At 46.3% G+C, this 288,358-nt stretch overlaps 2 protein-coding genes across 8 annotated transcripts; both read right to left on the reverse strand.

Moving 5' to 3' along the window:
- Window positions 1-472: 472 nt before the first annotated feature.
- On the reverse strand, window positions 473-138,093 carry TRPT1 (tRNA phosphotransferase 1). Of its 4 annotated transcripts, none has more exons than XR_010189427.1 (9): window positions 137,978-138,093; window positions 117,444-117,497; window positions 69,843-69,924; window positions 69,282-69,451; window positions 54,942-55,104; window positions 28,216-28,272; window positions 24,141-24,251; window positions 19,827-19,924; window positions 473-541 (listed from the first exon to the last, which is right to left on the reverse strand). XR_010189427.1 is itself a non-coding variant. In XM_063944943.1 (8 exons), the coding sequence occupies exons 2-8, from the start codon at window positions 117,483-117,485 to the stop codon at window positions 519-521; spliced, it is 648 nt and encodes a 215-aa protein (XP_063801013.1). In that variant the 5' UTR covers window positions 117,486-117,497; window positions 137,978-138,092; the 3' UTR covers window positions 473-518. The 4 variants fall into 4 exon arrangements, 1 of the variants encoding a protein (XP_063801013.1); XR_010189425.1 differs by having other exon boundaries at window positions 19,827-19,939; XR_010189426.1 differs by having other exon boundaries at window positions 19,827-19,939; window positions 138,030-138,064.
- Window positions 138,094-170,871: 32,778 nt separating this feature from the next.
- VEGFB (vascular endothelial growth factor B) lies at window positions 170,872-233,513 on the reverse strand. Of its 4 annotated transcripts, none has more exons than XM_063944947.1 (9): window positions 233,444-233,513; window positions 198,413-198,535; window positions 195,054-195,093; window positions 190,457-190,653; window positions 189,219-189,292; window positions 177,714-177,746; window positions 174,468-174,554; window positions 174,074-174,196; window positions 170,872-173,339 (listed from the first exon to the last, which is right to left on the reverse strand). In XM_063944947.1, the coding sequence occupies exons 2-9, from the start codon at window positions 198,476-198,478 to the stop codon at window positions 173,318-173,320; spliced, it is 642 nt and encodes a 213-aa protein (XP_063801017.1). In that variant the 5' UTR covers window positions 198,479-198,535; window positions 233,444-233,513; the 3' UTR covers window positions 170,872-173,317. The 4 variants fall into 4 exon arrangements, with proteins under 4 accessions (XP_063801017.1, XP_063801015.1, XP_063801016.1 ...); XM_063944945.1 differs by having other exon boundaries at window positions 198,413-198,604; window positions 233,444-233,479; XM_063944946.1 differs by lacking the exon at window positions 233,444-233,513 and adding an exon at window positions 198,804-199,158.
- Window positions 233,514-288,358: the final 54,845 nt, after the last annotated feature.

The following is a 288,358-nucleotide window of genomic DNA, read 5'->3' on the forward strand; positions in this document are numbered from 1 at the left end:
TTAAAGCATATCAATAAACAGAAAATGTTAAGGAGATATTAGGTCTTTAGTGCACCTATGCAAGTACTTACCTTTTGTCTTGTATCTGTATTTCCCTAACCATGCCTGGATCTCCCACAGCTACCCTAGGGGAGCTATAACCTAATCAATAGAATTCCGGCTATGGCACTTCCCCACCTGCTCTCTTACGGATACTCACCATCTGCTACCTAGAGCGATATTAACCTAACCATGCCTGGGTCTCACACGGCTCAGGAGTTATACATTTCTCTACCCTAGGGGACCTGTAATCCAGTCCCCCATCTGTCCGATTCTGTGTCCCATACGACTGTCCAGACTGGACAAATCTTTGGTTACTGTTCTCTCAGACCAAGTGGCAGGATTTACGTATGATAAGTGACAAGTAAGCGTATGACAAGTAAGCTCACTTGGCTCTCTGATCTGACGAAATGTAATTCACGTAAAGCAAGCAATCTGTTAAAAATAATTTATTTAGGGAAAATTCATATTTGCATCTTTCATTCAAGTGCGAGAAGTCTTCCTGCAAAGTAAAAACAGAATAGGTAAGAGAGATAGACAAAATACACTAATATGGGTGACAAAAACATGGCACTAGGGTTGTTCTTTAGATAAGTGTATTGCCCAGGGTGTCACTTATATCTGACCTCTTTTACCTGCCACTATTTGATAAATGTGTTCCATGGCATTGGCTGGGGCAAAGTCAGTACATGAATATAGAAGACATTGTAGCTGGATTCCTTTTTACTTTTAACGCTCCAAACTGGTCTCATTATCACTATATCATTCTGCAATTGTAACTTAGTTAGGGATATTATATAAAATGTACTATCTATTTCAGGGAGTAAATTATAATTCCATATGTGCACAGCAATGTGGACTTGTCACCTACATACAGTGGAGTTAGCCATATTGAATAATGTTACTAGGAACCAGTGACACCATGACTCGGTGATGTCACTAGAAATGATTGCCATCCAATCACTGCATAGTTATTCAGAGTTCTCCACATACTATTAACAGAAGGCACGGATCTATAGCATCAGGATCTGCAGGTGTAAGCTAATTCGGGGGAGGCAAGATTATTTAACTGCGTGTCTTATGCCCATAGCTACAGGTCATAAATGAGAGACCTGAGCAACATGCAGCAACAGTAGTGAAAGAATAGTGGTGACAAAGGATCTTAATGTAGAAAACAGTAATTGTAACCATAAAGTAAGAGTTATGGTAAACTTTCCATTGTTAACTCTCTTTCTGCAAGGTACATTGGGTTCCACAGGGAAACATTGGGGTGTAGAATGGATCTGGATCCAGAGGCACCAACAGGCAAAGCTTTAGCTGCCCCAGGATGCTAATGCATAGGGGCCTCCTCTATAACCCCGCCTCCAGGCACTGTGAGCTCAGTTTTGTTAACCAGACCAATGCAGGAAGCAGGCAAGAGAGAAGGTAGATGCTAAGGCTAGTACACACTAGTCGATACCCGCCGACTCCGATATTGCATACACACTTGCCGATGTGGCCGGGACAGGCAGCAACGGTGGGGGGAACTGCATCTGCAGCACGGCCGTCGTTAAGGAGGACCTCCCTCGTCTGTACACATGTTCAGACGAGGGAGGGGTTCGTTAACGATGCGCAGGATCGTGCATCGTTAACCACATTGAGTGTACACACTGGACGAGATTGTGAAAGATCTCGCTCAGGTCGGCCCTTCTGAGCGAGATCTTTCACTTTCTAGTCTAGTGTGTATGAGGCCTTAGTCACATAAGAACACAATCTCACAAGAAGAGAAGGCACCAGTGGCTAATGCCATACAAAGAAGCCAGGTGCGTCAGGGTGGGCGCCCTGTGGAACCCAATGTACCTCGCAGAGAGTTAACAATGGTAAGTCTACCATAATTCTTACTTTCTGCAGCAGGATACATTGGTTTCCACACAAACATCAGGGATGTCCTAAAGCAGTTCCTCATGGGATGGGATGCGTCTGAGCGCATCCCAAGGGAAGCACCCTGGGAGGTGAAGGTATCAAAGGCATAGAACCTAAAAAAAGTGTTCACTGAGGACCACGTAGCCGCCTTGCACAATTGTTCTGCGGACGCGCCACGGTGGACCACCCAAGAAGGTCCAACAGACCGGGTAGAATGGGCCTTAATTGCAGTAGGAACTGGAAGACCAGCCTGCTCATAAGCATGTGCAATCACCATTCTAATCCATCTGGCCAAGGTTTGCTTATTTATTTGCAGACCAGCCACGTTTGTGGAATCCAAACAGGACAAAAAGGGCCTCAGACAGGCAGTCCTGTCCACATAGACATGAATAGCCCTAACCACATCTAAAGACCGTTCTTTAGCCGAGAGGGCTGGAGAGATAAAGGCCGGGACCACAATCTCTTGGTTAAGGTGACAAGATGACACCACCTTAGTTAAATAACCAGGTCGAGTTCAGAGGACCGCCTTGTCATGGTGGAAAATCAGAAAGGCGCTTTGTCCTGGCGTGTGCCCTAAGTCTGACACCCGTCTTGCAGAGGCAATAGCCAGAAAGAACAGGACCTTGGCTGTAAGCCATTTAAGGTCGACCGATTCAAGAGGTTCAAAGAGAGACTCTTGAAGGGCTTTCAATACAATAGACAAGTCCCATGGAACCACTGGGGGGGGGGGGGGGGACATAGGGAGGCTGAATACGTAGAACACCCTGAATGAATGAATGTATGTACATCAGGTATATAGGCAATCTTGTGCTGAAACCACACAGACAAGGCAGATATGTGAACCTTGAGGGAGGCAAGACGAAGATCTAAGTCCAAGCCTCTTTGCAGAAAAGCCAGAATTCTGGAAGTCCTGAATTGATAGGCATCATAATTCTTATCAGCGCACCAGGTGAAGTAAGAATGCCAAACTCTGTAATAAATCCGGACAGATGCCAGTTTGCGGGCCTTCAGCATAGTCTGAATAACAGCCTCAGAAAACCCTTTGTTCCTTAGGAGTTATGCTTCAAGAGCCACGCCATCAAAGCCAGTCTGGCCAGGTCCGGGTAGAGGAAAGGGCCCTGCACTAGGAGGTCTTGACGCTGAGGAAGTAGAAGGGGATGCTCTGTCGATAGACAATGCAGGTCTGAGAACCAATGCCGTCTGGGCCACGCTGGAGCAACTAGAATTAGCCTTCTTCCTTCTTGTTTGAACTACCGAAGTACCCTGGGCAGGAGTGCCACCGGAGGGAATATGTAAGGCAGCTGAAAGTTCCACGGAACTGCCAATGCATCCACGAATGCTGCCTGAGGATACCTGGTCCTTGATCCGAAAACCGGAACCTTGTGATTGTGTCGAGACGCCATGAGGTCCACATCTGTCAGATTCCATCTGTCCACCAGGAGAGTGTACATCTGCTTCCCAGTTTAGGATTCCTGGAATGAACACCGCTGATATGGCTGGTAGATGGCGCTATGCCCAACATAGGATTTTGGACACTTCCAACATTGCCATGCGGCTTCGAGTGCCACCTTGATGGTTTATGTAGACCACTGTGGTGGCGTTGTCGGACTGTACCTGAACAGGCCTGTTCTGTATCAGAGGCAGGTTGAGAGACAGTGCATTGAACACTGCCCTCAGCTCCAGAATACTGATCGGAAGGAGAGATTCCTCCTTGGTCCAACGACCCTGGAACGAGTGTTGCTCCAACACCGATCCCCAACCCCGAAGGCTGGCATCCGTTGTCAGCAGGACCCAGTTGGGGATCCAGAAGGGACGGACCCTGCTCAATTGCTGATCCTGGAGCCACCAGGTCAGCAACAGATGAACCTCCGGAGTCAAAGAAACCATTTGAAAGCTGATCCAATGAGGTAAGCTGTCCCACTTGGAAAGATTAACCGTTGGAGAGGATGAGAGTGAAATTAAGCGTACTCTATTATTATTATTATTATCCTTTATTTATATGGCGCCACAAGGGTTCCGCATCGCCCAATTACAGAGTACATAAATAATCAAACAGGAAAACAGCAAATTACAGTTGATGACAGTATAGGACAAGTACAGGGTAAATAAACATAGTTACATCAGCAGATGACACTGGAATAAGTATCAGGTGGCAGAAGACTGCTGGAGTTGATGCAGTTGAAGATTATTAAAGTAAGAAAGGATAAGCACATGAGGGAAGAGGGCCCTGCTCGTGAGAGCTTACAATCTAAGGGGAGGGGTAGACAGACAGGGGTGACACAGATGGGGTACATAGAGAGTGTAGAACAGAGGGTTAGGATGAGATTTGGCTGGGTTTGGTGAAGAAGTGAGTCTTGAGAGCCCGTTTGAAGTTTTGTAGAGAGGTGGAGAGTCTGAGGGGGAGAGGTAGGGAATTCCAGAGAAGTGGTGCAGCACGCGAAAAATCTTGGAGGTAGGAGTGGGAGGAGGTAATACGTAGGCAGGAAAGTCGTCGTGCATAAGCAGAGCGAAGAGGACGGGTGGGAGTGTAAAGGGAGATAAGATCAGAGATGTAGATGGGAGAGGAGTGGGTGAAGGCTTTGTAAGCGAGTGTGAGAAGCTTGAAATGGATTCTGAAAGGGAAGGGGAGCCAGTGAAGGTCTAGTACGAGAGGAGAGGAAGACGTAGTGCGTTTGGTGAGGAAAATGAGCCGGGCAGTAGCATTGAGGATAGATTGGAGTGGAGAGAGGTGTTTGTCAGGAATGCCAGTCAGGAGGAGATTACAGTAATCCAGTCTGGAGATGACCAGTGAGTGGATAAGAGTCTTAGTAGCATCTTGGGTCAGAAAGGGTCTGATCCTGGAAATATTTTTTATATGAAAACGGCAGGTTTGTGAGAGGTGCTGAATGTGTGGTTTGAAGGAGAGGGAGGAGTCAAGGATTACTCCAAGACAGCGCACTTGGGGGCTAGAGGAGATAGTAGTGCCATCAATAGATAATGAGATTGTAGGAGGTGAGGTTATGCGGGAGGGAGGAAAGATGATCAGCTCGGTCTTAGACATGTTAAGTTTAAGAAAGCGCTGGGACATCCAGGAAGAGGTAGCAGAGAGACAGTTGGAGACACGAGTGAGGAGAGCAGGGGAGAGGTCTGGAGAGGAAAGATAGATTTGGGTGTCATCAGCATAGAGATGATATCTATCATGAAACCATCAGGCCAAGGATTGCATCGCCGAGTGTATCGACACTCTGGGGCGGCGAATGAAGTGTCTTATCCTGTCCTGAAGCTTCAGGACCTTATCCGGGGCCAAGAACAGACTCTAACTGTGAGTGTCCAGTACTGTCCCTAGGTGCACCATGCTCTGAGCTGGGACCAGGGAGGACTTTTTCCAATTTATCAGCCACCCGTGGGCTTGTAGGAAAGTCACCGTCAGCCGTAGATGACTGAGAATAACTTTGTGTTACCTTGCCAGAATCAAAAGATCGTCCAGATATGGGAGGATTCTGTTTTCCTGACGAAGGAGATGAGCCGTTATAATGGCCATGACCTTGGTGAAGATCCGAGAAGCCATAGTCAGTCCAAATGGCAGAGCCTGGAATTGGTAATGAAGGTCGCCAATAGCAAACCGCAGATACTGCTGATGCGACATGGGGGTATATTTACAAAGATTCGTGTTTTTGCCGTTTTGAAGGGTGTTTGATCTCGAATGGTATCGGGTGCATTTTACTGCAACTTTTTGAATCCTGATACGGTCATTCACTAAGCTGCCGACTTTTCACAATTCGTATTTTCCGATGTCGATGTGATTCGTAATGTCAGGCAGTGTTTTACGGGAGTGATGAGTAAAACACTGCCTGACAAAACACAAGGAATCCCGGCCGGATCTGTGAGATTCGTGCAGGGCTTCATTGTGTACCTTAAAAAGGTGTTTAAAGTCTTTAAAATTCTGAAAAAAAAGTGTGGGGACCCCCTCCTAAGCACAACCAGCCTCGGGCTCTTTGAGCCGGTCCTGGTTGACAAAATATGGGGGGAAAAATGACAGGGGTTCCCCCATATTTCATCAACCAGCACCGGGCTCTGCGCCTGGTCCTGGTTCCAAAAATACAGGGGACAAAAAGCGTAGGGGTCCCCCGTATTTTTAAAACCAGCACCGGGCTCCACTAGCCAGGTACATAATGCCACAGCCGGGGGACACTTTTATAGTGGTCCCTGCGGCCCTGGCATTACATACCCAACTAGTCACCCCTGGCTGGGGTACCCTGGAGGAGTGGGAACCCCTTAAATTAAGGGGTCCCCCCCCCTCCAGCCACCCAAGGGCCAGGGGTGAAGCCCGAGGCTGCCCCCCCTATCCAAGGGCGGCGGATGGGGGGCTGATAGCCAAGTGTAAAAAATGTGAATATTGTTTTTAGTAGCAGTACTACAAGTCCCAGCAAGCCTCCCCCGCAAGCTGGTACTTGGAGAACCACAAGTACCAGCATGCGGTGGAAAACCTGGGCCGCTGGTACCTGTAGTACTACTACTAAAAAAATACCCCCAAAAAAACAGGACACACACACCATGAAAGTATAAGTTTATTACATACATGCACACCTCCATACATACATACTTACCTATGTTCCCACGAGGCTCAGTCCTCTTCTCCATGTAGAATCCTTGGGGGACCTGTGAAAAAAATTATACTCACATAATCCAGTGTAGATTCTGTCCTTTGTATAATCCACGTACTTGGCAAAACCAAAAAAACGAAACTCGACCACACACTGAAAGGGGTCCCATGTTTACACATGGGACCCCTTTCCCCCGACTGCCAGGACCCCCCCTGACTCCTGTCAAAGAGGGTCCCTTCAGCCAATGTCAGAGGGTCCCTTCAGCCAATCAGGGAGCGCCACGTTGTGGCACTCTCCTGATTGGCTGTGTGCTCCTGTAGTGTCTGTGAGGCAGCACACGGCAGAGATACAATGTAGCGCCTATGCGCTCCATTGTATCCAATGGTGGGAACTTTGCGGTCAGCGGTGAGGTTACTTTCGGTCAACTGATCCGTGCATGGTTATCCAAACTGGAAAAAGCAGGTCTATTTTTTTCCTGCTTTTTTTAACTAATCGAAAAAAAATAGACCCGCATTTGAGCACTCAGAGACTAACACCCAAATACGAATGAATAGTGAATACCCGTATTGTATGAAATAACAGCCGCGTTTGACCGATGGTCTATTCATTCGTATTTCAGAACTTTGCCAATCAAACCATTACAAATAGACCAGACACTGCCGAGTTTTCTGCTTAGTGAATTCCCGGATTGGGACTTAGAAAAAAAAACACAAATCGGCAAAACTCGTATTTTTAGTAAATACTGGCCATGGTGTGTATCCAGGGCTACTATATTGTCTCCAGGTTCTATAGCCAGTACAATTGAGTGCAGTGTTTCCATACAGTACTTGGACACTCTCACAAACTTGTTCAGTGATTTGAGGTTTAGTATAGGCCAGAAAGACCCACTGGGTTTTGAAACTAGAAAAAGGATCGAGTATTAACCTCTGCATCTGTGGTATAGAGGTACCAGCACTACCACTCCTGTATGCAGGAGGGAACTCACAACCTTTTGCAGAGCTTGCGCCTTTAACGGATCCAAAGGGATAACCGTGGTGCCAAACTGGCAAGGGGGATGTCTCTTAAATGAGACTGCGTACCCGTGAGAGACAACTTCCTGCACCCATGCGTCTGAAGTGGTCTTTAACCAGACCTGGCTAAACTGCAGAAGTCGGCTTCTCACTCTGGGGTCCCCCAGGGGGAGGCCCGCCCCGTCATGAAGCAGGCTGGTCTTGCTTAGAAGCAGGCTGACTGGCCACCCAGGATTTTTAGCCTTGGGCTTTGTGGTTTTGGGAGAACGAGTCTCGGGTATGCCTGACCTTTTGCTTTCCCTTGAGGCCGAAAGGAACGAAAAGTGATGCCTTTTGCCTTCTGTGCAGAAGGATTAGTATTTGGGAGAAAAGCAGTCTTAGCAGCTGCTAACTCAGACACAAATTTTATTAAGGTCTTCCCCAAACACAATGTCCCCCTTAAAGGGGAGCACCTCTAAGGTCTTTTTGGAGTCTAGGTCCACCTGCCATGACCTCAACCACAGAATATGGCGATCCAGGACAGACGTAGTCGACGCTTTGACCGCCAACACACCCGCCACAGAGAACGTCTTTTGAATGTAATAGGCGGCGGTGGTAATGTGAGGCATGTATTGTCTGGCATTGTCAGATATATCCTCGGAAAGCTCTTCCTCTAATTCCTGAACCCATGTTTCAATACCTTTTGCAGCCCAAGAGGCTGCAATAGTGGGTCTATGTACAGCACCTGCAAGGGAGTAAATAGATTTCAGACATCCCTCCACAAGCTTATCTGTCGGTTCCTTCAGTGAAGTGACAGTGGTGACAGGCAGAGTGGATGACACCGCTAGGCGGGTGACATGAGAATCCACCTGTGGTGGATTTTCCCACTTGTTACATAACTCTGCAGGGAGAGCATAGCGAGCCAGGGCCCATTTACACAGAGGGAATTTCTTTCCTGGCTTAGACCAGGGTTCCTGCCTGATATCCACTAAATGGTCAGAATGAGGTAATAGATTTTTAACCACCTGCTGCCGTTTAAACATATCAGTTTTATTTGCTACATTAATGGAATCCTCATCATCAGTGATTTGTAGGATCTGCTTAATAGCAACGGCTAGGGCAAGGACATCAATTTGCAGTGGAAAATCCTCGGCAGAAACACCTGATTCATCGTCTGACAGGACAGTATGCTCCCCCTCCTCTTCAGATGAAACAACTGAGAGATTTGTGGATTGTGAGGAGGAAGCAGCCTGCTTAGGTGACCCAGAGACACGGGAGTGACCTGGAGTAGATTTTTGTCTGACCAAGGATTGACTTAATTGCTGCAACTGGTTAGACAAATTTTCCGCCCAAGGCGTATTAACCATAGGGACAATTTGTGGCTGTAGTAGCACAGGTGGTCCCATAGGGGGCGTAAGGCGTTCCACCAGAGTACCTAGTAGGTTTGTGAACGCCTCCCAGGGTGGCTCCTGATTGGTTACAGGAGCTGCAGACTGACTGGGAGATGTATGACACACAGTACACAGACCATCATACAAAACTTCCCCCTCTGGTAAATCCTTGGCGCATGCTCTTCATGATGCAGGAGCATCCACAGATTTACTGTACTTCCTGTTAAACATTGTACACATATGCAACAACAGAGTGGTTTAGTACGATAAAGCCAGACAGAGTACAATACCTGCGAATAAATCCATTAGTATGTGACTGAATACACAGTACACAACACCTGCGAATAAATCCGGTATTATATGACTGAGTACACAGTAGAATACACGTAATGGGTAAATACTGTGACGCTCTATATCAATGACCCTGACACACCTAGTCCCTTAGGGTACATAATATCTGGGGTCATTCCGAGTTGATCGCTAGATGCCGTTGTTCGCTGCGTAGCGATCAGTGAAAAAAAATGGCTAATCTGTGCATGCGTATGCACCTCAATGCGCACGCGCGTCGTACGGGTACGAAGTCCATTGTGGTTTTGCACTGGTTCTAGCGATGATTCCAATCGCACAGCCGAACGCAAGGAGATTGATAGAAAGAGGGCGTTTATGGGTGTCAACTGATCGTTTTTTGGGAGTGTTTGGAAAAACGCAGGTGTGGCCGGGTGTTTGCTGGGCGGGTATCTGACGTCATTACCGTGTCACTCGTCGCAGCAATCATCGCACAGGATAAGTAACTACAGGGCTGGTCTTGTTTTGAACAAAATGTGTTTGCAGGCACAGTTCGCACTCCCCCTGTGGGCGGCGACTATGCGTTTGCACGGCTGCTAAAAACTGCTAGCGAGCGATCAACTCGGAATGACCCCCTTAGTGATAAGTGAAACCACACAGCAGATACAGGCACGCACAGTCACAGGCAATGCAGATAGTTATGACAATAAAACTGCACTGGACTAGTATATGTACAGATATGAATATAACACAGCGCGGTCCTAGACCGGAGGAATATATCAGAATACTCGTACAATATATCCTGTAATAGGTACACTCTTTCTTTTTTTTTTGTAAATAATATTTATTCATGGGGTCACAAATACAAAACGATACCAACAGGTAGTGATTTCAACAGAGTACATTATATGTATAGTATGATCGTTGGAAATTCTAAAGATAACTGAAGAAATAAAAACAAAAACAGTGACCCATTTTTGACCCAGAAAGCGGGCGGTGTAAAATAGGAACAAGGCCAGTCAGCAGCGTAGCTAACTGATGAACAGTGAAGAAGAAGAGTAGAAAAAGGTCCAGAGGAGAGAAAGACAGAAAAGAAAGGAGAAAAGGAGAAGGATGGACAGAATAGTATAGAATAGAATAGAATAGATTCCCCGGGGGAGTCCCCTCAAGTCTTGTGCAGGGTATCACAGAGTAAAGGGTGAAGGGGCATGCTGGGTGGCCAGCCACGGACTCCAAACCTTCTCAAATGACCCAGGGGAGCAATTAATAATGCTAGTCATGTACTCCATGCGGTAAACGTACCAGATATGGGCAACTATAGATTGCATGGAAGGCGGTATAGGGTTTTTCCAATCTGCAGCTAGTTGACATGTTGTTGCAGACACTATATGACGTAATAATTTATTTTGACATTTCGTTAGTGTTGGTAGGTTTAAGGGGAGGAGAATATATTTAGGGTCAGAAGGAATAGAGACCTGCAACAAACTAGTGATGAGCACCGGAAATTTTTCGGTCTATTCTGAACACCTCACACCTCACAATATTATTTTTAGTCCTAAAATTTGCACCGAGGTCGCTGGATGGCTAAGCTAAGTGACCCTAGTGGCCGACACAAACACCTGGCCCATCTAGGAGTGGCACTGCAGTGTCACGCAGGATGGCCCTTCCAAAAAACACTCCCCAAACAGCACATGACGCAAAGAAAAAAAGAGGCGCAATGAGGTAGCTGTGTGAGTAAGCTAAGCGACCCTAGTGGCCGACACAAACACCTGGCCCATCTAGGAGTGGCACTGCAGTGTCACGCAGGATGGCCCTTCCAAAAAACACTCCCCAAACAGCACATGACGCAAAGAAAAAAAGAGGCGCAATGAGGTAGCTGTGTGAGTAAGCTAAGCGACCCTAGTGGCCGACACAAACACCTGGCCCATCTAGGAGTGGCACTGCAGTGTCACGCAGGATGGCCCTTCCAAAAAACACTCCCCAAACAGCACATGACGCAAAGAAAAAAAGAGGCGCAATGAGGTAGCTGTGTGAGTAAGCTAAGCGACCCTAGTGGCCGACACAAACACCTGGCCCATCTAGGAGTGGCACTGCAGTGTCACGCAGGATGGCCCTTCCAAAAAACACTCCCCAAACAGCACATGACGCAAAGAAAAAAAGAGGCGCAATGAGGTAGCTGTGTGAGTAAGCTAAGCGACCCTAGTGGCCGACACAAACACCTGGCCCATCTAGGAGTGGCACTGCAGTGTCACGCAGGATGGCCCTTCCAAAAAACACTCCCCAAACAGCACATGACGCAAAGAAAAAAAGAGGCGCAATGAGGTAGCTGTGTGAGTAAGCTAAGCGACCCTAGTGGCCGACACAAACACCTGGCCCATCTAGGAGTGGCACTGCAGTGTCACGCAGGATGGCCCTTCCAAAAAACACTCCCCAAACAGCACATGACGCAAAGAAAAAAAGAGGCGCAATGAGGTAGCTGTGTGAGTAAGCTAAGCGACCCTAGTGGCCGACACAAACACCTGGCCCATCTAGGAGTGGCACTGCAGTGTCACGCAGGATGGCCCTTCCAAAAAACACTCCCCAAACAGCACATGACGCAAAGAAAAAAAGAGGCGCAATGAGGTAGCTGTGTGAGTAAGCTAAGCGACCCTAGTGGCCGACACAAACACCTGGCCCATCTAGGAGTGGCACTGCAGTGTCACGCAGGATGGCCCTTCCAAAAAACACCCCCCAAACAGCACATGACGCAAAGAAAAATGAAAGAAAAAAGAGGTGCAAGATGGAATTGTCCTTGGGCCCTTCCACCCACCCTTATGTTGTATAAACAGGACATGCACACTTTAACCAACCCATCATTTCAGTGACAGGGTCTGCCACACGACTGTGACTGAAATGACGGGTTGGTTTGGACCCCCACCAAAAAAGAAGCAATTAATCTCTCCTTGCACAAACTGGCTCTACAGAGGCAAGATGTCCACCTCATCATCATCCTCCGATATATCACCGTGTACATCCCCCTCCTCACAGATTATCAATTCGTCCCCACTGGAATCCACCATCTCAGCTCCCTGTGTACTTTGTGGAGGCAATTGCTGCTGGTCAATGTCTCCACGGAGGAATTGATTATAATTCATTTTAATGAACATCATCTTCTCCACATTTTCTGGATGTAACCTCGTACGCCGATTGCTGACAAGGTGAGCGGCGGCACTAAACACTCTTTCGGAGTACACACTTGTGGGAGGGCAACTTAGGTAGAATAAAGCCAGTTTGTGCAAGGGCCTCCAAATTGCCTCTTTTTCCTGCCAGTATAAGTACGGACTGTCTGACGTGCCTACTTGGATGCGGTCACTCATATAATCCTCCACCATTCTTTCAATGGGGAGAGAATCATATGCAGTGACAGTAGACGACATGTCCGTAATCGTTGTCAGGTCCTTCAGTCCGGACCAGATGTCAGCATCAGCAGTCGCTCCAGACTGCCCTGCATCACCGCCAGCGGGTGGGCTCGGAATTCTGAGCCTTTTCCTCGCACCCCTAGTTGCGGGAGAATGTGAAGGAGGAGATGTTGACAGGTCGCGTTCCGCTTGACTTGACAATTTTGTCACCAGCAGTTCTTTGAACCCCAGCAGACTTGTGTCTGCCGGAAAGAGAGATCCAAGGTATGTTTTAAATCTAGGATCGAACACGGTGGCCAAAATGTAGTGCTCTGATTTCAACAGATTGACCACCCGTGAATCCTTGTTAAGCGAATTAAGGGCTCCATCCACAAGTCCCACATGCCTAGCGGAATCGCTCTGTGTTAGCTCCTCCTTCAATGTCTCCAGCTTCTTCTGCAAAAGCCTGATGAGGGGAATGACCTGACTCAGGCTGGCAGTGTCTGAACTGACTTTGCGTGTGGCAAGTTCAAAAGGTTGCAGAACCTTGCACAACGTTGAAATCATTCTCCACTGCGCTTGAGACAGGTGCATTCCACCTCCTATATCGTGCTCAGTTGTATAGGCTTGAATGGCCTTTTGCTGCTCCTCCAACCTCTGAAGCATATAGAGGGTTGAATTCCACCTCGTTACCACTTCTTGCTTCAGATGATGGCAGGGCAGGTTCAGGCGTTTTTGGTGGTGCTCCAGTCTTCTGTACGTGGTGCCTGTACGCCGAAAGTGTCCCGCAATTCTTCTGGCCACCGACAGCATCTCTTTCACGCCCCTCTCGTTTTTTAAATAATTCTGCACCACCAAATTCAAGGTATGTGCAAAACATGGGACGTGCTGGAATTTGCCCAGATTTAATGCACACACAATATTGCTGGCGTTGTCCGATGCCACAAATCCACAGGAGAGTCCAATTGGGGTAAGCCATTCTGCGATGATCTTCCTCAGTTGCCGTAAGAGGTTTTTAGCTGTGTGCGTATTCTGGAAAGCGGTGATACAAAGCGTAGCCTGCCTAGGAAAGAGTTGGCGTTTGCGAGATGCTGCTACTGGTGCCGCCGCTGCTGTTCTTGCGGCGGGAGTCCATACATCTACCCAGTGGGCTGTCACAGTCATATAGTCCTGAGCCTGCCCTGCTCCACTTGTCCACATGTCCGTGGTTAAGTGGACATTGGGTACAACTGCATTTTTTAGGACACTGGTGAGTCTTTTTCTGAGGTCTGTGTACATTTTCGGTATTGCCTGCCTAGAGAAATGGAACCTAGATGGTATTTGGTACCGGGGACACAGTACCTCCAACAAGTCTCTAGTTGGCTCTGCAGTAATGATGGATACCGGAACCACGTTTCTCACCGCCCAGGATGCCAAGGCCTCAGTTATCCGCTTTGCAGCAGGATGACTGCTGTGATATTTCATCTTCCTCGCAAAGGACTGTTGGACAGTCAATTGCTTGGTGGAAGTAGTAAAAGTGGTCTTACGAGTACGACTTCCCCTCTGGGATGACCATCGACTCCCAGCAGCAACAACAGCAGCGCCAGCAGCAGTAGGCGTTACACGCAAGGATGCATCGGAGGAATCCCAGGCAGGAGAGGACTCGTCAGAATTGCCAGTGACATGGCCTGCAGGACTATTGGCATTCCTGGGGAAGGAGGAAATTGACACTGAGGGAGTTGGTGGGGTGGTTTGCGTGAGCTTGGTTACAAGAGGAAGGGATTTACTGGTCAGTGGACTGCTTCCGCTGTCGCCCAAAGTTTTTGAACTTGTCACTGACTTATGATGAATGCGCTGCAGGTGACGTATAAGGGAGGATGTTCCGAGGTGGTTAACGTCCTTACCCCTACTTATTACAGCTTGACAAAGGCAACACACGGCTTGACAAATGTTGTCCGCATTTCTGTTGAAATACTTCCACACCGAAGAGCTGATTTTTTTGGTATTTTCACCAGGCATGTCAATGGCCCTATTCCTCCCACAGACAACAGGTGTCTCCCCGGGTGCCTGACTTAAACAAACCACCTCACCATCAGAATCCTCCTGGTTAATTTCCTCCCCAGCGCCAGCAACACCCATATCCTCCTCATCCTGGTGTACTTCAACACTGACATCTTCAATCTGACTATCAGGAACTGGACTGCGGGTGCTCCTTCCAGCACTTGCAGGGGGCGTGCAAATGGTGGAAGGCGCATGCTCTTCACGTCCAGTGTTGGGAAGGTCAGGCATCGCAAACGACACAATTGGACTCTCCTTGCGGATTTGTGATTTCGAAGAAGGCACAGTTCTTTGCTGTGCTTTTGCCAGCTTGAGTCTTTTCATTTTTCTAGCGAGAGGCTGAGTGCTTCCATCCTCATGTGAAGCTGAACCACTAGCCATGAACATAGGCCAGGGCCTCAGCCGTTCCTTGCCACTCCGTGTGGTAAATGGCATATTGGCAAGTTTACGCTTCTCCTCTGACAATTTTATTTTAGATTTTTGAGTCCTTTTTTTACTGATATTTGGTGTTTTGGATTTTACATGCTCTGTACTATGACATTGGGCATCGGCCTTGGCAGACGACGTTGCTGGCATTTCATCGTCTCGGCCATGACTAGTGGCAGCAGTTTCAGCACGAGGTGGAAGTCGATCTTGATCTTTCCCTATTTTTGGAACCTCAACATTTTTGTTCTCCATATTTTAATAGGCACAACTAAAAGGCACCTCAGGTAAACAATGGAGATGGATGGATACTAGTATACTTATGGATGGACGAGCGACTGCCGACACAGAGGTAGCTACAGCCGTGGACTACCGTACTGCGTCTGCTGCTAATATAGACTGGATGATAATGATATAAAAAATATATATATATCACTACTGCAGCCGGACAGGTATATATTATATAATGACGGACCTGCTGGACACTGTCAGCACTGCAGACTCCTAAAGTAAGCTACTAGTATCAAGAGGATAGAAAAAAAAAAAAAAACACCACGGGTAGGTGGTATACAATGATGGATGGACGAGCGACTGCCGATACAGAGGTAGCTACAGCCGTGGACTACCGTACTGCGTCTGCTGCAGTGCTAATATAGACTGGATGATAATGATATAAAAAAAATATATATATATCACTACTGCAGCCGGACAGGTATATATTATATAATGACGGACCTGCTGGACACTGTCAGCAGAATGCGTTTATAGAATAAAAACACCACACGACGAGTGTTTAACTTTTTCAGGCAGACAATCACAATATACTGGTGGTCAGTGGTCACTGGTCAGTCACACTGGCAGTGGCACTCTGGCAGCAAAAGTGTGCACTGTTAAAATATGTACTCCTGCTATAACTGCTCCCCAGTCTCCCCCACAATTAAGCTGTGTGAGCAGTGAGCACTCAGCACGGTCAGATATACAGTATTACATAGATGATGCAGCACACTGAGGCTGAGCACAGATATGGTATGTGACTGTGTCACACTGTGTATCGTTTTTTTTCAGGCAGAGAACGGATTAATTAAACTGGTGGTCACTGGTCACACTATCAGCAAGTAGTACTCCTAATATGCTCCCCAAAATTAGTAAATCAAGTGTCTCTACTACTCTCTAGTCTACTCTAAACGGAGAGGACGCCAGCCACGTCCTCTCCCTATCAATCTCAATGCACGTGTGAAAATGGCGGCGACGCGCGGCTCCTTATATAGAATCCGAGTCTCGCGATAGAATCCGAGCCTCGCGAGAATCCGACAGCGGGATGATGACGTTCGGGCGCGCTCGGGTTAACCGAGCAAGGCGGGAAGATCCGAGTCTGCCTCGGACCCATGTAAAAAGGCTGAAGTTCGGGGGGGTTCGGATTCCGAGGCACCGAACCCGCTCATCACTACAACAAACTAGATATAAATTGAATCACTTCCCTCCACATATGCACTATTTTAGGACATGACCACCATATGTGTAGGAAAGAGCCCTCTGCGCCACATCCTCTCCAGCATCTATCCGTCGTGTCCGGGTACATTTTGCTCAAGCGAGATGGTACATAGTACCATCTATATAACAATTTATAGACATTCTCCTTGATTCTAATGCGGATGGAACTAGATGCTGCGTTACCCCAGGCCTCAGACCATTCCTCGTCATCTAGAGCCGAGCCTAGGTCCGTTTCCCATGCTCTCTCATGAGGATCACGCTGAGAGGGAGTATTCCCAATGAGAGTAGTATATATGAAGGAAATTAAGCCTTTGGTTGAGTCACGTCTGAAACATATAGTCTCAAACGTGGTTAGGGGTCTGCTAGAGAGGACACGGCTCATTGAGGAGTGAAAATGTCTAAGTTGTAAAAATTGATAGAAATACCGAGAGGGAATATCAATATTGTCCTGAATCTGAGAGAATTGTGGAAAACTAGTATCCTTGGTAATGTCATTCAGATACAAGATACCTCTATCTTGCCAGGGAGCAAACAGTGATTTATTTGTACCAGGAGGGAATGCAGGGTTGTGTAATATTGGGATGCTAGGGGATGGGGCCGGGGCCAAGCCATATTACCTATTGGCAGAGTCCCAAATCATTAGTGAGCGGGAAACTACGGGATGAGATACTATAGTTCTGGGGCGGCAGGATTTTGAAAGCCAGAGAAGAGAAGAGAGAGTAGAGAGACCCACTTCGGCGGCTTCTATAGATACCCAGACCCTTCTAAATTCGGGGTTGCACCATTGCACGCAGTGTGAGAGCTGTGTGGCTAAATAATATCTCCTGAAGTCTGGGATGCCTAGGCCGCCACTAAATGTTGGGCGCTGTAAGAGTTTCAATCGAACACGGGGACGTTTATTCGCCCATATGAATTGTGACGTGTGAAATTGTAAGAATTTAAAAAACTGATGGAGGAACAAAAATCGGGAGGGTCTGAAACAGGTAAAGTATCCAAGGGAGCACGTTCATCTTCACCGAGTTTACCCTACCTATCCAGGAGATAAAGAGGCTGGACCAAGAAGACAAATCTGATTTAATGCGATCTAGCAGCCTAGGGAAATTAGCTTGGTAAAGTTGATGGTGGCTATGTGTTAGAAAAATACCTAGATATTTGATCTTCTGCTTATGCCATTGACATGGAAAGGAATTTTCCAGTGAGAGCTTAGTCGGGCCAGGGATATAAAAATTCAATACCTCAGTCTTACTCGTATTGAGTTTATAACCTGAATATTTAGAGTAGAGGTCTATCTCCGAGAGGAGCGGCTGTAGCGACTGAGATGGCGATCCCAGAGATATTAGGACATCATCAGTGTATAACGCAATTTTATGTTCAGAAGGGCCTACCCGCACTCCTGCTATATCTACATTAGCTCGGATCCGTGCTGCCAGTGGTTCCATAACCAGGGCAAATAGTAACGGGGAGAGCGGGCATCCCTGTCTGGTGCCGTTAGTGATGTTAAATGCGGAAGAGGTGAGGCAATTAACAGAAACCGTGGCAGTAGGGGACCTGTAGAGCGCCGAAATACCTTCAAGGAACTTGCCAGAAAAACCCATCCTCCGGAGTACTGAGAAGGCGAAGGGCCAGGAGATTCTGTCAAAAGCCTTTTCGGCATCCAATGCTAGTAACAACGAGGGTAGCTTCTGATTATGGATAGAGTGAATCAAATCTATGGCTCTCCTGGTATTATCGGAGGCCTGGCGGCCAGAAATGAAGCCCACTTGGTCCGGGTGTATCAGTTGCGTAAGCAGGGGAGCTAAGCGGTTGGCCAAGATTTTTGCATATATCTTAAGATCTACGTTCAGCAAAGAAATCGGGCGATAGTTGGAACAACGTGTTGGATCCTTTTCTGGTTTCAGAATCACAATAATGTCAGCTTGTACGGTTGCTGGTGCAAATGATGCTCCCCCTAGAACACTATTAAAGAGCGAGGTAAGGTATTGGGCCAATTCTGTATGGAATGTTTTGTAATATTGAGCAGTAAAGCCATCTGGACCAGGGGCAGCTGACGACCGCATGGATTTGATAGCGGCAACCGTCTCTTCCAGCGATATATCCGCATTCAGAAGAGAAATCTGTTGCTCAGTCAAACTCGGCAAGGGGGCATCTAGCAAGTATGAACATGCTCCCTGGGAACCATCGGAGGGAAGAGGGGGGGCAGGGAGATTATATAAGGAGCTATAGTAGTCCCGAAATTCCTCCACCATCAATTTAGGATCATAAGTAAGTGTGTCTGATGCAGAAGAGTGCAATTTTTCTATCAGTCCTACAGCTCGCTTACGTCTCAGCTTATTAGCTAAGAGGCTATCAATTTTATCCGCTTTGTCGTAAAATTTTTGACGGAGCTTCTGTAGTATAGCTGCCGCCCTCCGCGATAGAAGGGTGTTTAGCTGGCCTCTGAAGTTATTTATCTGGGAAAGTAGGGAGTCGCATGGGGCAAGTTTATGTTGGGCTAAAAGCGCAGAAATTTTAGATTCCACTGAGGAAATTTCCTGTGCTGCTTTCTTACGTATGGCCGAGGCCTTAGACATAAACTGGCCGCGAATAGTGGCTTTATGTGCTTCCCAGACCAGGCTAGGAGAGACTTCTGGGGAGGCGTTTTCCTCAAAGAAAAGTGTTAGGTTCAATTTAGTGTCTAAGAGGGTGGAGGGGTGCGAAAGTAGAATGTCATCAAGACGCCATTGTTAGGGGATCCATAGAGGTCTACCAGGATATACACCCCTGCATGATCTGTCCATGAACAGGGAGTAATGCCTGAGTCAGATATGAGCGTCGAGAGTGAATTAGATACATGTATCATGTCTATTCTAGAGTAATGCTGATGAGGTGCAGAGAAGTGGGTATAATCTCTGGCGTTGGAGTGTTTAAGACACCATGTGTCACGTAAATTAAGCTGTGTGAGGGAGGATGTCAATGTGACGGCAGCGTCAGATGGGAGTGCATCCTTCTTAGTTTTAGGAGGAATGGATTTATCTAAAGAAGGGTCAAGCATGGTATTAAAGTCCCCGCCTAAAATAATGTGGCCCTGCGCCACTCTAGTAAGCTTCAAAAAGAGTGTGCGAAAAAACGTGATTGATCTTGATTAGGGGCGTATACAGACACTAGCGTTAGGATATCAGTGCGAAGCGTACCAATAACTACCAGGTACCGGCCGTCAGGATCGGCTATGGTTGTAGTGTGAACAAATGGGATGTTACGGTGGATCAATATAGCCACCCCCCCTTTTCTTGCAGTCAGCAGAGGCAAAAAAGGTCTGGGTAAATTGCTTACCGGAAAGTTGAGAGTGTGTACCGGTGAAGTGGGTCTCTTGGAGGAAAACTATATCGGCTTTCTCTCTCCGACAGGCGGACAACATCACTGTACGTTTCCTGGGAGAATTAAGCCTGTTAACATTTATAGAAAACAATTTAAGCGCCATGTGATACCAAAGAGCAAAAGAGGAGCAGTGGAAACCCGTCCCGGGGAAGAAGGAAAAGGAAAGAAGGAACCAGCAAGAAACAAGAATCAGAGATATAGAAAAAAAAAAGAAGAGAGTGATAGAGAACCCATACGGGAGAAAACCCTGAATTATAGGGTCCCTATCAGGGACCGCTACGCAAATACAAGACATCATATTCTGAAGTAGCAAATAAAGGGAGCACGGGGGTAGTGGGAACAGCAAGCTAATGCAGGAAAAGCGGATTCCTCCGGACCGCAATGGTTGAGTCGGCTAGAGCCGAATGATACAATAATGTAACCCAACATATGAAAAACAATAAACAAAAACGTACTGTGTCATAGCCAATAAAATAAAAATAAAAAAACCATATAAAAAAGGAAGAGGGGGGGGGAGAGGAGAGGGGAACAAGGGCTGACAAGGCAAACAATATAAGCCTAGCGTGAACGCACCAGGCTATGCATAACCGATGATAAACACTAAAGCTTGGTGAGCAACCTCAGAGCCCACGGTAAGCTCATTTAAAGATGGAAAACAATAACAAGAGTCCCCTCCTGTCAGGAAACGCATTCCTAAAGTATTGAGAACTGTTTAAGTGAATCCGGAAAAAGTTCGTCAAAATCAAGGAGGGTCATTGGTGTCATTGCGACGTCGAGTTACCCTTGTCCATTCAGGCAAAGGGGCTTGGGAGCGTCGGGGCCCAAAGGAAGAGGCAGTCCCACCATCGGATGACGGTACAGGGAGGAGGCCAAGTTTAGCTAACAGATCTTGACCTTGATTTAAGGTTTTGATGGAGTGGGTAGAGTTGTTCGCTGTAACTTGTTACATGAAGGGAAATCCCCATCTATATCGTATTTGTTGTTGGCGTAATATACGAGTAACAGGCTGGAGATCCCGTCGCTTTTGAATAGTGGAGGGGGCCAAATCCTGAAAGACTTGCAGTTGCATATCTCGGAAGTCGATCACTGGAGAGTCTCGTAGTGACATCAGAATACGTTCCTTTGAACGAAAATAATCTAGATGAACTATGACGTCCCTGGGCGGCTGTGTCGGGGCAGGCTTCGCTCGGAGCGCTCTATGGGCTCTATCACACAGACAATCAGCATCGGAAAGGTCAGGTAATACGTGCTGAAAGAAGTCTTTCAGGAAGGACGGTAGTGCTGAGCTAAGGATTGATTCCGCCACATTGCGGATGTGCAAATTGTTGCGACGGGAGCGATTTTCTTGGTCTTCTTGACGTTCTTTGAGGCCCTTCAGCTCATCATTGAGCCTAGAGAGCTCAGAATCAAGACGTTGTTGAGAGCAGCAAAGGTCGTCTGTCTTTGATTCAAGAGCGTCTGTACGATTACCAAGGGCCGTGAGATCAGATTTGAACTCGGCGATAGCAGTGGAAAGTTCTTGCTTAAAAGCGGACTGTACCCCTTCAAGTAGACTGGTCATAACTGCTTGTATCTGTGGGTCAATACCCATCTCCGATGAACAAGGGGAAGGAGGAGAGTCCGTGAGCGATGCAGGAGTTGGGAGGCCCTTAGATTTTTGCCCAAAAAAATTTGTGGGGGCCTGCGTGTTTTTCTTGTTTCTTTGCGCCATTAGTGGGAAGTGAAGAGGATAGGTGGGATATCACAAATGTAAAAAAAGATACAGACGTTATTTGTCGGCTGTACGTTATGTAGAGAAGGGAGAGATATAAAGAAAAACCATCACGGTCCAGGTAGGACAGGTTGTGTTGTTAGGTCAGCATCTCAGACTTTGCAGAGAGAGAGGTGAGGGCCAGTGACCCTATCGCGATCCTCCCAGGGCAGCTGACAAATATTGGGTAGCCTTGATAGCAATGGACAACAGCAGGACATCAGAGTCGGGGGGAGTAAGGACCAGGCCGTGTCGGGAGGAGGGACAAGGATAAGTGGCCCCGCAGTCGTGTCTGGTCGTCCGCGTGTGAGTGTCTCCAGACGCTGTCAACCACAGTGTGGCACCGAAACCCGTCCGCCGTCAGGTCCGGCGGCAGGCAGCGAGCGGCGCCGGGCACCGGTAGAAATATTACGGCTCCAGAGGCTTATATATTACTCCCAGTGCAGCTGGTAGACGTGTGGTATGCAATTCTGGGAGCTATACTGTGGCTCTGGGTAGCGCAGGGGGTATATAGCAGCTGAAAAAACGGTTGTTGAATAGTTGTAGTATAGTTTTGTGGAAGTGGATCCCGAGTGCCACCTCCAAGATGGTCACCGTCACTGAGCTGCAGCCGGTCCCCAACAGCAGACAAGTCAGCCCAGGAGTCTTCTGGAGTGAAGCACTCCGCCAGCCCCACCGAGGGACACGCTCAGCAGGAGAGTTCCAGTCAGTGCGAGCCGCCCGAGTGCTCACTGTGGCCGCGCGGCTCTCCTTGCCTCCTCCAAGATGGCCGCTGGCACCGGACGTTCCCGGGCACCTCGCGGCTCCGTTCAGCGCTCGGCTCCCGGGGCCCGTGTGCGCGATCCACAGCCCTTGGTAAGAGTCCACTGGGGGGGGGGGGAGAGTATGGGCAGCCAGGGCCGCTGAGATCCGTGCGGCTTCCGCAGGTCCGTTTCGTCCGGCCGGAGGGGGTATGAAATCGAGGTCCCGGCTTCTGTATGGGAGGAAGGCCGCAACCTGCAGGAGCAGGAAAAAACCTGTTCCCCGGCTCCGCAGTCCCTCCACTCTGATTGCCCTGGCTCAGGGACAAAATAACTGGGCACTAGCAACCCAGAAAACTCTGATGGCTGTGTTATAATAGGATAACTAAGAGGCCTTTAGTAGGAGCTCTCCAGAGACACCTCTGCTCAGTCAGGCTGCAAGCCACGCCCCCCATCAGGTACACTCTTTCTTAACTAACACTGTCTGTATAAAGACATGTAGAATACTCAAATGTTTGTAAAGTTACAGCGCTGTATACAGGCAGCTTTACAAGGGAGACCTTGCCCTGGAGTCCCGGAAACCAGCCGCAGCTATGATTAGAAGATGACACCCAGCGTCTCAGTCAGGGAGTGAGGGAGAGTGTGAGGCAGCTCCAGGGTGGGAAAATCTGCAGTAGTCGGCGCCCTGGGCTGGGGCTACAAGTCAAGCGCCGACTCCCCTATACTGGTCCTCACCGCCGGTACTACGGAGTCTTATTAAAATGGGCATTATTTACACCCGACCTATACTCCTATGCCCTGACGGTCTAGTGGGGTTCCTGTGCGGTGACAGTGTCCACGCCAGCGTCATGGTCCATCTGCCTAGACCGGGACAGGAACGCGATTTAATGGCGGGTCCCTCTTACTTCCTCTCCGTAGCAGCCACGCAAACCAAGAGAGCAGTCTGTGACCGTGTGCCTAAAGCCGGAGCTTCTCCGCCACAAGTACGCGGGAACAGGCCGCGGGAGTATGAGACGCCGCTTAGGAGGTGGTGGAGCCGACATATCGGCGCTGCTGCCCTTGAAGTCTTCTTAGTAAGCTTTTCAGGGCTGCCCAGTGCAGCCCCCTGTTATGTGACCTGCTGCTGCAGGCACCAACTCGAAACTGAGTTCTCAGTGCCTTGAGGTTGGGTTTATATAGGAGGCCCCAATGCATCCTGGGACAGCCTAAAGCTTTAGCCTGTTGGTGCCTCTGAATCAAGATCCACTCTACACCCCCGATGTTCCCCTGTGGAACACAATGTACACTGCTCCAGAAAGGTAAATTTTTGTTAGGAAATATAGGTCCTGATTTAGAGATGTACTGTACTGCCCCGCAATACCATACAACTAATATGCTAATGCTGCAGTAGGCATCTGTAGGAAAAAGACGCCTCCTGACAGCATCTGCGATCTGGGTGCTGCGTCACTATTGGTCTCTATGTTTTGCATCTGAGTAAGCGGATGCTCACTCAGACTGGCCGCTGGGACTCCTTTGCTGGAGCCAGGAAGTCTGCGCCTGTAGAATGGTCCCCATAGCCACCCCCGAATGTCGCAGCTCATGTCAATCATGGTGCAGCTAAGGATGGGAGGGAGATGGCTGTGCGTGATCACCAGGACTTGTTTTGTGCATTGGCAGACCCACAAACATCAGGTTTACGTACATCTTCAGAAACAGGCCTATCGATACAAATGCAGAGTAATCCAAAAGTAACTATTCTGACATTATATTTCTATCTAACATGACTTTCCAGAGACTTACTTTGCGGTCTGAGCTGTAGTGCTTGCAGGAAATATTTAGGGAGAAGGACACCATCTGCGTTCCCAGGTGTGAGGAGGACATGGTTAGCAGACCAGAAGAATGGGATTTGATCTGGAAAACAGAATTGTATATACTGCAATAAATATCTGCAAAGGGCTGCATCAGTGACCAGCTTGCTCTAAAATTCTTATTTAAATGCCATAGAATCAAGATTGTTCTCTGCACAGACACCATTTCCTTAAGTGGGGTGGTATGGTTGCACAATACTTATCGTTGCTTATGCACAACACTGGGTCCATGAATTTTATTCACTATCTGTGTGGAATTTGCATGTTTTATTAATCAAAATAATTAGTTACAAAAATGTTTTTTTCTAAGTAACCATTTGTCAATGTATTGGTAAAAGGACATACGGAATCAATATCAGTGCCAAACAAAGAACATTCCTTAGTGCGTATTGATATCCCAGGATGCAATGTGATAACAAGTCCCCAAGAGACTGTCATCAAGAATACTTGGCAGTTTAAAAATGAACAGAACTTATAAATTCTAATGCCAACACAGTACTAAAGCAACACATAGAATTGTAACCATGGCAATGCTGACCCTTTTTTGGGCACACCCGCCCCTTTATCAGGCTACAGCTTTGGGGGCACTGCGTGTGACAACACAGAACCCATTCGGCACATCACAGAACAGGTCCTGCGCATGCGCACCAGCAACCGTAGTGGTACATAAATACATATGTATATACCCACTTTGGAATATCATTTCTTAGAACATCATAAGTGCCATATCTTCAGGAAATACAATTATAAAAGGGAGCCCCTTAATAATATAGTAAGCCTTATTCAGAGCATTACCCAATAGGGTCTATGGTGCCCATACACTAGACAACTTGTAAACGACGCAATCTCGTTAACGATTTCCCTTGAACTCCCCGGCAGTTCCCCTGTAGTCCCAGACTCACGATATAGTGCAACCCACATAAGATATATCATAAAGATCTTGCAAAATATTTAAGTGGCACATCCAGGAGCATGCTGTCGTTAACGATAGCTTCTGATCTTCCCTGCTGCAGGGAAGATCAGAACATGAGACCAACGACATGCGGAATCGCGCATCGTTATCGTTCATAGGCACTGAACGATCTGCACTATTATGAACGATTTATCATTCCGATCCATCGGAAATGGACATATTGCTCATAATATCGTCTAGTGTAGCTAATTTTACACAAATGGGATAAAAAGAAGGTTGTAACCCTCTCTCTTGCAGCTGTGCTCCATGCGATAAACATAGCATCCTGTACTGTATACATGTGCACTTCTCTTGGCGACAGTATATACAAAAGGTGGACAGGGCCTGGTATCGCTAGACACTGAACTTGACGATCTCTGGCAGTGGGGCAGCAACACACAGCGAAAACCCAACACGTATTTCCCTCAGAATGCTTTTACAAAAATCCATCTGAGTGAAATGTTCATTAGGCATGTGCTGTGTGTTCCCGCAACCAATTATTTTCTAAGCAATTATTTTTCCAGAGCTGGTTTACTGATATATACTTAATCGATGATCATTTACAAATCACTTTTTCATAACGCAATTCCGCGCAGGTAAAACAAAATCCCAGATAAGCCGGCGTGTGCCGCGGCTTATTGGGGCGAATTAGCTAGCCCCCAGCGGGACCATTAGCCCCGGTAAATTACCGGGGCTAATTGGATATCCCCCTTAAACTGATGCTACTGACTGCATTTTTATTGTGAACTCTGTACTGTTGTGTCACATGCCTGACTACGAGTGCCGCTTACAGCTTGGTGCCTCTCTCCTCTGTTCTCTGAGACTTCTCCCACGAATGTCTGTCTTGATCCTAAGGTCTCAGCACCAACATCCCGTACAGGGACCGTACTATACAGACTGCCATCTTGGATTCTTTTCCAGGGGTACATCAGCCAAATTCCAGTCATGTAACTGGTATAGCCAATCACAAGAACACCTAGAATTAGGTGCTCTATTTAAACCTGCTGATGCTGGAACTCATTTGCCATTCATTTCAATGGGATCCGGTCAGGACCCTGACAGTCAGAATCCCGACGCCAGAATCCCAACACTACTCGGTATACCAACACCAGCATCCTGAATAGGGTCACCAGCCGCGTGCCGGAATTCCGTCCACCGGGATCCCATCGGACCACTGTAGAGGTAAGCCCCAGGGCGAGGGCTAGGGTTAGGCTGCGGCCCAGAGGGTGGGGGGTTGGTTTAGGTTGCGGGGAGGGAGTGGAATAGGTTTAGGCACCCCCAGGGAGGGTTAGAGTTAAGCTACAGGGAAAGGGGGTGGGGGGGGGGGGGGAAAGGGTGTTAGATTTGGCCTGCCAGAAGCGAGGGTTAGGGGGCCAGTGTGGGAGGAAGGTAAGTAACTTGCCTTCCACTGTTGGGATTCTGATCATAGGGATGCCGCGGTTGCTATTCTGACCGCCGGCATTTTAATCCCAACCCATTTGAACCTCTTCAATCCCTTCGTAGTTTACAGTCTTATGGTATACCAGCTATGCTTTTAGCTTGGTACCTGTAGCTCACAACTCGCAGCTCCCAGCAGTACACCAGTGCCTCCTGTTTAGTATTTTACACCTCACTGCTGCAAGCAGTGCGCAAGTGCCTCCTCTTCAGTGTTTACATCCAGTCCCTCTTGCCTCACTGTTTCCATTGTCTACAGCAGGCATTCCCAACCACGGTCCTCGAGGCACACCAACAGTGCAGGTTTTAGTGATATCCAGGCTTCAGCACAGATGACTTAGTTAGTAGCTCAGTTATTTTGATTTAACCATCTGTGCTGCAGCCTGGATATCACTAAAACCTGCACTGTTGGTGTGCCTCGAGGACTGTGGTTGGGAATTCCTGGTCTACAGTGTAACATCTTTCAATCTCCTCCCATGTCGGTCTGAGCCAGCATAAACTTGTAGGGCTGCACCTGCGTGCTCCTGGTGCTTCTTAGTAAAAACCGGGGAGTCGGTTAGACTCCACGCCTCCAGGTTAATAGTGCCAAACCAGGGATTGGGCCAGGATCCTTTATCTCCTGAAAACCATGATATATTGTGATGGGATGGTGTAGGGATACCGGTGGTAAGAATACCAGCACTGGCATCCCGACGTGCAGGATCCCGACACCTGGATGGCAAGTACGCTAATCCTCCTCTTCTACCCCCCTAACCTTCCCTTCCTGCAGCGTGACTCTTGTGCCCCCCCCCCCACTCACAGCTTAACCCTAACCCTCCCACCCCCGCAGCCTAACCCTAACACTCCCATCCCTTCCCGCAGCTTAACCCTTGCTAATGGTGCCTAACCCTAGCCCCTCCCTACCCGCAGCCTAAACCTAAACACCCACCCACAGCCTAAACTTTACCCCCCCCTCCCCCAGAGCCTAAGAAACCCCTGAAAATTTACGTTCGTGATTCCGGCACCAGCATTTTGATTCATGTCGGGAACCCGGCGTCAGAATTCCAGCCAGCGTTGGCATTCTAGCCAGTGTCAGGATTTTGGTGTCAGGATTCTGACTGCCACCATCCCAAACGCCTGGAGTGACTTGCTGCTGTGCATAACGATTACGGATACCTTATTATTGGATACCTATTTTCAACCTGCTGTGAACACATGGTATCAGTAATTTTCTCTGAGTACATGTGGTGATTGGTCCCTTATCAAGAAATCCACATGGATAGGTAGAACACACACCTGCGCTAGTCATAGGTTCTGTTCTCACTCTATGGGTGTCGTGGACACCCACGAGTGGGAATAGTCCCTGTTGGTCAGCATGCCGACCGATGGGATAGTGAGGGGTCGGGATGTACATGCCGGTATTGTGACCGCCGGTCACATAACTACATCCCCTCCATGTGTACTGAAAACCAGGTTTTAGTCTTTCAGCCAAACAATCCCATAATAATGTTATTAAACTTTTCATTCCTAGATGACTTGGCATAAAAGTAATATTGCCACAGCCCTTGGGTACTCTTGAGTCAGGCCATAGCTGAAATAGAACAGCTCTTGTATAAGAATTAGAGAGCACACACAGACTCACCTGCCATAGCCTTTGGAAGGTCTATATATATGGCTACTTCACAGTCCCTGCGCATGCCTGTGGAGAGACATATTGTCCATTAATTCAATTTATAGCTCCGACATGCATACTGTTACTAAGCCTGTAACCACTATACACTGATCTTTGCCATACATCACTAACAGTACTTTGGGCTAAATGTAATAGGGTGCAAGAAGTCAGATCTGCGGGACTTTGTGCGAGAATACTGTATTTTTAAAGAGGCAATCATTTACAAGGCAAAACCAATCTGGTTTGCAGCCTATTACATTTACCCCTTGTGTCACCATTTATAGAATGTCTCTCACTTGTCTGTAAGGGATGCAGTCAATTTACCTACAATCAAAATCTCGACGGACAAAATACCGACAACCATTGACCAATGGTCAAAATACAGACAAGGTCAAAATAACGACATTTAAAATACTGACGACAAGGTCAAAATACCAACATTTAAAATGACGACAGGTCAAAAAGTCGACATGAGTTTTTCATGATTTGTTATTGAAACCAACTTGTTCATACTTTACCATACCAGTAGACCTGGAGGAGGAATATAATAGTATGCCGAACACAGCGAGCCATAAGAGGGGACGCGGTTCACATATAAGGTGTCCATGTTGACCTATGTCGACATACACACCCAACAAAATTAAAAACTTGTGTTGACTTTTTGACCTGTCAGCATTTTTAATGTCTGTATTTTGACCGTGTCTGCATCTTAAATTTCAGAATTTTGCACTTGTCGGTATTTTGACCTTGTCGATTTTTTGACCATTGGTCAATTTTTGTTGGTATTTTGACCGTCAGGATTTTGTTTGTAGGTATTTCATATTGTTCCCGTCTGTAATACCAATTATATTTCATTCCCTGTGTCTTAGCTGTACACTGCCTATTGCATGAGACTGCTCACAGCTAGCAGTGACTAACTGATGGGAATACACAAGGTATAGAAGCCCCAATCTCTGGAATAGTAAAGGCATCAGCCTTTATTATTACTTTCTTTTATTTACAATTGGCTACAAGGGTACAAGTTACATAAGTATAAACTAACACACAAGTACACAAATTAAAATATTTAGAAACTGCAATTAGCATAATTATGTAGAGAACACAGAGGGCCCTGTTCGCACAAGTTTACAATCTATAGGGAATATGGATCGACACAACAGGGAGAAGAAGCTGAGACTTCAGAGTTACAGTAGGACGAGGAAGAGTCGTAAGACATAATTAAAAAAATCATATATAAAACTAATTGGTTTGTTTGTCTGTCTGTCTTGTTATGCATTCGGACACCCCTGCACCGATTGGGATGAAACCAATGGTAGGTGTTCCAGCTGGATCCTGGCCAAGATTATGGGAGGTTAGGTCCAGGACGGATCTCGATTGGTGTACGCTGGGCAGAACTTTGCCTTCTGTGCCTTCCACTGGATAGCTTTGGATGAAAACTTTAATGAACTGTAATAACTATAATTAACGGACTGAAATAACCATAAATCAATGAACTAAACAACTAACAGAAATGGAGGTGGGAAGACAAAAGCTGTTGTGTACCCAAAAGCCTTGGAATATCAAATATGATAACAGAAGGAAAACTTCAAACCCATTTTGCAATGTAAAAGTGATTATAAAACTGAACAAAAAGGAAAGCTGGGAAAAAGGGTTACTGGCGGCGACATCCCCCAACCTGGCTGGATGGCGGAGGCTGTTGGTTACCACTGCCAGTAATTGGGATCCCACCATTGATGCTGCCATAATGAGATGGAGTACAAAGATCTGATTAGAGCTAACCGTCCAGTCTCTTACCCACTATCCAAGGAATGGACTTTGGTCACTTAGGGAGTGACTGATTCGGTGGTGCTCCTGGCTAAACTATTGCTCCTGTTACCACGTTCCTCGCGCAAGAATACAGCTGCTATTTGAGACATCACCTATTCGGGGAAATTATCCCTCAAATCTCCCTTTCGATTTGCCAGGACAGTAACTGACCTCTCAAACCTGTCTTGGCACTTTAGTAGCATTCACAAGCCAGAAAGTTGAGGCTTGTACACGGTTTACTTTTTAGACAAATTATATTTTCTGTATTGCTATTTCCTTGATATCTTTTAGGTTTGCTCCTTTTATTGTATATTCTTTGGTACTGCCTATATATTTTAATACTTATGAGTGAACTAGCCAAAGTATAAAACGGCTTGCAACTGCTATGAGTATAAACCTATAGTGCTACCTTGTGGAAATAAGAGGTAAATGCAATTGCTACCTATTGACATACTGTATGTCCCATGTTTTATTATTACTTTATTCATATTTGCTAAAGTTTGAAATTATTGCTGCTCAGTTCTCTTATAGTGGAATCTATTCTATTGATTTTACTGGTCATAAGTGTTACCGTCAAAATATTACTGTATAATACTGATGATATCTATGTAAGAGCATAAGCTTTTAGTGTCATCTAGTGGCTACTGACAGCATTTTCATTCTTTTTTCTATCTTTAAGGTGCCTAAAGATCAAATAGCCTTCTTCTCTCACCACAGGCTAGGGTTGATACCACTAATGTAAATCCCTAGTAATTTTCTCGTTATTGTTAATTAATATGTACAGTACTGTGCAAAAGTGTTAGGCAGGTGTGGAAAAAATGCCGCAAAGCAAGAATGCTTTAAAAAAAAAAAAAAATAGAAGCGTTAATAGTTATTGTTAGCAATTAGCAAAGTGAATGAACAGAAGAGAAATCTAAATCAAATCAATATCTGGTGTGACCACCCTTTGCCTTCAAAACAGCATCTATTTTTTTTTTTAAACATTCTAACTTTGCAGCATTATTTCCACAACCTAACTGCATGAGTACCCTATTGCTCTCATCTGCTGCTTCATATCACATAACCGTTCATGCCACAGTCTATCATTTTCTTTGTTCCACTGGATGAGCCCTCTGAAATGTATACTGATTGTTAGTGGATGGGATATGGACAAGTACTCTGATAAGAATCCCTCCAATAAATGAGGACATACACTAGCACCAGGATGGTCAAAGCAAAGCTGCGGGTAGATGTACAGCCTAGAGGGTCCCAACTAATTGACTTTATCAATCTTACTAGGGCTTTAGACGTTATAGATAGTCCCTAGCTCCCACATACCGAATAAGCATACACACTTGGCCTGAGACAGACTAGATACTTCCACTAGACCAGGGCCGTAACTAGGTGTATGCGGAGGGGGCACCGCACATAGCGCTGTTGGCGGCACTTGTCAATTATTTGTTTTAATTACTTTCACTTGCAGCTTCCCCCCTTTTTGAAGCCCAACATCAAATCATTCTAAGCTAGAGAACTAAAACTATTTGAAGCTTGGCTTGTACATTGTGAAAAAATAATCAACATTGCGGCTGAGCATATGTATGTAGTGTGTGACTGCAAGGGATTGGATGTGTGGCTGCACACTACATAGATCTGCTCAATTGCAATGCTGATTATTTTTCTACAAAGTACCAGTAGCTTCATATGGTGTTCATAGTTTTTATGTAGGATCAAATAGCTCAATGAGTAGGGTGTTTGATTAGAATTTATCAGGTTATAGGTTTGAATCCTGGATATGGCAGTATATTGAAATCTAAAAAAGGAAGGATTACTCTGCGCTTTAAATCACTTTAAATATTGTCTTATAAATTGTAACTGTGCAGTTCACCATTGAGAGTAATTGGGGTATATGCAATTGCGGTCGAATTCCCGAAATTGTCGAATTTCGGGTCATTTTCGACCAAAAAAAAAATCGCCTATGCAATTCAGTGCTTTCCGACCAAAAAACGGACTTTCAAAATTCGACTTTTTGAAATTCGAATTTTTGCAAATTCGACTTTTCTGCAATGATACAAGTGCTGCAATTCGACCAAAGCATATTCAATTCAAGTTTGGAAATTCGACAGCAGTGCTTTTAGACAGCAAATTCGTCATTTTCAATCCGCCACACTTTGGAGGGTGAAAACAAATAAAAAAAATTTAAACATGGTTTTTTTTTGTGTTTTTTTTTGGGGGAATAGCAGATCTATTTATATTAGAAGGGATTAGGTACTTTTTTTTTTTTTTTTGGAGGCACAAATATTATTTATATATTTTTTAAAATATTATTATTATTTTTTTTATGCTGGAACGGTGAAATCATAAAAAAAAATGGCGTGGGGTCCCCCCTCCAAAGCATAACCAGCCTCGGGCTCTTCGAGCTGGTCCTGGTTCTAAAAATGCGGGGGAAAAATTGACAGGGGATCCCCCGTATTTTTAAAACCAGCACCGGGCTCTGCGCCTGGTGCTGGTGCCAAAAATACGGGGGACAAAAAGAGTAGGGGTCCCCCGTATTTTTAACACCAGCATCGGGCTCCACTAGCTGGACAGATAATGCCACAGCCGGGGGTCACTTTTATGCCGTGCCCTGCGGCCGTGGCATTAAATATCCAACTAGTCACCCCTGGCCGGGGTACCCTGGGGGAGTGGGGACCCCTTCAATCAAGGGGTCCCCCCCCCCAGCCACCCAAGGGCCAGGGGTGAAGCCCGAGGCTGTCCCCCCCCATCCAATGGGCTGCGGATGGGGGGGCTGATAGCCTTTTGTGATAATAAAAAGATATTGTTTTTTCCAGTAGTACTACAAGTCCCAGCAAGCCTCCCCCGCAAGCTGGTACTTGGAGAACCACAAGTACCAGCATGCGGGAGAAAAACGGGCCCGCTGGTACCTGTAGTACTACTGGAAAAAAAATACCCAAATAAAAACAGGACACACACACCGTCGACAGTAAAACTTTATTTCATACGTCGACACACACATACTTACCTATGTTCACACGCCGACATCGGTCCTCTTCTCCATGTAGAATCCACGGATACCTGAAAAGAAAAGATCAATATACTCACCTCAGCCATGGTCCAGAGATAAATCCACGTACTTGGCAAAAAAACAAACCGAACACCCGCTCCATGCCGGACTGAAAGGGGTCCCATGCTGACACATGGGACACCTTTCCACGAATGAGACCTGTCAGTGACAGCTGTCACAGAAAGGTCTCTAAGCCAATCAGGAAGCGCAACTTCGATGCGCTCACCTGATTGGCTGTGCGCTGTCTGTACTGTGACAGCACATCGCAAAGCCGCTCCATTACTTTCAATGGTGGGAACTTAGCGGCTAGCGGTAAGGTCACTCGCCGGTCAGCGGCTGACCGGCGGGTGACCCTACCGCTACCCGCAAAGTTCCCACCATTGAAAGTAATGGAGCGGCTTTGCGATGTGCTGTCACAGTACAGACAGCGCACAGCCAATCAGGTGAGCGCCACGGAAGTAGCGCTTCCTGATTGGCTGAAGGGACTTCAGTGACAGGAGTCACGTGATGTCCCGGCATTCGGGAGAAAGGGGTCTGATGTGAAAGCATTGGACCCCTTTCTAGTCCGGTATGGAGCGGGTATTTGCGTTTTCTTTTTTTTTTACAAGTACGTGGATTTATCTCTCTGGACGTGGATTTATCTCTGGACGCTGGAAGGTGAGTATCATTTTTTCACAGGTACCCTCGGATCGTCGGAGACCGTGGCAGTCGGCGTGTCAACATAGGTATGTGTGTGTCGGTAGTGTGTAATAAAGTTTTACTGTCACGGTGTGTGTGTCCTGTTTTTTTGGGGGTATTTTTTCCCCAGTAGTACTACAGGTACCAGCGGGCCCGTTTTTCTCCCGCATGCTGGTACTTGTGGTTCTCCAAGTACCAGCTTGCGGGGGAGGCTTGCTGGGACTTGTAGTACTACTGGAAAAAACAATATCTTTTTATTATCACAAAAGGCTATCAGCCCCCCCATCCGCAGCCCATTGGATGGGGGGGGGACAGCCTCGGGCTTCACCCCTGGCCCTTGGGTGGCTGGGGGGGGGGACCCCTTGATTGAAGGGGTCCCCACTCCCCCAGGGTACCCCGGCCAGGGGTGACTAGTTGGATATTTAATGCCACGGCCGCAGGGCACGGCATAAAAGTGACCCCCGGCTGTGGCATTATCTGTCCAGCTAGTGGAGCCCGATGCTGGTGTTAAAAATACGGGGGACCCCTACTCTTTTTGTCCCCCGTATTTTTGGCACCAGCACCAGGCGCAGAGCCCGGTGCTGGTTTTAAAAATACGGGGGATCCCTGGCCAATTTTTCCCCGGATTTTTAGAACCAGGACCAGCTCGATGAGCCCGAGGCTGGTTATGCTTTGGAGGGGGGACCCCACGCCATTTTTTTTTTCGGGTTTTTCCCGTTTTTTCCCGTTTTTTAAAATCGCGGCAAAATCCGCCAAATCGGCCGATTTTCGCCCGCGACTCTGGCGAATCCGTTTTTCATTGAATATGGTGAATTCCGGAAGCCACCTTCCGGAATTCACCTGGCGAATTTAGTCGAATTAAAAAACGGCGAAAAATTGCCGCGATTCGCCGTGAATTGCATATACCCCATTGACTCAGTGAGGCTTAAATATAGATAGACAGTTTATCAGAAAACCAAAATATTAACATATAACATACAAAAAACATATAATTTAATCAATCGCTATATAGCAGGAACTATTGATTAAATTATGTCTGCTAATCAATAGTTCCTGCTATATAGCGATTGATTAAATTATTAAATTTTATGCTTTTTGTATGTTATAGGTTATATCCAAACCGGTTCTCTTGTTGCCTCCTCTGCATGGTTACAACCTTTTGAATCCTACTATACTGTAGAATGCCCTTCCATGTTACCCTGTCAAACAAGATCAGATATAGGAAGCTGAGTTATAATCCTTGCCTAATCTCAATCTGAGGGGTAAATTTACTATAGCTTCAGAAAGTAAAAAGAGGTGATGTTGTCCTCTGTGGTGGTGGTTTAATTGTGCACTGTTTTCTGCCGCAAGGCACCATGGGTAGCACTAGGAAAAACACGATGCATGCGGTGTGACGTCACCTGGACCTGTTAACACCGGGTGGTCTTCCTCTATAAAAGGTAAGCTTTCTTTGCATTGTAATCTCATCCTTACAATAGTTTAAATAAAACTTAAAATGTATGTATGTATATACACATACACACACATATATATATATATATATATATATATATATATATATATATATATATATATATATATATAAAATCATAGGCAAACGCAGGAGGGTTTCTGGTTGCCCAGAAACTCCCCCTCCTCTGTGCAAGTGGCAAATTATGACAACAATACCAATGGTATATAATACAATTACTAGAGCTGCCGCCGCATTATGCAGAGCTGTTGCACATGCCCAATGGTAGCAGCTTTTTCTATCAAGTTTGCTATGTGTGTCTGGTTCTGAGCTCTCGTTTAGTGCACTGGACCAAACAGTAGCTACCAAAAAGAAGAGTCAGGAGCCTTACCATGAGGTAGGAGAATGTGTGCTTAGAAAATGCAGTACTGGTTCTATAATGTTTGTGCATTTAATTATTATAGTATGTTTAACCTTTATCTGACCACTTATCTTATTTATATTATTTAAATATGTGTGATACAGCCTATACCATAGTTCATCTATACTGTATTCTGTGTTCCACAGAGTGGGATACAGTATTTGCATATTGCATTTGGAAACCCCCCTCTAGAAATCCTGCGTTTGCCACTGATTATATATATATATATACACACATACATACATACATACACACACACACACACACACACACACACACACACACACACACACACACACACACACACACACACACACACACACACACACACACACACTCTTCTAGTCAATTATTCAGCCTATTTAAATGGAGAAAAGTAGTGACTCTGCTGTTTGGTATCATTGTATGCACCACAAAGAGCATGGACCAGAGAAAGCAAAGGAGAGAGCACCCTGAGGAGATCAGAAAGAAAATGATAGGCAAGCACATTAAAAGGTAAAGGCTAGGGGGGCGTGGCCTGACTGGAGAGGAGACTGGCAGCAAAAATTCGGAGCTCCTGCTCATTGTACAAAATAACCCGTATATCCCTACACAAACTACCCCCACACTGCCCTCACAACCAACCTTGTGGCTCGAGGTGTCTGGGTGCCGAGTCGCGGAGCCGGGAGATCGTTTTCATGGTCTCTGCAGGTTGTGGCCTGCACTAGACGCCGGAGCCGGGGACTAGATTTCTGGAGCTGACCCGCCGAGAAGCTCCAAGGGGTACGCGACGCCGGAGCTGACCGCGGACGTCGGACCACACAGGCTGACCCTGCAACCACCTGGAGAGTGCCTGGGACCCCCCCTGCGCAGACACCAGTGCCCCGTACATCGGGCTTGGGACCCGGCGCTCGTGGACGGAAGAAAGCCGCGGACCCGCACTTCCGGTGCTGCGGCGGTGCAACGTTCCCTCAGCCTGCAGTGAAGAAACTGAGACACTGAGGTATCTTCCCTACACCCCTCTCCCCCCAATAGCAATAGCTCCTAATGTAATAGGGAGAGACAGGAGGGGGGCTGTGAGGGTGAAGAAGACTGCAGCTGCCATACTCATGCTGGGGAAGCCTTACCTAACATTACAACTATAGGGACACCATCTCCCCCTCCCCATACCCTTTACTGCTTATAATCCGACATCCATGGATCCTACCATAGTGAAGCTGACTACCCTCATTACCACCATGGCTGATTACTTAAACTGTCATTAATTCTCCAGTCTGCTGCCACAAAGTGAATTACAACTCCTATTTACCCCCCCTCCCCGTCGCCACGTGTGTGGGAGGTGAGTGAGACTATCTTCATACCTACTAATCAGTTCTCAGTTGGCGTGTCTACACGGTGATGCCGCGGGCCGGATTGCCATTATAATTGAAATCACAGATATTATTTCCACGCTATCTAAATCTCACTGTCTAATCTCCCATATAGTGGTGATAGCAATCTTATAACTGGTAAACACAACTCCATCCCTCCGACGACTTGGAGAACCACACCCACTCTCAGCTTCTCATAATTGGATACATATCGTGGCGATATGTGAAGTCGCGTCACCCACAACTGTGATGTAGACCTATCCCCATCTTTCTAACCAACGGCAAGTTATGTCATCTGTCCGACCCTCATGAGCTCGTAATTACTATTATGGACAAAGTCTTAAGTTCCTCTACACCAAAACCCCAACGATATAGAAGTGGGAGTAAACGCAGAGAACCAAACACCACCTCCCCATCACTAATCTCCCACTCTGTCTGCCAAGACATCGCGGTTGAAACACCACCTACCATGGCCCCGAAAGCTCCCCCTGCTCCACCTTCCTATTCGGAAATAGTGAAAGCGATTAAAGAAACCGTGGAACCTTTACTACAAGCTCAGGCTGATAAATTTATGACCGCAGTATCAGATTTGAAATCAGAACTTGGGTCGATGACCCGCAGAATCTCAGTGAACGAAAATAGAATTGGAGTTAACTTTAAGGAAATAGAGGATCTCAAAGAACAAGTCGTATCTTTAGCGACCTCGCGTCAACATATGATGATGAAGATAGATGATTTGGAAAATCGTTCGAGACGCAATAACCTGAGGATTGTGGGCCTTAAAGAATCACTGAAAGGCCCGGACCTGCTGAAATTCCTCATCTCCGACTTACCAGACCTTCTAGGTATTCCCGAAGAACTCTCCCCGATGGAGATCGAACGAGCTCATAGATTGGGTCCCCCGCGTGACTCTAACCAGGCTAGACCCCGACCGATCATTTTTAAATGCTTAAATTTCAGACACAAAGAACTGATATGGTCCGCAGCTCGAAACAAAGGCCCACTTCAATGGGAGGGTCAGCGATTGTTCCTCTTTCAGGACTACTCTGCGGAAGTCTCCAGAGCTAGAAGGGAAATGTCTCCAATCTGCTCTCAGCTGGTGAAAAATGGTCTTCGATTTGCCCTTCTTTACCCTGCAAGGCTACGCATCTTCACCCCACAAGGCCCGAAAGATTTCACCTCAGCAGACTCGGCCAAGGACTATATAACGGAACTTGGAGAATCTGCGAGATTATCCTTGGCCTCACATCCATCCTCCCCAAACGGAGCTGCAGCTACCGACTGAAACCTGACACCGGGACTTTACCCATGTTCTTCTACTGGTTGTTATAGTTAATAATCCTCCTCTTATACGAGGTGGATTAAGTTTTGCCCCTACCACGACCATTTCGAAAATACTTCCCTTTCCCTGTATTAGGATCATTAAGGCGATCTCTTGAGTTGCTTATCATACTATTGCCTGTTGGTTATTTTGTTATTTTTATTGTTCTACATCGCAGCGGGTTCACGCTGAAAGTCCATACTGATGCATGCTGGTGTGGACGCACTCATATGTTATACTTCTCTTAAAATTTGTCTTTACCTTTCTCTCTTCTTTCCGACTCCTTTTACTCTCCTCTCTGCTACTTTTTACCTACAGATGTTTGCCTGGCTGTGGTGGGGAATATTTATGTTTATGATACTCTGGATTAATGGCGGGAAGCTGTCTTTCTTCATGAGACCGACTGCTACCTCTCTATATTCCCCCGTTGTTGGTATAAATGTCACAGCTTAATATAATATCGTGGAATGTTAGGGGTATTAATTCTCCTATTAAACGGAGACGTATCCTTACCTACTTAAATAAGATAAAAGCTGATGTCTCTATGCTCCAAGAGACGCACCTGACCCCCCCTGAACATGTTAAACTTACCATGCTTAGACAAGAGGTTGTAGTGTTTTCTTCATTTTCTTCAAAGGCAAGGGGAGTTGCTATCCTTATCCGTAAGGGGGTGAAATTTGACATACATCATCAGATTATCGACCCTCTAGGCAGATATGTTGTGTTAGATATCACCTTGGAGGGCACCAGATTAACCTTGTGTAATATTTATGCCCCGGCTGTCTATGAAAAAGCATTCTATCTAGAAATAACTAATGTTCTCCGTCCATATTCACATACCTCTCTCATTGTTGGCGGGGATATGAATATGGTATCCTCTTTGGTTTTGGACAGGAAGGGTGCCTCGTCTCAGGGGGCCCGACTCCCCAAGATCAACCTGGAATACATGTCTGCACAATTGGGACTGGTCGATGTGTGGCGACTCCGTAACCCGGTAGAGTTGGAATATACTTATTATTCTTCATCCCATAATTCTTTCTCACGTATTGACTACTTTCTTGTTTCCACTGATCTGTCCCCCAGGATCACTGAGGCAGCTATTAACCCTATAACTATTTCAGACCATGCCCCTATATCACTTGTCCTTCAAGGTAGACTCACTTTGGGTACCAATTCCCATTGGAGATTCCCTGCCAAGATGGCGGCTTCTCCGGAATTTAAAACTATGCTGCTGACTTCCTGGGACTCTTATGCTCTTAACAATGCTGACCATACGTCTGACCCTGCCTTATTCTGGCAGACCGCTAAAGCTGTTCTGCGAGGAGATATAATTGCATTCATGGTGAAATATAGACGAGATCAAGACGCCGCATATAGAGCAGCACAAGCTGTACTCACTTCCTCATTTCAAAATTTTAAAACCACACCTACGTTTGCTAACAAACAGAAATATAGAGACGCCAAAACCCAATTTGATCATACTCTAACGCATATGGATAATAGATTCCTAACTGCAGGCAAATATAATTTTTTCCAATATGGAGATAAGCCGAGTCGAATGCTTTCCAATTTACTTAAATCTGATAAGGGACCCCACCATGTGACAGCTTTGAGGGATTCGACCTCAGCTATACAATCTGAAGGGAAGGCAATAGCTGACATTTTCCACTCCTTTTTTACTGATCTCTACTCTCACAACACTGTTGACCAATATACCAAAACCTCCTTCTGGGAAACAGTACAATTACCTCAGATTTCCCAGGATCAATCAGATTCCCTTACGACCCCTATAACTGCCACCGAAGTGACGGAGGCAATTAAAGACCTTAAACCACTGAAGACCCCAGGCCCTGATGGCCTATCAGGAGAATTCTTTAAACTACTCTCCCCTAAAATTGTGGATTCACTAGTGGCCTTCTTTAATACTATATTCTCCAACCTCACTATCCCACACCATTTTAACTCGGCCCTGATCCGGGTTATACCTAAATCTGGCAAAGACCCGCTCCTCCCGTCTTCCTACCGCCCTATCTCCCTACTTAATGTAGACTACAAACTGTTTACTAAACTGTTAGCGAACCGACTAAAATATATTCTACCTGAAATAATCCAAAGTGATCAAACCGGTTTTATTTCGGGCAGACACTCGGTGACCAATATCCGCAAAGTTCTAACAGTTCTCCAATCCCTGAAGGGGGTGGAGACGGGTGATCCCACTTTTCTATTGTCATTAGATGCTGAGAAAGCGTTTGATTTGGTGACGTGGGACCACCTGTTTGAGACACTCCGACGCTTCGGATTCTCTGACAGATTTGTGACCATTTTACATACCATATACCATAATGCATCTACACAAGTTTTCACTAACCGATATATGTCTCAACCCTTAACGATTCATAGGGGAACCAGACAGGGCTGCCCCTTATCCCCTTTACTTTTTGCGGCAGCTTTGGAACCCCTGGCTATAGCACTGAGACAATTACCAACCTTCTATGGGATATCGGTGGGAAAAAGAGAAGTTAAACTCGGATTATTTGCGGATGATATGATTTTATTTGTCTCTAACCCCAGTATCTCAATACCTGCCATTTTTGATACTATACAATGTTTTAGTACCTTTGCAGGATATCGCATAAACACCCATAAATCGGAATTACTCCCTCTGACCAACATGCAGAACCCTCTCCTCTATGCTGACTTCTCCTCCCAATTCACGCTGACACCTACCAAGATAGTGGTGATAAAAGCTGTCATTTTCCCGAAACTGGCTTACTTGCTTCAAATGCTCCCCATCACGATCACTAAACAAGACTCCTTATTATGCTCACAAATGTTTTCAAAATTCATCTGGAAAAACTCAAAACCCCGCATGCCCAAGATCCGAACTTATGTTAGCAAGCGAAAGGGTGGTTTGAGCATGCCCAATGTGACGATGTTTGCCAGATCGGCACTATTTAAATTTGCCTCAGATTGGCTCCTCCGATCAGATATATTCACGAACTTGGAACTGGAAGAAGCACTGTTTTCCCCGTACTCCCCTGCAGCACTGCTCCACACACCGAGGTCCAAACTACCCCAGGGGATTAAGACTAATATTTTATTTTGGGACACTTATAGGGCCTGGACCTCCATACATAAACTATTCCATACTGATCCCTTTGAATCACCATACTTACCCTTATGGGGTAACCCCAACTTCCCCTCTTCTTTAGATAATCGTCATTTTTACACATGGAAATGTAAAGGGATATACACTATTAGGGATGTCTTTGATCCTGGGGGACAGATGTTCTCCTTTCTGCAACTACGTGACAAATTTTCTTTACCCCACTCCAACTTCTTCATGTTTCTCCAAGCACGCCATTATATTAACTCCCTTAAGGATCCCTTGGGCAAAGAGACCCCCACTCGAACGATTCTCGACACTCTCCTGTTCTGCAGACATAATCCATTCAAAATTCGTTATCTCTACAATGACTTGATTGAAACGTTAACCCCCTCTTGGTCCCCTCTCACTGATTCTTTGAAGCGAGAACTTCCAGAGACACCTGAGATGGGCGGGGTTTCAAAGAACACTGACGCGGTCCTAAAAGCCCTAAAATCAGCTAAGTTACAAGAGATACATCTAAGGATTGTAAACAGGATGTATATATCCCCCTCCCAAAGACAACACTTCTGCCAGGGTGAGTCGGGCAAATGCCCTAAATGTGGAGTAAACGGAGCAACCCTTACACACAACCTATGGTCATGTGGGAAGATTAGACGTTTCTGGTGTAAGATTCTCCAATATTTATCCCAACTATTCAAGTTAAATCTTCCTGGACTAGTGGGCCCGCTGTTGTTTGCTGACTTCTCATCCTGGCTATCGCGATTTGACCTTGCCCCGGCAATCCCTCTGCTGACTGTGATGGTCACGGTGGCAAAACAGGTGATAATGAGGCATTGGATATACAAAACTGCCCCATCAGTAGGAGAATGGGAATCCGCCTTATTAGATGTGCTGTTTTGTGAGAGACGAATGGCCACTTTCCAAATTGAGAATGGAGTTGTACTCTTCCATAAAAAATGGGGACTGTATATTGAGAGCTTACCCCCGGCTAGACGCGAAGGTATATGGAGGGTATTCCGAGACACAACGTGGTACTGGACTGGTCGGATAGCGGGAATTATTACATGATTATTGCAATTTAAAAGGCAGAGTTAATGGGTAAATCCCACTTATAATACCGATCCTCTAAAAGGATAACTCTCCACATTGAAACGGTCACCCCAAAATCGAGATTTACTCCCCTCATCCAGAATGTATATTTGATCACCTCCCCCCCCCCCGGCAATATACATCACCCAATTACAGAATTTCTGTATTATTTTCTTTTTTTTCACTCTCTATCTCTATCCTATTTCTTTTCCGTCTTTCCTCCTCTCTAGCAGATGTGATATTTAGTTTACGTCCTGTTTATGTGGTGGGCGGTTGGGGAAGGTGGGACACCCAGGTGGATCATTTCCTCCATGCTCGCTGCTGGACAGCTGGACTTATATTATCCTATGTGAACTGCTGCTATCTTCTTTTCTTTCCCCTCTTTTCCTTCTTCACTAAAAAATAGAAAAGATGTACAGCCTCCAATTTTCTGCATGCTATTCACTATTGGTTTAGAATATCTGTCATTGCTGAATAACCTTGTACGCTGTCTTTTGGAAACTTATGTTATGACTATATGGCTGTCTAATAAAGAAATTTATTTAAAAAAAAAAGGTAAAGGCTAGAAGACCATGTCAAAGCAGCTTCATGTTCCTGTGACTACAGTTACAAATATTATTATGAAGATTAAAGTCCATGGGACTATAGCCATCATCCCTGAGCATGGCCGCAAGAGTAAACCCCAAAATAAACACGAGGAAAGCGAGAGAACTTCCAAAGAGATAAAAGCTGTACTCCAAGGCTAAGGTATCGCACCATCCAATGCTTTCTGAGTGACAGTGGGGTCACTGGAAGAAGACGACCCAGGAGAAATCCACTTTTGAAAAAACAAGATGAAAAATCCAAAGCGGAATTTTTCGAAAATGCATATTGGACACAATGCTTCTGGAAGAATGTCCTTTGGACAGATGTGTCAAAACTGGAGCTTTTTGGCAAGTCACATTAGCTCTATGTAAATAGATACAAAATGAAGGAGAAAACACCATACTTACTGTGAAACATGGAGGGGGCTTGGTTATGTTATGTGGCTTCTTTGCTGCATCTCACATGGGGTGACCTGAATCTGTGCAGGGCACAATGAAACATCAAGACTATCAAGGCATTCTGGAGCAAAACATACTGCCCAGTGTCAGAAAGCTCTGTCTCAGTCACAGGTCATGGGTCCTCCAACAGGATAATGACCCAAAATAAGGAGTGTTATGCGAGGTACATTGGGTTCCACATGGAAACATTGTGATGTAGAGTGAATCTTGATCCAGAGGCACCAAAAGGCTAAAGCTTTAGGCTGTCCCAGGATGCATTGGGGCTTCCTCTATAACCCCGCCTCCAGGCACTGAGAGCTCAGTTTTGTTAATAAGTTCTATGCAGGAGCAGGCAAGAGAGAAGGCAGATGTTAGTCACATAGAACCACATTCTCATGACAGGAGAGGGTACCAGCGGCTAATGCCATACAAACCCATAGAAGCATGGTGCGTCAAGGTGGGCGCCCTGTGGAACCCAATGTACCTAGCAGAAAGAGTGTTAACCATGGTAAGTCTACCATAACACTCCTTTTCTGCAGCAGGGTACATTGGTTTCCACAGAGAAACATCGGGGATGTCCTAAAGCAGTTCCTCAAGGGAGGGGACACGCCTTAGCGGATATGAGAATCCGGTGTCCAAAGAAAGCATCCTGGGAGGCGAAAGTATCAAAGGCATAGAACCTAAGCAACGTGTTCACCAAGGACCACGTAGCCACCTTGCACAATTGTTCTGCAGACGCGCCATGGCGGGCCGACCAAGAAGGTCCAACAGACCAAGTAGAATGGGCACTAATAGCAGCAGGAGCTGGGAGACCAGCCTGTGCATAAGTTTGTGCAATCACCATTCTAATTCATCTGGCCAAGGTTTGCTTATTCGCAGGCCAGCCACGTTTGTGGAAACCAAACAGGACAAAAAGGGAATCTGACCTCCTGATGGAGGCAGTCTTCTCCACATAGATACGGTGAGCCTTTCACATCCAAAGAACGTTCTTTGGTAGACAAATCCGAAGAAATAGAGGCCGGAACCACAATCTCTTGGTGAAGGTGAAAAGATGACACCACATTAGGTAAATAACCATGTCGAGTTCGTAGAACTGCCCGGTCACAGTGAACTATCAGAAAGGGTGGACAACAGGACAAAGCGCCTAAATCCGACACATGTCTTGCAGAGGCAATAGCCAGCGAGAACAGAACCTTGGCTGTGAGCCATTTAAGGTCCAATGATTCATGAAGTTCAAATGGAGACTCTTGCAGGGTATTTAGTACAACAGACAGACCTCATGGAGCCACAGGAGGGACATAGGGAGGCTGAATCCGCAGTACACCCTGAGTGAACGTATGGACGTCAGGTATAGACACAATTTTTCTCTGAAATCACACCGACAAGGCAGATATGTGAACCTTGAGGAGGCCAGATAAAGGCCTAAGTCCAGGCCTCATTGCAGAAAAGCCAGAATTCTGGAAGTTCTGAATCTGTATGCATCATAATTCTTATCAGCACACCAAGTGAAGTAAGAATTCCAGACCCTGTAATAAATCCTGGCAGATGCCGGTTTGCGGGCCTTCAGCATAGTCTGGATAAACTCCTCAGAGAATCATTTGGCCCTCAGGAGTGAAGCTTCAAGAGCCACGCCGTCAAAGCCAGTCTGGCCCGGTCTGGGTAAAGACAAGGGCCCTGTATGAGGAGGTCTGGGTACTGAGGAAGTAGAATGGCTCTGTTGACAGACCCTGTAGGTCTGAGAACCAATGCCATCTGGGCCATGCTGAAGCGACAAGAAGTAGTATTCCTCCTTCTTGTTTGAACTTCTCTAGGACTCTGGGCAGAAGTGACACTGGAGGGAACATGTAGGGCAGCAGAAAGTGCCATGGAACCGCCAGTGTCCACGAACGCTGCTTGAGGATCCCTGGTTCTATATCCGAAGACCGGAACCTTGTGATTGTGTCGAGATGCCATGAGGTCTACGTCCAGTAGAGGCCCCACCTGTCCACTAGGAGTTGAAAGACTTCTGGATGAAGACTCCACTCTCCGGCGTGCACGTCCTGGCGACGGAGGATGTCCACTTCCCAGTTCAGGACACCAGGAATGAACACTGCTGATATGGCTGGCAGGAGGCGTTTTGCCCAACAAAGGATTTTTGACATTTCCATCATTGCCATGCGGCTTTGAGTGCCGTCTTGATGGTTTATGTATGCCACTGTGGTGGCGTTGTCTGATTGTACTTGAACAAGCCTATTCTGTACTAGAGGCAGGGCAAGAGTTAGTGCATTCCTCCTTGGTCCGACCTCGAAAAGAGTGTTGCTCCAACCCCGCGCCCCAAACCCCTCACACTGGCATCCATTGTCAGCAGGACCCAATCGGGGATCCAGAAGGGACGGCCCCTGCTTAATTGCTGGTCCTGGAGCCACCAGGTCAGTGACAGACGAACCTTTGGAGTTAAAGAGATTATGTGAGATCTGATCTGATGAGGCAGGCCGCCCCACTTGGAGAGGATTAACTTCTGTAGTGGCGGGAATGAAATTGAGCGTCCTCTACCATGTCGAAAACTGACACCATTAGGCCAAGTTCTTGCATCGACGAGTGTAACGACACTCTGGGGTGATGTAGGAAGCATCTTATCCTGTTCTGAAGCTTCAGGACTTTTTCTGGAGACAGAAACAGTCTCTAACTGTGTGTGTCCAGGAGTGCCCCTAGGTTCTCCATGCTCTGAGCTGGGACTAGCAAGGACATCTTCCTATTGATAAGCCCCCCTTGGGCTTGCAGGAAGGTTACCGTCAGTTGTAGTTGACTGAGAAGGACATCGTGGGAATTTGCCAGAATCAGCAGGTCGTCTAGGTATGGCAGAATTCTGATTCCCTGGCGACGGAGATGAGTCGTCATCACGGCCATGCCGCAATCCAGTCTGAATTATCCCCAGTATTTCTGAGAAAAGCAGTCTTAGCAGCTGCTAACTCAGACACAATTTTATACAAGTCTTCCCAAACATGTCCCCAGTGAAGGGTAGAACCTCCAAAGTCTTTAACATAGTATCTGAGGTTGAAAAAAGACAATTGTCCATCGAGTTCAACCTATTTGTGGTCTCCTATGCATGATGATTTGACTAAAATTTCTGACTGATGCTGCTGTCAGCCGTTGCATTTTATCCCTATTTATAGTAACTATAATGCATGACTATGCACCATACCCCTGGATATCCTTATCCATTAGGAATTTATCTAACCCATTCTTAAAGGTGTTGACAGATTCCGCCATTACAACTCCCTCGGGCAGGGAATTCCAAACACGTATTGTCCTTACCGTGAAAAAGCCTTTACGACGTATTGTGCGGAATCTCCTCTCCTCTAACCTGAGCGAGTGTCCACGAGTCCTCTGTGTTGATCTAACCAAAAACAGGTCCCGCGCAAGCTCTGTGTATTGTCCTCTTATATATTTGTAGATGTTGATCATATCCCCTCTTAGTCTCCGCTTTTCCAATGTAAACATGCCTAGTCTTTCAAGCCTTTCCTTGTATTCCATCGTCTCCATGCCCTTAATTAGTTTGGTCGCCCTCCTCTGTACCTTTTCTAGCTCCAGGATATCCTTTTTGTAGTACGGTGCCCAGAATTGTACACAGTATTCAAGGTGTGGCCTCACTAGTGATTTATATAACGGGAGTATAATACTCTCGTCCCTAGCATCAATACCCCGTTTTATGCATGCTAATATCTTATTAGCCTTCTTTGCTGCAGTCCTACTTTGGGTACTACTGCTTAGCTTGCTATCTATGAGGACACCTAAGTCCTTTTCCAGTACAGAATCCCCTAATTTTACCCCATTTAGTAGGTAGGTGTAATTTTTGTTCTTGTTACCACAGTGCATTACCTTACACTTGTCTGTGTTGAAGCGCATTCTCCATTTGGCTGCCCATGCTTCTAATTTAACTAAGTCGTTCTGAAGAGACTCGGCATCCTCCTCTGTATTTATAGCCTTACACAATTTGGTATCATCTGCAAAAATTGACACCATGCTCTCTAGACCTTCTGTTAGGTCGTTAATGAAAATATTGAACAACAGCGGTCCTAATACTGAGCCTTGCGGCACACCACTTAGCACTTCAGTCCAAGTTGAAAAAGATCCATTAACCACAACGCGCTGCTCCCTATTATCTAACCAGTTTTTGACCCAAGTGCATATTGTGCTTCCTAGCCCTGATTCTTGTAGCTTGTAGATAAGTCTCATGTGTGGTACAGTATCGAACGCTTTGGCAAAGTCTAAAAAGATTACATCCTCGTCTTTACCCTGATCTAGGTTTGCGCTTACTGTTTCATAAAAGCCAAGTAAGTTGGTTTGACAGGATCTGTCCTTCATAAACCCATGTTGATTCCTTTTAATGACCTTATTGACTTCAAGGAACTTCTGAATACTATCTCTTAGAATACCTTCCAATACTTTCCCCACTATAGATGTAAGACTAACTGGTCTATAATTACCTGGTTCAGCTTTACTTCCCTTTTTGAATATAGGCACTACTTCCGCTATACGCCAGTCTTTGGGAACCATACCTGATATAACTGAATCCTTAAAGATCAAAGATATCGGTTTTGCCAGTTCAGAGTGAAGCTCCATTAGAACCCTTGGGTGAATACCATCGGGCCCTGGTGATTTATTAATCTTTAAATGTTTTAATCGGTCACAGACTACTTCCTCGCTTAAATAAGTACCTATCAGTGGGATATTCTCATTATTGAGATTGTGTGTCAGTCCCTGAATTGGGTCCTCTCTAGTGAATACTGTTGAAAAAAAACTCATTTAGTGTGTCCGCTATGTCATTATCATTTTTGCTTAAGACTCCCAACTTGTCTTTTAAAGGGCCTATACTCTCCTTCTTTAATCTCTTGCTATTAATGTATTTAAAGAATTTTTTGGGATTTGCTTTGCTTTCCTTTGCTACTAGTTTTTCAGTTTCTAATTTAGCCGCTCTTATTTCCTTTTTGCAAATTTTGTTACATTCCTTATAGTGCTGAAATGACTCTGCTTCCCCGTCAGATTTGTATTTTTTAAATGCTCGCCTTTTCTTGCCCATAAGTTCCTTAATCTTTTTGTTAAGCCACATCGGTTTATGATTTTTATTCCTATTTTTGCTGCTCATAGGAATAAATTTTAGTGTATTTTTAGCTAGCAGAAATTTTAGTACCTCCCATTTCTCCGTAGTATTTTTTCCTAAAGACAAACCTTCCCATTCAATATCCCTGAAAAATACCCTCATCTTTTCAAAATTTGCTTTGCTAAAGTTTAGAGTCCTAGTTGAGCCAGTATAGGGCTGTTTATGGAAACTGATATTGAATGTGACCATATTGTGGTCGCTGTTTCCTATGGGTTCCCCTACTATAATACCGGATACCAAATCCCCATTGTTTGTTAATACCAGGTCTAAGATTGCATTGTACCTAGTTGGTTCCTCAATTAGTTGGACTAAGTAGTTATCATTAAGTGTGTTTAAAAACATATTGCCCCTAGCAGTATCCCATGAATCGTTTTTCCAGTTTATCTCTGGATAGTTAAAATCTCCCATCACTACTATGTCTCCTACTCCTGCTGCTCTTTCAATTTGCTTTAGTAACAATTCCTCATCAGATGCGTTGATACCAGGCGGCCTATAGCATACACCCAATACTAACTTTTTTATTCCTTTTTCCCCACATGCAATTTCTACCCATAATGTCTCGACAGTATCTACAGTCCCCTCCTGAATATCTTCCCGTATATCAGGTTTTAAAAACGGCTTTACGTAGAGACACACCCCTCCACCCTTTTTATTTAGTCTGTCTCTCCTAAACAGTGTATACTTCTTGGAGTCCAGGTCCACCTTCCATGACCTCAACCACAGAATACGGTGAGCCAGGACAGACGTAGTCATCGCCTTGGCTGCAAACATACCCGCCTCAGAGGACGCCTCCTAAAATGTAATAGGCTGTGGTGGTAATGTGAGACAGGTATTGTCTGGCATTGTCAGAAATATCCTCGGACAGCTCTTCCTCTAATGCCTGAACCCTTCAATACCATTTGCAGCCCATGAGGCAGCAATAGTGGGCCTATGCACAGCTCCTGTAAGGGAGTAAATGGATTTCAGACATCCCTCCACACACTTATCTGTCGGTTCCTTCAGTGAAGTGGCAGGCAGAGTGGACGACACCACTAGGCGGGTGATGTGAGAATCCACCGGCGGTGAATTTTCCCACTTGTTGCATAACTTTGAAGGGAGAGGATAGCGAGCCAAGGCCCGTTTAGACAGAGGGAATTTCTTCCCTGGAGTAGACCCGGGTTCCAGTTTGATTTTCACTAAATGGTCAGAATGGGGTAAAAGATTTTTAACCACCTTCTGCCATTTAAACCAATAAGGTTTCTTTGCCACAGCAGTGGAATCTTCCTCATCAGAGATTTGTAGGATTTGCTTAATAGCAACCACTAAGACAGGGACATCAATCTGTAAGGGAGAATTCAATGACTGATTTAACTGCTGCATTTGGTTAGATAAATTATCCACCCAAGGCGGATTCACCATAGGGACAAATTGTGGTTGTAGTGGCACAGGTGGTCCCATAGGGGGCGCTAGGCATTCTACCAGAGTACCCAATAAGGACATGAACGCAGCCCAGGGTGGCTCCTGAGTAGACACAGGAGCTGCGGACTGACTAGGAGGTGTATGACACATAGTACACAGACCATCATACAAAACTTCCCCCTCTGGTAAATCCTTGGAGCATGCTCTGCATGTTGCAGGAGCTTCCACAGATTTACTGCCCTTTCTGTTAGACATTGTAATATAAATGCAACAACAGAGCGACTTGGAGGGTCATTCCGAGTTGATCACACGTAGCAACTTTTTGCTGCTCGTGCGATCAACTAGACGCCGCCTATGGGGGAGTGTATTTTAGCATAGCAGGGCTGCGATCGCTTGTGCAGCCCTGCTATGCTAAAAAAGTTGTGTGTAAAACAAGACTAGCCCTGCAGTTACTTACCCTGTGCGATGGATCCAGCGATGAAGGTCCCGGAATTGATGTCAGACATCCGCCCTCCAAACGCCTGGAAACGCCTGCGTTCGGATATCCACGCCCGGAGAACGGTTAGTTGACGCCCCAGAATGCCTTCCTCTGGTCAATCTTCTTGCGGTCGCCTCTGCGACAGCTTTCTTCGTACAGGGCGTTGCTGCCCGGCGACAAGACGCGCCTGCGCAATGCGGCCCCCGCACATGTGCAGTTCCGACCCGTTCGCACCGTTGCGATGAACCGCAGCTTGCGAACGGGTCGGAATGACCCCCTAAGTACGATGAAGCCAGACAAAGTACAATACCTGCGAATAAATCCGGTATTATGTGACTGAATACACAGTAGAATATACATATTAGATAAATACTGTGTCGCACTATGGGGGCAATTCAGAGTTGATCGCGGCAGCAAATTTGTTAGCAGTTGGGCAAAACCATGGGGGTAATTCCAAGTTGATCGCAGCAGGAAATTTTTTAGCAGTTGGGCAGAACCATGTGCACTGCAGGGGGGGCAGATATAACATTTGCAGAGAGAGTTAGATTTGGGTGGGTTATTTTGTTTCTGTGCAGGGTAAGTACTGGCTGCTTTATTTTTACACTGCAATTTAGATTGCAGATTGAATTCACCACACCCAAATCTAACTCTCTCTGCACATGTTATATCTGCCCCCCCCTGCAGTGCACATGGTTTTGCCCAACTGCTAAAAAAATTCCTGCTGCGATCAACTTGGAATTACCCCCCATGTGCACTGCAGGGGGGCTAGATATAACATTTGCAGAGAGAGATTTGGGTGGGTTATTTTGTTTCTGTGCAGGGTAAATACTGGCTGCTTTATTTTTACACTGCAATTTAGATTTCAGTTTGAACACACCCCACCCAAATCTAACTCTCTCTGCACATGTTATATCTGTCCCCCCTGCAGTGCACATGGTTTTGCCCAACTGCTAACAAATTTGCTGCTGCGATCAACTCTGACTTAGGCCCTATATTAGAGACCCAGACGCAACTTGTACAGAATATAGGGGGTCATTCCGAGTTGATCGCTAGCTGCCGTTGTTCACAGCCTAGCAATCAGGCTAAAAATCGGCATTTCTGCGCATGCACCATGGGTACAATGAGCATCGTGGGTTTGCACAGAGTGTAACGAACATTCCAGTCGCACGGCCGAACGTAGGAAGATTGCCATGAAGTGGGCGTTTCTGGGTGTCAACTGACCGTTTTCAGGGAGTGTTTAAAAAAACGCAGGCATGGCAGAAAAAATGCAGGCGTGGCTGGGCGTTCGCTGGGCGGGTGTGTGATGTCAAAAGCCGTCCCTCCGTCGTTAGAATCAACGCACACGAAGAGTAGCTACAGGGCTACTCTTGTTTTGCACAAAAAGATTTTGCAGGAGCTCTGCTACACAAGCGTTCGCACTTCTGCAAAGCAAAAATACACTCCCCAGTGCGCAGCGACAATGCGTTTGCATGGCTGCTAAGGACTGCTAGCGAGTGATCAACTCGGAATGACCACCATAGTAACAATTATATTTGGGAAACACTGAGAGTGAAACCACACAGCAGATACAGGCACACACAGTCACAGACAATGCAGAGATTATTATTACAATAAAGCTGCACTGGACTAATATATGTTCATATATCACAGCGCGGTCAGTAACCGGAGGATATATCAGAATACTTGTGCAATATACTCTGGAAACAGTACACTCTTTCTCAACTAACGCTGTCTGTATACTTAAGTGTTTGTAAAGACTCAGCACTGGATACAGGCGGCTTTACAAGGGAGATCTTGCCCTGCAGTCCCAGAGACCAGCCGCAGCTATGATCAGAAGATGGCGCCCAGTGTCTCAGTCATGGAGTGAGGGAGAGTGTGAGGCAGCACCAGGGCGTTAAAATCTGCAGTAGATCGTGCCCTGGGCCAGGGGAGGGGCTACAGGTCAAGCGGTTCCTCCCCTATGTTGGACTTCCACTGCGGGTACTGTGAGCCTTATTGAATGAAGTGTTAGTACATCCGACCTGTACTCATACGCCTCGGTGGTCTAGTGGGGTCCCTGCTCGGTGACAATGTCCACGCCAGTGCTGCGACCCCTCTCTCTAGGTTGCGGACAGAACGCGATTTAATGGCGGGTGCACCCTCCGTAGTAGCCACACGAACCAGGAGAGCAGTCTGCGACTCTGTGCCTAAGCTGGGACGTCTCCGTCGCAAGTACCCGTGAACAGACCGTGGGAGTATGTGACGCCGCTTGGGAGGTGATGGAGCCACAGCGCTGAAGTGTCACCCTGACATACAGAGCTGAGACCCCAGAGAAGGAATCTTCTTCAAAAAAGCTTTTTCAGGGCTGCCCAGTGCAGCTACCCCCCCGTTAAGTGACCTGCTCGAAACTGAGCTCTCAGTGCCTGGAGGCAGGGTTATAGAGTCCCCAATGCATCCTGGGACAGCCTAAAGCTTTAGCCTGTTGGTGCCTCTGGATCAAGATCCATTCTACACCCCGATGTTTCCATGTGGAAACCAATGAACCCTGCTGCAGAAATACAGCTAAAAGCAACCAAGAACATTGGACTTGTTCTGAAGTGGCCTTCTATAGACTTGAATTGAAGTTGATAATGTCAAATATTACCTTTAATATTACCTTTAAACATAAAGCTATATACCACTACCGTTGAGCCGCCATGGCCGCTAGACCACGTGCAAGTGCTACGCACTTTGCACGCTATTTGCGTACAGAGTACCGTACGTGGTACGCACTTGACGTACACACGCTGCGCTGAGTGTATGGAATACACACAGCGAGCGTACACACAGTCGATAACCTTTAAACCTTATTATTAAAACCACAGTAAGAATATGCTTATACTCTAAACCTTAATAGCCAAATACTGTAATGATGTAACGTTTAAAACCCTTAACAATGTGTTTGCTGTTTGAGCGATTTAAGACGCTAAGAGAGCCCTTTGCAGGAAAGTGAAGACACAACACCGAATTTGGTTATAACCGCAGCAGCTCTAACACTGCCGTGGATTATTCAGAGTAAAAGGGAAAAACAGTACAAATTATACACTACAAACTAACATAGAAATCTAACAGAATAACAGAGAATAATCGCTACAGAGAATATACATACGTGGGAAATCGTTCGTAAGCGCGACCTGGAGTCCAGTCCTCAGCTGTTCAGGTAGAAAGCCTTCAGAGACATGAAACTGGCCAGGCAACAGTGGTCTTTATATACACAGCATACATTCACAATACAATGGTACCTTGTAATCTCATTGTTCATTGGACACAGGAATGTGTCTCTACATTACAGCAAAGGTCATAGGTGGATTTGAACAGGTGGGCTGTGTCTTTCTCCAACTGCTCTGGTGGGAGGTATCCTCAGGATTCCCGCCGCATGTGTAATTTACAGCAAATACAGTTAATGTTCATAATCTACTTTTGTACATAACTATACGCAGGAGCGAGCGATCCTTTCCTAACTAACATCGGAATGTTACCCTTAAAATACCCTACAGCTGGATACTAGACACCACCTTTCAACCTTTATTTGACTCTTCCTATCATGCAAAGAGGAATCTCTCTGTCCAGGAACAGTTTAAACTAAACATACTCGCTGACATGGTCTAGGGGAATATTAACTACAAAATGCACTATGTGGGTTAAATATGCTACGATCGAGTCGCACGCTACACGCTCACAAACTCTACCGTAAATGCGCATACCACGCGCCAAGGCGCATGGCCGTAGAAGCTCCGTTACGCAGAGTGCGGATATGCGCACGCACGGCAGAGCGAGTGCACGCGCAGCGGGCATGTGCATGGGGTTAGTACAAGGCATATGCATCATGATATTTTTTGACTTTGACAAAGTCTATTGAACATCTATGGAAAGAGCTGAAACATGCTGTCTGGAGAAGACACCCATCAAACCTGAGACAGCTGGAGCCAAACTAGGCACTGACAGGTACAGAAGTCTCATCGAGTGCTACAGAAATATTAGATAAGGGTCCCACCCTCATAGTCCATGCCATTTAAATTTAACTACTTAAAGCATCCGTTTAATCAAAAATCTAATGTAAAGTCTGACTTCTATTAAATATGAAAAAACAATGCTGGATGCAGACTCCTTTTGTCATCTATTTTTAGTATATTGGGGGATAGCACAAACTGAATAAGGAATTGCTTGCATGCTATACCCCCTTGTGGTATTCCCAGCACATAATGTGGATGGGAGAGAATGGGGCTGCACTGTCTGGGGAATAACCATCTTGAGGTCAGCACTATTTGTATCACGTGGGGTCATGGATTAGCACATTGAAACCACTTGGTTTATTCCTATGATGTGAATGAGCCCCAAAAAGTTTGCCTATTTGAACCACATGCTGACAATACTCACCGCTAACAACCTCCTCTCCTGGAAGCTGTGTGGAAAGGTGGATGTGTGTCCGCTTCATACGAGAGAGGCCATAGGCAAGAATTGAAGACCAGTGACGGAGATAAGTCCCATGTATGGCTTGTGCAGGCAGCTCTGTTCCTACTGGGGTGAGATCAACCTCCACCTACAAAAAGGAGACAGAATGTACACAATTCTGCTTCTTCTCACAATCTTATAGCGATTACAAATAAAAAGAAGTTAAACCAAACAGGATGACAAAATCACCACAAGTGTGAGAAGCTGAAGAAAGACTAAGGGGGTAATTCTGAGTTGATCGCAGCTTCAAGCTTGTTAGCAATTGGGCAAAACCATGTGCACTGCAGGGGAGGCAGATATAACATGTGCAGAGAGAGATAGATTTGCGTGGGGTGTGTTTAATATGCAATCTAAATTGCAGTGTAAAAATAAAGCAGCCAGTATTTACCCTGCACAGAAACAAAATCACCCACCCAAATCTAACTCTCTCTGCACATGTTATATCTGCCCCCCCTGCAGTGCACATGGTTTTTGCCCAACTGCTAAAAAATTTCCTGCTGCAATCAACTTGGAATTACCCCCAAAAGACGATGAATAAGTCTTAATAAAAGTTACTTCCCTAAAGAAATGATCCCGAATACATTACATGCATCAAATCTAAAAACAATCATATACCAGAGTTATTAAAACAAATGCAATAAGGGCATTCTCACATCACATTGCCCACCCATTTCTTATTTTGCAGCTATAATTTAAGTGTTTTGGCACGTATATCACACATCCCATAATGTACATGTTATGAAGGTGAAGCCCACAGACCTATTCCGTCCAGAGGTCCTCGGAGCAAGAGGCAGCAGATAGGAGGCCAGTCCACAGCAGGTAAGGAAGTTCATTTTGTATGTTTAAATAGAAAAAGATCCCACTGGCTAAGTTACCATGACTACAGCATGCTAGCTAAGGTTTACACATACTGTATATTTCAGATTTCAGCTCTTTGCACTTATTGGAAATAGTATTAGAATCTTTCGGATCCTTCTGCCAGGATAGATAGCAAAAGTGCTGTTTTGTGGTAAATACTGATACAGGTTGAGTATCCCTTATCCAAAATGCTTGGGACCAGAGATATTTTGGATATGGGATTTTTCCGTATTTTGGAATAATTGCATACCATAATGAGATGATATGGTGATGGGACCTAAATCTAAGCACAGAATACATTTATGTTACATATACACCTTATACACACAGCCTGAAGGTAATTTTAGCCAATATTTTTTACAACTTTGTACATTAAACAAAGTGTGTCTACATTCACACAATTCATTTATGTTTCATATACACCTTATACACACAGCCTGAGGGTCATTTAATACAATATTTTTTATAACTTTGTATATTAAACAAAGTTTGTGTACATTGAGCCATCAAAAAACAAAGGTTTCAATATCTCACAGTCACTCAAAAAAGTCCGTATTTCGGTATATTCCGTATTTCGGAATATTTGGATATGGGATACTCAACCTGTATATGCAACCTCCTTACTGTTGTCCAGTCAAGCTTAGCTCACCAGGTCTGCCAAGATACCAGTCAGACACCAGTATGCAAGGCCGCTGGAAGGGAAACAGCTACTCCTGGTTCACATTTGTGTGTGTGGGTTGCGTTACATCACCCTGAACTACAGACCCAGGTACTTTGTATTCGCCTATTCAGCTACCCTTGTCCAATTCGTCTCCTCTCACTGCACCTTGTTAAAAACATTTTTATACCATTCTCCTACTTACATCTACCTCGCTTTTCTCCAACACCTCAGTTCCATCCTTCCATTAATTACTTCCCCCAGCCTGTAGCTTCAAATGTTCTGTCACCTGCCTCATCTTCACTCCCCAGATTCCACTAGCTGAAACTACCCTCTAACCCAGGCATTCCCAACATCAGTCCTCAAAGCTCAGTAACAGTCCAAGTTTTAATGCTATCCATGCTTGAGCTCAGGTGACTTAATTAGTACCTCGCTTATATTCATTTAACCCATCTGTGCTGCAGCCTGGATATCACAAAACTTGCACTATTAGTGTGCCTTAAGGACTGAGGTTGGGAATGCCTGCTCTAAACTAGAGCCTTAACTGAAACCTGCTCTCTCACGCTGACATTGATCTCCTACAGGGATCTTTCCTTCACTAACACTCATAACCAGGTGACCAACAAGGTGGTGTAGTTTTCCTACTGTCTGCACAATAAAGTCATTCCCTTATGACCTGCCTGCCTCTCCTTCTTGTCCTTAGAATTCCGTAACACGCTGCATTGCTGGTATCTACCACTACTCTGGCCCAAGTGCTTGGCAACCTCAGATGAAATGAAATATGGCCGGTGCAACAAGATTACAGTGAATTTTGTACTAACGTCCTTTGAATTCAGGAAAATTGATAAGATGGAATCGCATACATTTTGCTTCAATATAAATGTTTCCAAGAAACCTTACTGTCCTTTATTGAAACTTGGCTCTTTTACTCTTACAACACTTTCCCAATAGGTATCGTTTCCATTCCTAAACAAAGTCTATTATCCACTCAATTAACCTCCCCATTTACTTAAAATGTAAAATCAATACTATTCATCAAGATATCTCCATCATCTCACATCTACATTCTGTTCCACTCACCTACCCGCCCTCAGTTCCTTCTCTACTGTTACTGAGGATAAGGTCTTCACACTCTCTTCTCCCTCTACATCCTTCCTCCCCAATACTTGCTTGCACCAAGGTTACTTCTTTAACCTGTCTTTCTTGTGCAAGTCAAATGACTTTCTAACAAATATTTAAAATGCCAGCTCTATTATATACTGTGGACGCCTGCGCATCTTATTACCATGTGCTATGAATGTGCGCTATACATTGCAAAACACTGCATCCCATAAGAGAAAAACAATACACCCACACATTATCTGAGTTCCAAAGCTCATAGATGTATATATTTGTTATTAAAATAGGTATTCAATATATCACAATGTACAGTATACTGTATATATAGTTACATGGTTACAATTTACACAGTTAGCAGTTATTACAAACTAATTCAAATACAGACACGGCCAGCAATACAATTACCATATTTTGCTCAAATGCTCACTACGCTCTATATCACTCTCTCTCTTAGTAAAATCATGCAGCCACTGGACAGACAGCATCTCCACCACCATCTGGGACAAAAAGGGCAGCCGCCTCTGTATGTGATCACCTATACACTGAGTCTCTTGGGGGCGTGCACAGATCTCTTGTTATTAGTCTAGGGGAGGGAACTTTCTCATTCATGATGAGTCACTGGTCAGTGTCTGGGCTTTTGTTCAAGGTTGCTGGTCGACTGGTTTCCTGTCCATCACATGCTTTAAATGGAATGTCCATTGTTCTTTTCAGAATTGTGGCTTTATATTCCTACATTCAGTCATAACTAGTGATGAGCGGATTCGGTTTTACTCGGTTTTACTCGGTTCTCAAAACCGAATCTTATTGGCTCACTGATGTCACGTAAGTACTAAAATCAGGCACTACTAGTGTTGAAACATACAATATGAGAATTTGAGCCTTAATGAGCCACTCTCTGTAAGTGATTTTTCACTAGGGGCAATCTTTGTGTGAAAAAAAAAAAATTATTATTAGCTGATAATCAGCTAATTGTTGGAGGATGTTGTAAAGTCCTGCAACGCATGCGTTGATGTGCAAAAAAACAGGTATCCAGATGAAGGAGGATATTTACCAAGTCCTTAGTGGTAGTTCAGCCGGGTATCCCACCTGGCGGGGTTCTGGAGCAAACTCTCTATCCCATCCACACCAAAAAGGACTGGAATCTCCAGATGGTACTGTACAGATCTCTCTGTACAGTCCACACATATCCTCACATGTCTTCTCATTCTATGCAATAGATAGCACCTTTCCTTATGTACATATGCCTATAGATTGTAAGCTTGCGAGCAGGGCCTTCCTACCTCTATGACTGTTATCACCCAGTTTGTAATTGTTATTTCAAATTGTAAAGCGCAACGGAATTTGCTGCACTATATAAGAAACTGTTAATAAATAAATAAATAAATAAATGGTAAACAGCGTCCTGTATATCACTTGCAGGAGTCCTCAAAGGTGCCCAGGTCAGAGATGTGGCCACATCTCTGACCTGGGCACCTTTGAGGACTCCTGCAAGTGATATACAGGACGCTGTTTACCATCTGGAGATTCCAGTCCTTTTTGGTGTGGATATCAATAAAGGGAGAACCACCATCTTTGCTGCGAGGGATAGAGAGTTTGCTCCAGAACCCCGCCAGGTGGGATACCCGGCTGAACTACCACCAAGGACTTGGTAAATATCCTCCTTCATCTGGATACCTGTTTTTTTGCACATCAACGCATGCGTTGCAGGACTTTACAACATCCTCCAACAATTAGCTGATTATCAGCTAATAATAATTTTTTTTTTTTCACACAAAGATTGCCCCTAGTGAAAAATCACTTACAGAGAGTGGCTCATTAAGGCTCAAATTCTCATATTGTATGTTTCAACACTAGTAGTGCCTGATTTTAGTACTTAGGTGTTTATATGTATATGTGTATCTGTGATATCAATTTTAATTATATATAAAAATATATTTTTGAGCGCAGTTGGCATTTCTTGTTTATTCATATGTATGTTTTTTTGGGGTGAACAGCTATCATCCCGTTTCCAACAGCAGCTTAGGAAACCAGCTCAGTTACAGCGCCGGTTTTCTCTTCACCATTCATGGTGAAGAGTTTTACTTTTTCTTCACTGATGTCACGTGTTTTGGATAGACAACAAGATTCGGTTTTGAGAACCGAGTAAAACCGAATCCGCTCATCACTAGTCATAACTACTCATTGCAATGTGCTGCAATCTAACCACAGACACCAAATTAACACACTCAATAATCTGATTACTTTGACACCAAGCACGACATGTCCATCTTGCTCCGCTCCAATAATACACATACATGACGTTACTCCATTATATAATTTAAAACATTATGATGTCTGGCGCTTGATATGTTCAATTTATGTGCCGTATGAAATATGTGTCGAATCTATCTTTGTGGCATGTCTGTGTAAATGCATATGTTACCATATATTGCTGTGCTTGCTGCGAGTATTTGCAAGCTTAGCGACTCATAATGTGTGGAGTCTGTATGTTCTCTCTAAGTAATATTTTTGACTCCGACGCTTTTCTTTCTATCTTCACATGTGCTCCACATCACATCATCTTTCCTTTCCTCAGCAAATCATCTCTCATTTTTCTCCTCTCTTTGTAAACTACTGTACTTGGGAGGCATGTATACAAGTGCCTTACCCACTTTCTCACTACTCACTCTTTTATTCCACCCTCTGCAATCAAACTTCCACCCACTATATTATACAAAGACTCATGGCTGAGTCAAGACTGTGACCAATTATCTACTCATGGCTGTCAAAGGTTTTTTTTTTTTATCTCTTCACATCAGTCACGTACCCTCTTACTCAACACTTCTCAATCCCCTGGCCTTCGTAACAGCTTTCTCCTAGGTAACATGCTAATTTTCTGAAGCCTCCTTAAGTGTCTCTACTTTAAACACATCCTCCGCCTGATTCTATTTTCCTGTAGCATCCTTTATGGCTCTGTTCTCAGCCATTTTCTTTTTTCTCTTTATGTCTCCTGCCTTGATGAGGTTCCACTACACCACTATGTAGAAGACAGCCAGTTCTGCCTTGCTTTTCCTGACCTCTCCCCTTCTCTTTTTTCTGCATGTTTAATTGCCTCGCTGCCATCTCCAGCTGTAAGAACACTACCTAAAGTTCAACATGCCCAAAATGCAGCTCATCATCATATCCACGCTACGGTCCCCACAACTCCCCTAGTCTCCCTCCCTGGTGACATCATCACACTCTTTCGAGTGCCTTGGTGACATACTGAGCTCCATATATCCAATCCTTTGCACTGTCACCTACTCCTACAAACCATTGCCATTCTCACTCAGCACATTACCAAAACGGGATAGGTATGAAAACTGGCGGCCGGGATCCTGGCCGTCAATATACCGACAGCGAGATCTTGGCCACCGTTATGCTGGGAGCGGGGAAAGTGCTACCAAGACCCTTGCTGGCTCGCTGAAATCGCCATGTTGCTGGCACGGCGGCTTGCTGTGCTCACCACAGGCTATATTCGCCCTGGGTGTGGATCATTAGATCGACAGTTTCTAGGTCGACAATATTTAGGTCGACAGTCACTAGGTCGACAGGGTTGGAAGGTCGACAGGGTTTCTAGGTTGACAGGTCAAAAGGTCGACGTGAGTTGTTGTTTGTTTGTTTGTTTTTGGTGTAGTTTTCTTCATAGGAGTGACCGGGAACCCCAATTAGTGCACAGTGTCCCCTCGCTTCGGGCAAGGTGCCTCGCTCCGCTACCGCTTGGCACAGATTACCGTTCCAATCGTAGTCCACGTGGATCGTTACATACGAGAATGTTCAAAAAAAGAAAAAGAAAAACCTCATGTCGACCTTTTGACCTGTGACTGTCGACCTATAGTGGTCGACCTAAACATTGTCGACCTAGACAGTGTCGATCTTCAGACCGGATCTCATTCGCCCTCTATGGGTGTCATGGACAACCATAGAGGGAGAAAAGCCTGTGGCGCCGACATCTGGGATCCCGACTAGCGGTATTGTAACGGCTTCCCATCAAGAACATATACATTCTCTGCCTTAACTTCTGCAATCTCCTGCTATTGGCCTTCTCATCCATCATCTTTCCCCTCTATGCTGCATCCTAAATATGCACCAAGACTCTCTTGCTGTTCTATATTCACTGCACCAATCTGCAAAGTCCTGCGTCATCTCACCCATACCTCTGGTATTTAATTTAAGTTACTCGCCCTCAACCTGAACACCTTCACCATGGACCTTGTCACAATATACATATTCTTGATCGGTTAGTCCTGCTTCTGACTTGCACTTTGTTTCCTTTCTAATAGCCAACTCTCACTCCACCTTCAAAGCTTTTCCCATGTTACTTCCCACTTACAGAACTTCCTACCCTGAGTAACCAAACTCACGCAACCTTAAATCTTTCATGTGCTTTCTCAAACCCTCTCCTTCACTACAGCCTATCCTACTGCTACCTAATACTACTATATGTGTATGTTCTACCAGCTACATGGTCTGTCCACTGCAAGTCCCACTAGCAACTATTGCATCAGCATTACCTTCTCCATTTAGACAGTAAGCTCTCCAGAATTAGCCTTATCTACCCTATGTATGCACTTCTTTTATCACTCTTATATATACTTGTTCATTGTTAAAAAACTAGAGATGAGCGCCTGAAATTTTTCGGGTTTTGTGTTTTGGTTTTGGGTTCGGTTCCGCGGCCGTGTTTTGGGTTCGAACGCGTTTTGGCAAAACCTCACCGAATTTTTTTTGTCGGATTCGGGTGTGTTTTGGATTCGGGTGTTTTTTTCAAAAAACACTAAAAAACAGCTTAAATCATAGAATTTGGGGGTCATTTTGATCCCAAAGTATTATTAACCTCAAAAACCATAATTTACACTCATTTTCAGTCTATTCTGAATACCTCACACCTCACAATATTATTTTTAGTCCTAAAATTTGCACCGAGGTCGCTGTGTGAGTAAGATAAGCGACCCTAGTGGCCGACACAAACACCGGGCCCATCTAGGAGTGGCACTGCAGTGTCACGCAGGATGTCCCTTCCAAAAAACCCTCCCCAAACAGCACATGACGCAAAGAAAAAAAGAGGCGCAATGAGGTAGCTGTGTGAGTAAGATTAGCGACCCTAGTGGCCGACACAAACACCGGGCCCATCTAGGAGTGGCACTGCAGTGTCACGCAGGATGGCCCTTCCAAAAAACCCTCCCCAAACAGCACATGACGCAAAGAAAAAAAGAGGCGCAATGAGGTAGCTGACTGTGTGAGTAAGATTAGCGACCCTAGTGGCCGACACAAACACCGGGCACATCTAGGAGTGGCACTGCAGTGTCACGCAGGATGTCCCTTCCAAAAAACCCTCCCCAAACAGCACATGACGCAAAGAAAAAAAGAGGCGCAATGAGGTAGCTGTGTGAGTAAGATTAGCGACCCTAGTGGCCGACACAAACACCGGGCCCATCTAGGAGTGGCACTGCAGTGTCACGCAGGGTGTCCCTTCCAAAAAACCCACCCCAATCAGCACATGATGCAAAGAAAAAGAAAAGAAAAAAGAGGTGCAAGATGGAATTATCCTTGGGCCCTCCCACCCACCCTTATGTTGTATAAACAAAACAGGACATGCACACTTTAACCAACCCATCATTTCAGTGACAGGGTCTGCCACACGACTGTGACTGATATGACGGGTTGGTTTGGACCCCCCCAAAAAAGAAGCAATTAATCTCTCCTTGCACAAACTGGCTCTACAGAGGCAAGATGTCCACCTCATCTTCACCCTCCGATATATCACCGTGTACATCCCCCTCCTCACAGATTATCAATTCGTCCCCACTGGAATCCACCATCTCAGCTCCCTGTGTACTTTGTGGAGGCAATTGCTGCTGGTCAATGTCTCCGCGGAGGAATTGATTATAATTCATTTTAATGAACATCATCTTCTCCACATTTTCTGGATGTAACCTCGTACGCCGATTGCTGACAAGGTGAGCGGCGGCACTAAACACTCTTTCGGAGTACACACTTGTGGGAGGGCAACTTAGGTAGAATAAAGCCAGTTTGTGCAAGGGCCTCCAAATTGCCTCTTTTTCCTGCCAGTATAAGTACGGACTGTGTGACGTGCCTACTTGGATGCGGTCACTCATATAATCCTCCACCATTCTATCAATGTTGAGAGAATCATATGCAGTGACAGTAGACGACATGTCCGTAATCGTTGTCAGGTCCTTCAGTCCGGACCAGATGTCAGCATCAGCAGTCGCTCCAGACTGCCCTGCATCACCGCCAGCGGGTGGGCTCGGAATTCTGAGCCTTTTCCTCGCACCCCCAGTTGCGGGAGAATGTGAAGGAGGAGATGTTGACAGGTCGCGTTCCGCTTGACTTGACAATTTTGTCACCAGCAGGTCTTTCAACCCCAGCAGACCTGTGTCTGCCGGAAAGAGAGATCCAAGGTAGGCTTTAAATCTAGGATCGAGCACGGTGGCCAAAATGTAGTGCTCTGATTTCAACAGATTGACCACCCGTGAATCCTTGTTAAGCGAATTAAGGGCTGCATCCACAAGTCCCACATGCCTAGCGGAATCGCTCCGTGTTAGCTCCTCCTTCAATGCCTCCAGCTTCTTCTGCAAAAGCCTGATGAGGGGAATGACCTGACTCAGGCTGGCAGTGTCTGAACTGACTTCACGTGTGGCAAGTTCAAAGGGCATCAGAACCTTGCACAACGTTGAAATCATTCTCCACTGCACTTGAGACAGGTGCATTCCACCTACTATATCGTGCTCAATTGTATAGGCTTGAATGGCCTTTTGCTGCTCCTCCAACCTCTGAAGCATATAGAGGGTTGAATTCCACCTCGTTACCACTTCTTGCTTCAGATGATGGCAGGGCAGGTTCAGTAGTTTTTGGTGGTGCTCCAGTTTTCTGTACGTGGTGCCTGTACGCCGAAAGTGTCCCGCAATTCTTCTGGCCACCGACAGCATCTCTTGCACGGCCCTGTCGTTTTTTAAAAAATTCTGCACCACCAAATTCAAGGTATGTGCAAAACATGGGACGTGCTGGAATTGGCCCAGATTTAATGCACACACAATATTGCTGGCGTTGTCCGATGCCACAAATCCACAGGAGAGTCCAATTGGGGTAAGCCATTCCGCGATGATCTTCCTCAGTTGCCGTAAGAGGTTTTCAGCTGTGTGCGTATTCTGGAAAGCGGTGATACAAAGCGTAGCCTGCCTAGGAAAGAGTTGGCGTTTGCGAGATGCTGCTACTGGTGCCGCCGCTGCTGTTCTTGCGGCGGGAGTCCATACATCTACCCAGTGGGCTGTCACAGTCATATAGTCCTGACCCTGCCCTGCTCCACTTGTCCACATGTCCGTGGTTAAGTGGACATTGGGTACAGCTGCATTTTTTAGGACACTGGTGACTCTTTTTCTGAGGTCTGTGTACATTTTCGGTATCGCCTGCCTAGAGAAATGGAACCTAGATGGTATTTGGTACCGGGGACACAGTACCTCCAACAAGTCTCTAGTTGGCTCTGCAGTAATGATGGATACCGGAACCACGTTTCTCACCACCCAGGATGCCAAGGCCTCAGTTATCCGCTTTGCAGTAGGATGACTGCTGTGATATTTCATCTTCCTCGCAAAGGACTGTTGAACAGTCAATTGCTTACTGGAAGTAGTACAAGTGGGCTTACGACTTCCCCTCTGGGATGACCATCGACTCCCAGCGGCAACAACAGCAGCGCCAGCAGCAGTAGGCGTTACACGCAAGGATGCATCGGAGGAATCCCAGGCAGGAGAGGACTCGTCAGACTTGCCAGTGACATGGCCTGCAGGACTATTGGCATTCCTGGGGAAGGAGGAAATTGACACTGAGGGAGTTGGTGGGGTGGTTTGCGTGAGCTTGGTTACAAGAGGAAGGGATTTACTGGTCAGTGGACTGCTTCCGCTGTCACCCAAAGTTTTTGAACTTGTCACTGACTTATTATGAATGCGCTGCAGGTGACGTATAAGGGAGGATGTTCCGAGGTGGTTAACGTCCTTACCCCTACTTATTACAGCTTGACAAAGGGAACACACGGCTTGACACCTGTTGTCCGCATTTGTGGTGAAATACCTCCACACCGAAGAGCTGATTTTTTTGGTATTTTCACCTGGCATGTCAACGGCCATATTCCTCCCACGGACAACAGGTGTCTCCCCGGGTGCCTGACTTAAACAAACCACCTCACCATCAGAATCCTCCTGGTCAATTTCCTCCCCAGCGCCAGCAACACCCATATCCTCCTCATCCTGGTGTACTTCAACACTGACATCTTCAATCTGACTATCAGGAACTGGACTGCGGGTGCTCCTTCCAGCACTTGCAGGGGGCATGCAAATAGTGGAAGGCGCATGCTCTTCACGTCCAGTGTTGGGAAGGTCAGGCATCGCAAACGACACAATTGGACTCTCCTTGTGGATTTGGGATTTCAAAGAACGCACAGTTCTTTGCGGTGCTTTTGCCAGCTTGAGTCTTTTCAGTTTTCTAGCGAGAGGCTGAGTGCTTCCATCCTCATGTGAAGCTGAACCACTAGCCATGAACATAGGCCAGGGCCTCAGCCGTTCCTTGCCACTCCGTGTGGTAAATGGCATATTGGCAAGTTTACGCTTCTCCTCCGACAATTTTATTTTAGGTTTTGGAGTCCTTTTTTTTCTGATATTTGGTGTTTTGGATTTGACATGCTCTGTACTATGACATTGGGCATCGGCCTTGGCAGACGACGTTGCTGGCATTTCATCGTCTCGGCCATGACTAGTGGCAGCAGCTTCAGCACGAGGTGGAAGTGGATCTTGATCTTTCCCTAATTTTGGAACCTCAACTTTTTTGTTCTCCATATTTTATAGGCAGAACTAAAAGGCACCTCAGGTAAACAATGGAGATGGATGGATTGGATACTAGTATACAATTATGGACGGACTGCCACGGTTAGGTGGTATAAAAAAACCACGGTTAGGTGGTATATATTATAATAATAATACAATTATGGATGGACGGACTGCCTGCCGACTGCCGACACAGAGGTAGCCACAGCCGTGAACTACCGCACTGTACACTGGTTGATAAAGAGATAGTAGTATACTCGTAACAATTAGGATGACACTATGACGGTATAAAGAATGAAAAAAAAAACCACGGTTAGGTGGTAGGTATATAATAATAAATAATACAATTCTGGTCGGACGGACTGCCTGCCGTGTGCCGACACAGAGGTAGCCACAGCCGTGAACTACCGCACTGTACACTGGTTGATAAAGAGATAGTAGTATACTCGTAACAATTAGGATGACACTATGACGGTATAAAGAATGAAAAAAAAACCACGGTTAGGTGGTAGGTATATAATAATAAATAATACAATTCTGGTCGGACGGACTGCCTGCCGTGTGCCGACACAGAGGTAGCCACAGCCGTGAACTACCGCACTGTACACTGGTTGATAAAGAGATAGTAGTATACTCGTAACAATTAGGATGACACTATGACGGTATAAAGAATGAAAAAAAAACCACGGTTAGGTGGTAGGTATATAATAATAAATAATACAATTCTGGTCGGACGGACTGCCTGCCGTGTGCCGACACAGAGGTAGCCACAGCTGTGAACTACCGCACTGTACACTGGTTGATAAAGAGATAGTAGTATACTCGTAACAATTAGGATGACACTATGACGGTATAAAGAATGAAAAAAAAACCACGGTTAGGTGGTAGGTATATAATAATAAATAATACAATTCTGGTCGGACGGACTGCCTGCCGTGTGCCGACACAGAGGTAGCCACAGCCGTGAACTACCGCACTGTACACTGGTTGATAAAGAGATAGTAGTATACTCGTAACAATTAGGATGACACTATGACGGTATAAAGAATGAAAAAAAAACCACGGTTAGGTGGTAGGTATATAATAATAAATAATACAATTCTGGTCGGACGGACTGCCTGCCGTGTGCCGACACAGAGGTAGCCACAGCCGTGAACTACCGCACTGTACACTGGTTGATAAAGAGATAGTAGTATACTCGTAACAATTAGGATGACACTATGACGGTATAAAGAATGAAAAAAAAAACCACGGTTAGGTGGTAGGTATATAATAATAAATAATACAATTCTGGTCGGACGGACTGCCTGCCGTGTGCCGACACAGAGGTAGCCACAGCCGTGAACTACCGCACTGTACACTGGTTGATAAAGAGATAGTAGTATACTCGTAACAATTAGGATGACACTATGACGGTATAAAGAATGAAAAAAAAAAACACGGTTAGGTGGTAGGTATATAATAATAAATAATACAATTCTGGTCGGACGGACTGCCTGCCGTGTGCCGACACAGAGGTAGCCACAGCCGTGAACTACCGCACTGTACACTGGTTGATAAAGAGATAGTAGTATACTCGTAACAATTAGGATGACACTATGACGGTATAAAGAATGAAAAAAAAACCACGGTTAGGTGGTAGGTATATAATAATAAATAATACAATTCTGGTCGGACGGACTGCCTGCCGTGTGCCGACACAGAGGTAGCCACAGCCGTGAACTACCGCACTGTACACTGGTTGATAAAGAGATAGTAGTATACTCGTAACAATTAGGATGACACTATGACGGTATAAAGAATGAAAAAAAAACCACGGTTAGGTGGTAGGTATATAATAATAAATAATACAATTCTGGTCGGACGGACTGCCTGCCGTGTGCCGACACAGAGGTAGCCACAGCCGTGAACTACCGCACTGTACTGTGTCTGCTGCTAATATAGACTGGTTGATATTTAAAGAGATATTAGTAGTATACAACAATACTATACTGGTGGTCAGGCACTGGTCACCACTCCTGCAGCAAAAGTGTGCACTGTTAATTAATATAATTGTACTCCTGGCTCCTGCTAACAACCTGCAGTGCTCCCCAGTCTCCCCCACAATTAATTATAAGCTTTTAATTTATACATTGATGACTGTGCAGCACACTGGGCTGAGCTGAGTGCACACAGACTGAGTCACACTGTGTGACTGACTGTGCTGTGTATCGTTTTTTTTTTCAGGCAGAGAACGGATATAGCAGAGAGAAGTGAACGGATATATTATATTAAATAAAAGTTAACTAGCAACTGCACTGGTCACTGACTGTGGTAAACTAACTCTGTCTGCGACTCTGCACAATCTCTCTCTCTCTATCTAATCTATCTCTATTCTAATGGAGAGGACGCCAGACACGTCCTCTCCCTATCAATCTCAATGCACGAGTGAAAATGGCGGCGACGCGCGGCTCCTTATATAGAATCCGAGTCTCGCGATAGAATCCGAGCCTCGCGAGAATCCGACAGCGTCATGATGACGTTCGGGCGCGCTCGGGTTAACCGAGCAAGGCGGGAAGATCCGAGTCGCTCGGACCCGTAAAAAAAAACATGAAGTTCGGGCGGGTTCGGATTCCGAGGAACCGAACCCGCTCATCTCTATAAAAAACCCTTGTATGATTTGTGACTCTGACTAACTGGTGGTACAGAGTTTAGTGGAACCTTATACAAATAAGCATTGATCATGATGATGTCAGGGATTAGTAAGGAAACAGAGAAATGCTCCTCACTGTATGGTACCTGCAATGAATGTCCCTGGTTCGCTCGTATTTCCAGCTGGCTCTCAGGTGTTGAGCTTCTCAGGGTAAAGCGCTGCTTGTCATTACATCTAACTACACGTTCAATGTCACCCTGAGAAAAGGAGCGGAACTGGGGCAGGGTGAGGAGGGAAGAGACAGGGACAAAGCCATCTACAGGAGCAAAGAGAAACGGCAAAGAAAAAGAAAATACGTTTTAACAATATAAATGTAATCATCTGAACAAAATGATTCACCCCTACTCTCTGTTCCTAAGAATTCCATCTATATTTCATGTTTTTTTTGCCAGTAGAAAGTAGAAACCCACTGCATGAAATGTTTAATGCTCTAGATCACAGATCCCATTGCACTTAATTAGAAATATATTCCTATATGCCCTTTACCGCCAGTTAGCACCCGATAGGAAAAACAAGGTGGCTCTGTTGGTCTAAAAAATACAGGCAGGATGTCTATGGAAGTCTTGTCACTCGATCCTGCAGGAAACCCTATTTCTCTATTGACAAAAATAATTTGAGCCAAGGTTTTGGCTGTAAGCATGACATACCTGATCCTATGGGCAACCCCAGAGTGACAGCTCCATGACGCAGAGCATATGATAAAAGTTTTGATAAACGGATATCAGGGTCCTTAGAAGAGTAGACAAGAAAAGAAAATATTAAACATATCATACAGCCCAATGTTCCTTAAGTCAGGTATTACACACTACTGTACTGAAATTATGGCTCCTCGATCCTGTCCCATACCAATCCTCACTGCTAGGTCACCCCCCACCCAGATTTCCAGGCTACCCACACGCATTCAGAACCCAGCAAACCTGATCCCCAGCTCCCCTGTCCCCTCCCTTCCCTTCTCCTGTGCACTCTGGAATGCTAGATCAATCTGCAACAAGTTGCCAGCTATCCAGTAATATAATGGTAAGGTAACCGGATTCTGACAAATATTTACCAGTATCTGTGTGTTCTTGTTGCAGGGAATATAGGCTGGAAGCTCCACTGGGGAGGCACTGATGTAAATAATTAACTACTTCACTGGCAATATTTTCAATTAGTAATCGGAAATTTAAGATTTTATTTTAATTGAATTAAGTTAAATACATATTTTTAAAAATGAATGAAAACAACATTTTGTTGAAAAAAATATTTGTCTCACACACTGGGGGATATCCGGGGGATATCCAAGTAGCCCCGTTTTTTACCGGGGCTAATTGTACCGCAGGGAGCTTTCTAATTAGCCCCGATAAGCCGCGGCACGCGACGGTTTATCTGGGATTCCGGCAGGCGAAGCAGAATCCCCGGAAACCGCCCCGTTTTCGTCCTGAAAACTGGGCTGTTTCACCTGAAAACACACAGGTTTCACTGAACCTGTGTGTTTTCGGGAGAAAAGGTTCTTTTTTTTACACGCGATTTAACAGGATAGCCTGTAAAAAGTCTGATAAACGGCCGTTTTACGGACCCGACGTTTTAACGGGGTTAATAAGATTTTAAACCTACCGGTAAATCTTTTTCTCCTAGTCCGTAGAGGATGCTGGGGACTCCGTAAGGACCATGGGGTATAGACGGGCTCCGCAGGAGACATGGGCACTATAAAGAACTTTAGATGGGTGTGCACTGGCTCCTCCCTCTATGCCCCTCCTCCAGACCTCAGTTAGAGAAACTGTGCCCAGAGGAGACGGACAGTACGAGGAAAGGATTTTTGTTAATCTAAGGGCAAGATTCATACCAGCCCACACCATCCACACCGTATAACATGGAATATACGCAACCAGTTAACAGTATGAACAAAACAGTATCAGTCAACGACTGATCTTAACTGTAACATAACCCTTATGTAAGCAACAGCTATATACAAGTCATGCAGAAATATGTCCGCACTGGGACTAGGAGATATATGTCCTCTACGGACTAGGAGAAAAAGATTTACCGGTAGGTTTAAAATCTAATTTTCTCTTACGTCCTAGAGGATGCTGGGGACTCCGTAAGGACCATGGGGATTATACCAAAGCTCCAAAACGGGTGGGAGAGTGCGGATGACTCTGCAGCACCGATTGAGCAAACATGAGGTCCTCATCAGCCAGGGTATCAAACTTGTAGAATTTAGCAAAAGTGTTTGAACCCGACCAAGTAGCAGCTCGGCAAAGCTGTAAAGCCGAGACGCCTCGGGCAGCCGCCCAAGAAGAGCCCACCTTCCTAGTGGAATGGGCCTTTACCGAATTTGGTAACGGCAATTCAGCCATAGAATGAGCCTGCTGAGTCGTGTTACAGATCCAGAGAGCAATAGTCTGCTTAGAAGCAGGAGCGCCAACCTTGTTGGCTGCATACAGGACAAATAGTGCCTCTGTTTTCCTAATCCGAGCCGTCCTGGCAACATACATTTTTAAGGCCCTGACTACATCAAGGGACTTGGAATCCTCCAAGTCTCCCGTAGCCACAGGCACCACAATAGGTTGGTTCATATGAAACGGTGACACCACCTTAGGCAAAAATTGAGGACGAGTCCTCAACTCAGCTCTATCCACATGGAAAATGAGATAGGGGCTCTTATGAGACAAGGCCGCCAATTCGGACACCCGCCTTGCAGATGCCAAGGCCAACACATGACCACCTTCCAAGTGAGAAATATTAATTCAACTGTTTGAAGAGGCTCAAACCAGTGAGATTTTAGGAACTGTAACACCACGTTAAGGTCCCATGGTGCCACTGGGGGCACAAACGGAGGCTGGATGTGTAGCACTCCCTTTACAAAAGTCTGGACTTCTGGGAGAGAAGCCAATTCCTTCTGAAAGAATATAGATAGGGCCGAAATCTGTACCTTAATGGAGCCTAACTTCAGGCCCATATCCACTCCTCTCTGTAGAAAGTGGAGAAAACGGCCCAGGTGGAAATCTTCCGTAGGAGCATTCTTGGCTTCACACCAAGATACATACTTTCTCCAGATACGGTGATGTTTCGCCGTCACCTCCTTCCTTGCCTTTATTAGAGTAGGGATGACTTCCTCCGGAATACCTTTCCCAGCTAGGATTTGGTGTTCAACCGCCATGCCGTCAAACGTAACCGCGGTAAGTCTTGGAACACGCAGGGCCCCTGCTGCAACAGGTCCTCCCTGAGAGGAAGAGGAAGAGGATCTTCTGTAAGCATCTCCTGAAGATCTGAATACCAGGCCCTTCGAGGCCAATCTGGAACAATGAGTATTGTCTGCACTCTTTTTCGTCTTATGATTCTCAATATTTTTGAGATGAGAGGAAGAGGAGGGAACACATAGACCGACTGAAACACCCATTGTGTCACCAGGGCGTCTACCGCTACTGCCTGAGGGTCGCTTGACCTGGCACAATACCTCCGAAGCTTCTTGTTGAGGCGTGACGCCATCATGTCTATTTGAAGAAGTCCCCAAAGACTTGTTATCTCTGCAAAAACTTCTTGATGAAGTCCCCACTCTCCTGGATGGAGATCGTGTCTGCTGAGGAAGTCTGCTTCCCAGTTGTCCACTCCCGGAATGAAGACTGCTGGCAGAGCGCTTACGTGATTTTCCGCCCAGCGAAGAATCCTGGTGGCTTCCGCCATTGCCACTCTGCTCCTTGTGCCGCCTTGGCGGTTTACATGAGCCACGGCTGTGACGTTGCCTGATTGAATCAGAACCGGTAGGTCGCGGAGATGATTCTCCGCTTGTCGTAGGCCGTTGTATATGGCCCTTAATTCCAGTATGTTGATGTGTAGACAAGCCTCCTGGCATGACCATAGTCCTTGAAAATTCCTTCCTTGTGTGACTGCTCCCCATCCTCGGAGGCTTGCGTCCGTGGTCACCAGAACCCAGTCGTGAATGCCGAACCTGCGACCCTCTAGAAGGTGAGCACTCTGCAGCCACCACAGGAGAGACACCCTGGCCCTGGGGGACAGGGTTATTTTCTGATGTATTTGAAGATGGGACCCGGACCACTTGCCCAGAAGGTCCCACTGAAAATTCCTCGCATGAAACCTGCCGAAGGGGATGGCCTCGTAGGTCGCCACCATTTTTCCCAGTACTCGAGTGCATTGATGGACTAACACTCTTTTAGGCTTTAACAGGTCTTTGATCATGTTCTGGAGTTCCTGGGCTCTTTTCTATCGGGAGAAAAACCCCTCTGTTTTTCCGTATCCAGAATCATGCCCAAAATAATACAACCGAGTTGTCGGAACCCACTGTTACTTTGGTAAATTTAGAATCCAGCTGTGCTGTTGTAGTACTCTCAGGGAGAGAGACACTGGGCAATATTTACTAATATTCGTGTTTGAGTCGGTTTGTGTAGTGTTTAAACTCGTTTTGTATCGGGTGCATTTTCATGCAACTTTTTGAAACTATATATGCAAAGTTACGAAGCAGTCGACTTTACGGTTTTCGTGTTTTCCGATGTCGATGCCAGTCGTTTTTTTTTGGACCATTCTCGGCCGTCATTGTCATTTGCGTACGTCTTTTGGTTGTTTTTACCGGTATTTTTTCTAAGTTAAACGCGGCAGGGTTTTTTAAGACCCCGGCCGCATTTTCACTTTTAGTTTCGTTTTTCATCCCCGTTCGTGATTGGTTGTGTTTCAGATGTAGGAGTGTCTGTGCGCAACCATATAAATACGCTCCAAACCGTCCGCACCTCATGGGTTTAGTTAGTGGTGAGGAGGAGGGAGGTTGTGCTGTGGAGGTAGGTGAATTTGTGGTTTGGTGAGGAGTGTTGGTAGCGATTTCTGAGTGTGGTATTATGTTTGAAAGTCGTCTTGTCATTCTTGTAGTCTTGTTTTTTGTGGTTTTGTCTCATTTTTTGTCCAAGTTATTTTTCTTTATAGTCCCTTGTCAGTGTTTGTGTGTGTGTGTGTGTGTGTGTGTGTGTGTGTGTGTGTGTGTGTGTGTGTGTGTGTGTGTGTGAGTTGTGTAGTGGAGGAGTGTGTTTTTTGTCTATTTTTTTTCTGTGTTAAGTGTTTAGACACACAATTATGTGTGACTCAGAGGTGGGTGAGGTGGAGGGTGTGAGTGAGGGGGAGGAGGTCGGTCAGGTGGAGGAGGTGGGTGAGGTTGCTGCAGCAGCCTCAAGTGACAGTGATAGTGACAGTCAGACAGCTCCGCAGCCACGCACCACTACTAAGACTGGGCGGAATGTAAAGTTTAGTTTTGCTGAAAATGTGGCATTGGTGCGTGAGCTGATGAAGTATCAGCGGCAGCTATTTGGGCCTGAGTCCGCCAAGGTGCCAACACGGAGGAAGACGGTGTTGTGGGCGAAAGTTGTTGCTGCTGTCAATAGTGAGGGGGTGGTCAAGCGGACGGAGGACACGTGCCGCAAACGGTACTATGACATAAAGCGACGTGTCAAGTCCAAAATGGCCAAGGAGGCGAAGTCGGCTCGAAAAACCGGTGGTGGCCAGCCCTATATTGCAAGATATCTGGAGTATGAGGAGCCCATGCGGAGTGTAATACCTCCTGAAGTAGTCTCTGCAACCCATGTCCGGGATTCAGATAGGCCCAGGAAGAATGGTGAGCATGTGTATTTGCATTAACATTCTATGACCTTATTTTTTTATTTTTTTTTATTTTTTAAATGTGTGTCATGTCACGTTGCCTATTACTCCCATCTTCAAGTGTGTGTCAGCAAATACATTGTTTTGGGTAATGTTTTATACAAAAGCCAATGTAACATCTTACTTTATTGTATGTCATGTGTTTTTTTCCAGTATATTTTGCATGTGTAGTTTGGACTTGGTGTGTCATTGAATTGTCCTGCAATAATGTTTTCCTTTTGGACATTTTTTGTTTTTTGTTTTTTAATTTGGACTATGTTTTATATTTAGGTTATCCATGTGCAATATTTCAAAAACAGTGGTTGTCATGTTAGAGGCTGGAGTAGTGGAAAGTGGTTTGGAAACCACTTACATGTGTAATGTCATTATTACAGAATGTAATATTTTTTGTAAAAAAAAAACACTATTTGTTTGTTCAGTTTGAGTTTGTATTTGTACCGTGACACAACACTGCAGTGTAATTATTTATTTATTTTTATTATTTTTTTTCTCTGACGTCCTAGTGGATGCTGGGAACTCCGAAAGGACCATGGGGAATAGCGGCTCCGCAGGAGACTGGGCACAACTAAAGAAAGCTTTTAGGTCACCTGGTGTGCACTGGCTCCTCCCACTATGACCCTCCTCCAAGCCTCAGTTAGATTTTGTGCCCGGCCGAGGTTGGATGCACACTAGGGGCTCTCCTGAGATTCTAAAAAGAAAGTATATAATTAGGTTTTTTATTTTACAGTGAGACCTGCTGGCAACAGGCTCACTGCAGCGAGGGACTAAGGGGAGAAGAAGCGAACCTACCTGCTTGCAGCTAGCTTGGGCTTCTTAGGCTACTGGACACCATTAGCTCCAGAGGGACCGACCGCATGGAACTGGCCTTGGTGTTCGGTCCCGGAGCCGCGCCGCCGTCCCCCTTACAGAGCCAGAAGCAAGAAGAGGTCCGGAAAATCGGCGGCAGAAGACATCAGTCTTCACCAAGGTAGCGCACAGCACTGCAGCTGTGCGCCATTGCTCCTCATACACACTTCACACTCCGGTCACTGAGGGTGCAGGGCGCTAGGGGGGGGGGGCGCCCTGAGCAGCAATAAAAACACCTTGGCTGGCAAAAATACCACAATATATAGCCCCAGAGGCTATATATGTGATAATTACCCCTGCCAGAATCCATAAAAAAGCGGGAGAATAGTCCGCGAAAAAGGGGCGGAGCTATCTCCTTCAGCACACTGGCGCCATTTCTCCCTCACAGCTCCGCTGGAAGGAAGCTCCCTGGCTCTCCCCTGCAGTCTACACTACAGAAAAGGGTAAAAAAGAGAGGGGGGGCACTAAATTTAGGCGCAGTATATATAACAGCAGCTATAGGGGACATAATTCAGTTAGTCCCTGCATTATATAGCGCTCTGGTGTGTGCTGGCATACTCTCACTCTGTCTCCCCAAAGGGCTTTTGTGGGTCCTGTCCTCTGTTAGAGCATTCCCTGTGTGTGTGCGGTGTGTCGGTACGGCTGTGTCGACATGTTTGATGAGGATAATGATGTGGAGGCGGAGCAGATGCCTATAGAAGGGATGTCACCCCCTGCGGGGCAGACACCTGAGTGGATGGACTTATGGAAGGAATTGCGTGCACGTGTCGACTCCTTACACAAAAAATTTGACGACATGCCAAATGCGGGACAGCCGGCTTCTCAGCTCGTGCCTGTCCAGGCGTCTCAAAGGCCATCGGGGGCTCTAAAACGCCCACTACCTCAGATGGCAGACGCGGATGTCGACACGGATACTGACACCAGTGTCGACGACGATGAGTCTAGTCTAATGTCCACTAAGGCCATTCGTTGCATGATTGAAGCAATGAAAGAGATGTTACAAATTTCGGATATAAACCCAGGTACCACTAAAAAGGGTATTATGTTTGGGGAGAAAAAACTACCCGTAGTTTTTCCCCCATCAGAAGAATTATATGAAGTGTGTGAAGAAGCGTGGGCTTTCCCTGATAAAAGATTGGTAATCTCTAAGAAGTTACTAATGGCGTTCCCTTTCCCGCCAGAGGATAGGTCACGTTGGGAGACACCCCCTAGGGTGGATAAAGCGCTCACACGTTTGTCTAAAAAGGTGGCACTACCGTCTCCGGATACGGCCGCCCTCAAGGAACCTGCTGATAGAAAGCAGGAGGCGATCCTGAAGTCTGTATATACACACTCAGGCATTATACTTAGACCAGCTATTGCGTCAGCATGGATGTGCAGTGCTGCCGCTGCGTGGTCAGATTCCCTGTCAGAAAATATTGACACCCTAGACAGGGACACTATTCTGCTAACCATAGAGCATATAAAAGACTCAGTCTTATACATGAGAGATGCACAGAGGGAGATCTGCCGGCTGGCATCTAAAATAAGTGAATTGTCCATTTCTGCTAGGAGAGGCTTATGGACTCGCCAGTGGATAGGGGATGCAGATTCAAAAAGGCACATGGAAGTTTTGCCTTATAAGGGTGAGGAGTTATTTGGGGATGGTCTCTCGGACCTAGTTTCCACAGCAACTGCTGGGAAGTCAGCATTTTTACCCCATGTTCCCTCACAGCCTAAAAAGGCGCCGTTTTATCAGGTACAGTCCTTTCGGACTCAGAAAAACAGGCGTGGAAAAGGCGGGTCCTTTCTGTCCAGAGGCAGAGGTAGGGGAAAAAGGCTGCAACAAACAGCAGGTTCCCAGGAGCAAAAGTCCTCCCCCGCTTCTTCCAAGTCCGCCGCATGACGGTGGGGCTCCACAGGCGGAGCCAGGTACGGTGGGGGGCCGCCTCAAAAATTTCAGCGATCAGTGAGCTCGCTCACAGGTGGATCCCTGGATCCTGCAAATAGTATCTCAAGGGTACACACTGGAATTCGAGGCGTCTCCACCCCACCGGTTCCTAAAATCTGCCTTGCCGATTACTCCTTCAGACAGGGAGGCTGTGCTAGCGGCAATTCACAAGCTGTATTCCCAGCAGGTGATAATCAAGGTGCCCCTACTTCAACAAGGACGGGGTTACTATTCCACACTGTTTGTGGTACCGAAACCGGACGGTTCGGTGAAACCCATTTTAAATTTGAAATCCTTGAACACATACATAAAAAAATTCAAGTTCAAGATGGAATCGCTCAGGGCGGTTATTGCAAGCCTGGACGAGGGGGATTACATGGTATCCCTGGACATCAAGGATGCTTACCTGCATGTCCCCATTTACTATCCTCACCAGGAGTACCTCAGATTTGTGGTACAGGATTGCCATTACCAATTCCAGACGCTGCCGTTTGGACTCTCCACGGCACCGAGGGCGTTTACCAAGGTATTGGCGGAAATGATGATACTCCTTCGAAGAAAGGGAGTTTTAATTATCCCGTACTTGGACGATCTCCTAATAAAGGCGAGGTCCAAGGAGCAGTTATTGGTGGGAGTAGCACTATCTCAGGAGGTGCTACACCAGCACGGTTGGATTCTGAATATTCCAAAATCACAGCTGGTTCCGACGACACGTCTACTGTTCCTGGGTATGATTCTGGATACAGTCCAGAAAAAAGTGTTTCTCCCGGAGGAGAAAGCCAAGGAGCTGTCATCTCTAGTCAGAGACCTCCTGAAACCAAAACAGGTATCGGTGCATCACTGCACGCGGGTCCTGGGAAAGATGGTGGCTTCTTACGAAGCAATTCCTTTCGGCAGGTTCCATGCCAGAATCTTTCAGTGGGACCTGTTGGACCAATGGTCCGGATCGCATCTTCAGATGCATCGCCTAATAACCCTGTCTCCAAGAACCAGGGTGTCTCTGCTGTGGTGGCTGCAGAGTGCTCATCTTCTAGAGGGCCGCAGATTCGGCATACAGGACTGGGTCCTGGTGACCACGGATGCCAGCCTTCGAGGCTGGGGGGCAGTCACACAGGGAAGAAACTTCCAAGGACTATGGTCGAGTCAGGAGACTTCCCTACACATAAATATTCTGGAACTAAGGGCCATTTACAATGCCCTAAGTCAGGCAAAATCCCTGCTTCTACACCAGCCGGTACTGATCCAGTCAGACAACATCACGGCAGTCGCCCATGTAAATCGACAGGGCGGCACAAGAAGCAGGATGGCAATGGCAGAAGCCACAAGGATTCTCCGATGGGCGGGAAATCACGTACTAGCACTGTCAGCAGTGTTCATTCCGGGAGTGGACAACTGGGAAGCAGACTTTCTCAGCAGGCACGACCTCCACCCGGGAGAGTGGGGACTTCATCTAGAAGTCTTCACGCTGATTGTAAATCGATGGGAACGGCCACAGGTGGACATGATGGCGTCCCGCCTAAACAAAAAACTAGAGAGATATTGCGCCAGGTCAAGGGACCCTCAGGCGATAGCTGTGGACGCTCTAGTGACACCGTGGGTGTACCAGTCAGTTTATGTGTTCCCTCCTCTGCCTCTCATACCAAGGGTACTGAGAATAATAAGAAAACGAGGAGTAAGATCAATACTCGTGGTTCCGGATTGGCCAAGACGAGCGTGGTACCCGGAACTTCAAGAGATGATCTCAGAGGACCCATGGCCTCTGCCGCTCAGACGGGACCTGCTGCAGCAGGGGCCCTGTCTGTTCCAAGACTTACCGCGGCTGCGTTTGACGGCATGGCGGTTGAACGTCGGATCCTGAAGGAAAAGGGCATTCCGGAGGAAGTCATTCCTACGCTGATTAAAGCCAGGAAAGATGTAACTGCAAAGCATTATCACCGCATATGGCGGAAATATGTTGCTTGGTGTGAGGCCAACTAGGTCGATTTCTGCATTTCCTACAAGCAGGAGTGACTCTGGGCCTGAAATTAGGCTCCATTACGGTACAGATCTCGGCTCTGTCGATTTTCTTCCAGAAAGAACTAGCTTCACTACCTGAAGTTCAGACGTTTGTGAAAGGAGTGCTGCATATTCAGCCCCCGTTTGTGCCTCCAGTGGCACCTTGGGATCTCAACGTGGTGTTGAGTTTCTTAAAATCACATTGGTTTGAGCCACTTAAAACCGTGGATCTAAAATATCTCATGTGGAAAGTGGTCATGTTATTGGCCTTGGCTTCAGCCAGGCGTGTGTCAGAATTGGCAGCTTTGTCATGTAAAAGCCCTTATCTGATTTTCTATATGGATAGGGCGGAATTGAGGACTCGTCCTCAGTTTCTCCCTAAGGTGGTATCAGCTTTTCACTTGAACCAACCTATTGTGGTGCCTGCGGCTACTAGGGACTTGGAGGATTCCAAGTTACTGGACGTAGTCAGGGCCTTGAAAATTTATGTTTCCAGGACGGCTAGAGTCAGGAAAACTGACTCGCTATTTATCCTGTATGCACCCATCAAACTGGGTGCTCCTGCTTCTAAGCAGACTATTGCTCGCTGGATTTGTAGCACAATTCAGCTGGCGCATTCTGCGGCTGGACTGCCGCATCCTAAATCAGTAAAAGCCCATTCCACAAGGAAGGTGGGCTCATCTTGGGCGGCTGCCCGAGGGGTCTCGGCTTTACAACTTTGCAGAGCTGCTACTTGGTCAGGGGCAAACACGTTTGCAAAATTCTACAAATTTGATACCCTGGCTGAGGAGGACCTTGAGTTCTCTCATTCGGTGCTGCAGAGTCATCCGCACTCTCCCGCCCGTTTGGGAGCTTTGGTATAATCCCCATGGTCCTTTCGGAGTTCCCAGCATCCACTAGGACGTCAGAGAAAATAAGATTTTACTCACCGGTAAATCTATTTCTCGTAGTCCGTAGTGGATGCTGGGTGCCCATCCCAAGTGCGGATTGTCTGCAATACTTGTACATAGTTATTGTTAACTAAAGGGTTATTGTTGAGCCATCTGTTGAGAGGCTCAGTTGTTTTAATACTGTTAAACTGGGTATAGTATCACGAGTTATACGGTGTGATTGGTGTGGCTGGTAGGAGTCTTACCCGGGATTCAAAATCCTTCCTTATTATGTCAGCTCGTCCGGGCACAGTGTCCTAACTGAGGCTTGGAGGAGGGTCATAGTGGGAGGAGCCAGTGCACACCAGGTGACCTAAAAGCTTTCTTTAGTTGTGCCCAGTCTCCTGCGGAGCTGCTATTCCCCATGGTCCTTTCGGAGTTCCCAGCATCCACTACGGACTACGAGAAATAGATTTACCGGTGAGTAAAATCTTATTTTTTTTGTTTGGCTCATATAGTGGTAATGTGTGTTTGGAGTGCCACATCACAGAGCAATTTATATATTGCATCTGTAATATTTTTCCTTTCATTACAAAATGAAGATGTGTGTGTTTGTGGTTGTTAATGTATGTATTTTTACTTGTGGCCTATGTTAGTGTCCTGTACATGTTTTCCTGTGTTAAACTTTCCATAGTGCATATGGCTATTGGACAATGTTTATTGTTTTATGTAGTGTTTTTTTTGTTTCCGGTCCTTATGTTTTTCATAAAAATAAAGCAAGCATTTCTTAAAGAATACATGTTTATAAGCATAATGGGTGGATGTATCAACAATAGCATGAATACATGAGTGTTTTGTTTTTTTTTACAGTGTTTGAAAGAAGCAGTACTACTCGTCCTCCAGTAACTCCCAGCACATCTGATGATGATGACGCTGCGGAAGCAGGTAAAGTGTCCATTGTAGTATAGGGTATGTTTGTAAAGGAATGGCCATAACAAAATTTCACTTTCATTAATAGGTCCATCAAAAGAAGTCTGGAGCAGCAGAAGTGGGACTTCTGTAAGACATCACCACAAAAAACCTGTGGCAGCAAAGAAAGCAAGGTCTGATGTCCAGGGCCAACCACAGCAGGCTACCACGCCACGAAGATTATCGACAGTATGTTCGGTCCCCCCACTCCAAATTTTGGGCACACCTCCAAGACGTCATCCACACTCCCCTCATCTTGATTGTGAGTATCAAACTGAAATAAATGTAAACAATTTTAGATCGTAATCAAACTTTGTCTTAACCGCATTAAGTCAAAACACATCAAAAACTTATATACTTACCGAAGTAAGTAAAACATGAAATGGAATCCAAGCAAAATCGCCTTGTCCACATCCAGTAAAGATATGTATGTCCACTTGAGCCATACAGTAGCACATTGTGTGTAAGATGCTGCAACAGAAACTCATGTTTAATGTTTGCAAATAGTAAGGTTGTTTATCAAATTTTTAAATGTGTGTTTGAGCTCACATTGCCAAATACATATAAAAATATTACTATGTTTGTTTTAGAAAAGCTATAAGGTAACACATTATGGATTACAATGTGTTTTTATGGTGGAGTATGTCTGATCTACAATAAAACTAAAGTGTTTGCTTTCACAATTAAGTAACCAGACACATTTGCCACAAACAGCCATATGTATGTATTTAAGTTATGAGTGATGATGTTGCTAGGCAGAATATCTGAAAGCAACAGTGAATGACATGTGTTCCATGTGTAGTGATTTGTTTTCATTTATCAAACATATGGATAGCTAACGGCTAATTTTTCGACATTTCAGCTTCTAGTCCTGGTAACAGCATCCCTCCGCAACAACAGCAACACAGTGACATGGAGGAAACAATCATCTTAGAAATGCAGCCATTAAGCCAAGGAATCAGCCCCCCAGCACCTGTGAGTACACCACCACAGCAAAGCACACCACCACCACAACACAGCCCAACAACACCAGTAACACAAGGCCCTGATCAGGTGTTTTGGACCAATTGGGCTAGACAGCAGGCCACTAATGAAGATTGCCTGCATAGGCAGACACAAATGTTTGCAAGCCTACCATGTCACCTCAGAAGAATAACCAGAAATATGAGTAGACAAAATGAACAACCAACCAGAATTGGCAATACCATGGAACTCATGCGTACAGACATTACACAGGTCATGGCCAACTTACAGCGCATAATGGAAGAACAGCACAGACTAATGGAAGAACAGCACGGACAACAGCAAAGTTATATGAACATTTTTCAAAACAATCAAAAGATTCATGAAAGTTTATTCCGAATTGCAGACAATCAAAAATGCTGCTACACGTGAACTCAATGCCACCCTCACTAACCTGAATGAAACACTCAGATCCATGCACCAACAGCAAACAAGCAGCAGTTCTGGTACGACTACTCCAAATATCACGCCAGTCTCATCATCACGAAGACGCTCCACCAGAGCACGACAACATGACAGTGCTAAACTCAAAGGGCAGGACAAGCAGGCACCCAAAAAAAATGAACACAAAACAAACAAATTTTACATTTCTGAGAAGTCATTCAAAATAGTTAGTAAGTGTATGTTTGGCAAAATATATATAACACTTAGCTCCTTGACAATTTATACAACATCATTAATTATAAGTGGTACAAACAACAGCATAAAATTTGTACGCACATTTATTCTTTACCATCTTTGTTTTCTTTTGGAGGAGGGAAATGTTGTTGGAGCTGCACATACATGTTAGCAGGAAGTAACCAGACCACTTGATTTTTTTCTAATCATTACTCTTTCTAGATTCCAATAATTCTCCTATCCTGCACACACAATCATTGCCAGGCAGCCACATACATGTTAGCAGGAAGTAACCAGACCACTTGATTTTTTTTCTAATCATTACTCTTTCTAGATTCCAATCATTCTCATATCCTGCAGCCAATCCACATTACATTGTGATTGTTAACTATTTTACCTTTCTTCTCTATACAACATTACAAGAATAACACAATTGAGTTGCGTAAAAAGCTTTTAATATGTTGTCATTGAATTGAGATAATTCATTGCCAAAATGAATGTCATTATTGTTGGGCCATGTTTGTGTGTGTTAAAAATGAGTAATATTGTTATTACACATGATGCAGAAACCAAAAAATAAGAATTTACTCACCGGTAATTCTATTTCTCGTAGTCCGTAGTGGATGCTGGGAACTCCGTAAGGACCATGGGGAATAGACGGGCTCCGCAGGAGACTGGGCACTCTAAAAGAAAGATTAGGTACTATCTGGTGTGCACTGGCTCCTCCCTCTATGCCCCTCCTCCAGACCTCAGTTAGGGAAACTGTACCCGGAAGAGCTGACACAACAAGGAAAGGATTTAGAATCCAGGGTAAGACTCATACCAGCCACACCAATCACACTGTACAACTTGTGATAACCATACCCAGTTAACAGTATGAACAACAACTGAGCCTCCTTTTACGGATGGCTCATAACAATAACCCTTTAGTGCAGCAATAACTATATACATGTATTGCAGAGAGTCCGCACTTGGGACGGGCGCCCAGCATCCACTACGGACTACGAGAAATAGAATTACCGGTGAGTAAATTCTTATTTTCTCTGACGTCCTAGTGGATGCTGGGAACTCCGTAAGAACCATGGGGATTATACCAAAGCTCCCAAACGGGCGGGAGAGTGCGGATGACTCTGCAGCACCTAATGAGCAAACTCAAGGTCCTCCTCAGCCAGGGTATCAAACTTGTAGAATTTAGCAAATGTGTTGAACCCGACCAAGTAGCAGCTCGGCAAAGCTGTAAAGCCGAGACCCCTCGGGCAGCCGCCCAAGAAGAGCCCACCTTCCTTGTGGAATGGGCTTTCACTGATTTAGGATGCGGCAGTCCAGCCGCAGAATGTGCCAGCTGAATCGTGCAACAGATCCAGCGAGCAATAGTTTGCTTTGAAGCAGGAGCACCCAGCTTGTTGGGTGCATGCAGGATAAATAGCGAGTCAGTTTTCCTGACTCCAGCCGTCCTGGAAACATAAATTTTCAAAGCCCGGACTACGTCCAGCAACTTGGAATCCTCCAAGTCCCGAGTAGCCGCAGGCACCACAATAGGTTGGTTCAAATGAAACGCTGATACCACCTTTGGGAGAAATTGGGGACGAGTCCTCAATTCTGCCCTGTCCATATGGAAGATCAGATACAGGCTTTTACATGACAAAGCCGCCAATTCTGACACACGCCTAGCTGAAGCTAAGGCCAACAGCATGACCACCTTCCACGTGAGATACTTTAGCTCCACGGTCCTAAGTGGCTCAAACCAGTGTGATTTCAGGAAATCCAACACAACGTTAAGAACCCAAGGTGCCACTGGAGGCACAAAAGGGGGCTGAATATGCAGCACTCCCTTTACAAACGTCTGAACTTCAGGCAGTGAAGGCAGTTCTTTTTAAAAGAAAATAGATAGGGCCGAAATCTGGACCTTTATGGACCCCAATTTTAGGCCCATAGTCACCCCTGACTGTAGGAAGTGCAGGAATCGACCCAGCTGGAATTCCTCTGTTGGGGCCTTCCTGGCCTCACACCAAGCGACATATTTCCGCCATATGCGGTGATAATGCTTTGCTGTCACATCCTTCCTAGCTTTTATCAGCGTAGGAATCACTTCATCTGGAATGCCCTTTTCCGTTAGGATCCGGCGTTCAACCGCCATGCCGTCAAACGCAGCCGCGGTAAGTCTTGGAACAGACAGGGCCCCTGCTGTAACAGGTCCTGTCTGAGAGGCAGAGGCCATGGGTCCTCTGAGATCATTTCTTGTAGTTCTGGGTACCAAGTTCTTCTTGGCCAATCCGGAACGATGAGTATAGTTCTTACTCCTCTCTTTCTTACTATCCTCAGTACCTTGGGTATGAGAGGAAGAGGAGGGAACACATAAACCGACTGGTACACCCACGGTGTCACTAGTGCGTCCACAGCTATCACCTGAGGGTCCCTTGACCTGGCGCAATTTTTTTTAGCTTTTTGTTGAGGCAGGACGCCATCATGTCCACCCGTGGCAGTTCCCAGCGATTTACAATCTGTGTGAAGACTTCTTGATGAAGTCCCCACTCTCCCGGGTGGAGGTCGTGCCTGCTGAGGAAGTCTGCTTCCTAGTTGTCCACTCCCGGAATGAACACTGCTGACAGTGCTAGCACGTGATTCTCCGCCCATCGAAGAATCCTTGTGGCTTCTGCCATTGCCATCCTGTTTCTCGTGCCGCCCTGGCGGTTTACATGGGCGACCGCCGTGATGTTGTCTGATTGAATCAGTACTGGGTGGTTTTGAAGCAGGGGCTCTGCTTGACTCAGGGCGTTGTAAATGGCCCTTAGTTCCAGTATATTTATGTGTAGTGAAGTCTCCAGACTTGACCACTGTCCTTGGAAGTTTCTTCCCTGAGTGACTGCCCCCCATCCTCGGAGGCTTGCATCCATGGTCACCAGGACCCAGTCCTGTATGCCGAACCTGCGGCCCTCGAGAAGATGAGCACTCTGCAGCCACCACAGCAGAGACACCCTGGCCCTTGGGGACAGGGTGATCAACCGATGCATCTGAAGATGCGATCCGGACCATTTGTCCAACAGATCCCACTGAAAGATCCTTGCATGGAACCTGCCGAAGGGAATTGCTTCGTAAGAAGCCACCATCTTTCCCAGGACTCGCGTGCAGTGATGCACCGACACCTGTTTTGATTTCAGGAGATCCCTGACCAGAGATGACAATTCCTGGGCCTTCTCCACTGGGAGAAACACCTTCTTCTGTTCTGTGTCCAGAATCATGAACAGGAAAAGCAGACGCGTCGCAGGAATCAGCTGCGACTTTGGGATATTCAGAATCCAGCCGTGCTGTTGCAACACTTCCTGAGAGAGTGCTACGCTGACCAACAACTGCTCTCTGGACCTCGCCTTTATGAGGAGATCGTCCAAGTACGGGATAATTATAACTCCCTTCTTCCGAAGAAGTATCATCATTTCGGCCATTACCTTGGTAAATATTCTCGGTGCCGTGGAGAGACCAAACGGCAACGTCTGGAATTGGTAATGACAGTCCTGTACCACAAACCTGAGGTATTCCTGGTGAGGTGGGTAAATGGGGACATGCAAGTAAGCATCCTTGATGTCCAGCGACACCATAAAATCCCCCTCTTCCAGGCTTGCAATAACCGCCCTGAGCGATTCCATTTTGAACTTGAACTTCTTTATATAAGTGTTCAAGGATTTTAAATTCAGAATGGGTCTCACCGAACCATCCGGTTTCGGTACCACAAACATTGTGGAATAGTAACCCCTGCCCTGTTGAAGGAGGGGGACCTTGATTATCACTTGCTGGAGGTACAGCTTGTGAATTGCCGCCAGTACTACCTCCCTTTCCCTGGGAGCAGCTGGCAAGGCTGATTTGAGGTAACGGCGAGGGGGAGTCGCCTCGAACTCCAGCTTGTATCCCTGAGATACAATTTGTACAGCCCAGAGATCCACTTGTGAGCGAACCCACTGGTTGCTGAAGTTTCGGAGATGCGCCCCCACCGCACCTGGCTCCGCCTGTGGAGCCCCAACGTCATGCGGTGGACTTAGTGGAAGCAGGGGAGGATTTTTGTTCCTGGGAACTGGCTGCCTGGTGCAGCTTCTTTCCTCTACCCTTGCCTCTGGCCAGAAAGGATGCTCCTCTGACCCGCTTGCCTTTCTGAGGCCGAAAGGACTGCACTTGATAATACGGTGCTTTCTTAGGCTGTGAGGGAACCTGAGGTAAAAAAGTCGACTTCCCAGCAGTTGCTGTGGATACGAGGTTCGAGAGACCGTCCCCAAACAATTCCTCACCCTTATAAGGCAAAACCTCCATGTGTTTTTTTAGAATCAGCATCACCTGTCCACTGCCGAGTCCATAATACTCTCCTGGCAGAAATGGACATTGCATTAATTCTAGATGCCAGCAGGCAAATGTCCCTCTGGGCATCCCGCATATATAAGACGACGTCTTTTATATGTTCGATGGTTAGCAAAACAGTATCCCTGTCGAGGGAATCAATGTTGTCTGACAGGGTATCAGTCCATGCTGCTGCAGCACTACACATCCAGGCTGAAGCAATAGCAGGTCTCAGTAGAGTACCAGAGTGTGTATACACAGACTTCAGGATAGCTTCCTGCTTTCTATCCGCAGGCTCCTTTAGGGCGGCCGTATCCTGAGACGGCAGTGCCACCCTTTTAGATAAGCGTATCAACGCCTTGTCCACCCTAGGGGATGTTTCCCAACGTAACCTATCCGTTGGCGGGAAAGGGTACGCCATCAGTAACCTCTTAGAAATCACTAGTTTCTTATCAGGGGAACTCCACGCTTCTTCACACAAATCATTTAATTCATCAGATGGGAGAAAAGTCACTGGCTGCTTTTTCTCCCCAAACATAATACCCCTCTTGGTGGTAACCGGGTTAATATCAGAAATGTGCAATACATCTTTCATTGCAGTAATCATGCATCGGATGGCTTTTGTAGACTGTACATTTGTCTCATCCTCATCTACACTGGAGTCAGACTCCGTGTCGACATCTGTGTCTACCATCTGAGCTAGCGGGCGTTTATGAGCCCCTGACGGCTTCTGAGTCGCCTGGGCAGGCGCGTGCTGAGACCCCGGCTGTCCCAAGGCTGCTGCGTCATCGAACCTTTTATGTAAGGAGTTGACACTGTCGGTTAAGACCTTCCACATATCCATCCAATCAGGTGTCGGCCCCGTCGGGGGCGACACCACACTTATCTGTCCCTGCTCCGTCTCCACGTAACCCTCCTCATCAAACATGTCGACACAGCCGTACCGACACACCGCACACACACAGGGAATGCTCAGACTGAGGACAGGACCCCACAAAGTCCTTTGGGGAGACAGAGAGAGAGTATGCCAGCACACACCACAGCGCTATATAACACAGGGATTTACACTATAAAAAGTGATTTACCCAATAGCTGCTTAAATATCTTATTTGCGCCTAAATTTATGTGCCCCCTCTCTCTTTTTTACCCTTCTTGTATCAGGATACTGCAGGGGAGAGCCTGGGGAGCTGCTTCCAGCGGAGCTGTGAAGGGAAAATGGCGCTGGTGTGCTGAGGAAGAAGGCCCCGCCCCCTCAGCGGCGGGCTTCTTTCCCGCGTTTTATGTAACTTAATGGCGGGGGGTTTTACACATATACAGTTTTCAGACTGTATTATGTGTATTTTAAGTGCCAAAAGGTATTATAATTGCTGCCCAGGGCGCCCCCCCAGCGCCCTGCACCCTACAGTGACCGGAGTGTGTGGTGTGCTGTGGGAGCAATGGCGCACAGCTGCGGTGCTGTGCGCTACCTTAATGAAGACAGGAGTCTTCTGCCGCCGATTTCATCGCTTCTCTTCTGTCTCTGCAAGGGGGACGGCGGCGCGGCTCCGGGAACGGACGATCGAGGTCAGGCCCTGTGTTCGAACCCTCTGGAGCTAATGGTGTCCAGTAGCCTAAGAAGCACAAGCTAGCTGCAAGCAGGTAGGTTTGCTTCTCTCCCCTCAGTCCCACGTAGCAGTGAGTCTGTTGCCAGCAGATCTCACTGAAAATAAAAAACCTAACAAATACTTTCTTTTCTAGCAAGCTCAGGAGAGCCCACTAGGAGCACCCAGCTCTGTCCGGGCACAGATTCTAACTGAGGTCTGGAGGAGGGGCATAGAGGGAGGAGCCAGTGCACACCAGATAGTACCTAATCTTTCTTTTAGAGTGCCCAGTCTCCTGCGGAGCCCGTCTATTCCCCATGGTCCTTACGGAGTTCCCAGCATCCACTAGGACGTCAGAGAAAATAATATATATATTTTTTTTTTTTAAATAGTGTAATTTTTATTCAACAGCATATTAAAGATACAGACATTTCAGTATACACTGGGAAGCACAATTGGAATTACACGACATTCTGAGTCATACTTTTTTCCAAGGGTATACATATACGAATGACATTCCCCGAATTGCTATTCCAGTGCAGTCTTCCCACAATATACATATTTTCTGAAGTCTGTAAACAGGTCATGATTCACATACTTATCATTTTAGATATTTTCTCCCCAAACCTTTATTGTAATTACTAGAGATGAGCGCCTGAAATTTTTCGGGTTTTGTGTTTTGGTTTTGGGTTCGGTTCCGCGGCCGTGTTTTGGGTTCGAACGCGTTTTGGCAAAACCTCACCGAATTTTTTTTGTCGGATTCGGGTGTGTTTTGGATTCGGGTGTTTTTTTCAAAAAACACTAAAAAACAGCTTAAATCATAGAATTTGGGGGTCATTTTGATCCCAAAGTATTATTAACCTCAAAAACCATAATTTACACTCATTTTCAGTCTATTCTGAATACCTCACACCTCACAATATTATTTTTAGTCCTAAAATTTGCTCCGAGGTCGCTGTGTGAGTAAGATAAGCGACCCTAGTGGCCGACACAAACACCGGGCCCATCTAGGAGTGGCACTGCAGTGTCACGCAGGATGTCCCTTCCAAAAAACCCTCCCCAAACAGCACATGACGCAAAGAAAAAAAGAGGCGCAATGAGGTAGCTGTGTGAGTAAGATTAGCGACCCTAGTGGCCGACACAAACACCGGGCCCATCTAGGAGTGGCACTGCAGTGTCACGCAGGATGGCCCTTCCAAAAAACCCTCCCCAAACAGCACATGACGCAAAGAAAAAAAGAGGCGCAATGAGGTAGCTGACTGTGTGAGTAAGATTAGCGACCCTAGTGGCCGACACAAACACCGGGCACATCTAGGAGTGGCACTGCAGTGTCACGCAGGATGTCCCTTCCAAAAAACCCTCCCCAAACAGCACATGACGCAAAGAAAAAAAGAGGCGCAATGAGGTAGCTGTGTGAGTAAGATTAGCGACCCTAGTGGCCGACACAAACACCGGGCCCATCTAGGAGTGGCACTGCAGTGTCACGCAGGGTGTCCCTTCCAAAAAACCCACCCCAATCAGCACATGATGCAAAGAAAAAGAAAAGAAAAAAGAGGTGCAAGATGGAATTATCCTTGGGCCCTCCCACCCACCCTTATGTTGTATAAACAAAACAGGACATGCACACTTTAACCAACCCATCATTTCAGTGACAGGGTCTGCCACACGACTGTGACTGATATGACGGGTTGGTTTGGACCCCCCCAAAAAAGAAGCAATTAATCTCTCCTTGCACAAACTGGCTCTACAGAGGCAAGATGTCCACCTCATCTTCACCCTCCGATATATCACCGTGTACATCCCCCTCCTCACAGATTATCAATTCGTCCCCACTGGAATCCACCATCTCAGCTCCCTGTGTACTTTGTGGAGGCAATTGCTGCTGGTCAATGTCTCCGCGGAGGAATTGATTATAATTCATTTTAATGAACATCATCTTCTCCACATTTTCTGGATGTAACCTCGTACGCCGATTGCTGACAAGGTGAGCGGCGGCACTAAACACTCTTTCGGAGTACACACTTGTGGGAGGGCAACTTAGGTAGAATAAAGCCAGTTTGTGCAAGGGCCTCCAAATTGCCTCTTTTTCCTGCCAGTATAAGTACGGACTGTGTGACGTGCCTACTTGGATGCGGTCACTCATATAATCCTCCACCATTCTATCAATGTTGAGAGAATCATATGCAGTGACAGTAGACGACATGTCCGTAATCGTTGTCAGGTCCTTCAGTCCGGACCAGATGTCAGCATCAGCAGTCGCTCCAGACTGCCCTGCATCACCGCCAGCGGGTGGGCTCGGAATTCTGAGCCTTTTCCTCGCACCCCCAGTTGCGGGAGAATGTGAAGGAGGAGATGTTGACAGGTCGCGTTCCGCTTGACTTGACAATTTTGTCACCAGCAGGTCTTTCAACCCCAGCAGACCTGTGTCTGCCGGAAAGAGAGATCCAAGGTAGGCTTTAAATCTAGGATCGAGCACGGTGGCCAAAATGTAGTGCTCTGATTTCAACAGATTGACCACCCGTGAATCCTTGTTAAGCGAATTAAGGGCTGCATCCACAAGTCCCACATGCCTAGCGGAATCGCTCCGTGTTAGCTCCTCCTTCAATGCCTCCAGCTTCTTCTGCAAAAGCCTGATGAGGGGAATGACCTGACTCAGGCTGGCAGTGTCTGAACTGACTTCACGTGTGGCAAGTTCAAAGGGCATCAGAACCTTGCACAACGTTGAAATCATTCTCCACTGCACTTGAGACAGGTGCATTCCACCTACTATATCGTGCTCAATTGTATAGGCTTGAATGGCCTTTTGCTGCTCCTCCAACCTCTGAAGCATATAGAGGGTTGAATTCCACCTCGTTACCACTTCTTGCTTCAGATGATGGCAGGGCAGGTTCAGTAGTTTTTGGTGGTGCTCCAGTTTTCTGTACGTGGTGCCTGTACGCCGAAAGTGTCCCGCAATTCTTCTGGCCACCGACAGCATCTCTTGCACGGCCCTGTCGTTTTTTAAAAAATTCTGCACCACCAAATTCAAGGTATGTGCAAAACATGGGACGTGCTGGAATTGGCCCAGATTTAATGCACACACAATATTGCTGGCGTTGTCCGATGCCACAAATCCACAGGAGAGTCCAATTGGGGTAAGCCATTCCGCGATGATCTTCCTCAGTTGCCGTAAGAGGTTTTCAGCTGTGTGCGTATTCTGGAAAGCGGTGATACAAAGCGTAGCCTGCCTAGGAAAGAGTTGGCGTTTGCGAGATGCTGCTACTGGTGCCGCCGCTGCTGTTCTTGCGGCGGGAGTCCATACATCTACCCAGTGGGCTGTCACAGTCATATAGTCCTGACCCTGCCCTGCTCCACTTGTCCACATGTCCGTGGTTAAGTGGACATTGGGTACAGCTGCATTTTTTAGGACACTGGTGACTCTTTTTCTGAGGTCTGTGTACATTTTCGGTATCGCCTGCCTAGAGAAATGGAACCTAGATGGTATTTGGTACCGGGGACACAGTACCTCCAACAAGTCTCTAGTTGGCTCTGCAGTAATGATGGATACCGGAACCACGTTTCTCACCACCCAGGATGCCAAGGCCTCAGTTATCCGCTTTGCAGTAGGATGACTGCTGTGATATTTCATCTTCCTCGCAAAGGACTGTTGAACAGTCAATTGCTTACTGGAAGTAGTACAAGTGGGCTTACGACTTCCCCTCTGGGATGACCATCGACTCCCAGCGGCAACAACAGCAGCGCCAGCAGCAGTAGGCGTTACACGCAAGGATGCATCGGAGGAATCCCAGGCAGGAGAGGACTCGTCAGACTTGCCAGTGACATGGCCTGCAGGACTATTGGCATTCCTGGGGAAGGAGGAAATTGACACTGAGGGAGTTGGTGGGGTGGTTTGCGTGAGCTTGGTTACAAGAGGAAGGGATTTACTGGTCAGTGGACTGCTTCCGCTGTCACCCAAAGTTTTTGAACTTGTCACTGACTTATTATGAATGCGCTGCAGGTGACGTATAAGGGAGGATGTTCCGAGGTGGTTAACGTCCTTACCCCTACTTATTACAGCTTGACAAAGGGAACACACGGCTTGACACCTGTTGTCCGCATTTGTGGTGAAATACCTCCACACCGAAGAGCTGATTTTTTTGGTATTTTCACCTGGCATGTCAACGGCCATATTCCTCCCACGGACAACAGGTGTCTCCCCGGGTGCCTGACTTAAACAAACCACCTCACCATCAGAATCCTCCTGGTCAATTTCCTCCCCAGCGCCAGCAACACCCATATCCTCCTCATCCTGGTGTACTTCAACACTGACATCTTCAATCTGACTATCAGGAACTGGACTGCGGGTGCTCCTTCCAGCACTTGCAGGGGGCATGCAAATAGTGGAAGGCGCATGCTCTTCACGTCCAGTGTTGGGAAGGTCAGGCATCGCAAACGACACAATTGGACTCTCCTTGTGGATTTGGGATTTCAAAGAACGCACAGTTCTTTGCGGTGCTTTTGCCAGCTTGAGTCTTTTCAGTTTTCTAGCGAGAGGCTGAGTGCTTCCATCCTCATGTGAAGCTGAACCACTAGCCATGAACATAGGCCAGGGCCTCAGCCGTTCCTTGCCACTCCGTGTGGTAAATGGCATATTGGCAAGTTTACGCTTCTCCTCCGACAATTTTATTTTAGGTTTTGGAGTCCTTTTTTTTCTGATATTTGGTGTTTTGGATTTGACATGCTCTGTACTATGACATTGGGCATCGGCCTTGGCAGACGACGTTGCTGGCATTTCATCGTCTCGGCCATGACTAGTGGCAGCAGCTTCAGCACGAGGTGGAAGTGGATCTTGATCTTTCCCTAATTTTGGAACCTCAACTTTTTTGTTCTCCATATTTTATAGGCAGAACTAAAAGGCACCTCAGGTAAACAATGGAGATGGATGGATTGGATACTAGTATACAATTATGGACGGACTGCCACGGTTAGGTGGTATAAAAAAACCACGGTTAGGTGGTATATATTATAATAATAATACAATTATGGATGGACGGACTGCCTGCCGACTGCCGACACAGAGGTAGCCACAGCCGTGAACTACCGCACTGTACACTGGTTGATAAAGAGATAGTAGTATACTCGTAACAATTAGGATGACACTATGACGGTATAAAGAATGAAAAAAAAACCACGGTTAGGTGGTAGGTATATAATAATAAATAATACAATTCTGGTCGGACGGACTGCCTGCCGTGTGCCGACACAGAGGTAGCCACAGCCGTGAACTACCGCACTGTACACTGGTTGATAAAGAGATAGTAGTATACTCGTAACAATTAGGATGACACTATGACGGTATAAAGAATGAAAAAAAAAACCACGGTTAGGTGGTAGGTATATAATAATAAATAATACAATTCTGGTCGGACGGACTGCCTGCCGTGTGCCGACACAGAGGTAGCCACAGCCGTGAACTACCGCACTGTACACTGGTTGATAAAGAGATAGTAGTATACTCGTAACAATTAGGATGACACTATGACGGTATAAAGAATGAAAAAAAAACCACGGTTAGGTGGTAGGTATATAATAATAAATAATACAATTCTGGTCGGACGGACTGCCTGCCGTGTGCCGACACAGAGGTAGCCACAGCCGTGAACTACCGCACTGTACACTGGTTGATAAAGAGATAGTAGTATACTCGTAACAATTAGGATGACACTATGACGGTATAAAGAATGAAAAAAAAACCACGGTTAGGTGGTAGGTATATAATAATAAATAATACAATTCTGGTCGGACGGACTGCCTGCCGTGTGCCGACACAGAGGTAGCCACAGCCGTGAACTACCGCACTGTACACTGGTTGATAAAGAGATAGTAGTATACTCGTAACAATTAGGATGACACTATGACGGTATAAAGAATGAAAAAAAAACCACGGTTAGGTGGTAGGTATATAATAATAAATAATACAATTCTGGTCGGACGGACTGCCTGCCGTGTGCCGACACAGAGGTAGCCACAGCCGTGAACTACCGCACTGTACACTGGTTGATAAAGAGATAGTAGTATACTCGTAACAATTAGGATGACACTATGACGGTATAAAGAATGAAAAAAAAAACCACGGTTAGGTGGTAGGTATATAATAATAAATAATACAATTCTGGTCGGACGGACTGCCTGCCGTGTGCCGACACAGAGGTAGCCACAGCCGTGAACTACCGCACTGTACACTGGTTGATAAAGAGATAGTAGTATACTCGTAACAATTAGGATGACACTATGACGGTATAAAGAATGAAAAAAAAAACCACGGTTAGGTGGTAGGTATATAATAATAAATAATACAATTCTGGTCGGACGGACTGCCTGCCGTGTGCCGACACAGAGGTAGCCACAGCCGTGAACTACCGCACTGTACACTGGTTGATAAAGAGATAGTAGTATACTCGTAACAATTAGGATGACACTATGACGGTATAAAGAATGAAAAAAAAACCACGGTTAGGTGGTAGGTATATAATAATAAATAATACAATTCTGGTCGGACGGACTGCCTGCCGTGTGCCGACACAGAGGTAGCCACAGCCGTGAACTACCGCACTGTACACTGGTTGATAAAGAGATAGTAGTATACTCGTAACAATTAGGATGACACTATGACGGTATAAAGAATGAAAAAAAAACCACGGTTAGGTGGTAGGTATATAATAATAAATAATACAATTCTGGTCGGACGGACTGCCTGCCGTGTGCCGACACAGAGGTAGCCACAGCCGTGAACTACCGCACTGTACTGTGTCTGCTGCTAATATAGACTGGTTGATATTTAAAGAGATATTAGTAGTATACAACAATACTATACTGGTGGTCAGGCACTGGTCACCACTCCTGCAGCAAAAGTGTGCACTGTTAATTAATATAATTGTACTCCTGGCTCCTGCTAACAACCTGCAGTGCTCCCCAGTCTCCCCCACAATTAATTATAAGCTTTTAATTTATACATTGATGACTGTGCAGCACACTGGGCTGAGCTGAGTGCACACAGACTGAGTCACACTGTGTGACTGACTGTGCTGTGTATCGTTTTTTTTTTCAGGCAGAGAACGGATATAGCAGAGAGAAGTGAACGGATATATTATATTAAATAAAAGTTAACTAGCAACTGCACTGGTCACTGACTGTGGTAAACTAACTCTGTCTGCGACTCTGCACAATCTCTCTCTCTCTCTATCTAATCTATCTCTATTCTAATGGAGAGGACGCCAGACACGTCCTCTCCCTATCAATCTCAATGCACGAGTGAAAATGGCGGCGACGCGCGGCTCCTTATATAGAATCCGAGTCTCGCGATAGAATCCGAGCCTCGCGAGAATCCGACAGCGTCATGATGACGTTCGGGCGCGCTCGGGTTAACCGAGCAAGGCGGGAAGATCCGAGTCGCTCGGACCCGTGAAAAAAAACATGAAGTTCGGGCGGGTTCGGATTCCGAGGAACCGAACCCGCTCATCTCTAGTAATTACCCCATCTAGTAGGCCTTATATAGCCCACAACCCCACTACCCCCGAACAGAACCCTCTAAAACAAACTCAAGCCTAGTCAAGCTAAGGTGTGTATGGTGTGGTGTGGCAGTTAGATAGTTAAACAACTACGTTAAAGGAGAGGTAAAGGCTCGGCCCAGCGCCCCAGGGCCCAATTTGCGCTTCGCAGCGAAAGCCAGTGCCCTCTAAATCTGAAGGGCAAGGGAGGAGTATGTGGAATTGATCCAGGGAGACCATATCTTCTCGTATTTGGTAAGGGCATTATATTTCATATATACATAGCGTTCTTTTAATAGAGTATCGTTTACCAAACTTTTGAAAGCAGGTATCGCCATCCATGTCCGCGCAATACACACCTTTGCAAGAGCGCACACACTGCGGGCATACATGCTTTCCCATCGGGACCCAGAGTCAGAATCGCCCACCCCCAAAATACAAAATCTCGGAGTCAGCAAACCTCTCGGTATCCCCGTATGTTCCAGAATCGACCCGACCCCAGCCCAGAACACCTGCAGCAACGGGCATTCCCATATGAGGTGCCAGAATGTGCCTCCAGCAGCCCCGCACTTGGAGCAAACATCAGCACTATCAGACCTAAATCTGGCCAGCCTGCTCGGCGTCATGTATGATCTATGCAGAATGAAAAGCTGTATCTGCTGAAACCGCAGCGATTTGGTGACCTGGCTCGGATTGCCCAGAGCGCCCTCCCAGTCTTCCCTGTCTATGGGACCCAAGTCACACTCCCAGTTCTCCCGAAGATTCGAGAGCTGGTCTGCATGTATTGTTTGAAGAAGGTACGAGTAGGTGAAGGAGATCACCTTGACTCGACCCAGTGAATGTAGAAATGTTTTTATGGGGAAGGGGAGGAGCGCCGGGGGAGAATCTCCGAACTGCGCCTGCAAGGCGTGCCTGAGCTGTAAAAATCTGTAAAAGTGAGTTCGGGAGTCCAAACTCCTCCTTTAATTGCTGAAACGATTTCAATGAACCATCACTATATAACTGGGACAGTGAGACTATCGAATATGGAGCCCACACCTCCCCGCCCTCTAGAGACCCCAGTTCACTAAGCAATGTGGAGTGCCATAGGGGAGTGTCCGGGTCCATACCCTCGTACCCAAACAGGCCCTTCAATGCTAGCCATATCTTCATAGCCTGAAAGACAATAGGAGGTGAGAATCTAGAAGGGTTTCCCCCCACCAGGACCTGTGTCGGGGAAAGATCCGGGTAATAGTACCGAAGGAATGCCCAACCCAGTCCAGTCCCCTCCCCTCCTCGAAGCCACATACCGATATGTGATAGCTGAGCAGCATAGTAATACAGTTGGAAGTGGGGCAAGGCCAAGCCGCCGTCCCTTTTTTGTCTGGTAAGGGTGGTTAATTTTATTCTAGATCTTTTATTGGCCCATATCAAGGACGTCAGGACACTATTTAATTTCCTGAAGAAGGCTGGAAAGATGTATACAAGGGACTGCAAGAGAACATACAATAGTTTAGGCAAAACTACCATTTTAATGAGGCCGACCCTACCCGTCATTGTCAGTGGAAGCTTACACCAAGCTCTCGATTTGCGCACTACTGTCTGTACAAGAGGGTCAAGGTTTAAGGGCACAAAGTCTGATGGGTCGTTGGTAATTAGGATCCCGAGGTACTTAAACTGGACTGTCCAACACAGCGGTAGGGATATTTTCGGAACCTGGGGGAGGGAGCCTATAATGGGCATAATAAATGATTTGGACCAGTTTATGCGGAGACCCGAATACCCACCAAAGGTCTCAATGACCCGCAACACAGTAGGCATCTCCACCGCGTAGTCTCGAAGGAATAACAGCAAGTCATCCGCATAAAGGGCTATTTCATCAGTGCAGGAACCCGTATCTATTCCCCCAATGTCCGGGTGCGACCTGATCAAGCAAGCCAGGGGCTCTATGGCTATGGCAAACAGGGCAGGAGAGAGGGGTATCCCTGTCTGGTGCCCCGTGTCAAATGGAAGGAGGAGGAAATGTAGCCGTTCACCAGGACCCTGGCGCGCGGATTCTGGTATAGCAATTTGATCCATTGTATAAAGTTTGGGCCAAAGCCCATGTTCCTCATGACTCCCCACAGGTAAGGCCACTCAACGCTGTCAAATGCCTTGGCTGCATCCAGTGAGACCACAGCCGCGTCCGAGGGGAAGTCATGAGGAGCCTGCAAAATAGTGTACAGCCTGCGCAGATTAATGGATGTGGATTTCCCAGGCATGAAGCCGGTTTGATCCGGATGAATTATAGATTCAATTACTAGGTTGAGCCGGACCGCAAGAATTTTCGCCAGGATCTTGGCATCGGTGGGGATAAGGGAGATCGGCCTGTAGGACTCCAATAGTTTGGGGTCCTTACCAGGTTTTGGAAGCATTATGAGAATCGCCTCGGACATTGAGGGAGGAAGGCTGTTAGCGGCAAACATATCAACATACGTGTCAAGCAGCTGAGGACCAAAGAACTCAATGTATTGTTTATATAGTTCCGTGGGAATACCGTCACTACCCGGGGATTTACCACTAGGAGACACCTCCACCGCCGACGTCACCTCCTCCAGGGTCAGAGGCGCGTCCAAGGCGTCCCTAGCCTCAGGGGAGAGTTTAGAAAGGGGAATATTTGTCAGGTATAGGTCTAAGTCCTCCGTGGAACATGTCAGTCGACTATCATATACCTCCCTAAAGTAGCTGAGGAACATCTGTGCGATGTCAGGGGTGTTATCTACCGTGGAGCCGTCGGAGTCAAGCAGCTGCGCTATCGTGGTCCCAGGTCGGTCATAATGCACTAAGTGGGCCATCAAACTACCTGGTCTGTCCACCTGCATATAGATGTTAGTGGCCCTAAACAAGAGGGAACGTGCATTTTTGTCTGAAAGGTGAGCCAGCCAGGCCTCCTGAGCAACCAGCCAGCGGGTTTTCAGCGCAGGGGTACCCTCAGTCAGGTATCGCGTCTCCAAATCCCTACACTCAGTCTCAAGCTGTCTTTCCGTTGCCCTGCGAGCCACCTTGCAGGCAGCAATTTTGCCAATCAATGTACCTCGCAAATACGCTTTGAATGCATCCCAAACAACCGGGGCCGGGGCCGTTCCCGCATTATCCGCAAAAAATCCCTCCCATGTGGGCGCTAAATCCGGGCATTCGCCCAGCTGGGCCAGCCAAGATGGATGCAGCCGCCAATATGACTGTCCCCTCTGACATTCCCCATCTATTGACAGCACCAGGGGTGAATGATCGGACACCCCCCGTGCTTCGTAACGGACATCCGTCACGCCAGGCAGAAGCCCAGGCGAGACCAGGGCCAGGTCGATTCTGGAAAAAGAGCCATGTGTACCCGAATAGCAGGAGTATTGCCGAAGATTAGGATTCCGAATCCTCCAGGCGTCTACCCACTGCATACTATCTAGAAAGTCTGCGAATTTAGATCTAGATGAAATTAAGCCGCCCCCCGCCCCTTGATCTCGAGGAGCCCTCCATCTATCCAAAGAGGCATCCAACACAGTGTTGAAGTCCCCCAGGCAGATGACAGGGGTGTGGGGGGAGGAGGCAACAAATGAGGCGGCCTTTTGCAGGACATCATATGAAAACGGGGTGGGAACATACACAGACAATAGGAAAAAATTACGTGAAAACAGTTTACATTCTATAAACACGTATCTACCGTGTGGATCTGTATTTACCCTGATCATCTCAAACTGAACAGTCCTCTTTATCATTACCGACACCCCTCGGGAATAAGAGGAGTGCGAGGAATGATACGCCCACCCCACCCAAGGCCTGCGGAGCGACAACAGCCTATTTCCCTCCAAGTGGGTTTCGCTTAAACAAATGATATCCGGGCCATATTTCTTGATCATTTTAAATACTAAGGATCGCTTAACTTTGTTGTTGATGCCCCGGACATTCCACGACAAAATTTTTAAGGGAGGCATGTCGGCCAAGTTATCAACAGGGGCACAACACTCCTAGCAACCGCCCGTCCACCCGGCGCTCCCCTCACGTAATCATGTCGTCCGCAGGCCCCGGACCCCGAGCCGAACCCCAGAAAACAGTGCAACCCCACCACACCCTCTGAATAACAAGTATATAGGCTTCGTAAATTCAAAACACATAACAGAAAAACTGCTGAGAGGCCAACAGCGGCCTCCAAACATCCCCCCACCCCGTATACCTCCCCGAACTGTGGCATACCCATATCCCTAACCAAACTTTAGCCCTGGAGATCCCAAAGCCTACGGCAACACTGTACCAGGCGTACAGATCAAAACAACCCCAATACCAAAACCTTTATGCGTTTATACGTTTATAACACTTCTCAGCAAAGTCCAGAACCACTAAACGAGAGGAAGCTCCCTGGACTTATACTTGCGGAATGTAGGCCCATAGAGGAGGGCGACCCGATGTCAGTCTGGAGCCAGCTGGCGGACCCCCGGAGCATATCTGTCCAACCAGGAAGCTGCTTCCCTGGGCGAGCTGAAGAATTTGGTCTCCCCGTCCGCCACCACACGCAACCTGGAGGGAAACAGCATCGAGTAGGATAGATTCAGGTCACGAAGGGGTCGCTTAATGGGAAGAAACTGGGCCCGGTCCTTTTGAACGTCCGCTGCAAAGTCCGGAAATGCCGACAACCGGATTCCATTCCGGATCAGGGGGCCCTTCACGCGTCCCAGGCGCAGGACAGAGTCCCGATCCTTGTAGTGCAGGAATTTTGCTATAAAGGTTCGTGGTGGGGCGCCTGGGGGTAAAGGCCGGAAGAGCACGCGGTGAGCCCGCTCCACTGCAAACTGAGAGGTAAAGGATTCAGCACTGTATACCTCTTTTAGCCAGGACTCCAAGAAATCTTCGGGGTGTGCCCCCTCTTCCTTTTCGGGGAGGCCTACGAACCTCACGTTATTTCTGCGGAGTCTGCCCTCCATGTCCAGGAGTTTGGTTTGCAACGTCGTGACTTGTTGTGTAACTGCAGACACCGATCGTTGTAAAGGACCGCTGAGGTCTTCCAAGTTGGAGACCCTTGTCTCAGTTTCGCCCACCCTCTCCCGCACTCGCTGGACGTCCTGTCGCAGCAGTGATAAATCACACTGCACCTTCTCCATCTTGTCCGACAGACGTTGTTCACTGGCCGCTATGGCCTCCAGGACCTGCTGGATGGAAGGAGCAGATGGCTGTGTATTCGCCCCTGAGTCGGCCCCGGCCGAGGGATCCATTCTGGCAGGGGGGGAGAGTTTAGGAGATGACTGCGTCGACTGGGTTGCAGGCTGTCGAGCAAACTTCTCCAGTTTAGCCGCGGCCGCACTCTGGCCGCCCCTCACCATCGTATCAAGGCCCAGCAATACTCAGAGTCCCAATATTCAGTGTCAAGAAGTATAGCAGTGGGTGGTAAATGCAGTATCAGCAGCACGCCAGGCACTGGGATAGCCAGCTGTTATATTGAAGGGAGAAGGGGGACCAGGGGAGTCCAGTGGTATAAATAAATATGTCCAGTGTATGGTATTCCAACAGCATAAGCAATAGGCAGGGCAGCTGGGACCAGTTCTAATCCTCCAGCCCAGTACAATCTTCACCCACACTGCACTCTGCTGTGAGGAGAGACACAGGGAGCTGGAAGTAAAATGGCCGCCCAGCACACAGATTTTCCCTTCTTCCCTCCCTGCACCAGCCTTCAGGGGAGCAGGATTATTTATGTGTGGAGCCCTGGGGGTGCAGGAGTGGGGTGCCGCTTTCCTCCGGTGCCGCTGGCCGCTGTGGCCGCCTCGGGTGCGCGATTGTGTGCGCGCGCGCACTCGCCTGGCGGAGCTCCAAAATCGAGGCCGGGGACTGAATTGCGGCCTAGGCCCGGAGTCCGGGCGCCCGCTGGCGCGAGCCGGGGACACTCACACGGATCCACAACGGTGCCTGCCGCCTCCCCAGTGCCGCCAGACAGGAGAGGAGTCCAGAGAAGACCACAAAAGGAGCCCCAGGATCGATACAGGATTAATATCCAGGGAGCTCCTCGATCCTGCTGCCTAGTCCCTTGACGCCGTGGCCACGCCCCCAGAGAAAATAATACATTTTTAACAAAAAAAATAATAATGTGTATAATAATGTATATATGTGGCAAACTGTGTATTTACTTACAAATCAGCAAATTTACTGCAGCAAACATTACGAAATAAATTATTTTGGATGAGAGTAAGTTTGTGTCCCTTAAATATGATGGAGCATCACACATAGGGACACATGTATTCCTCAAGGCTAACATATTCTATTTTGAGGACTGTTTATTTAGAACACAGGTTCTCAAACTCGGCCCTCAGGACCCCACACAGTGCATGTTATGCAGGTCTCCTCACAGAATCACAAGTGACATAATTAGCTCCACCTGTGAACCTTTTAAAATGTGTATGTGAGTAATTTATACACCTGTGCTTCTACTGGGTTACCTGCAAAACATGCACTGTGTGGGGTCCTGAGGGCCGAGTTTGAGAACCTGTGCATTAGGACGTTACACACAATCAAAGTAAAACACTAAATAAATTACTATGTGGATTATGTGTGCTTGTAATAAATTATCAGTGCAAGTTTACGAACACTTATCCAGACTTAATGCATGCCACTCATAATCTGTTGCTTTGATTTTTAAAATAAACACAATACACATGCGACATTAGTTTTGCATAAAGCGAGGGTATGTTTGTATGTCTCAAGGAGACAGACACATTCTGAGTAATGGTTTTTACAATAAAAATGGGCCAACATCTATTTATGATTACACAACAAATGAAATAAGCAAACCAAACTTACCTTAGAAATAGCGAGTGATGAGCTCTTGCCTAACCTGCCTCCCTACATCTGTACTCCAAGTATCACCAGATGTCTCTAATTCCTCTGCTTGCTGGCTGCTTTCTTCATCCTCCTCCTCAACATGTGGCAGATGTTGTTGCAAACACATGTTTTGAAGAAAGCAGCAGCAGAACACAATTTGAGTCACCTTCGAGGGACTATACAACAAAAGGCCACCAGACTTATCCATACACCGAAACCTAGATTTCAGCACACCAAAACATCTTTCTATCACATTCTGCGTGGACTTATGTGCATGATTGTAATTGTGTTCAGCAGGGGTATCAGGTCGGGACAATGGAGTTAGAAGCCAAGAGATACAGCCATATCCTCCATCACCTAAAAGACAGATATAGTAACGTGATTCATGTTAAGATATAGCAACACATAAGTAACACACTGTGGGGCAGATGTATTAACCTGTAGAAGGCATAAGGAAGTAATAAACCAGTGATATGTGCAAGGTAATAAAGGCAGCGGACAATCTGTTCCTAAATGTTCATTTACATATTGGAGCCGATTGGCTGGTGCCTTTATCACCTTGCACATATCACTGGTTTATCACTTCCTTATGCCTTCTACAGGTTAATACATCTGCCCCTGTATTTGGACAAAGTATACGCAGGCCTACACATATCAAATTACATACCCAGCAGCCATCCATCTGGCATTTGTCCGTCCTCAAACTTATCAAAGAGGGATGACTGACTGAGGATGAAGGAGTCATGGCAGCCCCCAGGGTAACCAGCAACAACACTCATTATTTTGAGATTTGCATCACAAACCACCGGCACATTTGTGGAGTGTTCTTGATGGCGATTAGTATATATGTGCTGCCTGCCCCTAGGTGGTCTCAGCTGAATGTGTGTGCAATCTATGGCTCCAAGCACATTGGGCATGCCAGCCAGCTCATAGAAATCTACCCTGACGGCATGCCACTGAGACTCCTGGGTAGGGAAGCAGATTGAGGCATCTATGTGGGGCTGCAAAACAGCCAACACCTGTGTGTATATTTGAAAGAACAATAAACATGAGATTTTAGGACAGAACTGTCCACCGAGAAATTAAAACAAACAAAAAAAAGAAGAGGTAGTTAGGTATACATCACCTGTGTTAATATTCTCGAAAATGAGGGCTGTGAGATTCCTATGACATCCCCAGACACAGCCTGAAAGCTACCAGTAGCCATAAAGTGCAACACAGCCAGGAGTTTGTGCAGGCCTGAGACAGAGCGAGAGCGTGCTGTCTCAGGGTCTAGGCCCAGTTTGACAAGGTCATACAGACGGAAAATGTTGTTACGATTTAGACGGAACATCTGTATGACCATATCATCGGACAATGCGTTCAAGTTTAAACGCCCCCTAAAAAAACGAGGCCTGCGCGGAACCTGTACAACCTGCTGACCATGTTCAGTTTGTTGGCGCTGGTTACTTACAGGCTGATGTCTGAGTCTGAGGAATCCCACAGCACACAATATATCACTGGTCCACAGTCCTGCTGCCATTTCTGAGTGTAGGTGGATTGAATTGGGCCTAACATCCTTTTATAGGCATCCGTATTCAGGTGTGATTGATTTTTGAGTTGCAACACATGTAAACACGCCTGAAAAAAGCAGGTCTATTTTTTGCCGCTTTTTTTAACGATTCGCAAAAAAATACGACCGCATTTGAGCACTCAGAGATTAACACCCAAATACGAATGAATAGTGAATTCCCGTACTGTATGAAATAACAGCCGCGTTTGACCGATGGTCTATTCATTCGTATTTCTGAACTTTGCAAATCAAACCATTACGAATAGTCCAAACACTGCCGAGATTGGTGCTTAGTGAATTTCCGGATTGGGACTTAGAAAAAAAAAACACAAATCGGGCAAACTCGGATTTTTAGTAAATATAGGCCACTGTCTTTAATAACTGTTCCCCTGAACTCGCTTTTATCAGGAGATCGTCCAAGTATGCGATACTTGTGATCCCTTGTTTGCGCAGGAGTACCATTATTTCCGCCATTACCTTGGTGAAATTCTCAGGCCCGTAGAAAGCCTCAACGGCAACGTCTGAAACTGGTAATGACAGTCCTGTACAGCGAACCTTAGGTACGCCCGATGAGGAGGATGTATGGGAACATGAAGGTATGCATCCTTTATGTCTAGTGACACCATAAAATCCCCCCCCTTTCCAGGCTGGATATCCTTGCCTTTAGAGATTCCATCTTGAATCTGAACCTCTTTAAATGTAGGTTTAGGGATTTTAGATTCTGAATTGGTCTGACCGAGCCATCCGGCTCTGGGATCACATATAGGGCTGAATAAAACCCTTTTCCCTGTTGCACTAGGGGAACCATGATAAACACCTGCTGTTGACCCCGCTTTAGTATGGCAGCCAAAACTACTTTCCTCTCCGGGGAAGTAGCTGGCAAGGCCGATTTGAATATCGTTGTGGAAGCACCTCTTTGATGGATGTGGTAGAGGCCGGGGAGGACACTTTTCCTGTGAACTGGCAGTAGCCGGTGATCTTTTCCCTCTACCTTTGGCGAGGAAATAAAGCCACGCCACTTTCTGAACTTACGTGACCGCAAGGACTGCATCTGTTATTAGGGTGTTTCCTTTTGCTGTGGGGGAGCATAAGCAAAAAAAAGACGACTTACCCGCGGTAGCTGTGAAAACAAGGTCCGCGAGGCCCTCCCCATATAAAACTTCACCCTTGCAAGGTAAAGCTTGCATATGACTCTCTGAGTCAGCATCACCTGTCCATTGACGGGTCCGCAGGGACCTACTAGCAGAACCTGCCATGGCCTTAGCCTTTGAACCCAAACACCCAATATTTCTCGCAGCCTCTCTCATATATAGTGCTGCGTCCTGGATGTGACCTAAGGCCAACACCATACTATCTTTATCTAGGGTGTCAATGTTAGACAACAAGTTACCAGCCCAAGCTGTAATTGCGCTACCAACCCATGCCGACGCTACTGTAGGTCTAAATAGGGCTCCGGCAGTCGCATAAAATTTATTTTAAGGTAGATTCCTGCCTACTATCCGCAGGATCCTATAGGGCCGCCGTATCAGGGGACGGTATTGCTACCTTCTTGGAGCAGGGCGTTAGGGCCTTGTCCAGCGTGGGCGAGGATTCCCACCGTAACCTGTCCTTTGAGGAGAAAGGATACGCCATAATAATACCCTTGGGAACCTGCAGTCTAATGTCAGGAGTCTCCCAAGCTGTTTTAAATAAAACGGTCAGCTCATGAGATGAGTTAGGTTATTTTTCTTCAAATATGCAGACCCTCGTGTCAGGGACAGAGGAGTCCTCTGGGATATGCAAAACAACGCTTATTGCAATAACCTATATTGAATACGGTCGCGACCCATGGGTGCAACCTTGCATCATTCTAGTCGACACTGGAGTCGGAATCCGTGTCGGTATCAGTGTCTGCTAACCGGGTAAAGGGACATTTATGGGACCCCGAAGGGTCCTGGGACACAGTAAAAGCCATGGGTTAATTCCCTGCTTGTCTTTGGACTCTGCTTTGTCCAATCTGTAATAAAGCCACATTATCATTCAAAACATTCCACATGTCCACCCAATCAGGTGTCGGCTGTGCCGACGGAGACACCACCACCATCTGCTCTGATACCTCCCCAGACGAGCCTTCCGCTTCAGACATGTCGACACGCACGTACTGACACCCCCACACACACTGGGATAAATAAATATGGGGACTGATCCACAATAAGGCCCTTTGGAGAGACAGAGAGAGAGAATGCCAGCACACACCCAGCGCCACAATATGCTGAAAACACGGTCCCAGCCTAAATAGCGCTTTATATATATATATAAATATATGTACAATCTGCACCAAATAAATGTCCCCCCCCCCTCATTTTTGTCCCCTGTTATTGTTCAGAAGGGGAGAGTCTGGGAGCACTTCTCTGCAGCATGCTGTGGAGAAAAAATGGCGCTGGTTAGTGCTGGAGGATCAAGCCCCGCCCCCTCGACGGCGGGCTTCGGTCCCGCTCAATTTCTTTATACTGGCGGGGGTTTTATCATATATATTGCCTCAGCAGTATCCAATATCTGTGCCAGTGCTGTTTATGAGGTAATAATTGCTGCCCAGGGCGCCCCCCCTGAGCCCTGCACCCGTACAGTGCCTTGTGTGTGTGTGTGTGTGTGTGTGTGTGTGTGTGTGTGTGTGTGTGTGTGTGTGTGTTGGGAGCAGTAGCGCGCAGTATTACCGCTGCGCGCTACCTCAGTGAAGATCTGAAGTCTTCTGCCGCCTTTGAAGTCTTGTTTCTTCTCATACGCTTGCCCTAACGGCGGAGAAACGCGTAAGAAGGGCATTTTTGCTGGAATTCTACTGCCCATAGTCCAACCATCTTCCTTGTGACTGCACGGCTGGCCGACGAGCCGTTCTGATTGGGGACACAGCTGAAGCGGTGCCTGGCTAAGGAGGTCCGCTCTCCTTGCAAGAGAAGCTAAAGCCGTGACAGCCGTGAGTAACAAGCTCTCCATATTACGGCTGCAAAAACTAGGGGTCGTAGCATACCGCTGTGGTTATTCAGGCAGCCACAGCGCTCTCCCCCGTGCTTGGATACAAATTTAAGTGGTACCACAGAGACTGTAAAAAACTGTTACATAAAGGGATTTGGTGTCCATTGGAGCACTGAGACACAAGTCTGTTACAAACAGTCAGTTGGACTGGTACATATATAGCCTTTTGAGATGGCTTTTTAAGGAGATATGGACATGGGCTTGAATCAAATTGCACAATTTTAAAGTATTTTTATTTTGTCTTATGAATGTATTTAAATAAAACTACTATTAAGTAATTGAATGACATTTTTTCAGCGCTCCTATAAATTCTTTTTTGTTCTTCTCATACTCACCCGGCTACTATCTTCCGGCTCTGTGAGGGGGACGGCGGCGCGGCTCCGGGACGTACGACGAGGATGAGACCTGTGTTCCGACCCTCTGGAGCTAATGGTGTCCAGTAGCCTAAGAAGCAGAGCCTATCATTTAAGTAGGTCTGCTTCTCTCCCCTCAGTCCCACGATGCAGGGAGCCTGTTGCCAGCAGTGCTCCCTAAAAATAAAAAACCTAACAAAAGTCTTTTTCAGAGAAACTCAGGAGAGCTCCGCTGCAGTGCATCCAGTCTCCTCTGGGCACAGGATCTAACTGAGGTCTAGAGGAGGGGCATAGAGGGAGGGGCCAGTGCACACCCATTCTATCCTAAAGTCTTTAGAGTGCCCATGTCTCCTGCGGAGCCCGTCTATACCCCATGGTCCTTACGGAGTCCCCAGCATCCTCTAGGACGTAAGAGAAAATTGGATATCCCCCACTGTGTCCACTGACAATAGACCCATCCACCAGTGGCAATAGATATCCATTAACATTTTTTTTACTATTTTACTACTTTAACACCCCCCAAACTGCAAATTCAAATTACTTTCTCTGACGTCCTAGTGGATGCTGGGAACTCTGAAAGGACCATGGGGATAGCGGCTCCGCAGGAGACTGGGCACAACTAAAGAAAGCTTTTAGGTCACCTGGTGTGCACTGGCTCCTCCCACTATGACCCTCCTCCAAGCCTCAGATAGATTTTGTGCCCGGCCGAGGTTGGATGCACACTAGGGGCTCTCCTGAGCTTCTAAAAAGAAAGTATATAATTAGGTTTTTTATTTTACAGTGAGACTTGCTGGCAACAGGCTCACTGCAGCGAGGGACTAAGGGGAGAAGAAGCGAACCTACCTGCTTGCAGCTAGCTTGGGCTTCTTAGGCTACTGGACACCATTAGCTCCAGAGGGATCGACCGCATGGAACTGGCCTTGGTGTTCGGTCCCGGAGCCGCGCCGCCGTCCCCCTTACAGAGCCAGAAGCAAGAAGAGGTCCGGAAAATCGGCGGCAGAAGACATCAGTCTTCACCAAGGTAGCGCACAGCACTGCAGCTGTGCGCCATTGCTCCTCATACACACTTCACACTCCGGTCACTGAGGGTGCAGGGCGCTACGGGGGGGCGCCCTGAGCAGCAATAAAAACACCTTGGCTGGCAAAAATACCACAATATATAGCCCCAGAGGCTATATATGTGATAATTACCCCTGCCAGAATCCATAAAAAAGCGGGAGAATAGTCCGCGAAAAAGGGGCGGAGCTATCTCCTCCAGCACACTGGCGCCATTTCTCCCTCACAGCTCCGCTGGAAGGAAGCTCCCTGGCTCTCCCCTGCAGTCTACACTACAGAAAAGGGTAAAAAAGAGAGGGGGGGCACTAAATTTAGGCGCAGTATATATAACAGCAGCTATAGGGGACATAATTCAGTTAGTCCCTGCATTATATAGCGCTCTGGTGTGTGCTGGCATACTCTCACTCTGTCTCCCCAAAGGGCTTTTGTGGGTCCTGTCCTCTGTTAGAGCATTCCCTGTGTGTGTGCGGTGTGTCGGTACGGCTGTGTCGACATGTTTGATGAGGATAATGATGTGGAGGCGGAGCAGATGCCTATAGAAGGGATGTCACCCCCTGCGGGGCAGACACCTGAGTGGATGGACTTATGGAAGGAATTGCGTGCACGTGTCGACTCCTTACACAAAAAATTTGACGACATGCCAAATGCGGGACAGCCGGCTTCTCAGCTCGTGGCTGTCCAGGCGTCTCAAAGGCCATCGGGGGCTCTAAAACGCCCGCTACCTCAGATGGCAGACGCGGATGTCGACACGGATACTGACACCAGTGTCGACGACGATGAGTCTAGTCTAATGTCCACTAAGGCCATTCGTTGCATGATTGAAGCAATGAAAGAGGCGTTACAAATTTCCGATATAAACCCAGGTACCACTAAAAAGGGTATTATGTTTGGGGAGAAAAAACTACCCGTAGTTTTTCCCCCATCAGAAGAATTAAATGAAGTGTGTGAAGAAGCGTGGGCTTTCCCTGATAAAAGATTGGTAATCTCTAAGAAGTTACTAATGGCGTTCCCTTTCCCGCCAGAGGATAGGTCACGTTGGGAGACACCCCCTAGGGTGGATAAAGCGCTCACACGTTTGTCTAAAAAGGTGGCACTACCGTCTCCGGATACGGCCGCCCTCAAGGAACCTGCTGATAGAAAGCAGGAGGCGATCCTGAAGTCTGTATATACACACTCAGGCATTATACTTAGACCAGCTATTGCGTCAGCATGGATGTGCAGTGCTGCCGCTGCGTGGTCAGATTCCCTGTCAGAAAATATTGACACCCTAGACAGGGACACTATTCTGCTAACCATAGAGCATATAAAAGACTCAGTCTTATACATGAGAGATGCACAGAGGGAGATCTGCCGGCTGGCATCTAAAATAAGTGAATTGTCCATTTCTGCTAGGAGAGGCTTATGGACTCGCCAGTGGACAGGGGATGCAGATTCAAAAAGGCACATGGAAGTTTTGCCTTATAAGGGTGAGGAGTTATTTGGGGATGGTCTCTCGGACCTAGTTTCCACAGCAACTGCTGGGAAGTCAGCATTTTTACCCCATGTTCCCTCACAGCCTAAAAAGGCGCCGTTTTATCAGGTACAGTCCTTTCGGACTCAGAAAAACAGGCGTGGAAAAGGCGGGTCCTTTCTGTCCAGAGGCAGAGGTAGGGGAAAAAGGCTGCAACAAACAGCAGGTTCCCAGGAGCAAAAGTCCTCCCCCGCTTCTTCCAAGTCCGCCGCATGACGGTGGGGCTCCACAGGCGGAGCCAGGTACGGTGGGGGGCCGCCTCAAAAATTTCAGCGATCAGTGGGCTCGCTCACAGGTGGATCCCTGGATCCTGCAAATAGTATCTCAAGGGTACACACTGGAATTCGAGGCGTCTCCACCCCACCGGTTCCTAAAATCTGCCTTGCCGATTACTCCTTCAGACAGGGAGGCTGTGCTAGCGGCAATTCACAAGCTGTATTCCCAGCAGGTGATAATCAAGGTGCCCCTACTTCAACAAGGACGGGGTTACTATTCCACACTGTTTGTGGTACCGAAACCGGACGGTTCGGTGAGACCCATTTTAAATTTGAAATCCTTGAACACGTACATAAAAAAATTCAAGTTCAAGATGGAATCGCTCAGGGCGGTTATTGCAAGCCTGGACGAGGGGGATTACATGGTATCCCTGGACATCAAGGATGCTTACCTGCATGTCCCCATTTACTATCCTCACCAGGAGTACCTCAGATTTGTGGTACAGGATTGCCATTACCAATTCCAGACGCTGCCGTTTGGACTCTCCACGGCACCGAGGGTGTTTACCAAGGTAATGGCGGAAATGATGATACTCCTTCGAAGAAAGGGAGTTTTAATTATCCCGTACTTGGACGATCTCCTAATAAAGGCGAGGTCCAAGGAGCAGTTATTGGTGGGAGTAGCACTATCTCAGGAGGTGCTACACCAGCACGGTTGGATTCTGAATATTCCAAAATCACAGCTGGTTCCGACGACACGTCTACTGTTCCTGGGTATGATTCTGGATACAGTCCAGAAAAAAGTGTTTCTCCCGGAGGAGAAAGCCAAGGAGCTGTCATCTCTAGTCAGAGATCTCCTGAAACCAAAACAGGTATCGGTGCATCACTGCACGCGGGTCCTGGGAAAGATGGTGGCTTCTTACGAAGCAATTCCTTTCGGCAGGTTCCATGCCAGAATCTTTCAGTGGGACCTGTTGGACCAATGGTCCGGATCGCATCTTCAGATGCATCGCCTAATAACCCTGTCTCCAAGAACCAGGGTGTCTCTGCTGTGGTGGCTGCAGAGTGCTCATCTTCTAGAGGGCCGCAGATTCGGCATACAGGACTGGGTCCTGGTGACCACGGATGCCAGCCTTCGAGGCTGGGGGGCAGTCACACAGGGAAGCAACTTCCAAGGACTATGGTCGAGTCAGGAGACTTCCCTACACATAAATATTCTGGAACTAAGGGCCATTTACAATGCCCTAAGTCAGGCAAAATCCCTGCTTCTACACCAGCCGGTACTGATCCAGTCAGACAACATCACGGCAGTCGCCCATGTAAATCGACAGGGCGGCACAAGAAGCAGGATGGCAATGGCAGAAGCCACAAGGATTCTCTGATGGGCGGAAAATCACGTACTAGCACTGTCAGCAGTGTTCATTCCGGGAGTGGACAACTGGGAAGCAGACTTTCTCAGCAGGCACGACCTCCACCCGGGAGAGTGGGGACTTCATCCAGAAGTCTTCACGCTGATTGTAAATCGATGGGAACGGCCACAGGTGGACATGATGGCGTCCCGCCTAAACAAAAAACTAGAGAGATATTGCGCCAGGTCAAGGGACCCTCAGGCGATAGCTGTGGACGCTCTAGTGACACCGTGGGTGTACCAGTCAGTTTATGTGTTCCCTCCTTTGCCTCTCATACCAAGGGTACTGAGAATAATAAGAAAACGAGGAGTAAGAACAATACTCGTGGTTCCGGATTGGCCAAGACGAGCGTGGTACCCGGAACTTCAAGAGATGATCTCAGAGGACCCATGGCCTCTGCCGCTCAGACAGGACCTGCTGCAGCAGGGGCCCTGTCTGTTCCAAGACTTACCGCGGCTGCGTTTGACGGCATGGCGGTTGAACGCCGGATCCTGAAGGAAAAGGGCATTCCGGAGGAAGTCATTCCTACGCTGATTAAAGCCAGGAAAGATGTAACTGCAAAGCATTATCACCGCATATGGCGGAAATATGTTGCTTGGTGTGAGGCCAAAAAGGCCCCAACAGAGGAATTTCAACTAGGTCGATTTCTGCATTTCCTACAAGCAGGAGTGACTATGGGCCTGAAATTAGGCTCCATTAGGGTACAGATCTCGGCTCTGTCGATTTTCTTCCAGAAAGAACTAGTTTCACTACCTGAAGTTCAGACGTTTGTGAAAGGAGTGCTGCATATTCAGCCCCCGTTTGTGCCTCCAGTGGCACCTTGGGATCTCAACGTGGTGTTGAGTTTCTTAAAATCACATTGGTTTGAGCCACTTAAAACCGTGATTCTAAAATATCTCACGTGGAAAGTGGTCATGTTATTGGCCTTGGCTTCAGCCAGGCGTGTGTCACAATTGGCAGCTTTGTCATGTAAAAGCACTTATCTGATTTTCCATATGGATAGGGCGGAATTGAGGACTCGTCCTCAGTTTCTCCCTAAGGTGGTATCAGCTTTTCACTTGAACCAACCTATTGTGGTGCCTGCGGCTACTAGGGACTTGGAGGATTCCAAGTTACTGGACGTAGTCAGGGCCTTGAAAATTTATGTTTCCAGGACGGCTAGAGTCAGGAAAACTGACTTGCTATTTATCCTGTATGCGCCCAACAAACTGGGTGCTCCTGCTTCTAAGCAGACTATTGCTCGCTGGATTTGTAGCACAATTCAGCTGGCGCATTCTGCGGCTGGACTGACGCATCCTAAATCAGTAAAAGCCCATTCCACAAGGAAGGTGGGCTCATCTTGGGCGGCTGCCCGAGGGGTCTCGGCTTTACAACTTTGCCGAGCTGCTACTTGGTCAGGGGCAAACACGTTTGCAAAATTCTACAAATTTGATACCCTGGCTGAGGAGGACCTTGAGTTCTCTCATTCGGTGCTGCAGAGTCATCCGCACTCTCCCGCCCGTTTGGGAGCTTTGGTATAATCCCCATGGTCCTTTCGGAGTTCCCAGCATCCACTAGGACGTCAGAGAAAATAAGATTTTACTCACCGGTAAATCTATTTCTCGTAGTCCGTAGTGGATGCTGGGCGCCCATCCCAAGTGCGGATTGTCTGCAATACTTGTACATAGTTATTGTTAACTAAAGGGTTATTGTTGAGCCATCTGTTGAGAGGCTCAGTTGTTTTCATACTGTTAAACTGGGAATAGTATCACGAGTTATACGGTGTGATTGGTGTGGCTGGTAGGAGTCTTACCCGGGATTCAAAATCCTTCCTTATTATGTCAGCTCGTCCGGGCACAGTGTCCTAACTGAGGCTTGGAGGAGGGTCATAGTGGGAGGAGCCAGTGCACACCAGGTGACCTAAAAGCTTTCTTTAGTTGTGCCCAGTCTCCTGCGGAGCCGCTATCCCCATGGTCCTTTCGGAGTTCCCAGCATCCACTACGGACTACGAGAAATAGATTTACCGGTGAGTAAAATCTTATTTTAAGGGGTATTAACCCCCCTCCAGCACCCCTAATGGAGCTAGTAGAGCCCCCCACTTCCCCAGGGTATTGCCCCCACACTCATGAGGCATTACCTCTTCCCCTACAACATATGCAGAGCATATTACATTGGGTACTGATGATCAGTTCCCCCTGCTGCAGCTGATCTCAGCTTGTCAGCTAACAGTGCCCAGGGTTGAGAACATATTTCCACCCTCACACCTCTGTCCCCAGTGCAGGTGCTCCAGCATCTCATTCATAAATCATTCTGGGGCGCGATTCTGCCACCAGAATGAAATACTTTCAACACATGTGCAGAATTTTTTTTTTTTAAAAGCTGGGGAACGCAGCGGGACGGCACAGTCGCAGCTAAAGCCCGTCTAGCTGTGATCGCATCCCATGTGACCGCGCCATTCAGTATGCTCTGTAAAAGCGCTCGGTGAAACGAGTAGAATTTATGGGGGTTATTCAGCACGGATTGCAGATTCTGCTGAAAAGCAGAATCTGCAATCCCTTCTGTAGTATGCTGGGGGCTGCCCAGCATGCAAAATTCCGCCCTGTGGCTGCGACCACAATCCGATTGCGATGCGATCGCTATCCGATTGTGGTCGCAACAATTGTGGATGACCCCTTGCAGCCGCAGCTAGGCTGCGTATGCAGGCGGTCTGCAATAATTTTTCCCCATCAGAGCAGCTGTGTGCGACGTCACACATCCGCCACGAAAACGATTCGGCCAACCACTCCCCTGCAACGTCGAAACGTTGCATCCCGATCGCACTATGAATGCTAGTGTAGGCGCTGTGCGGCTGTAGCGCATGCGCAGTTTCGAGGAAATCGCTCATTTGCAATTTTCTCAAAACTGCAATCCAACCTGAATTACCCCTACGTATTTAGCACTATTGTGGAGATCAACAACAATCTACATCTCTCCCCCTAATTACTGCATTATCACACAAAGTAATAATCACATTTAAACAGTTTGTGTGTCAGTGGACTTTAGTCCATCACTAGCCTTGTACCCTAAAGCTAGGTTTTATTTAGAAAGAAGCAGTGCAAACATCAGTGACCTAGAAACACATGAACATTATCTATACTGTGGTTTTTAGGTTTCAAAAATGGATTAACTTTTATTTTAGCAAAACAATCAGATTATAAGTATATCCTCCACTGTTATAACATACTAAAACCAAAAAAGTTAGCTGGAATTTGTAGTGCTCTTATTTTATTACGGACACATTAATTGGAAACAATAGTGTCATTTTCTAAAGAGCGATCAAATGATGGTTAAAAAAACTGGCAGTAATACAGATTTTGGGCCAATGAAATCAGAGTTGGCTGGTGGTGCAGGATCCCGGCCCAACCCGTACGTTTTTTTTAAATGGAAATCGTTTACATGGCATGGTTTTGCCTTGTACATGACGATTGCTGCTTTAAAAAATAAAGTCAGAGTTCGGTCGGGAACAGGGGCGTAAGTTTATAGTAGACGCCCGGAGGCGAAATAGATGCTGGTGCCCCCCCAACACAGCCACATATACACACACATGTACTGTATACAAAGACATATACAGTATATATATATATATATATATATATATATATATATACACACACACACACACACACACACACACATCACATATATACATATATACACACACACCCATCACATATATACATATACACACACACCCATCACATATATACATATACACACACAGCCACATAGATACTGTACAAATGCACACACACACACACATATACATATGCACACACACATATACATTTACACACACACAGCCATTGTCCCGACCCACAAGTTGTTAGTCCCCTCTTCTCACCAATTTCTTCCCACATTGCAGCAGCTCCTGCACAGTGGAAAAGAAGCAAGGGGAGTTAGACGGTTCCGCAGAAGTAGCCGGGCAGCCGCGGTGTCAGCGGGAGCCTGTGTGTCTAAGGGAGGGAGCCACGGTATCAGCGGGTGGAAGCCGGCCAGGTGCGGTGTCGGGGTGGGAGTCGGAGTGACTGCGGGAGGGAGCTGCAGTGTCAGCGGGTGGGAGCCGGCCAGGTGCGGTGTCGGGGCGGGAGCCGGAGTGACTGCGGGAAGGAGCCGCGGTGTCAGTGGGTGGGATCCGGCTAGGTGCGGTGTCGGGGCGGGATCCGGAGTGACTGCGGGAGGGAGCCGGTGTCATGGGACGAGAGCCAGGCAGCATGGGAGTCAGCAGGAGGGAGCCTGTCTGGGGGCGGGACTCGGGAGCTGGGTGTCGGTCGGGACAAGCGCCAGCCAACCTCACATCTCCTCGTACAGTGTAAGTTGCTGGTGCACAGTGATGGAAGTGCACCAGAGGCAATGGAGAAGGTGCCCCCTTCACTGCTGGAGCCCGGCGGCAACCGACTCCATTGCCTCCGGTACTTCCGCCACTGGCCGGGAACCCGCACCACCAGCCAACTTGGACTTCATTATATCTGGCCCATAATATAACCAAACAGACAGAGAGGGGATGCAAATCCCACCCCTAAATTTCCTTTCAGCACACTAAAAATTACCTGTGACCATACCTGAACCTATCTGGTAATAGAAATTCAGAGAATTAGTCACACATGTTTGCAAACACATGTTTAAGCTGCTGAGCCACAGCAGTCCTAACACTACATAATAGCAGTGCCCACATAGGGCCATGTTATTTGTCACAGTAGGCCTCATGATAAAGGCTATTACTAAAACACATCCAGACAGAGAGCTAACTTACCCAGGAGCCACCCCCAGGATCTCCCATTGGCACTACAAGGAACAGCATGCCTTCCAAATACTGCTCCCATTCAATGCCTCTCGCACACAATCAATTAATATAACCAATTAAAAGTAAATCGGACAAAAATTCAATGATTAAAAAATAAGAAAACAATAAAAAGAAAGCATTGCGTCGTGCCTCAGGCACCCGGCACACGCCACTGTCCGCTACAAGTAAAAGAACAGCATTTTACAAGGCATTTATTTACCTGGTTTCTTGCTCCTCTCTTCCTATGAGTGGATCCCTCCATACCTTTGAATGACTAGTAAACAGAATGGAAACAAACACTCCATTAGCTGTGCTGAACTGATGAACAACATTGATTACAGCTTAGAATGGGTATATCGCTGGACAGTTCCCATCAGGAATCCGTACATTGGCCCTCATTCCGAGTTGATCGCTAGCTGCTTTTGTTCGCAGCGCAGCGATCAGGTAATAAAACTGCAAATCTGCGCATGTGTATGGAGCGCACTGCGCACGCGCCTCGTACTTTCACAAAAGCCGATGCAGTTTTACACAAACTCTAGCGACGCTTTTCAGTCGCACTGCTGGCCGCAGAGTGATTGACAGGAAGTGGGTGTTTCTGGGTGGTAACTGACCGTTTTCGGGGAGTGTGTGAAAAAACGCAGGCGTGCCAGATAAAAACGCAGGAGTGGCTGGAAAAACGTAGGCGTGGCTGGCCGAACACGGGGCGTGTTTGTGACGTCAAAACAGGAACTAAATAGTCTGAAGTCATCGCAAGGTAGGAGTAGGTCTGCAGCTACTCTGAAACTGCACAATTTTTTTTGTAGCAGCGCTGCGATCCTTTCGTTTGCACTTCTGCTAAGCTAAGATACACTCCCAGAGGGCGGCGGCTTAGCGTTTGCACTGCTGCTAAAAGCAGCTAGTGAGCGATCAACTCGGAATGAGGGCCATAGTGGGGTAATTCTGAGCTGATCGCTCGCTAGCAGTTTTTAGCAGCCGCGCAAACGCTATGCCGCCGCCCACTGGGGAGTGTATTTTAGCTTAGCAGAAGTGAGAACGCTTGTGCAGCCGACCTCTGCAAAAACAGTTTGTGCAGTTTCTGAGTAGCTCTGAACCTACTCAGCGCTTGCGATCACTTCAGCCTATTTGTGTCCGGATTTGACGTCATACACCCGCCCTGCGAACGCCCAGCCACGCCTGCGTTTTTTCAGACACGCCTGCGTTTTTGCTAACACTCCCTGAAAACGGTCAGTTGACACCCAGAAACGCCCCCTTTCTGTCAATCTTCTTGCGGCCATCAGTGCAAAGAAAAACTTAGCTAGAACCTGTGCACAACCACAACGGGCTTTGTACCCGTACGACGCACGTGCGCATTGTGGCCCATACGCATGCGCATAAATGCCGTTTTTTCACCTGAAAGCTGCGCTGCAAAAATCGGCAGGGAGCGATCAACTCGGAATGACCCCCATAGTAAAGCTGGCCATACCAGTGCCGTAACTAGGTGTGTGCGGAAGGGGCACATAGCGCTGCAGGGTAGGGGGCGCTGTTGGTGGCACTTGACAATTATCTGTTTTAATTACTTTCACTTGCAGATTCCCCCCTTTTTGAAGCCCAGCATCTCCTGACCACTGCTGTCTCCTACTCTGACCCCTTCTGTCACTTATACCTATACAACATTCATGAACACAACTGAGATTTCTTTGTTATTCAGTTACACTGTCCTTTTATTACATTTCAAGATGCTGAAATACACGGGATTTGAAACTATTACTTGTGGCATTGCAGTCAGCCATCTATTCATTGAGCTATCTGCTCTTGCGTAGAAAGCTAGAGAATCCTAAGCTACAGAATTCTAACTATTTGAAGCTTACCTTGTACTTTGTGAAAAAATTATCAGCATTGTGGCTGAGCAGATCTATGTAGTGTGTGGCTGCAAGACATTTGATGTGTGGCTGCACACTACATAGATCTACTCAGTTGCAATACGGATTATATTTTTTACAAAGTACCAGCAACTTCATATAGTGTTCATAGTTTTTATGCAAACTCAAATAGCTTAATGAGTGGGGTGTTTGATTGGAATTCAACAGGTTATAGGTTTGAATCCTGGGGATGTGTGTTATTTAATAAAGGGTATTGTAATTGAATAACAACAAGCTCTTAAGTTCATGAATGTGGTACAAAGAAGATTTGTGTCCGAATCCGTTTTCTTGCAGTGGTCTATAAATGTGTGTATTATATATATATATATAATATATTATCATACATTATACTGTATATTATAAGATACATAAAATGTGGGAAGGGGCATCATAGCATGGGCTATCTCTAGGATCAATCTTGTCATGTCCCTTCCCCACAAGGCATGCACCTTATGTCCCTATTGGAAAAATGGGGTCGACAATTCTCTCTCTGGCACAGGGCACCAAAAAGTCTAGTTACGGCTCTGGGTCATACATAACATCACCATGCAGCTGACAGGGAGAGGGTGCAGGGGGTGGGGCCGGTGCCTCTACACATTCTGTCTCCATTTACAGCATGAAGTTGACTGAACGAGGGGCTGATGGATCAGACAGGATAAAAACCAAACAACCATCCAGAGCATTTTCAGGCTGTGAACAATCATTAAGGGCCATACACTAACGATAGTCATTAAAACCAGTTATAAAAGGTGGTTGGTATGCAAGATTATTATGCAGTGGATGGTCATCTTAAGAAAAGAGAAGTGATAAAGGCAGTTAACAGTTCATACTTGCCTACCTGACCCTCTCCATGAGGGAGAAAATGCTCTGTTCCTGGACTTTCCTGGTAATGTATGATTGCCATCAGCTGTGGTGGGCTAGTTAATTGATAAGAAAGGTGTTTCACCACAGCTGATGGCAATCATACATTACCAGGAAAGTCCAGGAACAGAGCATTTTCACCCTCATGGAGAGGGTCAGGTAGGCAAGTATGAACCTACTTTTTGCTCATAGTTACCTGTGGAGCAGTTTTCCTAAATCTCTCTCATAAGTTACTTGATACTCAGCTTTCTCCTACATGTGCCATGACCAGTGCAGTACACCTGGAACTGCAAACCCCATACATAAGTAGAAGAGGTCTCGCATTAAAAGAAACAACCTAAAAAATGCATAGTTGACAACTATCCATACATTCCAGGGACAGAGGAAGAAGTTAAAGTTTGATATCTGGAAATGGTGCTATTTTTCATTAAATGACAACTATACAAAATCTTTATAATCCTGCGGCTTCATGACTGGCTCGTGGCCACTGCCAAAAACCAAAGTTTCGATCATGGCGGTAATGCCTCAGCACAAAGCCCACAGAAATCTTCTGCCCCTTCATGGTAATGCAGCTTTAGGCAGCACATTTTGTACCTTTGTACACTGAGATAACGTGAAACTAACAGTTATTACTCAAAAAAGTCCAATAACGTTTTACCTTGGTGGAATCACTTATGGCTGCCACTGCACAAAAAGTTTCTCTTAGCTTGAAATGTAATAAATACAGTGCATCTGGAAAGTATTCAGTGATTCACTTTTTTTTTCTTCTAAATATGTTTGTTTATTAAGAAAGGTCACACACACATGGCATATAGATGGTAATAAAAAAAATTGTAGGAAATTGCAACACATCCCTGTTTCAATACAATTCACAACAGACAATAATAATACAAAGAACATGTACATAAGTATTCACAGCCTTTGCTCAATACTTTGTTGATGCACCTTTGGCAGCAATTAAAGTCTTTTTGAATATGATGCCACAAGCTTGGCACACCTATCTTTGGGCAGTTTCGCCCATTCCTCTTTGCAGCACCTCTCAAGCTCCATCAGGTTGGATGGGAAGTGTCAGTGCATAGCCATTTTCAGATCTCTTCAGAGATGTTCAATCGGATTCAAGTCTGGGCCACTCAAGAACATTCACAGAGTTGTCCTGAAGCCACTCCTTTGATATCTTGGCTGTGTGCTGAAAGAAGAACTGTTGCCCCAGTCTAAGATCAAAAGCGTTATAGAGCAGGTTTTCATTCAGGATGTCTTTGTACATTGCTGCATTCATCTTTCCCTCTATCCTGACTAGTCTCCCAGTTCCTGCCACTGAAAAACATCCCCACAGCATGATGCTGACACCACTATGCTTCACTGTGGTACTGGCCTGGTGATGAGCGGTGCCTGGTTTCCTCCAAACATGACGCCTGGCATTCATGCCAGAGTTCAATCTTTGTCTTATCAGACCAGAGTATTTTGTTTCTCATGGTCTGAGAATCCTTCAGGTGCATTACGGCAAACTCCAGGCGGGCTGCCACTCTACCATACAGGCCTGATTGGTGGATTGCTGCGGAGATGGTTGTCCTTCTGGAAGGTTCTCCTCTCTCTGATAGAGAGACCATCGGGTTCTTGGTCACCTCTCTGACGAGGGCCCTTCTCCCCCGATTGCTCAGTTTAGATGGCCGGCCGGCTCTAGGAAGAGTCCTGGTGGTTCCGAACTTCTTCCATTTACGGATGATGGAGGCCACTGTGCTCATTGGACCTTCAAAGCAGCAGATATTTTTCTGTACCCTTCCCAGATTTGTGCCTCGAGACAATCCTGTCTCAGAGGTCTACAGACAATTTCTTTTATTTCATGCTTGATTTGTGTTCAGACATGCACTGTCAAATGTGGGACCTTATATAGACAGGTGTCTGCCTTTCCAAATCATGTCCAATCAACTGAATTTACCACAGGAGGACTTCAATTAAGCTGTAGGACCATAAAGGATAATCAGTGGAAAGAGGATGCACCTGAGATCAATTTTGAGCTTCATGGCAAAGGCTGTGAATACTTATGTACATGTAATTTCCTCGTTTTTTATTTTTAATAAATTTGCAAAAATCTCAAAAAAACATATATCACATTGTCATTAAGGAGAATTGTGTGTAGAATTTTGAGGGGAAAAATTTATTTATTCCATTTTGGAATATGGCTGTAACATAACAAAATGTGGAAAAAGTGAAGCGCTGTGAATACTTTCCAGGTGCACTGTATTATATTTGTCCCCTTTATTTTAATATTAGCATAATTTATTATTAACATTTAATGCTCCCCCATATTTTCCATAATGTAGTGGCTAATACTTAGCTTTCTTGATCCAACATAGTCCAATGAGTAAAATAAATCTAAACTAAGAACAAACACAGCAGGCCGCTCCATAGAGCTTCCCAACGCAAACGAGCAAGACACTGTTTCCCAACCTCAGTCCTCAAGACACGCTAATAGGCCCTACACACTGGCTGATATTCCTCAAAGATATGAACGATCTCGTTTATTATTGAACGAGATACCATCCATATCTTTGAGTGTGGAGTCACCAGCGATGAACGATGCGCGGCCCCGCGCTCGTTCATCGCTGGTGCCCCGTCGGCTGTGCATGCAGGCCAATATGGAAGATCGGCCAATGTGTAGGGCCCTTAACAGTCCAAGTTTTAAGGATAGCCACATTTGAACACAAGTGACTTAATTAGAACCTCATGTATGTTTATTTAAAGTATCTGTGCTCAAGCATGGATATCCTTAAAACCTAAACTGTTAAGTGTGCCTTAAGGACCGAGGCTGGGAACCATCTGATTAAGGCATTAGAAAGCCCAACTATTTTATAGACAAGCAGTCATTCAAGAACAGTCTCGTCGTATAAAGGACTCTCCAAAATGTAACTAATTTGTGCCAGAATCTCCAGTGAGACGTCAGCTACAGTTGAATAAAGCTAATCAGTACTTACCTGCCTGCCCCTGATAGCCAGCCCTCACGGACTCTTATCACCCGCCTGCTGTTCTCCTTCCTGGGCTGATGTGTGCCATGGAGGAGCTCGGAGCTGGCAAACGTGAGCGGCTTCTAGTTGGGTGAAACTCTTCATGAGCTGGGTCCTCACCTACATGGTCACCCCAAAACTAAGTCCGCCACTTAGACACCCCAAGTAACACTAAGGCTGGTTCACATTACAGTATTTTTGAATGGTGCTTTTAAAATTATAGACCATTTTATTTATATAGTAAAAAAAATCATAAGGACTATTGGTATTTGTGGTTTGTACATCTACTGCATTCAGGCCAAAATGCCAGGAAATCATGATAACTTCCAGCATAGGGGTATATGCAATTGCGGTCGAATTCCCGAAAATGTCGAAAAACGGGACTTTTTCGCCAAAAAAAATAATTTGACAATGCAATACAGTACTTTTCGTCCAAAAAACGGGCTTTTAAAATTCGACTTTTTGAAATTCGACATTTGACAAATTCGACATTTCTGCAATGGTACAAATGCGGCTTTTCGATAAAAGTATATTCAATTGAAGAATGTAAATTCGACAACAGTGCTTTTCGTCAGTAAATTCGTAATTTTCAATCCGCCTCACTTTGCTGGCGGAATGTAATAAAAAAATGTAAAAACATGTTTTTTTGTGTGTTTTTTTTATTGCTAATAGCATATCTAATTATATTAGAAGGGATTAGGTACTTGGTTTGGCTCTTTAGGAGGCACAAGTATTATTTATATATTTTTAAAAATATATATTTTTTTAATTATTAATGGAATGGGTTAAAAAAAAAAAAAAATGCGTGGGGTCCCCCCTCCTAAGCATAACCAGCCTCGGGCTCTTCGAGCCGGTCCTGGTTGTAAAAATACGGGGGGGGGGGAAATAACAGGGGATCCCCCGTATTTTAACAACCAGCACCGGGCTCTGCGCCTGGTCCTTGTGCAAAAAATACGGGGGACAAAAAGAGTAGGGGTCCCCCGTATTTTTTGTACCAGCACCGGGCTCCAATAGCTGGACAGATAATGTCACAGCCGGGGGACACTATTATACCGCTCCCTGTGGCCGTGGCATTAAATACCCAATTAGTCACCCCTGGCCGGGATACCCTGGAGGAGTGGGGACCCCTTCAATCAAGGGGTCCCCCCCCCAGCTACCCAAGGGCCAGGGGTGAAGCCTGAGGCTGTCCCCCCCATCCAAGGGCTGCGGACGGGGGGCTGATAGCCATGTGTAAAAATGAAAGAATATTGGTTTTTGCAGAAGAACTACAAGTCCCAGCAAGCCCCCCCCCCCCCCGCAAGCTGGTACTTGGAGAACCACAAGTACCAGCATGCGGGGGGGGGGGGCGCTGGTACCTGTAGTTCTTTTGCAAAAAAAATACCCAAATAAAAACAGGACACACACACCTTGAAAGTAAGACTTTCTTACATACATGCCGACACATACATACTTACCTATGTTGACACGCCGACTTTGGCCACGTCTCCGTCTGTCGACGTCCGGGGTACCTGAAAATAAAATTATATACTCACCTGATCCAGTGTCCGGTTCTTTTATTGTAATCCTCGTACTTGGCAAAAAAAAAAACAACGCATAGCCGATCCAGACGGACTAAAAGGGGTCCCATGTTTACACATGGGACCCCTTTCCCCGAATGCTGAGACCCCCTGTGACTCCTGTCACAGAAGGTCCCTTCAGGCAATCAGGTAGCACCACGTGCCAGTATTACCTCCCTACAACGCCTGGGCATGCTCCTGATGAGGTGGCGGATGGTCTCCTGAGGGATCTCCTCCCAGACCTGGACTAAAGCATCCGCCAACTCCTTGACAGTCTGTGGTGCAACGTGGCATTGGTGGATGGAGCGAGACATGATGTCCCAGATGTGCTCAATTGGATTCAGGTCTGGGGAACGGGCGGGCCAGTCCATAGCATCAATGCCTTCGTCTTGCTGGAACTGCTGACACACTCCAGCCACATGAGGTTTAGCATTGTCTTGCATTAGGAGGAACCCAGGGCCAACCGCACCAGCATATGGTCTCACAAGGGGTCTGAGGATCTCATCTCGGTACCTAATGGCAGTCAGGCTACCTCTGGCGAGCACATGGAGGGCTGTGCGGCCCCCCAAAGAAATGCCACCCCACACCATTACTGACCCACTGCCAAACCGGTCATGCTGGAGGATGTTGCAGGCAGCAGAACGTTCTCCTTGGCGTCTCCAGACTCTGTCACATCTGTCACATGTGCTCAGTGAGAACCTGCTTTCATCTGTGAAGAGCACAGAGCGCCAGTGGCGAATTTTCCAATCTTGGTGTTCTCTGGCAAATGCCAAACGTCCTGCACAGTGTTGGGCTGTAAGCACAACCCCCACCTGTGGACGTCGGGCCCTCATACCACCTTTATGGAGTCTGTTTCTGATCGTTTGAGTAGACACATGCACATTTGTGGCTTGCTGGAGGTCATTTTGCAGGGCTCTGGCAGTGCTCCTCCTGTTCCTCCTTGCATAAAGGCGGAGGTAGCGGTCCTGCTGCTGGGTTGCTGCCCTCCTATGGCCTCCTCCACATCTCCTGATGTACTGGCCTGTCTCCTGGTAGCGCCTCCATGCTCTGGACACTACGCCGACAGACACAGCAAACCTTCTTGCCACAGCTCGCATTGATGTGCCATCCTGGATGAGCTGCACTACCTGAGCGACTTGTGTGGGTTGTAGACTCCGTCTCATGCTACCACTAGAGTGAGCCAGCTTTCAAAAGTGACCAAAACATCAGCCAGAAAGCATAGGAGCTGAGAAGTGGTCTGTGGTCACCACCTGCAGAACAACTCCTTTATTGGGGGTGTCTTGCTAATTGCCTATAATTTCCACCTGTTGTCTATTCCATTTGCACAACAGCATGTGAAATTGATTGTCAATCAGTGTTGCTTCCTAAGTGGTGTGATTGACTTGGAGTTACATTGTGTTGTTTAAGTGTTCCCTTTATTTTTTTGAGCAGTGTAGTTGACCAACTAGTTGGGCAAATAAAACATGTTTACATTTTCCAACTAGTTGGGGCAACCCATTATTTGGCATTTGAGAGAAAACAAAAGATTATGGTTTGCTCCCACACACTGCCCGATCTTTGTTACAATCAGGCAACTAGTTTATGGCCACCTTAAGGGTCCATACTTTTTACTTTGTGATTTCCAATGAGATGAAAATAGGCCCTTGCTTGTAGGTCAGTGCGGAGCATTTGGGCATTTTCATTAAGTGAAGCTGGAGTATAATTGCTTATAGTTCCTGTGATTTTTGGGTCTATATTGTCTGCCATCATTCACTCCCTCTATACTCCGTCTCCAGACCTGTACGCTGTGAAGGGTTCATTATGATTTACAGACGGTCGGGATGCCGGACGTTTGTATACCAACAACAGCATCCCAACCGTCAGTATGCCGGCAGCAGGGCGAGTGCAAAGAGTCCCCTTGTGGGCTCGGTGGCTCGCCAGAGGTTTTATTCCCACTCTATGGGTGTCGTGGACACCCACGAGTGTGAATTGCCCCTGTGACCCAGGATTCCGGCTGTCGTTATTGTCAGCAGTGGGGGTTCCAGCGTCGGTACCCTGACCACCGGGAACCTGACTGCCGACAAAATAACTGCATCCCGTTGTGATTAATGGTTCTGCCCTGTGTAATTTGAATAGATATGGGAAATTTAATACATCACGGTAAATGCTACATACTGCATATTGGTCCAGCCAGATTTAAAGGGCGATCACTGCTTAGTTTTCTAAAAGGACAGTTATCCTGCATTAATCTGGAATGATCATCTTTCTGTTTCTTTCATCTCACAGGTATATGTGCATTTCCGTTCAGATCCTGCAAACCACCAAAACATATAACCTAGCAGTTCTGCTAAACTCAGTAATATAGAAGGTGTATAATAGGAAAAGCTGTCCAAATGTTTTTTGGAAAAGCACCATATTTGGGGCAATTTCCAATGTGAAGAAAGATGGCATAGTAAGATAGCTTGTGTATAAATGGTCATTCCTTTCAGCAGACAAGTACGCACTATGATGTCTGGATCCTTTGTCTGTGGAAAAAGTCCACCACTCGTCACCTGATAAGTGGTGACAAAACCATCACCGCACACTAACTTTGGAGACGTGTCCACTCTTAAGATCTGCACCGTGGCCCTTTTCATGATTACGGCAAAGGACCTAACCGCTGGAAGTGGCTGCGCCAGTTAACCATTGTGCTTTGAGCATCTCTCTTCCGAGGACTGGCAGCTACTAAGCGGCAGGCCGGGGTCACGCATCACAAATATACTGTGTATATATACACATAAACACACACAACCCCCCACCCAAATATACACCCCTCATGTATATACACATACCCCCCCTGTATATACACTCATAGTAACCTACCACTTGTATATATACTCATACTCCCCAGTATACTGCGATTATGTAAATGCTTCCTTTATATACAGCTAGCTGGAGTACCAGGCATTGCCCGGGATTTTAAGGATGTTTGTTTCTAAAAATTCATTTATACAGGTTGAGTCTCCCTTATCCAAAATGCTTGGGACCAGAGGTATTTTGGATATGGGATTTTTCCGTATTTTGGAATAATTGCATACCATAATGAGATATCATGGTGATGAGACCTAAATCTAAGCACAGAATGCATTTATGTTTTATATATACCTTATACACACAGCCTGAAGGTCATTTTAGCCAATATTTTTTATAACTTTGTGCATTAAACAAAGTGTATATACATTCACACAATTCATTTATGTTTCATATACACCTTATACACACAGCCTGAAGGTCATTCAATACAATATTTTTAATAACTTTGTGTATTAAACAAAGTTTGTGTACATTGAGCCATCAAAAAACAAAGGTTTCACTATCTCACTCTCACTCAGAAAAGTCCGTATTTCGGAATATTCCGTATTTCGGATATTTGGATATGGGATACTCAACCTGTATTATGTACGTATATTTATTATAAGAAGTTTAAACTTTTCCTGACCTTATTACAATGAAATAAATGTTTTATACAGCTTATACCAGGCATGTCCAAACTGCGGCCCTCCAGCTGTTGTGAAACTACACATCCCAGCATGCCCTGACACAGTTTTGCTGTCAGAGAATGCAATAGCTGTGTCAGGGCAAGCTGGGATGTGTCGTTTCTCAACAGCTGGAGGTCCGCAGTTTGGACATGCCTGGCATATACTATATACTATCTATAGTTTAAATTATTAACATTGTATTCCATACACTATCCAGTGTATAAAAAGTACAGAAAAAGACTGCGTACATATAGCTCCAGGGTTGGTGCTAGGTTCTTCTGCTGCTCCCCCAGACCCCCGGGGCTTGCTCCAATGCTCCGCAGAGCAGGATATTGTGGCTTGCATTTAGAAACCCCCCTCTACAAATCCTGTGTTTGCGCCTGTGGTCAGTGTCAAATGTGCTATAACCAGCGCTATCTGACACCAGCATTGAATCTCGGGATGTATGAAAGCTGATAACGTTGAGAAAACTACATTATCTGTAAACCTCTAACAATTTTCCCATTGTTATACTATTGTATGGTAATGGAAGTTAATTCAATGATATTAAAAAATTATCAGCGTATTTTTGTGGCTTATCTTTTTTTTTTTCCCCATATATTGGCAGAATTACTAGACGGTGTGATAACCTGCAGCGCCTTCTGTTGGGCTCTGGATGTGCACGAGGTCTCATGATGTATGCAAAATCTCACGCATGCGCAGTGGTGCCAGGCAGGAGTGTCTTGCACGGATCACCAGGGGGACACACACTTATCTCTTCTAAAATCCAGTGGTCGAGATGTTAATCCCCAAAACTCCCCCACCCGGCAATCCCTGCAAGTCCTGCAGCGCATCTGCCTCTTGCTGATGTCCCATGCTGATGTCCCATGTCACATGTGAGGTCATATTCAGCAAGGTCAACTCATGCGTGAGGATACCAGTGCTGGTATTTGGACTAGTACCACTAGACTCCTTACACTTAATGGCGTCCTCAATGCTGAAAAATACAGGCAGGTATTTATCCATCATGCAATACCATCAGGGAGGCATCTGATTGGCTCCAAATGTATTCTGCAGCAGGACAACGACCCCAAACATACAGCCAATGTCATTAAGAACTAAGTTCAGCGTAAAGAAGAACAAGTCCAGTCCTGGAAGTGATGATATATGGCCACCACAGAGCCCTGATTTTCTTCCCACTTCTATTTTTAAAAGCATACAAACGGTGCGATGTATTCTTGCGATTTTGACTATATATGTTATCCTACGTATGTTTCGTGCCTCAGCCCATCATCAGGAACAAATCGTTTGTCCATGTTGACCGGCTGAGGCCCAAAGCATATGTAGGATAACGCTGCGTTAAACAGCCTTTGTTCACTGCTATGATCAGTCTCCTGAGCGCCGTCTGCTGAACTGAACTATGGGCCGAATTCAGCATGGATTGTAGATTTGCGTTTTTTCGCACATCTACGATCCATTACACTGACATGCGGGGGGACGCCCAGCACAGGAAACTGTGCATTGCGGCGATGCTTTTGCATGTTTAGGGTAGCCCACCGCCTACGCAGCCTAGTTGTGAAGGCATGTGGCTACACACCATGTTTTGGGTCACAGTGGCTGCGTGTGATGTCACACAGCCGCCGCGGCCTGCCCCGCAAATGGTCTGGATATGCCTGCTTTGTCTGGACCATGCCCCATAACGCCGAGTCGACACCCACTCCCGCCCCACGAACACCGTCGCATCTCAGAGTGTGTGCACGCACAGTGCGGCTGCTGTGCGTGCGCACACTTCAAAAAGCCCCAGCATGCAAACGCTGCTGCAGCAGCGTTCCCTGCTGAATATGGCCCTATAAGAATCTTCCTCATAAAGTGTTACACCATTCTCTGATTGCTTTATATAAGATAATCCTTTAAAAGCACACCTCCCAACTGTCACGATTTTCGCGGGACAGTCCCGCTATTTTGGGACTGTGCCACCCGCGGGGGGAGGGGCGGCAGTTGGGAGGCTCCCGTCACTGCTGTGCTGCTTACCAGAGCAGCGGAGAATAGACGCTGTACGCATGTGCACAGCGTCTGTTCAGTGGAGACATGGGGACTGGGGGCATACCAGCAGCTCACAGAGCGCTGGGCATGCCCCCTCACTGACAACGGGGCGTGGCTGTCGATTGCGGCACTGCCGCAAAGCCACGTCTCCTTTTTCATAGGCCACGCCTCCTTTTCGGATGCACGTACAGAAGTCCCTCTTCATTAACTGGAAATGTTGGGAGGTATGCTTTAAGGGATTTCTTAATGTTTTTCTATTACCTGAACAGCAAAGACTTGGGGGCATATATAACACTCCTTTCAGACCACATAGCCGAGTTGCACCTGGATTTTGTACACAGGTCCTTCCCAGGTGTGACCCGGCTGAGACCCATTTCAGACAGGCTGCCGTACCTGGCTTATTGCAGGGTTGGTGACGTCACCACCGATGTGTGCTGAGGCAGTGCCTGGAGATGAGATGATCTCCATGCATTACCTCTTCCTATGCAGTGAATGGGTTCCCGGCACGCATCGACCCGGCTTATCCGTTCACATGGCCCCTCGAGTCAGGTTGAACCCATGTTCAGCCCTACTTGCTACCCGGGTTGAAATAGCGGGTCGCTCGAACTGGGTTATTTCAACTGGCCCCTTTCAGACTGAGCCACTACCCGGGTTGCTGCACGTTAATGTGCAATAACCCGGGTTATTGCTGGCAGTCTGAAAGGGGTATAATAGGGTCCGAGCATATGTAATAGGGGCCGGGTTTACCGGAGGTGCGGGAAGCCGACCGATTTAAGTGACTGTTTGCGAACTAAATAGACACCATAGATTGCTAATAAAACATCTTACATGCATTCTACCTGATATCAGTCAATGTGGGGAAAAAAAAGTGTTTTTATAGCCTAAGAGAAATGGGGGAATATAGGGCTAAAATAAATGAAAAAGATGGCCATTTTCTCAGAATTATGGGGTTTTTTTTTTGTGTCTCCTGATTCAGAAGGGACACATATACCCAGTTGCCGCCATCAAGGGGGGACTGCTGGGATTTCAGTACCGGGCAGAAGGGGTGCCCACGACAGTAAGTGCTCTGCAGTTCCCATTCCTTAAGTCACAGCACAAGCAGGAATGATGTATACATGGGGATCTGAGGACTCTCACTGTGACAGAGCAGCAGCAGCTGGCACCGGGCTAGTTTATACAGTTATCACTGAGTAATGCCGCTCTGGCTGCTTCTCTGTGAAACTTCGATCGAGAGAGAGAGAGAGAGAGAGAGAGAGAGAGAGAGAGAGAGAGAGAGAGAGAGAGAGAGAGAGAGAGAGAGAGAGAGAGAGAGACGGTTCCGCAGGAGCCTTCGGCACATTAAGACTTTTCAACTAGTGTGAACTGGCTCCTCCCTCTATGCCTCTCCTCCAGACCTCAGTATAGGAACTGTGCCCGAGGAGACGGACAACTTTGAGAGAAGGATTTACATTAACTAGGGCGAGATTCACACCAGCCCACACTCTACAGACATGCCTCCTAACATGGCCATAACATAACCCATGCTAACGTGCATGTACAACAATACACAGACAACCTCTGTAAAAAACAAACACAACACTTGTGTAAGAACTGTTATCAAAATTCTGCAGGAAAATTGAGCACTGGGCGGGCGTCCAGCATCCTCTACGGACTAGGAGAAAAGGATTTACCGGTAGGTATCATTATCCTGTTTTCTCTTACATCCTAGAGGATGCTGGGGTCAATTTTAGTACCATGGGGATGTACCAAAGCTCCCAGTACGGGCGGGAAGGTGCTAATGTTCCTGCAACACTGACTGACCAAACTGAAGGTCGTCAGCCACAAAGGTGTCAAACTTGTAGAACTTAGCAAACGTGTTTGCACCTGACCAAGTAGCTGCTCGGCAAATCTGTAATGCCGGGACACCCCGGGCAGCCGCCCAGGATGAACCCACTTTCCTCGTGGAGTGGGCCTTTACCGAAGTCGGTATCGGCAATCCTGCCTTAGAATGAGCGTGCTGAATTGTACCCCGGATCCAGCGAGCAATAGTCTGCTTAGAAGCCGGACAGCGAGCAATAGTCTGCTTAGAAGCCGGACACCCAATTTTCTTGGGGTCATAAAGGACAAACAAGGCCTCTGTTTTCCGTAATCTAGCCGTTCTTGACACATAAATCTCCAGAGCCCTGACGACATCCAAAGACTTGGGAACGGCTGAGGTGTCAGAAGCCACTGGCACCACCACAGGTTGGTTAATATGGAATGAAGACACAACCTTAGGAAGAAAATGCTGACGCGTCCGCAGTTCAGCTCTATCTTCGTGAAAAATCAAATAAGGACTCTTATGAGAAAGAGCTCCTAATTCAGACACTCGTCTGCCTGATGCCAAGGCCAACAGCATGATCACTTTCCAAGTGAGAAACTTTAAACTCTACCTCCTGTAGGGGTTCAAAGCAATCCGATTTTAGGAACTGCAACACCACATTTAGATCCCATGGTGCCGCAGGCGGCACAAAAAGGAGGATGCATGTGCAAAACACCTTTAACGAATGTCTGAACCTTAGGAAGAGAAGCCAATTGTTTCTGGAAGAAAATGGACAAAGCTGAAATTTGGACCTTGATGGACTCTAGTCGCAAACCAGCATCCACCCCTGCCTGTAGAAAAAGGAGAAGCCGTCCCAATTTAAAATCCACCGCAGGAAATTTCCTGGATTCACACCAGGAGATATATTTTCTCCATATACGATGGTAAAGTTTGGACGTTACCCCTTTCTAGCCAGAATAAGGGTGGGGATGACTGCCTTAGGAATACCCTTATGAGCTAGGATCTGGCGTTCAACAGCCATGCCGTCAAAGGTAGCCGCGGTAAGTCTTGATAAACTAACAGGCCTTGCTGAAGTAGGTCCTCGCGAAGAGGAAGGGCCCAAGAGTCCTCCAAGAGCAACTCCTGAAGAACTGGATACCAAGCCCTCCTTGGCCAGTCTGGCGCAATGAGAATCGCCCGAACCTTCGTTATTCTGATCAGCTTGAGAACCCTTGGTATTAGAGGAAGTGGAGGGAAGAGATACACTGACCGGAACACCCGCTGGGTTACCAGAGCATCCACCGCCACTGCCTGTGGGTCTCTCGACCTGGAACAGCATGTTGGAAGTTTCTTGTTGAGACGAGAAGCCATCATGTCTACTTGAGGGACGCCCCAACGTCTTGACAGGTCTGCAAAGACATCTCGGTGCAAGCCCCATTCTCCTGGATGGAGATCTTGTCTGCTGAGGAAGTCTACTTCCCAGTTGTCCACTCCTGGAATGAAGATTGCTGACAGAGCTCTTGCATGTCTTTCTGCCCAGAGGAGTATCTTTGTTACCTCCGCCATCGCAGCTCTGCTTTTTGTTCCTCCTTGACGGTTGATGTGAGCCACTGCTGTCACACTGTCCGACTGGATCTGTATGGGTAGATCGTGGAGAAGATGCGTCGCTTGTTGAAGGCAGTTGTACACTGCTCTTAACTCCAGAATGTTTATATGAAGAAGCGTCTCCTGACTTGACCACCTTCCTTGGAAGCTTTCTCCTCTCGTGACTGCTCCCCAACCGCGGAGGCTTGCATCCGTGGTCACTAGGACCCAATCTTGAATCCCGAACCTGCGGCCCTCCAATAGGTGAGACGATTGCAGCCACCACAGGAGTGAAATCCTGGTTCTTGTTGACAGAATTATTTTCTGATGCATCTGAAGGTGTGATCCGGACCACTGGTCTAAGAGATCCCACTGGAAAATCCTGGCATAGAATCAGCCAAATTGTAGGGCCTCTTAGGCCGCTACCATCTTTCCCAGTAGGCGAATGCATTGGTGAACAGACACTCGTGCAGGTTTCAGAATTTGTTTTACCATTTCCTGGATTTGTAGAGCTTTCTCCATTGGAAGGAAAACTCTCTGCACCTCGGTGTCCAGTATCATTCCCAGAAATGATAGTCTCGTTGTTGGTTCTAACTGAGATTTTGGAAAATTCAGGATCCATCCGTGTTGTTGAAGCACCGACAGAGATAGAGTAATGTCTTGTACTAGCTTCTCCCTGGACCTCGCTTTTATGAGATCGTCCAGGTAAGGAATTATGTTGACTCCTTTCTTGCAAAGAAGTACCATCATCTCCGCCATCACCTTGGTGAATACCCTTGGGGCCGTGGAGAGACCGAAAGGTAACGTTTGGAATCGGTAATGACAGTTCTGTACCGCAAACCTCAGGTATGCCTGATGTGGAGGGTAGATGGGAACATGTAGATAAGCATCCTTGATGTCCACTGACACCATAAATTCCTTCTCCTCCAAGCTGGAGATCACCGCTCTCAGGGACTCCATCTTGAACTTGAACTGTTTTAGAAATAGATTTAGAGACTTCATGTTCAGAATTGGTCTGACCGAGCCGTCCGGCTTCGGGACCACAAAGAGGCTTGAATAAATACCTTTTTTCTGTTGTAATTCTGGGACCAAGGAACTTACCTTGTCTTGACACAATTTTTGTATTGCGTCCAATATCTTTGTTCTGTCTTGTACCGAAACTGGCAAGATTGATTTGAAAAATCGGCATGGGGAAGTTCTTGGAATTCCAACCTGTAACCCTGGGAAACAATTTGTAACACCCAAGGGTCCAGATCGGAACGACTGAAAATCAGTAAGCGAGACCCCACTCGACCGTCCTCCCGCAAGGGAGCCCCAGCGTCATGCTGAGGACTTTGCAGCAGCAACAGCTGCTGGTTTCTGTTCTTGTGAAGTAGCGGGCGTGGTAGGTTTTCTTCCCCTACCGCGACCTCTGCCTGCTAACAAGGGGTTGCATTTCGCCTTTTTGTACCTGTTGGGCCGAAAGGACTGCATGGTGTTAGAATGATACCCTTTCTTAGGGGGAACATACGCAGAAGGTAAAAATGCAGATTTTCCTGAAGTAGTTGTGGATATCAGGGCATCCAACTTGTCACCAAAAAGGGTCTCCCCATTATAAGGGAGCGTCTCGATATTCCTTTTTGATTCAGCATCAGCATTCCAGTGACAAACCCATAAAGCTCTACGCCCTGATACAGCCATGGCGGTGGCTCTTGAACTGAGCAAACCCACATCCTTCATAGCTTCGACAAAATATCCCGCCGCACCCTTGATGTGGCCAAGGGTGAGGAGAACTTCATCTCTATCCACCGTATCAATATTAACCATTAAGTTGTCTGCCCACTTCTCTACCGCATTACCCACCCATGCACTAGCAATGGCGGGCCTGAGAATGGTACCATTCGCAATAAATAAGGATTTAAAAATAGTTTCCAACTTACGGTCAGCCGGGTCCTTAAGAGACGCTGACCCAGGGGCAGACAGGGTTCTTTTCTTAGAACGTCTAGAGACTGAGGTGTCTACCACTGTAGGCCGTCTCCCACCTTTTCCTATCCTCCTCAGGGAAAGGATATGCAAGCCGTAAGCGTTTGGGAATAGTAAATTTCTTCTCAGGGTTAGACCAGGCTCCCTCAAAGAAATCATTCAGAGGTTTAGACGGAGGAAATGTTATTTCTTGTTTTTTATTTAGTCTAAAATAGTCCTTTTCCTCAGGTGTAGGTGTACTATCAGGAAACTCTAACACCTCTTTAATAGCAACAATCATACGTTGAATGCTTTTAGCCAACTTGGGGTCTACCTCCTTAAATCCCCTGTGTCATCCGTGTCGGAATCCGTGTCAGTGTCCCCCTTCATAATCTGTGCAAGGGACCATTTCTGGAAACCTGAGGGGACTTTTGTAGATGACCCTGAAGGATCATTAAACAGGGTATCCTCTACAGACTGTCTCCAATAAATAGTCTGCTGTTCAGGGTCAGAAAACGTTTGTACTAACATAGAAATATTACTCTGCAGTCTTTTCACCCACTCTGGCTCCTTCTGGGATGGAAGAGCCATTACAGTACCCACTTGTGCATCCATAATAGGTTCCTCCGGAGAGGACTCCCCCCCCCCCCCCTGTCAGACATGACACACACGTGTACAGTCACACACACACACAGCCCCCTTACACACAGGAGCTAACGGGGACAGACCCACAGTAAGGCCCAGTAGAGGAACCCAAGGGGATTTGCCAGCTCACACTCAGCGGTAAACACACTCACAACGCTGATTTATATTATTAATAACTATAAGCTCCTTCCCTGAACAGTGTACTTGTATTTCCAGAGAAGCGCAGCGTGGATCCTTTAAACAGCGTCTGCAGGGAGAAAATGGCGCTGAGTGAGTGAGCTGAACAGCTTGAGGAGAAGTTTCGCCCCCTTAAATGGCGCGTTTCCCCTAAGACAGGGGAATTATTTTACTGGCCTCACCTGTGTACAGTATTTAAGCCAGCAGAGAGGTAACATGTCACTCAGAGCGCGCGCCTCCCCCCCACGCGCGCGCTCTGCACCCGGTGAGAGACATGGCACGCTACGTCCCGCCGCACTGGTACCTTAATTTGACACCACGATGACCAGAGAACCGCTCTGCCGGACTCCGGTGAATACTCACCCGTCTTCTGTCTTCTGGCTCTGTTAGGGGGTGGCGGCAGTGCTGTGGGAGTGAACCGCGAGCCATGGGGGAGCTGTGTTCAGTTCCCTCAGGAGCTAATGGTGTCCTGTCAGCGGAGACTAGAACCATTAAACTAATTGAGAAGTTGGTTCTAATCTCCCCCCCTAAGTCCCACGAAGCAGGGAAGGTGTTGCCAGCAGCTTCCCTGTAAAACAAAAAACCTAACAAAGTATTTTCCAGCAAAGCTCTGTAGAGCTCCACTAGAGTGCGTCCAGTCTCCTGGGCACATTTTCTAAACTGAGGTCTGGAGGAGGGGCATATAAGGAGGAGCCAGTTCACACTAGTTGAAAAGTCTTAAGGTGCCGAGGGCTCCTGCGAAACAGTCTATACCCCATGGTACTAAAATGGACCCCAGCATCCTCTAGGACGTAAGAGAAATATATATATATATATATATATATATATATATATATATATAGAGAGAGAGATATAGAGATAGATAGATAGATAGATAGATAGATAGATAGATAGATAGATAGATAGATAGATAGATAGATAGATCGATCGATCGATCGATCTTCGGCAGACCAATGCCGGAATCCCGCTGACAAGCGCAGCGTGTCCCCTCGTACGCACGCTGCGCTCGCCACACTTCGGACCCAGTGGTGACCTTTGGCCCCCAGGGTCCATCCCACGTGCGCATGTGCTATATGCCAGCTGTTGCTGGGAAGCTGCAGCGCTATGGGGCAGGCTGGTATAGCGCAGAGGTAATGTAGCATACCCACCAACGTGACCCATTCCATTAGGTACAAAATGCTCTGTTCCTGGACTTCCCTCTTAATTTATTATTGCAATCACCTGTGAATAAACACCTTTCTTATCATTTAACTAGTTCAACACAGGTGATGGAAATTATAAATTAATAGGGAAGTCCAGTAACAGAGCATTTTGTACCCAATGGGATGGGTCATGTTGGAGGGTCTGATGTAGTGATCTCCCTCTTTGGCAAATATGTTTACAATACATATCCCTGATATTTGCCCCTGCTGCGCCATGATAATGGACGAAGTTGGAACTGCGGGCCAGTTTTATATATTTCCCCTATGTACTAAGCAGAGATAAGGGGGAAAAGACAGAGAAAATCCCTGAACATGTCGCTTCTTGATATGTACCCAAAGGGATTTCTGTCATCTGCCTGCTAGCAGCTATCAGCGCAGCCAGACACAAATGGCAACGCAAGTGACCCAGCTAGTACTAAGAAGAGATAGGACTGGGAGAGATGTATGAAGCAGGGAAAAGTGTGAAGAAGTGAGCCAGTAGAGAAGCTGCTTATGGCACACAATCAGCATTGAGGTAACATTTATCAAGTGCATTCTATAAAATTATAAGTAGCAGCTGATGGGTTACCATGGGTAAGATGTCACTTACCGCTAGGTGTCTTCTCCAACTTCACCACCTCTGCCTGGCTGCCAATAAATACTTGTATTTGCTTCTCATGTGAAGATGGAAGCAGGAAGTGAGTTCTGCCTCAATTGTCCGTTTCTAAATAAAGCTTTGAGTAGAAAAAAAAAAAATCCTTTAGTGCTGCAGCAGCTGAGCTGTAGAGCTGCAGATCCATAGTGTCATTACATCATGGGGGCAGCGAATGTGTAACAAATGTACTGAGCATATGACTGTAATAATTAGTTTGTTATATCATAACGATTTCCTTTTGAGAATATGTAACTGAGCAGCATGATATTTGAAAGCTGCAAACACTTGTGAATATTATATATAGAATAAGCTGTCTGCCCCATGTGTACAGTATGTACAGCGAGCAGTGAGAGTCACACTTGGGGCTAGGGTTGCCACCTCTCCCTGATTTCCTGGATTCTCCAGGATTTGTTGGCAACCCTCCAGGAAGCTTTTCCCTTCACCCGGATTCCTGGAGTCTCCAGGAATAAGAGGACCCTGGCTGGGAGCACCAGCAGTGCTCCTTGGCAGCCGAGGAACTCAGTGAACTACAGTGACTGTCTCGCGAGATGAGACTGTGTTCAGCCCAGACTGAGCCGAAGCTGCAGTGACGCTGCCATCGGCAGCTCTTCCTCAGTGTTTTCCTGGGCTGCGGTGGTGAAGTAACGCTGGCCCGGCTCATGTGAGAAAAGCAACGAGAGCTGACAGGCATGTCACACATATATGTATAATATAATGAGCATGCATGAAACATATAGAGGCTCAAGTTATATATAGATATATGTATATTTTTTAATCACTAACAGACCCCTTTTAGTAGTGCATTTGTTTGTTTGACCTGTTGAAGCTTGATATTGATTAGGTTGTGTGCAACACGTACACTTCCATGGTTCTTCCCTCTTTCGCACAATCTAGTTTTAAGGCACCCAATGCCTGTAATTTATCCAAGTGGCGACTATTATATTCCTATTTATATAGATACACTGTTTCATTTACATTGTACGTATAATATTTTATAAATATGGTACAATATATTATTTACATGAACATTGCTTGGTGCCGTGGGGGAAGGGGTGTTTGGGTTTGGCGGGGTGGATCTCCAGGAATCGATGATGCATGAGGTGGCAACCCTACTTGGGGCCCATTTATGAAACAATATTTGCCGCTATTTAACCGAAAACACCCGTCATCGGGGGTTAGTCGCAAATATTAATTATCCCTGGAATGTATGTAGAATGGCCCACAGCAGATATCTCCGATACCTACTACAATCCCTTCACTCCCGCTGGCAGACGCATTTCCCATAGGTTTCTATGGAGGACGTGATGCTGCCCAATTTACCAATACCTGGAATGCGAAACATTTCCGACATTGGCCCTGGAGCTACGGCGATCTGAAAATGTCGGTAGCCCATTGTAGCCTATGGGCTAATCACTGCAATTTCAGCTGTCAGAGGGTCTCCAGGAACCCTCCCCGGAAGAACACGCATGTGCAGAGCCCCCCAGCAGCTTCCAGAGCACATCGCAGGGACATGATCTTTCCCTGCAGGTGCTCATTAATACATCCCAGTGAAGTGATCGCATATTGCAATGTGATCCAGGGCGTTAATATCGTGCCTAGATCGCTTTGAATATGTGATCATTGATAAATGGGACCATAAGGCAAAATACTGCACAGATTTAAATTTGCAGCTGAAATTTTATAAACTCTGCGGGATGCAGGAAAATTCCCCCTTCCCTGAGATGTCAGCTGTATGGGACTTTGGGGGTAATTCCAAGTTGATCGCAGCAGGAAATTTTTTAGCAGTTGGGCAAAACCATGTGCACTGCAGGGGAGGCAGATTTAACATGTGCAGAGAGAGTTAGATTTGGGTGTGGTGTGTTCAATCTGCAGTCTAAATTGTAGTGATGTGCACCGGACATTTTTCTTTCGGGTTTTGTGTTTTGGTTTTGGATTCGGTTCTGCGGCCGTGTTTTGGATTTGGACGCGTTTTGGCAAAACCTCCCTGAAAATTTTTTGTCGGATTCGGGTGTGTTTTGGATTTGGGTGGTTTTTTTTACAAAAAACCCTCAAAAACAGCTTAAATCATAGAATTTGGGGGTCATTTTGATCCCATAGTATTATTAACCTCAATAACCATAATTTCAACTCATTTTCAGTCTATTCTGAACACCTCACACCTCACAATATTATTTTTAGTCCTAAAATTTGCACAGAGGTCGCTGGATGACTAAGCTAAGCGACCCAAGTGGCCGACACAAACACCTGGCCCATCTAGGAGTGGCACTGCAGTGTCAGACAGGATGGCACTTCAAAAAAATAGTCCCCAAACAGCACATGATGCAAAGAAAAAAAGAGGTGCACCAAGGTCGCTGGATGGCTAAGCTAAGCGACCCAAGTGGCCGACACAAACACCTGGCCCATCTAGGAGTGGCACTGCAGTGTCAGGCAAGATGGCACTTCAAAAAAATAGTCCCCAGGGGGGCGTGGTCTGGATGGTGAGGAGTGCAGACGTGCTTCTGCCTGGCTCCTCTACCCATCTTCATTAAAGTTGTCTTTTCAGGGTCAACACCCTCAGTGGACACCCTCCGGGGGCTCCCCTTCCCCCCTGTAACATACCTGTGCCCAGCAGAGTTCGCCGCGGAGCTGGGGAGCAGTTTGCTCTGTTCCTGCAGGTTGCGGCCTACGCACCTCCGGAAGCCGGGGCCTCGCGTACATTCTACACCCGCGTTTGGAGCTCCATAGCGGGGACGCGGCGCCGGGAAGCGGCGCGGACCCCCCCCCCCCCCCCCCGGGGCGCAGGCACCTACGGCTGGCTTCCCCAGACCCCCAGAGAGGTCACCCACCGTGTACAGCAGGCAGAGGAGGCATCTGGCAGTGGGGGACAGCAGGGAGACAGGCGCCCAGGAGACGCGGTGGCCATCTTGGATTCTCTGGAGGAGCAGGATTATCAGAGGTAGTGTGCCTGTGTGCTGTGGGGGACTCTGACCTGGGGCTGCATTGAGTCTGGTGGCCCTCTGGCACAATCTTGACTGTGTTCCCACTCTGGGGCCTCTGTTGAGAGATCTGGGCAATACCCTTTCCTGTGGTGCTTTAGAATTTCACTCAGCAGTGTCTTCTTCTACTACAACTGCCCCATCTTGTGGCCACTGGGTGTAACTACATTCACTTCTCCCACAGTGTACTCGATACATAATACATATTATTCTGCAGTCTTCATAGGAACACAGCTATCCCAGCACCTGCCGTGACTATCGGATGCGATGTCCCCATGGTGGATTGACCACGTTATTATGATGTGACTGCTCTGAGACAATTCTGCCTCCACCCGACTACTTCTTTGACATGACATGACAACTCAACCTTCATGTGGATCCTTCTCTGATTGATATTACTGACGTCTCCTATCTCCAGTCCCGTTATTTGTGTCGGTCAGCTTTATTATGCCTCCCAAGAAATATAAGGCCGCTAAATCTGTTTCCCAAGTGGCTTTCTTTAAACCTTCTCCTCAAACCGCTAAATCAAAAGATGTACGGAGTGGCACCTCTAGGTCGGTTGTACCTGTGTCCTCGCCGATTCGAGATGCGTCTGCCCCTCTCACTGTTACCACACACACCAGCTCTATCGAGGACAGTGACTCACTTACGGTGGGCGCTATGAAGCGTCTCCTAACGCAATTTAAGGATGAAATTGCGGCTGAATTCAGAGCGACTATGAAGGAATGCCAGAGATCTATTGATGAGATTGGTGGCCGCACCGATCACCTAGAAACAAAAATGGGTGAAATAGTGTCGTCGCATAATGACCTGATCTCCTCCCATGAACTGCTTCAAACCGAGGTAACGGCACTCAAGGACAAGCTTTCTGAACTAGAGGACAGATCGAGAAGTAACAATATAACGTTGCGAGGTGTTCCGGAGGCTGTCGCCAATAGCGCTTTAAACGATTTTGCAATTGATCTCTTTAGCAAACTCCTTCCCTCATACCGCTCGGCGGACTTTCTGATTGATCGCATCCATAGGCTCCCTAAAGCCAGGAACGCTCCTGATGGGGTCCCCCGGGACGTCCTTATGAGGGTACATTATTTCCACGTGAAGGAGGCAATTTTGAAAGCTGCTAGACCCTCGGATACTGCTTCGGAGGCTTTGGGCTCACTTCAGATATTCGGAGACCTGTCCCCTGCTACTCTAGCGAAAAGGCGCTCTCTTTACTTCATCACGTCAGTGCTACGCAGAGAGAACATTCTATACAGATGGGCATTTCCTACAAAGTTGCTTATTTCTCGAGAAGGTTCTACTGTCGTTATAACAAATGTCGAGGAGGGGAAAAATATCCTCGCGTCATGGAACTCTGCAAGCTCATCTACACACACCTCTCCCGAACGGGGCCTTCAGCGGGACTGGGCCTCGTCGGCTGCTGAGCTCTGAGTATCGTCTGTTCCACTACACTTGCATTATTTTTGTATCTTTCTAATCATTTTGTTATGTCATGTTTCATATTTTACACCAGTTCCTTGGCAATTGCTTATTACGGGTGTCTATGTAAGGCCGATTTGAATGCTGTTAGACTGTTCTTTAGGTGATGCCTCGACACCGCTGGTTTACTGTTTGTTGTCTGCCTCTGTTGCTCCGTCTACCGCCCACGTCTCTTTGGTAGCTGGGTATTTTAGCCTAGAAAACTTATTTTCTTTTTTTTTTAGTCCCGGAGGCTGGCGGTACGGGGGACCAGAGATAGAGGTCCGAGGAACTGCATCTTGTTGAATTTTAGTTCGGGTGTGGGCAGATTGACCACTACCCCCCACAGACTAATTCTGAGTCGCCATGGTTAGGCATCCAACCATGCCCCCAAGAGGGGTTAATGTTATGTTTCCTTTAACTGTTATTCTCCTTTTTCTTATCCTTTCTTTCCCTTTTCCTCTCCTTCTGTCCGGAAATTGTTGCTCATACTTTCTACATGCCAGCTGGTTGATGGTAACTATGCAACCTTCGATTCCTTTGCAGTATGGTTAACATTGTTTCTATAAATGCGAAGGGTCTTAACTCCCCACATAAGAGGAAGTTAGCATTAAATTATTTTCATAAAATTAAAGCTCAAATCATAGCCGTCCAAGAGACTCATTTTATTAAATCAGCCCCTCCACGGTTTACTAATGTGAGATTTCCCCATTGCTATTTGGCCAATGGACCAGCGAAGAAGGCAGGGGTAGCAATCTTAATGTCTCAACATTGCGCTTTTTCCCTCACGTCACAATACTGCGACCCAGAGGGGAGAATTCTGATTTTAGTGGGTACTCTTGAAAATAAAGAGGTGACGATAGTTTCCTGCTATGCCCCGAACACCAAGCAACTAGCATTTTGTAAGAAAATCTGTGCTAAGGTACAACAATTGGCCAAGGGCGCTTTACTTCTCATGGGGGACTTTAATTTGACCCTTGACCCTTTGGTTGAAAACTCTGGCAAGCGGACCTCACTCTCCAGTCAGCTCCATAGGAATGCGAAGGGCTTTCGCCAGTTATTGGCGGAAAATGATCTTTTAGACCTATGGCGCGTTAAACACCCAATGGACAGGGACTACACATTTTATTCTCCAGTACATGCCTCTTATTCCAGAATAGACCTTGCTTTATCGGATAAGTGGACTCTACAGTCCATCCGTAAAATTTCCATTCTCCCCATGTCCTGGTCGGATCACTCCCCACTATTCATCGAATGGGATATTGGTAGTAGAAAGACTACCCCGGCCTCCTGGCGCTTAGGTAAACAAAGTCTCCTTCAGCCGGTGACTAAGCAGGCTATCCAAACCACTATGGATTATTACCTCTCTGAGAACTCTCCTCGGGAGACATCCATCTTTACATTCTGGTGTGCCCTCAAAGCAGTAACACGAGGGACAGCGATTCAAATAGCAGCTAAACTTAAAAAGGAATATCGTAAAAAATGTGAACAAGCTGAGCTTGCAGTCGCTTCCCTGGAGAGTGCTCACAAGACACACCCACATGATAAAACCCTCCTTAGATCATTGCAGGAAGCCAGAGAGGCGGTAAACGTTTTCTATTTAGCGGAAGTCCAACGCAACCTACATAGACTGAACCAAAAATTCTATGTTTATGGTAACCGGGCTGGTAGACTGCTGGCAAGGAAGCTGAGAGGCAGGAAAGCTAAAGAAAAAATTCACATTATCCACTCGGATAGGGGTAAGAGAGTCTATGATCCTGACGAAATTGCAAAAGTGTTTGCATCTTATTACGCCAAACTATATAACTTGAAGGAGGATTCCTCCACTTTTCAACCTACAGGCACGGATGTTCAGAATTTTCTGGGCAAATTTCCTCTCCCTTCGCTGTCACCGGAGTCTTGCTGCTCTCTTAGTGCGCCTTGGACTCTAGCAGAAGTCGAAAAAGCTATTGACTCCCTCCCAGCAGAAAAGGCCCCGATGGTTATCATTCAGGTTTCTATAAATCTTTTAAGGAGAGTTTGGCTCCGGTGCTCCTATCGGTGTTTAATGAAGCCTCAGAAGTTGGGCGCTTCCCCAAAGAAATGCTGGAAGCTCAGATCATCACCATCCCCAAACCGGGGAAAACTCCCACCTCAGTCCAAAATTTTAGACCAATTGCTCTATTAAATACGGATTTAAAACTCTATGCCAAATTAATTGCCAACCGTATCAGTCCCCTCCTCCCCTCTCTGATCAACCCTGATCAAGTGGGCTTCGTCTTAAACAGAAAGGCCCCAGATAATACGCGAAGTGTGATTAATGTCATTGAACATTCTGCCTGTAGAAAAGAACCCCTCCTAGTTTTGTCTCTGGATGTCGAAAAGGCGTTCGATAGGTTGAACTGGGACTTTATGAGATTAACTCTGGCCAAATTTGGCTTCTCTGGTAGGATCTTAGACTCTATCCTGGCTCTCTATTCCACACCCTGTGCGAGGGTCTTTGTTAATGGATACCTCTCTTCACCCTTTAATATCTCTAATGGCACTCGTCATTATTTTTGCGTTGGCGATAGAACCCCTGGCTGCTTGCATTAGATCCTTGGACTCGATTAGTGGCCCTGTTATAGGGGGTATTTCCCACAAAATCAGCTTATTTGCGGACGATATTTTGTTATGTCTTTCTGATCCTGAGACTTCCTTGCCAGTTCTACATGCCGTTCTTCAAGACTATTCGGATGTTTCCTTTTACAAATTAAATACTAATAAAACTGAGGCCCTCCCACTCAATATATCTCCGACTGTGGTCTCTCGGTTGAAGGAATCGTACAAATATGCCTGGAAATCCTGCTCCTTGAGTTATCTGGGGATTAATTTGTCCAGTGAAGATAATTTAATTGAATATAATTATGCCCCGTTATTAAAAGCCTTTACGGAGCTGACTGGGGAGTGGATGCTGCAGGAGGTGTCTTGGCTGGGTAGGATTGCTGCTGCCAAGATGGTCTTATTGCCGAAATTAATGTATCTGTTTCGCGCCATACCAAGACCCCTTCCCAAACTCTTCTATAATAAATTTAACCAGGTCCTGATTAGATACGTGTGGGGAGGCTCTAGGCCGAAAATTGCTAAAAAGATTCTTATTCTGCCCAAACAATCCAGTGGGGTAGCTTTCCCGGACATAAAAAAGTACCATGCTGCTTGTCTGTTAAGTCAGTCCAGGGACTGGTTTGACACCTCGAGCATGAAACCGTGGGTTATTCTGGAAGCTTCTTATTTGAATACTGTTACTCTTTCTGATTTGTTTTGGTTGCCACCCTCTGCTGCCCAAAGTAGGTCCGGATCTTGCAAGTCTATTAAAACGACCCTAGATTCATGGCATAAACTAGTGTCCTCTTCGGAAGAGATTAAATTGCTGTCCCCCTGTCTGTCGTTATCTGCTCTTATGTCCTTGATTCCTAATATTACCCTAGAAGACTGGATTCGGAGGGGCCTCTCCACGGTAGGCAATTTTTTTATAGGTGACGTCTTGATGTCCTTTTCTCAAATACAAGAGAGATTTGGGATTTGGACTCAAGACTTTTTCAAATATTTGCAGGTGAGAAGTTGGTTACACTCACAGGCTCTACATCTTCACAAACCTTCTTTTCCGGCTTACATTAAAAGCCGACTGGAGACATCCTCACATAAAGGTGGGATTACATGGTGGTATCATTTTCAATTGACTAACAGCACACAATCTAAATTCAAAGCTCAGATTTTATGGGAAAGAGATTTGAATAGATCCTTTACTGATGCGGATTGGGACGGAATATTTAGGTCTTATTTTAAAGTTTCCAAATGTATTAACCACTCTGAAATGTTCTTCAAGCTTATACAGAGGGCCTACTTCACCCCTGAAAGACAAAATAGGATCTGGCCTTCACAATCTAAATTATGTTGGCGGAAATGTGGCTCAACGGGGGATATCTTTCATATTTTCTGGGCGTGCCCACTTATACAACCACTCTGGAGAGAAGTTTTTAATATGATTAGCAGGATTTTAGGATTCACTATCCCCATGGACCCAGCTTTAGCATTATTTCATTTGTTCATAGACCACCTTTCTACAGGCGATTGCTACGTCTTGGGGCATATTTTGATAGCTACTAAAGCTGCCATAGCCCAATTGTGGAAATCTGAGAATCTCCCTTCTTTAGCGTTTATTCAAAATAAGATTCACAAACATTTTATTTTTGAAACAGCGGAAGCTAAATACTCTTCCTCAGCTAATTATATTCACCTGAAATGATTAGGTTGGTCCGACTATAGGGGGAGAGAAGGTATGCTAACCGTCTGTAGCTCTCCAATTGCTTTATCTGTGCTTCACCCCACCTAGATTGACCTCTGTAAGAATGTTGTGATATCAGACGATTTTTAATTATTTTATTTTTTTCTTGGTGTTTGTTTGTGCTAAGCCTCTTTTTTGTGTTTCTTCTTTTTGATTCTGAATGCCTAATGTAACCAACTGTATATCCAACCAACTGTGCGTTACAAGTGCTTTGATTATGGTAACCATTCCGGACTTCCCCTATGTTCCCCTTTTCTCTTTTTTCTGTTCCCCATTTCTGTGTGAAAGATCTTCAATAAAAATTCTAATGTTTAAAAAAAAAAAAAAATAGTCCCCAAACAGCACATGATGCAAAGAAAAAAGAGGTGCAAGATGGAATTGTCCTTGAGCCCTCCCACCCACCCTTATGTTGTATAAACAGGACATGCACACTTTAACAAACCCATCATTTCAGCGACAGGGTCTGCCACACAACTGTGACTGAAATGACTGGTTGGTTTGGGCCCCCACCAAAAAAAGAAGCAATCAATCTCTCCTTGCACAAACTGGCTCTACAGAGGCAAGATGTCCACCTCCTCCTCATCGTCCGATTCCTCACCCCTTTCACTGTGTACATCCCCCTCCTCACAGATTATTAATTCGTCCCCACTGGAATCCACCATCTCAGGTCCCTGTGTACTTTCTGGAGGCAATTGCTGGTGAATGTTTCCACGGAGGAATTGATTATGATTCATTTTGATGAACATCATCTTCTCCACATTTTCTGGAAGTAACCTCGTACGCCGATTGCTGACAAGGTGAGCGGCTGCACTAAACACTCTTTCGGAGTACACACTGGAGGGTGGGCAACTTAGGTAAAATAAAGCCAGTTTCTGCAAGGGCCTCCAAATTGCCTCTTTTTCCTGCCAGTATACGTACGGACTGTCTGACGTGCCTACTTGGATGCGGTCACTCATATAATCCTCCACCATTCTTTCAATGGTGAGAGAATCATATGCAGTGACAGTAGACGACATGTCAGTAATCGTTGGCAGGTCCTTCAGTCCGGACCAGATGTCAGCACTCGCTCCAGACTGCCCTGCATCACCGCCAGCGGGTGGGCTCGGAATTCTTAGCCTTTTCCTCGCACCCCCAGTTGCGGGAGAATGTGAAGGAGGAGCTGTTGACGGATCACGTTCCGCTTGACTTGACAATTTTCTCACCAGCAGGTCTTTGAACCTCTGCAGACTTGTGTCTGCCGGAAAGAGAGATACAATGTAGGTTTTAAATCTAGGATCGAGCACGGTGGCAAAAATGTAGTGCTCTGATTTCAACAGATTGACCACCCGTGAATCCTGGTTAAGCGAATTAAGGGCTCCATCCACAAGTCCCACATGCCTAGCGGAATCGCTCTGTTTTAGCTCCTCCTTCAATCTCTCCAGCTTCTTCTGCAAAAGCCTGATGAGGGGAATGAACTGACTTCACGTGTGGCAAGTTCAAAGGGTTGCAGAACCTTGCACAACATTGAAATCATTCTCCACTGCGCTTGAGTCAGGTACATTCCCCCTCCTTTGCCTATATCGTAGGCAGATGTATAGGCTTGAATGGCCTTTTGCTGCTCAACCATCCTCTGAAGCATATAGAGGGTTGAATTCCACCTTGTTACCACCTCTTGCTTCAGATGATGGCAGGGCAGGTTCAGGAGTGTTTGCTGGTTCTCCAGTCTTCGGCACGCGGTGGCTGAATGCCGAAAGTGGCCCGCAATTCTTCGGGCCACCGACAGCATCTCTTGCACGCCCCTGTCGTTTTTTAAATAATTCTGCACCACCAAATTCAATGTATGTGCAAAACATGGGACGTGCTGGAATTTGCCCAGATGTAATGCACGCACAATATTGCTGGCGTTGTCCGATGTCACAAATCCCCAGGAGAGTCCATTTGGGGTAAGCCATTCTGCGATGATGTTCCTCAGTTTCCGTAAGAGGTTGCCAGCTGTGTGCCTCTTCTGGAAAGCGGTGATACAAAGCGTAGCCTGCCTAGGAACGAGTTGGCGTTTGCGAGATGCTGCTACTGGTGCCGCCGCTGCGGTTCTTGCTGCGGGAGGCAATACATCTACCCAGTGGGCTGTCACAGTCATATAGTCCTGAGTCTGCCCTGCTCCACATGTCCGTGGTTAAGTGGACATTGGGTACAACTGCATTTTTTAGGACACTGGTGACTCTTTTTCTGACGTCTGTGTACATTTTCGGTATCGCCTGCCTAGAGAAATGGAACCTAGATGGTATTTGGTACCGGGGACACAGTACCTCAATCAAGTCTGTAGTTGCCTGTGAATTAACGGTGGATAACGGACACATTTCTCACCGCCCAGGCTGCCAAGGACTGAGTTATCCGCTTTGCAGCAGGATGACTGCTGTGATATTTCATCTTCCTCGCAAAGGACTGTTGGACAGTCAATTGCTTACTGGAAGTAGTACAACTGGTCTTCCGACTTCCCCTCTGGGATGACGATCGACTCCCAGCAGCAACAACAGCAGCGCCAGCAGCAGTAGGCGTGACACTCAAGGATGCATCGGAGGAATCCCAGGCAGGAGAGGACTCGTCAGACTTGACAGTGACATGGCCTGCAGGACTATTGGCTTTCCTGTGTAAGGAGGAAATTGACACTGAGGGAGTTGGTGGTGTGGTTTGCTGGAGCTTGGTTACAAGAGGAAGGGATTTAGTGGTCAGTGGACTGCTTCCGCTGTCATCCAAAGTTTTTGAACTTGTCACTGACTTATGATGAATGCGCTGCAGGTGATGTATAAGGGAGGATGTTCCGAGGTGGTTTAGGTCCTTACCCCTACTTATTACAGCTTGACAAAGGCAACACACGGCTTGACACCTGTTGTCCGCATTTGTGTTAAAATAATTCCGCACCGAAAAGGTGATTTTTTTTGTAATTTGACCAGGCATGTCAATGGCCATATTCGTCCCACGGACAACAGGTGTCTCCCTGGGTGCCTGACTTAAACAAACCACCTCACCATCAGAATCCTCCTTGTCAATTTCCTCCTCAGCGCCAGCAACACCCATATCCTCATCCTGGTGTACTTCAACAGTGACATCATCAATTTGACTATCAGGAACTGGACTGCGGGTGCTCCTTCCAGCACTTGCAGGTGGTGTGCAAATGGTGGAAGGCGCCACCTCTTCCCGTCCAGTGTTGGGAAGGTCAGGCATCACAGCCAACACAATTGGACTCTGCTTGGGGATTTGTGATTTAGAAGAACGCACAGTTCTTTGCTGTGCTTTTGCCAGCTTAAGTCTTTTAATTTTTCTAGCGAGAGGATGAGTGCTTCCATCCTCATGTGAAGCTGAACCACTAGCCATGAACATAGGCCAGGGCCTCAGCCGTTCCTTGCCACTCCGTGTCGTAAATGGCATATTGGCAAGTTTACGCTTCTCCTCAGACGCTTTTAATTTTGATTTTTGGGTCATTTTACTTAACTTTTGTGTTTTGGATTTTACATGCTCTCTACTACGACATTGGGCATCGGCCTTGGCAGACGACGTTGATGGCATTTCATTGTCTCGGCCATGACTAGTGGCAGCAGCTTCAGCACGAGGTGGAAGTGGCTCTTGATCTTTCCCTATTTTACCCTCCACATTTTTGTTCTCCATTTTTTAATGTGTGGAATTATATGCCAGTATCAATAGCAATGGCCTACTACTATATATACTGCGCACAACTGAAATGCACCACAGGTATGGATGGATAGTATACTTGACGACACAGAGGTAGGTAGAGCAGTGGCCTACTGTACCGTACTGCTATATATTATATACTGGTGGTCAGCAAACTGTGCAAAACTGAAATGCACCACAGGTATGGATGGATAGTATTATACTTGACGACACAGAGGTAGGTAGAGCAGTGGCCTACTGTACCGTACTGCTATATATTATATACTGGTGGTCAGCAAACTGTGCAAAACTGAAATGCACCACAGGTATGGATGGATAGTATACTTGACGACACAGAGGTAGGTAGAGCAGTGACCTACTGTACCGTACTGCTATATATTATATACTGGTGGTCAGCAAAATGATGCACTGTACTCCTACTATATACTACAATGCAGCACAGATATTGAGCGTTTTTCAGGCAGAGAACATATAATACTGGTGGTCACTGGTCAGCAAAACTCTGCACTGTACTCCTCCTATATAATACTGCTGGTCCCCAGTCCCCACAATAAAGCAGTGTGAGCACAGATATATGCAGCACACTGAGCATAGATATGGAGCGTTTTTCAGGCAGAGAACGTATAATACTGGTGGTCACTGGTCAGCAAACTCTGCACTGTACTCCTCCTATATAATATACTGGTGGTCCCCAGTCCCCACAATAAAGCAGTGTGAGCACAGATATATGCAGCACACTGAGCACAGATATGGAGCGTTTTTCAGGCAGAGAACGTATAATACTGGTGGTCACTGGTCAGCAAAACTCTGCACTGTACTCCTCCTATATAATACTTTTTTGCCCTGACGAAGCTAAAGTAAAACGTGCACGTGGGCGTTTCAGAGCGGCGCTAGCACGCCGGCTCACTCACTATGTGTCCGCAATAACAAATCATTATGTGTGTAATGCTTATCTTATTCTTGTGAAAATTATGTGCAATACATGGAACATGATCACAGTTAGGAATGTGGAAAGGACCGATGGTTACTGTAATAGGATGCATTGATTTAGATTAGTTCAGCAGCGGGACCTGTATGTTTAAAATGTGATAGAGCCAGAATTTCAGTATATCAGTACCAGTACACCTGATTTAATCAAGCCAGCTTATCATGCAGACATAGCCTACTGGCACATGCTGTTTATTTAAATCAGCATAGTGCACAGGTACATTAAGTGTAGGCTGTGGTAACTTTGTGCAATAAACGCACATGGTAATATAGCTCATTTCTATTCAAATAGCAAAAAGCTCATTTGGTGGAGCAGCATTCTTTAAAAGTGAATACAATTATTTCCTGCAGGATTTCTTATGCAAAGAATGGATATAGCAGTTCATCCTTAATAAGGGAAATAAAAACCCACAGCTCCAGTTGTAACTGTTGCAATGTTTATACCAACACCATAAATGTTATGGATTGTTGCAACCTGCAAGAAAGCAATAGAATAGTTACACGAGAGAGATACAAATGAGCTATTTTGCTGTATTAAACCAGCATAGTATTCAGGCTGTGGATATCTTGTGCAACAAAAATACATTGCAGACAGCTTACATTTATCTAACCAAAATTTATATGGCATAGTTGTATTTTTGACACATATATGCCTTCTATTTGCAAGATAGAAATAGAACAGCTATATGAGAGAGATACAAATGAGCTATTTTGCTGTATCAAACCAGCATAGTATTCAGGCTGTGGATATTCTATATATGCCCTCTGCAAGATAGTCTGCATGATAAATTAACAGAGGAGTGTATATATGTCTTAGTGCAATAGATATGCACAGTGACAGTTTATATGCGATTACATGCTGTTCATTTAAATCAGCATAATACATAGACACACTCCAATGGTACATACGATTGGTTAACAGAGGCTTATGGGGTGGAGATGTATCCTTAATGAGTGAATGCTAATATTTCCTGCAGGATACAGTACATAATGAAATGGACATAGCAGTTCATCTTCAATAAATGATATAGGACCCTTCAGCTCCAGCCGCAATTGTTGCAGTGTACAGAACAATAGAGGGTAAATGAGCAACCCGCAGCTTTAAATGCTAATAATTACAATACATTCAGGATTGCGTTTCAATAACCACAGATTACAGCATCCCGTGTGATAGAAATAAAAGAGCTATCAATGAGCTACAATTGTCAAACTATATGTGGTAATAACTGTTCACTGATATTGTGTGCAGGACAGATGTGGTTTGGTTCCATGGATATGTGCAAAATTATGAATATAGAATAAAGACTCAACCACAACATGATTATTGGTTATAATACCATACCTGCTCATGATTTGAATTAATAAAGGCACTCCAATAAATCAAGAATTGATTTGAGCAGCTAATAATTTGTGGTTATCTTTAAACTATAGCAAGACACACTTAAGAATTATCAACTATATAAACACAATAAGGACACATAGGAGGATTTGACAATATTCTTATTTTTATTACATTTTATTTCACTTCATGTATTGTTTGTGATTGTTGTCTCATGATTTTTCACGTTCTCAGGTATTTTTAATTATATGAAATTAAAAGTTACATTTTAAATATATATATCTTTTTCTCATAAGTGCGCCAACAAAGAGACAATCCTTTTCTTTCTAGTACTTCTCTTCCAACTCATTGTCTATGGCGGCACCCCCACACAATATCATGAATTGACTTATAATATGAAAATTGGGGTTATCTTGTTATCTGATTACAGGTTGAGTATCCCATATCCAAATATTCCGAAATACGGAATATTCCGAAATATGGACTTTTTTGAGGGAGAGTGAGATAGTGAAATCTTTGTTTTTTGAGGACTCAATGTACACAAACTTTGTTTAATACACAAAGTTATTAAAAATATTGTATTAAATGACCTTTAGGCTGTGTGTATAAGGTGTATATGAAACATGAATGAATTGTGTGAATGTAGACACACTTTGTTTAATGTACAAAGTTATAAAAAATATTGGCTAAAATGACCTTCAGGCTGTGTGTATAAGGTGTATATGTAACATAAATGCATTCTGTGCTTAGACTTAGGTCCCATCGCCATGATATCTCATTATGGTATGCAATTATTCCAAAATACGGAAAAATCCCATATCCAAAATACCTCTGGTCCCAAGCATTTTGGATAAGGGATACTCAACCTGTATCAGTATTATTAATTCAATATAAGTCCAGTGCAGAGGATTACACCCTTTCCCCCTTTCCTTGAATCTATGAGCACAGATATATGCAGCACACTGAGCACAGATATGGAGCGTTTTTCAGGCAGAGAACGTATAATACTGGTGGTAACTGGTCAGCAAAACTCTGCACTGTACTCCTCCTATATAATACTGCTGGTCCCCAGTCCCCACAATAAAGCGGTGTGAGCACAGATATATGCAGCACACTGAGCACAGATATGGAGCGTTTTTCAGGCAGAGAACGTATAATACTGGTGGTCACTGGTCAGCAAAACTCTGCACTGTACTCCTCCTATATAATACTGCTGGTCCCCAGTCCCCACAATAAAGCAGTGTGAGCACAGATATATGCAGCACATTGAGCACAGATATGGAGCGTTTTTCAGGCAGAGAACGTATAATACTGGTGGTCACTGGTCAGAAAAACTCTGCACTGTACTCTTCCTATAATACTGCTGGTCCCCAGAATAAAGATATTTGCAGCCCCCTGAAAGTTCTGAAATAACGTGAGAGGACGCCAGCCACGTCCTCTCACTATCATTTCCAATGCACGAGTGAAAAATGGCGGCGACGCGCGGCTCCTTATATAGAATCCGAATCTCGCGAGAATCTGACAGCGGGATGATGACGTTCGGGTGCGCTCGGGTTAACCGAGCAATACTGGAGTATCCGAGTATGCCTCGGACCCGTGTAAAATGGGTGAAGTTCGGGGGGGTTCGGATTCCGAGGAACCGAACCCGCTCATCACTACTAAATTGCAGTGTAAAAATAAAGCAACCAGTATTTACCCTGCACAGAAACAAAATAACCCACCCAAATCTAACTCTCTCTGCACATGTTATATCTGCCTCCCCTGCAGTGCACATGGTTTTGCCCAACTGCTAAAAGATTTCCTGCTGCGATCAACTTGGAATTACCCCCTTTGTTCTTCCTTCATTTCTTCATATTCATATTCTTTGTTCTTCATCAATTATATTGACCAAGAATTATAAATCATGTAGAGCAGTACAATATAAAAACAGCTATATTTGTGGTCAAAGAAAAAAAAAACTTCATAAATAAAATGCTGTGGCAAGGGCCAGAGGCGTCACCAGGTGTGGTGACACCCGGTGCGCACTCTGCATTACTACACCCCCGCCCACTCACCCTGCTGGAGCTGCGGCTGCCCAAAAGGGGAGTGACCTAATTTAAAGTGGGCGTGGCCTCACAGGTGTCCTCTTCTTCACTCCGGGGGGCATGTCCAGCTTCCCCAGAGATGCTGGTTGCCCCCGGAGAGTGGGCAGTGTGCAGTGCCGGCTCCTTATCTGTGACAGGAGCTCAGTGCTGCAGAGGATTATCACACTGCAGCACTCGGCTCCTGTCACTGCAGGATAGCTGGCACTTTGGTGTCACCCCTTCCGAGGGAGACACCTGGGTGCGGGCCGCACCCGCCTCATGACGCCACTGGGAAGGGCGTAGCTACCATCGGTGCAGGGTATGCAGCTGCTATGGGGCACAGAGTTATGGGGTCCGACCCTCCCTGTCACAGTTACATGTGTTATATGCAAGCAGTGCCGGACTGTCCCACAGGGGTACAGGGGAAACCCCCGGTGGGCCCCACTGCCTGGGGGCTCACCTCATCCTCTAGGGTTCAGATTCCAGACTGTGCACTTGAATTATACGTTATACATATGTTACATTGTACTGCACAGAACTATGGTATATTTTCTACAGTGCATTGCTGTTATTAATCTGGTACATTATCCTGCATGCACTAGCACTATTTACTATATATATTTATCAAGGGGCCCATCCCACGCACTCTGTAATGGTTATGCAAGCCTCTGTGGTGGCGGCCCACACCCTCTCTGGAGAGAGGCCACACCCCTAAACATGGGCCCCTACCACGGCATCCCCCCAGTGGGCCCTTCATGCCCCAGTCCGACACTGACTGTACACATTAAGGATGTGTGAAATTATAAAAAAAAAACTAAACAGGAGCCCTGAAAAGTACAGAGACATCCGGCGGAGCCGTTGCATAGACACAGCAACTGTGTACACATTCCCAGCGCACACACGCATCTCCTTTAATAATCGGCAGCTTAATTATATCAATGGACATGCAGCCGGAACAAAGATGCCAAAGGCAGGCTGCTTGAGTACGGATTTGCAGGCTCACTCAGCGACACGCCTAAAAAATGACCGCATCGTGACTGCGTTTTTGCCACCACTCTACCATCAATGTCCGCAAACAGTGCCTGCCTGTCAGTCACTCCGTAAAGGTAAACGCTGCAAGTGGCATTGTTATTAGGCTTTGGCGCATGATTGCAAAAACTTCGGCATAGCGTCCGTCATCTCTATTTTTAAAGGTGTCATAACGAAGGTTTAAGGAAAAGAATGTTGTTTAGAAGCTCAAATTGCCTGTCTGTTATTAGTTTATTTTTTGGGGGATTTGAAGTTCAATATTGCATTGGATTTGTGTTCTATTGTCAAGTCAAATGTTAGTAAATCAGGGGATTGATGTTTACTGATATTCGATTTTGAGCGGGATTTGGTTTTATAGCCATTTTTACATTCGATTTTGCCTTTAGTAAATCCCCAAATGCAAAATCGAATGCAAAATCACCCAAAACCCAGAATTGAACAGTTAGTAAATATAACCCTTGGAATTAGAAATGTAAGGTGTGCAACTGGACAGTGACTGGGAGGTAATGCGGGTGGCTAAAAAGATGCATGGAGATGTTGCATCTGATGGGGCGTGTCGCTGAAAGACCCTTGCTGGCTGCCGCTGGTGCAAGTTTTGATGGTGCATGTAAAGTCACATCAAGTGATGTATCTGCGTCTACGGACACTGACAATGGGTGTCTGAGTTCCTGCACATTCGAATGCATGGATATACACCAGGGAATGGCTTTGTAGTTATATTAACATAAAGACGCAGCTGCAGCTAAAAAGACAGCCTAGGCTGGAACTGCATCTGACTCTGAATCAGCCCCATAAGCTTTTCAGGATACATGTTTTAGATTATTGTAATAACAAGTAAAGTTAGCAATTGGGACATGTACTAAGCAGTGATAAAAGTGGAAAAGTGAGCCAATGGAGAAGTTGCCCATGGCAACCAATCAGCATTGACGTAACATTTATAATTTGCATACTATAAAAGTATACAGAGCAGCTGATTGATTGCCATGGGCAACTTCTCCACTGGCTCATGTCCCCGCTTTTATCACTGCTTAGTACATGTCCCAATTGCTTATTAGCCCATTCATGCTGCTATAACCATATATTAACTTTATTGCCAGTAGCAGACTTGGGGGTCTATGTACTAAGCCTTGGACAGAGATAAAGTGGACGGAGATAAAGTACCAGCCAATCAGCTCCTAGCTGTCACGTTACAGGTAGTGTTTGAAAAATGACAGTTAGCAGCTGGTTGGCTGGTACTTTATTTCTGTCCACATTATCTCCACCCAAGGTTTAGTAAATAGACCCCTTGATTATTATGTTACTTACTGTAGGCTAGGGTGTACCATGATGTGGTTGGCAAGCATAACAACACTTAGGCCAAAATCCTTAACTGTTATTAAACAAATAAAGAAGTTCTCAAAGTGTCTGAGTGAGCTGTAAACATTTCATGATGGATTTCACAATGCAATGTTTGCTCACGTCTGTTTGTATGAGGGGGAGGTGTTGTATGTAACATTGGCTCTAATGAGAAGCCTATGGAATTTACTGATTATCCTGCTTTCGTGAATGTTTTAAGTCAGTTTTAAATGTACTGTAGATGATCATGTATAACACGTATAGGTTACAGTAGTAAGTAACCTATACCATCAATACGATGTAATGATATAATTAAACCTGATCTAGAGAATAAAAGAGTCTGGTTAGTTCTTATGAGGTGAATCACCTTGTCCATTTGCAGAAGTGCTCACAAATGCCCCCATCATCATATATAATAAAAGGCTAATGTTGCTCCTCACCTCTATGGGGGGAACTGAAGTGTTGTGTATTCCCGGCAGCCACTAGATGTCGCCAGACAGAGCAATTCAAGTGTTGCTTCGTTTGGACGTTCACAGCCACCAGCTGCCAGCGCTGACATTACTGTTATGTTGTTCCGTCATTTTGTCGGGCTGGTAAGTAAGAAAAAACACAATGCTGTTGTTCTAAATGTAAACAACAGCATTGTACACACACAGCGACGCACCAATATATTGGTAGATATATTGGCCGTCGGCTGTAATGCGGGGCCGACGCGATATGTCTGTGAACGACGGAGTTCACAGACATATCGGCTGTACACACTGGCCGAAGGACCCTCAATATATCGGCCGTTCAAGAGAACGGCCAATATATCGGCCAGTGTGTACCCACCTTTAGAGAGCCACAGGTTGGCAAGGACTGCTACAGAGTTTCCATTTAACTGAAAGAAATTGTGAGTGACTCTTCTGCACATTGGGAGCAAAATCCAAAATGGACTGATTGACATATTTCAAAGTAATATGAAGGTGTAGAAGGTGGCCAACAGTGTCCCTTTCTCTTAAGTGGTGAAGACGAGTAATAAATATCTTGTAGGGGGCAGCTGACAGAGAGGCCTGGGACGGGAGCCACTACAGTATGTCCGATCAACAGTGCATTGGGGTGAGTAAGCATAATTTCCAAATGCCTGGTGTAGCCACTCCTCTAAAAACTTTTCAGGAAAAGAGACCTCAGCCCATTTGGGCAAGCCAACAAAGTACAGATTATTCCAATGCAGTCTGTATTTGATATCAGAGAACTTGGTTTTATATGACACCAACTGTTTGTCAAATCAGCAGTTTAACCATGCATAGGAGCAGTGAGGTCCTCAAGAGTGGAAATACAATGTTCGCCCTTCAACAACTCTCTCCCTCATTATCTGAAGACCATGACAAAACAAGAATATATATGACTGCACCTCTCCATTCTTATCAGTGACTCTTTTCTCCAAGGAGGCAATAGCCTGCAGGATTAGTTGCAACGAGGGAGGAGGGTCACCCCAAGAGCCAGGGCCAGAGCCATCAGGAGGAGCATCTACTTGAGAAGGATGGAGGACAAAATGAGAGTTATGGTAGACTTACCATTGTTAACTCTCTTTCTGCGAGGTACATTGGGATCCACAGGGAAAACATTGGGGTGTAGAGTGGATCTTGATCCAGAGGCAACAACAGGCTAAAGCTTTAGCTGTCCCAGGTTGCATTGGGGCCTCCTCTAAAACCCCGCCTTCAGGCACTGAGAGCTCAGTTTCGTTAACCAGTCCAATGCAGGAGTAGGCACGAGAGAAGGCAGATGTTAGTCACATAGAACAGTGGGCAGTACGATGGTGTAATGGTTAGCATTACTGCCTCACAGCACTGAGGTCATGGGTTCAATTCCCACCACGGCCCTAACTGTGCGGAGTTTGTATATTCTCCCCGTACTTGCGTGGGTTTCCTCCGGGTACTCCGGTTTCCTCCCACAATCCAAAAATATACTGGTAGGTTAATTGGCTCCCAAAAAAATGAACCCTAGTGTGAATGTGTCTGTGTGTACATGTGATAGGGAATATAGATTGTAAGCTCCACTGGGGCATGGACTATATTAGTAACTGGTAATAATAATAATAATAATAATAATAATAATAGAACCATATTCTCACGACAGGAGATGGTACCAGCGGCTAATGCCATACAATCCAACGAAACTAGGTGCATCAGGGTGGGTGACCTGTGGAACCCAATGTACCTCGCAAAAAGAGAGTCAACAGTGGTAAGTCTACCATAACTCTCCTTTTCTGCAGCAGGTTACATTGGTTTTCACAGGTAAAACATTGGGGATGTCATAAAGCAGTTCCTCAAGGGAGGGGACGCGCCTTAGCGGATGTGAGAATCCGGCATCCAAAGGAAGCATCCTGGGAGGCGAAGGTATCAAAGGCATAGAACCTAAGAAACGTGTTCACAGAGGACCATGAAGCCGCCTTGCACAATTGTTCTGCAGATGCGTCATGGCGGGCCGCCCCCTAGAAGATCCAACAGACCTTGTAGAATGGGCTTTAATAGCAGCAGGAGCTGGGAGTCCAGTGTCAGCGTCCGGAGCCTTACCGGTACGCTGGGGCCGCGGGGCTGGCTTCCTTGGCGATGTGTGGGCAGCGGCGGAGGTGGGCTGCTGTGCAGGATCCGTGGGCAGCAGTAGCGGCGGTAAGGGGGTACGCTTGTGGCAGCGGGACGCCGCTACAGTGGGTCGCTCTTGCTGAGCTGTTGCTAGGAGACCAGGGGCAGTGAGCAATGTGGCTTTGCAAAAAGGTCTGCATTAGTTCCTGTTTCCTGTTTCTTCCAGTCAATCCAGGGGAAGCTCTCCCTATAAAAGGGGGCTGGTTTAGGACAGGGACGCCAGTGCTTCAAGTTACAACCCTGTTGTAGGTGCTTTAGCCTGTGATCCCAGGATTCCTGCTGTATTCTGGTTCCTCCTGATCCTGCTTGGTCGGTTCTCTGTTGCTGCTGCAGCCCTGCCGTTTCTAGCCTGCTACTGTCTGGAAGCGCTCCTGGAAAACCCAGTCCAGTAAGACTCTTTGGGCACAGTCGGCCCTGGGTCTTCTGCCTCGTCTTTCAAGCCACACTCCACAGATCTCCTTCACCAGCCACGCCTTTGTACCACCGACCACAGCCTGCAGATTATTATCTTCAGCTTCGTTTTCCAAACCACAGTCCACAGTCCTCGTCTCCAGCCAAGTCTTCAACCACCATCCACAGTTCCACAGTTCATCATCTACAGTCTCGTCTTTCCAAACCACAGTCCACAGTCCTCGTCTCCAGCCACGTCTTCAACCACCATCCACAGTTCCACAGTTCATCATCTACAGTCTCGTCTTTCAAACCACAGTCCACAGTTCTTCGCCTCCAGCCACAGTTCCGCAGTTCATTAATCACAACCTCGTCTTTCAAGCCACATCCCGCAGTTCTTTATCCGCAATTACGTTCCTTAACCATCGTGCTCCAGCCTCAGTTCTCTACCTCAGCCATGTACATAATAAATACTTTCTATTGACTCTCAAACCCCACCTACGTTCTTCATTGCTCCATGTCTCATGCGAAGGAACTATATCCAACCCCCTCATCTTGTTCATCCACAGCCTGCTACCTCCTCGGGCAAATCTCAGCTGCCGGATCCTCAAACTTTGCTAGACGTGACATCCAGCCTGCGTATAAGCTTGTGCAATCACCATTCTAATCCATCTGGCCAAGCTTTGCTTACTCGCAGGCCAGCCACCTTTGTGGAAACCAAACAGGACAAAAAGGACATCTGACCTCCTGATAGAGGGAGGCCTCTCCACATAGATACGGAGGAGAGCCCTAACCACATCCAAAGAACGTTCTTTGGAAGACAAGTCCAAAGAGATATAGGCCGGAACCACAATCTCTTGGTTGAGGTGAAAAGATGACACCACCATAGGTAAATCCCAAGGTCAAGTTCGGAGAACCGCCCGGTCGTGGTGAAATTCCCCCCCCCCCAAAAAAAAAAAAAAGGTGGATGACAGGACAAAGCGCCTAAGTCCGACACCCGTCTTGCATTCGCAATAGCCAGCAAGAACAGGAACTTGGCCGTGAGCCATTTAAGGTCCACCGCCTCAAGAGGTTCAAATGGAGACTCTTGCAGAGCACACAGTACAACAGACAAATCTCATGGAGCCACAGGAGAGACATAGGGAGGCTGAATCTGTAGTACACCCTATGTGAGTGTATGAACGTCAGGAATAGATGTAATTTTTCTCTGAAACCATACCGACATGGCAGATATTTGAAACCTGAGGGAAGCCAGACGTAGGCCTAAATCTAGGCCTCTTTGCAGAAAATCCAGAATTCTGGAAGTTCTGAATCTATAGGCATCATAATTCTTATCAGCACACCAGGTGAAGTAAGAATTCCAGACCCTGTAATAAATCCGGGCAGAGGCCGGTTTGCGGGCCTTCAACATAGTTTGAATAACCACCTCAGAAAATCCTTTGGCCCTCAGGAGTGATGCTACAAGAGCCACACTGTCAAAGCCAGTCTGGCCAGGTCTGAGTAGAGACAAGGGCCCTATATGAGGAGGCCTGGTCACTGAGGAAGTAGAAGGGGACACCCTGTCGACAGACCATGCCGGTCTGAGAACCAGTGCCGTCTGGGCCACGCTGGAGCGACTAGTAGTAGTATTCCGCCTTCTTGTTTGAACTTCCGTAGGACCCTGGGCAGGAGTTACACAGGAGGGAACACGTAGGGCAGCCGAAAGTTCCATGGAACCGCCAGTGCATCCATGAACTCTGCTTGAGGATCCCTGGTCCGAGATCCGAAGACAGGACCTTGTGATTGTGTCTAGACGATATGAGGTCTACATCCGGTAAGCCCCACCTGTCCACCAGGAGTTGAAATACTTCTGGATGAAGACTTCACTCTCCGGCGTGCACATCCTGATGACTGAGGGAAGTCCACTTCCCAGTTCAGGACACCCGGAATGAACACTGCCAATATGGCTGCCAGATGCGGTTCCGCCCAACAAAGGATCTTTGACACTTCCAACATTGCCATGCAGCTTTGAGTGCCACCTTGATGGTTTATGTATGCCACCGTGGTGGCGTTGTCAGACTGTACTTAAACAGACCTGTTCTGTACCAGAGGCAGGGCAAGAGATAGTGTGTTGTAGTGGGGCAGGAATTAAATTGAGCGTACTCTACCATGTCAAAGTCGATACCATCAGGCCAAGTACTTGCATTGCCGAGTGTAGTGACACTCTGGGGCGATGAATGAAGTGTCTTATCCTGTCCTGAAGCTTCAGGACTTTGTCTGGAGACAGAAACAGTCTTTGACTGTGTGTGTCCAAGAGTGCCCCTAGGAGCACCATGCTCTGAGCTGGGACCAGCGAGGCCTTCTTCCAGTTGATTAGCCAGGAAGGATGACTGAGGAGGACTTTGTGGGTATTTGCCAGAATCAGCAGGTCGTCCAAGTACGGCAGGATTCTGACTACCTGGCGACGGAGCCATGACCTTGGTGAAGATCTGAGGAGCCATAGCAAGTCCAAATGGCAGAGGCAGGAATTGGTAGTGAAGGTCGCCAATAGCAAACCACAGGAACTGCTGATGCAACATGGCAATAGGAATATGCAGATATGCATTCTGTATATCCAGGGATACCATATAGTCTCCGGGTTCCATAGCCAGTACAATGGAGTGCTGCGTTTCCATACGAAACCTGGGCACTCTCACAAACTTGTTCAGAGATTTGAGATTTAGTATAGGCTGGATGGACTCATTGGGTTTCTGGACCAGAAACAGGGTCGAGTAATAAACTCTGCCTCTCTGGGATTGAGGTACCGGCACAACCACTCCTGTAGGGAACTCACCACAGTTTGTAGAGCTTGCACCTTTAACAGATCCAAAGGTAGGGCTGCAGTGCAGAACTGGCGAGGGGGACGTCTCTTGAAGAGACAGTGTACCCGTGAGAGACAACTTCCAGTACCCATGCAGACATAGGTGAACTGTAGAAGTCAGCCTCACACCCTGGGATCCCCCAGAGGGAGGCTCGCCCCGTGATGCAGCAGGCTTGTCATGTTTTGAAGCAGGTTGCCCAGGATTGTTTCGCCTTGGGCTTTGTGGTTTTGGGAGCACGAGATTGTCTCGTGTATGCCTGACCTTTTGCTTTCCCTTGAGGCCGAAAGGAACGAAAAGTGGTACCTTTTGCCTTCCGTGCAGAAGGATTAGTAGTGGGGAGAAAAGCCGTCTTAGCGGCTGCTAATTCAGACACTATTTTATTTAGGTCTTCCTCAAACAAAATGTCCCTAGTAAAGGGGAGCACCTCCAAGGTCTTTTTGGAGTCCAGGTCCACTTTCCATGACCCCAACCACAGTATGCGGCGAGCTAGGACAGACGTGGTCAACGCCTTGGCTGCCAATACACCCGCCTAAGAGGACACCTCCTGAACATAAAAGGCAGCGGTGGTAATCTGAGACAGGTATTGTCTGGCATTGTCAGATATATCCTCGGGCAACTCTTCCTCTAATACCTGAAACCAAGCCTCAATACCTTCTGCAGGCCAGGAGGCAGCTATAGTGGGTCTATGAATAGCTCCAGCAAGGGAGTATATAGACTTCAGGCAACCCTCCACACGCTTATCTGTCGGTTCCTTCAGTGAGGTGACAGTGGTGACAGGCAGAGTGGATGACACCACAAGACGGGTGACGTGAGAATCCACTGGCTGTGGAGTCTCCCATTTATTACATAACTCTGCAGGGAGAGGATAGCGAGCCAAGGCCCGTTTAGGCAAAGGGAATTTCTTCCCTGGATTAGACCAGAGTTCCTGTCTGTCCACAAGATGATTAGAATGGGGTAATATAGTTTTAACCACCTGCTGTTGTTTAAACTTATTTTTCTTTACCACAATAGTGGAATCCTCATCATCAGTGATTTGAAGGATATGAATAATAGCAGTCACTAAAGCAGGGACATCAATATGCAAGGGAGAATCCTCATCAGTAACACAGGATTCAGTGTCTGACAGGACCGTATGCTCCCCCTCCTCTTCAGATGAAACATCAGAGAGGTTTGTGGATTGCGAGGAGGAAGCAGCCTGCTTAGAGGACCCAGAGACACGGGAGTAACCTGGTGTAGAATTCAGTCGAACCGGAGACTGATTCAATTGCTGCAGTTGATTAGACAAATTTTCCGCCCAAGGCAGATTAACCGTAGGGACAATATGTGATGGCAGTGGCACCGGTGGTCCCATAGGGGGCGCTAGGCGTTCTACCAGAGTACCCAGTAGGTTGGTGAATGCAGCCCAGGGTGGGTCCAGTGTAGATGCAGCATCTGCGGGCTGACTGGGATGTGCATGGCAATTAGCACACAGACCATCATATAACACTTCCCCCCTGTGGTAAATCCTTGGAGCATGCTCTGCGTGATGCAGAGGCTTCCACTGATTTACTGCCCTTTCTGTTAGACATTATGTGAAAATGCAACAACAGAGCGACTCAGTACGATAAAGCCAGACAACTTACAATACTCTAACACAGTAGAACGTATTTGATAAATACTGTGTAATACTATATTATTTGACCCAAACGCACCTAGCCCAGGGTACAGAATATAGTGACAGTTATATCTGGAAAACACTGAAAGTGAGACTACAAAGCAGATACAGGCACACAGTCACAGGCAATGAAGAAATTATTATCACAATAAGGCTGCACTGGACTAGTGTGTGTGTGTGTATATATATATCAGAAAGGAAATTGTATAGATCAGTGCATTTATCCTCAACTCGGTAGTCCCGTGTGCCAATCAACGGGTATTAAACTCCAAAATCTCACTTACCCTGGTATAGAATTCACAGGGAAATATTGAGAATCCAAACTATTTAGTCCTCTGTGAACACCCTCCACTCTTCTTGGCGGCTGCTCAATTTTTCAGAAGTGCTGTATGGTACATAAGGCCCAAAAATTCTGTGAAAGTAGAGGAGAAGAACAAGTGCCTTATGGTGTAGTAAGTTAATACAAGATGTGCTATAGCCACGCAGATAAAGAATTGCGTACCAAATAGTAACTTGTAGTCAAGGCCTATCAACCTCCTTTTCCATGGCTTCTCACCACCTAAATATCAGGAGACAGAAATAGTCGCCACATAGTGTAGTAGTCCAATCTGTCAGCTAGGGGCCCCTCGCACCCATATAACATGCATACCAAATCAATATTAATATTGTGCACATTAGATAAACCTTTATCCAAGCGTTCAAAAAGAGGGCACTGTGAGGTTTTGGCAGCTCACACAATGTATCCACTCCTTTTTCAAAGTAATGAAAATATGTATTCAGCAAAAAAGAAAAAATATATAAAAGCTAGCTTAATGATACAGGTATCAGGCTGGTTCAGTAGGTAGGTCAGTCTCAACGCGTTTCGCCCTGTCCGGGCTTCCTCAGCAGCACAACTTGTATTAACTTACTACACCATAAGGCACTTGTTCTTCTCCTCTACTTTCACATATATATATATGGTACACTCTTTCTCAACTAACGCTGTCTGTATCAAGACATGTGGGATACTCAAGTGTTTGTAAAGTCTCAGAGCTGTGTACAGGTGGCTTTACAAGGGAGACCTTGCCCTGCAATCCCAGAGACTAGCAGCAGCTATGCTCAGAAGATGGTGCTCAGCATCTCAGTCAGGGAGTGAGGGAGAGTATGAGGCAACTCCAGGGCGGGAAATCTGGGGTGAGATGGTGCCCTGTGCTAGGGGAGGGGCTACAGGTCATGCGCCGGCTCCCCTATGCTGGACTTCCACCCCAGGTACTAGCGAGCCTTATTCAATTTGGCGTTAGTATCCCCGACCTGTGCTCTATTGCCTTGGTGGTCTGGTGGGGTCCCTGCCCAGTTACAGTGTCCACGCCAGCGCCGCGACCCGCCTTCCTAGGTCGCGGACGGAACGCAATTTAATGGCAGGTCATGCCTGGAGGACCCTCTTACCTCCTCCCCGTAGCAGCCACGCGAACCAGGAGAGCGGTCTGCGACTCTGTGCCTAAGCCGTGACGTCTCCGCCGCAAGTACCTGGGAACCAGCCCACAGGAGTATGCAACGCCGCTTGGGTGGTGATGTAACTGCAGCGCTGATATGTCACTGTGACTTACAGCGCCGTCAGCCCAGCCAGAGATTAAGAGATCTTCTTCAGAAAAGCTTTTTCAGGGCTGCCCAGTGCAGCCCTCCTGTTAGGTGACCAGTTGCTGCAGGCACCACCTCGAAACTGAGCTCTCAGTGCCTGGAGGCGGGGTTATAGAGGAGGCCCCAAGCTCCACTCTACACCCTGATGTTTTTCCTGTGGAAACCAATGTAACCTGCTGCAGAAATGAATCTAAATGAGAGGCAGTTCCTCGAGCATGGCTCAACTTATTCATGGTAACTGAAAGAGAGTAGAGTGCAATTCAATAAGAATTCACGTAGGCAGAGTGAAGAAGGGGGGTAGTGGTATACTGTACAAGTTAGACAGTTTAAAGATAGACAGTCATGAGGTCGACACCATATGGTCGACAGTCAAAAGTTGACAGAGTCAAAATGTCGCCGAGGTCAAAGTCCAACAGTCAAAAGGTCGACAGGGTCAAAAGGTTGACACAAATTTGTTTATTTGTATTGTTTTGTATCTTTAAAAAACATTTCCCCAAATTTGTCCCCTCGTGGGCTTGCTTCACTTGCCATGCTTCGGGCTCGGTGGCTCGCTCCATTTCGCTCGCCAAAAAGTTACTAAAGGTAATAGTATGCGATATGGATAGTAAATTACCTTTTAACTGTCGCCTATATGGTGTCGGCTTAATGACTGTCTATCTTTTAACTGTCTATCAACTGCCTCCCAAGAAAGAGAATACTCCTGGTGTCAGGGTCCAGAGCCAGGCACCAACCTAGACTAGCAGGAGAGGGAGATCACCAGGGACCCCACCAGAGATGAGACACAGATATCTCAGCCAGATGCAGGCCCACACCAAAGAAACCGGAGCCTGCAGGATGCCACCATAGACCAGAGTTAGCAGATGAGGCCCAAGATGGATGCCACAGGAGAGTGCAGTGTCAAAAGCTAGGGCCAGCCCTAATGACGGTGGTGGCCAGAACTAAGGATGGTACCTCAGGTCACTACACATCCAGGAACAGGCCCACTGGTCAGAAGGAAGGTGACCAAGGAGTACAAAGTTGGACACAATTGACACTGGAGTCAGGCAGAGTCCATACAGAGGAGGAGGAGCACACTGGCATCTGGGTCCACCCACTAGATGGTTGTCAGCACTATGATCTACTGTATGTCAGGACAGATGAAGAGATCAAGCAGGAGGGCCAGTCAGGCGGCCAAACAGTAGAAGGATGAGGAGGAGGGCCTTCTGGAGTCCAGCCAGCTAAAAGCGACAACACAGAACCCTTCAGCAGATAAGACACCTGACAAAAGCAGTCACAGGGTACAGAGGTGATCACTCCACAGGGTGGTAAGTACACAGCCCAGTATATACCATCAGAATTTAATACTTTAGCAGGATCGGGAGAGCACACACAAAGCCCCATATCATGCTAAGACAAGCCACGCCCCCCTAATAAGACTCACTTCTTAATGGTATGGTGTGAAAATCTTCCCCCATTTTGAACACTCTCTTGCCTGATTGGAGGGTTATCTTCCAGAATGATAGTGCATCCCCCATTCCCATATAGATAACAGTGATGTCATCCATATGGTCCTCTAGTCTAGAGCTGCAATAACATCCCTTTAATCAGGGACACACATGAATCACACAGGTTCTGTTGCTGATTGAAACTAGGTAACATGCAGACTTGAAGTTAGCCAGGTACAGAACCTGTGTAATTCCTGTTTCCCTGATTAAATGCATATTATTGCAACCCTTCTTAATGTGGGTACACACTGGTAGATATATCTGCAGATCAATGGATCTACAGATATAGCTATAGCCAGATCAGGCAGTGTGTTGTGCATACACACTGCCCGATCCGCCTGACGTCACAAACTGGGAGGGCCTTTACATGCATCCGCCCAGTTGAGCCGTCAATCACCACCAGTTGGTGCAGCGAGTGAACGATGTACCAATATATCTGTAGATATAATATAATGGTCATCGTGTCTGCTGCAGGGCCGACGCGATAGGTCTGTGAACGACAGCATTCACAGATATATTGTTGGTATGCACTGGCCGATGGACAAGCGTTATATCAGCTGTACAATAGAATGGATGATATATCAGCCAGTGTGTATCCAGCTTTTTAACGATCAGATCCCAGTTGAGCATTAATAGAATATTTTGAATGATGCTTGGACAGTGTACCTGATTCAGCTTCAGCTGCAGTTTTGCTAAATTAGCAAAACTGCATCTGCTTGCGTTCACATGCTGGGGGCCGCCCAGCATGCTAATGGTCACAAGCGATGCGATCGCAATGCAGTTGCACTCGCATCACTGAATGAGGGAAGCCCCTCTGCCTGCACAGCCTGGTTGCAAAGGCAAGCGCAGGTTGGCCATGTTTTCCTTCGAAGTGGCCATGTGTGACTTCACGAGGCTGCCCCCAAAAACAGGTCACAAGGCCATGCCCAACCGACCCGCGATTGCATTTGCAGGCATACACAGAACGGGCCCTGTGCACATGCAGAGTCCCCTATTATGAAATTATGCGATTGCATCCTAGGTGCGTCACATACTGAATAAGGCCCGGTGTTCTCTACCGCCATTAAACAGGTGAAAGTTTGGTAAATTGCTTGTGGACATTAGCAGACCCCTTTCCACAGCACATAGGCCCTACTAGTACTGGGTACATAATATGGTGACACAACACCTTATTAAGCAACATATTAGTGTTCAATTATTGGCCAAGTGCCTGTATGTACATCAAATGTGGTGCATTGTATCTAGGCAAACTGAAAGGCGCTACCCTCCTAGCATGACATGACATGATACATCCTGAACACGATCATATTACAACTGAACCATTGCTGCATAATATACAACACTGTCAGACACCTATGATAAAGCATGTGGCATCATATTGTTAATTGGATTCAACTACAAATCTAATGTAACTTCTAGGGCAGAAGTGGACTCCACCCTAGCAAAGCACTCCTTGCAGAATATAGCACTTGAAATTTAGGCCAGGGGAAGTCATTATGCTGGACAATACAGTATAGCAAGCATGAGACAAACTGCTCACTTTGCAGATCCAAGAAGTAAATTAGTCCAACTGCAGTCACTCTAACTTTTTGTAGCTAGGTCAGAACAGCTGAGCCAGTTACCAGGACACACATAATTACTGCCAAGCAATTTAGAAGTGGAAGGACAGGCCATCCAACATGTAATCTTTAAAGAAAGGACAAACAATTGCTTTTCCTGCAATATTTATAGCCTTTAATATCTTATGCAAGAACACAGTACTTTGTGTACTTCTATTAAATCTAACTAATGTTGCTTAGGTCAACTGCCAAACCAATTTAGCACCGAATATGTATATGGAACCAGTCACCTGACCTATGATGACCTATGAAAACAGAGCTTACAACTATTAACTTCTCATTGGGTCTGATACTTAGTCAATGTTGGACACAGTTGACCGATTGTTTTCTTCTGCGCATGCATCCAAGTCCAGAGTCCGTGTGCATAGTGGCAGTTGCGATTCCTGGGTGGTAACTGGGAGGTGGCTATGCGGAGTGCATGCCGCTGAAGTGGTTGTGAAATCAGATGCATAACCATTCACACTGGAGGCCATACTCAGCCGGAGACTATACACTAGCATTGGGCAGATGCAAGTTTCCATGGTGCATCTAAAAACGCACCAATCGGTATTGAGCATCTAAAGATGCCCCTAGTGGGTGTCTCAGTCCTTGCCGATGCAGAAGCACAGATGTACACCAGGAAAGGACTCATAGCGGTCTTTGCATAAAGTTGCAGAGGCAATACAAAAAGAGAGCCGCACCATGGGCACTGCAGCATCTGACTCAGAATCAGCGCCATTGTTATTGGGTTTTCTGCTTTAACAGTATTTGAATTTGCAGCTTTATTTATATGTTTATATATCCAAATCACTGTCATTAAAACTAAAGGGCTGATTCAGATCTGATCGCTGGGCTGCTAATTTTGCTGTCCTGCGATCAGATAGCTGCCTCCTGCAGGGGGAGTGTAAATTTGCCGTGCAAGTGTGCGATCGCATGTGTATGCCGAGCTGTGAAAATTTACTTTGTGAAGTGTGTGCACAACCCAGGACTTACTCCTCCAGTGTGATGAGAACGGGCTGATCTGGGCCCGAGCTGACATCACACACCCTCCCTGAAAACGCTTGGACACGCCTGCATTTTTGCAGACACCCCCTGTAAACGCTCAGTTGCCACCCACAAAAAGACTGTCACTTACCTTGCGAACGCCCATGCAATCAGATTTTTTGAACCATCTCTTTGCTGACCGGCGATGCCCATTGTTGCTGTCCGATGCACATACGCATTGCAGTGCATACGCGTTCGCAGGTAGGACCTGATCACCCGCTGAGCGTAAAAAAAACGCACCACAGCTGCTATCAGGTCTGATTCACCCCCTAGTCATCTAGTAGTTGTGAATACGTTTTAATGCATCACATTAATACTGTACATATATAACACTAGGTAACAATAACACACCCAAAACACATTATCTTTTAAAATATTTTATAGAGATAAATGTAGTTATAAATAAAATTTTCACATACATACATACATACATACATACATACATACATACATATACATACATACATACATACATACATACATAAGGTAACAGAGAAATGATAGAAAAATGATTCATGCTTAGAGAAACAGACTAATAAGATGTACGGGTAAATAAATATAGCCTTTGTTAATATTACTTATTATCAATATCATACCATGAATTGCAAGGTAAATACATGCTATGGGCACTACATAAATTGGGCCTAAAGAGAATTACACACGATGCTTACTGGAACTGATTCAGATTTGGAAGCAAGGCAGAAAAAGCACGTCGGTTTGTGCCTGGAACAAACCTTTTTGAAATGCAAGCCAAGGAAATACATTTAAAAAATTTTCTGTGCAGGGTAAATAGTGGTTACTTTTGCATGTAGCCCACAAATATTGGCTGCTTTATTTTTACACTGCAATTTAGATTTCAGTTTGGTCACACCCACCCAAATATAACTCTCTCTGCACATGTTACCCCACCTGAGTGCAACATGGTTTTGCAGTTACTTGCTTTTTTTTTTCTAAATAACCCCCATTATGTAATATAAAGTCACACTTGCCCAGTAGATTACTTTACTCCTGACTACAGCGGTAGGACTGAAGTGTTAGAGTGTTTGCCATTGTACAACACTGTGAAATACGTTAGTGATATATAATTCTATTGCAATCCACAGCAACTGCTGAGCAATCAGTTTCCATCTTGTTAGCACAAATTAGATTAACTAGTCGACAACACTGGTCCAAATCAAGCCCCCCCCCCCCCCCCCCCAAAAAAAAAGACAATGTATTGTGTGTTCTACAATGCATTCCTTCAAAGTTTATTGTATCCCGACAGTTAACTGTATACCGATAGTGTTACAAAGAATTCATTATACAGTATCGACTGAATTTAGGGCAGAAAAAAATTGGCAAGGGCTTTGCTACAATTTACAACCCAAAGGGAAAAAGCACGCACGGCATCCCCCACGCAATGCTTCTTCTATGGGAAAAAAATCACGACTTTGACATCTTATTCCTCAACATCCTGACCACTTATCAAAATTCTGCGACCCTATTGCACATCTGCATCACACACATTATCCAATGACACCTGAGCCATCAAAACTGGTGTTGTCATTGCGGAGTAGTTGCTCTCACAAAAAAATTGCTTAGCCATTTAAATATATAGATGCGCGCATTTGGTCATTATGGGTTAGTGCACAGGGTAAGTTGGCCAATACATGCTGTTACTATTTACTGATATGGATAGCTGCATCTTATCTGTATGTTCTGGAAGAACGTTTAATAAAATAAAATGTAATGGTGCCCGCTACAGCCATTGGGTTTAATTCAGAGTTGATCGTAGCCGTGCAAAGTTTAGTTATCAGTTACTCAGACATGCGGGGGGACGCCCAGCACAGAGTTAGTCCACCCCGCATGTCTGGCCCTACCCGTTCCCCCCGCACAGATAAAAAAGCATTGCACATACTTTACGAGTGGCTCCCTACGTGCGCAGCTCCTGCGCGTTGGCAGGGTGCTACTCGTTGCTGTCCGGGTCACAGTGGCTCTGTGTGACATCACACAGCCGCCGCGTACTGGCCCCCGCATGGTCCAGGCACGCCTGCATTGCCTGAACCATGCCCCTAAAACGGCCCGCCCAGCGACCGCCTCTGCCTGTCAATCAGGCAGAGGTGATCGCAGGGCTGAGATGGCCACCGGCTGTCTGGCATGTGCCGGCGCACTGCGGCGCCAGTGCATGCGCAGTTCAGACCTGATCGCTGCTGTGCGAAAACGCACAGCAGCAATCAGGTCTGAATTAGGCCCATTATCCTTTGCGCCCAGTGCTCTCGGACCAATCTGTTCATTCAAGGCTTTTTTGTTTGATATTCATACAAGCACCTTTAGTATGTCATATACATATGTAACTTATAGCTATTATTTATGGAAAAAAGCAAAGAGTAAATGAACACTTAATTTAAAATAAAATTGTATTAATAGATGCCTTAATGGTATGGTTATACATATTTTTCGAAATTGGCAAAATATACAGAATATAAAAAATATTTTTTTGTTTGCCAAAACCTGAAGTCACAGCTGTAAAATGCTCTCTTTTAAAAAAAAGCAAATTGTTGCAGGCATGGGGACAGTATACATAAAAGATACAGGCATAGCTTACACCCGTCCCACCACTGCATGAGTGATGTATGTTACAGTCATACCATACGCCTGATATACAGTTCCTGCACCAACAAGTCATCCTTTTATACGCCACCCAATGTGATTAAGTGTACCATGGGGTGGCAGTTGCCACGTCTACACTCACTGTACACTGTAACCGTGATATTCAAGAGTACATTTTCTCCAGCCACTTTTCTGGTTTCACCAGTGAGGAGCCAAGGTCTGACGCAGTATGGTGCAGAGTCTTCCACGTATGAATAATTAACCATTGAAACTGAGATCATTCTATTTCTTAGGAGACTGTCAGCTTCTTGGCTTTTCACACCTGTCGGAAGATGAGAGAACTTGTGTTACTGTAATGGTGATGGGGCACTTACAGTCACAAAGTACATAGCACTTGTATAACACTTGGGACCAGTTATACCATGCACTGACCCACTGAAACCATGGGATGCAATGTGGATATGCCAATTTTTGTGAGACATTTCCCATCGCTCAATAGACCGTGCCCAAAAACCTAGAGTCCCGGCAAAATATATGCTGAAGGGAAATTAGTTACTGAAAATGGATGCACAGTAAAAGGTGCTGTAATTCACAGCAGCCAATCAGAGCCTGTACATTTTCTAGAAAATATATGCAGATGATTTATTGGTTGATATTAGATGATAGGAGCTTATATTGCACAATATCAGCAATATAGCTTTATTATCTTTTAAATTCATAATGTAAAAATAAACTTGAACTGAGTTGGTGATGCTGACCAAGAACTTGTCATAGGACTGCTCCTGCACTATATGGCCTACAATGCTAGGTATGGGGTCCTCAGAATATCCATGGCCACATCGGCAACACAAATTGGAATGCCCAGTTATAAACTGGTCGTTTGAGTATCAATCTGGATAGATTTCGTAAGCCAATGTACGTCTGACTTATGTCATAATTGCAATAGGAGTAACACTCCACAATGTGTGTTTCTGCTCTAAGGTACATTCTTCTCATAGTTTCTCTGTCAACCTGCATAAGGTAGGACAGCCAAGAGGCTGAGTCTGAGTGTGTCACCTGCAGCGTTCCTTATTGAGCATCAGTCCTCGTTTAATACATATTTCCTCAGTCCGGTGGCAGACACATTTGCAGTTTTTAGGGTTTAATGTCCTTCGCCGGTCACAAGGTGGACACCTAGACCTGAGGCAGAGAAGAAGAAGATGATTATTCCTGAGGTATTTTTTTTAACAGAGAATTTAAATTACACAGGGTGTCATGTATATCACACTACTATTTTGAGTTGTTCACTATAGTTCAATATTATTGTAGTTCCTGGCCTTATGTACAATGCCCAGTAACATGGCTCCTTTCTCCAGAACCTTCCCCTTTGGTCACTGTAATGTGACATCCCATGATCTTCCGGCTGCTAGTAGCATGAAACACGTCCTTCATCATTGTTCTGGCTACAAACCTGCTGTTCTTAGAGGTTCTTCTTATTCCTTTCTTCCCTTTTCGTCTTCTTTTCTTTGTTTTTTTGTCACCTGAAGCAGAAGAGAGTCTGCCACAGAGAAAAACAGGAAAATGGGAGAAAAGTATTTATGAAGGGCATAAGGTAGTACAATTAAATTAATATGGAAGAAATAAACTGTAATTTTGGAGAAGACTAGAGGCAGGTACAATTAGTTGTGGTCTTTCAAAGTGTGAGATGTCAGCGAGTTAGTAGGCAGATGTAAAACTGCAATGCTTATTAAGGCAAAAGCTGGATGGTTTATCCGTAGTAAAATTGCCATTATATATCTGACTGCTAACTGTCCGAAATCTTGCACTTTCAAACACCTTGTACCTATTAGATTTAGCCCAGTAAGTATATATATATATATATATACACCTTGTACCTATTAGATTTAGCCCAGTAAGTATATATATATATATATATATATAGAACAGACAGGAAAACAGCCCGGCACTCCACTCAGAATAACAGCAACAGCTGAGGTGCCTTCCCAGTTGGAGATACAATATCCCAAGTAGATAGCAATGGTAATATGGGCGGCACTCATGCAGACTCCACAGCGTGAGTAAGATGATTTACTTTATTATGGCCGTAATAAAGTAAATCATCTTACTCACGCTGTGGAGTCTGCATGAGTGCCGCCCATATTACCATTGCTATATATATATATATATATATATATATATATATAAAAGCATACTTAAATGAATAACAGAAGAAAGGGTTCCACACATTAACAGTAAGGACAGATGGCGGTCATCTTGTGACAAGACGGGTGCTGCTCATCTACATTTAAGCTGGGTAGTCACTAGGCGATATGTCGGCCGATCCAGCGGATCGGACCGACATACCATTCACATTGACACATATTGGGCACCCCCGCCATCGTTAGCGATGTCTTCTGGTCGACCTTGCTGCAGGGCTGACAGAAAAATTGCTAGCAATGCCATGCACATCCTCCGTTGCTTCATCATCCCCTTGAATTTGTAAGTGTTTATGCAGGGTCCCGTCACTGTCCAGATCGGCTGGGTACACACTTCGTCTAGTGTGCACTAAGCTTTGGGGTTGGAGGAGAGGAACAATACAGCTGCGTCAATCAAGCTTTTTTCTGTAATCAGGAAATATGATTCAACACAGTAAATTGAATGGGGATAAATTGTGCAAAGACTGTATGTGATAAAACTGGTCAGGCGGCACACGGATCTATGTAAAGGTGAGCAAATGGGCCGTGAGTTAATGTGACAAATGCCGTGTTCCCACAGGCAGAGCTGTAGACTGTTCTGTGCCCCCCGGGTGGGCTGTAAGAGCTGCGGTATGTATGTGGAGATGTGCCCTGTGTCCCAGGGCACATCACCACAACAGTGTGCAGGGGATCTGTGTCCCCTGCAGAGCGTGAGGGTGGACAGCGCTGGGGCAGCTTGTCTGTCCCCAGCGCTGGGTGTGCGGCGGCGGCGGGTGTCTGGTGCAGGGATCGGACGTTTCCCTGCACCGGGCTGGCGGCGGCGGTGGGTAGCGGCGCGGCGGCAATCAGAAGCGCCGCCCGCGAGCCAATCGCGGCTCGCGGGGTGCCGGCCAATCGGAGGTGGGCGCGGCGAGCCAATCGGCGCTCGCCACGTCACAGGCCCCGCCCCCGGCGTCTGACGCCAGGCGGGAGCCGAAGAGGTCGGGCGCGTGGAAGAGCGCTGAAGAGCTCCGGTGGCCGCGGAAGAGGCCAGAAGACTCCAGGCTCCGGGAAGATGTCCAGCGGCGGCTGGACGAGGAGAAGAGACGGCGGCGCCGCTGGCCAGGACGGGTCAGCGGCAGAAGAGGGTGCCGGAGACCCCCGGATCAGGTGAGGCCTCAGTGAGGCTACTCTCACCCCCTCCCCTTTTCCTCCCTAGACCATCTGGGACGGGCATTAGGCCCGGGGGCACAGTTCAGGCACTAGGCCTGTGGCGCAGATAGGAACTTGGGGGTCACCATTAGGTTTGGTGGTTTGGGCGTTAGGCCCAAGCCACCTAAATGGCGCAGTAGGCGGGCATTAGGCCCGAGCAGCAATCCAGGCAATAGGCCTGTGGGGGCATTAGAGGGCATTAGGCCCTAGTTCAGTTTGGTGGCCGCTAGGTACATATAAGGTGACCCTGGGCACTAGGCCCAGGTCACCCAACGGGCAACAAGTTAGGCGGGCGCTAGGCCCGTGGGTGAAGTCAGGCCTCCGGCCTGTGTGCAGTCAGGGGGCGCTAGGCCCAGTGAATAAGTGCCCCCGAGGTGAATAAAGGTGGCACTGGGCACTAGGCCCAGGCCACTCTGAGGTGTTTAGGTAGGCAGGTCCGCTCGGCCTGAGCCCCTGAGAAGAAAGTACGGGAGGTGGGTGAGCTGTGCGGCCCCCACTACCGGGTGTTCTGAGTCAGGTACTTAAAGGGACAGCACCGTGTGATCTTGTAATCCGATATTGTGATGTATGTTGTTACCGTGCAGGGCAAAATGTCTGTTTGTTGTAAGTTTGTGCATAGTTGTGTTGCACCACCCACACAAGCTAGTTTGAGGGCTCTGTTTATGTAGCGAGTGTAGCGGACGCACACTAGGGTAGTTCTTGGCCCTGCACGGCTGTTTTCTCTTTACCTCCTTACAGGGACCTGTAAGTGGAGAAGATCGGAGTGCAAGACTTGTAACGGTGAGTAGCATCTGTGTACGTTTGTCCCTTGTCTGTCCCCGAGCGCCGGAATAGGGATTGCTCACGGACGTGAGAGTGCGAGTGTGTGAAATCTGGGTGGCTGAGGCTTTGTGCCAGTGATGACCTTTCACCCAACCGGTGAAGGTCGCCGTCACCCCTGGGGTATGTCCGGATCCGACTGAAGATTGCCAGGTCCGTTGAAGGTTCCGGTACCTGAAGGTGAGAGAGAGCGGCGCCTGGTGAGTACCGAAACTACACCTGCACGGAAGCAGGCACCACCACACGCACCGCCGCCACCCTCTTACATGTACATCTGGAGTGTCTTGGCACCATGCTAACCCACAGGACTCTGCACTCTCATACCCTTAGCGCTACCTACAGGCTACTATGATCTGGCCTTGCCTATCTATGGTACCGTGAAACTGATACATGGTAAATATTTAGCACAGACTTCAATGTTTACCTTTAAATAATAATTTGATGTAGGTGAACAAATACAGCAGAATAAATAAAAATATATATACAGTGATAAGTAAAGCTGGTTACTGCACCTGATAGGCTTCATTGTGGCGCTGTCATGGGGCCTGCAATGCAGAAAAAGGGTTAGACAAAATGGGCAAATGCATGCAATATTTATTTACTACAAAAATATATAAATATATACAGTAGTGTGCAAAAGTTTTAGGCAGGTGTGGAAAAAATACAGGCAGGTACTTATCCATCATGCAATACCATCAGGGAGGCATCTGATTGGCTCCAAATTAATTCTGCATAGGATAACAAGCCCAAACATACAGCCAATATAATTAAGAACTATCTTCAGTGTAAAAAAAGAACAAGGAGTCCTGGAAGGGATGATATGGCCCACAGAGCCCTAATCTCAACATCATTGAGTATGTCTTGGAATACATGCAGAGACAGAAGAATTAGAGCAGGCCTACATCCACAGAAGATCTGTGGTTGCTTCAAAAATAATTATCTGCTATTCATTCACTTTTGCATTTTGTTAATTGCGAAAATTAAACTATTAACACTTCTATTTTCGAAAGCATTCTTACTTTGCAGCATTTCTTCCACACATACAGTACCTAAAACTTTTGCATAGTACTGGGAATACCCTCAATTGGGCACACAAGTATACAGTAGCCCATGACAAAATCAGAGAGGCAAATGCCAATCTGTGGGCAGTAATACAGAATGAGATCAAAAGCCTAAAATATACCAACATTAGACACTGTTATCGGAGAAGCAAGAATATACAAGACTGCAGAGCCGGTCCTAGGCATAGGCAAACTAGGCAATTGCCTAGGGCATCTGGTATGCCTAGGGGCACAAGCAGCTTCTGCTGATTAAAATGATATGCAGCATGCCTATATTCTGTGTATAGCATTTTGTATGCAGATACAGCCACAGTCGCACACAGTATATAGGCATGCCGCATATCATTTTAATCAGCAGAAGCTGCTTGTGCATCCTAGCCACAGGGGCACAAGCAGCTTCTGTTGATTAAAATGATATGCAGCATGCCTATATTCTGTGTATAGCATTTTGTATGCAGATACAGCCACAGTCGCACACAGTATATAGGCATGCCGCATATCATTTTAATCAGCAGAAGCTGCTTGTGTATCCTAGCCACATAGCAATGCACATAAGATGTATTTTCATAAAAATAGGCACCCAATGTTAGCAGAGCTGCCAGTTGACTCACGCCAGGAACTATGTGTCATTATGTGTATAAGGGCATTAATAATGTGTAACATATGTTTAAGGGGCACTATGTGTGTCATTATGTGTATACGGGCACTAATAATGTGCGGCATATATGTAAGGGACATTATGTGTGTCATTATGTGTATAAGAGCATTAACAATGTGCGGCATATGTGTAAGGGAAATTATCTGTATAAGAGCATTAATAAGGATTGGCATAATGTGTAAGGCGCATTATGTTTAGAAGGACATTAATATGTGTCATATGTGTAAGGGGCATTACTGTGTGGTATTATGTGTATAAATGCATTACTAATGTGTGGCGTTATGTGTATAAGGTGCTCTACTGTGTGGTGTAACGTATAGAAAGGGCACTACTGCGTGGTCTAATGTGAATAAAGAGCAATATGGTGTGGTGTAATGAGAATAAAGAACAATATGGTGTGGTGTAACATGAATAAGGAGCAATTCAGTATGATGTTATGTGAATGAGGGGCACTACTGTGAGCAGTAACGTATATAAGGTAAAGTGATACTACTGTGTGATGTAATGTGAATATGGGACACTATCGCATTATACATTGTGAATAAAGTTGCACTACTGTAAGGCTTAAGTTGAATTGGGGGTACTATTGTGTGGCCATGCCCCTTGCCAGCAAAAACACATACCTTTTTGGGATGTGCGCCGAATGAGCACACTGTTCTTATTTAAATTATTTAAATTAGAAGGGGTAGGAAAACAAAAAAAAAGGACTGCTATGGGTGGGAGGTGATGGTGCTGGGAAAGTGGTGCAGAGTCAGAGGCAGAACTAGCGGTGGTGCTAGGGGGCACCAGCCAAAATCTTGCCTAGGGCATTATATTGGTTAGGGCCGGCTCTGCGAGACTGGACGGTACACTCAGATTTCACCAGACAATTGAAACTGAAAAGTGGCAGTAAGAGTAAGAGTAATGGTTGTTTCAAATGTATGGGGTGTACCACCTGTAGCCATATGATATCGGGCAAATATTTTTGCCATCCACATATTGGCCGCAGATATGAGATCCGGCATGCATTAACTTGCACAAGTTCATACATCATCTATCTCATTAAGTGCCCCTGTGGGTTATGTTATATTGGCAAAACCATACGCTCCTGTAGAGAGCGTATGGCGCTACATAGATCAGCGATAAGAGCTGCGATCAATGGCAAAGGTTCAGATCAGCCGATTGCCAGGCATTTTAAAGAAGCAAGACATAACATGGCCAGTCTTCGGCATATAATTATTGACCATATCCCAGATGATGGGAGACAAGGTGATCGTCACAAGAGATTGCTTCAATGTGAGGCCAAGTGGATCCATATGCTAGACACTGTGAAACCGAGGGGTCTTAATGATCAATTAAATTTGAATGTCTTTTTGTAATATGGAACAGTATCTTCAATAAGTAAACTCTGAGGTTTGCTTTTGAATTATTAATACTGATTTTGATAAATTTGTATTTACATATTTATATGTGGAGCTCCAACTTGTTTTTAACTTTTATTATTGTTAGTATTCTTTGTTATATGTATTGTTTTATCACTTCTTTGTGTATGGTTTTGCTTCCATAGACCCATAAAGGCATCCATACCCGGCCAATGAGACAACGCTGTTGATGACAAAGGATTGAGGTCTGAACACTGTGACGCGCTGTCCGTAAGGGGAGCTTGGCAACCGACGTCGTTGTTAGTAACCACGGGTTGCTATGGAAACCCTAGAGCAGCGGAAGCGGATGGGTCAAGACGTCATACCCGGATGTCGGATCAGCGCGGACGGAGGCGGGAGGGAGCCCGTGGTGTCCGTGGAACAGGTAAGGGTATATAAACTGTATTTTGTTCAATATGCTGCTTATGACCATGCTGCTTGAAAACGGCTTTTAAAGCCGAAACGTTGCACACAAGTTTGTGTCATGGAGTGATTGTTCACTAAGAAGTCTGCAAAGTGCCTTAAATTGGAGGATGCATATATATATATATATATATATATATAAAATTCCATCACATATTCCGACGTTTCGGGGCCATAATGCCACTTTGTCAACCTTGACAAAGGGGCGTCACGGCCCTGAAATGTTGGAATATGTGATGGAATAAACACACTTTTTTGCACTTCTGAATCTACAGTCTCCAAGTGCCGCTGCCTGTTGGACTCCTTTAAAGTTTGTATACTGCTTCCGGAAGGCACCACAACATTTAAGCTGTACAGGTAGGGTGCCGATCCATACACTACGTATATATATATATATATATATATATATATATATATATAGTTCTCAATCATTACTTGCAGCTCCCTTAGAAATGTTCCTCCTTTTAAGGGTTTATCAGCTACAAATCAGTAATCCAGTTGAGGATAACGCTCCCTTGTACCAAGTTTACACCTTGTTGAGGTGAGGGAGTTCGTACATCCATATCACCTACTGGATATCTATGGAATCATAAAATAATTTTTTTTCATGTACAATAGTTCATAAGACCTTCTGTATAAGGCTTTTTATGAATTCATTTTGTTATTAAATAATTTTATTCTAATTGTTTGTTTGGGTGACTTTTTGGTGAGGGGTTATCCACTGTAGGAATCCAGAAAACCCCATCTTCTACAGTATAAGATATATCCATTTGGAAGGACTTCCGTTCTATCTATACAAGAACTTTAGCGCACTCAGGAATTGTTTTTCTCTGACGTCCTAGTGGATGCTGGGGACTCCGTCAGGACCATGGGGAATAGCGGCTCCGCAGGAGACAGGGCACAAAAGTAAAAGCTTTAGGATCAGGTGGTGTGCACTGGCTCCTCCCCCTATGACCCTCCTCCAAGCCTCAGTTAGATTTTTGTGCCCGGCCGAGAAGGGTGCAATCTAGGTGGCTCTCCTAAAGAGCTGCTTAGAGTAAAAGTTTTGTTAGGTTTTTTATTTTCAGTGAGTCCTGCTGGCAACAGGCTCACTGCATCGAGGGACTTAGGGGAGAGAAGTGAACTCACCTGCGTGCAGGATGGATTGGCTTCTTAGGCTACTGGACACCATTAGCTCCAGAGGGAGTCGGAACACAGGTCTCACCCTGGGGTTCGTCCCGGAGCCGCGCCGCCGACCCCCTTGCAGATGCCGAAAAGTGAAGAGGTCCAGAAACCGGCGGCAGAAGACTTTTCAGTCTTCATAAGGTAGCGCACAGCACTGCAGCTGTGCGCCATTGTTGTCAGCACACTTCATAGCAGCGGTCACTGAGGGTGCAGGGCGCTGGGGGGGGCGCCCTGGGCAGCAATGATAGTACCTTATTCTGGCTAAAAATACATCACATATAGCCTCTGGGGGCTATATGGATGTATTTAACCCCTGCCAGGTCTCAGAAAAACGGGAGAAGAAGCCCGCCGAAATGGGGGCGGGGCCTATTCTCCTCAGCACACAGCGCCATTTTCCCTCACAGAAATGCTGGTGGGAAGGCTCCCAGGCTCTCCCCTGCACTGCACTACAGAAACAGGGTTAAAACAGAGAGGGGGGGCACTTATTTGGCGATATGACTATATATATTAAATTGCTATAAGGGAAAAACACTTATATAAAGGTTGTCCCTGTATAATTATAGCGTTTTTGGTGTGTGCTGGCAAACTCTCCCTCTGTCTCCCCAAAGGGCTAGTGGGGTCCTGTCCTCTATCAGAGCATTCCCTGTGTGTGTGCTGTGTGTCGGTACGTGTGTGTCGACATGTATGAGGACGATGTTGGTGAGGAGGCGGAGCAATTGCCTGTAATGGTGATGTCACTCTCTAGGGAGTCGACACCGGAATGGATGGCTTATTTAAGGAATTACGTGATAATGTCAACACGCTGCAAGGTCGGTTGACGACATGAGACGGCCGGCAAACCAATTAGTACCTGTCCAGGCGTCTCAAACACCGTCAGGGGCGTTAAAACGTCCTTTTACCTCAGTCGGTCGACACAGACACAGACACGGACACTGACTCCAGTGTCGACGGTGAAGAAACAAACGTATTTTCCTTTAGGGCCACACGTTACTTGTTAAGGGCAATGAAGGAGGTGTTACATATTTCTGATACTACAAGTACCACAAAAAAGGGTATTATGTGGAGTGTGAAAAAACTACCTGTAGTTTTTCCTGAATCAGATAAATTAAATGAAGTGTGTGATGATGCGTGGGTTTCCCCCGATAGAAAATTATTGGCGGTATACCCTTTCCTGCCAGAAGTTAGGGCGCGTTGGGAAACACCCCTTAGGGTGGATAAGGCGCTCACACGCTTATCAAAACAAGTGGCGGTACCGTCTCCAGATAGGGCCGCCCTCAAGGAGCCAGCTGATAGGAGGCTGGAAAATATCCTAAAAAGTATATACACACATACTGGTGTTATACTGCGACCAGCGATCGCCTCAGCCTGGATGTGCAGCGCTGGGGTGGCTTGGTCGGATTCCCTGACTGAAAATATTGATACCCTTGACAGGGACAGTATTTTATTGACTATAGAGCATTTAAAGGATGCATTTCTATATATGCGAGATGCACAGAGGGATATTTGCACTCTGGCATCAAGAGTAAGTGCGATGTCCATATCTGCCAGAAGTTGTTTATGGACACGACAGTGGTCAGGTGATGCAGATTCCAAACGGCACATGGAAGTATTGCCGTATAAAGGAGAAAAAGACAACGTCTTTTCAGCCTCAGTCCTTTCGTCCCCATAAGGGCAAGCGGGCAAAAGGCCAGTCATATCTGCCATGGGATAGAGGAAAGGGAAGAAGACTGCAGCAGGCAGCCCATTCCCAGAAACAGAAGCCCTCCACCGCTTCTGCCAAGTCCTCAGCATGACGCTGGGGCCGTACAAGCGGACTCAGGTGCGGTGGGGGGGGGTCGTCTCAAGAGTTTCAGCACGCAGTGGGCTCACTCGCAAGTGGACCCCTGGATCCTACAAGTAGTATCCCAGGGGTACAGATTGGAAATTCGAGACGTCTCCCCCTCGCAGGTTCCTGAAGTCTGCTTTACCAACGTCTCCCTCCGACAGGGAGGCAGTAGTGGAAACAATTCACAAGCTGTATTCCCAGCAGGTGATAATCAAAGTACCCCTCCTACAACAAGGAAAGGGGTATTATTCCACACTATATTGTGGTACTGAAGCCAGACGGCTCGGTGAGACCTATTCTAAATCTGAAATAGTTGAACACTTACATACAAAGGTTCAAATCAAGATGGAGTCACTCAGAGCAGTGATAGCGAACCAGGAAGAAGGGGACTATATGGTGTCCCGGGACATCAGGGATGCTTACCTCCATGTCCCAATTTGCCCTTCTCACCAAGGGTACCTCAGGTTCGTGGTACAGAACTGTCACTATCAGTTTCAGACGCTGCCGGTTGGATTGTCCACGGCACCCCGGGTCCTTACCAAGGTAATGGCCGAAATGATGATTCTTCTTCAAAGAAAATGGACGATCTCCTGATAGGGGCAAGGTCCAGAGAACAGTTGGAGGTCGGAGTAGCACTATCTCAAGTAGTTCTACGACAGCACGGGTGGATTCTAAATATTCCAAAACCGCAGCTGTTTCCGACGACACGTCTGCTGTTCCTAGGGATGATTCTGGACACAGTCCAGAAAAAGGTGTTTCTCCCGGAGAAGAAAGCCAGGGAGTTATCCGAGCTAGTCAGGAACCTCCTAAAACCAGGAAAAGTGTCAGTGCATCATTGCACAAGGGTCCTGGGAAAAATGGTGGCTTCTTACGAAGCGATTCCATTCGGTAGATTTCCCGTAAGAACTTTTCAGTGGGATCTGCTGGAAAAATGGTCCGGATCGCATCTTCAGATGCATCAGCGGATAACCCTGTCTCCAAGGACAAGGGTGTTTCTTCTGCGGTGGCTGCAGAGTGCTCATCTACTAAAGGGCCGCAGATTCGGCATTCAGGACTGGGTCCTGGTGACCACGGATGCCAGCCTGAGAGGCTGGGGAGCAGTCACACAGGGAAAAAATTTCCAGGGAGTGTGATCAAGTCTGGAGACTTCTCTCCACATAAATATACTGGAGCTAAGGGCAATTTACAATGTTCTAAGCTTAGCAAGACCTCTGCTTCAAGGTCAGCCGGTATTGATCCAGTGGGACAACATCACGGCAGTCGCCCACGTAAACAGACAGGGCGGCACAAGAAGCAGGAGGGCAATGGCAGAGACTGCAGGGATTCTTCGCTGGGCGAAAAATCATGTGATAGCACTGTCAGCAGTGTTCATTCCGGGAGTGGACAACTGGGAAGCAGACTTCCTCAGCAGGCACGACCTCCACCCGGGAGAGTGGGGACTTCATCGGGAAGTATTCCACATGATTGTGAACCGTTGGGAAAGACCAAAGGTGGACATGATGGCGTCCCGCCTGAACAAAAAACTGGACAGGTATTGCGCCAGGTCAAGAGACCCTCAAGCAATATCTGTGGACGTTCTGGTAACACCGTGGGTGTACCAGTCGGTGTATGTGTTCCCTCCTCTGCTTCTCATAACCAAGGTACTGAGAATTATAAGACGTAGAGGAGTAAGAACTATACTCGTGGCTCCGGATTGGCCAAGAAGGACGTGGCACCCGGAACTTCAAGAAATGCTCACAGAGGACTCATGGCCTCTGCCGCTAAGAAGGGACTTGCTTCAGCAAGTACCAGGTCTGTTCCAAGACTTACCGCGGCTGCGTTTGACGGCATGGCGGTGGAACGCCAGATCCTAAGGGAAAAAGGCATTCCGGAAGAGGTCATTCCTACCCTGGTCAAAGCCAGGAAGGAGGTGACCGCAAAACATTATCACCACATGTGGCGAAAATATGTTGCGTGGTGTGAGGCCAGGAAGGCCCCACGAAGAAATTTCAACTCGGTCGATTCCTGCAATTCCTGCAAACAGGAGTGTCTATGGGCCTCAAATTGGGGTCCATTAAGGTTCAAATTTCGGCCCTGTCAATTTTCTTCCAGAAAGAATTGGCTTCAGTTCCTGAAGTCCAGAAGTTTGTCAAGGGAGTATTGCATATACAACCCCCTTTTTGTGCCTCCAGTGGCACTGTGGGATCTCAACGTAGTTCTGGGATTCCTCAAATCACATTTTAAACCGCTCAAATCTGTGGATTTGAAATATCTCACATGAAAAGTGACCATGCTGTTGGCCCTGACCTCGGCCAGGCGAGTGTCAGAATTGGCGGCTTTGTCTCACAATAGCCATATCTGATTGTCCATTCGGACAGGGCAGAGCTGCGGACTCGTCCCCAGTTTCTTCCTAAGGTGGTGTCAGCGTTTCACCTGAACCAGCTTATTGTGGTACCTGCGGCTACTAGGGACTTGGAGGACTCCAAGTTGCTAGATGTTGTCAGGGCCCTGAAAATATAGGTTTCCAGGACGGCTGGAGTCAGGAAAACTGACTCGCTGTTATCCTGTATGCACCCAACAAACTGGGTGCTCTTGCTTCTAAGCAGACGATTGCTCGTTGGATTTGTAGCACATTTCAACTTGCACATTCTGTGGCAGGCCTGCCACAGCCTAAATCTGTCAAGGCCCATTCCACAAGGAAGGTGGGCTCATCCTGGGCGGCTGCCCGAGGGGTCTCGGCATTACAACTCTGCCGAGCAGCTACGTGGTCGGGGGAGAACACGTTTGTAAAATTCTACAAATTTGATACCCTGGCTAAAGAGGACCTGGAGTTCTCTCATTCGGTGCTGCAGAGTCATCCGCACTCTCCCGCCCGTTTGGGAGCTTTGGTATAATCCCCATGGTCCTGACGGAGTCCCCAGCATCCACTAGGACGTCAGAGAAAATAAGATTTTACTTACCGATAAATCTATTTCTCGTAGTCCGTAGTGGATGCTGGGCGCCCATCCCAAGTGCGGATTGTCTGCAATACTTGTACATAGTTATTGTTACAAAAATCGGGTTATTATTGTTGTGAGCCACCTTTTCAGAGGCTCCGCTGTTATCATGCTGTTAACTGGGTTCAGATCACAGGTTGTACAGTGTGATTGGTGTGGCTGGTATGAGTCTTACCCGGGATTCAAAATCCTTCCTTATTGTGTACGCTCGTCCGGGCACAGTATCCTAACTGAGGCTTGGAGGAGGGTCATAGGGGGAGGAGCCAGTGCACACCACCTGATCCTAAAGCTTTTACTTTTGTGCCCTGTCTCCTGTGGAGCCGCTATTCCCCATGGTCCTGACGGAGTCCCCAGCATCCACTACGGACTACGAGAAATAGATTTATCGGTAAGTAAAATCTTATTTTTCTATATATATATATATATATATATATATATAGTTCTCAATCATTACTTGCAGCTCCCTTAGAAATGTTCCTCCTTTTAAGGAGTCGCTTGGAAATTTCTATGAAAAGAACAACAAGGTGAGCACCGTAGTGCATTTAGAAGCAATAACATTTAATAGCAGCACCCATACACACTTTCATCAAAGTTGAAGAGGTTGATTCTGCTTTTCTTAAACTTTGATGTTAGATTATATGTGTGCTGCTGTTAAATCTTATTGCTTCTAAAACTCACTATGGTGTGCACCCTGTTGTTGTTGTTGTTGTTGTTGTTGGTGTGTGTGTGTGTGTGTGTGTGTGTGTGTGTGTGTGTGTGTGTATGTATATATACCGTATATACTCGAGTATAAGCCGACTTTTTCAGCACTTTTTTTTGTGCTGAAAAAGCCACCTCGGCTTATACTCGAGTCAGTGCAGGCAGAGGCAGAGCAGTGTGAAGGAGGGACATGGAGCGCACAGCGCGCGGCGCTCCTGTGTCCCTCCTGCATCTCCGGCGGCAGCAGCGGCGGTTCTATTACAGGAAATACCCGTTCGTGACCTCTGATCACGAACCGGCACTTCCTATAATAGACCCGCCGCGGCCGCCGAAGATGCAGGAGGGACACAGGAGAGCCGCGCACGCTGTGTGCTTCGTGTCCCTCCAGAAGACAGCGCGGGATCGACGGAGGGGTAAGTAACAGCACTGTGGGGCATACCTGGCACTTGGGGAGGGAACGTATCTGGCAGCACTGTGGGGGCATATCTGGCAGCACTGTGGGGGCATATCTGGCAGCACTGTGGGGGCATAACTGGCAGCACTGTGGGGGCATAACTGGCAGCACTGTGGGGGCATATCTGGCAGCACTGTGGGGGCATATCTGGCAGCACTGTGGGGGCATAACTGGCAGCACTGTGGGGGCATATCTGGCAGCACTGTGGGGGCATATCTGGCAGCACTGTGGGGGCATATCTGGCAGCACTGTGGGGGCATATCTGGCAGCACTGTGGGGGCATATCTGGCAGCACTGTGGGGGCATATCTGGCAGCACTGTGGGGGCATATCTGGCAGCACTGTGGGGGCATATCTGGCAGCACTGTGGGGGCATATCTGGCAGCACTGTGGGGGCATATCTGGCAGCACTGTGGGGGCATAACTGGCAGCACTGTGGGGGCATATCTGGCAGCACTGTGGGGGCATATCTGGCAGCACTGTGGGGGCATATCTGGCACTATGAGGGCATATCTGGCACTGAGGGCTGTGTACGGCTAGAGCTGCATTTCCCACCCTAGGCTTATACTCGAGTCAATAAGTTTTCCCAGGTTTTTGTGGTAGAATTAGGTGCCTCGGCTTATATTCGGGTCGACTTATACTCGAGTATATACGGTATATATATATATATATATATATAATGTAGCAGTACTGTGAGAAGTGATCAAAAGGGACTGCATAGTCATACAACCCTATAGGCTGCACGCTAAGACCAACAAGTACAACACAAGCCATTCATCATATTGGTATCATAATGTTGTTTTTACCCGTTATTTGTATGTACATGTTATATAAATTGGTGCAAATGGTGTAACACTTCTGGAACCCAACTGCATTGCATCTGTCCTTCCCAATTTCTCACTCAGCCAATCCTTTAGATCTCTGGGTAAAACCTACATCACTATCTCCCAAAGGCGGTTCTTTGGGTCTAAATTTTATTTTTTTAAATACTCTTTATTTGTTTATTAAAACCACCACAGCTGTATATAAGTCTAGGCCAATGAGTACAGTTCACAGACATATCTCAAACACACGGACGGATACACTTAGCGATCATTTACAAGTCATGGTTTTGCCTTGTAAGTGATTGCCCCTTTAAGAAAAAAAAGTCTGAGATCGTCCGGCATCCTGCACCTCTGACAAACTCTGACCCTATTACATATGCGCCAAAATGTTTATAACAATAGGATTTCTGTTTGGAATGTAAGTGGCACAATATTATTAATATTAGTAACATAGTACAACACCTGGTCAATCTTTAAGGTACATTGTTACCCGCATGTCTAGTTTTGGAGATGACCCATATTGTGTTTTATTTACCTGCATTCACACTTCATGTGCTGAGTAACAGAGATTTCGGTCAATTCAGGTTTGGGCAATTTTTTCTTATAAACCTGAAAAATAAGAATTTGTTTTGTGATGTATTATGCAGATCTTAGTCCTAAGGGTGTTAAATGTACATTATTACTGGCTCATATTCTCATACCCATTATGAAAAACAAGCACTGACTGCTCAGGGCCCAAAGCAAGGGAATATTATTATCTTTCCATTATGGTCAGCACTCCCTTTCTAATGGCTGCTGTGTTATGCCTCCAATCTCCATCAGTACCTTTTGAGAGCATTCAAATACACGAGTTCTAAATGGACAGCAGTTCATAAGCAATGTGTGTTATAAAACTATCTATTATTTATATACAGAATATTATGTTTACAGTATATAGCAATGCTACTGCCACCACAGTCAAAATATATGGGATACGGTTTACTAAGGAAAACCATTAGCTAAGAATTCCTTTTGAAAAGACAACGTTAAATATCCAGATATATGTCTTACAGATAGATCCCTGCTTCTAGTTTCTTAGTGACATTTGGGAAAAGTGGGGACTATTCCACCAGTTATCTTAGCCACAAGTAGAATTAACATTATTCAACTGATCATGTAGTAAGTATACAGTAGCCCTAATAACAAAATACAGTAAACCAAACTTGAAGGCATGACTAGAATAATATAAAAACTTCTTAGGTGTATATATCCAGGAATCCAGTGTCTGTCCCCTTGGTACAGGTTATAGGGGTTATTCAAGTCGGATTGCAGACTCTGCTAAAAAGAGTGTGACGTCACGTAGCCGCCCCAAAACAGTCCAGTCACACCTACGTTGGCCGGACCAATTCCCTGCAGCAACGTAACAGGGGTTGGGTACGAAATCCCGGCAGTGAGGATCCCGATGGTCAGGATGCCACCACCAGCATCCCAATAGTCAAAATCTGGATGGATCTTGGTAAGTATCTTAACCATACCCCTCAGCCTAACCCAAATGTTTGTTTTTGTGTGTGTGTGTGTGTGTGTGTGTGTGTGTGTGTGTGTGTGTGTGTGTGCGTGTGTGTGTGCCCGCAGCCTAACCCTAACCCTGCCCCTAGTGCCTAACCCCAATACTTACCATCGGGATTCTAACCTTCGGGATCCCACTGTCGGCATTCTGAACACATCCTCATTAGGGTTATCACCATAACAGAACATAACGATTGTGCAAAATGGAAGGGTTATTATCAAAATCACCTGCATATGGATGCTGCCGGTCTCCAAGGGAAAGCAACCCTGTGTTTCATCCAGGCAGCAGCCAGCGCAACGTTGGACCAACACACATGACGGCAAGAAGAAGTAGTCTGAGAACTGCGGAAACTCAGTGAGTAGATTAAGAAGGACCCAACGAGGCTGGCACTTACTGCGGTTATATATATCATCCCAGGAGCTCCCTGCAACACACACCACCACCACCGTTCTGTTATTGTTTCACATGGGCAAGTGTTCCCAAGACAAGATAAAACATGACATTTATAGTGTTGATCAAGTTATTACAGTAAAGCTTTGCAAAGTCATGTAGGAAGACAGATTGCTTGTTCTTAGCCAAAAAAAAACAAAAATAAAAATCCAGTTATCTTAAATTCTGAAATGAGAACCAATTTTAAGGACTTGTAAGAGGATTCTATTCTTCAGAACGGTCTACTGTAGCTCAGTGGTTCCCAAACTCAGGGGGAGATATATTAAAGAAGATAGTTCAGGGATGGACGCAGATTATACAGCAGCTGCCCCTGTGGACGCCAAAGCAGATAGAGTAATTGTTACTCACACTATGAGCCAGACCACGCTGGTGTGCCTTCTCCTGACTTTTACAGTGGCCCCTGGACCATGGACATTGGAAAGGGGAAGCACAGAGAGCTGAACTGAGAATGATAATATAGAGCATATGGGTATAAAAAGAAAGACCGGACGGTGTTTATTGTGCGGCTTGTGGACTGCCATGCTCTGGATCACATCCAAATTGCATCATGTATCATTATTTATTCTTATTGAGGGCAAAATCTCTAACTGCATCTTATGTGTGGTGGCTTGCAACTCTAGGCCTGTGTGAGAGATGAACACTGGCCTGCTCCTGGTCACTCTGGCCATTGAGGGCCAAGATTAAAACGTTTCAAAGTAGAAAGACCATATATTGTTGCACTACAAGTGCCAGCATGCACTGACAGTCTACAAATATTACATGCTTCCGCTTGTAGAGCTACTATACCAGCACCATCATGAACGTTGGTGAAAGTGTATACTTGCACTTATAGTCAGGGTCGGCTCTACCATTAGGCAGCTTTAGACAGCTGCCTAGGGTGTCATGATCTGGCGGGGCAGCCCTGAGTCTGCTTCTGACAAAATTAAGGATAACTCTGAAAGATGCATTCTTGTTATACTTAATGCAGATGGCAGCTGATGAACTTCTATGACATTCTGAGAAGCTACCTCCATTGGGTACAGGTGTGTGGTTTTGGGGGGAGGCGGAAGCCTTGGCTAGGGTGTCGAGAAACAGCCACAATAATGTCGTCAATATGAGCTGTTTATTTACTTTAAGGAGGAGAACATTTTTCTTATATTAATTATTGCTTACCCTTTGTGGCGGGTGGTCTTCAGTTTGCCGACTGTTGTGATCCCGGCGCACAGTATCCCAACACCCGGCATACCGACACCTTTTCTCCCTCCTGGGGTCCATGATCCCCCTGGAGGGAGAATAGATACGCGCGCCACCGTGCCCGCAAGTGGCTCATTTGCGCTCGCCCAGCTGTCGGTATGCCGGCGGTCGGGATTCCGGCGCCGGTATGCTGGTCACCGGGAGCCCGGCCGCCGGCATACCATACTACACCCCTTTGTGGCTGCATGAGATTAGAGCAATATTCCAGACTGCAATCACATTTATTTAATTAAACTAATCAGTAATATTGGTTATCAAACTGGCACTTGTCTACTTACAGCATACAGTACTTGCCTAATTTCCCAGATAAGATCCCCAATCCCAGTCATGACAAGAGTAATGGAGTTGATTATAACATACTTTTTTGCATTTTACATACGAATACCCTTACAATAACATACCTCCCGTCCCAACTGCAGTGTCCTGCTGGGAAGGGGGGGGGGGGGAGGGCTTAGGGGACAGTTGGGTGGTGAATAGATGCTTCTGATGAAGGACTGCTTAGTCCGAAAAGTTTTAGGCTGATGATCAAAACAACAGGTTATTGCAGCTGCCATCACGTTATCCTAAGGAGGATTTGGGGGAGATACACAACTAAGCAGTGATAAAAGTAGAGAAGTGAGCCAGTGGAGAAGTTGCCATGCCAACCAATCAGCATTGATGTTACATTTAGAATTTGCATACTATAAAAGTATACAGAGCAGCTGGTTGGTTGACGTGGGAAACTTCTCCACTTTTTTCACTGCTTAGTACATGTCCCGGGACTCTGGACCCCCATCCTGTATACCATCTGGGAGTGTAACTTTTTGGAGTCAGAGCACTTATGAACCCCTAACCACATGTATTTATAGTTCAATGCTTTTAATCTATTTTTTATTGTAAGTGTGATGTAAAAAACAAATTTTGTTCTACTGCTAGGCAATGCTGCCCTATGTCCCCCCTTCTTTTATCTTTGAGATATTAATCATCGTTATTGGGGAAGGAAATTGTGGATGCGCCTTAATGCTTGATGACATTATTGGCTTATTGAAATCAAAGAGGACAAGCTTCCAATAAAGGGATCGTATTTTTTACCTATCACACACGGAACTATTCTTTAGAGTAAGGGCTATTTATCTTGTTTATGTGATCGCGCCATTTTGAGAAATCTTTATTTACAGTATGATTTATGTACACTAAGGATGTATGTGAAGAATCCTTTTCTCATAGGCAGCATTACACAGCTATCATTATTTTTCTTGGTTTGGGTACGGAATCCCAGCAGCTGAGATCCCGGCGGTCAGAATTCAGACGCCAGAATGCCGGCAGCGGGGTGAGCGCTAGAAAGTCCCTGTGGGCTCGGTGGCTCGCCACAGGTTTTATTTCCACTCTATGGGTGTTGTGGACACCCACAAGCGGGAATAGCCCTGGCACAGCTGTCGGCATTTTCGGTTCCCGGGATCTCTGTGTTGGTATTCTGACCGGTGGGATCCTGACCGCCGGGATATTAACTACATCCCCTTTCCTCGTATATACAATATATAGAAGTCACCTGTCTTAGTAGCTAAATTGAAAACGGTCAGGTGTCCTTATTCTGCAGCTTTGTTTAGATGCGGACTGCTCTACTTACTCTGTTGAAAGCATTGGAGCCATCTCTGTTGCAGTATTTTAAATCCTTGCCCAATCATCCCTCGCAACATCCCAATTTCAGTGGGACAGTGACTATTTGAGGTTTCTGTCCCACTGTAACAATGAGGACTGCATTGTCCCGATTGCTGGGGAGCTAAAAGTTTACAGGAAGGGGACCACCACCAGACAAGAGGCAGTTGGCAAGCCCCTGGGTGTGTGGCTACACCTCTTGCCACAAGATGCAGACCTCTAACATTGGGAGATATGCACAATGATACCCCTTTCACACCAAACATCTGACTCAGGATTTTGCCAGGGCAACCCGGGTCTTAGCTTGGTGTGAAAGGGACTATATGGGTTCAGTGCCCTGGGAATTTGACCCAGGTAGTCTTCAGTTGAAAGTGCACTAATTAGGGTGGCCAATCCCGGGATCGAGATCAGCGGGATCCCGGGAATTAGCGCCAAAAATGTCAGGGATTCAATCCCGGGATTGGAAGCTCTAATCCCGGGGATTGAGGGATCAGCATTGCATCAGAGGTCACTCTGTGCCGTCACACGCTACTGGGAGCCAACGGGAGAGAGCAGTTGAAGCGTTCCACCAGCCCCACCCCCACGGTGTATGGTGAGTTATGTGTGTGGGGCGGCCACACAGGGAAATGCCAATCCCGAGGATTCTGGGAATCCCAGGATTGGCCATTTTTCAATCCTGATATCCGGAACTGAAAAAATGGCCCGGGATTGGCCTCCCTAGCACTAATTCATGCTAAAAGTAGCAGAGAGCCGGATCACCAGGGCATGGAGATGATGTCATCTCCAAGCTCCGGCAAAGGGATGACCCAGTAATAACCCAGGTCCAGCCTGCAGTGTGAACACGGTTTCAAGCAACTGTGACACAGCCTGAAACTGTGTTCAATAACCCAGGGTGAACCTAGATTTTTAGTGAAAGGGGTATAAATGTAATTTATTTATTTTGAAATCTTATACTGGTCCAAGGCTCTCAGGAATATTAGGTTCCCAGTGAGTGGTCTTCAGCAAGTACAGTGTAAGAAGCCACTTCCTATACATTCAACAATAAAGTGGTGTCAGAAAACAAATCACTAATTAAAACAATCCAAGGACGGACAGGAAATACTCAAGTCATCATTTTGCCTCAATGAGGACATTTTTTAAAAGCACTAGAAAGACCTTTATTTCCCCCCTAACATCTGTCCCTACATGCCACAGATAACAGTATGTGACTGATGAATGCTTTATCATCATTAAAGTGACAGATGGTTGTGTATCACAGTACCAGATAACTGAAAGTGTTAAAGTGACAGCAGTGTGTGTATTACAGTGACAGATATCTGTACACTATCTGTGTATATAACATGACAGATAAGTGGAAGCAGAAATAACGATGGTTCTCCTGCCCAATTATTGCTACCAATGCAGCTTCATGCCCTACACCCTTATTTCAACCCTTACTGGAAGGTATAATGAAGATAAAGTACTGTCAGATGTATGTTATAAAACATAAAGTCATGCATATATTACCTTCTAATTTCTGGGCCTGTGGAGTTTGAGACACTGAGAGCTGCAAAAAGAAGAAACACAATAGGGTTCTAATTAGGTTAAAAACAGACACTTTAGAACTTAATACAGATAGTACACATATCATTATTCTCTTACGCCACTTAGTCATTTTTTAAATGTATTTATCCTACCATTGTCTGTCTCTTAGTGGCCTCTTTATACCCTCTCAACCCTCACCTTCCCCCACAGTCTCTTCCCTGTATCTGATACCCTTTCCTCTATAAACAACATAGGACTTTTCCCCTATTACAGATATGATCTTAACACATAGTAGCCAGACTGTCTGCAAAAATGTCACTTTGTACACAACAAATCTGCCCTCTGATCCATCACACAGAATCTGTGGTACGTGGATGTAGTGATCACTGACGATGTTGTAGTGACATAAAAGACTGATGTGATTTACTAATGAGGTTCAACCACAACAAGTCACAGCAGAACCATGAATGTGGCAATTTATTTTTAATGTGCTGCAAAGCTATTCAGAGATGTACGAGAGTGCTTATTAGGGAGTGGAGTCAGAGGTCATCAATGCATAACTGTTATATTTTATTGCAAACTTTCAACTTCCTTTGCCGAGCTAATTCTCCATTAATTTTATGTTGTGAAGATTAAAAATATAACATATATAAATATATAGATAGTGTATAAACAGCTTTAGGTCCTCTTAGTGGCACATTCAATTAGTCGTAGGATTTATTATGTGGCTGCAGCTCAGAGCTATTAAATCACTTGCCCACTTCCACGTGGGGTAAGGCCGCAGCAAACAAGTACTAACCCATTGCTCCTGGGGTAAGTGCCCAGAGCTATGGAATTACCCCGCGCAGTGAGCCCCATAAATATGTGATATATTCTGCCAATTAACTGAATATATATAACATATATTCAGTTAATGGGCAGAATATATCAGGAAGAAAGCCAGAAGGAAAAAATGATAAATGACTGTCACAGTGATTTTGTCATATACACAGAACCTGACACCAAGCATTGCTGCCTACCGTTACTACAACGGGCAGTGCCAAAAACAATGCAGGGAAACAGGAGTCAACTGTTTGCAAAGATATGGATATAATTAACTACAGATTACACAGTGTGTAGAATACAGTCATATACTGTAGGATCTGTGAAATTCTAACAAAAATATAAAAATGAGCGGAATAACATAAGCCTAACAAAATGATAGAACACAATGTAAAAAATTTACAAATAGTTACAGCCTCAAGTCTTGTGGGGTTAACTTGAGTGGGCAGTGGTGGTGATCGCTACCTTGTCATCCAGAGATATGGAGGTGTCTTGTAGAATACTAGGGGCATAATCAAGAATGCAGCTTCTGTTATGCAGCAACGTGCGGTGAAGTGAGGCAGAGCCTATCCTTGCATTCTAATATACGCCGGGGTTTTGACTATATAAAGTATATTAAAAATACAAAGAATATATTAGAAATATCTTCTTTGTTTTATTCTAATCAATTTTATAGTCAAAACTCTGGAGTAAAAAGTCTATGGAGGTGAGGCTGTCTATGGCAGGTGAGGCAGTCAATGGCAGGTGAGGCCGTCTATGGCAGGTGAGGCAGAGTGTGGAATCTCTCTTCCCTGGAACGGTGAAGCAAAGTGAATTTTGTTGGTTTTATTGTGACAGTTTGGCTACTGTGCAAATAATCCATATTGCCACCATTATTCATAATGTATACAGGTATTGGACCTACTTACTATCTGGAATCATAATGGTTGGCAGCGGCACTACAGTTTTTTCTGGACAAGGTGTTTATTCATACGTTGAAGCACCATGCCTTATATATAAAGTATTTCAAAATGACTCCTTTTGTAACTAACTCCTCCATAATCTGCTGAGGTGATAGATAACATTTTACACCAAATGCAGAATGAAGTGAATAATTTGCAGGACAGTTTTGGTCATTTTACGCCTCATAGTCTTTGCCAGTGATAGCACTAAATGACCCAATATATAATGTAATACATAGCATAAAACAGTGCCGACATGCAATGAAGATACTCGATACAGCTCTTCCCATCAATGCCTCAGCCACTGATCACATAGGGTTATTTGCTGCATGTTTGGCAAGAAAACAAAAAAGCGTTGCTTCTGGCTTTTATCCAGTCATGGCGGCAAGCAAGGAAAACACATGGAAGACAGTTTTAAAAAGGACATTTGTACAACAAGGGCTTTGGAGCCCCCAAGAACTTCCTGTCCTGGATAATTTTCTGGCCCCTTAAAAAACAACAATGCTAGCCAATTGGCCTTTATAATCCCACTGTTTGCATATTATATAACTACCCCATACAGCACCTCCTACTTCAGTACAGTCCCTGTATTCCTTCATGTTAGTTCATTTGTACATTCCCTATACATTCCTCCTGACATTTTTAATGACCAAAGAATGAAGACCTACATTTTTTTCTAGTAAAAACACTTTTTTTTCGTCAGTTCTAAGACTTTGGATACATGTATCATAAAACACATTGAGCCACTATACCCAACAAGGCACCACAATGCTGTAGGTCAGGTAATAATGCACAAGGCCATTGTGATTATAAGTACAGGAGCCAGACACTTAAGGCGGTATTCAGTTCATTTCACTCCTTTCCACACCTGTTCTGTTTCTGCTGACAGTTTGCTACCGCCGGGGTAGTGAGGGCGCCCAACCCTTTACGCAGCTAAACCTGATTACTATGGGCGTGATATGCGCGATAACGGGGATCACTTGGGCGTGATATATCATTTGAATACCACCCTTAGAATCCAGTGGAAGTGGCTAACCAACATAACAAAATGGGACAATTTGTAAGGAAGGAGGAATTTGGACCTTAAGACTTTTCCTTGAGAGAAGGGACAAGCAGAAGGGACAGGTTAAGTTTCCAATATCCAGAATGCTTGGGACCAGAAGTATTTTGGATATCAGATTTTTCCTTATTTTGGAATAATTGCATACTATAATGAGATATCCTGGGGATGGGACCAAAGTGACCACAGAATGCATTTATGTTTCATATACACCTTATACATACAGCCTGATGGTCATTTTATACAATATTTTTTATAATTTGGTGCATTAAACAAAGACCATCAGAAAGCAAAGGTGTCATTATCTCGGTATGTGCTCAATGTTACATATTACAGAATTTTGGATATGGGAGACTAAGTCTGTATTACTATAACCCTTATAAGTTTATGTATAACTAATTTCTAAGATGCTTAATTAGCCCATGAAACTTCTCCCTCTAACTTCTACTTGTGATCTATTATACACACTGCTTGTAATGTCATTTTTTATTCCATTAGACCGCTTGCATAACACTTACCGGAGTCAGGATGCAGTGCAGGAAAACAGATAGCCACATCAGAGAACTGGCAAGCACACAGTCCATCGTGTAGAGAAGAATATCCAGGGTTCTAGGGGCTGTCCTTTGAAGCCAATCCTAAATCTTACAAGGCAATTGTAGGGGTCAGTCAGAGAGAGGTTTTAATATGCAGATTCATTCACATGCAGAGTCCTGAATAGAGAGAGAAGGTAAGAGTAGAGAGGGAGGACAGAAAGATGAGGGAGGAGGGTGAGACTGACTCTCAGAGAGGGAAACAGGGAAATAGTTATTTAGTTCCAAAGGGTTACCGCTATCCAGCCACCCCCAGCCTAAGCAAACTTTCACAAAGCAAACAGAACATTCTTTCCCCCCCAAAAAATGACAAATTTACCAGGATTTGCTTGTGTCAATTAAGAATGTGTGTGAATTGACCCTGTCTCCTTTCTTTGCAGCCTCTCTCATTATGTTCCCTTCTGTCTCCCGCTGTATCCTTTACTTTTCCTCCCCTTCTGTCTCTATTCTCCCTTCTGTCTCTGTACTGTCTCTATCTGATTATTTGTTCTAATCAGGACACCAGGGACCCTGACTCTTCACACAGCAAGGTAGGAGAGATAGACAGATAAGCTGGGAATGGGGAGGTGGATGTGAGTGAGGGAAAGAACAGGTTAGAGACAGAGATGAAACAAGAGGGATAGGTGCTGCGTAGATGATCGTGGGCAGGGAAAGCAGGGCACTCACAGCCAGTCTCTGCTGCCAGACAGTATGGTTAGGGAGCACAGCACATTCTCACTATGCTGGCCATTGTATGTGTGTGTGTGTTCTTATGTAAAGAGAGTTACTCCTAGTGTACACGGCTCATTGTTATTTGTTTGTGGAGCATTGTGTGTGTCCTGTCTGACTCATATTCAGTGTATGTGTGGAAGTGCTCTGGGTAAAACTACAGTAACATGTGCTATTAGCCATGTGTGATTTGTTTTAAGTAGGTTTTGTATTACTTGACCTGTACATGGGTACAGAATAGATTCATGTTCTCTTAAGTAGAAGCCAAGAATACATAAAGATTTAATATCCTCAATTTTAGTGGAACTCTCCACCTGGGAATTATTTCCTACTGAAACATTATTTCCACTTAGTGCCAGTTATTGTGTTACTTTATTATTATTATTATTATTATTATTATTATTATTATTATTATTATTATTATTATTATCCTATATTATTATCCCTATATGGCGCCACAGGGGATCAGCAGCACCCACTTACAGAATGAGACAAAGTATGCTCACAGGTGGTGATATTAGTGGTTGGACAAATCGGGGTCATTGGATGCAAATCCATTTCTCTGTGGAAAAAAGATGCATTTTCATAACGCACATGTATCATTCTTACCAACTTCGAATGTTTCCCCTCCGGGAAGGTTTGCAGTGGGGCAACCACTTTATGGGCTGTGGCCGGGCACTCTCAGCATTAGGCTCTGCAGAGCAAAGATGACTCTGAGAATTGCAACATTGCGCCCACATCCCGCCCATTTCACCAGGAAGTGAGCAGGATGTAGTAGGTTGATCTACTCTTCCAAGAGTCCATGGGACTTCTATACAAATCAGGGAGTAGACAAGTATGATATATATACCTAAATGTGTATGTCTACATCCATAGTAATATTTTTTATGTATCTCTGATTTTCACTTCCTAATGCCTGGAAAAATAAAATGAGGACAGGCAGAGGACTGCCAGTGATGTCATGTGAATAAGAGTCACTACTGTGTGTTGTAACGTAAATAAAGGGCACTACTATGTGGTGTAATATGAGTCAGGGAACTACATACAGGGGTACATTTACTAACATTCGTAATTTCCGAAAATAGGTCAAAGTTCAATCACGAATGACATCGACAGTGTAAAACTGCAACTTTTTGAATTTATTACGATGGATTTACTAAGCTGTCGTATTCGTGTTTTTCTTTTCTTCCGATGTCGATGTCATTCGTTTTTTTTTACCTAATTTTACGGCAGTGATTAGCAAAACACTGCCGTTTTTTTTTACAATCAATCTCGGCCGGATCTGTGTGATCCGTGCTGGGGTTCTTTTTTTTTTTTTTTTTTAATTAAACAATGTAAAATCCCCCAAAAAAATGCGTGGGGTCCCCCCTCCTAAGCATAACCAGCCTCGGGCTCTTTGAGCCGATCCTGGTTGCAGAAATATGGGGAAAAAAATGACAGGGGTTCCCCCATATTTAAGCAACCAGCATCGGGCTCTGCGCCTGGTCCTGGTCCCAAAAATACGGGGGACAAAAAGAGTAGGGGTCCCCCGTATTTTTAAAACCAGCACCGGGCTCCACTAGCTGGACAGATAATGCCACAGCCGGGGGTCACTTTTATATAGTGCCCTGCGGCCGTGGCATCAAAAATCCAACTAGTCACCCCTGGCCGGGGTACCCTGGGGGAGTGGGAACCCCTTCAATCAAGGGGTCCCCCCCCCCAGCCACCCAAGGGCCAGGGGTGAAGCCCGAGGCTGTCCCCCCCCATCCAATGGGCTGCGGATGGGAGGGCTGATAGCCTTTGTTGTAAAATAAAAGATATTGTTTTTAGTAGCAGTACTACAAGTCCCAGCAAGCCTCCCCCGCATGCTGGTACTTGGAGAACCACAAGTACCAGCATGCGGCGGAAAAACGGGCCCGCTGGTACCTGTAGTACTACCACTAAAAAAATACCCAAAAAAACACAAGACACACACACCGTGAAAGTATAATTTTATTACATACATACACACATACATACATACTTACCTTATGTTCCCACGCAGGTCGGTCCTCTTCTCCAGTAGAATCCAAGGGGTACCTGTTGAATAAATTCTACTCACGAGATCCAGGGGTCCAGGCTCCTCGGCAAATCCAGGGATAATCCACGTACTTGAATAAAACAAAAAACGGTTGCCCGACCACGAACTGAAAGGTGACCCATGTTTGCACATGGGTCACCTTCCCACGAATGCCAGAAACCCACTTTGCCTTCTGGCTAAGTGGGTTTCTTCAGCCAATCAGGGAGTGCCACGTTGTAGCACTCTCCTGATCAGCTGTGTGCTGCTGTCCTCACTGACAGGCAGCACGCGGCAGTGTTACAATGTAGCGCCTATGCGCTACATTGTAACCAATGATGGGAACTTTCTGCTCAGCGGTGACGTCACTTTAGGTCAACCGCAGGGCAGAAAGTTCCCATCATTGGTTACAATGTAGCGCATAGGCGCTACATTGTAACACTGCCGTGTGCCGCCTGTCAGTGAGGACAGGAGCACACAGCTGATCAGGAGAGTGCTACAACGTGGCACTCCCTGATTGGCTGAAGAAACCCACTTAGCCAGAAGGCAAAGTGGGTTTCTGGCATTCGTGGAAAGGTGACCCATGTGCAAACATGGGTCACCTTTCAGTTCGTGGTCGGGCAACCGTTTTTTTTGTTTTATTCAAGTACGTGGATTATCCCTGGATTTGCCGAGGAGCCTGGACCCCTGGATCTCGTGAGTAGAATTTATTCAACAGGTACCCCTGGGATTCTACTGGAGAAGAGGACCGACCTGCGTGGGAACTTAAGGTAAGTATGTATGTATGTGTGTATGTATGTAATAAAATTATACTTTCACGGTGTGTGTGTCTTGTGTTTTTTTGGGTATTTTTTTAGTGGTAGTACTACAGGTACCAGCGGGCCCGTTTTTCCGCCGCATGCTGGTACTTGTGGTTCTCCAAGTACCAGCATGCGGGGGAGGCTTGCTGGGACTTGTAGTACTGCTACTAAAAACAATATCTTTTATTTTACAACAAAGGCTATAAGCCCTCCCATCCGCAGCCCATTGGATGGGGGGGGGACAGCCTCGGGCTTCACCCCTGGCCCTTGGGTGGCTGGGGGGGGGGGACCCCTTGATTGAAGGGGTTCCCACTCCCCCAGGATACCCCGGCCAGGGGTGACTAGTTGGATTTTTGATGCCACGGCCGCAGGGCGCTGTATAAAAGTGACCCCCGGCTGTGGCATTATCTGTCCAGCTAGTGGAGCCCGGTGCTGGTTTTAAAAATACGGGGGACCCCTACTCTTTTTGTCCCCCGTATTTTTGGGACCAGGATCAGGCGCAGAGCCCGATGCTGGTTGCTTAAATATGGGGGAACCCCTGTCATTTTTTTCACCATATTTCTGCAACCAGGATCGGCTCAAAGAGCCCGAGGCTGGTTATGCTTAGGAGGGGGGACCCCACGCAATTTTTTTATAAAAAATAAGCACTTTCCCACCCCTTCCCACTGATATACATGCACGGATCTCATGGATCCGTGCATGCCTATCCAATCACGAATAAAAAAAAAAGTTCTGTTTTTTTTTAGCACTTTTTTACGAGTTGAAATTTTTCACGGCAGTGTTTGTTCTTTTTTGGCTTTGCACTTCTTAGTAAATGACCGAGATTCATACTTAAACAGCCGCGTTTTGACCGATGGTGTATTCATTCGTAATTTTTTACCTGAACTTGCAAAAAATTACGAATGCCCTCATCACTGCCGTGATTAGTGTTTAGTAAATGACCGAGATTAACCGAGATGACACTTTGAAGAAAAAACGGCATCTCGGTCAAAATCGGGAGCTTAGTAAATATACCCCACAGTGTAATGTGAACATAATTTGAATTGGGGGTACTGTTGTGTGACCACGCCCTACCTTGTGAGACCACACCCATTTTTTTTGCAACCAGCAGTATGCAAAAACCCTTGCCCTGGCTCCACCTTATGGGAGGGTGGGGTACATGGTGGGGGAAATGAGTTCGACCACCTCTTCAGGACCACTTTAAGCTCCGGGTGCATCGGCTCGCTACTAGACCAATGGAGCAAAGATCCCTCTCACATCAATTAGTTGTAGTATATAATCCACTCAGCCAAATCTAAGTAAACACATCAGGGCTCATTGTGAGTTTGGATCAAACCAAAAAACAAGAAGATGTGCACCTGGACAAACTATGTTGCCACACAAGAGGTACAAATACATTTTGTAAGCATGCAGGGTAATTACTGGCTGATTTCCCATGTAGCCCACACATGCTGGCCAGCTTTATTTTTACACTGCATTCTAGATTTCAATTTTGTCCGTCACACATCTAACACTCTCTGCATGTTACATCTGACCTGTCCCTACAATGCAGCATGGCTTTGCATAGGTGCAATATTACTTGCTTTTTCTGCTTTACTTCCAACTCTGAGTCAGCCTCATTAACAGGAGGGCCCAAGGGCTAGCATAGTGGCTTGATTTAAAGTTGCACATAATGAAATTTGCACGCTGTTAAGAGGTATGCACAGTGGTGCACTGATAAAGTGTACAAAATGCATATAAAGTATTTGCAATTGTAACACACTTGCCTACCCTGTCGGAATGTGTATTTGTAGTGTTTACCCTTCTAGCATCTGGGCAATAGTGATTTAAATCACATCGGCCCACCTCCAGGACTTCACGGGTGGGGGGGGGGGGAGGTTCCAAAAGTATGAGTTGCATGAATCTTTAACTTATATAAACTTTCTAGGAAGACTGTAATAGAACTGGCCCCCCTCCAGTTATTCAGGGCCACAGGGAGGTGGTAAAAATAGTAAGTGCTGGCACCGTGCTGCACAATGTCCCCCACAGTAGCTAACCTGGACCTTTCCAATTATCTTAGGACTGGGTAATTCGTACCCACTCCCCTCTCTTTGCGCGTCTGGTAATAGTGACAACATAGAGCAAGTGCAGTCCAATAAGGCCATGCATACTCAAACCCGGCACCTCCTGTCAATTTGAATTACACAGAACTTGAAATTAATTATTTACCAGAACTAAACTTTGCATCTATGCAGACCGTGTAGAAGTAACGTAACTGATGATCATTGTCACATCATGTGCTACAAACACATCTATATACTAGATATATGGTGGATGCAGAGGTGCCAAGAGGTGGTGGGACAAGTACAGATTTTAGTGGAATACTTAGCATTATTTGGAGGGGATGAGGCCAGAGGTTATTGATACTTATGATTGCTTTGGACATACCTCTCATTAAAAAAAAAATACTTTTAGAAGCATACAGTGTAAAAATGTTTGAAATGAAAATAAGACACTTCTACCTATCAATACACATCTATATGCTAGATATATGGTGGATACAGACGTGACAAGAGGGGTGTGGGAGTGGGACAAGTATAGATTACCTGGGTCCGTGCCAGCTTTAGAGGTGGAGCAACAGCCCCAGGGGTAATTCCAAGTTGATCGCAGCAGGTATTTTTTTAGCAGTTGGGCAAAACCATGTGCACTGCAGGGGAGGCAGATATAACACGTGCAGAGAGAGTTAGATTTGGGTGTGGTGTGTTCAATCTGCAATCTAATTTGCAGTGTAAAAATAAAGCAGCCAGTATTTACCCTGCACAGAAATAAAATAACCCACCCAAATCTAACTCTCTCTGCACATGTTATATCTGCCCCCCCCTGCAGTGCACATGGTTTTGCCCAACTGCTAAGAAAATTCCTGCTGCGATCAACTTGGAATTACCCCCCCCAGTTCATTGTTTCACAGGGAATTGTATGGAGTGGGACATAGCCACACCTCCATATTTAGCCATGCCTCCTCTAGTACTGGGGGGGTAAATGTATGAAGCAGTGATAAGAGAGGAGAAGTGAGCCACTGGAGAAGTTGCCCTTGGCAACCATTTAGCAATGAAGTAACATTTATAATTTTCATACTATACAATTGTACGGAGCAGCTGTTTGGTTGCCATGGGCAACTTCTCCACTGGCTCACTTCTCCACTCTTATCACTGCTTCATACATTTACCCCTGGGACCCTTGTGAGTTGTGATGTCTCGACAGCCCAGGGTGCACACATTATATTATGCATGCAGCTCAAAAGTGTTCACATGGATCTTATCAGTGGCGTCACAAGGGTGGTGCGGGGGGTGCGGACCACTCCCGGGTGTCGCCCGCCAAGGGGTGACACCAAAATGCCGGCTCCTGCACAGTGACAGGAGCTGAGTGCTGCACTGTTATATTATGTGCAGCACTCAGCTCCTGTCACTGTGTAGGAGCCAGCACTGCAGGGACAGCACCCCTGGGAGTCAGCCCTCACCTCCCACACCCCCCAGTGACAAAAAAAACGGGTGTTGGGACGTGAAGCCCCTCACCTTCCCGCAAAGCCCCGACCCCTTTTCGTGCCTTCAATGGGCTAAAAACAGGTGCCGCCCGCGAAGCCCCGCCCCTCTATTTAAGCCCCACCCATTCCTGCAAAGCCCGTCCGCTTTTTCCTCGCTGCCGCACCGGGTGTTACAAAGGTGAGTGACGCCTCTGGATCTTATGCAAATTATTTCTCTTAAAGAGGACTAGACTACAGCTGGATCAAAAGCTAGGCAATCAAGATTCAATCAAAAAAGATTACTTATCAACTTGTCCATAAGAATAATGCATGTGTTATGTACAGGTTATTCTCAACCAGTATATTATCAATGGGAGGCAATCATGAGACCGCTTGTCGGGATCCCGGCGGTCACAGTGCCGACGCTGGAATCCCAACAGGCAGTGAAATGCGACACCCATAGAGGGAGAATAGATCCTGTAGCGACCGCAGCTAGCCACCGTGCTCACAGCGAGCCCGCAAGGGGCTTTTTTATAGCGCCCGCCTCACTGCCAGATGGATCCGGTCTGAAGATCGACAGTGTCTAGGTCGACAATGTTTAGGTCGACCACTATAGGTCGACAGTCACTAGGTCGACATGGATGGAATGTCGACAGGGTTTCTAGGTCGACAGGTCTAAAGGTCGACATGAGTTTTTCACATTATTTTTTTGGGGGGATTTTTTTATACTTAACGATCCACGTGGACTACGATTGGAACGGTAAAGTGTGCCGAGCGAAGCGGTAGTGGAGCAAAGGCACCATGCCCGAAGCATGTCGAGCGAAGCGAGCCATGTGAGGGGACGCGGTGCACTAATTTGGGATCCCGGTCACTTCACGAAGAAAACGACACAAAAAAAAAAAAAATCCTCATGTCGACCTTTAGACCTGTCGACCTAGCACATGTCGACCTAGAAACCCTGTCGACTTTCCATCCATGTCGACCTAGTGACCTATAGTGGTCGACCTAAACATTGTCGACCTAGACACTGTCGATAAAACGAACCACATCCCTGCCGGCATACTGGTGGCCAGGATCCTGCTGTCAGGATCCTGACAGCCGGGATCCCATCTGCCGGTAATAGATATGTATTCCATTATCAACAGGTAATAGCATGGCAGGACCATACCTGAATTGTTCTGCCCCATTCCACACAATGACACAAAGATCCAACACCTAGAAGCATTTTTAACCCTAGAGGTACATTATACATTAACAGACTGATTTTACCATTTTTGTTAGATTTTTTTCTGTTGTTGCTTGTAAATATATCAAAGAAAATGCTCTTTTATCCTTTTCTTGATATATAGGGGTTTCTTCTTTTGATAAGTTGGAAAAAAAAAAAGTATTAGAGGTGTGGTAAAAAAACAGCTGGGGATTTTCAGTAGAGGCCCACATGTTCCGTCTCACGCTTTTTGTGGAGCCCCCTCTGTAGTGGAGCAGTTTCTCATAAGCATTCAGGAGAGCTGCATAATGCTACAATATGAACTGAACCCTGCGTGCCGCCCTCCTGGGTGTAGACTGCATTTGATGAAGTACTTAACTCTTTAATTTCAAGGCTGCCCCGTTTAAATGGAATACTTAGCATTATTTGGAGGGGATGAGGCCAGCGGTTATTGATACTTATGATTGCTTTGGACATACCTCTCATAAAAAAAAAAAAAAATGACTTTTCAAACCATTCAAGAGTGTAAAAAAAAATGTTGAAATGGAAATAAGACACTTTTAGCAATCACTAAACTACGTGTTGTTCATCCTTATCTGCCCATATCCTTTTATTCCTTTTGTGATCCCCCCTTTTTATTATATAACCATGAAATCATAGAAAATAAATGTTAATATCATACATAGGGGGTAATTCCGAGTTGTTCGCTCGGTAAATTTCTTCGCATCGCAGCGATTTTCCGCTTAGTGCGCATGCGCAATGTCCGCACTGCGACTGCGCCAAGTAAATTTGCTATGCAGTTAGGAATTTTACTCACGGTTTTTTCTTCGTTCTGGTGATCGTAATGTGATTGACAGGAAGTGGGTGTTTCTGGGCGGAAACTGGCCGTTTTATGGGAGTGTGTGAAAAAACGCTACAGTTTCTGGGAAAAACGCGGGAGTGGCTGGAGAAACGGAGGAGTGTCTGGGCAAACGCTGGGTGTGTTTGTGACGTCAAACCAGGAACGACAAGCACTGAACTGATCGCACTGGCAGAGTAAGTTTCGAGTTACTCAGAAACTGCACAGAGATGTCTTATCGCAATATTGCGAATCTTTCGTTCGCAATTTTAAGAAGCTAAGATTCACTCCCAGTAGGCGGCGGCTTAGCGTGTGCAAAGCTGCTAAAAGCAGCTTGCGAGCGAACAACCCCCATAGCTAGGTCTATTTTAAAAAGCTTTAGCAAAACAAAAAAATTATTTTTGAAATTTTGTGTACAGACTAGCAAAAGACTAACTCATCTTGGGCGGCATGTACTAAAGGGAAAATTTGGTCAAAACTCAGAAAATGCAGTTTTCGGAGGTTTACCAACATTTCTTATATGTACAAAGCTCCAGAAAGCAAAACATACAGGAGCTGGTACAAAATAGGCAACGTCATCTATTGCATATAGGGGCAGATGTATTAAGCTTGGAGAAGTGATAAAGAAGTTATAAGTGGACGGTGATAACGCACCAGCTGATTGGCTGCTGCGTTATCACCTTCCACTTATCACTGCTTTATTACTTCTCCAGGCTTAATACCATCTGTCTCATAGACTGATAAAAGCTAACGGGCTTCTTTACGCCAAGTGCCGAGTCCAGGCTTTCTGTTGGGAGATGGAGATTTCCTGGTCTCCTGGTCAGAGCTGCGGCAGCTAGCTTAGGTGAACCTAAGGTCATACAGCCGGCTGATGGTGTCGCAGGTGATCCAACGATCCTAGGACGCAGCACGGATCACTAATGTAAGCAGGAGGCATTTACTTAGATCACACACCTCCTGCTTTATTACCATACTAGCGCAGAAGAAGCAGTGACGCACTCTCCAACTACATCTGAATCAGTCCACTGATATCTAGTGTCAGATTATAAAGGTTAGTAAAATATTTAAGAAAATATATATATATATATATATATATATATATATATTAGTCCGCCACAGTAGCGGCACTCCAAGCCCTCAAGGGCTTGGAGTGTTGCTACTGTGGTGGACAATATGGATGAAATTTGTGCGGGCAAACAGCTAAGTAATATTGATGAGAGGGAGTGCCGGACCTTTGAAGGATACATATATATATATATATATATATATATATATATATATATACACACACAGTATTATCATCCCTAACGGAAGCACTGATGCTACTTTGTTGAATGAGCGGATATAGTAAGAGCAGTGCGTCAGCACAGTGAGTACGATTTCGCAGGTGAATGTGACAATTGTTTTCATATTCGCGGTCACAAAGGAGAGGAATAAAAGAAAAGTTGTAAGAAGTGTGATCCGGATGTGTGTGTGCAAGGTCACGTCAGCACATTCACAATTAATAGCATCTGTCTGACATCTGTGCCCTTACTCATTGTTAGAAGATATTCCTTTGTGGTTTAAGATTAAAGCATTTACCACCCAAACAGCATACTGCAGGCACGCTGTTTTGTACTTTACTGATGCACAGAAGATATAGCTGCCCTAGAATAATGCTGAACGGCAACAAGACTTAAAAAGATGTAAGACAGCTATTTCCTTTACTTGCCCTTATATTAAATGTTTTATAGTTCAAAGCAAGTTCTTCCCTTACAATAATAAAACCAAAACAAACTATTTGTGATATATGTGATGCCGGCCTCAGCAATGGGAACATACTGTATATTTCCCAATGTCTTGCAGTGTGCCAATTACCCGGAGCTCACCCAGAACAGTGGGAGTGACTCAGAGGCAGACGCTACTGAGTAGTGGCTGCGGGATTATGCTAATGGTACAGCAGAGGGGGATGTTTATTGAGCAGCTATACACATTCCATACTTCATACATATTTAAACACTCCACAGATCTATTCCCTGTACACTATATTGCGCAACCTTTACAGCCGAGTTTCCACTGCACTTCTCACTTACCCATCTTCCAATATTAGTATTCAATATTCACCATCACACACATATTCCATCTCAGTTATATGCACCTCTTTCCATTTACTTATCCATAACTAGTACAGAGCTTGCTTTGCAACTAATACTACCTTCTACAGCATCTAGCACATTTCTCCTGGATCTCCAAACTGCTACCATGCTTCCTTATCCACAATCCATAGACTAAGACTGCATCCACCATCTACAAACTCTGATTCTTCTACAACGCAACAGCCACCACCTATAAACAGTGCTCCATGGCTACTGACAGGGGTGTGGATTATTAGATCTACACTAAAAAGGTCTACAGTCAATAGGTAGGTCACTAATGGTTGACATGCATTAAGTCGACAGGGCCAAAAGGTCGACAGTGTCAAAAGGTTGACATGGAATAGAGTGACAGTAGAAAAGGTCATCAGGGTCAGACCTACATGGGAATGGTCGACATAAAAAGGGTAAACTTTTTTTTGGGGGGTGTTTTGGCACTTTTATGCCACAAACAAGCTCCATTAGTGTTCCGTGTCTCTTCACATGGCTCGCTTCGGGCAAAGTGCCTCATACAGGTTACTATTCCCGATCGTAGTCCACGTGGATGGTAAAGTATGAAAAAGCTGAACCCCCCCCCCCCCAAACACTTGTGTCGACCATTGCCATGTAGACCTTTTGACCTGTCTACCTTTTACATCTCAACATTTTGACCCTGTCGACCTTATGCATGTCTACCATTAGTAGTCTACCTATTGACTGTAGACCTTTTTAGTGTAGATCTATAGACCGGATACCATTGACAGATAGGTACTGTATACTTGGGTGTTGTTAATTACTTCAGAGTTAATCTCTGCTTCCACTCTACAATTGTATTCCACTTTCAGGTTCAGAAGTCCCCAATTTACAGTATTTATTATTACTGTGTATGGGTCTGTACCTAGATGCCATTGCGTAGTCCCCATGTTTGTTAGACATGACATATGGTACATACATTGCTGAGAATGCTGTATCTGGAGTAGTTAGTTCTTCCAACATCTCTTTCTGTACACTAAAGGCCCCCATACACAGGTCCGACTTGTCCAAAGGACAGGTCGGACCCGATTTCCTTTGAAGCTCCCCAGCAGCTCCCCAGGAAGGGCTTCATACGATATGGCACTTGATGTGCCATTTTTGCCATGCGATAAATCGCATGCGATTTATCGTACACACATACGGCCCTGGTCGGCTACATCACGTGTGCTAAAAGCACCCGCAATGTGTCACTGATGCATCCGATTGCGATAGATCATATGTGCTTCATGGGAACGCGCATCGGATCGGATGTCAAACACATCCGATTTGGCCTGTTTTTATCCGATATATCGACCCGATCCGTCGGAATCAAATGAAAACAGGTAAAGTCGGATCTGTGTATGGGGGCCTTAAGATATTGGTGCGCTTCCTTCCATTGGTTTGCCTGAAGACTTCCAACGCTGATATTTCAATCAGTTTTGTAGCAGTCTAGTGGACTAGTATACTACTAGAATCTGTATTCATCTTTTTAGACACAAACTATAATCAGCAATACATATTTATGGCACAGAGCTAAAAGTACGCTAAACCTCAAAAATGTTCCTTCCATAACTTTTCTAGTACGGGAGAAAGCATCTCTCAGAGTACAGACTCTGTATGGTCAACATCAAGCAACTGGTCTGGTATTGCTGTGTGTGGCCTGTTATTATCCGTATTCCCATATAATGAACCTATTATGTCTGACAGATTAGACAAAAGGCATGGCAGAAATTAGATACAAAGTAATGCAGGTGATTCAAGAGCTGAACAGCCAGATGTTGTCCAAATCATCTATTTGAGTATGTGGCTAAACTGCAGGATGATCTGTATGTAGTTCTAGTAACCCTTTGCCGCGTCTCATTCCCTTTGCTTACTCCCATGTCTTCCTACCAGGTGACTCACCATTCACATAAAACACAGCGCTAAGCACTTATATTGTTAGAGGATTATCACACAAGAATAAGAATGAAAGGAGGGATTAGACAGAAGATAAGAGATACAAAAACAATTATAGTTCAGGGTAACAATTCTCACGTATGCGTGACACAAATCTGACCCTACTGTCAGCAAGGACGGAATGCTACCAAATGTTGCAGTATGATTTTGACACATCGATCCATCCCAGCTTTTCCTGTTGCTACGTATGAGGCTTTGGAGACTGCACATGAACTGTGACAAGGTAAAATCCTATGAGGTCCTCCAGTGCATTTCACAGACCACCAATCAACGGACAAATACACTTAAATAATTGTTGAAAAGTTTTACATGCAGTTGTATTAAAATGTAACAAAATTCTGTATACACCAGAGATTCTCAAATGCGATCCTCAAGGCACCCCAACTGTTTTGTTCATATGTTTGTAAATCCAGTCATAAGGATACAGAGACATGTGAGTTCACTGCTGTGCTGTTTATTCAATCACCAACTCCAGACACACTGCACACTGGACCACCCACTTCCCAGCATCCCCCTGGTCCTAGGGACCATCACTGAAGATTCAGGCTTACACAGATTAGTAAGGGAGTATCTACAAATATTAAGCATTCTAATACACTAACATCACATCCTCTTTTCTTTAAAGATAAGCCCTATATGCTTCAATGCAACAATTAACAACGTCATATTAAGAACATCATCTAACGTTTCAATGAGTCTATCAGGTCTGCGTATTTCCCTTTTGGGCCTTTCATACACAGTTTGTGTTTCATCGGCCATGTTGGACCTTTCTAGAATCGTGGTTGGTTCACCATTATCAGGATCATCATACATGTCAGATGAAGGGTATTCTTCAGTCATGTTGTCTTCATTATGGTTAGGTTGAGATCTTAAATCCACCCGATTTCTTCTTACTTCCGTTCCACGCTCTGTACGTATAGTATAAGATCTTGGTGCTACTTGTGCTTGCACAATACCTTTTCTGCACCCAAATACCTTTCTCGTGATCTCTGAGATGGACTTGGTCACCCGATTTTAGATCAGATAAGCTTTTTGTTCCATCTGTCATGGAACAGTTTCTGTTTCGCCTGTTGACGTTCCTTACTCAGTCTGACCAACGCTGAGTTATGTGTATTAAGCAGTTCATCATGTATCGGGAGATTTGCTCTAATCCTCCTTCCCATCAGCATTTGTGCAGGAGAAAGTCCATTATGTAAAGGTGTATTGCGGTAGATTAAAAGACTTTTGTAGAAATCTTCTTTACCTTCTTGAGCTTTTTTCATGAGAATCTTTACAGTTTTTACTGAACTTTCCACCAACCCATTTGAGCGTGGATAGTGGGGACTTGACGTAGTATGAACAAATTCCCACTCATCAGCAAATTGTCTAAATTCAGCACTGGAAAACTGAGGACCATTGTCAGTGAACACTTCCATAGGAACACCATGCCTTGCAAAGATTGACTTCATGCAATTGATTACGGCTATACTAGTAGTTGTATGTAGTGTCTTCACCTCAGGGTAGTTAGAGTAATAATCAGTCACGACAATGTACGTTTTCCCATTACAATCAAACAAATCTGCGCCAACTTTCTGGTACGGTCTCTCTGGCACTGCCTGAGAACTCAGTGGCTTGACATGTTGTTTCGGTCCATACGTAAGACATAATTCACATGTAGCTGTAGTCTGTGCTATGTCTTGGTTCATTCTTGGCCAATACATAACTTCACGCGCTCTCCGCTTACATTTTTCTTCTCCTAAGTGGCCTTCATGTATCTTGCACAGCATAGTTTTTCTTAGTCGTGCAGGTATGACAAACCTATTGCCTTTGTAAATATTACCATCGACAACTGTAAGGTCACAGCGGTACATCCAATAATCATGGATAGACAGCGGGCACGCATGTTTTTCTGCTGGCCAACCTTTCAGAATGATATCTTTCAACACTTTCATTGTGTCATCTGTCTCAGTTTCTTTCCTAATCTGTTCTTGTCTTGCAAGAGACACTGGTAGAGAAGCTACGATCAAATTAACATAGGCTTCTATCTCTTCATCCATCAGACTTTTGGAACCTTCACTTTTGTCCACAGCACGAGAAAGTGTATCAGCAATGTACATGTATTTGCCGGGACAGTACAGCAAGTGTACATCATATTTCTGTAGTCTGATAAGCATTCGTTGAATTCTCATGGGACAGTCATGTAATGATTTAGTCATGATAGCTACCAATGGTTTGTGGTCAGTTTCCACTGTAAATGTTTGACCATACACAAACTGATGAAATTGCTCACATGCATATGTGATCACTAGAAGTTCTTTTTCTACCTGAGCATACCTTGTTTCAGCACTTGTCAGTGCTCTTGATGCATAGATTACTGGTTGCCATTTATCCTCATGTTCTTGTAACAGCACTGAGCCTAGGCCAAATTGCGAAGCATCTGCTAAAATTCTTATTCTTTTCGCAGGATCAAAGAATTTTAGCAGTGGTTGCTGTTATGATTCCAGCACTCTGGTCTGAGGTGGTCCTATTGCAAGGACCGGAGCACTGGAACGGAATGCTGGGGAAGGGAGCGGGAATAGAAAGTAGCCCCTGGCGCCCTAACTCCGTTGTCTCGCCCGTGTTGTCAGAAATCCCCTGCGAGACTATGGTTGCTTGAGCCCATGGCAGCCGCGTTTGAAGGGCGGATTATGTCTGCCCAACTCCGATGCCCCCTCAGGTCTTAATGGGAGACAAAGGGAAATCCGAGACAGGGTGATAACAAGGGGCCCTCTGACTAAACAACCAGGCCAGGGGCTACAAGCTAACTGACTAAACCTGAGGTATGTGCGGTAACCCGCCAGGGAAAAGGACAACCAAAATCCACTAGTCCGTACTCCTACCCAGCACCGCTGGATACCAGAGTGGATCTGTGGGAGCGGAATCCTCCGCAAAAGCTCCGAAACACAAATAATAAATGACAAATAATAAAGCGGCCCAAGCCGCAACACACGGCTACGCCGTGACTCACGAACACCACTGGATGTTCAAAAGGTGCTCAGTCAGGACTCCAGGAACAGATGACGACTTCCGAGTTCAGGACAACTGAGAACAGGAACGACCGGATACAGCAGGACTGGAAACACTCACAGCAAACAGATTCAGCATGCAGGAAGCTATTACCGGCGTCTGTGAGAAGCCCAGGAAGTGTATTTAACAGGGAGTCCTCCAATCAGCTGTTTGGAGGCTGATTGGATTAGATGCCATACAGCTGCCAAGCTGCATGGCCAGGAAAACAGATATCTATTAATTAAATTGAACCCAGCAACGGGGAAACGCAGTCCGTAAGTGGCGTCCCCGTTGCTAGGGTCCGTGCGGCTCCGTGCGCCCGGCGTCTAGCGTTGCCAGGGAGCCGGCGGCTGAACGCGCACGGCGTCCCTGGTTGCTAGGCGCCGGGCCGCACCGACGAGCGGACCCCGGCGCCTAACAGTACCCCCCCCTTGAGGAGGGGTCAAGGAACCCCTAAAGCCAGGTTTCCGAGGAAATTCCCGAAAAAATGCCCTCTTGAGCCTCGGGGCATGGAGATCCTTATCCAGGACCCAAGACCTTTCCTCTGGACTATAGCCTCTCCAGTGCACCAGAAAATAAAGCCGACCCCGGGACAATTTGGAATCGAGAACCTTCTCCACCAAGAACTCCTGATGACCCTGTACATCTACTGGTGATTTCCCCTGAGAGATCTTCCGAGGAAATCTACTGGAAGAAACGTATGGTTTCAACAAGGAGCAATGGAACGTATTTCCGATCTTGGTAAACGTAACCGGAAAGCAACTGGATTGATTTTTTTAATAATATGAAATGGTCCAATAAATTTGGGGCCCAATCTAGCTGAGGTTTGTCGAAGTTTAATGTTACGAGTCGACAACCATACCCTATCTCCCACCTTAAAAGTGCAAGGCCGCCGGAGCCTGTCAGAAATTTTTTTCTCTCGAAATGCCGCTTTTCTGAGAGCAAGGTGCACTTTTCTCCAAATGAGTCTGAGATGAGAGGTTAAGGTTAGCGAGGAGACAGAGGAATGTTGAAAAAAAGAATTAGCTCTGGGGTGAAAACCAAAAATTGAAAAGAATGGAGACACATTAGTGGAGGAATGACAAGAATTGTTGTAAGCAAACTCCGCCAAAGGAAGAATCTCGGACCAATCATTCTGGAGTTTGGCTGAGTACAAACGCAAATACTGTTTTAATGATTGATTAACTCGCTCGGTCTGCCCGTTGGATTGGGGATGGTAGCCGGACGTTAAAGACAATTTCATCTTTAATGAGGCACAAAAAGACTTCCAAAATTGTGCAATGAATTGTGGACCCCGATCAGAAACAATATCAGTGGGTAACCCATGAAGTCTGAAAACATGGCGGAGAAACAAAACTGCCAATTCCTGGGCAGATGGCAGTCGGGGAAGAGCAATGAAATGGGCCATCTTGCTAAAACGGTCCACTACCACCCATATGACTCGGAATCCGGCTGACAGAGGGAGGTCTACCACAAAATCCATGGAAATATGAGACCATGGCCTGAGAGGAACATTTAAGGGCATAAGTTGCCCGATGGGTAAGGAACGGGGAACTTTATGCTGTGCACAGACCTGACAAGAAAAAACAAACTCCTTAATGTCTTTAGAAAGACCAGGCCACCATACTGAGCGGGAGACTAATTCCAAAGTCTTAGAGGTCCCCGGATGCCCGGCAACTTTGCTATCATGAAACTCAGTCAAAACAGTAGCTCTCAAAAACTCAGGGACATAAAGACGACCAGCAGGAGTATTTCCAGGAGCTTGATGTTGAAGCTGCTTTAACTGGGTAAATAAATCTTGTGTGAGGCCTGCCCAAATGACTGAAGACGGAAGTATGGGAGTAACAGGACTGTTATTATGAACTGGAAGAAAACTGCGTGACAGGGCATCCGCCTTGGTATTCTTGGAACCTGGCCTGAAGGTGATAATAAACTTGAAACGAGTAAAAAATAAAGCCCAACGAGCCTGCCGGGCATTCAGCCGTTTAGCTGATTCGATGTACTGAAGATTTTTGTGGTCAGTCAATACTGAAATGGTATGTGTTGCTCCCTCAAGCCAATGCCTCCACTCCTCGAAAGCCCATTTAATAGCCAGTAACTCCCGGTTACCAACATCGTAGTTGGATTCAGCGGAAGAGAATTTCCTGGACATAAAGGCACAAGGATGTAATTCTAGAGAGTCCGGATCCTTCTGAGATAGGATAGCCCCCACTCCAACCTCCGAGGCATCAACCTCAACAATGAAGGGCAATTCTGGGTTGGGATGTCTGAGGACTGGGGCTGAGACAAAAGCTTGTTTCAAGGCCTGAAATGATAACTCAGCTTCACGTGACCAGTTGGTAGGATCCGCTCCCTTCCTAGTCAGTGCCACAATGGGAGCAACCAGGTCGGAAAAAGAATGAATAAATCTTCTATAATAATTCGCAAACCCTAAAAAGCGCTGAATTGCTTTTAAGTTGGTGGGTTGCGCCCAACTAAGGATGGCTTGGAGCTTCTTTGGTTCCATACAGAATCCCCGAGGGGAAATAATGTACCCTAAAAAGGATACCTCCGTGACATGAAACTCACACTTCTCCAGCTTGGCATAAAGGTGATTTTCACGTAATTTTTGAAGAACCTGACGCACCTGGGTAACATGTTCTATAGAGTCAGAATAGATCAGGATATCGTCTAAGTAAACGACCACGAATCTTCCAAGAAAATCACGGAGCACATCGTTAATGAGATCCTGGAAAACTGCCGGAGCGTTAGACAAGCCGAACGGCATCACCAGATACTCGTAGTGACCCGACTGAGTACTGAACGCCGTTTTCCACTCATCTCCCGACTTGATTCGGATGAGGTTATACGCTCCCCTCAGGTCAATCTTAGAAAAAATCACAGCCGAACGCAGCTGATCAAAGAGGACAGAAATCAGCGGCAGAGGGTAAGTATTTTTAATTGAGATCTTATTCAGAGCTCTAAAGTCAATGCAAGGTCTGAGTGATCCATCTTTCTTCTCCACAAAGAAGAAGCCTGCACTTAAAGGGGATTTAGATGGCCTGATAAATCCTTTCCCTAGGCTCTCCTTAACATACTCATTCATGGCCGCAGTTTCTGGTCCGGACAATGCATATAACCTTCCCTTTGGCAATGTGGCACCAGGAATTAGCTCAATAGCACAATCATAAGGCCGATGGGGAGGCAGAATGTCCGCATTGCCCTTGGAAAATACATCAACAAAGTCCTGGTATTCCACGGGAATGGGTTCAGGAATGGCAGCAGCTATTCTGACGGGAAACGTAATACATTCCTTATTACAGATGGTACCCCATTGTGAGATCTCCCCCGACTGCCAATCAATGATGGGATTATGAAAGGCCAGCCAAGGGTGACCCAGAACCACTGGAACTGCTGGGCAATGGGTAAGGAAAAACTCAATCTTTTCGGAATGAAGAGCTCCTACCGTAAGTAGTACAGGGGGTGTACAGAGGGAAATAACCCCATTGGACAAGGGACTCCCATCTAAACCATGCATGGTGATACACCTACCCAAGGTTAACTGAGGAATACCTAAGGCCTTGGCCCACGTTAAGTCCATAAAGTTCCCTGCAGCTCCACTGTCAACAAAAGCCGACACCGAAGAACTGAGGCTGCCAAAGGAAACTTTAGCTGGGACTAACAGGGAGTTACTCGAGGAGATAAGCTGCAGACCAAAGTGAACCCCCTCACAATTCACTTGGTCGAGGCGTTTCCCGACTTGTTCGGACAATTACGGGCAAAATGTCCCTTACCCCCACAGTACAAACAAAGACCAGAGTTTTGCCTTCTGGCTCTTTCTTCTGGAGATAGCCTGGAGAGACCCATCTGCATGGGCTCCTCTATGTCTTCAGGAATGGAAAATACACAAGGAGTAGACCTGACAGGTGCTCCTTTTTCAGCCCTCCGCTCTCTGAGACGACGATCAATCTTAATAGAAAGCTCCATGAGTTTATCGAGCGTCTCAGGAGCGGGATACTGAAGGAGACTGTCTTTTATAGACTCAGATAAGCCGAGGCGAAACTGACTGCGCAGAGCTGGGTCATTCCAGCCACAGTCGTTCGACCAACGGCGAAACTCTGTACAATAAACCTCTGCAGGATCTCTACCTTGTCTGAAAGCGCGTAACTGACTCTCGGCGGATGCCTCCCTATCAGGGTCATCATACAAAAGCCCTAAAGACCCCAGAAAGGCGTCTACTGACAACAATGCCGGATCCTCTGCTTTTAAACCAAAAGCCCAGGTCTGGGGATCCCCCTGGAGCAAAGAAATAATAATTCCGACCAGCTGAGATTCAGTACCTGAGGAGATTGGTCTTAAACGAAAATAAAGTTTACAGGACTCTTTAAAATTAAAAAACTGCTTCCTATCACCAGAAAAACGGTCAGGCAAGTGCATTTTTGGTTCAGGGACTACCCTCGGGGAAGTTCGTAAAAGATCTTCCTGCGACTTCACCCGAAGGGAAAGATCCTGAACCATTTGAGTAAGTTCTTGAATCTGGCTAACTAGAAGCTGGCCAGGATTTGGCCCTAAACCAGTGGGATTCATGGGGCCGACAATTCTTACAAAACTGAATAAGGGAAAAAATCAAACCCTGTTTAATTTTAAGTTTTGGTTTGGCCGGTAATAATGTTATGATTCCAGCACTCTGGTCTGAGGTGGTCCTATTGCAAGGACCGGAGCACTGGAACGGAATGCTGGGGAAGGGAGCGGGAATAGAAAGTAGCCCCTGGCGCCCTAACTCCGTTGTCTCGCCCGTGTTGTCAGAAATCCCCTGCGAGACTATGGTTGCTTGAGCCCATGGCAGCCGCGTTTGAAGGGCGGATTATGTCTGCCCAACTCCGATGCCCCCTCAGGTCTTAATGGGAGACAAAGGGAAATCCGAGACAGGGTGATAACAAGGGGCCCTCTGACTAAACAACCAGGCCAGGGGCTACAAGCTAACTGACTAAACCTGAGGTATGTGCGGTAACCCGCCAGGGAAAAGGACAACCAAAATCCACTAGTCCGTACTCCTACCCAGCACCGCTGGATACCAGAGTGGATCTGTGGGAGCGGAATCCTCCGCAAAAGCTCCGAAACACAAATAATAAATGACAAATAATAAAGCGGCCCAAGCCGCAACACACGGCTACGCCGTGACTCACGAACACCACTGGATGTTCAAAAGGTGCTCAGTCAGGACTCCAGGAACAGATGACGACTTCCGAGTTCAGGACAACTGAGAACAGGAACGACCGGATACAGCAGGACTGGAAACACTCACAGCAAACAGATTCAGCATGCAGGAAGCTATTACCGGCGTCTGTGAGAAGCCCAGGAAGTGTATTTAACAGGGAGTCCTCCAATCAGCTGTTTGGAGGCTGATTGGATTAGATGCCATACAGCTGCCAAGCTGCATGGCCAGGAAAACAGATATCTATTAATTAAATTGAACCCAGCAACGGGGAAACGCAGTCCGTAAGTGGCGTCCCCGTTGCTAGGGTCCGTGCGGCTCCGTGCGCCCGGCGTCTAGCGTTGCCAGGGAGCCGGCGGCTGAACGCGCACGGCGTCCCTGGTTGCTAGGCGCCGGGCCGCACCGACGAGCGGACCCCGGCGCCTAACAGTTGCTCTGTAATGATCTGTTTCAAGTTTTGCCAACTTTCTTCTTGTTCATGTGACCACATTCACTCGTTATCTTTGTCCAACAACCATCTAAGAGAGGCTGTTCGTTCAGAGAGTTGAGAAATAAACTTTCCTAAGTAAGTAATCATTCCTAGGAATCAAAGAAAACAATCGGCGCCTCCAGCAGAATAGGCTATTAATTAATAGGCCAATGGATAATTTATTACTTACACATACATATCCAGCAGCTGTTAGAGGGGTTACTCAGCCCTTAACAAGACACAATCCAAACAAAGAAAACAGCGCTAATAGGTATGTGTAAAATATTTTATTACCATTAACAACACAGTATATTATTTAAAAATAAATTAAAACTGTTAAAAACGTGCCGGTTAGTAACAACATGCAAATTAGCTGCACAAAGGAACTTATGCAAACACACATATATTTCTATTAAGCTTTGGTGCAATGGTTTATGCAATTATGAATATGCCATTAGTTCATTAGTCCCAAATATTTGAACTCCGTGCAATTCAGATGGGCTGTTTTGCTAGCATTTATGCCCAGATGATAACTATCAAATTGGTCCAACTGAATATCAATTTTGTTAGTGGGTTAATAAGCACAAGTCTAGCAATTAATAGTTTCTACAGCACATGAGCACAGTAGATGTTTGTATCACCTGTACACTAAGCCTAACTTCCAACAATGCATGGAAAGTGCCTCCCGGCTCCTGGTGCCTTCAGCACATTAAAGGTGCCATATCCGGAGTGTCCAAATTGGGGCTTTGATGAGGCTGTTGCAAAGTCCAAATTGCCGGTACCGGACACACTGTAGACGTCTTACGCGTTTCTCCGCCTCTTAGCAGCTTGGCGGCTTCCTCAGAGACGATATCACTATGTCTCCGTGCCTCTGTTTAAATAGCGGACCCATCCCGCGTGCGCCTGCGCACTCTGTTGCCATTCAAACCTCGTTTTGAGTTGGAGCGCAGCGCCCACGTTTTGCTGTACTCTCCACCTCTAATGTATCACATGACCGCTCCCTACAGCAAGATCTTATTCCTCCGATATTACATTTTCATTCAAAGGAGGGTTTCACGGAGTTTTTATTATACTCGTCACAGTTATTCAAGAGTATTGAATATGGTCCATTATAGTTTTAGGCTCTATGCAAATACATAATTTCACGGCATCTGGACATAGTAAACCCAAAATAAACAGTTTTAAAAAATTAAAAGCAACAACTAATCATACCATTGGCACATAGTTAATACATAAAAAAATACACACATATGTGAGCGTGAGGTCAGCGCATAATAAATTACGCATTCACAATCATGTCCACATAGATTCTGTTCTCCACTCAGGTGCATCATCTCAGACCAATCTAGATTTTTTTCTTTTATATAGAGATTTAGAGATAGTGGCAGTGCTCCCGCCGCTAAACCACATTCCAAATAAATACATACAGAGAGAGAGATATATATGGGGACATTATTAATCAATTCAGGATGACAATTAAAACTTGCTATCCATATTAGCGCTTGGTTGGTATACCAAAGCAAAAGAAGGAAACAGAGAAATAAGTAAGCAAAAGAGACCAAGGAAAAAAGCATATGGATATATGGATAAAAGCTGTGCATATTCACATATACCTCAACTATATCTACGCAGCCAATAGATATGGCACATCAATTCAGAAAAACACATAAGCAGCTTGTGTTAAAACCACAGCCGCAATATGTGTGTATAGGCAGACAGGGGACCTTCGTTGAAAAATTATGCCAACTAGGCTCAAATAGATGGTACTCAGCATGTTTAGATATATACCTAGACATTATTTAGTTCTACTGTGTCATTTAATCCTCCGGGGATGAGGGTACCCAGAACGTAGATCCAATAGGCTTCTCTCTTACATAATTGCCTAAACCTATCTCCTCCCCGCTTTGTAACTTCTACTTGTTCTATTGCCTTTATTGTTACACTCTTTACATTTTGCTTTTGACATACGGAAACATGATGAGAGAGAGGGTGTGTTTTCAAACCCTTCAATATGTTTCTTCTGTGTTCGGAAAACTGTACATGGAGAGCACGAATAGTGCGACCCACGTACTGCCTTCCGCACCCACATGTAATAAGATAAATTACAAACTTTGAGTTACAATTTAAAAATGTCTTAATTTCTAATGTTTCTCCATTAGTAAATGAACAGAAACTAATACTTTTTTTCAGGGAGCACATACAAGTGGTACAATCTACTCTTCCACATTTATGAAATGGTTTGTCAGGTAGCCACGTCTTCTTAACTACATTCTTAGAGACGGGATTGGTAAAATGACTTTGTACCAATCTTGATTTTAAATTCTCTGATTTTCTAAAGACTACCATTCCCTCCATATTAATCTCTGCCTTTAGAGTATCATCCATACACAATATTGAGGTATTTTTCTTTTATGATCTTTTTAATTTCTCTGGCATGGCTATTATATTGTGTGACGAAGGAGGTGGATTTCAATTTTCCGTCTCCCCTCGTTTGGATCAAGGCTTGTGTACCTTGTCCAGACTCCAACAGTTTTCTCCTTTCTACCTTTTCTACCTCCACAAAAGCTTTCTGTAAGAGGTCTTTCGGGTACCCCTGTTCCTCAAATGATCTTAACATGTTCCTCGCCTGTTTTCTAAATAGGTCATCTGTAGAACAGTTTCGTTTGAGTCTAATCAGTTGACTTTTTGGAATATTATTTTTCCAACCCATCAAGTGGGAGCTTTTATAGTTTAGATACCTATTTTGGTCCACAGGTTTAACATATGTTTACGTGACTAAACAGTCATTATCTACCGTAAGTGTGATATCCAGAAAATTAATAGTGACAGTGCTGAACGTGCAAGTGAACTTTAGACCAAATAAATTACTATTTAAACTCTCGGTGAACTCATGTAGTGACGATAAATCCCCATCCCAAATCAAAAATAAATCATCTATGTATCTACCATAGAGGACCAGGCTCCCCACGAGATCGCGCCCCCGCTGTGTTGTTAATGGTAATAAAATATTTTACACATACCTATTAGCGCTGTTTTCTTTGTTGGAATTCCTAGGAATCGTCTGACATCGTCTTTGTTGTTAGGACGTTCCATGTTCACTATGGCTGATATTTTCCTTGGGTCTGGTTTTACACCTTGATCCGAGACCACGTCGCCCATATGTCACTGACCTGGTTTGGGAGTGTTGTGGACTCTGGGCTTCTTCCGATGACCGGGAAGAGGAACCGCCACTGGGTCGTAGTAGAGATGGCCGGATGTAGGTCTTCCTCATGCAGGACTAAGACGGCAGGCGGGAGGCCCAGAGGAATTCTTGAAGGTCTCCTGTAAGACAAGACTTGTAGAAATACTGAAGGCTGGGGTACTGAGATATTGGAGACACTGTGGTATTGGAGGCACTGAGGTGCTGGGAGTACAGGGAGTGCAGGGAGGCCCTTGGAGGCACGGAGGTGCTTGGAGGCACGAAGGTGCTTGGGGGCACGGAGGTGTTTGGAGACACCGAGGTGCTTGGAGGGATGAGGTGCTTGGAGGCACGAGGTGCTTGGAGACACGGAGGTAACTGGAGGCACGGAGGTGCTTGGAGGCACGGAGGTGCTTGGAGGCACGGAGGTGCTTAGAGGCACGGAGGTGTTTGGAGACACCGAGGTGTTTGGAGGGATGAGGTGCTTGGAGGCACGAGGTGCTTGGAGGTAACTGGAGGCACGGAGGTGCTTGGAGGCACGGAGGTGCTTGGAGGCACGGAGGTGCTTGGAGGCACGGAGGTGTTTGGAGGGATGAGGCACTTGGAGGCACGAGGTGCTTGGAGGTAACTGGAGGCACGGAGGTGCTTGGAGGCACGGAGGTGCTTGGAGGCACAGAGGTGCTTGGAGGCACAGAGGTGCTTGGAGGCACGAGGTGCTTGGAGACACGAGGTGCTTGGAGGCACGGAGATAATTGGAGGCACGGAGATAATTGGAGGCACGGAGATAATTGGAGGCACGGAGGTAATTGGAGGCGCGGAGGTGCTTGGAGGCTCAGGATGCTTGGAGGCACAGGATGCTTGGAGGCTCAGGATGCTTGGAGGCACAGGATGCTTGCAGGGACGAGGGAGCTCTGGAATCACAGCTTCCGCAGGAGAAACGAAGATACTCAGGCACCGGATCTCTGCCTGGTATCTGATTTTAAATTCCCCGCCCTAGCCTGATTGGCGGAGCAGGCAGGTGACGTCAGACCTGCTCCGCCTCCTTGCCCTCGCTTGTGATGGCGGCGTCCTTGCTTCCGGGAAGCCGCCGGAGAGCAGCGCCGACCCGCCGCTGAAGCCGGAGACCGTCAGGGGAAGAGAGGCGCCGGGCAGACCAGGCCACCCGCAGGGACAAGCGCGGTCGCCGCTGCCCGAGGTTCGTGACAGTACCCCCTCCTCCAGGAGTGGCCCCTGGACACTTCCCGGGCTTAGTCGGATGTCTGGAGTGGAAGATCCGAATCAGACGAGGAGCCGTTACTTCAGTAGCCCCAATCCAACTTCTCTCCTCAGGACCATAACCCTTCCAGTCCACCAAGTACTGTAATTTTTTATGAAGATAACGAGAGTCAAGAATAGTTTTGATTTCAAACTCCGCTCCAGCTTCTGCCACTACGGACGTTGGCCTAGGGAGTGCTGAGTGGAACCGATTCAGAATGAGGGGACGGAGTAGAGAAACATGAAAGGCGTTAGGTATTCGAAGATGGGCAGGCAAACCCAGTTTACAGACCACAGGATTTAAGACTTGCAGCACAGGGTAAGGACCGATGAACCTTGGAGCGAATTTCATGGTGGGCACCTTCAACCGGAGATTCCGTGTGGACAGCCATACCCTGTCCCCAACTTTATATTGAGGTGCGGCTTGCCGTTTCTTATCTGCGAAGAACTTGTACCGAACAGAAACCTGCTTAAGATTAGCATGAACCTTTCTCCAAATTTGTCCAAAGTGTCGTAGAGTGGACACTACAGCAGGAACCTCTATTATCGGAAGGCTTGGAAATTCCGGAACACGGGGATGGAACCCGTAGTTGACGAAAAATGGTGATTCCCCAGTGGAAGAATGAAACAAATGGTTATGGGCAAACTCCGCCCAAGGCAACAACTCCACCCAGTTGTCCTGTGAAGGAGAGAGATACAAACGAAGAAAAGTCTCTAGATCTTGATTGACTCGTTCCGTTTGCCCATTAGTTTGGGGATGATAAGCAGACGAAAACTTAAGTTTAATGTGTAGAGTTGAACAAAGGGCTTTCCAAAACCTGGCGGTGAACTGTACTCCACGGTCAGAAACAATCTCTTGTGGCAACCCATGCAAACGAAAATGTTCTCGGATAAACAATAGAGCCAGTTTCGGTGCTGTCGGGAGACCAGTCAAGGGCACAAAGTGTGCCATCTTCGAAAAACGGTCAACGATAACCCAAACGGTGTTGCAACCCTTGGAACAGGGCAAGTCAGTGATGAAGTCCATGGAAATGTGAGTCCAGGGTCTCACAGGGATAGGCAGAGGACGAAGTAACCCTGCAGGAGGCAGACGAGGAGATTTATGTTGTGTACATTGGGGACACGAATTAACGCAATCTTGTACATCCTTCCTCATGGTGTTCCACCAGTAAGACCTTTGCAGAAACTTGTACATCTTCTGAGCGCCGGGATGACCGGAAAACTTGGAGTTATGGGCCCACAGTAGTATTCCTGGGCGGAATCTAGCTGGCACGGACATTCTTCCAGGAGGAGGAGCTGGAGTAGTTAAAGCAGCAGAGACAGAAACTGGATTCAGAATTAAACCCCGCTCCGGAGGTTCATCCTCGTCTGTGGGAACTTGTGAACGAGAAAGCGCATCTGCTTTAATATTGAGAGTCCCGGCCCGGTACTTGATAATGAACGAGAATCGGGAAAAGAAAAGTGCCCATCTCGCCTGGCGAGGATTCAAGCATTGTGCGGATTTGATGTACAGCAAATTCTTGTGATCCATGTAGATGGTAAACACATGTTTAGCCCCTTCTAGAAGATATCTCCATTCTTCCAAGGCAGATTTGATTGCCAAGAGTTCCTGGTCTCCAATAGTGTAATTTCGTTCGGCTGGAGAGAATTTACGAGAATGGAAGCCACACGGATGTAATTTTTTATCAGAGGAATACTGGGAGAGAACAGCCCCAACCCCGACTGAAGATGCATCAACTTCTAAGAAGAAGGGTTCCTCGAAATTTGGTTGTTGGAGAACTGGAGCCGTCATGAAAGCTAACTTTAAGCGAGAAAAAGCTACAATGGCTTCCGGAGGCCACAAACTAGGATTAGAACCCTTCCTCGTCAGGGCAGTAATGGGCGCAACAATGGTGGAGAAACCCTTAATGAATTTCCTGTAGTAGTTCGCAAAGCCCAGGAACCTTTGTATTGCTTTCAGGGAAAAAGGCTGAGTCCAGTCACGAATGGCCGACAACTTTTCCGGATCCATGCGAAGCTCCGTCCCCGAGATGACATAACCGAGGAACGGAATAGATGTTACTTCAAAGGTACATTTGGAAAGCTTGGCGTAGAGATGATTCTCTCGTAAACGGTGTAGCACCTCTTTGACTTGAGTCCTGTGTTCGACAAGATTCTTGGAAAAAATCAGTATGTCGTCCAGATATACCACAACGCTCTGATACAGCATATCACGAAAGATTTCGTTGACGAACCCCTGGAAAACCGCGGGAGCATTACTAAGACCAAACGGCATCACCAAGTATTCGTAATGCCCATCTCGGGTATTAAAGGCAGTCTTCCATTCATCCCCCTCTCGGATGCGTATAAGATTGTAAGCTCCTCTCAAGTCGAGTTTTGAAAAAATGCGGGCACCACGAACCCTATCAAATAACTCTGTGATTAGTGGCAAGGGGTATTTATTCTTAATAGTAATGTCGTTTAGGCCGCGGTAGTCGATGCATGGTCTCAACCCCCCGTCCTTTTTCTTCACGAAAAAGAAGCCTGCACCGGCAGGGGAGGAAGAGGGGCGAATGAATCCCTTGAGCATATTGGACTTAATATACTCCGACATGGCTTGAGTCTCGGGAAGAGACAGAGGATATGTGCGACCACGAGGTGGCGTCTTCCCTGGGACAAGGTCAATAGGGCAGTCCCAAGGCCTGTGAGGTGGTAACAGGTCAGCAGCTTGTTCCGAAAATACGTCCTTGTACCCTTGATATGCCTCCGGAATGTGCTCTTCATCCGTTTTGGAGGTAACCCGGAGCGGACAAACAGGAGTAAGACAATTAGTGTGACAAAAGGGACTCCAGGACAGAATTTGTGACGACTTCCAGTCGATGTGGGGATTATGACTTTTCAGCCAAGGCATTCCAAGAACCAGATCATGAGGCATTTCTGGGATTACCAAGAGTTCCAAATCTTCCTGATGTAGAGCCCCGACCTGCAGCTTAACTGGCCCCGTGCGCCACATTATAAGACCTTTGGAAATTCTAGTCCCGTTGATAGCCGTCAGTGAAATTGGCCGCTCAATAGGCCGTAACTTTAAACCCAAACTTTGGGCACAGAAAGAAGAAACGAAGTTCCCTGCAGCTCCGGAATCCAATAGGGCTTCACAAGACCTGGAGACTGAATTGGAGACTAGAGTTACTGGAAGCAAGCAGTCCGAAGTTGGAGAAGCTTTTGTCGTAACTCCCAGCTTGACTCCTCCGGAACAAGCTAGGCCTGCCCGTTTCCCGGACGGGCTTTACAAGATTTAAGAAAATGATCTGCGGCTCCACAGTAAAGGCAGAGTTTACCCTCACGACGACGCTGTCGTTCTTCCGGAGACAGTCGGGAGCGGTTAATTTGCATGGGCTCATCTGAGCTGGGTGAGGCCACCGGCCTAGGAGTAGGATTCCGGAACCTGGAACGATCCGAACGGCTACGTTCTCTTCCACGCTCCTGCATCCGAAGATCCACCTTGACGCAAAGGGAAATCAAATCTTCTAATGGATCCGGCAGATCTCTAGTAACCAGCTCATCTTTCAGCCGGTCGGAAAGACCGTTCCAGAAGGCAGCTCTCAGGGCGTCATTATTCCAGCGTAGTTCGGAAGCAATGGTCTGGAAATGAACCACGTACTGGCCCACGGAACGGGCGCCCTGCCGAACACGGAGCAAATCGGAAGAAGCAGTGGTCATTCTGCCGGGCTCGTCGAAAATCTTTCGAAAGGACGAGATGAAGTTGGTGTAGTTGGAAACCATGGGATCAGATCGTTCCCATAATGGAGACACCCAATCCAAAGCAGAACCTTCCAACAGAGAAATAATATATGCTACCTTGGACCGGTCTGTAGGAAAGTTGTGTGCAAGTAGCTCGAAATGTACCTCGCATTGGTTCAAGAAACCACGACAATTTTTGGGATTCCCATTATAGCGGGACGGAGTAGGCAACTGAAGGCGTGGAGTGACACCGGCCGATGGTTGAACATTGCTGGCAACGGCAACTGGTGCGACTACTGGAACAGGTGCCGGAATTACTGAGGCCAGAGACGCCTGAATCTGATCCAGACGCCCGGACAACTGCTGGAGGTACTGCATCACCTGGCCTTGCGCTGCTTCCTGACTTTGCACTCGAGAAGCCAGGTTCTGAATGGCACTCGAGTCCGTGTTCCGATTCCCCGAGTCCATGTGGCCTGAGTATACTGTCACTGACCTGGTTTGGGAGTGTTGTGGACTCGGGGCTTCTTCCGATGACCGGGAAGAGGAACCGCCACTGGGTCGTAGTAGAGATGGCCGGATGTAGGTCTTCCTCATGCAGGACTAAGACGGCAGGCGGGAGGCCCAGAGGAATTCTTGAAGGTCTCCTGTAAGACAAGACTTGTAGAAATACTGAAGGCTGGGGTACTGAGATATTGGAGACACTGTGGTATTGGAGGCACTGAGGTGCTGGGAGTACAGGGAGTGCAGGGAGGGCCTTGGAGGCACGGAGGTGCTTGGAGGCACGAAGGTGCTTGGGGGCACGGAGGTGTTTGGAGACACCGAGGTGCTTGGAGGGATGAGGTGCTTGGAGGCACGAGGTGCTTGGAGACATGGAGGTAACTGGAGGCACGGAGGTGCTTGGAGGCACGGAGGTGCTTGGAGGCACGGAGGTGCTTAGAGGCACGGAGGTGTTTGGAGACACCGAGGTGTTTGGAGGGATGAGGTGCTTGGAGGCACGAGGTGCTTGGAGGTAACTGGAGGCACGGAGGTGCTTGGAGGCATGGAGGTGCTTGGAGGCACGGAGGTGCTTGGAGGCACGGAGGTGTTTGGAGGGATGAGGCACTTGGAGGCACGAGGTGCTTGGAGGTAACTGGAGGCACGGAGGTGCTTGGAGGCACGGAGGTGCTTGGAGGCACAGAGGTGCTTGGAGGCACAGAGGTGCTTGGAGGCACGAGGTGCTTGGAGACACGAGGTGCTTGGAGGCACGGAGATAATTGGAGGCACGGAGATAATTGGAGGCACAGAGATAATTGGAGGCACGGAGATAATTGGAGGCACGGAGGTAATTGGAGGCGCGGAGGTGCTTGGAGGCTCAGGATGCTTGGAGGCACAGGATGCTTGGAGGCTCAGGATGCTTGGAGGCACAGGATGCTTGGAAGCACAGGATGCTTGCAGGGACGAGGGAGCTCTGGAATCACAGCTTCCGCAGGAGAAACGAAGATACTCAGGCACCGGATCTCTGCCTGGTATCTGATTTTAAATTCCCCGCCCTAGCCTGATTGGCGGAGCAGGCAGGTGACGTCAGACCTGCTCCGCCTCCTTGCCCTCGCTTGTGATGGCGGCGTCCTTGCTTCCGGGAAGCCGCCGGAGAGCAGCGCCGACCCGCCGCTGAAGCCGGAGACTGTCAGGGGAAGAGAGGCGCCGGGCAGACCAGGCCACCCGCAGGGACAAGCGCGGTCGCCGCTGCCCGAGGTTCGTGACACCATAAAGGTAAGTGTATTCACGCCAAATTCACATTTGTCCTTGTTTAGCTTTAGATTCACTTTCTTGACAAGTTCCATTACTTGTCTCAATCTAGAATCATGTTCTTCCTTTGTAGATCCCCAGACAATAATGTCATCCATCATTGTTTCAACACCTGGAATATGTTCAAAAATCATGTGTATCTTTTTGTGATATACTTCTGGAGCAGACAATATTCCATATGGTAGTCGAAGAAATCTGTATCGACCTTCTGGTGTATTAAATGTACAAAGCTTTGAGCTGGCCTCATCTAGTTTCATTTGCCAGAATCCTGAAGATGCGTCCAATTTACTGAACCATTTTGCTCCCGCAAATTGCAACATGATTTCATCTCTGGTTGGTAGTTTGAAATGTTCTCGTTTAATAGCTTTGTTTAAATCTCTGGGGTCTATATATATTCTGAGTTGTCCATTTTTCTTTTCAACAATTACTAAGGAGCTTACCCATTCAGTAGGCTCATCAACTTTCTGTATCACACCCAAGGCTTCCATGCGATTTAACTCTTGTTTCAGTTTTTCTCTCAGAGCAAACGGCACTTTTCTACAGGGGTGTATCACTGAAGAAACTTGCATGTCTATATTTATTTTATGCTCTCCAGGCAAACAACCTAGACCTTCAAACAAGTCTCTGTATTCTTTAAACATTGATTTGCAGTCATCTTCTACTTGTGATGTCACCATAAAAACTTTCTTTAGCAAGCTTAGTTTCTCACAGGAACTTAATCCTAGAATCGGTTGCACATTTTTATCCACAATCAGTAGAGATGTTTTAAACTGTTGTCCCTTATATTTCAGTGTCACTAAGCATGTACCTTTCACAGGAATTTCCTCCCCAGTGTACCCTGTAACTTTCACTTTGGCTGGATGAATTTTAGGTTTTACTCTAAAAGTCTTATAGTCTTGAAACGATATTAAATTCACCTGCGCACCAGTATCAAGCTTAAAGGGAATGACAATCTCGTTCACAGTTAAAGGGACAATCCATTCTTTCTTATCTGCACTGCAAAGTTCAATGCAATCCACAAAGAATTCCTCTGTTTGTTTAACAGCATGCACATTGGTTGTTTCCCTTTTCATTTTACAGCATTTGGCAAAGTGATTACGTCTACCACATTTCATGCAGGTTTTACCATAAGCAGGGCACATTTTAGGATTGTGAGCATTTCCACGTCTACTACACATTTCCTTATTAGACTGTGGCTTAGACTGCTTCATTCTTGAGAATGGAGGTTTGCTTGGCTCTGTTTTCTGCACTACATGGACAGCAGCATCAACTTCCTTGTGTAACTTTTTGGCTTGAAATCTAGTTATTTCTGCAGATATGCACATAGTCACTGCCTTTTCTAGTGTTAGGTCTTGCTCTCTCAGCAGTCTCTCTCTGAGTCCATTATCAGGTATTCCACAGACAATACGATCTTTAATCAGTGAATACTTTAAATCACCAAACTCACAGGTTTTACTGAGTGATTGCAGCTCTGTAACATACTGATCAAATCCATCTCCTGACTTCTGATCACATGTGAAAAACTTATATCTTTCATATGTCACATTTTTCCTTGGCACAAAGTAATCTTCAAACTTTTGCATTATAGAAGATAGCACCATATTCTGCCCCTCAGCAAACTGAAAACTATTATAAATGTCCAGCACATCCTCTCCTATCACATGGAGGAAAATGGATGCCTTTGTTTTGTCAGCCTCTGTATCAGCTCCACATGCAGCAAGATATATATTAAACCTTTGCTTAAATCTTTTCCAGTTCTCATAGAAGTTACCAGACATCAGCATGCCTGTTGGAGGAGCCAGTTTATCCACGGTTACTCACTGTTTGAAGAGAGGAGCACATGGCAGGTTTTGCAGACACTGAGTATTACAGCCTGACAGACTTCTGCAAGATTCTTTCACACTCTGAGAGCACTAGCAGTCCAAGTTAAACTTCTTCTGACACCATGTTTTGTTCATATGTTTGTAAATCCAGTCATAAGGATACAGAGACATGTGAGTTCACTGCTGTGCTGTTTATTCCATCACCAACTCCAGACACACTGCACATTGGACCACCCACTTTCCAGCATCCCCCTGGTCCTAGGGACCATCACTGAAGATTCAGGCTTACACAGATTAGTAAGGGAGTGTCTACAAATATTAAGCATTCTAATACACTAACATCACACTAACAGTCCAGGCTTTAGGTATTTCCATGGCCCAATGCAGATGGTTAAATTAAATTGTCTGGAGTGCAAATTAGTCACCTGTGGCCAAGCACTGAAAAATCTAAAACCTGGACCGTTGGGGTGCCTTGAGGACCGCATTTAAGAACCTCAGGCATACAGTACACTAAATGCCATGCACCAATCTAGCATCCAACAAGTGTTACATGATCATTTCCAAACTATTTACCAAAAGGGAAGGAGAAAATGAGAAAACATATACATAAAAATTAGAGAGAAGCCAATGGGGATTTCAGATCTCCATATATAATATATTTTACATGCAGTTGTGTTAAAATGTCACAAAATTCTGCATACACTAAGTGCCATGCAAATCTTAGGTCAGTCATGTAATTCATTACAGTATCTGAGGCTTATGGGAGAGACATCAATTGGCAACAACTGAATACAAGTCAGTGATGACAATGACACCAAAATAGCAAGTTTTTTTTTAAGGCTATTGGACATACATGTACAGTATATCAATTGTGTGCTGTATAACATTATAGTCTGTTTGCCAAAACACCTGTTAATAACAATGATGGGTTTTCACACAAAGACGTAATCTTGAGGCACGTGCTCAATTCCCCCAGTTTGTTTGTTAAAATGTGCTAGATTTCCCAGAAGCCAGCAATGCACATGGAAATACTGGGTGTTCAGTAGCAGGGCTCAGAGGATATGGAGGAAGCTGCAGCAGGAATAGACAACGCAATAAAGGAAGGAAGAGGACAAATCATGTTTTTCAGTAATTCTAAGCACAACTTGTTTATGTGTGTTTGCCTACACTGCTCAACGTACAGGGCAGCTGTTCCTTTATAACATTCTCAGAGAGGAAAACCTCTACACCTATTCAAACATGGCACAAGCAGAACAAAAAGGTAGTGAAAACATTAATTCCAGTGAACAATAAAACCTGAGTTCTCATACTGGTCATAAATGGAGTTTGCTGCCAAATCTCTTACTCACGTCTTACAGTTTATCCCGGTCATGTCTTCCCATGTTTCAGTAAAGTTGTGTTATGTCATGTTTGGATTTGAAATGTTGCCATATCTAATCAGGTCTTTTTATAACTCAGTAGCTACGACACTTCTCAGGATACCAATATTACTATCATATTCTCCAACAAGTACTGGCAGAATAACTCTGTTGACACAACCATGCCAGCACAGTGCCACTAGTAACAGTATTTATTTATATAGGAAATAATAAATTTTTCTATGTCAATGCTTAATTCTCAGTTTTCATTATGGAGTGGTTGCGTAACCCACTGTCAGCTGCTCAGTTCATGTGAAAAAGTGCCAACTATGGGGAAATCAGCACTTTTCAAAATGTATAGTTCCCATTACTATGATCTCTCCACCCATAGCTACACTCTTCTATATTCAGAGATGCTCAGTACAAGGGGGTATATTTACTAAGCGCCCGATTTTGACCGATTTTGTGTTTTTTGTTCAAAGTGTCATCTCGGGAATTTACTAAACTCAAATCTCGGCAGTGATGAGGGCATTCGTATTTTTTTTAAGTCAGAGAAAAAAAAATACGAATGAATACACCATCAGTCAGACACGCCTGTTATTTTATACAACTCGGTAATTTACAAAAAAATCATATTCTCAATCACTGCCGTCAAAAGCCAAACACTGCTGTGAAAAAGTACAAATCATTAAAAAAAAGCAGTTTCAAATAGACCTGCTTTCCCCCCCCCGTATTCTGATAGGCATGCACGGATCAGTGTGATTCGTGCATGTTTATCTGTGGGAAGGGGTGTGAAAGGGTTAAAAAATATATATATATATATATTGTGTGGGCTTCCCCCTCCTAAGCATAACCAGCCTCGGTCTCTTTGAGCCGGTCCTGGTTGTAAAAATACAGAGGGAAAAATGAATAGGGTCACCCCATACTTAAACAACCAGCACCGGGCTCTGCGCCTGGTCCTGGTGCAAAAAATATGGGTGACAAAAGACATAGGGGTCCCCCGTATTTTTAACACCAGCACCGGGCTCCACTAGCCGAGCACATAATGCCACAGCCGGGGGACACTTTTATACTGGTCCCGGAGGCCCTGGCATTACATCCCCAACTAGTCACCCGGGGGACCCCTTAAATCAAGGGGTCCCCCCCTCCAGCCACCCAAGGACCAGGGGTGAAGCCCGAGGCTGTCCTCCCCATCCGTGGGTGGTGGATGGGAGGCTGATAGCCTTTTGTGTAAAAAAAGAATGTTTTTTTGTAGCAGATCTACAAGTCCTAGCAAGCCTCCCCCGCAAGCTGGTACTTGGAGAACCACAAGTACCAGCATGCGGGGAAACCGGGCCCGCTGGTACCTGTAGTTCTACTACAAAAAAAAACAAATAAAAACAAAACACACACACCGTGACAGTAAAACTTTAATTTACATACATGCACACTTACATACACACATACTTACCTATGTTGACACGGAGCCCCTCGGTCCTTTTCTCTAGTAGAATCCACGGGGTACCTGTAAATAAAAAATATACTTACACACAATCCTGTGTAGGTCGGTTCTCTTCTTTAAGTTTGTAATCCATGGACTTGTGTAAAATAATAAAACAAAATACTCGAACCACGAACTGAAAGGGGTCCCATGTTTACACATGGAACCCCTTTCCCCGACTGGCGGGAGTCCCCGTGACTGCTGTCAGTGAAGGTCCCGCCAGCCAATCAGGGAGCGCCACGTCATGGCACTCTCCTGATTGGCTGTGCACTCCTGCACTGTTAATCAGAGGAGCGCACTGGTTACAATGCAGCGTAGCGGCGCTCCATTGTAACCAATGATGGGAACTTTGCGGTCTGCGGTTAACCGCAAGTTAATTGGGGTCACTCTTGTGGGTGACCCCAATTAACTTGCGGTTAATCGCAGACTGCAAAGTGGCTGGAGGGGGGGGGGACCCCTTGATTTAAGTTGCTCCCACTCCTCCAGAGTACCCCGGCCAGGGGTGACTAGTTGGGGATGTAATGCCAGGGCCACCGGGAGCAGTATAAAAGTGTCCCCCGGCTGTGGCATTATGTCCTCGGCTAGTGGAGCCTGGTGCTGGTGTTAAAAATACAGGGGACCCCTACGTCTTTTGTCCCCCGTATTTTTAGCACCAGGACCAGGCGCAGAGCCTGGTGCTGGTTGTTTAAATATGGGGGGACCCCATTCATTTTTTCCTCTGTATTTTTACCACCAGGACCGGCTCAAAGAGCCCGAGGCTGGTTATGCATAGGAGGGGGGACCCCACACAATTTTGGGGGTGGATTTTTAACACTTTACAGACTTCTTTTAAGGTACACAATTAAGCCCTGCATGGAGCACACTGATCCGTCCGGGATTCATTGTGTTAAGTCAGGCAGTGTTTTACTAATCACTCCCATAATCACTCCCATAATTTACTAATCACTCCCATAAAACACTGCCTGACATTACGAATGACATCGACTTCGGAAAAAACGAAAATGCAGAATACGACAGCATAGTAAATGCCACATAAAAAAAAACAAAAATTTGCAAATTCACTCTACCGATGTCATTCGTGTTTAATCTCCCACCAAATCCCTACAATTACGAATCTTAGTATATATACCCCAAGGAGTGCTGAGCTGGGGCCGGAGGCTCACTCATCCCAGTGATATGATCTTGCTGAACCATGACTTGCATTAATGGCACACATTTAATCTAAGAAAAAACCCATGGGGAAGCATTTAATTTCCCTTCAAGAATTTACTGAATTTGCCTGATGAAGCCTTGCTCAGTTCCAGGCATGAGCAATGTGTGCTGCAGGAGATGGCACAGAAGTGTGTTTGGTGCTGTACCTGAGCAAGAAGGCCTGCTACTTACTCTGCCTATCACTAGTTCCATTACTGGTTTCATTCTTCTGTAGAACTGTCATAAGCTGCAAAAGGGAAGCTTGCGTAGCATCCAGTCTATGCTAATACAACTAGTCTGTTCAATTTCTATTGCAAAAATATAATTAATTTAATCTAAAGATGCCCACACATGGCGCAACATCAGTATCGCCCTATAACCCATGCAGACCCCGAAGCAAGCACTATGGAGGTAATTCAGACCTGATTGCTCGCTAGTGTTTTTTGCAGCGCTGCGATCAGGTCAGAACTGCGCATGCATATGCACCGCAATGCGCAGGCACGTCGCACGGGTACAAAGCGGATCACTGCTGTGCGATGGGTTTTATGAAGAATCCATTCGCACAGCCGATCGCAAAGAGATTGACAGGAAGAAGACGCTTGTGGGTGGCAACTGTTATGAACCACAGGTAGTGGTTCATTCCTATTTTATGTTTATAAAGTTGTCTTGCATGCCAGGATTTCCTGTTGCTCTGTTTTAGAATACTCTTGTCTGCTGCCGCTGGTGAGTCTGTGTAATTGCAGCTTGTTCCCATGTGTTCAGCCTCACCTGGCTGCTAATTGCATCTGGTCAGTTTGGAATCATGCAACAGGGCAGCTGCATGGGATTATTAATTAGGCCTCTCTGTTATATGCTGGCTGACTGCAATTCACAGATGCTGGTGATATTCCTTGGTTTGCAGTCTGCTTGAAGTTTGAGCTGGTTCCTGTCAGTCCCTGTGTTGATTCCTGTGTCAGTCCCTGTGTTGATTCCTGTGTCAGTCCCTGTGTCGATTCCTGTGTCTGATCCCGTGTCCTGCTGTGAGGCGTTCCTGCCCTGAGTTCCAGTGGCTTTGCCTGTCCCTGGTCAAGTCTTCTGGCTTCCTGGTGTCCACCGGTCTGTCGTTTGGGATTCTGCCTGTCCTCCAGTTCTGAGAGTCAGTGTCGGCAGCATTAGAAGTTCCTGTCCGTTTGCCAGTATTCGTACCGGTTCCGTGAGTAGCGGCTCTCCCGCGTCCGTTGGCCTAGGCCGCTGTATTCCATTATTGTTTCTGTCCCTGGTGTTTTGCAGAGGGTTCTGCTTGTGCTGTCACCGCCGGTACACAAAGGTATTGTGTCGGCGTGTGATCAGCATTTCCTTTGTTGTTCTTTTCCTTTGGCGGTTTCTCCGCACATACTTTAGGTTTTTAGTTAGCTTGTAGCCCCTGGCCTGTTTGCTTAGTTAGAGGTCCTCTTGTTATCATTCTGCCTCGGATTTCCCTTTGTCTCTCATTAAGACCGGGGGGCACCGGAGTTGGGCAGACATAATCCGCCCTTCAAACGTGGCTGCCAAGGGCTCAAGAAACCATAGTCTCGCAAGGGATTTCCGATAGCACGGGTGAGACAACAGAGTTAGGGCGCCAGGGGCTATTCCCTTTCCATTCCCCTTTCCCAGCGTTACGTCCTGGTGCTCTGGACTCACTTCATGAACATCTCCCTTGTTCTGAGCACCAGGAACCTAACACAACTGACCGTTTTCAGGGAGTGTTTGGAAAAACGCAGGCGTGTCCAAGCGTTTGCAGGGCGGGTGTCTGATGTCAATTCGGCCCCGGACAGGCTGAAGTGATCGCATCGGTTGAGTAAGTTCTGGGCAATTCAGAAACTGCACAAAGTTTAGTTGTACCGCTCGGCTGCACATGCATTCGCACACTTGCACAGCTAAATTACACTCCCCTGTAGGCGGCAACTATCTGTTCGCAGCGCTGCAAAAAAACTGCTAGCGAGCGATCAGATCTGGATTACCCCACTAGCGCACGCAGGGGGGGTTTCTGAGAACCCAGAAACCCCCCCTGACAGACCAAGTTATTATTGATTTTTTTTTAAAAGCAAAAAAACAAAGCTGCAACCCGCTGTTTAAGCCCTGCCCCTCCGGGATTAGGCTCCACCCCTTCAAACACCCGCGAATCGCGGGTCGTGCACTTCCCTGCGCTGTGCTGCAGCTGTGTGTTATGGCGGCTGCTCCGATTGCCTCAGTCCCTCCACTGTCTGCTCCACAGCCTACTGTCTGATCCACATTTGTAAGTGCAAATTTTTATACCTGCATATCTTTTTCCTCTTACAGTATCATTATATATATATATATATACATATACACACACACACACACACACACACACACACACACACACACACACATATAATACATATATATGCACACACATATGTATATATAATACATATATATATATATATATATATATATACACACATATGTGTATATATATATATGTGTGTGTGTATATAAACACACACACACATACAGATGGAGCCTCCCTTATCTTTGCCTGCCCGATCACAGGTGTGCACTCCCGGCGTGAGTAGGCGATCCGTCCGCCTAGTCACAGCGGGAGCACACAGAGCCACTTCCCATTGTAAGCGTCTCTGTCTGGGCGAGCGTCTCCGTCCGGGTGCGCGCGCCCATTCAGACGGAGATGCTCACAGCGTCCAGGCGCACCTAGTCACAGACGGAGCCACGACTAGCGTGGCTCCATCTGTGTATACATATATATATATATATAGATGTGTATATATATATATATATATATAGATGTGTATATGTATATATATAGCCACCTTGCTGCCCCGGCACTCCCAGTATCCACTACGGGATATGTCCTGCTCCGGTGCCTTCCTCCGCAGAGGGCTTTGCTGGGGCCCCCTGAAATATTTCGACCAAAGAAAAGAGTGCCGCCTTTTCTTTGGTCGATATATATAAATATATATATATATATATATATATATATATATATATCAATGTATACATCCGGCACTCTGTATGAAAAATGCATATGCCTGGGTGCCTTCCTTAGATTGATTCAGGTAGCATGCCTTTCCCACCTGTGGCTCAGGTATATCTGGAAAGGACAGAGGCGGCACTCCGAGGACTTTGAAAAATAATTTATGTGCAAAGCATAGCAAATCAAAAGTGTACAAACAATGAAAAAGACATGGAGGTCTTTCCAGATATACCTGAGCCACAGGTGGGAAAGGCATGCTACATATATATATATATATATATATATATATATATATAATGGTGATATCTGGATCGGCACTCCTCTCTGGTATACATCAACTGCTCTGGTGCCTTCAGTATGAGATTAGGATTTTTCACAATGGCAGTATATATATATATATATATATATATATATATAGTATATAGAGAAATGGGCGTCATTCCACGGTTTTGTAAGAAATTCAGACAGCTACACAAGGTTTGCTATCAATGTTTCAGGTGCGTTTTATTAGCACGTTTCGTTAGGATAAGACGCACCTGAAACGATAGCAAAGCTTGTGTAGCTGTCTGTATTGCTGCCCATCTTCTCTATATACTGTATGGCTCCCTGATGGTTCGTGGGAAGGCACCCAGGTGTTATGAAGTTATGTGGAGTGCCAGTCAAATTGCATTGTGTGTATATACATATATATGTAATGTAGGGCCGGATGTAATGAAGTCTGAGTTGGCAGGAGGTGCAGGTTCCTGGCCAAACTCTGAGTTTTTTTTTTTTTAAAGTGGCAATCATTTATAAGGCAAAACCGTGCCCTGTAAATGATTGCCACTTTAAGAAAATATCCAAGGTTGGCTGGGAACCCGCACCTCTGGCCAACTCAGACGTCATTACATCTGGCCCATAGTAGGTACTCCGGAACTGCATTAAAAATATTTGCCCTGGTACCACCCCGGGTTAATCGAGCCCCATGTATAGCAGTGTAGATCAGGTGGCACTCACAGGTCTTCATACGGAATGAATAAAGGACTTCCAAGCCAGTTCCAAGTTCAATGTCTCGGTGTTGCCACCGTTATGAAGAGCAACTGGCTTGGTATTCCTTTATTCAATCCGTATGAAGACCCGTGATTTTCGAATGCATTTTTAGAATGGAGTTGCTCTATGTCTATGACTATTACAAAATATATTTGGTCTATCTATCTATCTATCTATCTATCTATCTATCTATCTATCTACAATAGTTTAACGAACCCAGCATAGACTGAGTCACTTCAGTCTCAACCCCGTGCTTGGCGTCTCCCCCCTCTGGAAACCCCGTCCTGCAAATCCTGCGTTTGCCCCTGTACCCCCATTAACAACACATTCCAAATTAAACATTATTACATATGACCGATTGCCTGCATTTATATCTTTCAGATTGTAAATATAGAAATCCTACTGTTGTGCCCAAGTATGGTGAAACCAAGAGTAGTGGCCTATATAGTAGCAAGTGCCACTGCTAGAGGTGGTATATTCAGCCTCTGGAGTGGGAATGGTCAGCCTGTGGAGTGGGAATGGTCAGCCTGTGGAGTGGGAATGGTCAGCCTGTGGAGTGGGAATGATCAGCCTGCAATGTGTGAGACTAGCACCTATCAACTCGTGCAGTGTTAAACACACATTACAGGTACAGTAGCTTTAGAGCAAGTTATTTATGAATACAATTATTATTTTTTCCCTAGTGTATTATCTAGGTATAAAATACATATATGTGTGCCTAAAAATGGGCACTCCCTCTTTATACTATAGCCTGATGCCTGAGCCAGCCTAGTTACACTAAGAATATAACCATCAGCTTTTGACATACAATAAAGGTGAGAAACTTTATTCCCTTGCAGCAGCAATAACTCTAGACCTTATACAGGTCAACTACCCTCAAATCGCATTCCGGACTCTAGGTCGACATCACTTAGGTCGACACCCATTAGGTCAACGCCTATTGGTCCACAGTGACTAGGTCGACAGCATGAATATGTCGACATGGCCATTATGTCGACATGGAAAAAGGTTGGCATGAGTTTTTAAAATTTTTATTTTTTGAACTTTTTCATACTTTACGATCCACATGGACTACGATTAGGAACGGTAACCTTACCCGAAGCACTGCGAGCCATGCGAGGGGACACAGTGCACTAATTGGGGTTCCTGGTCATATTATGAAGAAAACGACACAAAAAAATAAAAATAAAAACTCATGTCGACCTTTTTCCCTGTCGACCTAATGACCGTGTTGACCTATTTCTGGTGTTGACCTAGTCACTGTCGACCAATAGACGTCAACCTAATGTCTATCAACCCATACTCCCTCAAATCACTCCAAATACATTAGCTCTTGACTTTGCTACTTAGCTGCGCCAAAACACTAATCCCACTGTATGTACTTAGGGGGTCATTCCGAGTTGATCTCTCGCTAGCAGTTTTTAGCAGCCGTGCAAACGTTATGCCGCCGCCCACTGGGAGTGTATTTTAGCTTAGCAGAAGTGCGAACGTTTTTATCGCAGAGCGCCTGCAAACATTTTTTGTGTAGTTTCAGAGTAGCTCAAAACCTACTCAGCGCTTGCGATCACTTCAGACTATTCAGTTCCGGATTTGACGTCACACCCGGCCAGCGTTCGCCCAGCCACGCCTGTGTTTTCCCTGGCACGCCTGCGTTTTTCCGCACACTCCCTGAAAACGGTCAGTTGCCACCCAGAAACGCCCACTTCATATCAATCACTCTGCAGCAACCAGAGTGACTGAAATGCATCGCTAGACACTGTGCAAAACTGCATCGTTCGTTGTGACCGTACGTCACACGTGCGCATTGCGCCGCATACGCATGCGCAGAACTGCCATTTTTTAGCCTGATCGCTGCGCTGCAAACAAATGCAGCTAGCGATCAACTCGGAATGACCACCTTAGTACACTATTTGCAAACTAAGATGAGGAAGAACCAGCAGGATTGAGGAAAAAACAGAACGGGTATACTGTATATACACATACATGTACCTACATACTGTACATATGCACACTAGTATTTTTGACTGTCATATAACAGGCAACAGTGCAGCAGTGCCAGAAAGCCTGCACATCCCATCGGGGGACAGCCATTGTCAGCTGGGTCTTCTGAAATCTGGTTCCAGCAGAGCTTAGATGTCCAGCCTGCCAGGATGCCTAAACTGCCCATGCCTAGGGCCAGCTAGGCTGGTGGGTGGGAACAGTCTGTCACTCCCATCTGTCCTCTTACACGTGTTTCTCTGCTCTGTCCCCACACTGCCTCTCAAGGAAGGACCATGGGGGAAACCTGAGGGTGAGGTTTGGGAGAAGGTTGCCAGTGTGTGTGTAGGATGGTGGGAAGCCCCTTACATCTGTACAGTGCTAGGAAAGAGGCTGCTTGTCTGCCGAGCAGCCAGTCAGAGCTGTAAGGGGAGGGGTGGGGTTGGGCTATCCAACAGCTCTGCTCTCTCACTTTGGGGGTCATTCCGACCCGATCGCTCGCTGCAGTTTGTCGCAGCGCAGCGATCGGGTCAGAACTGTGCATGCACCGACACCGCAGTGCCGGCGCCACGGCAGCTTTCATTGCCTAGCGATCGCCTCTGAGACAGAAGCGGTCGCTGGGCGGAAGGGGGCTGAACGGTGGCGTCAAGCCGCTGTTTAGGGGGAGCGGTCCGGCCAACGCAGGCGTGGCCGGACCATTGGGGGGGCGGGCCGCGGCGGCTGCGTGACGTCTTACGCAGCCGCTGCAGCCAGTGGCAGCGACAATTAACTCCCGGCCAGCCGCAGGAGCTGCGCTGGCCGGGAGTTACTCCTCAAATACAAAGGCATCGCCGCTGTGCGATGCTTTTGTATTTGTGCGAGGGGGGGGGGGGCGGCACTGACATGCGGGGCAGACTAGCCCTGTGCTGGACGCCCCACCCGCATCAGTAGCGGCTCTTGCCACGGACAAGCAGGCTTTTTGCCTGGGGCGCCGCTACCCTGAGGGCGCCGCCGCAGTGGGAAGAGCCGCTACTAATCCTCCCTCCCTAGCCGCTCCCCGGCTGCACCGAGTGCCGTGTGCACCCGCTGCAGCCGGCGTCGCTGACTGACGCCAGAGGTCAAAATTGACCCCTAGTGTCAGTGCGGTGCTGATATGGGGGAGACGTCATGACGTCTCTCCCATAGAGAGGAGCCGGCGCCCGGAGACAGCAGCAGCAGCGGTCCGGAAGCAGGAGCGAAGCTGATAAGTATTTTTTTTTTTTTAGGGTTTCAAAGTGGTGATACTACAGGGGGCACATACTGTGGGCACTACTACTGGGGGCATTACTACAGGGGGCACAGCTACAAGGGGCACAACTACTGGGGGCAGATCTACAGGGGGCACATCTACAGGGGGCACATACTCGGGACACTGCTACAATGGGAACAGCTACTGGGGGCAAATTAACTGGGGGCACAGCTACAAGGGGCACAGCTACTGGGGGCACTACTACAGGGAGCACTGCTACAGGGGGCACAACTACTTGGGGCACAACTACAGGGGGCACTGCTACAGGGGGAACAGCTACTGGTGGCAAATTAACTGGGGGCACAACTACTGGGAGCAAATCTACAGGGGGGCACAAGTACAGGGGGCACAACTACTGGGGACACAGATACAGGGGGCAAATCAACTGGGCAGGGGCAAACGCAGGATTTGTTGGGGGGGTTTCTATATATATATATATATATATATATATGTGTGTCACGTCGGCGGAGTAGAGGAAGTTGTGCGTGACAGCGGTGGTGCGGAAGAGGAGGCTGGGAAAGCTGGGGAGGTGGCTGCGGCGTTGCGGAAGGCTGGGGTCATTAGCTCCTATGACCACCACTATTTCCACTCTGCTGTGGTCCGGCGGCCAATCAGGAGCAGCCACGCTGCTGCAACTGATTTGCAGGGGGTTAAAGTGCTCCAAATGGCGCGTGAGCAGAGCCGCGTTTGAAAAGATGCAGCGGCAGGGGTCTTCAGTAGTGCTCGAAGTGTCAATATGCCATATGCCCACTTCGAGCACTGTATATATACATATATATATATATATATATATAGATATGTATTTAGCTATATATGTACATATATATACATATATATACACATATATACATACATATCTATATATATACATATATATATATATATACATACATATCTATATATATATACATATATACATACATATGTATACATATACCCAGAGGCAGAACTCTGGGAGGCAACGGAGTCATCTGCCGCCGGGCTCCTGCTCTGAAGGGGGCACCTCTCCTCCGATTCTGTGACACCATTAAATTAAGTTGATAGCTGCTACTCTCTTATCAGTAGCCAATTGCCTCACTGGTTCCTGTACCTTACAAATCACATCCTTTTTATTATACTGTAGATACACATTTTACAAGTGTCATACCCAGGATTAGAACCCACGTCCTATTACACTGGAAGCAAACACATTACTGATGAAGCTATTTGCTCCTGAATAGGAAATATGAGAATTCTAACTATATGAAGTTACTTCTCTGACAATTGCACGTAACTTCGTATAGTAAGAATTCTCATATTTCCTATACAGGAGCAAATAACTCCATTAGTAAAGTGTCTGCTGTCAGTGTAACAGGTCATGGGTTCTAATCCTGGGTATGACTGCTAAGAAATGTATGATTTAAAATAAAAGACAATGAACAGAACAACACACACACGCACATCACACACACACACACACACACACACACACACACACACATCACACACACACACACTTATCTAAATATAGGGGGAGGAGCACCAATATTTATCTCACCTCTGGGCTACTGGGACGAACTTACGCCACTGCATATACCTATATATATATATATATATATATATACAGGCAGAGGGTCCACACTCACGTTTGGGTATACACAATGCTGGGGTGACATCCAATGAGGGAAAAATCCCACTCCAATACAGTTCCAAATTAGGTGAGCACTCACCAGTCTTCAAGTAGAAACAAGTTTATTCAAGCCATCAGTAGCAAACAATTTATGTCGACGTTTCGGTCATAGTTCTGACCTTTGTCAAGATACCAGTACAATGAACCAGTGCTACCTATATACCCATATAGATCCCTCCCTCCAATTAATCTCAGCAACTCCCCCACACCCCATATCATAAACAGTTACATATAATAGACATTTCAACAAACACATATTAAAATCAAGAGATCATCATATTGTATCATATCACCCTGTCAATGATATTTCACTCACCCCCTCATGCAGCCAAAATCTTGTTATTGCACGATGTGAACACTAAACACGGCGTGCGTTCCACCGCCGGCCGCACTTCCGGTCCGTGGAACGCACATACTACATCCTCAAGAAGCAAATCACATGTGATACGTCAAAAGGTTACCTAGTAACAGTTTTATTAGGACCAGTTGCGTGCCGCCTGACCGGATATCAGGGCCGTGGAGCGCAAGAAGGTCACATGGTAGAAGCCTCAAGACGCTACCTAGCAACAAATTCCACAGAAACAAATGCGCTTCACTGCAAGCCGATCCACGGACCACAGGAAGCACAGCATCACTACACAGTCAATACGCCACTTCAGTAGCTGGCCCCGCACGGTCCAACGCACAAATCAAACATCCCACTCTTGGGATGTAAAGCTTATACCACATATATAGATGTATCTTAAAGTCGCATGCCATTAGTAATATACAATTAGCAATATAATACCTGTGGTAACTTAAATAGAACACATGTATATATGGATGATATCTAATTATGGCTGCAGAGGGAGCAAGTTTCCATCAGAGGAAAGTAGGGAATTCAGAGTATCATTATAACGATCATCACATAGTAATTCAAATTCTGTTACTTGGTTCCATTTATACACATAGGGTAGATCCCATCACAATCATTAGTATATGATTCCTCAGGGACCCCCCACGTGTATATTAGGTTCCTATATCTCATATTAGTTTTTGGTTTCAAAGATTGTATAGAACAAATGAAAAATTAAAAAACCGACGACAGGAACAAAAAAGTAAAAAATAAAAAAATAAAACGTAAAAAACAATAATGATGGAGCCATCATGGGACATTCTTTATAGGAAAATACTGTAGTGTATTCCATCATTGAGGCCACGAGGTCGTATTGTGTCCAACCTATGTATCCATGCAGCTTCCCGTTTCAATAGGAGTTTCGCTCGATCACCACCTCTTTTTGGTGACTCCACTCTGTCAATTACCATACTCCTCAGAGATGCCAGAGGATGTCGTGCTTCACAAAAGTGTCTGGCCACAGGTTTATCCGAGGTGCCACTTGTTATGGCATTTCTGATGGAAAGTCGGTGGTTAGCCATTCTTTCACGGAATGGACGAATAGTCTCTCCCACATATACTAGGGAGCATGGACATGTCAGGGTGTATACCACATAATCGGAGGTGCATGTCAATCTATGGCGAATAGATATCTTCGCTCCTGTGTGTGGGTGATGGAAGAATTGACCCGTGGTCATACTTCTACATGTGGTGCAATTTATACACCTGAAGCATCCTAATTTCTTAGGTATCAGCCACATATTCGAGGCATGTGGCATTCCTCTGTCAGGCTGCATCAGTATGTCTTTCAGATTATGAGCACGTCTGAAGCTTAGTAGTGGTTTATCAGGTAGTTTTTTCATGAGTGCCGGATCAGTTTTTACCACTGGCCATAATTTTCTAACTGCTTTTCGAATGGCCGGACCAGCTGTATTGAATGTAGTGGAGATAACAAACGGGTTGTCCTCCTTGGGTTTTCTATGTGAGGCTCCCCTATGGATATTTTTGGCCTTATATAGGCATCTACTGATGGTCTTCTTATCATACCCCCTTGTCTCAAATCTCATTTTCATCTCCTCTAATTGTTTAGCGGCCACTCCTTCATCCGAATTATTTCTGAGAACCCTTAGAAATTGAGATATAGGTAGATTTTGCTTCAATGATCCAGGGTGGTGACTGTCAAATGACAGTAAGGTGTTCCTGTCAGTCGGCTTTCTATACAATCTGAAACCATAGCCATCATTGGTGGTGTAAATACTGACATCTAAAAAATCTACTGTTTCAGTACTCGAATGCATAGTGAACCTAATTGTTGATTCAAGGCCATTTAGATACTCCACCATGTTCGTTAAAGCTTCCTGGGTACCCACCCATACAAGAAAAACATCATCTATAAATCTTCGGTAGAAGGCGATACTATCACCAAACGGCGGGATGATGTTCATAGTCTCATATGCATCCATAAATAGATTTGCATACGATGGGGCTATATTACTCCCCATCGCTGTCCCAGCCGTTTGGAGATAGTATCGCCCTCCATATGCAAAATAGTTGCAAGTCAAAATCAATTCCAGCAGGTCCATCAAAAAGTCAACCGGAGGGGAGCCCTTATGTGATGTAGTCAATGCTCGTCTAGTCATGGCTAACCCTTGTGTGTGGGGTATTACCGTATATAGTGATACTACATCCATAGTGACCAGAATCCTCTGGCCAGTATGGGTTTGTAGATTTAATAATCTCAAAAAGTCTTCAGTGTCTCTTAGATAGCTGTTGGTTTTCCTAACACAGACCTGCAAAAAACTATCCACATATTGTGCCACCTTAGAGAAAAGTGAATTACGTGCAGATATAATCGGACGGCCAGGAGGCCTGTCCAAAGTCTTTTTATCCCTACCCCCAGATTTGATGATTTTGAATGGTCGGTTGATAGGTTCAAAATGGGCAGAAAGTTGAGACTTGCGGAGAAATTTGGGAATGTGAAACCAAAGACTGAAGCTGTTAACCCATTCAAAAATAAAAGTAGCTATGACCCTATATCACATAATCCAAGCATAAGAACTTTTACTAGAATGCTTGATTCTGATATTAAGAAATCCTTGGCCAATCAAAAAAAGATTAGGTATAATCTCTCAGCAATAGAGAGAAAGGCACTATATGAAATAAAGAACAACACTAACATCACTGTGAGACCCGCAGATAAGGGGGGAGCGGTTGTAATATTGAATACTACAGATTATGACACTGAAGTACGGAGACAATTAGCAGACACTGGAACATATAGGCTATTACCTGGGGATCCAGGTTTGGCCTTTAAGAAACGCTTAGATGATGTTCTAGACATGGCATTTACCCAAGGATGGATAGACGAAGATACTGTGGGTTTTCCGAAGACAGACTTTCCAATCACTCCTATTATATACTTGATACCAAAAATACATAAGACTTTGGACAGGCCTCCTGGCCGTCCGATTATATCTGCACGTAATTCACTTTTCTCTAAGGTGGCACAATATGTGGATAGTTTTTTGCAGGTCTGTGTTAGGAAAACCAACAGCTATCTAAGAGACACTGAAGACTTTTTGAGATTATTAAATCTACAAACCCATACTGGCCAGAGGATTCTGGTCACTATGGATGTAGTATCACTATATACGGTAATACCCCACACACAAGGGTTAGCCATGACTAGACGAGCATTGACTACATCACATAAGGGCTCCCCTCCGGTTGACTTTTTGATGGACCTGCTGGAATTGATTTTGACTTGCAACTATTTTGCATATGGAGGGCGATACTATCTCCAAACGGCTGGGACAGCGATGGGGAGTAACATAGCCCCATCGTATGCAAATCTATTTATGGATGCATATGAGACTATGAACATCATCCCGCCGTTTGGTGATAGTATCGCCTTCTACCGAAGATTTATAGATGATGTTCTTCTTGTATGGGTGGGTACCCAGGAAGCTTTAACGAACATGGTGGAGTATCTAAATGGCCTTGAATCAACAATTAGGTTCACTATGCATTCGAGTACTGAAACAGTAGATTTTTTAGATGTCAGTATTTACACCACCAATGATGAATATGGTTTCAGATTGTATAGAAAGCCAACTGACAGGAACACCTTACTGTCATTTGACAGTCACCACCCTGGATCATTGAAGCAAAATCTACCTATATCTCAATTTCCAAGGGTTCTCAGAAATAATTCGGATGAAGGAGTGGCCGCTAAACAATTAGAGGAGATGAAAATGAGATTTGAGACAAGGGGGTATGATAAGAAGACCATCAGTAGATGCCTATATAAGGCCAAAAATATCCATAGGGGAGCCTCACATAGAAAACCCAAGGAGGACAACCCGTTTGTTATCTCCACTACATTCAATACAGCTGGTCCGGCCATTCGAAAAGCAGTTAGAAAATTATGGCCAGTGGTAAAAACTGATCCGGCACTCATGAAAAAAACTACCTGATAAACCACTACTAAGCTTCAGACGTGCTCATAATCTGAAAGACATACTGATGCAGCCTGACAGAGGAGTGCCACATGCCTCGAATATGTGGCTGATACCTAAGAAATTAGAATGCTTCAGGTGTATAAATTGCACCACATGTAGAAGTATGACCACGGGTCAATTCTTCCATCACCCACACACAGGAGCGAAGATATCTATTCGCCATAGATTGACATGCACCTCCGATTATGTGGTATACACCCTGACATGTCCATGCTCCCTAGTATATGTGGGAAAGACTATTCGTCCATTCCGTGAAAGAATGGCTAACCACCGACTTTCCATCAGAAATGCCATAACAAGTGGCACCTCGGATAAACCTGTGGCCAGACACTTTTGTGAAGCACGACATCCTCTGGCATCTCTGAGGAGTATGGTAATTGACAGAGTGGAGTCACCAAAAAGAGGTAGTGATCGAGCGAAACTCCTACTGAAACGGGAAGCTGCATGGATACATAGGTTGGACACAATACGACCTCGTGGCCTCAATGATGGAATACACTACAGTATTTTCCTATAAAGAATGTCCCATGATGGCTCCATCATTATTGTTTTTTACGTTTTATTTTTTTATTTTTTACTTTTTTGTTCCTGTCGTCGGTTTTTTAATTTTTCATTTGTTCTATACAATCTTTGAAACCAAAAACTAATATGAGATATAGGAACCTAATATACACGTGGGGGGTCCCTGAGGAATCATATACTAATGATTGTGACGGGATCTACCCTATGTGTATAAATGGAACCAAGTAACAGAATTTGAATTACTATGTGATGATCGTTATAATGATACTCTGAATTCCCTACTTTCCTCTGATGGAAACTTGCTCCCTCTGCAGCCATAATTAGATATCATCCATATATACATGTGTTCTATTTAAGTTACCACAGGTATTATATTGCTAATTGTATATTACTAATGGCATGCGACTTTAAGATACATCTATATATGTGGTATAAGCTTTACATCCCAAGAGTGGGATGTTTGATTTGTGCGTTGGACCGTGCGGGGCCAGCTACTGAAGTGGCGTATTGACTGTGTAGTGATGCTGTGCTTCCTGTGGTCCGTGGATCGGCTTGCAGTGAAGCGCATTTGTTTCTGTGGAATTTGTTGCTAGGTAGCGTCTTGAGGCTTCTACCATGTGACCTTCTTGCGCTCCACGGCCCTGATATCCGGTCAGGCGGCACGCAACTGGTCCTAATAAAACTGTTACTAGGTAACCTTTTGACGTATCACATGTGATTTGCTTCTTGAGGATGTAGTATGTGCGTTCCACGGACCGGAAGTGCGGCCGGCGGTGGAACGCACGCCGTGTTTAGTGTTCACATCGTGCAATAACAAGATTTTGGCTGCATGAGGGGGTGAGTGAAATATCATTGACAGGGTGATATGATACAATATGATGATCTCTTGATTTTAATATGTGTTTGTTGAAATGTCTATTATATGTAACTGTTTATGATATGGGGTGTGGGGGAGTTGCTGAGATTAATTGGAGGGAGGGATCTATATGGGTATATAGGTAGCACTGGTTCATTGTACTGGTATCTTGACAAAGGTCAGAACTATGACCGAAACGTCGACATAAATTGTTTGCTACTGATGGCTTGAATAAACTTGTTTCTACTTGAAGACTGGTGAGTGCTCCCCTAATTTGGAACTATATATATATACATATATATATATATGTATGTATGTATGTACTGGAACTCCATACGGCAATATGTTGCTGCCCTCAGGTGCCCACCAGCCTTTAGGTGTAAGTTATATAAACTTACTGTGGCTTTGAGAACAGATGCATGCAGCACATGAGGTGTGTGAACGGGGACCCAGCACACTGTAGTAGTAGACTCCGCCCACTCGCAATTCCGCGATTCGCGGGTGAGTGAGGGGGCGGGGCCAAAAATTCTGCGATCCAGATAGATTTAGATCATATTAGCCCCTCCTAATCACCATACACCCACTACTCGCTGCATTTTGACGCGAAAGGCGGGGCTTAGATCGGGGCCTGCAGGCAGCTATTTAAAATAAAATCGGCCTGTCAGGAGGGGTTTGCTGGGGCCACAACTACTTGAGGCAAATCTGGGGGGACAGCTACTGGGGGCATAACTGTGGCCACGACCCTCCCCTATGAAGCCACGCCCCTATCTTTTTCGCAAACTGTTTTGCCGCTGGGGGGCACCAGTGAAAACTTTTGCACTGGGCGCCACAAGGTGTAGAACCGGCCCTGCCCCGCATGTCGGGGAAGATAATCGTAGCTGTGCTAAATTTAGCACAGCTACGATCAACTCTGAATGACCCCCTTTGTACAGGAGGACCCACGGGCAGATTTCCCCAGCACCCTAATGGGCCAAACCAAACCTGCCAGCCAAATTCTAGTCAGGTCAGGTTACATCTTGTTAAATTGTTTGGTGTCACCTGAGCTACAAAAAAAGTAAAAAACCCAAAGCAAAGTAACCAGTGTAACAGAAACATCATCTTTCCATTTAATAATAATTGCCAGGGAAATGCAGAATTTAAATGATGCATGTATTTATGATCTGTCTGTGACCTTTCTACGGTTCTGCTGAGAGTTTAAAAATAATGAATCCTTATTTTCTGAACAGCAGCCACAAAACAGCCAGCGACAGTAAATGGGGTATTCTTTTCTGTTTTTCCGCGACATGCCTGTTTACCATAAAAATTTTCTCCATTAGTTTCCCTTGGTGAAAATTGAGATTAGGTCCCGAGAGTATATAATCTGCCAATGTAATGCATGCAGATGCAAGTCATGTGTAATAATTATGCTCAGCCCAGTGACTACAATTAAAAATTACACATGTTCAATGAAGCAAACCCAAAGCCTCATTATGAATAAATTGGGTAGCTAGTCCAGAAACTGTGTTGACTCAGCAATAAATTTAATAACACTGCAATTTGGATCTTATATGCAAATTTTGCAAGTTCTCCCTGTGTTTATAAATGTTACGAAAGGTCATAAGTTAACAAGAACACATTATTTCTACCCCATATAGTAACTTCTTGGTAAACTGAAACAAGTACCCTATAAAAACTCTGGTATAAGTGATTTACACATGTTCTGGGCCACAGGACAGCGGATTGAGGCAGTTAAAATATATCTAGCTCTCACCTAGTGGCATGTGTGATACCCAGGTAGGTATTCGGTTTGGATGTAAGGGTAAGTATGTACAGGGCCGGCAAGAGAAATCTTGGGGCCCGGTACACCAATTTCTCCGGGGCCCCCCACCCTGCCTTGACTCCCCCCCCCCCCTTATAATGCACAAAGTCGCTGTAAAAAAATAATATATATATATATATATATACACATATATATACACACACACACATACACACATATACTATATATACAGTATATATATTATAATTTATACATATATATATATATACAGGTTGAGTCTCCCTTATCCAAAATGCTCGGGACCAGAGGCATTTTGGATATGGGATTTTTCCGTATTTTGGAATAATTGCATACCATAATGAGATATCATGATGATGGGACCTAAATCTAAGCACAGAATGCATTTATGTTTCATATACACCTTATACACACAGCCTGAAGGTTATTTTAGCCAATATTTTTTATAACTTTGTGCATTAAACAAAGTGTGTCTACATTCACACAATTCATTTATGTTTCATATACACCTTATACACACAGCCTGAAGGTCATTTAATACAATATTTTTAATAACTTTGTGTATTAAACAAAGTTTGTGTACATTGAGCCATCAAAAAACAAAGGTTTCACTATCTCACTCTCACTCAATAAAGTCCGTATTTCGGAATATTCCGTATTTCGGAATATTTGGATATGGGATACTCAACCTGTATATATATATATATATATATATATATACACATACATACATATATATATATATATATATATATATGGTCCTTGTATGGGTGGCATACAAGGACCATATACACAGATGCAGATCTGAGGGGAGGGCACCGGAGCAAGGTGAACGGAAGTCCGGAGTGCCAGGGACATTTTTTGTATATATATATATATATATATATACACACACACACACACACACACACAGAACTCACCATACACACATTTATACAGGTTGAGTATCCCTTATCCAAAATGCTTGGGACCGGAAGACTTTTGGATATCGGATTTTTCTGTATTTTGGAATAATTGCATACCAGAATGAGAAATCATGGTGATGGGACCTAAGTCTAAGCACAGAATGCATTTATGTTTCATATACACCTTATACACACAGCTTGAAGGTCATTTTAGCCAATATTTTTAAAAACTTTGTGCATTAAACAAAGTGTGTATACATTCACACAATTCATTTATGTTTCATATACACCTTATACACACAGCCTGAAGGTCATTTAATACAATATTTTTAATAACTTTGTGTATTAAACAAAGTTTGTGGACATTGAGCCATCAGAAAACAAAGGTTTCACTATCTCACTCTCACTCCAAAAATTCTGTAATTCGGAATATTCCGTATTTCGGAATATTTGGATATGGGATACTCAACCTGTATAGAATAATATGGCAGTACCTTGACATAGTATACAGTATGACAGGCTGTGAGGGTGCCATCCAGGCACGTAGGGAGCAGGGTTGGACAGAGGTAGTGCTGCGGGCAGCTGCTATAAGGAGCCCTGACTCACACAGTCAGTGTAGCCTGTGTTTGCTGCTCTGCTGCCCGGCTCTTCAGCGGCAGCAGATCGTCAGACAGGGACGGGGTGGCAGAGAGGCATGCCGCAAGCATAATGAAGGCAACAAAGCAGAGACCAAGCAAGTGATGGGGCCCCCCTGAAGCTCGGGGCCCGGGAGGGTTGTCCCCTTTGACCCCCCCTGTCGCCAGGCCTGAGTATGTATATAGATGTTGGTGGAAATGTAAGGATGTGCCCTGTGGGCACATCCATGCTGCTGTCCCTAACTGGGGGCCGCGCTGGGGCAGCTTGTCTGTCCCCAGCGCGGAGTGTGCGGCGGCGGGGAGCGGCGCGGCGGCGCTTTGAACTTGGCGCCGCTCGGGCCGCCAATCAGAAGCGCCGCCCGCAGCGTTTGAATCTTGGCGCCCTCCGGGAGCCAATCGCGGCTCCCGGAGCGGCAGCCAATCGTAGAGAGACGCGGCGAGCCAATCGGCGCTCGCCGCGTCATAGGCCCCGCCCCCGGCATCTGACATCAGACGCCGGGCGGGACGGGGAGCAGGAGGCCGCGCCGAGGAGCGGCGAAGGCAGAAGAGACGCCGGGCGGGAGCCGAAGAGGGCGCGCGCGCAGAAGAGCGCGAAGAGGAAAGAAGATCCCGGCGGCAAGAAGAAAGAAGACGGGCTCGGAGAAGAAGATGTCCAGCGGCGGCTGGACGCGGCGCGACGTCGGCGGCGCCGCTGGCCAGGACGGGCCAGCGGCCGAAGATTAAAGAACAGCGCCGGAGGGGTCACCAGGGGTGGGAAGCAAAGGGCTGCCGAAGCTCCCCCCTGGTGCCTCTCCCAGCGGGTCAGGTAGGCCCTTATCAGGCGCCCCTGTACCCGCCCCTCCCTAGACCACCGGGTGTTCGGGCAATAGGCCCGTGGGCACAGTCAGGCCCTCCCGGCCTGTGGGCATGTAGTCGGGCCCTCCCGGCCCGTGGGCATTTGGTCGGGCCTCTCGGCCCGTGAGGGCACATAGGCAGGCACTAGGCCTGGGCGCAGGTTGGGCACTAGGCCCATAAGTATAGTCAGGCCACCGGCCTGTGGGCGCAGTTAGGCGGGCATTAGGCCCGAGGGGCACGGTCAGGCACTAGGCCTGTGGGAGCATTAGAGGGCATTAGGCCCTAGTGGATTTTGGCCAAATAGGTACGATAAGGTGACCTTGGGCACAAGGCCCAGGTCACCCAACGGGCAGCAAGGTAGGCGGGCGCTAGGCCCGTGGGCAAAGTCAGGCCTCCGGCCTGTGGACAGTTAGGGGGCGCTAGGCCCATCGAAGCAGTGTTTTCCCCGAGGTGAGTAAAGGTGACACTGGGCGTTAGGCTCAGGCCACCCTGAGAGTACGGTAGGTGGGTGAGCTGTGCGGTCCCCACTGCTGGGTGTTCTGAGTCGGGTAGATAAAGGGACAGCACCGTTTTATGTTGTAACTCCGATAGTGTGATATATGTTGTTACCGTGCAGGGCAAAGTGTATGTGTTGTGTAAGTTGTGCATAGTTGTGTTGCACCACACCCACAGAGCTAGTTTGAGGGCTCTGCTGTTGTAGTTAGTATAGGGTGTGACACTAGGTCAGAGTTAGGCCCTGCACGGCTGTTTCTCTTTGCCTCCTTACAGGGACCTGTAAGTGGAGAAGATCGGAGTGCAAGACTTGTGACGGTGAGTAGCATCCGTGTACGTCTGTCCCTTGTTTGTCCCCGAGCGCCGGAATCGGGATTGCTCACGGACGTGAGAATCCCTTTTCATCACACTACGTGCGAAAGCGCGAGTGTGTGAAATCTGGGTAGCTGAGGCTTTGTGCCGGTGATGACCATTCACCCAGCCGGTGAAGGTCGCGGCCACCCCTGGGGTATCCCCTGTTCCAGTGGAAGAAGGGTCGATACCCCCTTTAATGTAGACCATTCTCTCCTCAGCTCGGTCGACGGTCAGCTCCAAGAGGGAATCGCCGTGTCCGGATCCGACTGAAGAATTCCAGGTCCGTTGAAGGTTCCGGTACCTGAAGGTGAGAGAGAGCGGCGCCTGGTGAGTACCGAGTCTACACCTGCACGGCAGCAGGCACCACCACACGCCCGCAGGCCCCCGCACCTCTCACATTTGGCGTAGTCGGCAGGATCAAAGAGACCGGATCACGGACACGATGTGGAACGCCACCAAGAAGACCTCCCTGCGGACGGCTCCGAAGAAGACTCACCCCCGGACGTGTGCGGACCAGAGCGACTGGGTGACGGTGTCTGGGGCAGACATCCTGAAGATGGTGCAGCGGTCGGTCCAGCGTGAAAAAGAAGAGCGCCGGGAGAAGGGGCGCAAGAAGGCCGCTGTGACGCCCTGCAAGAAATGTCGGCAAACAGGTCACTTTGCCGACGAGTGTACTTGGCGAGAGACGTCCCCAAAGAAGGTGGTCCAGGAAGCGGACCGAAGACGTCAGAAGGGCCAAGCGAAGAACGAGTCCTGGTGTTTGCTCTGCGGAAACTACGGGCATGAGCACAACAGTTGTCCTTGGGACGAAGAGTTGAGCGAAGACGAGGTTGATTCCCGGTGTGAAAGCTGTGGAGATCCCCGACATCGGCTCCTGGAATGTCCATGGACGGAAGACAGGATGGACTACGAGGCCACGGTGAAGCAGCTGACGGAATCTCGTCAGCAGCTTTGGGACCGGGTGGCTCCAGGGCCTGTGTGTGCGCTCTGCGAGGCGAGAGGACATGCGCTTCCCGATTGTCCGTGGAATGAAGACCGGATGATTGCGGATGGTCGCGCCCAGAGATGGGAGGAGGAAACCAGGGAAATGGAGCGGAAGGCCTTGCTTGAAGTTAATTCGCAGGTGCCCATTTCCTCGGAGCCGGAACCAACGGGTGAAGATTCCCCAGTGAAGGAGGCGGACCAGGAACCCGTCTTGGAGAAGGTGGCAGTGGCCCTCCCTTGTTGGAAGTGTCGGCGACCAGGACATGCGGCCAGTGAGTGCCCTTGGGAAGATGCCGAGGACCTACTCTGTCCCAAGAAAGTGACCCCAGTAAGGCAGAATCCTTTCCCGCATGAGGCGGAGGTGGACGACTGGGAGGTGAAGAGGCCACGCTGCGAAGAAAAGCGTGAAGACCCAGTGACTGAGATGTCCGGAATCTCCCCGCGATGGAACCGTCCACGACCAGGACGTGCGGAACAGGAGTGTCCTGGGTACCAAGAGATGCCAGCGGAAGCAAAGGAGTACGCTGAGGAAGTAACGATGCCAGCGGAAGCAAAGGAGTACGCTGAGGAAGTAACGATGCCAGCGGAAGCGAAGGAGTACGCTGAGGAAGCAGAGGTGCCAGCGGAAGTGAAGAAGTACGCTGAGGAGGAAAGTAATACCCCAGGCCAGATATCGGAGGAAGACTCGGACTACGGTGAGCTGTCCGCCGACGAATCCCTCCAAGAACAGACGGAGGACGACTCTGGCATCGGAAGCGCCGACGAGAGTGACTGGCAGGATCGGGTGGAGTCATGCTCCCAGTTGAATGCCCTCCGTGAAGAGGAGGAGATAGTCCTGGAGCAAGAGTACCTGCCAGGAGTGTCGAGATGGACCGACGTACGGGGACAGGACTGTGATGCCGTGGGAGGACCCGTTCCAGAGGAAGACACAGGACCTTTGGAGATGCCCCACGAGGAAATTCGACATGTGGTGGCTGTTACCCGGGAGGAAACGGATGCCCCGGAGGATTCCGCTGTTGGGTGGTGGTCGATACCACACCCGGAAGACAGGGACGAAGCCACAGACAATATCAGAGGCCAAGAGTGGGTGACTGTTGTCCCCGTGGAGGAAGATTCCCCTTGGTGGCCAGCGTCAAGCGACCGTGAGGAGATGCCACTCCCCCAGAGGATCCGCCGATGGAGGTCAGGCCGTAAGAGGAACCCGGAGCTGGAGGAGGAAGGATGTGGGGTCACAGCTGGTCCAGGCTGGGCCCCCGAATGCACCCTCACCGGAAGGACCTTGGAATTCCCTGACCCGCGGACGATGGACGTCGTGAGGAACTTTGTAGGGACTACAAAGGAAAAAGGGGGGGGAAATGTAAGGATGTGCCCTGTGGGCACATCCATGCTGCTGTCCCTAACTGGGGGCCGCGCTGGGGCAGCTTGTCTGTCCCCAGCGCGGAGTGTGCGGCGGCGGGGAGCGGCGCGGCGGCGCTTTGAACTTGGCGCCGCTCGGGCCGCCAATCAGAAGCGCCGCCCGCAGCGTTTGAATCTTGGCGCCCTCCGGGAGCCAATCGCGGCTCCCGGAGCGGCAGCCAATCGTAGAGAGACGCGGCGAGCCAATCGGCGCTCGCCGCGTCATAGGCCCCGCCCCCGGCGTCTGACATCAGACGCCGGGCGGGACGGGGAGCAGGAGGCCGCGCCGAGGAGCGGCGAAGGCAGAAGAGACGCCGGGCGGGAGCCGAAGAGGGCGCGCGCGCAGAAGAGCGCGAAGAGGAAAGAAGATCCCGGCGGCAAGAAGAAAGAAGACGGGCTCGGAGAAGAAGATGTCCAGCGGCGGCTGGACGCGGCGCGACGTCGGCGGCGCCGCTGGCCAGGACGGGCCAGCGGCCGAAGATTAAAGAACAGCGCCGGAGGGGTCACCAGGGGTGGGAAGCAAAGGGCTGCCGAAGCTCCCCCCTGGTGCCTCTCCCAGCGGGTCAGGTAGGCCCTTATCAGGCGCCCCTGTACCCGCCCCTCCCTAGACCACCGGGTGTTCGGGCAATAGGCCCGTGGGCACAGTCAGGCCCTCCCGGCCTGTGGGCATGTAGTCGGGCCCTCCCGGCCCGTGGGCATTTGGTCGGGCCTCTCGGCCCGTGAGGGCACATAGGCAGGCACTAGGCCTGGGCGCAGGTTGGGCACTAGGCCCATAAGTATAGTCAGGCCACCGGCCTGTGGGCGCAGTTAGGCGGGCATTAGGCCCGAGGGGCACGGTCAGGCACTAGGCCTGTGGGAGCATTAGAGGGCATTAGGCCCTAGTGGATTTTGGCCAAATAGGTACGATAAGGTGACCTTGGGCACAAGGCCCAGGTCACCCAACGGGCAGCAAGGTAGGCGGGCGCTAGGCCCGTGGGCAAAGTCAGGCCTCCGGCCTGTGGACAGTTAGGGGGCGCTAGGCCCATCGAAGCAGTGTTTTCCCCGAGGTGAGTAAAGGTGACACTGGGCGTTAGGCTCAGGCCACCCTGAGAGTACGGTAGGTGGGTGAGCTGTGCGGTCCCCACTGCTGGGTGTTCTGAGTCGGGTAGATAAAGGGACAGCACCGTTTTATGTTGTAACTCCGATAGTGTGATATATGTTGTTACCGTGCAGGGCAAAGTGTATGTGTTGTGTAAGTTGTGCATAGTTGTGTTGCACCACACCCACAGAGCTAGTTTGAGGGCTCTGCTGTTGTAGTTAGTATAGGGTGTGACACTAGGTCAGAGTTAGGCCCTGCACGGCTGTTTCTCTTTGCCTCCTTACAGGGACCTGTAAGTGGAGAAGATCGGAGTGCAAGACTTGTGATGGTGAGTAGCATCCGTGTACGTCTGTCCCTTGTTTGTCCCCGAGCGCCGGAATCGGGATTGCTCACGGACGTGAGAATCCCTTTTCATCACACTACGTGCGAAAGCGCGAGTGTGTGAAATCTGGGTAGCTGAGGCTTTGTGCCGGTGATGACCATTCACCCAGCCGGTGAAGGTCGCAGCCACCCCTGGGGTATCCCCTGTTCCAGTGGAAGAAGGGTCGATACCCCCTTTAATGTAGACCATTCTCTCCTCAGCTCGGTCGACGGTCAGCTCCAAGAGGGAATCGCCGTGTCCGGATCCGAGTGAAGAATTCCAGGTCCGTTGAAGGTTCCGGTACCTGAAGGTGAGAGAGAGCGGCGCCTGGTGAGTACCGAGTCTACACCTGCACGGCAGCAGGCACCACCACACGCCCGCAGGCCCCGCACCTCTCACAGAATTACTGTTGTTCTGTCTCTTAGACTTTTTATCCTCTCTCAAATCTTCACAGAGAGGTGAGACTGATGACTTCTTAAGATTAACTGTCACCTTTCGTTTGCATTAGAACTAATTATCAATTTTTTAGAATAGGAGTTGTAAACGGAACTTCTTGCAGGTTAGGTAAGCATTAGTTTATAGTAACAATTACAATACAATACAATTTCAAATGTCAACAAAATGTGTCACCCTAAGATTAATAAACACATTTACTAAACTGCTCCGTGTCGTGTCGACTCTCCTCTCGAGTTAGCAGATACCTAAATTGCAATTGGTAAAACGTACTGGTCATATGTAACCACAAATACAAATACACAGAACACTTGGTGGATATATAGAATATAACAGTATTACTCTAAGAAGTTTCTACGACTTAACTCCAAGTCTGTCCCTACCATACAGTTTAATTGAGTACTAGTCCACTGGAGCTGTTCAGAATGTTCCTTGCGGTAAATGGAAGATACTGTTGAAGTTCTGACTAGCAAATCCTATTTAAGGTATTACTTAACTACACGCTAGTTGCCTCCTTTCAATTCACCGTGGTAGCCAATATAAAGGTTTGTGACTCTGGCAAGGCTAAAACAAGTTTAATAAATGTAGGTATTAGTCACGCGGTTGTAAAAGCTATTTGTAATCCTCTCAGAATACAGGAATATTATCACTCGCTAATACTGATGTTACAGATTAATTGTGGCGGGATTAGGAGGACACAGTACACTGAGCAGCCCGATAACTGCTGTTACAGTTGGATAGCTGTTGGGAAACTGGTTTCTAATAGAGATGCAGAATGACGTAGGCTTAGAGTCCGTAATACTTTGCATATGAAATATGACGGCTGTAGCTGTCCCTGTACTGTCTCACAAGGTGGATTTGATACGATCCTCTATTACACTGCAGTGTTAATTCTCTATTTTAGAGTCTATGTAATAAGACTTATTAACGTTAAGGTATTGGGTAGTGTCTTTGTTGAATAGATATGAGGTCTACACTGGGAAATTATGTTCACCATTCATTCAATATACCTTTCTGCTGCGGGGTACACTGGGCTCCACAAGGAATGGACAATGGGGTGTAGAGTAGGATCTTGATCCGAGGCACCAACAGGCTCAAAGCTTTGACTGTTCCCAGAATGCATAGCGCAGCCTCCTATATCACCCCGCCTCCCTGCACAGGATCTCAGTTTTGTAGTTGGTGCTGCAGTAGCAGGCACTTAACAGAGGGGCTGCTCCAGGCAGCCCTAAGAAGAGCTTTCTTTCTGAGGAAAAAAGTGAAGACTTCAAGGGCAGCAGCAGTGTTACATGTCAGTGGACATTCACGGATGCAGCTCCGGCTCTCCCCAGCTGCGCTGTACACTCCCGAGCCCTGGTTGCCGGGTAACTACAGCTGGAGGCTCCGGTTTTCTTCTTGTCAGGCACACACGACGGGGGCTCTCCGGGATCGCGTGGCCGCACTTCGGAAGGTGGTAAGTGGGTCCCGCTTGCGGGACCCGGCCTTTATCGCGATCCGGTGCGGTCAGTGGGAGGCGGGCGGCGCGTGCTGGCGGTGGACACTGTGGCAGTACAGGCGATCCCACGAGATCACCAGGGCATGGGACAGGTCAGGTTTTCTCTATAAACCGTTTTATTAGAGCCCGCAGTACCCGGTGGTTTTGCCAGCAGGGGGATAGAGCTTGGACCTGAAAGCCCCTCCCCCAGCCCCAGGGCGCCATTTTCTGCAAATGTTCCCTCCCTGGAGCTGCATATCTGTCTCCCTCACTCCCTGACAGTGTCTGCGGCACCATTGTCCCTCAGCTCACTGTTCCTGGGAATGCTTGGGCAAATCCTCCTATGTAAAGCCGCCAGGTTGTCAGTGCTGTGACTTTACAAGACACTTAAGTATTCTACCTGCCTTTTTTAGTCAGTGTTAGTTAAGAGAGTGCACTTATAGGCCCTACACACATGCCGATTTTTTGAAAGATATGAACGATCTCGTTCATATCTTTCAGTGTGGAGGCTCCAGCGATGAACGATGCGCGGCCCCGCGCTCGTTCATCGCTGGTCCCCCGTCGGCTGTGCATGCAGGCCAATATGGACGATCTCGTCCATATTTGCCTGCACTTCAATGGAGCCGCGTGACGGGGGTAGTGAAGAAACTTCACTCCCCCCGTCACTGCCCCCCCCGCCGGGTCGCTCGTCGGCCGTATCCGCCGTCGGGCAGCTCGGCGGCGGATCGTCATGTATGTAGGGCCCTTTAGTCAGGGTTTCCTAGTACAATTACCCTGTGATATACATCCAGTTCTTACTGTGTACTGTTATATCTATTGTTATATAGCTGTGTAAGCTGGTCCAGTGCAGTATTATTGTTAGTAATAACCTCTGCATTGTACAAACTGTGACTATTTGTGTGTGCATTTGATAGCTGAGTGGTGTCCATTTCGTGTCTTTAACTCAACCTGCTATCCCTATATTCTATAACCTGAGGGGGCTTGGTGCGTCAGGTTTTATCTAATATAGGATTTTCACAAAAATATACTGTATTACGTATTTTTCTCTGTGATTTAGTCACCATATCTCTCCTTTATCTCTGCTGGTGCTGACTACACTGCGCAGGGGTTTGGGCTAGAGGTATCGTGCTGCTGCCAATTGTACTGTGTTACCTAATACTGCAAGTTATATCATGTCTGCTTCTGAGGGTAACGGTTCTGGGGCTGAACACACTGCCAGTGTTGCTGAAGCCGCAGATACCTATGAGGAGAATATAGCAGCTTTGGGCTCTGGTTCTGGGGGTGCCTTGCCCCCCAGTGGGACGGTGGCAACGGGGGCAAATAATGAACCGCCATGGGCCGCTTTTTCCACGCTTCTGCATACGCTAGTTCATAAACTGACACCGCCTATGGGACCCCCAATGCCGGTACAACCGTTTGTGGTCCCTGCAGCTAACCTGCCGTAGGCGGACGATTTATCTGCTCAAATAAAGAAGTTGAACCAGTCCCTGACTACTAAAAAGTCTGACCGTTGCTCTCCTACGTCCAAGGGGTCCTCTAAGCGAGCGCTTGTCTCCTCACAATCCACTGCTGTCACTGACACCTCATCGGATGAAGACCGCACTTACACTGACCCCACAGGTTCTGACTCGGATACGGCTGATGGGGAGGGTGGTTCACATGTGGATGTTCCTGATCTCTTGGAGGCTATTAAGTTAATTTTACAGATTACGGATGATCCCGAGCCATCCGTTCCTCCTAAGAAACCAGATAGGTTCAAGCGTCAGAAGGTGATTAAACAAGTTTTACCTCACTCTGACCACCTAATTGATATACGTCAGGAACCCTGGGAAAACCCGGGTACGAAGTTTGTGCCTCAAAAGAAGATGCTGGCTCGCTATCCCCTCGCGCTGGAGCTAAGAATTGGGAAACGCCTCCTCCAGTGGACTCACATGTGGCTAGGATGGTGGTTTCCTCAGCTCTACCGGTCACCACCGTCACGTCTCTAAAAGAGCCTACGGATAAACGTGTGGAGGGTTGTCTGAAAGCGATTTACACCCTCACGGGTGCTGCACAAAGGCCCACTATTGCAGCTACTTGGGCTGCAGAGGCCATTGAAGCATGGGCCTTGGAGTTAGATGCTGAAATCTCCTCTGACCATGCTAGACAATGTTTATCTTATATTGTCACAGCTTCTCGTTATATTAAAGAGGCGGCTTCTGATGCCGGTATCCTGGCAGCCAAGGCCTCTACTACATCAGTCCTGGCTCGCCGGATATTGTGGCTGAGATCCTGTTCTGTGGATCTGGACTCTAGAAAAACCCTTGAGGTACTCCCTTTTAAGGGAGATATTCTGTTTGGGGAGGATTTAAATAAGATTGTGGCTGACTTGGCTACTGCCAAAACTGCCTGTCTACCAAGTACTGCTCCTTCTGTGTCGAAGGCTAAAGGTACTTCCTTTCGCCCCTTTCGTCCTTCAGGTACAGCAAAAGGTCAGGCGTACAACAAGCAGGCCCGCACTTCCAAACCTGGTAAGCCTAAACCCAAAAGAGCCTGGGCGGCCCGTCAGCCAGCTTCCAAGACAGATAAGCCTGCAGCATGATGGGGCGGGCCTCCCTCTGGGGGATCACAGGGTGGGGGGCCGGCTTCTAGGGTATACCCAGGAATGGTTGAAGATCACTTCAGATGCCTGGGTATGGGAAGTAGTCACACGAGGTTACGCCACAGCCTTCAAAAACCGACCCCCTCATCAATTTTGCCAGACAGATGTCCCGTTGGACAAGACAAAGGCACATACTCTACATTCGGTGGTACAGACCCTCCTGGATACTGGGGTACTATTCACCGCTGTTTCTAGTCCCGAAACCGAATGGGTCCTCCCTGATAGAGCTGATTATTTACCTTAGAACACAAGCTATTACTACTGTCGTGTAGCCGTAATGGCTGCTAAACCACGTGCACATGCTACGCACTCTGTACGCTATTTGCGTATGAAGACCTCGCACGTGGAACGCAAATTAAGTACACACGCTGTGCTGGGTGTACGGAATACCCACAGCGAGCATACACACAGACAGTAACCTTTAAACACAGAATATGCTTACACTGTAAACCTTAATACCGTGGTACTATAATGGTATAACACTGAACCTTTGTGAGTATGCAAGCTGTTTGAGCAATTGAGATACTCAGAAACCCTATGTACTAGCTAGAGAGACACAGACACCCTGCTGAGGTTCCAACACCTTTACTAACAAGCTTTTAGTTATATTGAAAAGGGGAAACAGTTGACAAGTCATACACTACAAGCTAACATATCATTCTAACAGAATGTCTAGACAGAAATATACAATAGCGTCACAATCTTATACGATAACAGAGAGAGAGAGAGAGAGAGAGTATGGCCAATACAAACAGGGAACAAGTTGGTTACAGAGAATTACTTACACACACTAGGAATGAATCGCTGCGCTAGACCTGGTTACCAGCTCTGGGTTAGTCAATGATGAAAACCGTTGTGGAGAGAAGACTGAGCTGCTTCAGGCTGGCTTGTTCTTATATACACTACATACAGTACACTACAAAGGGACCTATAATCTCATTGTTCATTGGACACAGGAATGTCTCCTCGCATCATAACAAAAGGTCATAGGTTAGTTTGAACAGGTGGGCTGTGACTATATCAAATTGCTCAGGTGGGAGGGAAACTCAGGATTTCCAACACACGGACAATAAATAAATGTCCATAAACTACTAATGGCCATAACTATACGCCGGAGCGAATTATCTTTACCTAACCAGCACCGGATTGTTTCTAATAAAATGTTCTTTAGTTAGGTACCAAACACAACTGCTCAAACCCTGTCTGACTCTTTGTACCATAAAAAGAGGAATTCCTTTGTCCAGGGACCAACTACATTAAACAAACTTACAGTTATTATTAAGGGGAACATTATCTATAAAACGCACTATTTGGATTTATTATGTAACGATTGAGTTGCCTGCTAGACGCACACAAACTCTACCGTAAATGCACATACCATGCACTCGAGCGCATGGCAGAGGAGGCGCCGTCACGCAATTGCGAATATGTGCACGCACGCCAGAGAAAGTGCATGTGCAGCGGGAAAGCGCATGAGGTGAATATATGGCAACGTGTAGCGTAATATTTTTCCGACTTTGACAGTCCACCCTTTGGCAGTCACCAAAAACTGCCACTTCCTAAAACAGTTCAAAAAGAGAAAAATATATGTCATATGTAAATACATTTCTATGATTGGGTAAGGGAGAAGAGAGGAAGGTGGGAAAAAGGTATGACCTAGTGAGATAGTAGAAGCATGTGTGTATGAATCCATGTTTGAGGGGTCATGTATCATCGTGCCGTACATGTTTTAAATCAAGCTTCGAGGTATTGCGAAGTATACATTTGAATTCCTTCTTATCCCGTATTACGGGTCTGTGGATGGGCTGTCAAACTTTACCGAGCTCTTTTCGGCTTTTGGTTGCAACAAATGGGGGAGCACATTTAGTTGATGATACATGAATGGGGGAATATGTGAGTGCTGATATCTGTGTCTATATTCCCTATCGACTATGTGTGTCATTACCTGAAAGTTGTAGAAATGAAGATAAGAAGCAATTATGGCAAATGCAGTCATAATCTATGTGAGGTTAATATACATTTGTTGATTGAGGTCTTGTCTTGTGTCTTGTCTCGATGTACATGTTGACTGTAGTCTCCTGATGCTTTTGCTATAAATGACGGCAAAAGTTTTTTCCATTGTCCAGAAAATTACAGTCTCTAAAATATTTGGGGGCTATCGTAAAATTTACAGTCACTAGGGATATTGGGGGTCTGTGGTATTATTCCATTGAAGGTCAGTATAAAAGAAATTGTCAAATTCTTCTTCCAAGCGGATGTCTTTGTACCTTGGAGAAAAACAAAGGAGAAACGGGTGAAAGAAACGGACCGTGGAATCACATTTTCATCACAACATTGTCTCTATCGTTGGGTCATAAATTAAATTTGTCGTTGTTATTACAGTGTCTTCGCTCCTTAAGCTCATCACTCTGGTGTTACCTTTACACTTTGTTAAACCCCGAACGCATCTAAATATCAGACCGACCAATATGATGACACCCAGAATACACAAAAGAAATTTCCCTACATCCATAATAATACCTTGGGCCCATTCTCCTAAACCAGAGAACCAATTTCGTGGGTTCAACCATGACACCCAACTGGTCAGCTCATTACCCACAGCAGCAAGGGTGAGATTGTGTTTCCTTTGGAACTCCCACTTTAATTGCAAAATGTCATCCATCTTTTGGTCTATGACCTCGACCGGGTCCTCAGTGCTGTTTGTAATATACGTGCAATACTTTACTCCATATTGAGTAGCCAAGGTGACACAATACCCGCCCGTTACTGCTGTGACATAATTGAGAATCATCCTATGCTGAACCAGTTCTGTTTTGTAGGCTTGTAACTCTCTCCCAGTATACCTGAACGTGTCGTCATACATTTCAGTGATATTGTCTAATAAATTTGCAAGCGCAGATATATACCTAAAGTTTATCACTCCCCTGGCGGTACGAGTGATATCCATCGCGAGAAGGAATTGAATCCCGGTGGATTCATGGATCAAATCAGAGGCATGATGCTCTGTTTTCTCTATCAGTTGCCTTTTAACGACGTGCTCGTAATGAGTGTGAGTATAAGGAGCTTGAGCACCATGGTGAATATCTTTCATTTTAGTGTGGGATACAGTCATTACCTCAGGCAGTACTTTTCCAATATAACATAACCCTTCTGAGTTTGGGGCAAGCCACTTATACGCCTTCCTCCCGCATATGAAATATGCATCATCGGGGAGAACATATGGGACGGAGTGTGACATAACCATGTTACAAATTTTCCAAGTGAAATCTCCTAACCCTAATTCTCCCATCTGTTTAGTACACGTATCTGTTTGTACGACATGTGCACAGTATCCTGGTGATACTTCTCCAACTCGCATGGTCCTACTTCCTAAAGTGTACCTATACCGGAAGAATCTTCCATGGTCGGCTATCTGGCGTATAAGTTCTGTGTCTATGGGCATTCTGTCTGCTCTGTGTGAAAATGTCATGGTTTGATTACTCCTTGACACTTCCCAATTTCCCGGCTTTCGGGGATTGGAAATGTTAAAGCACACTAAGGATCTATCCACATGATATTGGTGGAGCTTCAAACTAGGAGGACTAGAGATATTAAACCTCTTGTCCACCGGCCTCCCACCACTTAGCTCAAGTACCTCTCCTACCGTTAAAGGGAATGGTACTAGTCCTGATTTGCTATGGCCTTGAGGTACTTGAGAGCATACCCAACAGTCTGTCTGGTTTAACACTTTACCCACTAAGGAGTGATAGTCACTCAATGGGTGCCGGTCCATGTGGATATTAAAACTGGACTGACATTTCTTGCACCCATCCTCAACTATACTGTCACAATGCCTACAGATGCAGTTCTCTTTAGTTAACAATCCTTCACAATGTCTACAAATAACATGGCTGCTAGATCGTTTTCTGGTACTCGCCTTTGCTTGGTGATTGTGTTGCTATTGGAAATTTACACCTCCGTCTCTGTCATCGGAAACCCATTCTGGATCCTTTCTCGACCTCACTGGTACTCTCACCGAAACAGACTGCTCTGGTCGACATCATGGTCAACAGGAAAACACGGACTGCAGTCTCTTGGGGCGAGTCCATCTTACAGGAGGAGAAAGAGAAATTTGTAATGGGGGTACAAAAAAATACTTTGAGGGAAAGAAAAATGTTACGATGTCTTATGTCCTCTAGTCTTGTTGTTTTTCTTGCTCTGCTGTCATCTCAAAGGTGCTGTCTCTCAGTCTTCCAAACGAACACTCCGGTGATACAATATTCCTTCCAAATCAGCGATCTCTCTGTAAGGAGCAAAAATCTTGCATTACCATTTGTCTAACTGATGTGTGACATACCATCTTTAAAACATGAAAAAGAAGAGAGAAAAACAAACGAGAGAGAGAACAATTCATATATATGTTATATAAAACAACAAATAAAAAAAAACATTGTCAGATCTTCTGTTCACCATCAGGCTGTAATACCAACACATCCATTGGTATCTTTGCGCAGTCTCCCCCACCAGTATTTCCACACCCCACCTTTTTTTGTGCCTGGCCAGGACACACCGATGTCGGTAGGCCATACTGGGGTTAGGTAGACCTCTGCAAAGAACAAGTAGCTATATGATGTTTGAGTTCTGCCGATGAACGTCAGAGATGGGGAAAGAAAAACATTTACAAATAAATTACAACGTTTACCCGGCCGTTCTTGTGCCTGCAAGGAACTGACCTCCCATTTCATTAACTGTAACCTCAGGCTTACTATCAGTCCTAATGATCACCTTTCCTGACTGCATGTTACAGGTGCGGCCCAAACTCCTTCCTATATGATCCCTGATTACAATTTGGTGTGTCATAACTTTGCTCATGTCTTTGTCTAGGGGGTTTATATACCTTCTGTGGTTCTTTAAACCTACAATCTCGTGCATAATGACCTTCCTTCTGGCAATTATAACACCTTATCACCTTCGACTTACCCACAGGGATCTGAGGCTTCTTACCTCCCTGTGCTTCCCTGTGCTTGATGATGTTTTGCTCATGCCCAACAGCGGACTTCCTTTATGCAGTCACCGAGTTATTCCTCCAGTTTGGGTTGGTGGTCTGTACCCTTGTTTTCAATACTTCCTTTAAACCCTTCATTAACACAAATACTGCTACTTCTCTATGCGGTGCACTTGTTTCGATATTTTCTATCCCTGTATACCTAGTCATGTCCTGCAATGCCCGATGGAAATAATTAGAAGTACTTTCCCTTTCGTTTTGTCTTATGGAGAAAATTTTGTTCCACTCGACAACGGCTGGGAAATATACTCCTAACTGTCGGTTGATCTGCTTAATACATTCCTGAATGTGTTCCTCCGTACGAGGTACCTCTGTGTCTAATTTACAATCAGCAATAAATTTCGCAGGGTCAACGCTGGAGGGCAAACATGCCCTCAGCACTGTCCGCCAATCTTTGTTGGTGGGTTCTGTGGAGTTTCCTAATTCTTTAATAAATCTCTGACATGCAACTAGATCTTTCCTAGGATCAGGGTATTCAGACATGATTGCTCTCAATTCCATCTGGAACCAGGGACGGCGCATTGCACTGTCCCTGACGGGAATGATTCCCTGAGCGTCAGTCTTCCCATTGGGGACTGTGATCACCCTGACAGGACTAAATTCAATTACATCATCTTGTGTTGGTTCTACAATATGAGGTACATTTGTTTGTGTGTGATATATAACACCGTACGTACCTGTGGACACGACCTCACCTGACCCTCCGTTAGGGGGTTTGATTACTGCCTTTACCGATTTGGTCGCGTCCACCTGGATGTCTTGTAGGATGGCTGCTGGAAAAGGTGCCGATATAGTGCTGGGCTCACTTTCTTGCTGGTAATCCTGAGGGAAGTTTAACATGGAGTGCAACTTGCACGGGTTAACAGTTGTACATTTAACAGTTTTACTTTTATCAGTTACATTTGTTACAATTACTCTTATCATCTATGATATAGTTGCTAAGTGCATTTTTATCATACACCAGTGTGCCATTCTCTGTAACCACCTTCTCTCCCGCTGCCACATTTTTCTTACCAAAGTGAGAGTCAGCTGTATAAGCTAATTCTCCTTGTATTTCACTTTCCCGTTGCCATAACTGTAAACAATCATAATGTCTAATCCTCTGCTTGGCAGATTTTATTTGGCCTATCCTTTTTCTTAGATTCTGCAATACCTCAGGGTTCAAACTGCCTACCCGGGGAAACTGCTCCCCATCATCCTCTGTCATTCGTTCCCATTCTTTGCATAATACCTGTGTGTGTGACCCGTATTTTTCACACATTATATACCGTGCGGACCCTTTGGGCCAGCAACTACCAACGTGAACCCTTGTTGGACGTCCCTTCTTTGAACAACTGGCCCCCATCGTTTGCAGATATTGCTGTCTCAGCAAATTCTTACAAAACAAACCAAGTTGCCCGCGGTAAGGCGACGGTGAAAGTTCAACTAGTGCCTTCACTCACTTTACGCCCCAATTGGCCAGTACGAGTTCCAGCAATGTGCCCACCACTGGACGTACCCAATCCGCGGGATCTTTTTGTAACCTCTATTTACTGGGGCGTGTGGGAGTATGCTACCCTCCCCAGTAAGTATTGGTTGTTGGAGATTTCCTGAGTGAACAGCGAAACTCCCTTAAAATAACAAAAACCTACACAAATCACGTTAGAATGTACAAATAGCGTTTATGATCCCACAGTAAATTTTAATGGGCATCAAGGTAACAAACTAATGCACACAATTACGTGCGGTCCAGTCGCACTGCGCATAAGTAACTTAATATTTATACGCTTTACGACCAACGGAATCAGTTGTTTAGGCTGCGAAACCTTCAGCCGGAGCTCAATCTATATGGGTAATACGCAAAACCCCCCGGGCTGCGCTTAAACCTTCGCAGTCCTTTTGTCTGCGGATACTACTTGCTCCTTTTACCTTGTATAATGTTAACGCGGGCAAGCCAGTCCCACGCCACCAAGTGTCCACTCACCTGATGTGGTCTCCGACGGGATCCCGATTTGTGGGTTCACAAAAAATAATACTTTAATTTCCACACTCACTCCTACTCACTCATATACACACTGATCTTTCTGTACAGAAATTCCTTTCATACAGGCAGGGGTCCAATCCCTGGGTCTTGCAATAGAAAAAGGTTTTCTTTTAACTAATACTTTTTTGGAAAGACTGAACAAACCTGTGCTATTATCAGGTGGCTATACTATACCGCCCACACTAAACACGGTTATTGTGTGATTTGAGTCTCAGTGGGCGTATCCGTACGCTCCGTTGCGTAAACACGCCACGTGCGTATGTACGTGATTTCGCACGTTGTCCGAGACACGTATGCACAAAGTTCAGATATGCCCACAGCGACACAACTAACACGCTTCTATCAATGTAAACGATGTTCAACTGTAATCATCTACTGAACACCACACAGAACTTCCTTGTATCTTAGGCAAGCCGTGTGCGTGTTTTACAAATTACTTCCTTACGTATTATTTTTACTTTTTAACTATCAATAGCAACAAATCTTTCTTAGCACGTTATCAATTATGAAATGGCAAACAGGAAAGTGAGATGTGAAAATTACACAAATGAACATGCAATTCTAAATTAATCTAATAACATACATTGATGTAAGCACACGCATATAGATATTACATATATGTACTAATCACTATTACTTATGTGAGACCTGGGCCCTCATTCCGAGTTGTTCGCTCACAAGTGAATTTTAGCAGATTTGCTCATGCTAAGCCGCCGCCTACTGGGAGTGAATCTTAGCATCTTAAAATTGCGAACGATGTATTCGCAATATTGCGATTACACACCTCGTAGCAGTTTCTGAGTAGCTCCAGGCTTACTCGGCATCTGCGATCAGTTCAGTGCTTGTCGTTCCTGGTTTGACGTCACAAACACTCCCAGCGTTCGCCCAGACACTCCCCCGTTTCTCCAGCCACTCCTGCGTTTTTTCCGGAAACGGTAGCGTTTTTTCCCACACGCCCATAAAACGGCCTGTTTCCGCCCAGTAACACCCATTTCCTGTCAATCACATTACGATCGCCAGACCGATGAAAAAGCCGTGAGTAAAATTCCTAACTGCATAGCAAATTTACTTGGCGCAGTCGCAGTGCGGACATTGCGCATGCGCATTAAGCGGAAAATCGCTGCGATGCGAAGATTTTTACCGAGCGAACAACTCGGAATGAGGGCCCTTATTCAGTGCTTCTAGTTTGCATATGAATGTGCTTTTTAACTAACTCTGTAAAGGCGATTTCTTTCACTGCTGGGAGAGAAAAAAAACCCAAAACCCAGTTATACAGGTTAATTTGCACTTCAATGGTTATCCTACACCAAGCAGAGTTAAACAGGCTCTTGAATGGAGACAGTGACAAAACAAAACAAAAAAAACTACTTTGTTTTATTTGTGTATTTCTTAAATCAAATATTTAATTTATTATTAACTTTTATTAAACTCTATCTGAACCACTTATGATTGACTATGATGAGGACTAAACAAATGCATTAAAAAAAAACTCATTAAATGATGATTTCTTTTTGACAATGAATGGCTGATTATTTCCTGAGTCAACTGAAAATCAGCCGCTCAGGAAAAAAAAAATTGACCTTCCCAAAATGGCCGCTGCTCCTCCCCCTTCCACCTCCATGAGGGTTACACAAAATGGGGGACAGACCATGCGGCTATTTTGTCACAAAGAAAATCATCATGCCAGCCCCTTTTAGTTATTTTTAAGCCTGGGTAAAACTATCACGCTATGCAGAGCGATTAAAAATACTTTTAAAACCTATTTAAACAGACAAGCCATCCAATCTGCGTGTGCAGTTGGCACCAAATAGAAATAGAAAAAAAAACAGATTTACAAAGACAATAGCTTAATGTTCCTACCTCTGGTTCCGGATTCCACCAGCACTCCTACAACGTAGCGAAACCGACGCTTATCTAGCCAGCACTACTGCCTTCCCGCCATTGCTGACAGATAACGTCTGTTTTCGTTAGTGCGGATATGTGGAGGAAGGACGAGCCCTCAATTGGTAGAGCTGATTATTTACCTTAGAACACAAGCTATTACTACTGTCGTGTAGCCGTAATGGCTGCTAAACCACGTGCACATGCTACGCACTCCGTACGCTATTTGCGTATGAAGACCTCGCACGTGGAAAGCAAATTAAGTACACACGCTGTGCTGGGTGTACGGAATACCCACAGCGAGCATACACACAGACAGTAACCTTTATAAACTTTAAACACAGAATATGCTTACACTGTAAACCTTAATACCGTGGTACTATAATGGTATAACACTGAACCTTTGTGAGTATGCAAGCTGTTTGAGCAATTGAGATACTCAGAAACCCTATGTACTAGCTAGAGAGACACAGACACCCTGCTGAGGTTCCAACACCTTTACTAACAAGCTTTTAGTTATATCGAAAAGGGGAAACAGTTGACAAGTCATACACTACAAGCTAACATATCATTCTAACAGAATATCTAGACAGAAATATACAATAGCGTCACAATCTTATACGATAACAGAGAGAGAGAGAGAGAGAGTATGACCAATACAAACAGGGAACAAGTTGGTTACAGAGAATTACTTACACACACTAGGAATGAATCGCTGCGCTAGTCCTGGTTACCAGCTCTGGGTTAGTCAATGATGAAAACCGTTGTGGAGAGAAGACTGAGCTGCTTCAGGCTGGCTTGTTCTTATATACACTACATACAGTACACTACAAAGGGACCTATAATCTCATTGTTCATTGGACACAGGAATGTCTCCTCGCATCATAACAAAAGGTCATAGGTTAGTTTGAACAGGTGGGCTGTGGCTATATCAAATTGCTCAGGTGGGAGGGAAACTCAGGATTTCCAACACATGGACAATAAATAAATGTCCAGAAACTACTAATGGCCATAACTATACGCCGGAGCGATTAATCTTTACCTAACCAGCTCCGGATTGTTTCTAATAAAATGTTCTTTAGTTAGGTACCAAACACAACTGCTCAAACCCTGTCTGACTCTTTGTACCATAAAAAGAGGAATTCCTTTGTCCAGGGACCAACTACATTAAACAAACTTACAGTTATTAAGGGGAACATTATCTATAAAACGCACTATTTGGATTTATTATGTAACGATTGAGTCGCCCGCTAGACGCACACAAACTCTACCGTAAATGCACATACCATGCGCTCGAGCGCATTGCCGAGGAGGCGCCGTCACGCAATTGCAAATATGTGCACGCATGCCAGAGAAAGTGCATGTGCAGCGGGCAAGCGCATGAGGTGAATATATGGCAACGTGTAGCGTGATATTTTTCCGACTTTGACATCCCGGCCCATTCTCAACCTCAAGGCATTGAACAGGTTTGTGAAGGTTTCCAAGTTCCGGATGGAAACTCTTCGCTCTATAGTTCTGGCCTTGGAACCTGGGGACTTCATGGTCTCCCTGGATATACAGGATGCTTACCTGCATGTTCCTATAGCAGTGTCTCATCAACAATACCTGAGATTTGCAATTGGCAACTGCCATTACCAGTTTCGGGCGTTACCTTTTGGTTTAACAACGGCTCCGCGAGTCTTTACAAAAGTCATGGCAGTGATGACGGTGGTACTCCGCCGTCAAGGGGTCAGGATACTGCCGTATTTGGACGACTTGTTAATCCTGGCAAATTCCCCAGAACTTCTCCTGTGTCATCTAGATGTGACGGTCCGGTTTCTGCAAGCCCACGGGTGGTTCATCAACTGGAAGAAGTCATCCCTGATCCCTGCTCAGAGCATGGTGCATCTGGGAGCACTATTGGACACTCACAACCTGCGGTTGTTCCTGTCTCAGGAGAAAGTCCTGAAACTTCAGGACAGGATTCGTTGCTTCCTATCTTGTCCGCAAGTGTCGATACATTCGGCGATGCAGGTGCTGGGCCTCATGGTGTCAGCATTCGACATGGTGGAGTACGCTCAATTTCATTCTCACCCTCTCCAGAGGCTGATTCTAGCCAAATGGGATGGCCTGCCTCACCGGATCAGGTCTCAAATGATTTCATTGACTCCGGAGGTCCGTCTGTTGCTGCTCTGGTGGCTCCGGGACCAACAACTGTGCAGGGGCCGTCTGTTCTGGATATCACGTGATCGGGCTGCAATCGTTGTGTAAGCTGTGAGCTGTCGCTCCCACAAGCCGCATCTCATGTTGTGGATAATTGTACTACGTACCCACGCTGCCAGAAGGAGGAGAGAGAGGGAGCGCTCCCCCGGCTTGTAAGTCCATATTGGATCCGTTCTGCATCAATTGAACATTGGTCTCTATCTTGCAATAGCCCCGGCAAATTGCCATACACGGGAAGTATGAGTTAAATTTACCAGTGATTTCTGAGAAATTAACAATTGAATACATTGGATCCACTTACTAATGGACTAACATGCTAAAAACGAATGGATGACTATATCAATTATGAGCAAGATTGCATGCCCTTATTAACTGACTAATATTTGGACTTTTTATGGTATTCTAACATTGGTTATTATCACAATTCTGATTATATTTTTATGTTTGTTATTTACGTAAATTATATGGCCATATATGCTTTTTCTTGAAAAATTAAATATATTTTTATGCATTAATGTGACTGGACAGCGCTTCCTATTAAAACCTTGGTTTTAATTATTGTGAATTTGCTTGCTAAAGGGGTTTGTGCAATAAGCCCTTATTAGGAAGCTGCAGCCCAGTCCCAGATTTACGTCTGCCAGTAAGAGAAGGATCAGGCGCCGAGTATATTTTGTGCTGTGTTTGGTTCTGGATATCCGACTGGGTCCTGTTGACGACAGATGCCAGTCTAAGAGGTTGGGGCGCGGTGCTGGAGCAGCACTCCCTTCAGGGGCGGTGGACCAAGGAGGAGTCCCTCCTCTTGATCAATATTCTGGAATTGCGGGCGGTCTTCAATGCCTTGAACCTAGCCCAGCATTTAATTCAGAACCATCCTGTTCAAGTACAGTCGGACAACGCCACCACAGTGGCTTACATAAATAATCAAGGCGGCACTCGAAGCCGCCTAGCAATGAAGGAAGTCTCACGGATTCTACAGTGGGCAGAACGCCATCTACCGGCCATATCGGCAATATTCATTCCGGGAGTCCTGAATTGGGAAGCAGACTTTCTCAGTCGTCAGGACGTGCATGCCGGCGAGTGGGGCCTCCATCCAGAAGTGTTTCAACTCCTAGTGGAAAGGTGGGGCCTTCCAGATGTGGATCTGATGGCGTCTCGACACAATCACAAGGTTCTGGTCTTCGGAGCAAGGACAAGGGATCCTCAAGCAGCATTTGTGGATGCGCAGGCGGTACCGTGGAGGTTTCGGCTGCCATACGTGTTCCCTCTGGTGTCACTCCTGCCCAGGGTAATTCGGAAGTTCAAGCAAGAAAAAGGAATTCTGCTTCTCCTAGCTCCAGCGTGGCCCAGATGGCACTGGCTCTCAGACCTGCAAGGCCTATCGTCAGAGGGTCCAATTCTACTTCCACAACGCCCAGACCTCCTCGTTCAGGGCCCCTGTGTCTACCAGGACCTAGCCCTGCTGTCTTTGACGGCGTGGCTCTTGAAGCTTCCGTCTTAAGGGCTAAAGGGTTATCTGAGGCGGTCATTCAAACTATGTTGCGGGCCCGGAAACCGGCTTCGGCTCGGATTTACTATAGGGTCTGGCATTCTTACTTTGTTTGGTGCGCATCTAACGATTATGACGCTTCCAAGTTTAGTATAGCCAAGTTGTTGGCTTTTCTTCAGCAGGGCCTGGACTTAGGCCTGCGTCTGGCCTCCCTCAAGGTTCAAATATCTGCCTTGTCGGTGTGGTTTCAGAGAAAAATTGCGACCTTACCTGATGTGCATACCTTTACTCAGGGCATGTTGCGCATCCAACCTCCCTATGTCCCGCCTGTGGCTCCTTGGGACTTGTCGGTGGTTTTGGAGGCGTTACAAGAGTCTCCGTTTGAACCTCTTGGTTCAGCTGACCTTAAGTGGCTTTCCCTTAAGGTGGTGTTTCTGCTGGCTATTGCTTCAGCTAGAAGAGTGTTGGATTTGGGTGCCTTGTCCTGTAGTTCTTAGGACTCGTCCCGGCTATCTACCTAAGGTGGTTTCTTCGTTCCACCTTAATCAGGAGATTGTAGTTCCGGCACTTGTTTCTCCTGATCTGTCTCCCAAACAGCGGTCTTTGGATGTGGTACGGGCTCTCCGTATCTATGTGAAGAGAACTGCTCCTATTAGGAAATCGGATTCTCTTTTTGTTATGTTTGGGTTTCACAAACGTCGGCTGGCCTGCTCACAAGCAAACTCTGGCCAGATGGATTAGAATGGTGATTGCACATGCTTATGTGAAGGCTGGTCTCTCTGCTCCTGATCACATTAAGGCCCATTCTACTCGGTCTGTTGGACCTTCTTGGGCGGCCCGACATGGTGCGACCCTTGAACAATTGTGCAAGGTGGCTACGTGGTCCTCTGTGAACACGTTCATAAGATTCTATGCCTTCGATACTGCCGCTTCCCAGGATGCTTCCTTTGGATGCCGCGTTCTTGTGCCCGCTACAGTGCGTCCCCTCCCATAAGGAACTGCTTTAGGACATCCCCATTGTCCATTCCTTGTGGAGCCCAGTGTACCCCGCAGCAGAAAAACGAGTTTTATGGTAAGAACTTACCTTTGTTAAAACTCTTTCTGTGAGGTACACTGGGCTCCACAAGGCGCCCACCCTGACGCACTTAGCTTCTTTGGGTTGGTATGGCATTAGCCGCTGACACGTCTCCTGTCGCGAGAATGCGGTGTTGTGGCTACTAACTGTTGTCGTCTCTTTTCCTGCTACTGCATTGGACTGGTTAACTAAAAACTGAGATCCTGTGCAGGGAGGCGGGGTGATATAGGAGGCGGCGCTATGCATTCTGGGAACAGTCAAAGCTTTGAGCCTGTTGGTGCCTCGGATCAAGATCCTAATCTACACCCCATTGTCCATTCCTTGTGGAGCCCAGTGTACCTCGCAGAAAGAGTTTTAACAAAGGTAAGTTCTTACCATAAAACTCGTTTTCTGCAGCTGCTTTAACTGTGGCCAGCCTCCTGTAGCCTTATAGGGTGCTCAACTCCGCCTCCAGAAGTGTCCCTTCCAGTCACTTAATGCTGGGGCTATATGGAAAACTCTGCCTGCCTCTGTCAATCTCCAACAGGCCGCTCGTACACACTCTGTGCTCCGTTGATTAGCTCCGCCTTTAGGGGTGGATCAGTAATGCCTCTCGCCGATGTCACCAGGGCTCCAGTGAAGGTCTCTGCTTCCTCCCGCTGCTTTCCCGTACACCAGGGACCGGAAGATCACCAGTGTCCTCTCCTTACCAGCCCTGAGGTAATCTCCCTTGCGCCGACTATGCAGCTCCTGCCCTGATTTCCCAGCAGCCACCACGCGACTTCAGCTGACCGGCCGCGAGCTGTCCATCTCCCCAGTCATCGCTCACACCGCTGAGCAGTCTGTTCTCCATAAGGGACACTGCACACCACTGTTTGGTTTCCCGATGTTCAGCCTAACATAGCTGCTTGTCGCGCGCTAGGGCATCCATTGCTCCAACTCCCCTTCATGAGGGCAGGGCCGTATTAAGCCTTGGGGGTGCCCAGGGCACTTAAGACAGGGGGGCCCCAATGGAAGGTGGGGAATGCATATTAAATTGTGCATACCTCCCAACATGTCCCATTCCAAGAGGGACAAAATGCTCTTTACCTGGACTTCCCACTTAATATATGATTGGTGTCACCTGTGTTCAACTATATAATTGATAAGAAGGTACTTCAACACAGGTGATTGCAATCATAAATTAAGAAGGAAGTCCAGGTAGAGAGCATTTTGTCCCTCTGGAATCGGTCATGGTGGGAGGTATAGTTTGTATATATATTAAATTTAAACCAACGGTGTATATTAGTTTTAACTAATAATTTAATAATGCCTGTGTACTGTTTATAGCTCCACCTAATTGAAAGACAACTATTTTATAAACTTTTCTTGCAGTGGAACAATGACAACTTAACCTTAAAATACACATAGAAAAATAAAATAATTTATCTTGTCACATGGAAGAATAGCAGCAGACTCTGTACTATTTACATACTGGGACAGGACTCAGGAGGACTCTGTGTGTGTCTCTATCTCTAGACCTAAATGGTTTAGTTGCATACCAGTTTACACAGGACACAGACACCCAGGCGGGGAGGTGGAGAAGCTGTGATCCCTGTGTCACTTACAGCTCTCTCCACCCTTCTATCTATCCTCTGGTCAGAAAGCTCTGTCAGTAGGTCATGAAACATGATATTCCTGTGTCTCTGCCTGAACTGCATACTATCCTGCTCGCAATCTGGCTGCTGGTTCTGCTGCTGCTTAAGAGCGAAAGCTAGTGATGTCAGTGTGCTCTGGCTGTGGGGCCCCCTGACAAAGGGGCCTGGGGTACAGTATGCCCTGTTTCTCCCCCTTAATCTGGCTATGCATGAGGGGGAATATTTTATTGATTACCTCTCCCTCTGTTATATTCCCCTCTATGAGGGATCCACAGTTAAAAATATCTTCAATAATCACTTTTCTATATAGCATTTAACATATTAATTTATTATTAGCAGAACTGTATATTTTAATATATCAGGGTGTTACACATGGTGGTAGCAACTATGCTGGGAGCAGATATGGCCATACATGGCAACATCTGATCTGTATTGTGGGAGAGGGAAAAGTGACTGAGTAGACTTACAGCTTTCTATTGGTCAGCATGGTCACATGAACCTTTTGTGTGCTGTGCTGGTGTTTGCCAAAGCTGAGTGCATAAGCCTTAGCTGGGATAGTTCAAGGAGCGGCATCAGGGGCTGATTGGCCATAGGGCTCCCCAGGAAGATTCCTGGTAGACTGCCAAGTTTGTGTGGTCTGTGTTGTGTGTTGTCATGTGGCCCCACCCCTCACATGACAGACAGCCCACCACACTCAGGGCCTAAATCAGATCTGATTGCAAATTTGTTAGCTAATGGGAAAAACCATGTGCACTGCAGTGGGGTGGGGGGCAGATATAACATGTGCAGAGAGAGTTAGATTTGGGTGGGTTATTTTGTTTCTGTGCAGGGTAAATACTGGCTGCCTTATTTTTACACTGCAATTTAGATTTCAGTTTGAACACACCACACTCAAATCTAACTCTCTCTGCAAATTTTATATCTGCCCCCCCCCCCCCCCCCTCCTGCAGTGCACGTGGTATTGCCAATTAGCTAACAAATTTACTGCTGCAATCAGATCTGAATTAGGCCCTCAGTACACTGCATTGAACCCATCCCTGCAGTACAGCAACTCTGCCATCAAGAGATAATGCCATGGCTACACGGTATGATATACCTCTTGTGCTGCCCATGTCAGGCCACTTATACAAAATTATACAGGGCAGGCAGCTTGACAGTACGTTTGTGACACCACAATGCACTCAGCTGAAGGTACTTCGACAGTACTTCTGTGACACCACAATGCATTCAGCTGCAGGCAGCTAGACAGTACCTATGTGACATCACAATGCATTCAGGTGAAGACAGCACCTCAGTGACATTACAGTGCAGTCAGCTACAGACAGCTAGACAGCAGCACTGTGACATCACAATGCATTCAGCTGCAGGCAGCTAGAATACCACTGTAACATCATTGTGCATTCAGCTGCAAACAGCTAGACAGTAACTCTGTGACATCACAATGCATTCAGCTGCAGACAGCTTGACAGGTCCACTGTGACATCACAATGGATGCAGCTGCATGCATCCAGAGAGTACCTTTGTGACATCAAAATGTATTCAGCTGCAGGCAGGTAGATAGTACCACTTTGACATCACAATGCATTCAGGTGTAGACAGCTAGACAGTACCTCCGTGCCATCACAATGTATTCAGCTGCAGGAAGTTAAACGGTACCTCTGTGACATCAAATGCCTTCAGCTGCAGGCAGCTAAACAGTACAACTGACATCACAATGCATTCAGCTGCAGGCAGATAGACAGTACCTCTGTCCCATTACAATGCATTGAAGTTCAGACAGCTAGACAGTACCACTGTGCCATCACAATGCATTCAAGTGCAGACAGCTAGATTGTATTGTGATGTCACAGATGTACTATCAGCTGCAGGCCGCTAGACAATGCATTCAGCTGCAGGCACCTAAACAGTACCACTGTGACATAACAATGCCATCAGCTGCAGGCAGGTAGACAGTACCACTATGACATCACAATGCCTTCAGCTGCTGGCAGCTAGACAGTACCACTGTCCCATCACAATGCATTGAAGTTCGGACAGCTAGACAGTACCTCTGTGCCATCACAATGCATTCAAGTGCAGACAGCTAGATAGTACCTCTGTGACATCAAAATGCCTTCAGCTGCAGGCAGCTAAACAGTACCACTGACATCACAGTGCCTTCAGCTGCAGGCAGCTAGACAGTACCACTGTGACATCACAATGTATTCAGCTGCCAGCTTCCAGAGAGTACCTCTGTGACATCACAATGCATTCAGCTGCACGCAGCTAGACAGTCTTACTGTGACATCACAATGCATTCAGCTGCAGGCAGATAGACAGTACCTCTGTCCCATCACAATGCATTGAAGTTCGGACAGCTAGACAGTACCTCTGTGCCATCACAATGCATTCAAGTGCAGACAGCTAGATAGTACCTCTGTGACATCACAATGCATTCAGCTGCAGGCATCCAGAGAGTACCTTTGTGACATCACAACGTATTCAGCTGCAGTTAGCTAGACAGTAACACTGTGACATCACAATACATTTAGCTGCAGGCAGCAAACCAGTACCTCTGTGACATCACAATGTGCTCAGCTGCAGGAAGCTAGACAGTACCCCTGTGATATCACAATGTATTCAGCTGCAGGCAGCTAGACAGTACCACCATAACATCACAATGCATTCAGCTTCAGGTAGCTAACCAGTACCTCTGTGACATCACAATACATGCAGCTGCAGGCACCTAACCAGTACCTCTGTGACATAACAATGCCTTCAGCTGTAGGCAGCTAGACAGTACCACTGTCCCATCAGAATGCATTTAAGTTCGGACAGCTAGACAGTACCTCTGTGCCATCACAATGCATTCAAGTGCAAACAGCTAGATAGTACCTCTGTGACATCACAATGCATTCAGCTGCAGGCAGCTAGACAGTGCCACTGTGACATCACAATGCCTTCAGCTGCAGGCAGCTAGACTGTACCACTGTGACATCACAATGCCTTCAGCTGCAGGCAGCTAGACAGTACCACTGTGACATCACAATGCCTTCATCTGCAGGCAGCTAGACAGTACCACTGTGACATCACAATGTATTCAGCTGCAGGCATCCAAAGAATACCTCTGTGACATCACAGTGTATTCAGCTGCAGGCAGCTAGACAGTAACACTGTGACATCACAAAGAATTCAGCTGCAGGCAGCAAACCAGTACCTCTGTGACATCATAATGCATTCAGCTACATGCATCTAGACAGTATTACTGTGACATCACAATGCATTCAGCTAAAGGCAGATAGGCAGTACCTCTGTGCCATCACAATGCATTCAGGTGCAGACAGCTAGACAGTACTTCAGTGACATCACAATGCAGTCAGATGCAGACAGCTAGACAGTACCACCGTGACATCACAATGCATTCAGATGCAGACAGCTGTAGGTAATTGATTTTAGCCACTAGATCTTTATTAGTTGTCTCTGATTGAATATATATGTGTATAATGTTATCCCATTTTTTTAGATGTCTCTTATGATGAGAATTATACCTGTGACAGCAGTTTGTTTACATAAAGCGTGACCGTAAGTGACGTATCGCCACACGCGGACTTTGCACGTATTAAAATGAATGAGAAATATATCCAAACCATAAAGGACCTTATAAAACAAATTTGCTATAGAGAAAACAGTAAATGATGTTATCAACTAAAATACGAATAGCCGTGGAGTGGACGTAGGGCGGAAGTGATGTATCGGCAACAGGCGCCCGACTGCGTTCGGGATTCCTAGGTTGCCATGGTACCCTGTATACACGGAAGCTGCTGTACAGGAAGTCCGTGCACGGCAGGGAACCATGGGACTTGTAGTAAATGATGTACAGGGTTCAGCTGTGCACGGAACGATACAATTGGACAATGATTATTTAAATATGGACTTGAGGCAAAACGGAGTATTCCTTTTTTTACACCTTGAAAAAGACCCCAGTCAGGGGTAGAAATGCGTCGTGAGGAGGCGCTCCAGCCAGACCCAGCAAAGCGTGACCCTGGTGGAAGCAACCTGGTGCTCTTGTGGGGAAGTCCCGGGATCCCCCTAAACACTTGTGTGCGCTGTCAATGAACTGTCTGATCACAGTTCCAACAAACCTGGTAATCACCCTCTGTTTGTAATGACTGACAAGCCTCCAGTTTATGGATTTTGCCTCATTTATATGACTGCTATATTATTTTAGTGAAATTGTATGTGGTATTCGTCTATTTTATTAAACTGTATTACACTATATGTTCCCTGTTTTTATCTCATTTTATATAATAAACGGAGATGATAAATGAGAACTAAGTGATCACTGAATCTACAAAGAAGCGCTGGTTAAGTTGTCTCTCAATTTTTTTCTGGTTTTGCACAATTGGTGAACCGTGAAGGATACCTTTAGGAATGTTCAACTGGCAGGCCGCTTCTGTGCGCATGGAGTCGTTTCTCAAATTTTATCTTTCAGCTAGACAGTACCAATGTGACATCACAATGCATTCAGGTGCAGGGAGATAGACATTACCTCTGTGACATCACAATGCAATCAGATGCAGGCAGCTAGGCAGTTCCCAGGGGCGGATTGTCCATATGGCTCACTAATAAGATTCCTGGTAGTCTGACATTTATGTGGGGCCTGTTTTGTGTGTTTTCATGTGGCCCTACCCCTCACATGACAAACAGCCCTCAACTCTGCATTGTCTCCATCCCTGCAGTACAGCATCTCTGCCATCCAGTGATGCTGCCATGGCTACACAATATATTATACCTCTTGTGCTGCCTATATCAAGCCACTTCTATAAAACTTTACAGGGCCTGCAGATCAACAGTACCTCTGTGACATGACAATGCATTCAGCTGCAGGCAGCTAAACAGTACATCTATGACATCACAATGCATTCAGCTGCAGGCAGCTAGACAGTACCACTGTGACATCACAATGCATTCAGGTGGAGACAGCACCTTAGTGACATTACAATGCATTCAGCTGCAGGTAGCTAGACTGTACCACTGTGACATCACAATGCATTCCGCTGCAGGCAGCTAACCAGTAACTCTGTGACATCACAATGCAGCTGCAGACAGCTAGACAGCATCACTGTGACATGACAATGCATTCAGCTGCAGGCAGCTAGGCAATACCACTGTGACATCACAATACATTCAAGTGCAGACAAACAGAACCTCTGTGACATCAGAATGCCTTCAGCTGCAGGCAGCTAGACAGTACCACTATAACATCACAATGCATTCAGCTGCAGGCAGCTAGACAGTACGACTGTGACATCACAATGTATTCAGCTGCAGGCAGCTTGACAATACCTCTGTGACATCACAATACATTAAGCTGCAGAGAGCTAAACAGTACTTCCACGACATCACAATGGACTCAGCTGCAGCTAGACAGTACCACTGTGACAAAACAATGCATTCAGCTGAAGGCAGCTAGGCAAAACCACTGTGACATCACAATGCCTTCAGCTGCAGGCAGCTAACCAGTACCACTGACTTCACAAGACATGAAGCAGCAGGCAGCTAGACAGTACCTCTGTGACATCACAATGCATTCAGCTGCACGTTGGTAGACAGTACCAGTGGCGGATTGGCCACAGGGCTCACCAGTAAGATTCCTGGAAGGCCGGCAAGTTTGTGGGGTCTGTTTTTGTGTGTTGTCTTTTGGCTATACCCCTTACATGACAAACAGCCCTTAAATCTGCATTGTCTCCATCCCTGCAGTACAGCAACTTTGCCATCCAGTGATGCTGCCATGACTACGCGGAATAACATACCTCTGTGCTGCCCATGTCAGGCCACTTCTATAAAATTTTACAGGGCAGGCAGCTCAACAGTACCTCTGTGACATCATAATGCATTCAGCTGCAGGCAGCTAAACAGTACCTCTATGACATCATAATTCATTCATCTGCAGGCAGCTAGACAGTACCACTGTGAAATCACAATGCATTCAACTGCAGGCAGCTAGACAGTACCTCTGTGCCATCACAATGCATTCAGCTGCAGGCAGCTAAACAGTACCTCTATGACATCACAATTCATTCAGCTGCAGGCAGCTAGACAGTACCACTGTGACATCACAATGCATTCAACGGCTGGTAGCTAGACAGTACCTCTGTGACATCACAATGCATTCAGGTGGAGACAGCACATCAGTGACATTACAATGCATTCAGCTGCAGGCAGCTAGACTGTACCACCGTGACATCACAATGCACTCAACTGCAGGCAGCTAACCAGTACATCTGTGACAACACAATGCAGTCAGCTAGACAGCATAACTCAGACATCACAATGTGCTCAGCGGCAGGCAGCTAGACAGTACCTCTGTGACATCCAAATGTATTCAGCTGCAGGCAGCTAGACAGTACGTCATTGACATCACAATGCATTCAGCTTCAGGCAGCTAACCAGTAACTCTGTGACATCACAATGCATTCAACTGCAGACAGACACCCCCCTGCAACCCCACATCCCCATACACCCCCCCACTACATCGCCCCTCCCCCATGCACACCACCTCCAGACCCCCTCCTTCATCCACAGCCACCCACCCCTCCCCCACCAACAGCATCTACACTCCCCTTCTGCACCCGCACCCCCCACCCGCAGCACCTCTAGACCCCCTCCCCATCCACGCCCCTCCACACCTCCCCCACCTACAGCACCTCTGCACCCTTTCCGCCATCTGTGCCACTGCACCCACCCCTCCACCACCCGCAACACCTCTGGACCCCCTCCCGCACCCACCCCTCCACCACACGTAGCACCTTGGACACCATCCACAGCCGCTACAAGTGATTCCCTGAATCGGGGTGATCAGCGGCATGGATAGGCACCTCCACCTCACTGAACCCACCCTCTTTCCAAACCCCCCACACACACACTGAACTTCTGTGAGTATAGTTGCTACCAATGGACATTGGATTAATGAAACAAAAGTAATACTGTGGCCATTATGTGTCTAAGCGACACTGCTACCTGTGGTCATTGTATATAAGTGGCACAGCTCCCTGTGGCCACTGTGTGTATACGCAGCTCTGGTACCAATGGCCATTGAGTGTATAAGTGGTGGTGCTACCAGTGGCCATTGTGTGTATAAGCGGTGCTGCTAAAAGTGGCCCTTGTGTGTATAAGTGGTGCTGCTACCTGTGGCCATTGTGTGTATAAGCGGCTCAGCTACCTGTGGCCACTTTGTGTATAAGTGCCTCTGTTACCTATGGAAATTGTGTGTAGAAGTGGCACTGCTACCGGGGGCCAATGTGTGTATAAACACCACTGCTACCTGTGGTCATTGTGTGTATAAACTGCTTTACTACCTGTGGGCACGTTGTGTATCAACGTCTCTGCTACCTGTGGGCACTGTGTGTATCAACGTCTCTGCTACCTGTGGGCACTGTGTGTCTCAGCGGCTCTGCTATCTGTGGGCACTGTGTGTATCAGCGGCTCTGCTACCTGTGGCCGCTGTGTGTATAAGCGGCTCTGCTATCTGTTGGTATTGTGTGTGTGTATAAGCTGCCCTGCTACCTCTGGCCACTGTGTGGATACGTGGCTCTGATACCTGTGGCCACTGTGTGTATAAGCTGCGCTGCTACCTGTGGACATTGTGTGTATAAGCGGCTCTGCTACCTGTGGGTATTGTGTGTATAAGCGGCTCTGCTACCTGTGGGTATTGTGTGTATAAGCTGCCCTGCTACCTCTGGCCACTGTGTGGATACATGGCTCCGTTACCTGTGGCCATTGTGTGTATAAGCAGCTCAGCAACCTGTGTCCATTGTGTGTATACGCGGCTCTGATACCTGTGGCCACTGTGTGTATAAGCTGCGCTGCATACACTAGCAGTATATACTACACTATGTTATTCATTGTGCCCTGCGGCCACTCTTTACGCCTTCACAAATGGCTACGCCCCCTTGACAATCGCACACCCTTCCCCCTTGCAATATTTACCCAATAGAATAAACTTTTTTGCAGGTAATACTCCATATAACAATTATAGCACAGCTGAAGCCCGTGCAGGGGTTAACAGGTCGTAGCCTCTTGCAACGGTATTTTCTGTCTAACACCTTGCCTCTCTTTATCCTCTCCCTACCACCCTGACTCTTCCTATCCTTTACCGATCGCACAGCGTTTCTGTACATTCCCTTTCTCCCCTCCCCCCCACGCCTCTCTATCTTTTCTCAACCGGACACCATTTCTGTATGCCCTCTATACTGCCCTGCGTTTCTGATTCTGTTATCTACCGGCCTGCGTATGTCCAAAGGTGTGCAGAGGTTAACGGGGCGTAGCCCCTAACGACGGTGTGAAGAGCGCCCGTAGGGCGCATTGAATCACCGAGTTAGATAATAAAAGCTGCAGTTAGGGTATAGCAGAGGCCGGTGAAGCAACTCAGAAGGATATACATAAACCATAAAGTAAATAAGCTAATATTGTAGATCAATATGAGCATTACAAATAGTGACAAATTATAATACCAGCAGTATTGTGGGCTATGCAAACGTATAGGGTAAGGACATGCAGTGTAAGAAAAATAAATACAATTATTTCAAAAACATTGACAGAGGGTTGTTTTCATTCATACCCCTCGGGGCTATTGTGTCAAGTTTATATATCCACAGGCTCTCCCTCTTTCTTAGTGCAAGAGCACGATCACCACCCCGAGGGGGTGGGGGGATCCAATCAATCAATTTAGACCTTAGGTAAGAGACCTGATGTCTTAATGTCATAAAGTGTCTGGCCACTGGTAGTGTTGCTGTCCCCGTGGCAATCGCCTGATGTATCGATGTCCTGTGGTTCGCCATACGGTCCCGGAAGCGTCTCGTAG

The sequence above is a fragment of the Pseudophryne corroboree genome, chromosome 11 (genome assembly GCF_028390025.1).
Source record: "Pseudophryne corroboree isolate aPseCor3 chromosome 11, aPseCor3.hap2, whole genome shotgun sequence".
In the NCBI taxonomy this organism is placed as follows: Eukaryota; Metazoa; Chordata; class Amphibia; order Anura; family Myobatrachidae; genus Pseudophryne; species Pseudophryne corroboree.

Excerpts from the sequence above, each read along its gene's own strand:
- TRPT1 (XM_063944943.1), bottom strand. The coding sequence starts at position 117,485 with ATGGAGGGATCCACTCATAGGAAGAGAGGAGCAAGAAACCAG. Across the intron at positions 55,105-69,281 it reads ACCAGGGACATTCATTGCAG|GTGGAGGTTGATCTCACCCC; the intron begins GTACCATACAGT and ends TCCTTTTTGTAG. Across the intron at positions 24,252-28,215 it reads CCTTCCAAAGGCTATGGCAG|ATCAAATCCCATTCTTCTGG; the intron begins GTGAGTCTGTGT and ends TCTGTTTTCCAG.
- VEGFB (XM_063944947.1), bottom strand. The coding sequence starts at position 198,478 with ATGGACTGTGTGCTTGCCAGTTCTCTGATGTGGCTATCTGTTTTCCTG. Across the intron at positions 190,654-195,053 it reads ACAGGCCCAGAAATTAGAAG|GGAGCTCCTGGGATGATATA; the intron begins GTAATATATGCA and ends TGTGTGTTGCAG. Across the intron at positions 173,340-174,073 it reads CTCAATAAGGAACGCTGCAG|GTGTGAAAAGCCAAGAAGCT; the intron begins GTGACACACTCA and ends ATCTTCCGACAG.